The sequence below is a fragment of the Neovison vison genome, chromosome 3 (genome assembly GCF_020171115.1).
Source record: "Neovison vison isolate M4711 chromosome 3, ASM_NN_V1, whole genome shotgun sequence".
NCBI lineage: Eukaryota > Metazoa > Chordata > Mammalia > Carnivora > Mustelidae > Neogale > Neogale vison.
Window position 1 is genome coordinate 166793385 of NC_058093.1, and position 288358 is coordinate 167081742.

The 288358-nt window shown below is 38.6% G+C and overlaps 1 protein-coding gene across 1 annotated transcript; it reads left to right on the forward strand.

Moving 5' to 3' along the window:
* Positions 1-22070: 22070 nt before the first annotated feature.
* On the forward strand, positions 22071-234251 carry CDH2 (cadherin 2). Its single transcript, XM_044243233.1, has 16 exons — positions 22071-22148; positions 50447-50558; positions 171859-172085; positions 173776-173922; positions 175651-175806; positions 180379-180523; positions 183189-183361; positions 192034-192171; positions 192853-193038; positions 197042-197295; positions 198258-198400; positions 201526-201759; positions 202054-202287; positions 204261-204400; positions 222385-222549; positions 232837-234251. Exons 1-16 carry the CDS (start codon positions 22089-22091, stop codon positions 233041-233043), a joined length of 2721 nt encoding a protein of 906 aa, XP_044099168.1. The 5' UTR covers positions 22071-22088; the 3' UTR covers positions 233044-234251.
* Positions 234252-288358: the final 54107 nt, after the last annotated feature.

Sequence of the window (288358 nt, forward strand, 5' to 3'; positions counted from 1 at the left end):
CCACTGAGCAGGGAGCATGATGCAGGGATCAATGCCCGGACCCTGGGATCATGACCTGAGCCAAAGCCAGATGCTTAACCGACTGAGACACCTAGTATCCAGGACACAAACCTTATTTTTTTATCCTCTAATAATGTCCACTCTAGTCATTGAAAATTAACTTGCAATTCTACTGTACCATAAAAAATTTCAAAACCTTAGCCTTGACTGGTCCTTTGCATCTTTGTCTTAATAACCCTAATTCTTTTAGACAATTAATGAATGATACCTCTGACTAGAGGAAGATGATGTATAAGGATGTGTAGAAGAGCAAATACATTAATTAAAATTTTAAGATATTATCACACTACCCCTGAATTAGAAACACGGATAATTTTCTAAGCGTACTATCTGATTCTAATCACCTCCTACTAAAATCCTTCTATTAAATTAATTCGCATAAAACACTCCTTTTAACATATCATCTTCCTCTTTGGGTTCTTTCAATAGGCTGCTTTTAGCAGAATTTATAGACAAGCCCTTATTCTAAAATTCATATTTCTATGGCTATGTACAGTGCTTGAAAATGAATGAATGAATTCTGAACCATGCCTGACCTGGTCTTGACTCTCGCATTAGACCTTACTTCTAACATATCACCAACTCCCATTATATTCAGCCTAATTTACATCATGAAGAGATTCATATTAAAAACATAACCCCCATTTGTGGGCTCTGTCCGACTCCAGGATCTGGCATCAGTTCTTACCCTTGGCAAGGAATATATAAGCAACATCAGACCAAAACTCCAGACTCAGAAACAGTCTGAGTCTCCGATGGCCCATTGGGCCCTGTTACAATAGGGTTTCTGCTTTATTGTGAAGAATCAGTCCTTATCATATTCCCATTCATTCTGAATGGGAATTGATCATTGATCAATTGATCCCATTTCATGCTGAAATTCAGCAACAGTGGCAGCATTAACTATTCAATGATATTGTTTTAATTCATTGGGATTATTCATTTTATTGGCACTATTACACTATTTCTAATGACATTTGAAAAATCAAGTTTTCCTCCATTTGCTGTAGGACTGGTGCTCTGATAGAACCCAAAATGTATTTCATTTGTTAGGGTTTCACAGGGCTGGAAGACTGAGCCCTCTTTAGTAATGTATTCCAACACTTTGGATTGCATAAAATGGTTATATCTAAATTTAGAGTAATCATAATTTATATACATGTATAATGTCATCTTTGGCTAAAGGATTTTTTTCATTAAATGTGAAACATAAAGGTTACAATGGCAGTTTCTATTTTACATTTCTAGTTTCTGTATTTCAGACTTCGCTGCTATGTGAAATTCTGTTATAGTAACGGGAAGGCTATCACGGCTCTTTAAAAATTTCTCTCCACAGAGAGAGTCAAACTTTCTACAATTCAGTGCACTCTGTTTGATGACAAAAATTATTTCCAACTGTCGTCCCAAGTATTATAGAGTATTTCATTGTAATGATGTGTCCTCTTCTGTTCTATATCACCACCTCTCAATGCACTTCTGTAAGGGGATTGGGCCAATACAGTAGTGCTTCATGATTACTTTGTGGCTCTCTGTGACTCCTTTGAAACCCTCTTTTTCTCACTCACTCTCCCTCCTGGCAGGCTTTCAGGTTGGAGAAAGATCCACTTGTTCAAAATTACCCATATAGCCATGCGTTGAATTAGTTATAGAGAAAGGATCTCTGTTAAAATCGAATGACTCCATGATAGCCACATTCTGGTCTCCCAGAGAGCTGCAGGAGCAACCAAAGACATGGATTAGCTAGTACTCTCTTATAAATATAATTTATGAAATGCACATTCAGTTGTGTGGACCTGAGGCTTTCCTACGAGGGCCACGCGGATTGTCATAAAATGGCTTTAAAAATCTGAAATAAATAGATTACGGTGTCTAGAATAAGTAAAACAATGCAGATTTTCTGTCACAGAGTGCCATTTTGAAAATACATATTTTTTAGACTATCTGTATTCTGTGGATTTTGAAAAGAAGGCCATTTTTTTAACAGTATGTAAAATAGTATACCCATAGAAAAGCTCGTGTAAGTCCATTTTTAATCTACAATGATTTTTACAGCCAAATAATAGGGCTTTGAAAAATAGGACTACTATAATTAACTCAGTTGCCAATGAAGGCTATTTTTCCAGGGCATCCATTCATAGTTTGAAATATTTCTAAATACTCCAGACTTTTATCATTACTATAACACTTCAGAAAATAATTCTTACTTGCACCTGAGTCTTTCTTTCATCCTTTTATTAAGGAAACTACTAAAATTATTTCTCGGCTGTGTTATAAGAAAATAGCCTCATGAAACTAATATTGCGACAAGAATTTTTGGAGAAGTTGGTCCTTTTTTATTTGCAAAATCAAAATCACAGTTACAACTCTTCTTGTGTCAGCAAAATCTATTTCATTGTCTAGCTTAAATTGTTAACTGAACCGAAAGCAGCCTTCTGACCCAAAGGTCTTTACATTTATTTAGTATTTCAGCTTCAAGAAAAAAACTACTAAAACTGAAGGATTTACTTAAATTAAAAAATAGCAATCAACACATTCAGTAGATTCTCCAGCTATAGAAAAATTCTTTTAGTGATGTAAATTATAAATTACACTCCATACGCAGGTCTACTTACCAAATCATAGACTAATAAGTCAATTTTTAAAAAGTTTCTCTATAATGTAGCCAAATATATTTCTCTTTTCTTAGTTATTTTCTTAGGTGATCGGTTTTACAAAAATAAATCAAGATGAGATATTTATGGCAGTAAAACTGAAATATAAAAGCACTAAAGTATAAAGAGATTATGGTATTTTATATTAAAATGATTTTAGTCTTTCCATCTTCACTGAAATTGAAAAGACACTGAGACTTGCCAAGGTAAGTCTTCTTCATACTTCGCTGTTGAGAAAGAACTCTGCTTTTCTTCACCGCATGCTGCTTGGGATATAATAATTGAGTAGGGGAGACTAAGGGGGAAGAGTGTGCTGAGGGAATAGTAGAGGCTCATGTTGCTGGTGCTTGCCGTTTCTGACACACCAACAACCCAACAGTGACCTAACAAGACTGCAGATACGTGGTGAGGGTTGGCCTGAGTCACACCTGGGGAGTTATGGGGCAGGGTTCCCAGGGAGGTTGCCGCAGAAACCAGCTTCCAGGAGAGCGCGCAGAGAAGGAATAGAAGGGGATGCTAATGTGGCAATTCTGTGAGCTTCTAATTGGGAAATTAGCAAGCAATTCAGGCTTCAAAAATAAATCCATGCGAACCAACTAAAAGAGCAGTTTTGTTAAGTGAATGTAAGAACATTTCCTTTCACCCCAAATGTTTGGCATGGTGTAAAAAATCTGTTGATCAAAAGTCTAGTATTATTTTTAGATCAGGAAAGAATGCAGTTTGGGTAGAGTGTTTCCAAAAGAGAGAAGCCTGACTAAAAGATTTGACCCCCAAACTTTCTCCTTTCCTATGATGCATATGTATAGCATGCAAAACAAGGGTAGAAATAACTAATCTGGTGATAATTTTTCCATCTTTATCCTCTTAAAAGGCACATCAAATCTTTTTGATCGTACTAGAGTTAAAAAATTATTATTTTCTAGCTAAATGTAAGGATCATCAGTCCCTGTTTACTCTATAAAGGACATGCTTATCATCATGAGGCCTTCTTTACTGCAAAGAGATTTTTATGAAAAAAGACTGCATGGGGAGATTAATATTATTCCCTAAAGACCCTTGACAGTTTTGCTATACTGATTTCTACCACTTTATGAAATGTATGTCCTCTGGGCAACTTAGCTATGCAGCAGAATTTCCCAGATGCCAGACTGCAGACTAGCACCCTTTGCGGCAAGTTTTTACTAATTCACAAAATGTTTATTTCTGGAAAGGGATTAAATTTTCATCACCTGATGCACACTTGTGGCTCTCTGCTAGTGGCCTGAGAAGTCCTGGTGGTCAAGCAACTAGGTCAGAGTTCAGTCACCTAGGGCTCAGGTCCCTGCCCCTACTGGGTCCACTCCCTCCCTCCTCATCCTCCCCTACTCTTCGTTTCTCTTTCCTAAGATTTCCAGGTGCCTCACTGAATGTAGGTGGTCCAGGATCTGTGCTGTAAATTTATCCAGCCGTGATTAAGGCTTACTCTGAGCCAGGCACTGTCCAAGTCAGTAAAGTCTTATAGTGAATAAGAAACTAGCCCTGGCCCTGAAGAGTTTATGGTGAACTGGAGTTTATCCAACACTGACAGACAAGGGAGAGCTATCCCTCCATGGAGGGACCATACAGCACTGAAGTTTGCAGCTCCACAAAGGTTTCAGTCATAACTTCCTGGAGTGAGTGACCTTGAACTAGTCTTAAAAGATGAAGACAACTTGGTCACTTAATGAAAAGCAGGAGAGGGGCACCTGGGTGGCTTAGTCTCAAGGTCCTGGATCAGAAAACCCTATGTCAGTCTCCCCAGTCAGCAGGGAGTCTGCTCAAGGATTCTCTCCCTTTCGTTTTTGTCCCTTCCCCCAACTTATGTGCACACTCTCTCTTTCTCTCTCAAATAAATCTTAAAAAAAAAAAAAAAAAAAGTGGGAAAGGCTTTCGGGCCCAGATTATAGTATAAATGAAGGTCTCAAACATTGAATCTTTAGTTCCCAATATGATTGTATTTGGAGATAGGACTTATAGGAGATAATTAAAGTAAGAGTAGGATCCACATACAATGGGATTTTGGCCTTATAAAACAAAGATTTCTCTCTTTCTCTGTCTCTGTTTGTTTGTCTCTCGTCAAGCACACACACTAAGGAAAGGACATGTGAGCACACAGCAAGAAGACCACACAGGACCCAGTCATGCTGGCATCCTGATCTCTTCCAGGCCCTACAACTGTGAGGAGATAAATTTCTGTTCTATTGCCACCCAGTCTATGGTGTCTTGTTAGGGCAATGGGAGCAGACTAAGACAAGTGTTCTCATGCCCTTGGATTATTTTTAAAAGTATATATATTAGATTGTGAAGTTTGAGGCCAAGAATAGGTGAAATGATACTGGAAATGTAGGAAGTTAGAGAATGGAGAAAAGAAGGGAAGAAAGAGTAGAAGCAGACATCACTCCCCATAGAAGCTTTGGAGAAGGGGAAAGGAACCATTCCTATGGCTCTTAGAATCACTTAATGAATTTCAGCCTCCACGGAGAGGAACCCCAGCAACAATTAACCCTTTATCGTCCTGCCTAGGACTTGCAGAAGGGTCAACTTCATTCCCTTGAGCTGACTTCCCAGACCCACTGGAATTCCGATTCACTCTCACCTTGGTTCCGTAGCACAAAGAAACTGGAGAATTGAATATTTCTCTTGACCTTCAACATAGGACCATAATGTTCCAACAACTATTGCAAAATAAGACTGTGGAGAATAAAGCTAGTACTGAAAATTCAAAACAATTGACAATATTAGGATAATAAAAATGCAAGAGATTAAAAACTCTAATGTAAAAGAGGATATGTATAGATATGGTAATGACTAAGTTTAAATAACTATATGAAGTATGGGACAGAGAAAGAAATAGATAAAAGAAGCCCAAATAATAAACAAGAGCCTCTTTGTTACTATTTTGATTTATTAAAAGCAGTTATGGATATATCTTAATAATGATAAAATAACCATTAACCGAATTAAACATAGGAAGTCTGCTTTCTAAAACCACTGAGAAGATAAAACTAAGCAAAACAGCTTGTAGAACAGAAGCCAAATAGTAAGCAAACAAAAACCAGATGACAAAATTATCTAAGACCAAAAAAAGTAATGAATATAGTTTAAACTGCCCTATTAAAAAGACAAAATGGATCAGAATGAATAAAAAATAATCCAGTGAGTTTATACTTTTAAAAGGGAGATCTAAATAAATATACAAACAATTACAGCAGAGGTGGTAACTCACACAAATGGGACTAAAAGGGATTATTATAACAGTAAAAGAACAAAAAATACGGAGTACCTATAGCAGAATAGCTTAAAATATATTTTTAAAAATTATTACAAGTATAAAAAATACTATTTTAAATACACAACTTTATCTTGTTACACATCACAACATTCTAGATAAATAAGTAGGTAGACATAACAAATATCTCTCTGGTTTATATCACTGTCTATATTGAGCTGATGAAAACAACTATAAGCAAGTGGACAAGGTAAAAAATAATATATTTTTATCCTCTACCCCTGTTGGGAGATAATTGTCTATGAGTTTCTTGCATTTCTGCAAGATGTTTCATGCTATCTTTCCAGGGATGCTTTTATAAAGGGATACCTTGGTGACTCAGTCAGTTGGGCATCTGCTTTTGGCTCATGTCATGGTCCTGGGGTCCTGGGATCAAGCTCTGGGTTGGATTCCCTGCTCAGCAAGGAAAATGCTTCTACTTCTCCTTCTCCCTCTGCCCCTCCACCACTCGTGCTTTCTTTCTTTCTCATTCTTTTTCTCTCTCTCACATAGAGTCTTAAAACAAAACAAAACAAAAGGATGCAATTTATAGAAAATAACCTTGGAAGAGAGAGGTAATGTCTCCCTCCGGAGCAAAGAGTTGGTTTGCTTAGAGTCTTGGAGATGGAGACAGTGTTTCTCCAGAACAAAGGAGAGGCATGCTTACTGCCATTTATAAAATGATCAGGCTCCCTAAACTCAGGATTCTTCTGTAACATGTTGTGTGTAAGGGTCACCTGTCCTCTTTACCTTGTCCTATGGAAGTCACAACACGGCGAGCTAACATAAAAATGATGATACTCTCATTACCACTACTGCTGTAAGTGATAAAATCCTTTCTTTCTGACCCAGGAATTGCATGTCTTCTCCCAACATTCACAACCATGGAAGCTCACTTGTTAGCCATCAAGAGGGGAAAATTCTCAACCTTTCACAGTTCTTGACATTATTAGTAACTTTCTTTCATATAAAATATGCAAGAAGTATGTATTAAAATTGATACCAAACCAAAAACATATCAGTAATTCAAAGAAATCAAAATCATGCACCATATTAAGTGACAACAGAATGAAAAATACAAATTCTTCTGTTACTGAAAACAAGGTTCAACCTCTTTGAAATGAAAACATACTTCTCTAAAAAACTATTGAACCAAGGAAGAGATAAAAAGTAATAAAAATATTAAGACAAAAGTGGCAAACAAAAGTGAATTCATATGTGTTAATATTTTCTAGGTGTTGTGAAGAACGCAAATAAACTAAATTTTAGAAAAAGAAAATAAGATCAATTTTAAAAAGGAAAGAACTAGGTAATAAAATTAATTAAAAAGAAAAATACTGGAAAAATAGAATAACAGCAAACGTCTAATAACATAATTAGCAAATATTAAATAAAACTATGTAATAAACACAATATAACAGTATTTTAGAAATAAACAAAATACCATATTCTGGCAATGATATCAACATATGTCCAAATAAATATGACTTTTAAAAATCACAAATAAAATCTAGAATTTGATGTTGTATAAAAAATTCATCAGGTAGGTCTTATTTCAGGAATGTAAAAAGAATCAATGTTGCATAATTTATTATTATAATACATTGAAGCACTATGTTAATTAAGAAAAACAACCATAATTTTTGAGCAAAACATTGAAAATATTCAATAGTCACAATTCTTGAAAACATTAATGGCATAGAATATGTCATCAATATTAAAAAGTAGTCACTGTGATGGGGTGCCTGGGTGCTCAGTGGGTTAAAGCCTCTGCCTTTGGCTCAGGTCATGATCTCACGGTCCTGGGATGTAGCCCACCATCTGGCTCTCTGCTCAGCAGGGAGCCTGCTCCCCCCGCCCCCCGCCACCCGCTGCCTACTTGTGGTCTCGGTCTGTCAAATAAATAAATAAAATCTTAAAAAAAAAAAAAAAAGAGTAGTCACTGTGATATAGTTCATGGTTAAACCCATGGAAGACTGTCACTAAATATGGACACAAACAATAATGATGTCCTTTTTAGGAGACTATTTGTTCAGTTCTGGAAGACATGACACAAAGGTAAGAGCTATCAGTACAAGACATACAGAACAGTGATTTGTTTAAAGAAACTGCAAAATGATATCATATGAAAAATGTGTAGAATTATTTTACTTATCATAAGATATTTATCAAAACAACAGCAGAACTATATGTAAGTAATAGCAAATGTGGAAATAAAATTGTGTAAAGGAATTTCATTTATTACTGTAACTAAAATATAACATCCCAAGGATCAATTTTAATAAAACATGTTTAACATATGAATAATATTACAAGTATTTTTGAAAGATATAAAAGATATATGGAAAACTAAATATTTTACAATTATTAACAAATTAATTGGTAGTTTAATGCTGTCCAAACAAAGATCAAATGTGATTTGTGGTAATTTAACAAAAAACATACTAAACTTCTCCCAGAAGAATAATCAGGTAAGAATAAAAAATAATTTTTTAAAAGAATGATTAGAAGAACAGATAAATCTTTCCATACAGAAAGCATATGATAAAGCTGTGATAATTAAAATAATACAGAATTGATGCAAATACAGAAAGACTCTGCTCAGTGGACAAAAAATGATATCCCAAATCAGTCTGTGAGTCTCCTGGGGACATTAAGCTGGTAGGTAACTGTGGTGCTGGAAATGGAAGTGACTTTCAATCTCCCTTTATCACTAATAATTTGCAACAGACATGTAGTGTGTGCCAATTAAACCTTTCTTAATCAGAGCCACCAAGTTTTGGGCAGTGTTTGTAAGCCGGCATAATATTGCCTATCCAAACCAAGAGTCATGCTCCAAGATACATTTTTTTCAAGGAGAGTTTATTATTATTATTTTTAAATATTTTATTTATTTATTTGACAGAGAGAAAGAGAGATGACAAGTAGGCAGAGAGGCAGGCAGAGAGAGAGGAGGAAGCAGGCTCTCCACTGAGCAGAGAGCCCGATGTGGGGCTCGATCCCAGGACCCTGGGATCATCACCCAAGCTGAAGGCAGAGGCTTTAATCCACTAAGCCACCCAGGCGCCCCAAGGAGAGTTTATTATTGACTCATAATATAAGCATAGCTTTGAAATATCTTTGAAATACATATCTTAGGAGCAAGGGCCTTCAGTGTCTTATGGAACTAGGGTGCAAAATTTTATGCTGCCAGTAGGTGTCGCGATCTATACTATGCAGCGTAGGGTTAAAAAACACCACCACCACCACAACGGGGTATGACTCTAGAGTTGGCTGCCAAAGATAAGAAAGTAAAATGAGTGTTCCTATTCATCTGGAATTAATTACAGGTAACAATATTGTTTAACTGGCTCTCCATTTTATCAGTTGTACAATTTTTAAATTTTGTGTATTGGTTTTCCTTAATATAGAATTTTTTAAAAATGTTTCAGTATAAATGTTTGATTGTCACACTGAACTTGATAACTGATGTGAGATCACTGAAGCCATGGTTAAGTCATTTGAGTAATTCATGCACACTATTCGAAAGCTTTTATACTCGTACAGACAACTATTAACAATAACTTTTATTACAAATAACCAGCTGAAATCCTTTTCTCTCTCCTCCAAACCATGTCTCAGAGGCAAAGAAAACCTTCCAAGGATTCCTGGTGGCCTGGCCTGCCTTTTGGTCTTCTTTGTTTCATACATGTTCATATCTTTGCTAAACACTTGTCAAGGAGCCAGTCAGTGTGATTTGACAGAGCAAATAAAAAGCAATGATGGTGGAAACTGAGTAGATAGTTAACAGTCTGAATAGTGTCCAGTGTAGGAAGATGTTAGGGTTTGAAGCTGACAGCCAAGAAAGAATTCTTGAGACATCTTTGGTGCAAAAAGGTGATTTTATTTAAAAAGCACAGGGACAGGACCCTTAGGCAGAAAGAGCTACACTGGGGTCATGAGGAGTGGCCCATTATATACTTTCAAGTGGGGAGAGCGTTTGGGGTAGCAAAAGGCTCTAAGGAATTTTAGAAGCAAGGTTTCCAGGACCTTCAGGGGGCTAGCTGTTGTTGGGAAAAGGTCATTTGCCACCATCTAATAAGACCTTAGTCATGAGACCCTTCAGACATATATCTGGTGGGCCATATGCTTGAGGGTGGGTGATTGCCAACATGTATCTTGGGGGTTTAAAGATAAGGACATTTATAAAGGAATTTTTATATGTTAAAGTAGACTTACAGAATGGGGGTGGGTGGGTGGCTAGAATTGCCTTTTGCCCTTAGCAAAGTGTCAACATCAAGGCCACTGAGTCCCTAGAGGAATGTCACTCTGCCTATTTCAAGGACTTGTCAGTGGGCTGTAGGTAGTAAGGAAATTTAATAATGTTTTTCCTGCCTTTGTTTCCCACATCAGTGTCCATAACAAATAGCTGTGAAACGGCTTTATGAAAGTAGACTATACCCTGGAGGCATATTCAGTATACAAACATACCCTTCTATTGTACAAAATTAGATACCGCCCTTGGGAAAACTTCCTGAAGACCACTGCTCTACACCAATTATCATCAACTTGATCTGTCTGAAGGCAGAGTAGCTGGGAAGTTGTTCCTTCTCAAATACATGTTTTTCTTTTAACCTGATGTGTTTGTCTAAGGGCCACTTGGTGTTCTGTGGTGATAGATGCCATAGAAACATTTGTTTCTTGGCCTAATTGGATGACTTCGGTTTCCAGAGCCGTCTGCCTGACAATGTTTACAAGCGGGAAATTCAAGTGAAATGAAATTTCTAAAATTAAAGATAAATTCTACAAAACATAAAAACTAGACAATAAGCAGCCTTAAAGTTTTCAAAAGTTTGTTCAAAACATGAGCACCTCCTAATGGCTGGTTCCAAGAGCAAGGCCACATCACACCACATAGGTTCTAGGATTAGACATTTTAGCAAAGCATAGGAAAAGTCAACAGTGTGAACAACTGTATCTTCTTGCTCTTTCCTCCCAACCAGCTCCCTCCTTATGGCTTTTTTTATTCACTTGCTTGTTTTTAAGATATCACAAGTTGACTCAGAGATATACAGATTTTTAAAAATAGCACCAATCACACAGAGCTAAGAAATAGTATTTGCTCTAAATTTGGCTCAAAGAAGGACAAAGGTAGAGAAATGTTTAGGGAAGAAAACTGTGGTCAAAACCAAATATTTTTAAATGGAATAAAAAATGGGAAACTGGTAACTAAAGATGTAAAATATTTATTTTTATGTTTGAAATACTGCATAAAGGTTCTAAGAATCTGATTTCTGGAGAAAACTATTAAATATTAATTATGCACCATTTTGGAGGACCACACATGAGTTTTTTTAGTGTTCATGAAGATTTTTAAAAATTTTTATTTGAGCTTAGTTTATCTTTTTTTTTTTTTAAACTAGGCTCCACACCCAACATGAAGCCTAACATGGGGCTGGAACTCATGACCCTGAGATCAAGACATGAACTGAGATCAAGAGTTGGATGTTCAACTGACTAAGCCATCCAGACACCCCTTAGTGAAGATTTTTTAAGGGCAGGCTTTTGTATTTTTTTTTTTTAACGTTAACTTTAGAAAACTATAAGTAGCAATTTTTTTTTTTACTTTAATTTTGGTAATGATCTGATTTTGCCATATTGATTATAGGAGATGCTGTCAACAATTTAAACTTTAGGATTTATAGAGGAATGCAAAATGACTTCTTAATGGTATGCAACATGCAAGCAGCTAGGTCGATTTTTGTGATTCTTAAAAATAAACAAACCAAAAACAAGGAGAAAAAAAAAAAAACATGTACTACAGGGGAAAGATTTTTAGCCAGTGTCTTGGGTTATCTTTTTCTAGGCTCTGCTAAACAAACTGAAGAATTTCCTGCTTATTCAGATCCAAGCAGGCTGCTTTCCTTTAGGCGGGTTCTTTTTTTTTTTTCTTTTTTTATAAAGATTTTATTTATTTTATTTGACAGATAGAGATCACAAGTAGGCAGAGAGGCAGGCAGAGAGAGAGAGAGGAGGAAGCAGGCTCCCTGCCCAGCAGAGAGCCTGATGTGGGGCTCGATCCCAGGACTCTAGGATCATGACCTGAGCTGAAGGCAGAGGCTTTAATCTACTGAGCTACCCAGGCACCCCTCTTTAGGCGAGTTCTATCTCAATTTATCATCTATTCACTGCTGACTTTTGCCAGGCACGTGGAGTTTGAAACTCTCACTGAAGCCTCAAGAGTCTGTGTTCCTACTCACCGTGATTCTCCCTGCCCACCAGCCTGTCACCTCCCCCTTGTTTCTTTTCCTTCAAATTCTAGAGTCTGTGCAGAGATGCTCTCAAGTCTGCCAGTCTTCTGTAGAGCTAAGAGTAAAAGAAAAAGGCTTGCAGTATTAGTCTTGTGTTTCGCTCTATTCGCAGATAAATTATCCAATTTGGACACAATCGTTTTAAAAGTCCCTGGCCCCTTTTCTAAAGGAAACTATTTTCTTAATAATCTAAAATAAGCTTTTCCTCTCCTATGTTGCTTTTAAGAAATAGTAAGCTACTCAATTTTACTATAAGATACACTGGATATTCTTAAGAGAAGAGATAAATTTTTGAGAAATTCTTGGGAACTATAACTTCTGGTGAAATGGTGAATAGTTTCTACACATCTGTTAAATGTATCCCTTTTAACTCCAAGCTTGAAATTATCATGTGTATAAAATCTTTGTTAATCCCTATGAGGTGAAGTGATGGCACATTGTTGAATAACAAGATGATAAAATCCAACCTCATAAGACTAAAAATGAATGAGAGAACGTTTATACTAAGTGTAAGGGAAAAGGAATTAAATATTCAATCAGTGATTCTCAATAGCAGGAATGTTAGTAGGGAAAGTGTGAGTTTTCCCACTAGGAATTTGTCACAATATTTGGGGCAAGGTATACTAAGGGCACCTATTGATTCTTTCATTCCAATGAAAGATGTTTTTTCTAGGATTTTTTAGTACATATAGTGTGACAAGCATCAAAAAAAAAAAAGGTTGAAGATAATTATACTAGATACCTTAGTTACCAAAGTATTTCTTTCTCAACTACTCCAAATTTGAGGTTTGGATTACCAATATTGTAAATGTATATTTCATTACTAACTATTAGAAATATAAATCTATCCATATTATATAGATAAGTACTTTGTTCTGAATTGTTTTAGCTAGCGCATATACAAGTGAACACACAGGGGTCAATACAGCTTCAACATGATGTGGTTGGAATTGGTTTTCCTTAACTATTATTGGTTTTCCATAACTATTATTGGTTTTCCATAACTATTATTTATATTATGTTGAAGATAGAGGATTTTGAATTTTTTTTTTTAAAGCGGAAAACCACAGGTGTTAAAACAATGAATTGGGACTAGGTAATATATGAAGGTGACACTATTTCTCACAGAACATGACCAATGACAGGGGGTGTCCTTCATGAACTTCAGGAAGGTTGGGTCACAGTGGGAGTCCTAAGCTGCTTCCAGAGATCCAGGTCTCAGTGGAGACTGAAGAGTATGTATCTCATCTTTAGATGACCAACTCCGGCAGGGAAAAATGTATCAGCAATCACCTAATCTCCGAAAATCATTGAGGGCTCCTTCTTTACTTTGTCAAGGAGTTAAGCCACAGATTCAATCTAGACAGAGAAAAGTAAGGTCAAGCCACCAGCAGAGTGCAGTGTGGCTTGAGTCTATCTCAGCTGGGGAGTTTATATACTTCTGCCTTGAGGTACAAGAGGTGGAGTAACAACCCCTATTTCATCACAGTTGAAAGGACAGCGGTTAGAAGAAGTTCTGAGAAGAAGGTTGTTGACGTCTTAGAGATGGTCTCTGAACTCTTCCCCCCAAGCAAAGCTGAGGCAGAGTAGGATGTCTTATGGAAAACTGGAAGGATCTTGTTAAATTCTGTGTGCTAAACATACCCCCTTGCCCAAGAAAGCCTCTGACACGAAAGACAGAGACAAAAACAAATACTGCAAGAAATGCAACAGAGGGTAAACTAGGATGATTCAGGGAACAGAAGAAAACTTTTAAAACAATATATTAAGAGATAAGAGAAGCTTTTCCATTTATGAAACAAGAGCATGTTTCTATTTAAAAAAAAAAAAAAACTATCAGAGAACAACCAAAAACTCTTGGAAGTCAAAAATATGAACAAATACTCAACAGAAAGCCTGGAAGAAAAAGCTGAAGAAATCTCCCAGAAAACATATTTTAAAGAGAGAGAATGTAGGGGGGCAGGGAACATAGAAAAAAATGAAAAAAGATAAGAAAATTAAAGACCAATCTGTGAGGTTCTATATCCAGAAAATAAGAAAAAGAAGCCAACCTACATCTTCTTCAGTTAAAGCTTAAACTATCCCATTAACATATGGATAGAGTTTATTTTCAATTTAAAAAAGTCTATAATTACAAAAAGCCATTTTATATTATTTTCAACCTTACACAAATAACTTAAGAGGTGGAATTTTTGAAGTATAATGGGTTTTTAATATTTGTTAAAGTAACAATTTGAGAATTGGGAATAGCAGCGCATATCCCCACCAGCAAACATCACAGAGTGAAACTTTCTTACTGTTCATGATGACTTGTCCCTATCAAGAGCTGTGCAAATTCCGGGAAAGGACAGACTGAACTGTCCTGGATGACTGTTACTTACCAGTTGATTTGCTGTGTGACCCTTCTGGATGCTAAAAGGAAAAGGCTGTCCCATGCTCTTGTCCAAATTCCCTGTTGTTGTTTGTTTGTTTGTTTGTTTGTCTATTTTGCATGACTCACTTCTAAAATTGAAAGAAAAATATATATTGAGCAATTACTAAGATTATGATCTTGCCCCAGTCCTGCGGGTTAACCATAGACAACATTTTGTCCACGTCATGAGCCCCTCCTCTCATTACAGAACACAAACCTCAGGTTTGCTTTAGTTTTTTTCCTTCTTCTGATGTCCAGCTGTGCCCATTTGTTCCTGCCAGCTGTTCATCGCTTCCCTCATAGCCCTGAGGACCAGAATCCTCAAAGAACTCTTCCCTCGACTGAAGACATCCCAAGTGCTAGTAGGCCTCCAAGGGTTTGAAGTTTCATATAGCTTGGATAAGGTAGTTTGGGAATGCAAATACATGCCTATTATGGTCTGTCTAACAACTTTAGAAGTGAGAGCATTCCCATCTCCTGCAAACATATTTTTGAAAAAGCTTCTCAAAGATGATTCAAAATAATAGACCTCCCAGAAAGAAAATGCTTATTTATGATAATCACTCAGCTCTTTTGAGCTATGGAAAAAATGAATCACAGTGACATACATTATAAATGCTGTAATAAATGGGTCTGTGGTTGATTATTTTACATTCACTGTTTAAAAGGAAAACTTGGACAGTATCTTCCCAGATTGTATTGCAATGTAAGAAGTCATCTATGAGTGATTATGGTGTGTTTAACTGAATATAATTTTCTTAAGTATCTATGGAAGAGCATATGTTGCCTTTGGAATGGAAGGATAAATATGTTATGTTTTAAATCTGTGGATAAGTGGGGGGAGGGATTTAATAAGCACAAGGCAGCTTGTTGGTTATGCCACATCATTAAAATGTGACTTAATTTTAGGTACCTAACAATCATTCCTCTTATGAGAGATGAATCCACAGTGTTAAAGAACACCTTGTATTTATCTACAACTTTTCTCTAAAGAACTAAATAGGCTTTACTGACATTATTTTGTTAGACTACTCAGCATTTTGTGAGGAAAGTGGAATTATTTAGGATCTACAGATAAGAAAACACGCATGCAGAGAAATTAAGTGGTGTGTTTAAGATTATTCAGCCAGTCAAAGATCTAGAAGGAGAACAGTGATGTCCTGCATCCCGGGAATACTTTATCAACTGCCTACAATTTCACTGGAGGAAAGGGCACAGAGTCAGTAGAAGCTCAGATACTAAATATGTTTTAGTATCCTCTAAACACTGAAAGTTGTATTTCAGAACCTTCCGGAAGGCAGATCTTTGCTTTTAAAAGAACACAAGGGCAAAAGTTTGGCACAGCTAATGTTACCAAAGTCTTCAATATGATTTGTTTTATTTTCTGAAGATACGTTTATTTTGAGAAATAGGCCTTCTGATTCTTAAGAAATCCAAAGTGCTGTTGTTATCCCATAAACATCCATGCTTCCCATGTAGAAGATAGATTTCTTGATCATGCAAATTATATTTTCTTAAATACAACTGATGCTCAAGCAGGACTCTGAAATCAGCTATGAAATCTTGACTCTGGGAACACATAGAAAGTGGTTTGAGAAATGACAGAAGTCAGGTTTACTGGAGAAAGATTCTAAGCAAAGTAACTCTTAGTCCTGGTCTTGCTATTATCAGTTTATGAGATAATGCCAAAATGAATTTGTTTTCTTATGCAAAATCAATACATTAATATTGAAGATCATTTCCTACTATACTTCATATACTCAGATGTTTTTATGCAGCTTGTAACGCCACCAAATATTTATTATTTTTGTCAGTCTGTAGAATATTTATTCAGCCATTACTGCTTATGATAGAGATTTCGTGTCCCTCTGTAAAATTCGTGACTCCCGAATAAAACTCTGATTCAAAGCCTTATTTGTTTTAATTTCAGATAATACTGGAGGAGGTGAGAGGAGCATTCACTGAGATTCCTCAGCAACTCTACTCCAAATCCTCAGTGGAAGTAAGAATATTTAATACACATATAGATAAAATGTCAAGTCCCTACTGTGTTCCACTCTGCTCATATCAAGCTTTCTTAAGAAATACTGATATATTATTCACATTTTAGAGATAATGAAAAGGAGCCTTAGAAATGTTGAGAAACTCACCCAAGTTCATAGTTAGGTCCACCTGAATTCAAATCCATACTCTGTTTATTATACCCTTCTAGCTTCCAGAAAGGGATAGTTTGGGGGGGCAAAGGGACGGGTGTTTCTTGTAATATAAAGGATGCTTGTAAATTACCTCCCTGGTCATGGAAATGCACAACTCCTTTATTCACTTACATGACCATAAGTAGTCCAAGTTACTTACATGGTTATATTTTCCATGGAAACATTGAGTTGGATTTTCAAATACTTAAAAATATATATATATATATACATACATACATACATTTTTTAAAAAGGAAAGACAGAAAGCAAGGTAAATAATATGTCCAAACAAGAGTAGATTTAAAAAACCCAAGTTTTTCTTCTAATATTGGAACAGATGATGAATTCTCTGACTGAGTACCAAATGAAGGGCTGGTTTGTACTCAGCAGCCAGATTGTATAAAAAATAGGAATTTTGACGGGGTGCCTGGGTGTTTCAGTCAGTTGAGAGTCTGACTCCTGATTTCAGCTTGGGTCATGATCTCAGGGTCCTGGGATAGAGAGCCACCCGCCCCCACTCCCAGCCCCTCCACCCCTGCCATTGAGCTCCATGCTTGAGATTTTCTCTCACCTTGAGATTGAGATTTGCTTGAGATTTTGCTTGAGATTTTGCTTGAGATTTTCTCTCACCTTCTCCCTCTGCTCCTCCCCCCAGTCTCCCTATCTCTTGTTCTAAATAGATAAATAAATTCTGAAAAAAAGAGAGAAAATCTTGCTTGAGATTTTCTCTCACCTTCTCCCTCTGCTCCTCCCCCCAGTCTCCCTATCTCTTGTTCTAAATAGATAAATAAATTCTGAAAAAAAAGAGAGAAAATATATAAATTTTGAGACAACTAATTTTGAATCACACTAAATACAGTGAGATGACCACACTAAAAATGGCACATGGAAACAGAGACCTGTAGGGAGAAAAGCAGTTATGAGCCCTATGTTACTTATACTGCAGAGAACAAAATAGCTAAGAGAAATAGTGGAAAAATGCCCAGCCTTATGAAACTTTCTGTTTCTTCCTTCCTTCCTTTCCCTTTTCTTCTCTTCTTCTTCTCCTTTTTTTTTTTTTGTTGTTATTAAACTTTCCTTTTATTCCATATCATTGATTTTTCTAGAGTTAAAAGGGACTCTTTAATGTAAAGAGCCTAGATAAGACTGGGAGTAAGAAAGCCCGTGTCTCATCAGGATTCCCTGCTTGCCAGTGGGTAGCCTTGTGTACCTCTTTAAGCTTCAGTGCTCCTAGAAAATAAGGGGGTTGCACAGATCATCTTTAACTTTAATTTAGAACATTCCATCACTCTATAACCTGGGGTATAACCCAGAGAAGGTCAGCTTTAATACCCTTAAAGCTAACTGGGGAGAAACTTGCAGTGTGAGGACCACTGCCTAAGGAAAAAGGGACAATCCCAGCTTGCCATGAGGGTTGGGAGAGAAGGAGGAAAAATCCAGGAGTAGGGTAAAGACAAGTCTGGTTCCAGTCTGGGAGCCTGGGAGCTGTGTGGTATGGGCGGGGAGGGGAGGTTGCAGGTGGGGGTACAACAGATAGACTACTACTATTGTCATTTGTTTTCAAAATGAGGACACTTTCATACAAATACTCGAATGATGTATTTGTAGGTTTAGCATCTCCTCTTTGAGAAAATGCACCAACACACAAAAAAAATTGTTATGGTTTTACTTTGAAATAAATGTTTAAAAATGAATCATCATGGTATCTATATACTTGTGAAAACCACCTATGTGTGCAGGACACGTCGTTTACTCATGTGTCCACAATGCTTGGTGCACATACTTATTTGCAGACCTCTTTAGCAAATCAGCAGCAGCCCACGGGCCAGAAATCAAAAGGATTAGACTGATTTTTCAGTGTACGAGCCTAGCTTTAATTTTTATTTTTTTCTTGTCTTCTTCCCCTTTCCCTACCACCTGGCTGTTTCCCTGGGTCACTACCAAGCTCCCCTGCAGCCCTGGAGCTCTGCAGGCTGATGGAAAGTTAATCTTCTGACTGACAATGTTGTGATTCGAGGCTAAAAATCCAAGAGTTTGGTCACCATTTGCCCAGAGAAATGAATGGCCCCATTAGATTATTTTAACTATGATGCCAAATTCAACACTGGGTCTAATTTTATTAACATCAAGTAGATGCACAAAGTCTCCAATAACATGATTTTTGACTAGGCTATTCCTTCTTGTGATAAAAGGCTGATTAGCAAGATGTGGCTGACCACGTGGTCAAGTTAATCTCAGGCAAGTTTCCAAAGCAATTCACAACCATTGAAAAATGAGAGGCACACAAGTTGGACCAAATTTAAAAAAGAAAAAAATGCAGCAAGTTCTTATCTGTATGATCAAAACCTATTGGAATCAGAGAATTAGTTAGCTAACAGGCATTCCAAAGCAGATTTTGAAGTCATAATAAGAGTTTAATTTATAAGGGGCATGATGTTTAAAGCTTTTTGCAAATAATACTAACAAGCAATAGAGTTACTCATGCTGAAATCTCCTCTAACTTTAAATTAATCAGAATGGCAATAAACATCAATGGCTACTGCTGGGAGTGGGGAGGATATAAACTAAGGTCTCATGTCCAGGATCAAAGCTTAATTCTGAAGATGGGATCTACAAACGCTACTTGGTAATAAGACAAACAATATCTCCATCTTGCTACTGAATGTTTTACTATTACGCATGGCTCCTGGAAAGTGGAATTTATCAATACCTTATTACAAGAACTTTTAGGCAGATTAGCAATAGTGTGACAATAATATTTAACAAAGAAGAAAAAAAGAAAAAAACAAGCCAAGCCTTTTATCCCTAAATTTAATTAACATGACCTTCTGTATTCTTTTTGAGAAGAAAATCCGGGAAATATTTTTGAGATTCACTTTAAAAATGGCCTACAATATTATGTTTTAATTAAAATTGAATAAGCCTCCCTATGAATATTAAATTTTTAAAAGCCTAGCCAGCAATAGTACATTATTAAAAGCTGCATCACTCATGTCAAAGAAATTAGTTAGCTGACAGTTAGTACTTCAGTTACCCAAAGTAGAATAATGTTCATTAACTGCAACGAATTTCCAAGACCTCCAGAGTGTGGAAACGCTTAAATAAGAACCGGTGTTTTTATTTAACCTGTAAAACCTAAAAAAATAAAAATAAATAAATAAAAAATACAAATAAATAAATTCTGGAAAAAATGTATTATGTAGCCAAAATCAATTACTCCTCACCCCTCCCTCTATTCCACAAATGCTTGTGACCTAAACTTGTAAAGTCTCTCACTTTTTGTGTACCACTCCAAGTTCATGCCTTAAGGAAAGGAACAAATGTTTTCTACTGTGAACTATCAGTCATTTTCTCTTTTAGGTAATCTTATTTTCACAGCGAGTTCTGGCTTTTCGGTTGTTTACCCCTCTCTTTTTCTTTTCTGTTTTTCTTTGTTGATTTTGTTGGAGGTGGTGTAGGGAAGAAGTCAAATTCCCTGAAACTGTGTGTTAAAAATTGTGAACACGAGTATGCTCACGAGTTAGAAATAGAAAACGGGAGACCTCATATAAAATAACACGCACTCAAACTCTCAGAGGAAACAAAAGGAAACAAGAACACAAAACTTGGGCTGTTCCAGCACATTCGCAAAGGTGGGAGAAGTAGGAGCGCCAGAGAGAAACCGCGGCCTCCGCCCTCCCTGGCCCGCAGGTGGCTCAAGGCAAGCACCTCAGACAACAATGGCCAGGATGGGCTCTGCCTGCGTCGCCAGTGTGCTGTGTCTGCCCCTACCAGGAAAAATAATCTATCTCGAAAAAAAAGAGAAAACAGAAATAGCGTGTGTTAGGCTACCTAGGAGACATTCTCCCCTTTCCTAATCTCTGATTCCCCATCGCGGTCCAACCAGGAACCTGCCAACCATCAAGTTCCCGTGCAAGTTATTTTATTTGCCCGCAGCCCCTCCACCTGCCGGGGCGGTGCTCCGCGCACCCCAGACTTCCCTCCGGCGACCCCCCGCGGGCTGCAGCAAAAACGGGGTGCTTGGGGGTGGGCGGGGGCGGGCGGCTGCCGTGGATCTGGCCGGCTACCGCCGCAGCTCGGTGGCCTCCGATTGGTCACGACGCGGGCGGGGAAGCTCGGCGGAGGAGGGAGGCGGGGGTGAGGGCGGCGGCGGCGGCGGCGGCGGGAGGGAGAGGAGAGGAGAGAGGGCCGCGCAGCCTGGCAGCGCGTGCGGCGAGCGCGGGGAGAGTGGCGGCGGCGGCGGCTGCGGCTCGCGTCGGTCGCGCTCGCGGAGGCCGAGCGGGGTGCGCGGGTGGCGGCGGCGGCGGCGACAGGGGGTGGGGCGGCGCGCGCGAGTGAGCGGCGCCGAGCAAGGACCGGCAGGCGGGTGCCGGCGCGCAAGCAGCAGGGGCGGCCGCGGCGGCAGCTGCGCGGGACGGAGCCGCGGCAGTAGCGGCCGCGCCGGCCCCGGCCTCACCCCCGCGCGGCCGAGGCCGGAGAACAGTCTCCAACTCCCCAGGGGGCCGGAAAGGGGAGCCGGAAAGCTGCCCTCAGCCCCCACGCAGCGGAGGCGCCGGCTGGCGGGACTGCTGCCCTTTGTGGGCGCAGCGCGCTCGGCCCGGAGCGCCCTCCCCGTGGCGCTCTCTTCGGCATCTTCGTCTTGCAGAGCGGCCCTGGAGAGAGGACCCAGAGGAAGCAAAGCCAGGAGCCCGAAACCTCGCGTTGCGGAGCTCCTCGGGAGCGCCAGCCGCTCCACTTCCACCTCCGCATCCTACACCGGCCAAGGTCCCCGCCGCCTGCATCCCTCCCGGCTTCCGCTGCGCTTTAGGGCCGGAGCCTAGCCGCCTGCGCTGCCACCGCGGCCGCCTACACACACGCACACACACTCTCTCTTTCTCTCTCTTTCTCCCTCTCTCTCTCACACCCTCACACGCACGCCTGCTTTCTTCCCCGCCCCCTCCCCAGCTCCTTGATCTCTCGGTCTGTTTTATTACTCCTGGTGCGAGTCCCGCGGACTCCGCGGCCCGCTATTTGTCATCAGCTCGCTCTCCATTGGCGGGGAGAGGAGAGCAGCGGTGAAGGGGGTGGGGTGGGGAGGGGAAGGGAAGGGGGTGGAAACTGCCTGGAGCCGTCTCTCCGCGCCGCTGTTGGTGCTGCCGCTGCTGCTACCGCCGCCGCCGCCTCCGGCTCCTCGCTCGGCCCCTCTCCGCCTCCATGTGCCGGATAGTGGGAGCGTCGCGGACCCTGCTGCCGCTTCTGGCGGCCCTGCTTCAGGTACGCGGCCGTCTTCGCGGGCCGGGCCGCGGGCGGGGTGGGGCGGGCGGCGCCGGGTCCCTTTGTTCCCCGCGCCGCTGCGGGGCCAGGCTGCGCACCCGGGAAGGGAGGTGCCGCACCGCGCGGTCGGGAGCTGCGCAGGCACGAGGCTCGGGCCGGGCGCAGGGGCAGGGCTGGCCGGGCCGGCTGGTCTTCCCGCGCCGCTCCGTCCCGAAGGGACCGATCGCCGGCTCCCTCTGTTCTTCCTTCCGGGCCAGGCGAGCTTGTAGGGGGTATCTCCAGGCAGCAGAAGGGTGAGGCAGGATAGCTCCCAGGTTTTGCAGTTTTCTACGCTTCTCGCTCCTCGCTTTGCACTTTGCTCCAATTTTTTTGTTTATTTCCGCAGGGATGGGTCGCGAGTTTGCAGTAGAAATTCTCACTCTGGTGTCTTAGTTACGGGACGTGCCTCCACCCCACCCCACCCTGGCACCCGCGCGCCTCCCGGTGCCCGAGGGCTCCACTGTCCTATTGTCTTTACCCCAACCCAGAGTTGCTTTCTCTTCTTGTTCTCTTGCCCTCACTGTATTCTGTCTCGGTCCCACCTGGAAGAAAACCTCGTCCCCCTGCCCCGAAGAGTGTCTGCGGGCCGGGGCCTCCGCACCCAGCCCCTGCCCCGCACGCCCCTTATCCTGGCGGGTGGGGAGAAGTTCCGTTACTCGGCTATTATTTCTCTCCCTCTGTCCTCTCTCTCTCCCCTGCGTGCGTCCTCAGGGACGCCTTCGCGAGGAGCCTCCGCACTTTTCACGCCTTCGGGAGAGCGCCAGACAGCCTCTTCATGGAATCGGTACTAGGAGGCTTTTCCGCGGCAGGAAGCACCTGCTCCAGGCAGGTCTCAGTCTCCTAGCCACTCCGCGCCACCGGTCCCCAGCCCGGCTGACCGCCCAACTTTCCCGTGGCGTCCGGCCGGAGGACATGCCGAGGGCCCTCCCGGCTGCCCACGGGGTCCCGGGAAGCGACGCCGCGCTCCTCAGCCGCAACCCCCGAGCGGAGCTGGGGCAGAGCGGGGGCGGGGGGGGGGTGTTCTGAATGGGCCCCCGCAGGGGATGGGTTCCAAAGCGGCTGCAGGAGAGGGCGTGTCCGCACTGAATGCAGGTCAGGGTCTCCGGGGGAATCCGCCCAAGGGGCCCCCTGCTCATCCTTGCAGCTGGGGGTGGCCGGCGGGTGGCAGCTCTGAAAAGTGCGGGCGCGGCTCGGAAGTGCCGCTGCGTCGGGGGTGGCCCGGGCTGGGACAGATGGTGCGGATCGCCCCCCTCCGTGGTCTTCACGGGTCAGGGCCTGACGCGCTCCGGCCGCGGCGGGTGGGGTGGGGGACTGCGGGCGCCGGGGGCGGGACGGGGTCGGCGCCCGCGGTCTAGGTCTTTCTCCCGCCGCCCCCTAGAGGGATGTGGGCAAGAGGCCGCTGGAGCCCTGTCCATGGTGCGCCGTGGAGCGGCGCGCCCTGCCCAGCTCCGCGCTCTCTCCCCCCAGGTCGTGCTCTCCCGCTTTCAAGCTCTCGCTCTCTCTCCCTGACTCCGTGGCTGCCCGGGTCCCGTCTTTTCTTCTTTCTTGGGTTTCTCCTTTTGTTCTTTCGTCTCCTGCTGGTCTCTCTCCCCTTCCCCCACTCGCCAGTCCGCCCCCCTCGGCTCTCCTGACTCTGGGGTTTCTGAACTGTTAGACTAGACGTTTTTGGTCTCTGCAGTTTTGAGAAGTGGATGGAATTTCTTCTAACTGGGGGAGGAGACCCGTCAGTCACTTACTAACAAAAGTATCTCCTGTTATAAAACCGCCCTTTATTCTTGGAGTGCGCAGTCCTCATTCTCTCACCTCCTGTCACTTCATTTATTGTTTCTTCTTTTCAAATAGGGTTTACTAAAGGGGTTAGGCTGAAGGGAAAGGAAGGAAAAAAAATGCTACTTCAGTGGTTTGAAGTTAGGGGGAGGGCAAGATAAACTCAAGAATTCTATGGACATCAGATATTTTACTTTTTTTTCAACAAAGAAAATGCCATTGATAAAAAAATCATATTTTAAAATCATTAATTTTGAACATCCTTGAGTGGTTTTACTAATTTACAAACAACTTTTCATAAATTTTCAGAGTGTGAAACCAGCGGTAGATGGTTTTATGTTCACTAACTTTTTGATCTGAAAGTAAGTTTTAATTGAAAGCTGCAGTGAAGTTAGGTCAGGAGGAGACATTTGTTGGTCATTCATATCGTGGGACTAAGTGTGGTATCACTGGAGCAGTCTCATTTTCTCTTAGTCATCTGCCTTAAGTCAGGTATGAACTTTCTAAGTCATTTCCTAAAGCATTAAAAAAAAATGCGCTTATCTTTATCATCCCATCTTCTTTCTCTGTTTCTTGTAGACAGATGTCATGTTGACATTTGTAAACCCTCAGGAAAAGGGAAATTATAACTTTGTCAGCAAGTTATTTAGCGGTTTCCTGATTCCTGGGTGCAAGTTAAGCCATCACACTGAATGATTTGCAAGGTCATTAGGAGTGAAAGAACAGTGGTTTATGCAACATGAGTTTTAGGGTTAAATGCGCCATGTGGATTGTACAACTGAGATTAGAAATGACTTCGTGCTAATGGCCTGCTTTACACACCAGAATAACAAAGATGTATCTGCAAGGTGAAAATGGCCCCTCTGCAGTCATCTGCTATTCAAGGCTTTTTTTTTTTTTTTTTAAGGTCAGACGAAGAAGACAAGAGTTTTAGGAAAGAGGATGAATAGGTTATTAGTATAGATGCAGAGCAGCCTTATTTTTTCAGACCGATTAAAGAAGAACAAATATTCAATAGGACTTTAAGCATTTATGTGTTAACTGAAGTGTTCCTTGTTGTACTTTGAACACTTTTATTTTTACTTTGAGAAATTCTTTATTAGTTTACTTCTGTTAACTTATATTTACACAATCCTAGTGAATTTTGCACATTATGATATTCAGCTTTAAGATTTTCTCTAATTCTACCTCATTTTAACTTATGGCATTAGCATTTTCTTTTGCACTAAAAACAAAAAAGTCAAATTTAACCATTAAATTTCAGGGGTCAAAGGATTTCACAAAGTTAGGACAAACTTTCCTTTTAAATTATACAAGTGACTTTCAAAGACTTCAAGAGATTTATCATCAGGCCAAAATAATAATAATAATAATAATAATAATAATAAAGAGAAGAAAAAAATCAATTTTATTTTTAAACCCTACCCAGTAATTACTAGACTAGAAACCTGCTTTGTTTTTCTAGTTCACACTTTAATTGCATAGTTCCACTGTTCCAATTCAAATATACTTGTATTGGTTATGAAGCATCAAGGACATCACCTTAATGTTTATAGATACTCTGGATTCTTAGTCTTATCACATAGGTCCTGCTTTCAACCCTCGGTGAGGAAGTCTGAAAATAGATGGCATAAACCATACGTGATTTTCATCTGTTAGGTGTAAACACTTTGAAAGGCTTAATATTCAATACATGAAACATATAAGAAGAAGCTTTTTTTTTTTTTTTAGGATGTGGGAAATCTAGTATGCAGTAATCATGTTAGATATAAAGTATATTTATTCTCAATGTTTACTTGATTTTCATGTGTCTTGTAACAACTTATTGTGAGAGTAAGGAGAATCAACATAGTTGGTATTCGCAGTTTATTCTACTTAGTGGCCCTAGTTATTCATAACTTTGCCCTTTTCTTATCTTGTGGTATGTGGTCATTATTCATAGGTGGTGCAATGCAAGCATCCTAGGTGTGATTTGAAAAATAATAATTTGTTCATTCTAAAATATTTTATGGACACATTTAAAAAATATATGTGCATGGAGATATAGATAGATAGATAATTTATATCCATCTCTCTATATAATTTTTTAAGCCCCAATTGCAAGTTCAGAATTTATGTACAGGTTGTACTTTTTGACTTTCAAACGTTCCTGAAGTCTGGTCTGACCTTCTTCTAAAAGTTCAGATTTTAAGAGGAAGTTCTTTTTAGATTGTATTTTTTTTCATAAAGAGACTAAAGTCTTCCTGGAACAGATTATTTTGGTGACAGTGTATTGCACCAAACTGTCCTTAATTTCCCTTTTCATTAAAAATTTTCAATTCTTAAATATGTTGTGCCTCATTAAGCTTTAGGTTATTAATCAGGAAATGTCAAGACTTAAAGCAACAGTTAATCTTTCTTTAAAATGCCTTTAAAAAAATCCCAAGTAACTCAAATCCCCATTCTGTTTTAAAAGGGATATTCTTAAGTTAGAAGAGTGATTTTTAAAGAAAAATCCTAGATGTAATTTAAGAAATGTAGTGTTTGTGTATATACTCTACCGTTTTGCCCAAGTTAACATTATTCAAATTTGTTCTTTTGGCTCAAATACAAAAAGTAATCAAGTTTAAGCACTGCACAGACTGGTGGTGAATTTTATCAACCATTTAAAAAATATGATAGATTTGGAGTTTGGGTTTTGTTGTTTGAGTATTTCATATCTGCCATTAGTATACCCTCTAAAAACCTAAGAATTTTCAAGTTGGGTTAAGAACTGTAAGTTGAAATGTAATTTGTATCAACAGATCATTATGCTTCACATTTCTGTCTTTTCCTACCAAAAAGTTATTTTTGTTTTAATTTTATAGCAAATTATATCAGTTAATTTGAACAGATGCTAGTCTTTGTGTATTTAACTAAATGTAGATCAGTTTTAATTAAACAACCCTATTCATTCCAAGGAAGAGGTATATACAGATGAATGTTTTAGTTAGAGCTGTGTCTTCTGCCTAGATAGAGGGATGTCTTTAAAGTCAAAGAAGGTGAATTCCGGAGCTAAATAGGACCTTTTAAAAGATTTGGATTTAAAGATTATGATTTGTGTTACAACAGAGTTTTTGAAAGGAAAATTTGGGTTATAAATAAATGCTTCTCAGTTCTTATTTTTGGTCATTCTCTTTCATACTCAGTGCACTTCCTTGTCTGAGCCTCCCTTATACTTAGAGAAGTCCACAAGACCTTGGGTTGTGTGTGTGTGTGTGTGTGTGTGTGTGTGTATGTGTATGTACAACATGTATGTTGAGGGTTGTTATCTAACCGATGTTGAAGGTTGTTATCTAACCAATGTTGAAGGTTGCTATCTCCTGCAACATTTATCACAATTTAGCATGAAGTCAATCCATAGTTAACTGACACCCTTGTGTTTGCCATCAAGGTGATTTGGGTACCAAAGGTGCAGTAATTTTGTTCTGTGCAAATGAGCTGATGTTACATAGTGTCAAGGGCAAGAGCTAGTGTCAAGGGCAGGAAGAACCTGGGGTTCTAATCTAGTCCAGATGTAGTTTATGCCCTTAAACTCTCATGACCTCATTTTCCTCAACAGTAAAATACTGGGCCTGGTTGGGTTAGTTGATCTTTAAGGCACTTTCCAGTTCTGGGACTCTTGGGGCTCCTTAAAAAAAGTCCCCCAGATGACTCCTTTTCAAAGACTTTGGAATGACTTTAATTTTTAACCTGAAATGCAAAGATTTCCACATACTCAGAGTGGTAGAATATCACTTTGAAGGTCATCAACAATAGTTTATTATATATGGTAGGTTAGAAGTCATCTGTATTTTTTATATGCTTGACTTTTAAAATAATTTTTTTCATTGGCAGTGCTGCTTTTACCACTAAAAGTAAACTATTTTGGGGGGTTAGACTTAAAGAAAGGGGAATATGATACTACTAAGAATAAAAATTATTCCTTTTATACTTCAGTGTTTCTTTGAAGGGAGACGGCTTCCACAAGAACCTTTGAATTGAGTGATATGGGTCAGCACTAAAAATATAGCCCATTGACCTAGCAAGTTATTTTTCTACAGATATGTGGGTATTCATGATATTCATGTCTAAATCATGATGTATGTATAGTCATGATGTATAAATCCATGATGCATACATCAAATGTTTGCATGCGTGTATAATGATATGTATTAAAATACTTGTAATTACAAAGAATTGGATTGTTGAACTCTGAATGTCATTAGTAGAAATTGATTTAATAAATCATGTGTAATATGCATGCAGATTTGAGAGCCCTTACTGTGTGGAGTAAAGCATTTTAGTTCTAGTTCCAGGTCAAGAAAGTGATTGTTAAACCACCAAATGTTTATGGCACAGTCACGTACCTAGAAATGCATCAGAGATGGACAGCGGATGTGACCAGTGGGACTTCAGGGCTTCCAAATGAGGAGAAATTGGATGAAGACTGTAGTAGAAGCTATAATGATAGAATAGAACATCAAACAATGTACAAATAGGATGAAGATGACTTAAAGTAACAGTAGAACATCCTAACGTTGTGTTGAGAACAACCTATAGCAGGCTGAGCTACAACTAGGCCTAAAGAAGGTTGGGTAGTTAAATAATAGAATCGGTTCCATGTTGCATCATAAAATGACCATACTTTGCTGAGTTATTTGTGCCTGAGGGATTACATTAGTTCGTTAAACAATTGCGATATCTCTTACATTCCTTTGAATATTTCATTTTTCCTTCTATTTCTGGTGGCAAAAGTGTGGTCTAAACACCTTATTACTACTATCTAGAACATAAGGTACAGAAGAATATTTAATATGGGAATCAGATGTTCTGGTCTACTGCCTTGATTAAATAAACCGTTTAACTTGGGTTTTTCCCAAGTAGCATTGGAAAATTAATTGTATAATGCCTTTAAAACAGCTTGAGCTACTTAAAAGGAAGTGCTATTATAAATATAATATGACAATCATATAGAGATGTGCTTGGAGACCTGCTTGATCCATGATCCGTTCTTCGATTTTCTTTGACAAAATATACCTTCATATAACAAAAATAATAAGTGCTGGAGTAATAATATATTATTATTGTAATTTTCATACTGGTTTTTATGTCAACTTAAAAATTTACTTGACCATAGAGTATTTATATATTTTTAGTTTTAATATTGGTTTTTGTGTTAATTTAAAAATAATTGCTTACTTGATCATCATAATTGAAAATATTTGTATCCAGATTCCCTCTCCCCCATTCTGATATATTATTTAATGTGTCAGTGTATTAGTTAAAGGTATTTGTAAAAAAAAAAAAAAGAAAAAGTTAATTGAAGGGATATGTCTTAGAATATTATTCCAGAAATTACTGGAAATGGAAATGTGAAATGGCCATTTTCCCCTCAGTATTAAAATAAATTTTGTGTTTATTCAGCTTTCTTCTGTTACATTAAATATTGAAATTTTTTTAAAAAGTCTGTTTGTTTAATTATTTAGCTAGTCTCTATACCCAACATAAAGCTCAAATGGAGGACCCCAAAGTCAAGCGTCACACACACTACTGACTGAACCAAGCCAGGTGCTCCTAAATATTGAACTTTTCTGTTACTGCTTTCAGTAACGGTTGTAAGCCTGGCCCTTCAGGTTTTTTTCCTCATATGCAGTTTTAGGACATCTCCCAATTTATTTTATTTTTATTAATTCTCAGTAGGTCATTCATGTAACTCAGAAAAGCACATACACCAGAGAAAACTGTTAAAACTTTAATATTTGCTGCCACCTCTCTGAATTCTTTTTTTTTTTAAACTAATGTCTGGTAATACTAAACCTTTACAATAATATATTTTTTAATTTCAGTAAAGGGAATGATTATGTTATCCCAGTTAATTATCCATAACCCTGTGAAATAAAATTCCCATTTTAGAGATGATGAAAGTGGAACTCAGTTTGAGTGGTTTTTCTGAGAATCCAGAGTGAATGGTATCTGTTAGAGTAGATTGAGCCTGACTACAAAGCACATGGTTCTCATCCTCCGTCTGCGGACTGGGACCCTTTCAATAAAATGGTACTCAAGGAATGAATATCGCATTAGAGAGGAATTTCAGTTCCTCTTTGCCGAGTTGATAAGATTTTTTTTTTTTTTTTAAGTAGTGAGCTTCTGAGTTATATTTTCTATTAATTTGACCTTAAATACTTTGAATTATTTTGGCTTCTGAAGCCAAAATGTAAATCTTGGTTAGGATTTTCACTCCTTTTTTAAAATATGTTCTCTTAGAGAAAGGAGAAAATATCGTAGGGAGATGATTCGTAATCCATTTTATAATGTTCTTCAGATTGTCTCGATCAACAAATAACATGCTGATAAGTTCTCAAAAATAATTTTTTTGCGCGAATTCTTAGCACTTTTGATACTTCCTAAGAACCTAGAAGCCCTCAGGCTATGCATGTTTTTATTTTTCTTTTTTTGATACTGTTTTTTCAGCTTCTTTCCTGTGAAAATAAATTCAAGAGACTAAATCACCGAATTTTGAAATAGGTTTAGTGGCGCATTTTCCACGTTTGAATCATCGGAATTACTTTTTCTCCTAAAATGAAATTATATGTCTGCATCTCAAAAGGAACTAGTAAAGCAGATTCACACGAATGCTTTGTGGAGGGACAGTGTTTTCTGGCAAATCCTTGTTTTGCCAAGGAGAAAGCCTAGAACTGTTTTGCTTGTAATTTGACCTGTTGTAACTGGGCGGATTCACTTGGCTTGACCATAATCTCCAATAAAATGTTTCTTGGTTCATTGGGAAGCTGTTAAGTGAACTCTGAAATAAATGACTAAAAAGTCATTAATTTTACTAAGTTTAAAGGGGATATAATCCACTCCCTCTGCTTAACATAAATCTGTCATAAACTAGAGACTGTGAGGACTTTACTTTTTTTTTCTTTTGTTGTCTTAATTGGTTAACACAATAGTTCAAAGTCTGAAGTTCATTCTTTATGGCTTTCTGGTCCAGTAAATAAAGAAAAAAATGTGTTTTGTGTGGCCAAAATATTAACCTTTTGCACCTCCTTTGGCTCCCCTCCCGCCCCCAATTGGAGTCCATTTGGTGGTGACATGCTCAAAGTTAGTTTCTAATGTTTGGCTTCCCCAAATTGGACTTTAGGGAATTCAAAATGCAGAGTTGACACACACCCCAACATACACACTCACACTTTATGGAACTATCAAATGCATACAGGAAAGTGCACATGTAAGTGGAGAGCCTGTTGAATGTTCATAAATTGAACATACTGTTGAGTCAGCTCCCAGTCAAGACACAGCTTCAACAGCCCCTTGTGGGTTACCCTCCTCCAATTTTAACTGTCCTCACATGCTGAGTATTTACCTTACTTCTAGGAACATCTATTACTTTTGCTTATATTATGGAGTCTTTGTACTTTATGAAACCCTGTAGTATATTCCCTTTTGTGTCTGGCATCTTCCACTCAATTCTAGAAATGTCCATATGTTTGTGTCAAATGTGTTTTAATAGTCCGAAATTAGGAAAGCTTCATGGATGTCATAGAAATATCCAGGAATTTAAGGAAGTTCTTTTTTAAAAAAGAAAAAGAATGGAGTGATTCATTGCAGCTAAAATTTGCTTGCCTATCTGTCGTTGGTTGAGCCATGAAACACCTTCTGTGGGTTTTCCTACTCAGATTTTTTCTTCTGTATAATTTCTTTTCTTTCTTTTAATTTGGCAGTATTGTTTAGCCACAAGCCAGAAACACTTAGACTGTAGTTTATAGCCTCTTTCAGAAGGAGGATAGAAGCAAAGAACTAAATGTCTTTTTGATCTGAGTTCTTCAAGCAGCGGGTTTGGGTGTTAACAGATTCTAATCTTTTCCGTGATGCTTCTTAATACCTTCTCTGAGCTTACTGGTGACCCACTTCTCCAAGAGGTCTTACCCAGATTTAATTTTAATTTAAAAAAAGGTTAAATGGAGGGCTAAAATGCCATAAACTGCTAGTTTTCCAGCTGTTCAGTGCATCTCTGGGAATAGTTGACCCTCTTTCGTGTTTGTGTAGGTTTTTTAAAGATCTGAAAGGTTGCCGTGAAGGATGCAGAGTGCCATATTTGTCCCAAGATCTTTCTTTCTAGAAGCCTTTTCTCGCCGTTTATAATGGTTGTGTAGTAGAACCAGATTCGTGGTGGAGGATTCCATGCATGGTGATGAGGAGGACTGAGGACTCAGATTCCAGCCCACCAAGGATTTGTGTGCTTCAAGGCAGCTCTAATTTTTTTTTTTTTAATGTTCTTACACGTGTGGACTTCATTTTTCAGTATTTAAGGGGTTGTACTTTTTGCCAGGCCTTAGCTTATTGATAGGTAATACGTATTTCACTTGTGTTTCGCCCCAACCCATACTTTTTCTCCCATAAAAGTTACTGTTTATGTTCGGTGTTTGTGTTTTTGGCATTCAATTTTTATTTACAGTTCTGTCTTTTCTTTTTTTTTTTTTTAAAGATTTTATTTATTTATTTGAGAGAGAGAGACAGTGAGAGAGAGCACGAGCGAGGAGAAGGTCAGAGAGCGAAGCAGACTCCCCATGGAGCTGGGAGCCTGATGCGGGACTCGATCCCGGGACTCCAGGATCACGCCCTGAGCCGAAGGCAGTCGTCCAACCAACTGAGCCACCCAGGCGTCCCAGTTCTGTCTTTTCTGTTTGGCAAATACTAAGAACGTTTGGGAGAACATCATAATCATTGATTTAATTTACAAATCGATTTATAGTTAACTTCTTTGTAAACGAAACTGAGTTAGCCGTGATTTGGTTTATGGTCTTCCCTTTATTTGAAGCCATCTCTGTGGAGCTGTGTTTAATGAAAGGGGGATCCTGGTATATTTAAATGGAGATAACAGTGGACTATCTGCAAATGGCTCATAACATTTTATGACCTAAAATAAAGATATTTTGGAAAACAGTGAGGTTACTTTTTTAGTATTTGCATTTGTATTGGATAGTGCCGTGATTCTTATTCCTTATTTTCCTAAGTCTTAGTTCTTCATAATCTAAATGTATACATAACTTAAATGTATATACACGTACATATATACATACATACTCTCATACGTGAGGCGCGTTTCTGGAGCACTGCTCTGGTGGTTGTGCCGATATGTAAATTGAGACCGTGCACCTCCAAACACAGTCTTCTCAAACCTCACGCTATATCAAATTGTATTTATCTGTTTATATCTTCACATTTAGATATTTACTTAGCTGAATTTTCTTTTTTTGTTTTTTTTACTTACCTGAAATTTCTTTTCAAGTATTGTGTGGTATGAAGGTAGAGAGTCTTGCTTAGTTTCTCCCATTAATATGTAATACACAAAATACACAGACTAACACATGAATGGCTGTCGTTTGTCACATAAAGCTGCTTGTTTTCTGATCTGAAATGGTGCCTTTATTACATTTAACATTTCCTTAGATTTTGGGTTCTTGTCCTTTTTTTCTTTCCAGTTGTACTGATTTGGTTGCCTCGAGAGTCAGTGAGGCACAGTGGGTAAGACTGGTTTCTGGAGTTGGTTGACCTGTGTTTGTGCCCTAGTTCTGACACTTGGGTATTGAGTGCCCTTGGACGACTGACATTTTTATGATGGTCTATCCTAAGGCTCTTATGAAAAGTAAATGGGTTAATATATATACATCACTTAGAAAAGTGCTTTCATATGGTAAACAAGGTATAAGCTCTTTAACTGATGATTTGGGGCCATAGCCATTATCACTGTTTTACACAAACACAATCAAGGGATAATTTAATGATTTGAATATATTTGAGCTCTTTTATGTCCAAAGCTTTGCTCTACGTTGGGTGTGATAGCCAGCTAACTTGTAACTCTGAAGTTACCACCAGACTGTCCTTTCCTCCCCACTGGGAAACCACAATTGAAGGACACATATTTTAACATTCCTCTTTAAATTCTAACAGATGTTGTCTAGGCTGATAGGATTAGGGAAAGAGGTGAATATATATGGAGTGTTATTCTGCCAGCCATTTGATTTGGGAATTACAGGTAATCGAACAGAAGCTGTTCTCCTGTCTTCCAGGTCTGTCTCTTTGCTTCTGTGATTTAATTCTTTAATGTTCTGATATTGATGCAAGCGTGTGTATGTGCATGTGTTGAGACTAGCCTGGAGCCCGAGTAACTTACTCATCTCTGAATCCTTTTAACATGATGATGAGGACCTCATAGAGAGGAGGGGGTTGAAGGCAATGTTGGTTGATGCCAACACAGAATCTGCAAAAACTGAGTGAAGATTCATTGTTCTTGTAGATGCTGATGATTTATTAGCGATTAGATGCAGGAAATGTTACTTTTAACTCAATTTCATCCTGTCCTAATAATAGCACATCATTTTTGAGTAATTACTATGCACCAGGCACTGCTCTAAGTACTTTAAGCGTATTAACTCATTTAATTCACAGAAGATTATGCTCATTTTACATACAAGGACACCAAAGCACAGATAGTTTAGAATAAGGTACCCAAAGTAATTTTGTGAATAAAGGAACTAGGATTCAAATACCAGCAGCCTGATGTCAGAGCCTGTGTTCTGGTTTGGTACTTATTTGAATGCAGGTAAATAAATAAATAAATAAATAAAGGCAGGGTTGACATCCAGTTCTATTTTGTATATATATGAAGTTCAACCTTTTAAAAAAAGTCTTTTTTTTTTTTATTGTAAAATGTGATCCTTGTGGAGGACTATATAAAGCATATATGCACAGGCTAAAAAATAATTATAGTATACAAATATGTCAGTGAAACTACCAGACAGATTAAGAAATGGAATATTGCCAGGACCTTGGAAGTCTCCAGAATACTGTTTCAATTCCTCATTTCACCCCCAGAGGTAACTACGGTCTTCATTTTTCTAATTAATTATTCATTGCTTTTCTTTGTGGTGTTACCGTCTATGTATATATTCCATATATGTGCGGGAGAAGAGATGTATTTAAGAAAATGCGTGTGTATTATGCATTTATAAATACACCATATATATGTGTGTATTTATGTGCATATATATATATACACACACATAATGTACTTTTTGTGATTTGCTGCTTCTCTGCTTGTTTTGTCTGTAAGATTCATTCAGTTGAGTTGTGTAACTCTAATTTGTTCATTTTCACTGCTCTAGGGCATTGCATGCTATGAATATGGTAGAACTCACTTGTTCAATTTATCATTGATGGGTTTGTGTGTGTGATTTCAGAATTTGGCTACTGTGAACATTGCTGTACTTGCCACCTGGGCATTAAGTGTCTGAGATAGCCCAGGACTGCATTTCTCAAACTTGAGGTTGTGTAAGAATCCCCAGAAAGCCCATTAAACAGAGATTCCTGGCCCCGCCCTCTGAGCTTCTGATTCAGTAAATCTGTGGTGGAGCGGGAGAATTTGCCTGTCTAGCAAGCTCCCAGGTGATAGAATGCTGGGCTGCTCTAAGGTATGCACCAGGGAGTTAGAATTGCTGGGCTGTGAACAAGCATGTTTTCCAAATCGGCCCACCAGCACCATGTGTGTATTTCTGTTTTTCCATAATTTTACCGTATGTGTTATAGCCAAACTTTAAAATTTTTAACCATCTAGTGGACTGCATAATGAGTTGAAGATTGTTTTGATGTGTGCTGTGGCCTTTCTCTCTTCCTTGAGCTGTTTGAATGAACACTAGCCAATCTGATGAAATTTATAATTTGTCTATAGCTTGGCCTGAGTGTTTACTGCCTATTCTTTTTGCTTAACATTTTCACCTGTGGCTTGGGTGGGATGCTGCCAAGGATTGAGCCTTCTTGAAAGCTGACTCATGTGATTAAATCTAATATTTGCTGAGTGCTTACTATGTGCCAGGCCAAGCCCTTTACCTGCATTGTCTCATGTAATCTCACATCAGCCCCCTGAGATAAGGTGGGCATTTTCATCACTATCCTTTTTACAAATGTCTGTATGAAGCCTCGCTTAATCCTTTCACTGAAAGACATGCCTCTAGGATGTGGCCGATGGGGACCTGAACAGGGTTTTGCCTTGCTGGTAACAACCAGTTCCTTGGAAGTCTGCAAGCGTATATGCAGTGGGAAGAAAATAAGCTTGTCTGTTCTAGATTTTGGAAAGATTGCAGCCTGGAGGAGGATTTGGACTTTAGAATCCAGACTTTAAGGGTCTCGGTTTCAGAGAGTAACTTTTGGCCTTAAGAATGGGAAAATTTAATAGACTGAGTTGGCATTTGGATAGGATATCATGGAAGTAGGTAGTTTCTGTCACTGGCCACATGGCCCCTTGGTGGTGATTTTAAGAGATGCAAGTAACTCACGAGTGGTTGACAGTTCTCTGAATTGCCCTGTTTTTTTCTGACTTCAGGCTGGCTGGGCCCAGCACTGTAGTCACCGAGCAATCCAGAGGTACATACGATTTTCTTTTCCTAGCACCTGGGGTCCCCCAAGCACTTAAAGAGACTTGGATGTTTGCTCTCCGACCCTCAGTGTTCAGCATCCTGGTGAGCTTGTGGCTCTGCTGGGGTAAAAGGATGTCATATAGTCTGGCCTTTTTGATCTTTGAGTCTTGGCCTTTGGATATTCAGTAATATTGAGACTTTGTTTGTAATTCTGGTGTCTTTGAAGAGACCTAGTAAACAGTGCTTCTTATCCATCTAAGTTCTGGACAAGTAAGACAAAAGCATCAGCAGATAGCCAAAGGACAACCTTTACTACTGACAAAGGTGAGGGTGGAGAATGTGGATTAAGTATGTAGGATCTCGGAATCCATTCCACCCCCACCTCCTACCTTCAGCGGCGCCACGTGAGCGCCAGCCTCCTGCCTGGGGACCCTGCTCTCGTAGGTTCCCGGCAGCATCGTGATACCTGCACTGAGGTGATGGAGGTACTGAACTCTGCACGCCCATTTGTTTCCCACCAACCTGCCAGAGAGGTTGACAGAGGTCAGGAGTATTATCGCTAGTGTAGCTCCCTCTACCTGAAAGTAGGGAGTAAGGGCTCCCGAAAACCTTCCCCAGATTTTGGATTAGCCATTGAGTTTATGTTCTTAACCATCAAACGTGCTTATGCAGAAGGGTGGCGACTGCCCACTGATCGGGGGAAGATGGGCCTCTGTCAGGAAAGCCTGGCTTCCAACTTCGTGAAGCCTCAGGAGATCAATAGGTTTACTCTGTAAAGAGTCCTCAGAGCTAATGAGGCATGCGAGATGATCCCAGCAGTAGTGGTGCAGCCTACAAAGTTAGAAGGCAAACCCACTGCCACCCTAGAAGATTTATTCCAGGCGAAGTTCAGACCCCATGGCCTGTCTCTAAGTGTCTCAAAGACCATGACGGGGAGCCCAGGATATCTGAGGAAAAGACTCACCGTGGGCGGAGAAAACCTTCATCGGTTTAGCTTCCCCAGTTGCTAATCAGGCTAAGCCTCTTGTCTATAATCCATGACCTTTGAACTAAGCCCAGAGTTCAAAGGGGAAATGAAGATTTAAAGATACTGAATCTGATGGATGGAAGTCAAAGAGGACAGGGATTGCCACCATGGGCTATTCTGGAACCTCGCACAGAGGGGTAGTATCTCAAGTGCCAGCTTTCTCCGGGAAAATCCAGAATGCGCGGGTGAACCCCCTACGCGGAGGGAAGGACTCCCCCTGATGAGTTTCAAATGGTTTGCAACCAGCACACTGAAATATCCTACTTTGCCTTTCCCTGTGAGCCCCTAGAGACTGCCAGGCTGGGGCTGTCCCTAGCGTGGGCTCTGTTGGGTGGATAGTTGTGGGACACACTGTCCTGAGAACAAGTGTTTTCAGTCTCTTGCCACCTGTTGTGGGGTTGCTTTAGCCAGGAAGTCTCTCTGCAAGGCAAGATTTCTCCTTCATCTGTAAAGACCCGTCCAGACCGCTTGGTGGGGGCTGATCCTGGAGCCCGTGGGCAAATTAAGGAGGTGCCTTATTTTGCCTCCGAATGCAGAGGAGAATTAGAGACAGCCAATCCAGTCCTGCCCTGTAGACTTGTCAGTGATTTCAGGAGAGAACCTTGACAGGGCTCTGGAATTCACTGTCTTTTAAAAAATGGCAGATATTATTCTGCTCGATAGTCTTTAGGCAGTGGATGTTGAAATAATCTCCTTTTTCTGTGCCTCGGTTATCTCTGTGTATTCAGCCCAGGGCCCATGGGCACCTGCAAAAGTTTAGAGCTGCCTCAGGCCTTTGCCAAGGGACCAAGCGACAGTGGCCCTCACTCAAAAGTGTTTGTCATTTGGGTTAAGGTCTCCCCACATGTCCTGCCTCTTTTCTGAGATCCTTGGCCGATAGCCTTCCCTGAGGCCCCCTGCCTGCTCTAGGCCCCAGCTCTGTAAACAGCCACTTGCCTGGAGAATAACCACCATAAGTTGTGGTCACACATCAAGATCAAAATACCCTGTGGTTTAGGAATTAAAGCCTCTTGATGTTAAAAGCTACCTGCCCAACTATAAAAACCAGCCACACTGCACAATCAAAGTTGCAAACCACCAAGCTGAAAAACATGCAGGGCCATAGTCAAACACCCTTTCACTCCTACCCAGGGACTGGGTACCTCCATGAGTATTTTCTTCCCCAGAATTGGGTTCCTTTTTTATTATTTGCCAAGATCTCCAGATACTACACCAAACGCAAGTCTCCGAAGGGGCCCAATAAGCAGGACCTCTCCTCCCAAACCAAGTTCTGAACCAAGTGAAATAGAAGCCAGCAGAGCCAACAGTTGGGAAAGGAGGGTATCCTGCGGTTCTGATAAAGGCTGGGTTTGAGGGCGTGGCTTTTGTCTGTTGCTAATAGGGAGCCCCAGAATCCCACAAACGTTTGCACTCAGTTGCAGGCAGTTCTGGACACCCTCCCCCCAACCCCCAAATGCTGCAGGGGATCTGTGAACTCCCAGCATGGAAAATGAGATCATCACACTTGTTTTCTGCAGGCCTGTGGCTCCCCAGTGGGAGGAGTAGGGGACAGGCCTGGGCACCAGCTGCCCACATTGTTCTTTTGAATTCAGCCTTCAGATTAAGTTCAGTCCATCCTTCTCTCTAGGGCAGTTGTTCACAAACTTCTTGGTATTAGAATCCTTTTACGCTCTTAAAAATTACTGAGTGCCCCAGTGAGCTTTTGTAATGTGGGTAATCTCTATTGGTATTTAACGTTTTAGAAATTAAACTGAGAAAAATATATATTTAATTCACTTAAAAATACTAAACGCATTATATATGTAACATAAATACCAATTATTATGAAAAATAGCTGTATTTTCCAAAACAGAAGAGAGAAGTTAGTGGGAAGAGTAGCCTCTGCTTATACGTTTTTGTACATCTCCTTAGTGTCTGGCTTGTCTGCTTCTGAATTTGCTCTGTCTCGGTATCATACATCACCTGACCTCAGGAATACTCCACTTTACACTTGTGAGAGATTGAGCGTGAGAAGACAAATAATGTTGTTATATTAGAAGAAGAGTTTTTGCCTTTTGACAACTCCTGGAAGGATGTTGGGGGACCCCCTAGTGTTCCCCAGCCCACACTTTGAGAACTGCCATTCAGGGTAGGACTGACGGTGGAGTGGAAAGAGGTGAGAATGTTAAGAGGTAGCAGCATTCCTTCCACATGGAAAGAAATTTCCGGAAGGGGAGGAAGCATTCCCCCCTCCACAGGTTACACAGTGGAACTGTCCAAAGGCCAGTCTTAAATCACGCACCATGGCCATGGGTGGAAAAAATGCCAGTCTTCAGCCCCCGAGTTGAGACCGGAACTGATGACATTAGCTCTGTAACCTCTCAGTTAGCATGCAGGGCTCGTGGGTTTGCTTCTTTATTGCTTAACCTATTAGAACACTACTGGGCAGGGTGCTGCTTGGGGAATGAGTTCAGGAATGACTTTGAACTCTGATGTTATTGACAGTGCCCTCGTCTCACTGCAGCACATTTCTGGAAGCTGTGCTGTGAATGTTATTTTCTCACAAGAATAATGGTATAATTGGGTTGGGTTTATCTTATCAAGGACTTAGAATTAGATAAATCACTATGGCCAACTATTCAAATTTAATCAGAGTTATGGGGACTGTAAATATCTGTAACCATTTTTAAGAAGTGAAACCATTAAAAAAAAAAAAAAAGGTGAAACCATGTTCCAGGTTTTATGAAACGGGCCTAATTGTAGATGAATACAAGGGAGACTGGAGTAAGGGAAGTGCATGGAGACTCTATTATGGACGATAATCATTTCCTCATCAGTATCACCTACTGAAAATTCATATACTCGCTATAATATGTATTTGCTGATAATTTTCCACATGTACGTTTAGAAGTACGTACCCTCGGGGAGGGTACCTTGAGGGAGGTGGAGGGGTTTTGGTTTGGGTGGCTTAAAAAAAACAAGATGTTTATACACGTTTGCGTTGATGTCTCTTTCTCTCTTATTTTTCCCTAGTTTCCAGAAACATTGGAATTATTTTAAAAGGATTTACCGTTATCTTTTCACAATCATATGTGAGAATCGTTTCAGCAAAAAGTTTACAATGGAATTAAGTAGATTTGTCATTTGGTCTTAATTCATACGGGACAAATTCCAGCCCTTAGCCAGTTAGGTAATATGTGTCATCGTGTGTGGTTACTTCCTGATGTTTTTGTCCCCAATTCGCAGTGGGGGAGGCTGGTCCCCAAAGCCATTTAGTGCTGCTTTGAATGCCATCCCTAAATTGACTAGCTAAATAACCTAGGGCAAATTCCTTTTAGTTTGCTTCCTTGCCTGCAAAATGGCCCTATTACTGTACCTACCTCATAGGGCTGTTGTGAGGATTATTGGGAAATAAGGCGTGGAAAGCATTGGAGTGTGGATCCTGGAACGTGGTAAGCACTCCATAAATACTAGTAATCAGTCATACTCAGTGTATTTAGTCAGATGAATTCCCCAGTTGGTTATAAACACCATCTAAGGCTAAGTAATATACTATTTGATGACATGTTGAACATTGTGTGTAAGCCTCTTGTGATTGCTGGTGAGTGTAATGGGTTCACGGGGCAAAATCAGTGTAAGCCGGGACTAGTCGTCTCTACGGAATTGCACTGGGCACTTGTGGAACTTCTCCCGGCAGTTTAATTGCAGAACGGCCTGAGCCACAACCTCTTGATAACACTACTCTTTTTTCCCAAACCCAGTCCACGAGTCTCTGTGGAGTTGCGACCCATCACATTAAATCCACGGCACTCCTTGGTCAACTCTTGGCTGTGTTTCGGGATTGCACTCCACAAAGCCTCGATGCCTCGGAAGCCTCTTCTCACGTGGCCGACGAGATGGGGGGTGACACAGGTCTCCCCGGACTTGACTTGTTCCATGTTTGTGCTTTCATAGGTTCAGCTCCTGAGAAGTTGACTCTCTAAACTACGTTTTGTACATGGAACACAGATTTCTGCCCTTCAGGCCGTTGTGCGCTGGTGGTGTCCTCCGGCTTTGAGTTAAGTCTCAGCAGAGTGGTCAGGCTTCCTGGCCAGCATTGATGCTGGTATTTGATTATTTGCCATTAAAAGAAATGAAAATTAGAATAATAAAAATACTGATGCTAGAGATATTCAAGGATGCATCCTAATAATAGAGGTGAAGGCGGAAATTACTAGGTGGGTCGTAGGGCGCCGTGGGTGGCCTTGGTCGGGGATTCCTCGCGTCTAAGCTGGTTTGGATTCTATCATAAAGTCAAGAAAGAATTAACCAGTTCAAAATGCTGGGCTCTCCCTCCAGAGTAGTACCTGGCAAAACAAAAATATCAAAGGGCAGGGTTAAACTTCTGCACATTTCAAGCATGTTTCCAGGGATATGAAATTCAAAGTGTCATCAATGGCATGGCTGACACAGAGAAAAATCTTTAAAGAGTGGCAGCAGCTCTTGAATAATCTTCTTAACGTAGCCTCCAACCTCATGGATGGAATCCTGTGAAATGTAGAGAATCTGGCAAATGTAGTTGTCTGGTGATGAATTGGATTTAAAAATGAAAAATTAGTCATGCAGACTTGGTCCAGAACAGTCCATTATTTTAGTACCGTGTACCCCACTAACCACTTAAAAAATGTCTTCACTAGTTGTTTATTTTTGCATATAACATTTGGAGACCCTAACCACGTAATAAAAGTATTACCATAGTTGTCCCCCTTCCTTTCCCAACACTGCTCACCCCCACCTCACAAATACACGTTAGGGAAAGGATTCCTCTTGTTTTCTCCCTTCCTTCCTTCCTTTCTTCCTCTCTGTCTCTCTCTTTCATCCTCTCTCTCTTCTTCCCTCCTTCCCTTCCTTCCTTTTTCCTTCTTTCTTTCTTTCTAGATGTTACTGATTTATTTGCTAGAGAGAATGAGCACACTCAGGGAAAGTAGCAGGCAGAGGGAGAAGCAGGCTTCCCACTGAGCAGGGAGCCCCACATGGGGCTCTCGATCTGATATGGGGCTGGATCCCAGGATGCTGGGATAAACCAACCAAGCCACCCACGTGTCCCTCCACCTGTTTTCTTTTGCACGCTAATGCATTTTTGTCACTAGGTTGTTGTTGTTTTCTTCCCCCTCCCTCCCCCTCCCCCCCCCCTCAGAATTCTTACTTTATAAGATGCTTTAAAAATATTTCTCAGGTACTCATGTAGCAAAGCAATAAAAGTCTCCACAACAGAAAAAATAAACAACAGTATCATAATCATCGCTACCCCTGGACTTGTGGTGAATCAGGTGTTCTCTTTAAGGTCTTTATCTGTTTCACAGCCATCCCGTGAGGCTGACACTCGATCAGTGAGCGTAGTAGTGCATGGTTGTATAGAAGAGGAACCCGAGGTGCAGGTGAACTTCTGCAGCTTCTGAAGCTCACACAGGGCACACAGTGAGTGGAGATAGGGTTTAAACCTCAGTAGGTTTGCTCCAGAGCCTTGAGTCTTAACCACCGTGCACATTACTGCCTTTATTTCCATACAGAGTAAGAGACACACATAAAGAAAAAGGAAGTTTCCAGCTTTGTCGACTGCATTAGATAATCTACTTCACAGAACTTAAATGATTACTAGATTCTGACCATAGAGTATCTGGAAGGAAAGAAAAAATGAAGAGATTGATGCTTTGGGGGAAAACGTCCAATTGATTAAATTCGATAAGCAAGAGAGCCTAGGTTTTAGTTAGGCAGTCTTCAGAGGCAGAAAGAAAAGATAAAGATTCCATTAGCGTTGGGCTGCTTTTGGATGTGCAATTTTTAGCCAATAATCATAGATAATCTCGATCAGGAAGAAGATGGAGAGGCCAGGGGCCTGAACGTCCACTGTGGCTTCAGTAGAATATTTTAAAGCTTGGATTTAGGAGTGATTTGAAGGAAATTGGAAAGCGGAGCCAGTGACTGAGGAGGACTATAAAAAAGAATCACGATAATGGGGACCTGAAAGAGTAGTGGACTCGGCGCTTCTAAGCTCACAGTATTGAGACTACAGAGGAAATTCTAATGGGAACAAAAGTGACGTCATTGGGAGTTCAGGACTGGAACAGATAGACTAATCCTAACAGGCAAGCAGTCCTCCTCAACTCCTATTACACTCTTGTCCTTTCTAGACAAGGAGGTCGATCTTCAGCCTGGGAAGAGTAGAGCAAATACTTGTAAGAGGAAATTGAATCTCAAGATAGGGGAACTGATCGTGTGACGGCGCGGGGCGGCTCTGAATGAGTTCCGCTCCTCCGGCCAGCATGAATTTCATCCTAGTGGGCCAAGCGGACTTTTGCTGCCCACTTGTAATCTTGGAACAACCGTGGAGACAGATCAGGGATGGGATCATGCCCGATTAAGAGCAAAGCCAACAGCAAAATCAAGAAAGCGTAGTTTTCAGGGAAAAGAATAGAGAGCCCCATGCCGACCTGGGGCAAATTTCTGGAACCGGTAATGACAAAAGGATGGCTTGCAGATTCAATTTTCACATGCACACGGTAGCTAGGAGACAGCATGGGATTGTTAAAACCAGGGAAAATAATTGTTTCTTTATTGCTGTTTGTTGCTAGGTTCTCGGACTCGAAGGCTAGGGCACGCAGGTGGGCTGTGCCTGGCGTCCGGAGAGGTTTCAGGAGGGAGATGGGGGCTGGCTGTGTGGCCACCCCGTGCTGTGGAGGCACTGGTTAAGTGTACCGGTTTATCTACCACATGTCTTGAAATTCTGTTTTAGTGATTCATGGTTTAGTTCCAAGAATCTGGATTATAGACCAGGGTTCCAGATTCCTTGCTATACTGGAGCAAGTATGGGAACCGCTGAGCTGTAGGAGACATGCGGGGGTTGGCTTTATCTTGTCATCATAGTGTTAATACTATTACTGACAGCTGATGCAATGGAGAACCACATGCCAGACACTATCCCAAGTGCTGTACACATATGATCTCATTTAATCCTCACCCCCGCTGGGTGGGTGCTATCTCTATTGTACATATCTACTGTACATATTGTACAGATGGGGAACTGTGACGTCTCTGAAGTCTCACAGACAGTAACTGATGGGGTAGGATTCAAACTACGGAAGTCTGGCACTTTGAAAATCTGAGCTCTGCACCGCTCAGCAGATAGCCCCTCTTTCTTTCTTTTTCTTTTTTTTTTAGGATTTTATTTATTTGTCAAAGAGACAGAGAGAGAGAGAGCACAAGCAGAGGGAGCAGCAGGCAGAGGGAGAAGCAGAAGCCCCACTGAGCAGGGAGCCCAAGGGAGGACTCAACCCCAAGACCCTGGGATCATGACCTGAGCTGAAGATGGATGCCTGACCAACTGAGCCCCCCAGACCCCCCTCAGATAGCCCCTCTTAAAAGCCCGCCTTAGGGCTCCAGGTTGGAGGGAAGGGTGATGTCTGGGCATGTGTCCCAACCTGTCTTTAGTATCTGAGTAGGATCTTTATGAAGACCTTGTGGTGTCTCAGGCCTTCTTAATGCAGAGAGCTGGAGGGGTGGGGAAATGACTAAATCTAGGTGGAATTATTATTTTATCACGATCAAATCTGGTAAGGTTACATGTAAATTGCTGCCTCTCGGGGCCCCAAGTCAGCAGCAAAGATACTGGAAGCCATGACTTAATAGTTTTCTGGTAAAAAAGATCAGGAGTTGTTTGGGTTGTCTACCAGCTCGATATAAATCAACAAGCCTTTGTCTATGCTGCACCTTTGGCCTGGAATGCCCTTTTCCACTTCCTCCTTTTTCTCCTGGCAAATTTTTTTAATCATCTTTAAAGACAGAGCCTAAATGTCACTTCGGCTATGGAGTCTTCTTTGATTTCTACAGGCAGATTTATCATCCCATTTTTTCTGCTTCTTTAGCACTTTGTTCCTGGTGTTATAATTTTGCGATTATCTTTCTTAGTTTGTGCCACCCAAGTTCACAATCACTCAGCTGGAAACGTGGGGGAGAGCATGCTTCCCTTCCTCCCTCCTTTCCACTCCAAAGAATCCCTGCCCTCACTAAGCCTCTCAGTTTTAACTGTCTGCATACTGATACAATCTGCCCCTTCTTTCTTCCTGCAGCCCCTGTCTGATTCAAGTCTGTGTCCTGACTTGTACCCCAGCTGTCCCTTGTCACCGTCATGCCCCCCCCAACATTTTCCCACGAAGCATCAGAGACTTCTATATCAAATGCAATCTGCCTGTGCTTAAAATCTATGTCCGAGTCCCCATAGGCAACAGGATAACCCCAAGCCCCTAACCATTTATGATCTAACCCTGTCTAACTCTCCATCCTCAACTTTTGACTTCCTGCCTTGCTTCTTGGACTCCAGTGACACTGAACTCATTGTAATTCTCCAGGCAGTCTGCTGTTTCTTGCCGCCTTGTTCCAGCCCAACAGTGACCGCCTGGGATGGCTTCCCACTCCTGGGTTCTGTGTGGGAGGCGCCCGAACCCCTGCCCCGGGTTCTGTCGGTCTCTACCTCCTGGTCGTCACTTTCTATTGCAGTCACTTCTTTATTTTGTACTTGCATTAAGCCTTGAACTTCTTAAAGACAGTGAGGGTGTCTGGTTGGGTTTCCACTGGCAAATGCATAGTACAAGTTTCTGGAAGGAATTGTGTTGTAATTACTTGTTCTACTTGGAAAGACTGTAGGGTTAGCATCTTGCCTCTTCCTCTTCCTGGATGTGGGTCTTGAGTATTTTACCACTCTGAGTGAGACCCGTTTGCTCATTTGTAAAATGAGGATAATTTCACCATTTTCCCCCACCTCCAACAAGGGGCTCTTATGAGATTCAGGTGAGATAGTAATGTTTATAAATCTTAACATGCCATTCCAGGGATCACGGACTACAGCCCTGATGCCCATTTTTGTATGGCTAAGAATGTTTTTTTCACATTTTAAAATGCTTATAAAAGTCGAAAGGAAATATTTTTGCCACTCAAAAATTAAATGAAATATAAATTTCAGTGTCTATAAAGTTTTATTTGAATGAACAGAGCCGAGTTCATTCCTTTCCCATTGTCTATTAGGGCTTTGGCATTGCAGTCGCTAAGTTTGGTCATTTCAACAGAGTTACTGTGGCTTGTTGAACCTCAAATATTTACTATCTGGCCCCTTAGAGAAAAATGTTTGCTGACCCCTGCCTTGTTCAAATATTAGGAAAATGCATATGATTCACAGCTGCCTCCTTGTATCACAGAGTACTTTTTGAGGGGAAAGTTTCTCTCTTTGAACTTTTGGAGCCTCATCCTGGGTCGGGCAGAGTGATCCGTCGACGTTGGGGCAAGCCACAGGGGCACGGCTTTGGTTTTCTGTAAACGAGGATGTCCCTATAAGGGTATGAAGGACAGTTTGAAAAGTCAGTGAACTCCCCACTACGGGGGGAGGGTTGTTAAAGGGTGGATGGACACCCAGTTCTCATGAGTTGCTGAAGAACAAGGTGTTTCACTCTTGACCCTATTGACGCTTTGGGCTGAGTCATTCTCTGTCCTGTGCCTTGTGTGTTGAAGAGCAGCAACCCTGGCCTTCAGCCACCAAAGGCCAATGGCACCCCCTTTCCCAGCGGCCGCAACCAAAAATGTGTCCATACGTTGAGTAATTTTTAGAACTTCTTTTTAAGAAAACACATTATAGCATAACAGCAAGTTATTCTATGAATCCTTTTAGAAGAAGGATTTAGAACAGTTTTAGCTATTTAAAATGAGTCTGAAGGGGCGCCTGGGTGGCTGAGTGGGTTAAGTGTCTGCCTTCCGCTCAGCTCAGTGGGGAGTCTGCTTTTCCCTCTCTCCCTCCCTCTGACCCTCCCCCTGCTTATGCGCGCTTTCTGTCTCTCTCAAACAAATAAAATCTTTTAAAAAATGAGTATGAAAGTATCGTAAAATAATATATGACCCCTATGAGTATTTAATATTGGTAGCCAGGATTTGCTAGAGATGTGCCTTGCAAACATGATTGCAGAAATTCTCACAGCTGCCTCTTACAGGTAGGCCCCTTTTCCTCCACGAGGAAGCTGAGCAGAGAGATTGAGCAAAGGGTAACCTGTTGCAGACTGAAATGACCTTCTCCGAAACAAGCTGGAGATGAAACTCAGGAGTGAACATACAGTAGCTTCATTCGGCCTTGAAATTCCACTCCTGTGTGTCTGGATGAGGGGCATCCAGACACCTTAGGGGCTTCTCCCACCTTAGAGGCTTCTTCCACCTTAGGGCGGATTCCCAGGAAAACTAGACAGTAGCCGTGTGGAGATCAAGAAAAGATTCCAGTTTTCCTCTAGTATTTAGACGTCATGGATCTCTGGGTGCTTATCCAGCAGCACGCTGCCCTAACCCGAATGGCCATGTTGGAATGTGACCCTGGTTTACTTCGTGCTGACCACTGTTTGCATCTGCCCTGCTGCCCCTCCAGAGCTGTGTTCCCACTCAACTTTGGCTGGAACCCTGCCACGGCCTCCCTCTGCAGAAGCCTGGACTGGAGGGGTGAGGGTAGGCCAACTTCTGACCGATCAGTGGGATGCAGAGTTAAAACACATTGGTCCATTTTGTCTGGTGCACCGGGGCGTTCCCTTCAGTTGTTTCGGTTAGCTCAAAGCAAAAGCTTTTACTTATTATTGAGTGCCTGCTCTTTGCCGGGCCCAGTGCAAATTCCTAGATATTTCCAGCTGGCAAGAATCGAAATAGCATCCAGTATCCCAAACTTGATGGGTGTTGGAAGCTCTCCTCCTTACTTCTCACTTAGTCCCTAATGTTTTCTTTCTTACTAGGAAATAATAGAGCATACAGGATAAATAGGGAATAATATAACTTGCACCCATGTTCCTGTGCATATCTTCACATTTTACTGGAAGAAGTGAGTTATTATGAATAAAATCAAAGCCGCCTGCCTGTACCACCCTCCCTGAGGCCTTTTGTATCTTGCCCCCCCAACGCCACTGGCAGGTTGCCGTTGTCCTCAGTTCTGGGTTTATCACTACCTTGGACATTTTGATATTCTTGCTTAATAAGTGTCAGTAACGTCACATCTTTTGTATTAAACTGTACATACACAAATGGAGTACTAAATCATGCTTTTAATTTTGTTTGTTTGTTTGTCTCTGTTTTTTTTCAATATCCAAGTTATAGAATGCTTTGTCTGTGGTCTGATGGTCTGATGTGTTGCATAAATAGATTTCTGAACTTAACCTAAGAAGAATAGTCTTCCCTGGGTGGATTTAGAATTAAATTTCTCTTGCAGTCTTGCATGAAAGTTAAAGAAACTGACTATTTGGAGACCAACCCTGTGGATGAATGTAGCTGCAGTCATTCCATTTTAATGCTGTAGGGTGTTTTTGTTTTTTGTTTTTTGTTTTTTGGTGATGTGAATATTTTGGTGGCTGTTTAGGTAGTCTTCAGGCCCTGCTGTTATAGCCGTGCCGTGGTGGACGTGAGAACATGCCCTCACTATGGACTGCAGCACCCACAGGAGAGTTTCCACAGGATTATACCCAGCACGTGGGCTGGGTATATTCCACATCTTTACAAGAATTTTCCAAACTGCACTCCCGATGTGCCCTTACCAGCTCCATGAAGACCTGTACGATAGGGTTGGTTTCTCCGGACCCTTGACCAGATGCAGTCCTCTCTTGCCCATAACAGACTTAAAATTGTTTGCTAACTTGAAGGGTCTGAACTATTCTCTCACTGTTGCTCCTATACTTTTTTTTTTTTTTTTTTTTGAGATTAAAGACTCTGTAGTATTTAACAAAGTTCAAATGGACTTTTTTCTTTATTTTCCCAGATCAGAAAAGAACGGTTTAAATATTAGATTAGCGTGGATTTTTATGACTTTAGTATTTGCACAACTTCTCATGCAGAATCCAGGTAGGCCTTTAATTATGAAGCTGTGAGGTTTGCTCTGACACCTGCTTTCAGGTTTCTTTCTTTCTGGGACTTCGCTGCTTCCTTCCTCCCAGTATCTGATTCTCCTCCCCAGTGCAGACCACGCCTCATGTTGTACCTGCAGCTACTGTGTTCCCTCTGGCAGCTGTGTCCACTCCTCCTCCTCCTGTGTATGCATCCCCATCTTGGTTAATGTAAACGCTGCACGAATTCTGTGGAGCACGATGATACTGTCAGTAGGGCCAGAAGATGTAGGGAAGCTGACTTGGGGGGTGGGGTAAGTGCATAGCACTTGGTATGACTAAGTTACAACCACACTGGGCAGTTAGTTGCGTATGTGATAATAGAGAAAAAATGGCAAGAGACAGGGCGTCTGGGTGGCTCAGTGGGTTAAAGCCTCTGCCTTTGGCTCAGGTTGTGATCTCAGGGTCCTGGGATCAAGCCTCGCTTTGCATCAGGCTCTGCTCGGCGGGGAGCCTGCTTCCTCCTGTCTCTCTGCCTGCTTGTGATCTCTGCCTGTCAAATAAATAAAATCTTTAAAAAAAAAAAAAAAGGCAAGAGAGACTTCATAAGGGAACATAATTGTATTCCTCTTTATTTATATTTATAATGTGTCCCTGCCCTCCAAATTAGAGACAAACAAACTTTTGATTGATTGGTTTTACTTGGTACAAAATACTCCATACCATGCAGTAAGTATACCGCAGTTTTGTCTTTTAATGAACCGGGTATATCGAAACAAACTTCATAGCTGGAGACTGGATGAGAATGTAAAAATCTGTATTCTTAATGTATACGTTTTTCTTGAAAAGTTAAGTTGGTGATGGTGATATGTGGATCCTGAAAACTAGTTGGCTGTCCCCTCCCCCAGATCCACTTGACCATTCTTCAGGGACGATGCCCATTTTAATGGAAATGCGTGGTCTTTAGAAGAAACTAGAATGTGTATTATTTGGATTTTACTGGGCAGGACAAGTGGGATTTGTTTCTTCTACTCCAGTTATCAAAAAGATTAACCCTTTGCCCTCTACATTCTAATTGTAACCGTTCGGAAACAAAGGGGTTGTTTGTACAAGATAGCTGAAAAATTGAGGCTTTATGCCAAGTGGAATGTTTCTCAGTTGAAGGAGGTAACAATCATTGCACACATTTTTTTTCTTGTGTTGCAGGCGTCTGTAGAGGCTTCTGGTGAGATCGCATTATGCAAGACTGGATTTCCTGAAGATGTTTACAGTGCAGTCTTATCACAGGATGTGCATGAAGGACAGCCTCTTCTCAATGGTACTATCTCAAAAGATGTATTTGTCCATACAGTGTCTATGCTCTTGAAACAAATTAGCCGTTAAAAAGTCTCAAAATCATCTCTACTGTATAACAAGTAGGAATTTTTCACAATCGCTATAATGAGACTGTAGGGACTTTATTTTAGGATTACAGAAGAGCTTATGAATCTCTTATGTACATAATTGGAAGGCTCCTAATCTCTTGAAAACATCAGATTTCTTCCATTTTTCATTTATAGTAGAAACCATTATGTAATTAATTTTTACCATTTTTCTGCGCACATTTTACTTATTTTGAAGGGTATGTGCCAAACATCTGATTCCAATGGTTTTAGAAATTATTTATGGCAAAAATCCACTTAGCATTTTGAATTAAAGAAATAAAGAAATTACTATAGTATTATCTTTGATAAAACCTGTCAAAGTTCTTTAACATTTAGCTAAATTATCATAAAGGCCTTAGCAGATTAAATCTTGAGGCAAGAGCGTGAGATCCGTATTGTTATGACCCTGCTCGTAGAAATTACTAGATCGCTAATTTAGCTGTTAACATATGTGAATTTCCAATATAGACATATCTATTGACATGTGGGTCAAGTTCGTTGTGGTCATCATGCCAGTACCTCTCGGTAAAATCTGAAATAAAACTTGGAGTATCCTAAGCAAAATTGAAAGCCCCTTCCTTTGTCTCTAATAAAGAGATATATTTATTTGCTTTTAGGCAAATAAAATTATGGTTAGTAGTATTTTCATGGGCTTATTTATCATTACATAAAATGTCATTGAAATGTGAAAGCAAGAAGAATTGATTAGTGAGTTGTATTTAAATTGTTATTCCCCACAAATCGTGCATATCTCTAACGCCTTTTAGAGAGCTCCTTTTAGAAAATCCGTGCAGCCTCAACTAATTAATTTACACAGGGCTCTACCACACAGCCTTAATGTGTCCCTGCAACACTGACAAACCTTAGTGGTATAATACTTAAGAAGACCATAGACAGAGGACTTTGAAATGTAAATGGCCTCTTAGCTATGAAGGTTCTTTAGTGCAAGATTATCATTTTATTTTCATTTCTATTCTAATTTTGATTTGCTTACACCTATGTATTCTTTCTGTAGTTGATTTTTTTTTAAGACACCTTTCTATCCTTGCCTTATTACATGGTATTTTAATGAGTAAATGTTAAATTAGTCTCTCTCCACACTGAATTGCTCATCTAGTGGGTGATGGTTGACATGATAAAGGTTTAATTCAAATCAAATCGCAAGTGTAGATTTTGAGTCTTGGAGTTCTTCTGCACGTTTGTCATTTTCTTTAAATCTGTGAATTATTATATGATGCCCTAGGACCTATGTGACCAGTAAATATTATTTGAATACTGAAAAAAATGCATCAATGATGCTTTTTTAGAATAACTTAGAGAAAAAAAATGTCAGTGGAATTGTTGCATTTTTGCCATTTATTTCTGAGATTCATTTTTAAATGGATAAATCTTTCTCTCAGGCTCTTTTCTTAAAACCTTGTTGAAATTTGCTGGTTACAGATCAACACACAGTCTGTCATTAGAAACCATGGATTTAAGATGAAGTACATTGGCACGTTGGATGGTTTTGCAAATGAAAACTTGTTTTCTGACTATTAGATAATGCCGGTAAGAGTAGAAATTGGGCATAGTGGCTTGTCAGGGTGTTTTTAGTATAACCTAGATGCTGGGATTTTGCTTGAGTTGTAAATGTGAAAGGTCGAAACTACTTTTGACTTTGTGCTCTCGCCATCATTGGGAGAAGTATATATCATAATCTCCGATAGAAATTACATGCTTCGGTATGGCCAGTTGTTACCTTCTTTATCCTTAAGCTTTTTTTTTTTTTTCTTTTCAAACTATTTCTCTCATGCCACACCATTACTTTTCTCTTTATCATTCATAGAATATGTGAAAGGTCACCAGCATCTGAGAGCTTAAAGCATAAAGTTCAAAATATTGGTCAGTAGAAAAAGATGTTTTGGGGTGAGGAAGAAGACTTACACAGGCTTTTGAGAAAAATCCATTTTTTACAAGAGTGTTGTCCCCAGTTGTGTTTCCTTTGGAGAATTGTTTTTTAAAAGGAGTCTACGTTTTTACCTGTTATATCTTTCTGGAGTTCTTAGTACATCTATACACTGAACCCAAAGACCATGCCGGGACTGTGTTCATGAATTCTGGGCACTGTAGTAAGTTCATTTACCTTGTACGTACTCTGTACTATGTAGGCCTACCTTTTGTCAAGTTTTGTGATTTATGATGTTTAAGGAAAGAAGTAATTGGACATAAGATATGTATTAGAGTCCTCTAAAGCATTTGCCTCATGGTAAGCCCTACTGTATTAAAGTTTACAGTAGAGTCTGAAAGCCTCCTGAAATCATAGCTCCTGACTCTTGATGCTTCCTCTGATTTCTCACTGATGACATTTGGGGAGAGGGGCATACAGTCATATGTATAGTATGGTTTCATAGGATACACCTCTGGTGTACTAGTCTTTGCTCCAAACTCTGACATTTTGTTGTAGAGGTGTCATGCATGATGATTATTTATCGAACAATAAAACACCATAATCTTTGTGAAAAGTGATTGGAATGCATTAAGCATTAGATGGATATCCAGTTGGTATTGGTCACGTTAGTGAAGCACTATGTGGAAGAAACAGAAAAATGTCCAAGCTGGGCTGGAGTGTGGAGAACATCCTTTCCTCCCACACACCTTTTGTGCTTTGCTGCTGTGATGAATTTCATAGGAAGAATGAACCCAGTGAGCTAGTTCCAACCCTCCAGTTTCTCTTCCGGTTGTCATCGGTATGTCTTCTATAAAATCATAAAGAAGACAAATGTATTTTGTGATTAGCCTTTACATTTCGTGTGATAGCGTGTTGAATATTTCCACTCTTCTGAGAATAGTTCAGTATTAAAAAGTGGCCATGTAGACCGTCGTTCCATTTTGTTAGCAAAGCCAGATTTTGCTTAACTGGGCCTCTATTTTTGTACTTCCAGGTTGTTCCCTATTTTTCTCTCTTACATAGAGTGCTGCTATGGAGATGCTTTTTTAGAGAACTTTGATTTTTCTTCAGGGATATTTTTTAGAGGGATGTATACTGAAAAGTAGAATTACTAGGCCAAAGGGAATGTAGACTATTGACAGTATTTTTTTTTTTTTTTTTTTACTTTTTTGTGGGACACTTCCTTCCAAGGCTAAACGTATGTTAGTTCTTTTCTACATCCTCACGACCATTTAATTCTATAATATTTTTCATTTTCCTCTTCTCCCTGGAGTGAAAAACATTCCTTTTTCCTCCTGTGGTCTTCTCTGCCTTTGCCTTTATAAGTTAGGATCAACTGTAATATGTTGAGGTACTCCTTTTTACCTTGTATTTGTCTATTCTGTTTTAAAAGCATTTATTACCACCCCCCTCATTTTACAGATGAGCAGACTGGAGCTCAGAGTGAGAGTATAGGCTTTTCCTGTGATTATACAGCTCTTTAGATGGTTAGCTGCAGATCTGGAGTTAGAACCCAGGTTTTCTGATTCCTAATTTAATCCCGATGATGGTGATGATTAAAGAACAAAACAAAACATTATGGTATAATCCAGGGAAGAGTGAGAGCTAGTGAGAGCTAGCCTAACTGGCCAGGTGTCTTGTGACAAGTTCATCTTCGAGCTGGTCTTCCTTATTCCCACTTCACACCATGACTTGTGTGCCACTGGACATATTTGGGAATTGGTGACTATGGAGCAACCAGAGCTCTCTGTAATTAAAAAAGACATTTCAATTACTGTCACCATTTGTATTTTGTGCCTCCTTGTTTACAAGTAGCAAAATTTAGGGCTCTGCAAAGTAATATTTAGTCTTTAGTATTTAACTTCTACTCTGCTGAACTAGAAAAATCTCTCATGGTAGCATCTTACCTGAAAATAAAATCACTGCAATCATAAATTTTCATTTTGCCACCAGCAGTGTCTCTGACACTATGAAATCACAGCCACACCGTGACATTGCAAAGAGCATCCAGGCTGTTTTTCGTGTGGATGTCAAGAGTGATTTTCCTGCGTGTTGCACATTGGTGGTCTACGTGCTTAGACATTTCACTAAGTAAACTCCTCCAACTCTGGTCAACATAAATAGCAACGTGCAATTACCAAGAATATTTTCAGTAATCCATTTATACTCACCAACTCTGGGCAGGACATGATGATTATTTTCAACTGGAGGGAATTTGATTTAGATTAGTTTACTTACTGATTGAGGCTTGTCTGCATTAAGAAGCTCTGGGGAAGCTGTAGTGTACGGTATCTTTAGAGGAGAGTACGAAAATATTTTTTATCAGTTTAGCAGGACTTCGCAACTGCATTACGTCTAAAAAAATTTTTTATTAACATATAATGTATTATTTGCTTCAGAGGTACAGGTCTGTGAATCATCAGTCTTACACAGTTCACAGCACTCCACATTGCACGTATCCTCCCCACTGTCCATCACCCCGCCACCCTGTCCCTCCCCCGCCCCACCTGCCCCCAGCGACCCTCAGTTTTTTTCCTGAGATGAAGAATTTTTTATGGTTTGTCTCCCTGCACTACTTTTTTAATGAGTACTCTTGTGTATGTGAATTGGAAAGCCATCCTTATTTTAAGTAGCTCGCTGTGTTCGAGGCTTGTATGGAATTGTGAAAACCTTGCCTTTCTTTTCTGTTCTTTTTTTTTTTTTTTAATTCTGACTTTTTATTTATTTATTTTTTTGGTATTGAATGTGTAAATGTTTTTAAATATGTGGAAGGTAGGTTTATAAACATCGTATTTATAAAGTTAGCCAGCGACTTGAACTTAATTGATTTCCAATGATTGTGGGAAAAGGCACTAGGTACTGAGATTGTTTTCTTGGATATTATGATAAGCTCTAAGGAGTTACAAATGAAATGCAGCTCTGTGGATTCTCAGGGGTGGAGACCTTGTTCTAATCCTGCATGACAGTTTTTTGTTGTTTTTTTTTCTTTCTTTCTTTTTAAGAGCAATTAAGTATGTAATAAGATCAACATAAGAACTAAGAAATATCATCCTTGTTTTCATCATCTCATTTAGACTTTATTTAAAACTGGGAATTTTTTGTATCCCTTTTGATGTATTTTAGGTCCATCTTTCTTAATGCATTGCTGCAAACCAAGATAAGGCAGTTTGAGTGGTCACTTTTTTTTTTTTTTTTTTTTGGTCATTTTAGAGTTATTTATAGCCTTCAGTGATTTGGAGTAGCTGAGGCCTGCTCTCACAAGCTTGCAACCAGGTCTGTGTTAAAGAAAGTAAGTCACTGTTCACATAGGCAGACATATTAGCAAGCAGGCACCCAAGTGGTTTAAAATCTGACCTTCTAAGATCCAGAGAGGCCCTTTCTCAATGTCCCTTGGATTCTCTAGTAAAGGTCTAGTGGAGAATAGAGGAAAGACATAGTAAACACGTGAAATTTACTGTATGTCAGATGCTATAAGTGCAGAAAACGTGCAGAAAAAATGCAGAAAAATAATGCAGAGAACAGAAATAGGGAAAATGTGTCATTTTGCAGTTTAAATAGGGTGCTTCGGAGAACATCGTTGCATAGGAGATACTTGAGTAAGAACCGATGTTGGAGGAGATGGTCCAAGAACCATACATATTTAGGGGAAGAGCATTCAAAATAGAGCAAACATCAAGTACAAGGGCCCTGAGGCAGAAGTGTGTTTGGAATGCTGGAAGAGCAGCAAGGACCATGGTAGGATCTAGAAGAAGGGGCAGAGTAGTCAGGGATGAGGTCAGATGATGTTAGAGCAGTAACGGACCACACTGTGTGGGGCCTTATAGACCACTATAAGGACTTTGGGTTTTACTGTGAGGAGGTAAAAAGCTATTAGAGGGCCTTCAGCAGAGGAAAAACATGACTGGCTGATAAAATAGCATCATTCTGGCTGTTGTGTTGAGAAAAAACAAAGGAGATAAGAGGGGATGTTGAGACCACTCAGGAGACTAGTGATAATGTCGGTGAGAGAAGATGGTGGCTTGGAAGAAAGCAACAGGGATAGGAGAAGAGGTTGGATTTTGAATATTTAAAAAAAATAAGTTATTGATGTGAAATTCACATAGCATAAACTTAACCATTTTAGAGGGAAACATTCAATGGATTATACATTTCATTGTTTTACAACCACCACCTCTGTCTAGTTTCAAATCACTTTGAATCATTTTCATCACTTAAAAGCAAAACCTCTTATCCATTAAGCATTTTCTCCCAAATCTTCCTCCTCCACCCAGTCCCATAAACCTTTTGTATCTGGATTCTTTCACTCAGAGTCATGTTTCCGTGGTTCATCCCATTGTAGCCTGTGTCAGTACCTCATTCCTTATCATGGCCAACTAGTACTCCATTGTATGTATGTAAATATGTATATGGTTTGCAATTTGTCTATAAACTATTTATTCATTCATTGGTTGATGGACATTTGGGATGTTTTCACCTCTTGGCTGTTGTGAATACAGCTGGTATGAACATGTAGTATACATAGACTTTTCGAGTATTTGTTTTTCATTTCTTTTGTATATACCTGGGAGTGGAATTGAGGGGTCATATGGTAATTCTGAATTTAACTCTTTGAGGAACTACCAAACTATTTTGCACAGCACCTGAATCATTTTGCATGCCCAGTGGCAATATACAAGGATTCCCTTTCTCCATATCCTCACTAAAACTTGTTTTGATGGTAGCCATCCTACTGGCTACAAAATGGTACCACTTTGTGGTTTTGATTTACATTTCCCTAATGAGTGCTGATATTGAGTATCTTTTCATATGTGTCATTTGTGTCTCCTCTGGAGAAATGTCTGTTCAAGTCCTTTGCCCATTTTTAAATTGGAATTTTTTTTTCATTTTTTTGTCTTCAGTTGTCAGAGTTCCTTATATATTCTGGATACTAGACCCTTAATAGATACATGATTAGCAAACATTTTTCCCCCAGTTTCTAGGTTGTCTTTTCACCTTCTTGGCAATGTCCATTTAGTCACAAAAGTTTTTAACTTTAATGAGGTCCAGTTCACCTATTTTTTTTTTTTTATCTTGTTGCGCTTGTGTTTGGTGTCCTATCTTAAGAATCCATTGCAGAATCCAAGCTCATAAAGATTTCTCTGTTGTTTTCTTCAAAGAGTTTTATGGTTTTAGCTCTTATATGTAAGCCATAGACCCATTTTGAGTTAATTTTTGTGTGTGGTGTGAGATAGAAGTCCTAGTTTATTTTTGAATCTCTTTTGACAGTAGAGCTGACAGGATTTGATGGCTTGAATGGATAGTGTATAAACAGAAGTCAAGAATGACTCTGATAATTTTGTCTGAACCCTGGGAAGGATGTTAGTCACTGTCGTGTGGAAATCAGGAACTTGGTGTGACTATGTGGAGAAGAATATCAGAGATGTCAAAGGGACATATGAATGAAGGTTTGGGGTTCAGTGAAGTAAACTGGGCTGCAGAATGGGAAGTACTAAGTGTATAAACAGTTAAGTAGAACCAATACTCAGGCTGAAGTCAACCCAGTGAGAGGAGGAAAAAACCAACGAGAAAGTAAATAAATGGTTTTGAATCAAGAATTTGAGCACTCCAGTGTTAGGAAGTCAGGATTAAGAGGAGGAGTGGAGACCGAGAAAGAGTGACCAGGGAAGTAGGATAAAAATCAGTAAGGTGTGGTGTCTTTGAAGGCATGTGAGGAAATGTGTTAAAGGGAGGGCACGGTCATCTGTGCCAGGTGCTACTGTGAAGGATGAACTCAGATGAGGACTGGAAATTCACCATTGATTCCGTGACATGGAGTAACTGGTGTCTCCTATTTGGGTGTGTTCAACAGTCAGGTGGAGGAGGGATGTTGGATGCAGATGGAGTTTTCCTTTAACAGGAAGAAGAGAAGTTAGGTGATGGTTGGAGAGAGACGTGGGGTTAATCGAGGATATTTTTTAAAGAGGGGAGTGACACGTTTATATGATGATGGGGCACAGACTCCAGTAAGGAGTCTGAACAGAGGAGCTAATTGCTAAGACAATGTCACAGAGTAGACTAGAGAAAGGAGATCAAGTGGGACTTAGAAACCTGTATTTATGACAAGCTCCACAGATGTTTTTATGTACCTGCATTGGGAACCACTCTAACACATTTTTGTTGAGTCACTCCTAAAATGGTTTAAAATCCTTCATTTCAGCTTGATGATTTCATGTCAGCAGAAGGTTTGCTCTACAGAAATGGCAGATAGGATAAAAATGAAACCCTTGTGGTGTTCGATGATGTAAACAGTGTTTTCATTGCTGTAGCATCCTTGACAGATGGTTATCCAGTTTCTGCAAGAATATCACTGCTGCTCCCTCCCCCCCAAATGAGGAGGAGATCACTCCCTTACAAAGTCTGCTCCGTCTTTGGAGAGCTCTAACTGTTAAAAAGTGGTTTCTTAAAAAGTTTAACTGGAGCATATGTTCCTCAGATTTTTACCCACTGGTGCCTGTCTCATTTTTTGGTACCACACAGAACAGCACGTATGTTCTCTTACACTCTGAGGTCATTCATTTCATCATTTTTCATTCAATGAGTATTTGTGAACATTTGTCAGATGTCAGGCCTTTTTCAAGGAGCAGGCAGGGGTGGTCAACAAGACAGGCGGGACCCCTGTGGTAGCAACCTACCCTGTAGAGATCCTTCACGTACCTGAACACGGTCACCTTTGCTCCTTAAATCTTGTCTGCCTCAGGCTGAACATCACGTGGTTTCATGTAGTTTCCTCGGTGGTATTTGAGCATTCTGGTCTACGCCTGCTTTTCAGTAGAGGAAACCGAGGTTCCCTCCACCTCTGAACTCCTACCTTCTGTATCCTACCCACGCTGCAGAGGCCTTCTTGCCTTTGATGTGGACGCGGTCCTTCCAGCGCTGCCCAAGGTGGACTCGGCATTGTTTCCCGCTGCATGATTTTGTTGGCTCCTGTGAAGACTGTGGTTAACTAAAACTCCTGGGTGTTTTTCAGATGAACTGCTTACCATCTTGCACTTGTAAAATTGATTTTTAAACTCAAATGTTAGACCTGTAAGTTGATTCTTTTTTCAAAAAAGCCCTCGTTTCAACATCATCTGGAGACCCCACTGGCAACCCAAACACATAGTAGCCTCAGAAATCAATGCTGGTACTTACTTTAAATCCTCATTTGAACAAAGGGTGTACGATAACATCTACAGGTTTTGGATGACATATGCTGCCAAATCGATGGCGTAAACCACACACACACACACACACACACGCACACTTTAAACTGTTAAATGACCAAAAAGGGGTTGATGAGTTTCAGCCTGCAGCAACTTCAAGAGATATGTTAAGACTATTTTTCAGCTCATGGCCTATGATTTTCTTAAATAAGACTTAACATCAGGCAATGGAGAAAAGGCCTATTGTAGATATTTGAAGGAATAAATAACAAGGGATTTAGGTCGCCCCAGTTACTATTGTTTCAGATTCCTGCTGAAAAATGAATTTCACTAACTTTAACAAAGAGTAAAGAATAATCTATTTTCAAGAATGCATACCTCTTTTAAAGCACATCTAAGTTGTTACAAAGTCTCCGGCTTCTTCTTGAGGACTGTTGTATCAGTAAATCGTTGTCCCCTAAACTGAATCCTAAACTGAATGGTGAGCCCATTACGGCAAATCCATAACATTTGCAAATTGAGCACTATTGGGGGTAACTTTGTGTTTTGAATCATGTCTCTGTAGGAGTTTCAGGTTTCTTTCTTCAGTTGTTCCTTGTTGAATCTTTTATAGATCACACCGGCTTGGGATTTGTTCACTTCAAAGGGAAGGTCACTGTCCCTTGATCTATTATTACTTCTTCTTCCAGTGGATGAGGTTCCTTTTATGGATGCTTTACTTTACTGTTGTTTTGGGGGAGAAAACTTCTTTTAGGGGTTTTTTCCAAATGGAATCATCTTTTTTTTTTTTAAGATTTATTTATGTATTTATTTATTTGACATAGAGAGAGAGAGAGAGCACAAGTAGGCAAAGTGGCAAGCAGAGGGAGAGGGAGAAACAGTCTTTCCACTGGGCAAGAAGCCTGAGGTGGGGTTCGATCCCAGGACCCTGGGATCATGATCTGAGCTGAAGGCAGGCACTTAACCGACGGAGCCACCCTGGCACCCCTGGAATCATCTTCGATGCTAATATTCATAATCTGAGTTGTATCAAGAATGAAACTGAGAATGCAGCCTCTTTCGAAGGTGTGTGTTTTACTCCAGGTCGTGCGCTCCCAGTGTCCCCCCATAGGAGCAGATGGTTCTTTGTGACAGTGTGTCATTTCACCTCATTTGGAGATTTCCAGTAGTATGAGAGGGTATCCCTTTATCAAAAGAACTCATCAGACTTTAATCCAATTGTCTATTAAATTGACTGTTGCATGGCTCTGTATTATTTATATGCTTTTATTACTTCGAGTTTAACTTTTGTTCCTAGTGTCCATATTAAAAAGTGCAGGCAATAACTCTAACAACATTTTCTTGTTTGAACTTTTTTTTAAAGCCAGTGTCATTGGCTTTCAGATTTTGGGGGTGCTTGAGAGTTGCCCTGGGGGGAGCTTGTTAAAATTCAGATTCCAAGGCCTACCCCAGATTTTAAGGTCTTAGTCCTAAGTCTTAGGTCTAAGGACTTAGTCCTAAGAACACATGTTATTACAAGTGAACTCCAGGCGATTCTAATAAAAATGGTTTTCCACCAAACAGACATAGTTGGATTTAGTGTGTATTTCCATGACAGAAACACAGATCAGATGGATTTTTAGAGATATTATACTTTGGAGGTTGTATATTACCTCCTCATTTTTTGTCTTTTTTCTTTTCTTTTTTTCTTCTTTTAATATAGAAGCCTGCTTTCTGTTCCTGGATAAATACTACTTGCGTTTAAAAATAGACATTGGTGAAACCTTTGTTCATGTTAATGTTTGATCAGACCGTATCTATACGGGGTGCCTAGGTGGCTCAGTTGTTAGGTGTCTGCCTTTGGCTCAAGTCATGATCCCAGGGTCCTGGGATCGAGCCCCACATTGGGCTCCTTCCTCATTGGAGAGCCTGCTTGTCCCGCTCCCTCTGCCTGCTACTCTGCCTGCTTGTGCACTCTATCTTTCTAGCTCTCTATCAAATAAATAAATAAAATCTTTAAAAAAAGTAATATATCTATATATACTATTATTACATTTTTGTTTTTTTTTAAATATCTTGATATTTATTTCACCAGATGCTCAAGTAAAGAGGCTAGTAAATTCTAGTTTAAGTGTGAATAAATAGACTATAATTCTGTACTTACCTGGTTAAAAAAAAATATGGCAAAGAAAGTGGCTCATGGGTTCTACCTCCAGTTAATTCCTAGCGAAATCTCCTCCTTTCTTGGCTGCTTCATTTACTTGCTGATATTATGGTATAACTAAAGGTGTATCTGTCCAGAGGGGAAGCATCGATATATTGCATTTGATTGTCCTCTGACATCAGCAGGCCTTCCTGATGTTATCCTTCCATATCGGCATTTGACTTTACTTAGCAGAATGTTGAATTACATTTTATTTTCTTTAAGATTTGATTTATTTATTTGAGAGAGAGGGAGAGAGAGAGCCTGCATGAAGGGAAGTGGTAGGGAGAAGTGAACTCCCCACTGAGCAGGGAGCCAGACACAGGGCTCCTTCCCAGGACCCTGAGATCATGACCTGAGCCAAAGGCAGACCTTCAACTGACTGAGCCACCCAGGAGCCCCTTGAATTACATTTTAAAGCCCTACAAAGAAGGGTCAGTTCATTATTATTTTGTCTTTTATTTCAGAAATTCACTTTAAATTAACTGCTCTGGATTAGCAGGCATTATGAATTTAAGGAAATGTTAATATGGAAATTTTCAGAGCCTGGCATGTCTTTGTGCTCTGTACATTGATTGAGCAAATGCTTGTTTTCTGGCGTGTGCAAGGAAGTCCGCGTACATCACCTCGGAAAATGTCAGTGCCCTGCTAACACTTCTTAGTTGTGGTGGTGGGGAAAATAGTCTCAATCTATGGGAATCATTAAATTATAAATATTTCTCTGTAGAATCTGTGGTTTTCAAGGCCAAAAAGAATGGACCACCTTAATGAAATGATCAGAGAAAAAGCTCCAACAGTGCTGAATATTTGTTCTCCTAATTCCTTTGTGAAATTAAATCCTGCAGATTTTCACATTATGCATCTATGTAATTATTCCTTCAGTTCAGTCACTTAGATCTGCGATGGCATCTTTTGTTGACTTGTCATCTATTCTGTTGATGCCGAAGACAGTTAGTAAAGCATCTTGTTGCATTTATGTTGTAGGAAAATGGTCCCTTATGAGGTAATCTCACACTAACTACTCAAACTGATAAAGCCCGAGTAGGGTATTGTCACTCCACTAATGATTAGCAAATTAGCAGACAGGCTGAATTCTCAGGCCATATTAGTGCCCCGTTGTCAGAGGTTTGGTAGTCTTCCATTGAAACATCCTAATTGTTTAACGCGTCTCAAATAATAATTGTAATTTATCATCTTCCAGGCAGCTGTTTAAATAAACTGGACAATTAAGAACAGATGCATCCTTTGTTTTGCTGGTTATTCATGTATGATGCTAGTGGGTTCAATGTGGACATTTCATCAGTGTTCTATAGAGATTTGTGAGGATCGTCTTTACCTTCGGCATTCAGATTTTTTTTTTAATAAATGTGTTACATTTGCATAGCCCTTTCTACTTCTTCAGAAATTGAATAAATTTTATTTAGCTGCTGCAAACTCTTGAGTCAAGTAGGACAAGGAGGTGCGGTGAGGGTGTGTGGTAGGGGACAATTTTATTTTCACAGAGGTGAAGTGATTCACTTAAAATCATAAGATTAATAAGTGGCTGAATGTGGTCTGGATATTTTCTTCTGATTTCTGTCAATTATACAGTCCTTCCCCTCCAGCCTTTCGAGGTTAGTGCTTCTCAGAAAGGCTGGTTCTGACAAGGCATTTCATGCACCTTCAACTTCCCCTCCCCCACTGGCCAGTACTCTGTTGCTTATTTGGTGTTTTAAAATCCATGTTGCCAGTGCCTGTTCATTTTACCATTCTTCTTTTCCCAAGAATGATCACAAAACCTTGTTCAGTTTCCTTAAGGTATTAGTAAGTGCACCCAGAGTTCTACATTTTTTCTTCCATTTTTGGACTCAGCGTCCTACCCTGAATACTCTTATGCCAATGTTTTCTACTTAAGAAATAGCAACTCATTTCTATGGAAAAGGATAGAAGACAAATGTAGCCACCAGGATGGAGCATCCTGGTTTTGCCAGACCCAGTGGCTGGCTGTTAGCTGGGCATAGAGAGAGAGATGATGCTCTTGTTTGCTGCAGATTATTAAGTGAAGACCTGGTATAGGAGAACATGAACGAAAACCAGAACCAGAAGACTGCATACACTCAGGAGATCTCATGATTCATTAATATTAATAGATTTTTTTTTAAATTTATCAAGTGACTTTATGCAACACAGTGACCCAGTGTTGCAGGCAAGGAAATTCAGAAGTAAGCAATTTTAACAGGATTTACCCAAGGCATACTATTAGCAAGTGGTGGTACCAAGAGTTAACCCCGGGTCTATATGATTTCCATTCCTGTGCTCTTCCTGATAGACCAGGCTGTCTCCATAGGGTGTGCCTGAAAATGTAGATCGGTAAGGGACCAGATCTGTAGGGATGACTTCATGGAGAGGCAAATGAGCTACACTTTCGAGAGTGGAAGTTTAGGTAGAGGAAGAGAGTTGGATAAGGAGTATGTGTGTGAGATCAGATTGACATGGGAAGAAGATTTTTACTGGAGATTACTTCCCCAAATTGCAGATTGATGGGACCAAGTCTTGAGGGCCCTCAAGTGCCAGAGGACGGGATTGAGTTGGCTGATGAGGTAGGAGGCTTCTAGAGCTGGGAAGGAGAGTTAGGAGAATTAGAAATCATGCAGAGGACAGTATGGATGAAGCTGACTCTAAAGGTTGTAAACAGTAGGTGACGCATGTCTTGTGTGAAGTCAGTTTTGTAATAGACATCATGGTGGCCTCCCCCCGAGAGTCCTTCCTCGGTTACTCTTTGGGTATCTACTCCTGGCAACCCCACACGGTTCCTACCTCTAGGAGAAGCTTAGTCCGCCTCTGGTTCTAGGGAAGAGATGTCATAGTCTCTTCCTCTGACCAAGGTGGAACACTTAAATTGTGAGCTCAAATTTAAGGAAAGAAATATTGTTCCCTCTCAACTTGTGTCTAGATCTTTTGCCCCCTCATGTCACCTGCCCTCTCCCTCCGTCACTTTACCTCCACGGTTCTCACCCTCCCTGGATGGGGACAAGGAAGCAGATCATGTCAAGAGCTCTTGTTGTCATCTGCTTCCTGGCAGAGTGGAGAGAAGGAAAGAAACCTCACCCTTGATGCAGTTACTGAACAGCTGAATTAATATGATCCAGAGTTTTTCCTATTCCTGGACTTGTGGTCATGTTAGCTGATAAGCCCCATCAATTGTGTAAGGCAGCATGAGATGAGCTTTCTGTTATGGGAAGGGAGTTGCATCCTAGCTGATAGTGGGTTTTGCTGAAGGTCTCGGTCAGGATGGGAGCACATAACTTCATAACTTCTGGGAAACAAGAAGCTCGTCTACGTGGCTGTGGCCAGAAAGGGGGACTATCAAGGTAAGGAAACGAAAGGAGTTGCTTTGATCAGGGGTCTGTGCTTTTCTGCCATGGGCCCGACATAATGGTCATTGCTATGAGGTGGGGACTGTGTCACTTATTTATCCAGTACCCCCAGTCCCTGGCACAATGCCTTACAAATCCTTCGAGACATTAGTTGGGAGATTAAGTGAATGAATGTGTGTGAACAACAGTTTGGTGATTTACTGAGAAATAGGGAATGAGGTCAAGGAGAGTATCCTCTATTGCATGGAATAATATGGAAATTAAAAGGAAAGTAAAGTTCTTAGTAACTTAGAAAGGTGGAAATGGGGTAGTAGTTTGTGAATTGGTGGGAAGTATTTGGGTAAAAGGAAATTGTAACTAGGCCGTAGGATCACACCATTTAGGCTACACAGAACTGCTTTGGGAACAATTTCTTCTTTCTCCTTAATTTTTCTCTCTCTCAAATGGACCAATTTTTTCTAAATGTCTTCCATAATATTTTGATTTTCTTCTAAGAATATATTGTAAGATGGAGCAGAAAGAAAAATTAAGGTTTTTTTCTAGGTCAGATCTTAATAGAAAATCACCATGGCAGTGAGAGATGTTGCTATGCGAAGATTCTATCAAAGTGTTCCTGTAACTTGTCTAGGTGGGAAGGGAGGTGTTGACATTAAAACCTGCAGTGTGCTTGCATTGGGGCCTTGCTATGATCGTTTTTTGCTCCTGTGGCCTCTTTTCTTACAAAGTAGGGATACAAAAGCTGTTCAGAGTGTTAGATTTTTAAAAACTGACAGAAAATTCACTCTCTGAGAATTTTTTTTCTTCCTTTAGTGCATTCAGGATGTGGCAAGAGAATACCATAGACTGAATGACTCATAAACAACAGAAATTTATTTCTCGCTGTTGTGGAGGCTGGGAAGTCCAAAGGTGGCTGATTGGGTAAAGGCCAACTTCCTGGTGTGTAGACAGCCGTCTTATCAACTCTATCCTCACAAGGTGGAAGGGTTGAAGGAGCTCACCTTTTTTTTTTTTTCTTTAAATATAAGGACACCAATCCCCTTGTGGGGGCCCCCCTCATGACCTAATCACCGCATAAAAGCCCCACCTCCAAATGCCAGGTATCAGGAAATACGTTTCAACATAAGAATTTTGGGTAGTCACAAATATTCAATCGATAGCAAATCCCTAACAGAAAAGATACATTTTAGTATTTTTTTGGAAAAAAAAAATGTTGATTATATAATAGTAGATCTGTGGAAAGGGCAGAAGAAACTTGAAATTATCACTGTCAAATACTGTAGAACTCAGAATATCTTATTCGAGCTAATTTGCATAGGTATTCTGTTGACAAATTAGGTGGTATTCACTGGTCCAAAAATTACATTTCCTGTCTCAGAATTCTGGAACTGGTTTTTGTTTTGTTTTGTTTTGTTTTGCTTTTGGTTGTATGTCTTGTTAGCTAAGGAAACGGCGTAAAGAGCCATTTTTAGAAATAAAAAGATTCCATTGAATGGATGAATGTGTGTGCCCATGTATGTGTCTGAAGGTAAATTTTTAATTAACTCTTGAAGGGAGCTCATCTAAATTTGGGATTACTGAAGTCTCAGCTTCTCATTGAAATTTAGTTCTTTTCACTCTTCTGGAGGAGTGCTTGTTCTCACAGTCAAATTCCACCTTGGAAAGTATTGGCAGCAATATAGCTCTCTGCGCCCCCAGAGGAGGTAACACAATTTTAGACTTTAGTCACTGGGGACGGAGCCCAAATTCCCTCCAGTGGGGCTCCCTGGAAGAGGCCTGCTCAGCTGCTGTGCTCACATCTTGAAGCTCTCTGTCATCTCAGGACTTTTGCCCATTAATTCTGCCTTAGAGACCTTAGCTAGTTGTGGTGTGATTACTTCACAGATGTCCTAGTTGGGTGGGTATAGGCTCATGTCCGTTAGAGCACTAGTTTTCAAATTGTTATGCCTGGGAAACATTGTCAGAAATACATTTCACATCATTATTCTGTATTTACGTGTGTGTGTGTGTGTGTGTGTGTGTGTGTATGAATATCTTTTGGGTGTATATATACACACCATGCATCTATATGTCACAAGACAATATATTTACCGTTGATGGTGATGTACTCCATTTTCCATTTCATTCCATCCTACATGATACTAATAATCTATTGTTGTATCTGCGCTTTGAAAAGCATCATCTTTGCCCTGCATTCTAGGGTAGAGGAAGTACTCAGCCACAGAGATTTCTGTGTCTTTCCAGTAGAAGTAGACCTCTGATAACTGGCTATGATGTACCCACCTATGCTGTGGTCTCTCTGTTAGTGTTAATACAATCCCAAAATGTTCCTAATGCTTCTAATATTTATTTATTGGACACTGTGTACTGGATATGAAAATTTTAGTGTGTGAATTAGCACCTGTGGGCCTCATTGTCTTCGGTTAGGTGTGAGCACTATGATTGCGTATCATCTATTTTAGAAATGAAAAGAGCGGTTCATTATTCTGCCAAGGAAGTAGCCAAGCACAGGGACATTGTTTAATGCTGCATTTTCCCCAAAATTCTGCTTTTTGACCTAGTAGCACTTTTCCTCACGAAGTTCTAAAGGTCCTGAAAATCAGTAATAAGGAGGTTATATAAATTATAATTGCTGACATAGAGAATCATCATTCAGTTTTCATAGTTAATACTTTGCATTTTCCAAGTTGTGGCCAGAGCTGGAGTCTAACTGATACCCATATGTTTTACAAATTATAGGCTGGACTTTGAGGAAAATAAAGTTTGGTATATTATCTTCAGTTATGCTTATCAAAGACATCAAGGCCAACTACTTTCATGCATTTTTTTCTTCTACTTTTTTTTTGATGATTACCACAATTAACATACATTTGCTTAACTTTAAGTACATAGTTTTTATATGCAGGTAGTTATATTTTCTTTTTGAACTTAAAAATCTTTAAAGTAATGATTTAAAAGTATTAAAGCAAAGGAAGTAAATTCTTTCTAAGTGAAAATAGCTTTGCATTAGGAATATGTTAGTCTTGGACTCTGATGTTTTGAAAGACAATTATAATTTTCAGGTGAGTAGCTATTAACCAGATCACAAAATGGCAATTCCAATGCCTGTTTGCAGGTAAAAGGGACAACAATCACGTAATATATGATGCCCACTTGTTTGGAGTTGGATAGGAGATGTCCGAAACCTGTATGTAATGTCTGTAAATGTCATTAGAGATTATGGAATTGACCCACCCAGTGAGGGCTGCATATGAAATTAATTTACAAATTTTACCTTCAAATATAAGCCAAACAACAATTCAGATAGGCTTTGATTCGTACCACTGATGTATCTGCCAAAACTGAATAAATACTGTGTGTGTTGAACGTGTGGCAAAGCTCCGTCTATTTATTGTGTGTTTGTATCTTCCTGTGGGAGGCAGCCACGTCTATCATGGGGATAGTGCTAAACCCAGCCTAAAGTTAACTTCTTAATTCATGGATGCCATTGAGACATATTAAAATAACCCTTTAGCTATTCTAGTTTAGCAGTCAAGTTTCTTTGGAGGGTAGCCAAATACGTGAGAAATAAATATATACACATCTGATATTTTAAGCTCACACTTATATTGTACACATAGAATTCTTGATGCATCATCTATGAAATAATATAAGTGATAAGGTTATGAGACTTTGTTACAATTTAAAAAGTTTTGAGAACCTAATTATACATTCTGGTGTGGCTTATTCACTTTTTTTAAAAAAAAATCCACTTCGATTTTGTATTTGATTACTGAAAAACTAAAGAAAAAACTGATAAGAAATTTCATGATAACATTTTTAAAGTATATCAAAAGTGTAATAATGAGTTTGGATCCTGGCATACTCATAATACTGTTTCACTGTTTCCTTTAGTTGTGTGTCCTGGGAATATTGGAGGTGTCCCAGGATGGTAGATAACTAGTCATCAGTCACTCCTTTATTTTCTCATTCATTATCAAAAGTATTTGTAACTGAGCAGTTTTTTCGGATTGTAAGTTACTGGGTAATATTTTAGCTTGGCAGAATATTTGTGCACTGTCCTCTTTGGCCAGCATCATGGTATACTTTGATGCTTAAGCACATAGAGCTTTGCAATATATTAGCCATACAGTTAGCTGAGTTCATGTGCATGTATGAAATGAAAGAGGAAATGTTACATATTTTTGGTCCTTTATGAAATAGTTTTCTGATTGCATGTGTCCTGAAGTAGCCTTGAAGGACTAGTATGTGTCAGGGTAGCTCTGCCTCCAATCAGAATTAAACCCCACTTTTTTTTTCCAGATCTAGTTCTATCTATATATAATTGTAGTACATTTTCTTCTCTTGGCATGACTTATATTACTGTATCATAATCAGTCTTTGTGCTCTACTAATATATTGTTTTCCTTATTAAAAAGGAATGAACATTATTTTGATAAGGCTAAATAAAATCTTAAATGTATTTTTGAATATATATTGAATACTTGTTCACCATTGTTCAGGAAAAAGTATTTTTCTTTTACCTTAGGGCCTTGCTTTATGGGTTGCTTCCCAAATTTCAGATAGGACTGTAATAACCTGTCACTATGGCTACTGGAATTTAAATTTGCTGTTATTAAGGGGAAGCTTATAAATTCCCAAGCCACTCCAAAGTTGAATCCATCAACTAAATCCATAACTGCTCCTCTGGGAACTGGGGGAAAGCCCTGTAGATTTTGGTATTATTTCCTTCATATCAGTGTGGTGAATTTGGGTGACTTGACAATTTTTTTTCTATACAAAAGAAGATGATTTAATAAGTAATAGTACTTTATTATTATTATTTTTGAAATAATGCAGTTCCTCTTCAAGCTCTCTCTCTCTCTCTCTCTCTCATACCGCTGCTGGAATCTTTTATACAAGGCAGGAGTTTGTCTGTCTCCTGCCCAAGGGCTCACGATGGGCCTACATGGGTCCACAGTGTCCTTTAGCCCTGTGGACATTCTGGGTTCATTTCTGCAACTATTATTATTATTTTTTAAAGATTTACTTATTAATTTATTTGAGAGAGAGAAAAAGAGAGAGGAGAAGCAGGCTCTCCACTGAGCAGAGAGCCTGATGTAGGGTTTGATCCCAGGACCCCAGAATCATGACCTCAGCAGATGCTTAACCGATTGGCCACCCAGAACCCATGTGAAACTGTTATTGATGGGTCTGGCTGCACCATTTGGTCACATTGCCATATCTTTGCATGTGCTGATTTGCCTCTCCAGAACCTACTAGTCCCCTCTGCTCACCTCTCAGTTCTAGCAACTTGCTTTCCGTACACCTTGCATTCTGCTAGGATGGCCTCTTATGTCCATCTCTATCTCCTGTGCCAGGCACAGCACACTCAATGTTTGAAATCAGTGATGGCTATCACTCACTCATTCTCTTTATTTCGGAGTTTAGAAAATTGGAGAGATTTACCAATCTTAAGATTTTTTTCAAAGGTATTTATTGGTAGACACGACATTGGAAACCTTTGTGTTTTATATTGATGTAAAAGCACCAAATTTGCTTGAGTTCCAGACACTGTTAGGGGTTTTAGACATGTTATTCAGCTTAATTATAACAGCAGTTAGGGTATATTTTATATATATTTTAAAGGGATTGGATAAACAGATTTAGAAAAAGCTAGAGAATTTCCAGGAGAACTTAGCTATTAATATGGAAGATTCCATGTTTTTCTCCAAAGGCTACATATCATCTTCCCAAGGCTTGCATATACACTGTATTCTTATTTTTTTTTAATTATTTTATTTATTTATTTGAGGGAGAAACAGTGAGAGATAGAGAGAGAGAGCGAGAGCATGAGTAGGGGGAGAGGGAGAAGGAGAACCAGACTTCCCGCTGAGCAGAACTCCCCCTTACCCCGCCGCCATGTGACACCTCATCCCGGGACTCCCGGTTCATGACCTGAGCCGAAGGCAGATGCTTAACTGACTGAGCCACCCAGACAGTCTTTTATTTTCAAAGACTTTATTTATTTATTTGACAGACAGAGATCACAAGTAGTCAGAGCAGAGAGAGAGAGGAGGAAGCAGGCTCCCTGCTGAGCAGAGAGCCTGATGCAGGGCTCGATCCCAGAACCCTGAGATCATGACCTGAGCTGAAGGCAGAGACTTTAACCCACTCAGCCACCAGGCACCCCACTGTACTGTATTTTAAAGAAATAATTCATTTTGATTTTTAAAAGTTTATTATATAGTCATACAACTTCCAATATATTCTACTTAAGTTTAATTTCATATTCCCATTTGAGGACAGTAGATCATGGAGCAAATAGTTATGGATTTCTAAGGTTCATTTTTCTTAGGATGTTGACGATCTCCAAAATAAAAATATTTGACCACTTTTAAAAGCATAGGCATCTGGGTGTTTCCTCTAAAATAATAATATATGACCTTTTAACAATGTCTTTTGATTAAATGTGAACCATCGTTGAGTCAGTCTGAGCAGTTCAGGTGTTAGACAATGCAGTTGATTGTGAACACCCTCTTTTCTATAAGGATACTACACTTAGGGGTACCTGGCTGGCTCAGTCAGTAAAACAGGCAACTCTTGATCTTGGGGGTGTGAATTTGAACCCCATGCTGGGTGTAAAGATGACTTAAAAATAAAATCTTATAAGAAAATACTTAAGGGAAGCTTTCAGTTTCCCTCCTATTCTCAGTGCAAAATTAAGGAAAATGATTAAATTATCTTTCATGTTTTCCACACCCCAAAATATTTCTTAAATGTAAGTGCATATATCTTATAATCAGGAGCTGTGAGCTCTAGGTCATAAACGATATCCAAGAGTTAGCTCCTTCAGTTAATTTCAGTTTTCTGAGGATAAGGACAATCCCTTTTTACATGCCTGTTAGGCTGAGTAAATAAGTTAATACCTATGAAGTGCGGAGAATAATGCCCACCACATAGTAAATGCTAAGTAAATATTCATGGTGATAATTTAGCATTTTTTTCCTCCACTCCTTCCTTTTCAACAAGAAGCATTTTCAGAAACTGAGTCAATTAATAGTTACTTTTAGTAAATTAACATGTAAGGGTAAATAAGTCCATTTTATAAAGCAAGCATTTGAGTTCACTTTTCCTTACTGCCCCTTTGTAGTGTATTTCTACTTAATCCTGGCCCCCTTTTTAAGAAGAAAGTGAATTTAAATATTGTCTTTGAGTCTTACTTCCTTCTGCCTCCTGTCCTCTTTGGAATTACTGCTGGCAGATAGTTTTTGCATTCACTGTATTAATTGAGAAACAACAGCTACTTTATTCATTCTAGGTATTTTGGAAATACTGGTTAAAAATCAATGGCTGAACAGTAATGTACTGGTTTTCTGGCTTCTTGACCTTCACAGGGAGGAACTTGAAGAGTTTCCTCACATGTGATATAGTGAAACATATATGTTAAAGTAGAAGTCTCTCTTCTCCTCTTCCCCATCTACAATGTCCTTAATATTTGTGTAACAGCTATGGTATTCTCCAGATAAAGTGGACATAAAGGTATTAGAATCTAAAGTAGGCAGCTTCTAAAATAGCTAGTATTTGTCTCTAACGATGTTTTCAAATAATTACCTTAAAACTTTAGAACCAACTCAGTGTGTAGGCAGTGTCTGCTCCATAATACAGAAGCTCATAGGCATAGCAACTTGCCTGATACTGTACTGTGCAGCCCTTTGGAAGCTAAAGATCTGGACTGCATTCAAGTTGAAATTCAGTTCCTGGGCTGGTCCCCCTCCCACCCCCCTTCCCAGCTACAACCAATTACTTTATTTCGTTAAGTGAGTCATCCTTGAATCATTATTAGTCAGTGAGGTTGAAAAGACAAGAAATATTGGAGAGATTAATGTAGTGATTTAATACTAAATTATTGCCATCCTCTTTTAAATACCAAAATATTGGAGTAGTAATGGTAGAGTAAGAATAATGGGTAAATGTGGTCGTATGTCAGAGTACTTAACCCTTTGAATTTAGAAGGAAGGTAGAAAAACTTTCTGGAAATACTCCCTGGACTGACGTTTAGAAAACCTTTTATTGTTTTAAAACTGAGAAGTTTTCGAAAGTGTAAAGGTGAACACTAACAAAATTTGGAAGCACATGCTCGGCCTGTATTCTGAAAACCAGCATAAAGGGGCATGGTTTCTCTTTTTCTGAGATTAAAGCCTCCTGGAAATTCTGGCAGCAACATTTTATTATAATAAGATAAGTTCGCAGCATATTCAGGCTTATTTTGAATGAAAATTGAGTTTGACTAAAGAAAATCATGTTCTTCCAAATGAAAATGAGCAGATGTACAAAACGAACCTTAACATTAATCTAGGATTTGCCCTTCCTTGCGTGCACCATTTTACAGTAATAGTGAAAGTGACAGGGTCGGGGGAGGCGCTGCATCGTTATCGTTAAAAAAAGTCACTGCAAACATCTTTTGGGGTTTTCAAGGGCACAACTGTATCAAGGAGGTGGAATTGCCTTTCTGTTTGGAAATATGAAAATATTCCTCTTTCAAAAGTCGTGTTACCTTTAAGTTACTGCTACATCATTTTTTAAAACCAAGAAATCTTTGAATTTCATAGTTTTTATCTCCTGCCTGTCCTCTATCTGAATGCTGTTTATTATTTTAATCATGTTAATCTACTACTTAGTGTAAAATACTGCTCTGTGGCCTTCCAAGAACAAAAGTGCTTTGTGCTCTTCCTTGTTCAGTGAACCGGCCTTCACATCGTGCATGGTCCTGCAAACAGTTAGGGGTTTAATCCAAGCTGATCCATACATTTAGAACCCTTTATTTAGTGAGATCAATACAGTGTAATGAAGTCTGTGTTCCAGAGTTGCCTCCACTGTCGGGCTAGGAAGGTGTCTGTTTTCCTGTTCCAAAGCACAATCACAATTACGTTTGAGATTTTTGGTTTTTTTTCCCTTATTATCCAGGACAGAGCAACATGCTAGAGCTCCCTTCAGACAGGCTCCCCAGAGCTCACTCCCCCGATTTGTCCCAAGGCCCATCCTCTAGAATAATAAAGAAGGAATGAAGAGAAACCATGTGATTCCGGAAAGAAAAACCGAGTATCAGCAAAATACTGTTTCAGTTAATATCATGACTTAATCACATAAGATGATTGCTGCTAAGTGGTTTTGAATAAAATCCTTCGTTTTATGAAAGGATGCCCACAGGTTAGCAGCATGATTGTGGAAAGTATATGGATTATCATAGCACTGGAGAGGTAATCTGTCAACTGTAATTTTAACATAGATTCATTTATATGCAACATGAATAAAACAAATTGGAAGCTATTGTACTTTCTTTCTGGGTTTTTATGCTTTGTTCAGGATTTGCTGTTAGACTTTTGAGCAGCTTTCATCTTAGCTTTAAAGAGCTCTGTGGAGGAGTGTTTTCAAGTGTTTGGGATATCGGTTTTCTAACACTTGGCGTTGCGATAGACGGAACGGAGATATGAAAATTGATCCCTTGATAAGGTGTTAAAGTCCAGTTTGTCACCTTGTTGGCTCTTATATCTTTGTGTGTTTTTTATGAACGTCCATCCTCACCCAGAAATGTTCTCAGGTTGTTTTGCTGGAAAAATCCTATCTCGATAGAGGTTGTCTTATTTATTAGGAATTGCTTTTTTTTTTTTTAAGATTTTATTTATTTATTTGACAGAGAGATCACAAGTAGGCAGAGAGACAGGCAGAGAGAGGGAGGGAAACAGGCTCCCCACTGAGCAGAGAGCCCAATGCGGGGCTCGATCCCAGGACCCCGAGATCATGACCTGAGCTGAAGGCAGCGGCTTAACCCACTGAGCCACCCAGGTGCCTCAGGAATTGCTTTTTTTAAAATTGCTTATTTTTAATAGACTATAGTTAAATCATTAATATAAGGCCCTTTGGAGAATTTCTATTGTTTAGTTTCCATTTAAGGGTTGTAAGATGATATTTATATTCTTAGGTAGGAATGAGGTGCATGACTTCTAGTGTGCTAAAGGAGTTGTGGTTGGAGCATCCAGGTGACTCAGTCGGTTAAGCGGCTGCCTTTGGCTCAGGTCATGATCCCAGAGTACTGGGATCCAGGACCACATTGGGCTCCCTGTTCCGTGGGGAGTCTGCTTCTCCCTCTCCCTCTGCCTGCCACTCTGCCTACTTGTGCTCTCCTTCTCTCTCTCAAATAAATAAATAAAATCTTAAAAAAAAAAAAACAACACAACAAAACAAAAAGGAGTTGTGTTTGGAGAAAAGAAAAAAGAAAAAAGTTTGGAAAAATCTCCTTATATAGTGTTGATTTAAAAGTTACTTCTCAGTGTCTTAAAATTAGAAATCTTAACACTAATAAGTTTGAGTTAACCATATTTACAAGAATATGGAATACAAGAATTCTAGACTTGGAAGGAATTTGGCAAATGGCCTAGGCACCCCTTCCTTCCATGGAGTGCGTTAATTAAAAAATAATAATAAAAGACAACTTAGCTAACTGAATTGATGATGACTTTGCTAAAAGAGTAATATGAAAGTGTTAAAATACTCTCCATAATAAGAGTCAGTGTAAAGATGAATAGTAAATTCTAAAAACTGCTTGGAGAAAAGGTGACATCTTTGAGTATGTGCTGTGTAAAAACACTGTAATGCAGATGTCACTAGACATAGATACGTGTTCTGTGATCTTTCTCTCAAATCATGGCGCTGAGGATGAATACAGAAAGCTGAAGTATTAGGGATCCCTGAAGGAGTGATTACCTGTGTCTGTGGTGGAGGTTGGAAAAGCTTCCTAGAGACATGGCACTTGAGCTTGACCTTGGAACTTAGGCATGAATTAGATGAAACCAACTGGGATTTTCTGCTTGGGATTTGTTGGGCATGAGGTACCAGGAGGAGAAGGGAGCTTAAGATTTTCAAGATAGAAGAAACTAGATGAGCACTGACAGTATTACCTGAAATAAAGAAGCAGCAAGGGTTCAAGATCAAGAATGATAAAGGAAGACCATCCTCCCCTCCTGGCATCTTGAGTTCTAGCTCTGCTGAGTAAAGCCTGTATAATTCCTGCCCTCTGTCATCGATGTTCCTTTGTACATATCACTGGTACCCTTGTTGCCCTCTCTCCCACTCTGTCCTGCTAATTCCTCTGCTTGTGAATTTTATAAAACCCAGGTCAAATATTGGAACTTTTTGAACCCCCATGGGGGAGAGGTGCTTTCATTACCCCCAGTCCAACCCTTTATGGTTGACCTCAGTAATGTGAGTGTGGTTCTATCTTACGGTACTCTAGCGACCTTGTTTTTCTTGGTAACCCTAATGCAGGCACACAGTCAATACTCAAATTTCTGCTGGATTGATGAAAAAGGATAAAGAATTCCGATTGTTGGAAAGGTAACTAAGGGGGTGAGGAGACATCCAGCAGCTGTGGCTTGGGTTTACTAGAATTGGGGAAGAGTTTCGAGAATCTTTAGTTCGAGTTGGCCCTTTGAGATTGGAATCTAGAGAAAAGAAAAGAATGTGGAAGACTGAATCATGGGACCCAAATGTGGAACTAAAGGAGGTTAGAGGGAAGTTAGCACAACATAAGTTAAGGACAAAGAAAATCTGAAGAGTTAAGGAATGACCAAAAAGTTGAAATACTGCAGGGAAGCCAAGAAAAATGAGACATAATGAAAAGGTTGCATCTGGTGAAGGGGCAGTCTTTGAGGCCCCTGAGAATAGTTTAAATAGGGTGGTTAAGATGAAAATATGTGTTTCTTTAAGAAAACATTCACATGTTTTCATATGTCATTTGTAATGATGTGCTGGACAATTCAGTTTATTTAGGTGTTTTCTATTGACCCTTCACCCCTGAGTAATCAGAAGGTTGAGGATTTCTTGCGGTCATTTTTAGCTGATTGAAAGCTAGCTATTGAGTAAAACATAGTCTAAGTACTGGATACTTAGGTGAAACTGCACAGAATAACATTAGTATTTCCCTGTGGTTTCCATGGGTTTCTCTATTTGTCCTTGACTTGAACTGAGCCTATTAGCTATCAGCTGAGACAGTGCCTGTGGGGACAGTCGGATTCCGTCAGTAAAATTTACACTTGCGGCCAAAGGGGTTTTCTCTTGAGAAGGGCCAAAACCCTTGATAAACAATTTTAATTTTCTAATCAGGAAATTGTTCTCAAAGGAAATAACAACAACAAGACCACTTCTTGATAGTCTGGGTGGTATCCGTGTATGTTGTGTCTGAGTATTTCTTCAATACTGTTCTTTCACTCTTAGGTTACACTCTAGAACAGGTTAGATGAGGTCGATGAAGAACCATAGGTTTTCTGTCTGGCTTGGGCATAAATCATGCCTTCCTTTTATATCTATCTCTTTTATACTCCTGTTCATCTATCTTCTTTATTATGGTATGTCTCACCTTCTAAACATACACATTCTGTCTAGCCATGTACTATTGGATGAAATACCAATTTTTGGTCATAAACAGGCATATATTTGTTTTATGTCTAGGACTACATAACAGCAAAACTAAAGGGGAAAACTAAATGATGCATACAACTTATGTATCAAAATCTGTATCTTTTCTATTACTGAATTTCTTTGTTCAAATTCTCAACTAGCCATATTTCTAAGCCTCCAGGGTAAAGGAATGCGTTAAGGGGGAGGGAGTTTAAGAAATGTTTTGGGCCTTTGGTATGGGCCAGATACGGCATCCGAAAATGATTGGACCTATGCACACACATAGTACAGACATATGTGTGTCTCTGTCCATTGTTCCAATCGTGTGTATGTGTGAAAGAGAGAGAAATTAGTTAGCCACAGTACTTAGGAATAATTAAAAGAAGTGGCTTTTGTTCACTTGCTTTATGAATTAGGTAATATACAAATCTGTGTGAAACAAGACCTAGAAATAATAGTAACTTGGGAAAGAAGTTTATTTCTCTCACAAGTGGTCATTTGGACATCAGCATTTAGGGAAGTTAGGGGGCTTTCTTCCGTGAAGTTATCCAGAGATTCAGGTTTCCTCTTTGTCACTGTTTTGCCTTCCTAGAGTGATGCTCTCATTTGCATTCCAAGATGGCTAGTAGTCAAGTTCACAGTCTAGGCAGCTGGAAAGAGGAGAATGCCCCTTCTTTTTAAAGGCGTGATTTGGAAGTTGCACATGTCACTCACCCTGGCGTCCCATTAGCCAGAGATTTCTTCTAAGGCACAACAACCTAAGGGAGGCAAGGAAATGAACTCTCTATTCTGAGCTGCAGTACGCCCAGCTAAAAATTCTTTTACTTTGAAAGTAGGTAAGAATGGATATTGGGTTACAGTTTTTGTCCTAGGGCACAAAAGAGCTGGTGCATGTAAATAGTAGAAATGCCATTTTCTATAGTTACATTATTATGGATCATTTATTGAATGTCCACTCAATATTGCTCGATACTAAGGCATTATTGAATGGTTTATAAATTATGCATAAGACATCTCCTTCAGTTGGAAAACTTGATGATCTCAGAGTCCAGAATTTTAATCTCCGAGGACTTGGGTTGTGCAGTAGAGGACCCTTAATTTCTGACGGAGATCTGTTTGTTTCCCAGCTGGTTAAGGGTGGTCTGTGTCTGATTAATCCTTGAATATTGCTTTATTTATTCACTCATTTCAGTTCTTTATGAAGCTCTCTTAAGGGAGGGCCCTGTGCCAGGCATTGCATGGCATACAAAATGAGTTGGACATAAACTCTAAGCAATAAAGGTTTTATACCCTTGAGGCTAATAATACATTATATGTTAATAAAAATTTAAAAATTATTAAAATGTCAAAAAAAAATAAAGGTTTTATGGTTGTGAGTACACCCCTGTGAAAGCCTGGCCTTGACAATAATGACTGTACTTGGTGGAAATCAAGGGATCTTTGCCCCAGAGTCTCTTTCTCATTCACTCAGAGTCGGCTCTGCACCATATTTCCTGAACAGGATCCACTCTTGATCTTGTTGTGGCAATGGTTGAAAATTTCTTAAAGGTTCAAATTCTTTATTTATGATCCTTGGATTGTTTTTTGGTTTTGAATTTTCTGATGGATTATGAGGTTGCCCCCAATGTCATCAATGGGTATGTCTGGGAACAAGGAAAGAAACTTTATTGGTGCTTATTTAAAAAGGAATTTTCAAGATTTGGAAAATTCCTTCTTTTGACCATAAAACATTATTTTACCTAGTAATTATGAATATTCTCTTTTCTTAAATCAGATTTAAAATTTTCTTATTTAATCAGAGTGTAACTTTTGAATTTTTGTAATGGTCGTTAAGAAATAAAAAGCTGGTTTTAATGCATATTACATACATCAGTAACTAAGTAATTAAGGTATACTGACTAAGCCTTCCTTAGGTGCACAATTTGGGTTTTATTCTTAAAATCCCCGGCAAACCTTATGTGACCTTCATACTGCTCACAACCTGAAGTCAGGACATATACACACACAGACACACACACACAGCCAAACACTTACTAATCAAACCTTAAGCCGCATTATAAAACAACAAGAGAACACTGGTTCACCCAGTTTTATCTTTCTTTTTTGGTCACTCTTTAATGAGAACTTAGGATCTTTTTTTTTTTTTTTTAAACAGTATTCTTTTGAAATGAGTTATCATTTTCTTTGATTACATTAGAATAGTGAGGACTAATATTAATGTTATCAAAAATCATGTGAAGGGACGCCTGGGTGGCTCAGTTGGTTGGACGACTGCCTTCGGCTCAGGGCGTGATCCTGGAGTCCCGGGATCGAGTCCCACATCAGGCTCCCAGCTCCATGGGGAGTCTGCTTCGCTCTCTGACCTTCTCCTCGCTCATGCTCTCTCTCACTGTCTCTCTCTCTCAAATAAATAAATAAAATCTTTAAAAAAATAAATAAATAAATCATGTGTAATAGTGGTGCCTGGCTGGATCAGTTGGTAGAGTATGCGACTCTTGCTCTTGAGGTCATGGGTTCGAACTTCACATTGGGTATAGAAATTACTAAAGAAAAATAAACTTTAAAAAAAATTGTGTATACTAGAAGAGGGAACATTTTACTTGGCTGTAAATATGCTTCAGTACATGGGGCACAATCAGCACTTCTTCCTAATCCCCTTTTCCCTATTGCATTTCTGTCCCTTTGTTTCTTACTCTTCTTTCAACCTCCTTTTATTCTATGTCTAATATAGAGGCATGTGAATATTAATTATCATATAGGCAACTCTTAAAGATTTTGGTTTATGATATGGGTAGAATCATGTCATTGGGAAAAAACAAAACTCAACAGAGAAAAAACAGAAAAGGAAAATGTCTGTGTTGCCCCAAACTTGTCGGGAGGGCAGATAAGGTTTAAATAAAGATGGAGGTATCACATCCCTATTCTTTGTTTTTATTTTTAATATATTAAGTCAAATGAAATGCTCAGCTCTTAAACACTTTCCCTCAGTATTGTGTGTATGAGTTAGGTGACAGGTAGCCTAACATGCTAGAAAGCAATCATCCCCAAGTCCAGAAACTTGGGTTTCAGGATCATCTGAGCTCCTAACTTCCGTGTAACCCTATGATGGTGTGTACTATCTCTTGGTGCCTGTTTTTTCATTTGTAAAATGCAGGGCTTGCACTCTGACTACTAAGATTGCACTCAAGTCCATGATTAGCATGGCACTGGTCCCTTTTATCTTAAAGATAACACAAAATACAACAACCAAAAAAAAAATCAGCATTTTTTGAAGCCGTGTCCTATTAAAAAAAAAAAAAAGGCAGGATTGGCGCCCAAATCTATATGATTTGTCCTAAGGCTGCATAACTTTCTCGAGGGTTTCAACTGCTCATGAATAAACTTTGTGACCTAGCAATGTTAAGCTCCAGTCCTGGGGTGTTGGATGTGGCCCCTTGCTGCTAGTGTGTTTTAGGAACATTCTAGAGTCTCCTTGAACCAGCTCCCGAGTGAAGCCGTTGTGGGAGCGCGGCAGTTGCGCGTCCTCTGTGGGTTAAGGGGCCAGCTGGCCAGCCTGGAAGGGTTGTCTCTGACCTGCTGGTTGTGAACATTTGTCCCAGTTGTATATTTTTACTTCAGCCATCGTCCCCTTGGATCACATGTCTAGCCATATGGACTTGCTTTACTTAATCTGAGTTTCAACTCATCTTGTTTAGACCAATTTGGTCTTTATAACAAATGGATCTCTATGTGTCATTGCTTCCCCTTTTGTTAGTAACAATCAATTTCAGTTTCAGGGGAATATTAAATATCAGTGTGAAAAAGAAATGAGTAAGAGTAAACAAGCCACTTTTCAAACTTCAGAAGTTAGAGGATTAATTTTAAATACACTGTAATTGGTACAGGAAGGGAAGTATGAAAACCAGATTGTGGGCACAGTTGTGGGAGATGAAGCTACTTAATAATGAATCCTATCCCGCCTACAAAATGTTAGTAATCGAGTTTTAAAAAGATGAAATGCTGACTCTTTCTTCATTCCTAGGACAGGTACTTAGTCCATTAAACAAACAGCTATTCCCTTGGAGTATGCCTGTATTGACCCTTATAGGTAACTCAGTTACTTTTGGTAAGGTCTGGTTTGGTTCATGAAGTCAGGAGTTCAGACTAGGAGTCCTTCAAACTATGTTTTCCGTGTCTGCCATCACATGGGTTCTGGGCTCAGGATCAGAGACAAGTAGCGTGAAAACTTCACAAATGTCAGAGTTTTTTGAAAAAAGTGTGAAACATACAGTCTTTGTTATTAATTGGTTTTATAGAAAAACCTTGAATGTCAGTAACCCTTGATATCATCTCAGTTATTTCTTGGGCCTTTTGGGAGTTCTTTTAAAATAGGCACATGCCTGGTCATTCCCTCTCCACTTAAAATCACATAGTGATAGGGGACTCACTTCTTATCAGGATAGCTATTTCTTTGAGGAACCGTTTTGTACTAAAGTCCATGTCGTGTGACCCAAAATTTGGTTCATAAAAGGACACTCAAAGTAATACATAGAGTTTGATCAGAAAATAAGTTACGCAGGGAGTAAAATTTGAAACAAAGTGTAGATAGATCATCTATTATCATTCTTACAGATAACTCAGGTTTCAAAGTTATCTAGTTCAAAACTAATTTGATTATTAAACTGCATCAACTGTTCATCTCTTCCTGACAACTTGTCCTTGTTAGCCTAACAATCTCAGGTCACTGGAATTTAAAAAATGGGTGAAATTTCAAAAAAATCACCTAATGAAGACTTTTGCTTGGGTTTCTCAACCTTGGCATTATTCACATTCTGAAATAGATTGTTCTTTGATGTGTGGGACTATTCTGGGCATTGACATGTAGTAACATCCCTGCTCTCCAACCGTTAGGTGCCCCCGTTGTGATAACCAAAAATAGCTCCAAAGATTGCCAAAAGTTAGCTGGAGGGCAGAATCACCCACAATGGAGAAGCCACTGCTTTACGTTTTAATTATTATCACCATTTAACACCAGAAATATCCAGGTAAAGGATAAGCCTTCTCAAGGAGGAATAGGGATGGAAACCCATAAAAAATGCAATATTGGTTTTCTTGACACATGTCTGACAGATCTAGACCACATCGTACAAGATGAGATGGAGTTCAGATGGTCCATCTGTTTTGTCACTTAGAAAAGGTCTTTGTTCACATTCTGATTCATAGAAGCATGCTTGTATAAATGGGAATAAACATATTAACCCCGCTTACTTGACTTTGGAATATCCTGGGAAAACTAGAAAGCTGACCAGTGAATTGGTTGGAATGATTCTGGTGTGGTTCTAAGGAGAGGTGGTTCTTACTGACTCTCTGGTGATCATCAAGATGATACAGCCAGAGGCCCAGATATCAGGAAATTCTCCGAGAAAGATACCAGTGACCAATGGGAAGCTTTGTCACCAGCTGGTGGGAAATCCTGGCTTGAGAACCCTTAGGTGGTGACTAATTTGATTTCCTCTCCCTTGTCTCTTATGGGTGCCACAATGGTCAGCCCCAGAGAAGCATGGTGATTCACACTGAGGATAATCCTGCATCTTCCAGGTTAGTGGGCATGAAGAATAGGGCAGGAATCAAAATGCTATAACTCATGCCCCCTTCTTACATGGTATTTCTTATTGGAAGTGATCCCTGTGGCATCCTGTGTGTAGGGAGATCTGTGCCAGGAACTTTCCTTAAGATCTTTCATCCATAACTCCTGTACGGGAATCAGTACTCTCCACATAGCCCCAGTTTTTTCCCAGGCTTTCACTTTGGTTCCCAGGGTTCAAGTAGAGGCTGAAGGCTCCCGGTATGCCTGGATTCTTGACTCAGTAAATTTTAACAGATAAGATACATTCTCTAGGAGTGATAGCATGGGGGATGGCACTGTCCCCTTTGACATCATCACTTTGAATTATCATTTAGGCCTCCCTGTTCTTCTTAGGGATTTGTCATATCAAATCCTCAGCTGAGTTAGGCAAGAAAATGGTTGAGAACCGCTGGAAGCTGAGACATTTTTGACAAACAGGAGCTAACCTTAACACTGTTTGTAAGATATTTTCCAACAATTTGCTTTCCTTTATGAAGGTAGCCTACAATTTAGATGGAGAGTATTACACTGTTATTTTTAGAAGACGGACAGATTGAGCCAAAGTTCACAATATGCCTAAGGTCACGGCCTGTTAATAACAGATTCAAGGCCTCAAAATTTAGAGGCTGCATAACTCAAACCTCTCATGACATAGTAACCTGAGTATTTTACTGACACCAAATCCAGATAATGCCAGTGCTGAACTACAGCTTGATAGGTGAGTCATTAGTAAAAACATCTTTGACAGCTACATGGCTTAGAACTTAAAGGAGAAGAACACAGTTTAAATGAAACAAAAGCACACTTTATTGCTCATCAGTTGTCAATTAAGTTGAAAAACAAGTTCAAATAAAAGCTTAAGCAATTCAGATACGAAATATTTAATCAATTTTTTTTTTTTTTTTTTTTTTTTTTTACTAAACACATGTATCTGTACAAATTGTATGTTGGAGAATCCATGGAAAAAAATAATTAGTAGGTGGATAAATAGGAAATATTTTAGAATCTGGCTCTCTTATCCCACATACCATCTTAACTGTTGGGGAGCATAGGATAACAGTACTAAATACTATGAATCTGATTTCTTTCCAAATGACTACTCTTGTTATACATAGTCTTTTCCCTTCTTCCTTTGCAATAGATTTGATGTTTTTCCTTATTTATTTATTTTATTTTTAAAGGAAAATGCTTATCTTCATTATGCTACTTTGGGGTTTCTATAAATTGCCTCAGTCTTTTATGGAAGGTAACCTTTTAAATGTGTTGGAAGTCATCATTAGAAGCTTGAAGGAATAGATGGCAGTAGTATTCCATATTCCCTGTCTTCTTTCCAGAGCTAATTCAGAGTTACATTTAAAAATCATGCTCATTTTATACAGTATTCCAAGAAGATTCTGTGTAAATGCCTGCAGTAAAAATGTTTCAGTCCCACTAGAGATCAGGTTCTTTCTAATGTCTAAATTTAAATCATTTACCTTTCATTTGTGCCTTATCTCTCCCTCTGTTACCTTCCTTTCTCAGGCAGCAGAGAGTAATTGTGCCACACCTTTGGTAAATATACGCTTTTTCTTTTTCTTTCTCTTTTTTCTTCCTTTTCCTGGCTTATCATAGCATATTGACACTTCTGCCTTCCAGGTAATTAACTGTGTATGTATTTAAATGTTATGTTCAGTATGACTGACAGTCAGTAGCTATAGCTCTGGAGCATTTATAATGTGGCTACTCCAGATTTTGAAGCCCGAGTATAAAAAAAAAAATGAATGTAAAATGTCTTTTTTTTTTAATATCAATTACATACAGAAAGGATATTATTTTAGATATGTTGGGTTAAGTATCATATGTTATGTAAATTAATTTCACCTGTTTCTTTTCACCTTTTTAAACTGGCTGCTGGAAACTTTAAAATTACTTAGTATTTCCATTGGGCAGCACTGCCCTGAACTCTGCTCTCCACTTTTTTTGCCCTTTTGCATCCAGATTCAGTATTTTCAAGGCCAGGTCGATATAGATTGTGTTGAAAGAATACTTTCTTCACATTCTGTGACTACTTCCCTATACTTTCACCCACTTCTCTAGTTGTGTTAAATTTTAACACAAAAAGTTGTACATATTTAAACACTTTTTTTTGTTTGTTTTTTCCACCAATTTGGCCTCCTTGATTTTCTTTCCTGTGTTATCTTGGTGCCATTGACTTTTCTTCCTGAAGAGAGTTAGTAACATAACACAATTGAAGAGAGAGAGAGAGAATTAGTAGACACACTTCCAATGGCTGTGTCTTGTTTGCTCACCAGCCTGCAGAGATAAGGGGACTTAGAGTATGGGCTTTGATCTGCATGTCTGAGGGTTTGGGTTTTTGTGGGGTTTTGAGGGGATCTACTTGTTTGAATTTGTAAATCTGCTACTTCATGGGCAAGGATCCTCTGGAAGTTTTTTGTTTTTTGTTTTTTTCCTCTTTTTCTTTTAAGATGAATCCTGAGTTAACAATTAGAGGACATTTGGAAGGAACCACATACTTCACTTCATGGAAGAAGAGGTTATTAAAAACTAGAAGATGACCAAAGGAGCACTATGAACCCCCCCCCACCCCCCCGCAGACTGGTCATTTCAGAGTGTTTGAAACTTTTGTGAAGTTCCACATACACTTTGCAGCCTTTTGTCAAATGCATCACCTTGGTGCCTCCTTCCAAGGAATTTGGGCCTGGGCTTTCAGGGGCCATTTGGTGTCCTTTCTGCAGAGGTTTGCAGGGAAAGCTTTCCTGCTCATTCAGATCCCAGTGTGGAATTCCGCAGGCCCAGATATCACTGACCCATCTGAGGACAGTGAATAAAGAAAGTCCGTTTTCTTTTGGATCAGTGCATTTGTCTGTGACCATGGGGTTGAAATGTGAAACAAACCAGCTCTGGAGACATGGCGTCTTGCACTCACAGTGAAAGAGATTAGACAAGTGGTTGGGTAGTGACAGAGACATGATTCATGCTCTATCTACTGATGACGAAACTTTCCAAATACTTTCAGTGTACTGATAGTACATTTCTTAAATGCTAAATATATCTAACTCTTAACAGCTAATTGTCTGTCAGACTCATTGTCCATTACCCGTAAATGCTAAGGTCATGCTGTCCTTCTGGTTTTGTAGATATAAAAATATGTATGTGTCACAGAGGCTGGGGAAGTACTATGTTAAAAAATAAGTGTAGGCTTGTAACACCCTTCTTAGAATTTTCAAAGTAATCGTTATGTATGCAATGCAGCTTTTACTCTTTATTCTTGTTTACGCTTGTTCAGTGCGTAACAGAATCACAGAACTTTGGGTCTGGGGGAGAAGACTCTAAAGATATCTCCTCCAAACTCTCCATCTTTCATTGTTGCTTACTGGAAAACTGTTTTTAAGGGCAGGAAACATGTTTTTCGAGTCTCCAGGCAAGCGGGCAGCATGGGTTTAACCAAAACTTGACTCTCTGACACCCTCGTGGAGCGTTCTTTCTGACCGCACTTGACTCTCCTCACTCAAAACGTGACGAGCAGATCAAGACATCTAAGAACTCAGTGGTTTTAATTTCAAAGAAACAACACCTGCCTCTCTGGTCCTCTGTTACTTCATGTATGAAAAGATAGGTCCTGGGTAGATGATTTCCCGAGATTCTTTTTGCTCACACAAATTATAGGACAGAGTTGTTTTTTTTTTAACGTGGACAGTGTTATTACCTCAAACACATATGTTTTTAATCTTCAAAAAAGCAACTTCTATTTCAAGGTTGTGTTAAGTAACATTCAAACTCCAGATGAAAGCAAAGAGAAAAGAAGGAACATGCGGTTGGACTGCTGGGGTGTGGGGGGGGGGGGGCGCACGCCCACGGGCGCGTGCGGATCCCATGCTCTGACGCGTCTCCATCTAGGTCAGCAGGCAGGCTCCGGAGCGAGGGTGAGGCTGAGGCCAACCTGCCAAGGCTCTGAGATTTGATAATAGAAGCCCAGCTCTGCTGTTTTCTTCCCCGGCAGTATTTGTCCTGCCTGTTTCCAAGGCCTGTAAGTAGGCCAGGAAAGTCACTGAAGGTCAGCTTTGGGAATTGATAGGGGAGTTGATAAGAACTCTCTTCCCCTTATGCAACTAAGCAGGAAGGCCCACCTTCTATGACTCTGCACGGACTGTCAGATGGTATCATCCTCTCTCATTTCTCTGCCATACTAACCTAGTTCAGCTGAACTTCCCTTGAGTCCTTCTGCTTCTACAAAATGGACTGTGGAGAAGTCACAGATTGGAGAATAGTGATTTGGGTTCTACAGCCAGCTTTGTCCTGTTCAGCTGGACACCCTTGGCCAAGTCTAGCCACCTGCCTCTGGCCTCAGTTTCCACTGCAGCCTGCAGAACCATAGGCATCTTTCTCCTTGGAACTCTTGATGTGGTAAATAACGGTAAATAACACGTTCGCTTTAGCACTTTGCGCGTTTATTTTATGTTTGTCACTATCCTTTTACCAGCAGAAGGGCTTTGTCAGTCTACCTTTAGGTCTCAGTAGGGTGTACATTCGATATTTCTCTCCTGATACGTCCTATTGCTCAGAGAGGATGTCCCACGAGCTTGCAGAGCAGATCCATTATTTTTGGATTGGGGAGCAAAGGTGAAGACGAAGAAAATTGATGCAGTAAAAGAATGTGCCTGATTGAGAGTCCCATACAGGGAAATGTGTTTTTGTGTTAGTCATTGACTGGAACTACAACAAAGCAGAATTAACCAGAAGATTGTGCTGCACAGTGGACATAATGGCACGGGTCCTGTGTGTAATTAGTACCGTGTGAGCATGGTCTTACTTTCTGCGTTAACATGGACAGCATCAAGTTCATAATTCAGAAAGGGAATAAACTCCTAAGTGTGTCAGGTTTATTGCCTTTTTCCTCTTATCTCAAGAAAGGACACCATATGGCCCTGTGTTTGTATACTCTTGCCATGACAATTCCTTCTGTCAAAAATGATTTTCTCCAGAAGCATGGTATGTAAATTCTTGGCCAATCATTCAAAATAGGAAGGGAATTACATTTTTTTAACCAGCATTTTTCAAAACAGTGTTTTGGCATATGAAAGGAATTGTAAGTGTTGGCATCATGTATGTGCATTTAATGATAATAAGACTTAAAACGTAATTGTATGAACTGTATGTATGAATTGTATGAACAATAGAAGAAGCTTTCCTCCTCATCTTCTGATTATCTAGACATGGAAGATTTTTTTTTTCCCCCAGAGTTTCATTTTCCAAAGTAGTAGGGAAAAGTGTCAAGGAGATTTTGACATCAGTTATTTGTGAAATCACCTTGAAACTAAGACGTGGTTCGGTCTACAGTGATATTGAAATGTGCACATAATATTGCGTGTAATAAATCACTCCCCAGTTCTTAAGACTAATAGCCCAAAGTGTCTTATTTATGTGATTGTTCCATACCTAGCTCATGTATTGTTTTGTTCATTATTATTATACTTAAAAGGGGATGTGGTCAATGAATTTCACTTGAAGTTTTCCTTAGGCTCGGTGAACCTTTCGTCTTAAATCTTTCATGAACTGTGTAAGGAGGAAGAAAGCATTACTCTTTATTTCTAAACATGTGGGGATATAGGAATTCTCCAACTTAAAACTACATGGCATCCCATGTTTTATTTGTCAGTTCTTTGTAAATTAGTAGAACTTTTCTGTCATAACAGTGTTAAAAACTAAAAGAAAAGAAAAGGCTAGTCAGGGTCACAGGCCAGTCTACCAAAACTGTATTTATTTTGTGTTCATTTCCTTTCTATAGAAAATTTTCTTATTTTGTATTGGGCATTCCAAGAATGAAATCTCCTCTTGTGCTCCGTATTAGCTCTAGTAATAGGAATTTGTTGATGTAGTATTTATGTCATTAGTTATCTAATTATTTGCCCATCACCTGGTGGCTATGGTTCAGATGCTGGTTTAATAAGATTAATCATAATGCTTTTAGTACTGGAGAAGGTGCTGTCATGTTGTCAAAGGATTATTTAATGTTGAACATGAACAAAGCTTGTTGAGCTCTGACGGTTCTTGGATATTTTTCTTTTATTCTGCCTTTCTTGATGGTCAGTTAAATGGAATTCTGCAGACCCCGAGGGAAGAGAGGGAAGTTTCTGTTATTTTTTTAGACCTTGCCCCTCCTTCTAGTTAAGGTGAAGAAAATTTGGGAAAAGCCATTCTATTCTAACTGTGACCTTTTGTTTTTATTTTTGTTTTTGTTTTTAGAGTACCTCTGATGTTTTCTCATAGCAGAGCACACATCCATACAAAATGCTAGTTAAAAAAAAACCTGGGGTGCGTGGGTGGCTCAGTGGGTTAAAGCCTCTGCCTTCGGCTCAGGTCATGATCCCAGGGTCCTGGGATCGAACCCCGCCCCGGGCTCTCTGCTCAGCTGGGAGCCTGCTTCCCACTCTCTCTCTGCCTGCCTCTCTGCCTACTTGTGGTCTCTGTCAAATAAATAAATTAATTAAATCTTTAAAAAAAAAAAAAAAAAAAACCTTCTGAGAAGTCATGTGCGTCCTGAAAATATTATCAGAGAATAAACCAGAGTTGTTAACTCTGTAGTCGAGGCCTGTGTATATCAGGCACGCACAAATGCATCTTGAGGTCTTAGAATAAACTTGATTTTCAGTAGTTCCTCATCGGGGAAGAGTTGTATTTGACTGTTAAAGGGACACAAATGTGTCTTTGAGCAGCTGCCTGATTAAAGGCTGAGCCCCGGTCTGTCAGGGTGACTTAGAATTGGCCAGGACTCAAGCGTCTGTGATTGCATTTCATCTATTTGCTATCTCAACAGATGGATCTGTTTCGTAGAGTCTTTGCGCTTTGTCCTTCAGCAATGACTAGCTCTCCCAATGACTGTAGATTCCATTGACCAGAGTTAATGATGCTTTTCTGTAGATGTTATGTTTCCCATAGTAGTTTTTAAATTTATGGATCAAATAAGCAACTGAGAGTTTTCAGCATTTTTTCCGATCTTTGGAAGTTGTCTCAAAAGCCTGTTCCAAGGAAAATGAGGCCATTTATCTTTCCAGGGGTTTCTGCGCCCTCTCAACACCTATGTGTTAATGGGATAAGTAGGAGTGGTTTTTGCTGCTTGAAACCTGCAGGCTATCAAGTGGAGAGCGGAAAAAATGGAAAGGTTACCGCTTCCTCTGTCTATCAGGTTTTATTATAGAAACTGTTCACCAGATAATTGAGTTTAATTTGTAACAGAGGGGAAGATTTGTATTGTAAACAAGAAAGTTCTTTGAAGATAAATCTTGTCAGTAGCTGCTGGAAGGGTGCTGGAGGAAGCCTTGATTTTTTTTTTTTCTAAATGGCTCAGAGTGGGAGGGTGTTTTTCTTGCTTGGTTTTTTATTATTTATTTAGTTAGTTCCCTTTTTTTTTCCTTTTTGCTAGACTACAAAGTGTTAGTGGGGCTGGAAGGTGATAATTAGTAGCCTTCACCTGCTTTTTCTTTTGCAAGCAGGCTAATTAAAATGCATAAAAACTTTTACTTTTTTCCCCTCAAGGGGAAACATACCTCTTTTGACAGCTGCCTTTCTGAATGTCCACACTCTTCCTGCCACCTTCTTAGTATTATTGACTGCTTCTTTACACAACTGAAAACTCTCATGTGCTTTTTTATAACTCTTAAATATTAGGAAAATTAACCCTGCTTGTCAATGCCAGGTTTGTACCAATATTAATCGGTGATCTGACATATATATTATGATCCTATGAAGTTATTTATTCAGTTCTTCTATATTATTTTACAATGGGCTTTTCCTTATTTTGTTTTGTGTCATTTTAAGTGCCCTACGTAATAGTGTTTATAGTCTCCTGTATTACACGTATCACTATTCAACAGTTTCTATAGGCATCCGTCTCTCTCATTCCATGAATTGTCACTCCAAGAATCAACAAATTTTTCAACATTTCGAACTCAGTATCAGTAGTTATTGGGTACGGTTTGTTGTAGATTCAGGTTCATTTTTTTTTTTTTTTTTTTTTAGTTTTAGGGGACTTCAGATAATATATTATTCTTAATAAACTTCAATTTGATCATCTAAAATGATGCCAGGTTTTCATAAGATATTCAACAGCAAACATACTGTAGTACTACATTCTAGTTTTGCTTGCTTTTAATTGTCAAACCAACCGCGTTTTTCAGTTGTACTGTTTCCAGACTTTTCATCATCTAAGAAAATATTTGTCGTGGAGTTGGTAATGAATGTTCAGCTCGTGTGTATGTGTTTTCTAATCTGTCAGCTTACCTTTTTGTACATAGTTTTGATTTTTGTTCTTACACCCGAAACAGTTTTAACTAAACATTTGTGTAACTAGATAAACTGTAAAAAAAAAAAAAAAAGAAAATTATCTCTTGCTCCCTATGATATAAATAATGAAATGCTAAGTCAAAATTATAAATTATTGTAAAGGGTTGAATTTGATTTTTTTAAATGCTGATATGTAAGGTACCATTCTATACCAAAATAGTTTTTAAAACAACAGTTTCTTGAACCAGAAAAAGGAGTCTATTTAATGAGGTAGAAGCCCTGGAACTCAGAAACAGATAAGTAGCTCATCTTATGGGCTTCCTTGCTGTCTAATAGTTGTGTTTTACACGATATTTTTAAATCTATACATTTATAACTGTAGTGGGTAATTCCTGTAGATGATTTATTTTTCTTTTTCCGATGAAAAAATAAGTTCAAAGCATCTATCTATGAGGAAGAAGTACCTCTGTAAACTGACACCCATAAGATACATATACTAAAACTTTCTTTCGCACATTTGCTGATGGTGACTGCTGGCAAGAAATAAACATTTTCAAGGATCTTACATTCAAAATCTCAGAGTAGAGAACTTGTGAATAGTCCTTTCAGTGAAGTAATGTTATGACTATTATTAAAGAGAACGTATTCTATCCATTGCCTATCCATTGCAGTTTGTATTTCCTGTTTTTACAATAAATTCTTAATTAATTAATCATATAGTGTATGGGTATTTTTCTGGTTAAGTCATGAAAGGGTTAACCAGGAATCCATTTATATTCAAGTTTTATTTTTAAACATTTTTTTTTTCCAAAAAAGTTTTTATTAATTTATTTGAGAGAGAGAGAGAGAGAGTAGGAGTGGGGTGAGGGGCAGATGGAGAAGTAGATGTGCCACGAAGCAGGAAGCCCAATGTGGGGTTCTATCCTGAGACTCCAGGATCATGACCTGAGTTGAAGGCAGATGCTTCACTGGCTGAGCTACCCAGGCGTCCCCTATTTTTAAATATCTTTATACAATGTGTTAGGATACTTTGGCTGTAATAACACTATTAATGAGTGTGATTGTATTTTTAATTAAGGACTCTTCATTGACCTGGATGAATGTTTTCCTCAATTTGAATTTTTATTGTAGAGTTCTGTGACACAGACCATGCCCCAGAAGTTAGAGGAGAGGGAAAAATGTTTATTGAGTGACTGATACAAATTCGTTCTGTCGTCGGATTGAACTTTTCTTCTAAGATTGGGGTAAAATTTTTTTCAAACTTTAAATGTATGTAATTGATGGGTTCTGTTTACTGTGTTTCTTCTTATGAAAAGCTTATTTTGAAAAGGATACAAGGAATTTGGAAGTATTCCAGAATTCTCTAAAATTCACACTTAATAATTTGCTTCATTCAGATTTTTTTTGATTGGCGTGCGATCCCTATGATGTGTTCTGAAATGTCTGAAATCACAACATCTTGATAGAGTCTACTCTATTTTTGAATTGTTTTAAATAGTAACTTTAAAATTTGCATTAATTGAAAAGTACCTTGTCATAACATTTGCTTTGTGTCATGAAAGGTTATCTATATTTGGAAGTAACATTTTGGTAAAAGGAAGATTATGGAATATTTATGAACTTTCTCTCTCACAGATTCATAGGTTGTTAGAACAGGATGGAACGTTAGAGTCTTGCAACCACAACCTTCTCAGTTTGCAGTTGAGGGAAATGAGGTCCAGAGATATTAAATGACTTGCCCAAGGACACACAGCTGAAGAGTAGTATAAGAATGACTATAACCCTGGACTTTGGGCTCCAGGTCATGTATTTTTATTATGGAAAATTTGCTCCAGTAAAGTAATGTAATTTTCAAAAGATCGTTGTGTAAAGCTGGTGGAAGGGAGTCAATTTTAAGTATACTTATTATTTAAGTATACTTTCTAATTTATTATGGTAAATTTAGTTTTGCATCTCCGTGTATATTTAGGTGGTTAATTTTTTTCCTATTAAAGTATGCTTAATTCAATTTGTGAATTAATTACAAAAATGAGAATAACTTTGCTTGGATGAAGATAATTTCACTTACTCTCATGACCCAGTTTTAGGACTATGCTCTGGACCCAGTTTAGGACTGTTATTAAGGATAATAACACCTCCATAATGGGGTTCGGTGTAAAACAGTTTAAATTCTTGGATTACTTCGTGATTAAAAAAAAAAGTTGAAAAGGATGCAAATTAAATATTGCCTGTTTAAGGCCCTTGATTTTAGGATAGCAACAGTGATAATCTCAATTTTCATGTAACCAGAGCTTATGGTATAGAGCAAATACCGACCCCCCAAATATTTTGTTTATTTATTTTAGAGAGATGAGGAGGGGCAAAGGGAGAGGGACAGAGACTCTCAAGCAGACTCCGCGCTGAGCACAGAGGCAGACATAGGGCTCCATCAAAGACCTCCAGATCATGACCTGAGCCAAAATGGAGTTGGATGCTCAACAAACTGAACTACCCAGGCGCCCCCTACCTGTGCACTTTTAATTAATTTTCTTTTAGTTCATTTTTTCACAAGCAAATGCTTTGGGAACTTTTTAATGAATATGTATGATAAATATTTTCACAGTCATAATAGAACCAAGAGAACCAACAGAAACTCTGATAACCTTATTTATAGTCTTCCTTCATTATAAATCTGTTTAAGTAACCAAAATCAATAATATAACCAACTGGAATTAACACTGATTGTTTTCTTGGAGAGGCAGACAGGAAGAAGTCACAGCCAGTTGGCATCAAGAAGGTACTGCAAGAGCTCAGTGCCTCTGGCCACAGCTGGCAGGGTTTGCCAGAAAAAGTGCTGCTCTAACTTCTCCTGGGTCATTGGTATTCACAGTGTGCAGCCTGTTTTCCTATTATAGAGCCAACATTTTTTAAAGCTGCATTTTAAAATCCTGTTGACTTTTTGCGGGGAGGTGGGAGGGGTTCTATATAGAAGTATGTGATAGTAAGAGCTTATCAGTTGGGCTTGAGATCCTTATTCTGTCATTCTTTTTGTGTTTTATTTTTTCAAGTAGGCTCCACGCCCAGCGTGGAGCCCAACATGGGGCTTGAACTCGTGACCCTGGGATCAAGACCTGAGCTGAGATCAAGAGTCAAGAGCTACCCAGGCGCCTCTCTCATTTATTTTTTAACTGGTTATTTACTGAGTACCTACTTACTCTAAGTACCTACTGTTAAGTAACTAGTGAAAACAGTGTTCTTTCTAGGCAAGTAATGTTTTGATGATTATAATCAGTTCTGCTGTATGTATGCATGCATATATATTACCTGATTCAGATTTCCGCTATGGATTTTTTTTTTTTACAATCTACAAACCAGTTTCAGCTGCAGTGCTAGGGATTCTTAGGTATTTAGCATTTACTCACTCTATATTGATAGTCTATTTTTATACCTCACGTTTCCCTCTAATTTGCATTTCAGTTTCTCAGATAAGTGGTTTGGAGCCAATACTTCCACCCCTGGTCACGTAGCCCACAAATAAGCCAAATAAAGGAGGCCTATAATGACATTAACTCATTCTAAAGCATCAGATAAATTTTAGAATTTTTCTATATTAAATTTACATTAAGTGCCTGAATCCTTGACTTAAAAAGGCAAGGGAATGATTTGCATATTCATTTTTAAAAAATAAATACTCTGCTCTGCAATGGCTCTTCCCCAAGGTACCAACGGCTGTCATTCACTGTTGGATAGCCAGTGTGGAATGGGGCTTCCCATCTTGCAGAGGGACTGGATAGGTAGAACCAGGAAACAGGCAGTATTGGCCTATGGTATCCTACCTTGTGTTTCTCATTACAACAGAACAGAACATTTCAAGAAGCAATTCTGCAGAGATGGATCAGAATACCCAGACTGTACTTGAAATTTTCATTTCTTGAGTCTTTTTTTTTTTTTTTAAACATTTTACTTATTTATTTGACAGAGATCACGAATAGGCAGAGAGGCAGGGGGAGAGAGAGAGAGAGAGAGAGGAGGAAACAGGTGCCCCGCTGAGCAGAGAACCCGACTCGAGGCTCAATCCCAGGACTCTGGGATCATGACCTGAGCAGAAGGCAGAGGCTTTAACCCACTGAGCCACCCAGGCTCCCCTCATTTCTTGAGTCTTTAGGCCCTTTGCTGTCAATCAGTTCCAAACACTTGGGATTCTGTTTCTTCATTTGATAAAGTAAAAACACGCACACACAACATTCTTTTTTTTCCTAGTAAAATTAACTCATGATTTCTTGGTTTCTAGAAAACATAACAGTTTCCTCCAAAGAGAGGGAGGAACCTCTCGCTTTCACGCGCTCTCTTCTCACTGGAGGAGTAGGCCAATTTCATAGTAGAGGTGGTTTCAGCTCTGTGATAAAGGTGAGTCGAGTTGTGCATTCTCTGCAGATGGCTGCAGATTCTCTGCAGATGGGAACGTGCTCTATTCAGCTTCTCACCCTGCATGGCCATCCCGTTTCCTCTTGAGCAGTTTGAGAAATAGGAAGATATGTAGATAAAATTGAAGAGGGTAGAGAAGAACTGGAACAGGTGCACAAGTGGCTAATTTTGGCTTTGATAAGATATTCATTAAAGGCCGAAGTTAGAAGTCTTTTTAGGGTGAAGTGATTTTTTTTTTTTTTTTTGATTTTCATTTTTTTACTTCCGTGCATTTGGAAACCTTCCTAAGCCATCGAGGAAATTAGAAACCCTTTTCATGCTTAGGGCAGATTTTTGTAATCCATTGTGTGCTTCAAGCTATGCAGTTTAGTTTCCTGGATTCCAGAAAAGTTTATACTTGTCCTTTAATCAATTCTTTCTCTTTTTAAAACTCTGAATGCCCAAGAACTGCTATTTCCGGCAATCGTAACATGTTACTCAAATTAAATTGCACATAGGTATTAAATAAGCTAGGCGAGATTTAATTCCCAAATGGGTTCGAGTGTATTTGTTTATAAATCACAGGTGTGGCTACAGTTAAGTCTCCAGGTGGCTTTTGGAGAAATATAAGTTAATAAGGTGTTGGTGAAGAAATGCATATAGGTACAAAAATGACTTAGAAAGGCAGGAGAATTTTCCACTAACTTCAGTATGGTAATGACATGGTGTGTCATTAGGACAGTCATATAAATAGCTATAGGGGTCATATGACACGGCTAAGGAGGTGGAGGTTATGTGTGTGTACCTAAAAACTGTGAAACATGGAAAGGTCTGGAGTGACCTGGAATGAAAATTTGGATATACAAAATGTTAAGTAGGAAAGCAAACTGTTAAGGTAGTCTAGATACAATGTAACTGGAATTCACATCAATTCTAGTCATAGCAGTAGCTGAGTTCAAGGTAAAATATAATTCCCTTTCCCAAGTCGTGGTGTACAGTAGATGGTCTGTTCTCCACTGGAGGTCCCTAGAACATATGTGTTGGGATATGTGATATGCCACAAGAAATATGATATTAATACTCGTTAAGAAATTTTATAAAATTCCTCCTTTTTAAAGCATTTGTCTGCGTGAACTCCAGTTTACTCCTCTTCATGGCATTAGTCTTACTCACGTGTATTCAGACCTTCCTGTTCAGTGGAACAGAGGAGAGGGGAATGTTTCAGCTCGTGAGTTGCTACATGTCACTGCCTTACCAGGACCTGTCATGACTTAGCTTGTCAAATTTCCTGTAATAACTGTAGAGGTTCTAAAAATTGAAGTTTTTAAAATTCCACCAAAGAAATCTTAGGTTTTATTAAAAATTTCTTAAAACTTCGGGGATATGAGTCCATGAGTGATGTGGGATTATCTCATGGTAGAAAAATCTGCCAAGCTAGACTAAGCACCAAGGAGAAGTTGTGCCATATGCAAGGTTTGGAGAAACTTAGGCCCCACTCTGGCTTGCTCCTATGTACTATGGTAGTCTATCACAGGGTATTTGTAAGTGTTCTCCAGAGAAAAAGAGACAATAGGAGGTGGGTGTGGGGGGTGTGTGGGGGTGTGGATGCATGTAGGATTTATTATAAGGAATTAGCTCACGTGATTAAGGAGGCTGACAGATCCCAAGATCTGCAGGGTGAGTTGGCAATTTGCAGACCCACAAGACCTGATGATGTAGTTCTAGCCCAAAGACCCTCAGATTTAGGACCTAGGAGAAGTCAGTGTTTCAGCCAGTCTGAAGGCATTCAGACAGGAGGAGTTCTCTTGTATTCAGGGAAAGGTCAGCTTTTTTGTTCTCAGAGCTTCAGCTGATCAGATGAGGCCCACCTACTGCAGGGAGGACAGTCTGCTTTACACAGTCTACCTATTTAAATGTCAGTTTCATCCAAAAATGCCTTCACAGAAATACCCAGAGTAATATATGATCAAATTCCTGAGTACCCTATGGTCCAGTCATTTAATGCATAAAATTAACCATCACAAATGGTATCTGTCCCTGCCCAGGACAGTACTCTACAAACATCAGTGCTCAATAAATATTGGTGGATTGATGTTTGTGGTATAGATGGATAAACGAATGAATGTTCATCACAGACGTTAAGGGATTGTACATTTCCATTTTCTAAATCTGGGAATACTTCTGTTTTTGCTGCTTAAAAAAAGCTGTAACTTCACAGGTGTTTGTTTGAATTTTAGTATTATTTGGCCTTGGTGTTTAGCATGTGATTCGAGCCAAAGGTGATTCCTACTTCTGAATACTCCAGAATACTCAAAAGGATCTAAACCTTTTTCTTTTCTGAAATTACATGTCTTTTTTCTTACTATTTGTTTCCTTTAATATCATACTACCTCTCAATTTTTCTTATGGCCTCTTTTTCTTCTTATCAAGGAAGTATTTAATATTTTTATTTCATTTTGTGTCTTTGTATTTATTTATATTTAGTATTTATCTTTTCTTCACCTGAATTCATTTTAGTTTTGGTTCGTTCTGCCTTTATTTACTTCCTTCCAGTGGCTTCCTGCCAATTGTCTTTACTTTTACTATGTAGAAGATAACTTTTCAGATTTTAATTGATGTAAAAGTGTTTGTTGAAATCCCATGAGTGATGACAGCCTCAGTAATATGACTACAGCCATAAAAAACTGAGCTACAACATCAATATTTTGAAAATGAATTATATATTCTGTTAGTAACAAGTTTCTTTCCTTTTGTTCTGATATTTGCACCATAGAATTATGAAGTTTTCTTTACTTGCATTTCTTTTAGTGCCTACTGAATATATACTGCCAGTAGTTAGGGGAGATGGTTAACATCAGTAACTCAATATTACAAAATGCTAACGATTGTAATGTAGTTCCTAAAATATGACGGAAGTACCCTAATTTACAGGATTTTGCTAGCAATAATCTTCCTTCTCTGATCAAAAAGTTAATAGGTTAGCTATAGAAAATTTGAATAGATAATCATGTATTTTTTTAAGATTTTATTTATTTATTTGACAGAGAGAGATCACAAGCAGTCAAAGAGGCAGGCAGAGAGAGAGGAGGAAGCAGGTTCCCCGCTGAGCAGAGGACCCCCCCGCCATGTGGGGCTCCATGTGGAGCTCCATCCCAGGACCCTGGGACCATGACCTGAGCCAAAGGCAGAGGTTTTAACCCACTGAGCCACCCAGATGCCGCAATAATCATGTATTCTTTAAACAGCTGGAGAATGGTAAATTGACTTTGAAACAGCAGATGAGTAAAAAGAAGAAAATATCCCGTGTGGGATACCTACTTCGCTGCCACTGTCTATTATGCACCTCACTATAGAGTCCCGGTGCTGACAATGAAGAGACCCCACTTTTATATAAGGAATCCTATCAATGCCCAAGGCTGGCTGATGTGTCCACACCACAACACTGGTTTTCCTCAGCAGAAAGGGAGCAACTCTTAACAGACTAAACAAGATCATATGAAATGACAACAAAGGGCACAACCAGAACAACATCCCTGAAGGTTTCACAATTACGTATTTTACAAACTGTGCATTAATCCCACAAGTGATTAAAGTGGGGGAACTGACCTCTGTGGAGCTCCCCATTCAAAGCCACCCAGCACAAAAAAAAAAAAAAAAAAAAAAAAAGACACCTCTGTTCCTCGATTAGTTAGATCCCTCCAGGTCCTCCCTGTGGCCACGTATGTGTTCGGCTGACCCTCATTATTCATGGATTCCTTATTGGTAAAGGAACTGATTCCCTAAAAATGGTTTGTAACCCCTAAATCATTATCTGCAGCAGACCTTTCAAGGTCATTCCTGCACATGTGCAGAGGGGTGAAAGCACGAGTCACCTAACACATACCATCCCAACAAATGTCCAACAGAATGACAGTGCTTTCTTGTTGTGGTTCTCATGCTGTAAGGACGTGTCCTTTCTGCAGTGTATTTAGTGCCACGTTTTCACATTTTTGCGTGCTTTGGTGGTGATTTTATTGTTAAAAATGGCTCACAGGTGTACTGAAATGCTGTTTAGTGTTCCTAAGTGCAAAAAGACCGTGATGTGCCTTTTGGAGAAAATGCACATGTTAGATAAGCTTCATTCAGGCATGAGCTATAGCGCTGTTGGCCGTGGGTTCAGTGTTAATGAGTTGACGGTATACAGTCAGTAAGGTGTTTTTAAACACAAACACACATACAAAAAGGTTATGTATTGACCAGGTAATGGAAATGTTATGACCAGAGGCTCCAGGATCCTAACTCTATATTTCTCCTAGGAGTAAGAGAAATATTAGCTAAATTAGCATTTGCCACACTTTTTTTGAACATAACTTCCTGGGGTAATGAAAATCAACTTTAGGGGCACCTGGGTGACTCAGTGGGTTAAAGCCTCTGCCTACAGCTCGTGTCATGATCCCAGGGTCCTGGGATCGAGCCCCACATCGGGCTCTCTGCCTGGCGGGGAGCCTGCTTCCTCCTCTCTGCCTGCCTCTCTGCCTACTTGTGATCTCTGTGTGTCAAATAAATAAAATCTTTAAAAAAAAAAAAAAGAAAGAAAGAAAAAGAAAATCAACTTTAAGTGTTTTTCTTCTTTTAGATTTTGAGTTCCACTATACATTTGTGCATTTTTCCTTAATAGTATATTTTTTAACATTTTTCTGTGTCAAGTGCTCTTTAACATCTTAATTTTAATATTTATGCAGCAGAACAGCACACAGATGGGATGTCAGTTTATTTAATAATTCTTTCAGAGGATGCTTACTAGGCTCTCCCCTAGTGAATAACTTTTTACTACTATGTGCAAATCTAGAATACACATCCCTGTAGCTTAATCTTGATCATATCCATGATTATTTCCTCAGGGTAAATTTTCTGCAAGTGAAATTTTTGGAACACGGAATATGCAAATCTTTGCTCTTTGCAAGATTACTCTGTGACCTTTCTAATATACTCCTCTCTAAATAAGATGAAATTAACAAATTATCCATTTTTATCAAATTTTAAAAACATAGAAATTTGAGAAAAAAACTGGTACAGTTACTTTTATCTTTTATTTTGGCGGTCATTTATAGCAAATGCGTTTTTATGTATTTAAGTTGCAAAGCCTTGTATTTCAGATGTGCAGAGAATTGCAGATTAAGACATGTTTGGTTTCTTCAGTCCAGGCGCATCTTTTGTATCGATAAAGTTAGAGGCTGGTCTGATTATTTTATTGTGAATTTTATTTTATTTTTTTAAAAACACACCAAACTACAGAGCTTTATTTTCTTCCAAATATAATCACCCTTAGGTGTAGAGGAGAACTCAGACTGTTCACCTCCATTTCCAACCTCTCTTTGGTTTCTTTCTTTTAGCTTCACTTTAGATATCTAAATTCAGGAAACATGAGTCACACATGTATTCTTTGTAGGGACAGATGCTAAGTGAAGAGGGAACATGAAGACCTTTCTGCTGCAAGGGAGATCCTGATTTCATGTCTCAGGAGGAATCCAAGCAGAATGCATTAGAAATAGAGAGGCTGGAACGAATATTACTTTCTGCTGTGTTGCCCACCCAAAGAAACGGCATGTGTGCTAGACATTGAAAGATGACTTATGTTCATGGGGGAAATTATCTAACGCCATAAATTTGCATACTTCTACTACATTGGCAGATTTTTAATTTTGCTTATGATCTTTCTCCAGTAGGGAGCATGTCTAGCTTCTTTATTTTTAGCCTTGCTGCTACAAGAAAGCAAATGTTGATTTATGCTATCTAATTCTTATTTACAAAGTACATGTGGCATTTCATAGTTGGCACGTTTCCTCTTGACAAATCATTTGGTTTGTTTCTGCAGTGCCTTTTTGATCGTAAATCATCAAGTATGTAATATTAGATTGAATACATAATATTAGATGGTGTTGATATATTTTAATTTATTGACATTCTTTCCTAATTTGATCATTTTGGATTCCATTCCACTTTTTGATTATTACATGTAATGCCAAGTGAACAACTTATTGCTTATATCTGTTTTATTTCCTGTGGGGTATTTTTAATGCATATATTCCTACGAGTGGAACTACTTGGAAATACTTTATTGCTTTCATCATATATTTTTATATTGCCTTCCAAAACTGAATTGCTAATTAATAGTAAACCCTACAATAGTTATTACCTCATGATTGTGTATTATGTATGGTATATTAAAAAAATAAAAAAGAATTCTGCTTTCTTAGCGGCCATTAAAAAGCATCTCAAGGTTGCTTTAATAATAGATAGTTTTGATTATTAGCAAGGATCAATCTTTTTCTAAATAGTATTTAATTTGGAATTTTGTCTTGTATAAAATCATTGTTCCTAATTTTTACCCAAATCCTTGCTTCAGAGAGTCTTTTCTTTGTTACAATGAAGGCCATTCCATTCTTTATGGAGTTATTCCAAGTTAAATATATTTTGTGTATGTAAAATACAAAGCCAGTAACGTGTAACTTTTATAGACCCAGCAGTAGAGAGGGAATAGCACCTCACGCTATTGGGTTCTCACTTGGATGCAGACAGTTTAAGGAACAAGACACATCTGAACCACCCTCATAATGACCTATGAAAGCAACAGCCAGGGCTAGTCCTAAATGCTGAATTCCCAAATAATTCAATTTTCTGACATAGGAAAGCTCCCAGTTATTCTCAGTATAACGTCTTCTGCCTCTCACAAATCCATCCATCCCTCTCTGAGTTATTCTTTCTCTCTATTGTGGGGCTTCATCCCAGGACAGTTTAATTCTTTTTCTGTGCCTGTGTATTTCCCTTCTAGATGCTTCCCAAGGAGTGGAAACCCAGTCAGATTCTTTTTTTTTTTTTTTTTAATTCTTCATGCCCAAGTTTGTTTATTCATTCAGCAACATTTACTGGATGTCTGAATGCTGTCCTAAGCTTTATTGGGTATGGAGTATATACAGGTGAAAAAACCTTGGTCTCTGTAATCTGGCCAGATCATTTATAGTGAGGGGAAAACTTGGGGCCCTATGTAGTTAACAGAGTGTGAAGTCTGAGTTTAGAGCTTAGGATGGTTTTTAAGCCCTAAAAAAATGCAGGTTGAGATACCTTAAGGCTGCAGTGATTAGAAATTATAAAAATATGGGGACGCCTGGGTGGCGCAGTTGGTTGGACGACTGCCTTCGGCTCAGGGCGTGATCCTGGAGTCCCGGGATCGAGTCCCACATCGGGCTCCCAGCTCCATGGGGAGTCTGCTTCGCTCTCTGACCTTCTCCTCGCTCATGCTCTCTTTTACTGTCTCTCTCTCTCAAATAAATAAATAAAATCTTTAAAAAAAATTATAAAAATATGTAATAACATAAATTTTTTAAAGGTTATTTTCTCAAACTTGAGAGATTTTTAGTTAAATTGGCCTAGCCAATTGTAAATCTCCACCCTCATTCGTTAAAAATTTTGTCAGAGGAATGTAGTATTTAGAGCTGGCAGAGATCACAGAAATCATCTATTTAAAACTCTTTTTTACAGTCGAGGAAACGAAACTCTAAAGCAGTTGTGACTTTCCCCAGCCTAGCTGAGGGCTTTTCCAAAAAGAAAATATTTCAAAAATGTAGAAGGGTTGATTTCCTCATAAACATGGTGGAGAACTTTACACACCTCTTTGCACATTTGAGCCTAAGGGATTTAATCCGATCCAAGAATAGTTTAGATTCACACATAAACATGGGCTGTGACCGTGTGTCTGGCTGGCTTGTTCCATCTTCATCCTCTGTGTGTTGCCCAAAATGTTTCAGAGATCTGGGGCCTGTGGTGATTCTTCCATTTGTAAGCTTTTTGCTTTTTAAAAAGTGAGATTGAAATTTGCTTTTGAGGTTTATTCTTGATCCTCTTTGTGACCAAGACTTAGATTAATTACTACAGGGTTTTGAGTTTTAGTGTTTCAGTATAATATATAATATGTGAAGAAATGCAATAAAATATGTCAAGGAAATTGTATTAATTATGCAACTGGCTGGCCGTGATTGTGTTTTTCACAGTGCTTTATCTGAACTTTATGGTCAAGTGTTTCACTGTTTTTGAGAACAATCTAATGTTTTCTTTTCTTTTCTACTTTACTTAGACTTTAAAAGATAAAGACAAATTTATCTTAATCACACCAGACAAAGCTATCATAGTAGCCTCCACATGGGATTTGACTGTGTAAAGGACAGAAAGAAGCCTTTGAAACTGTATTGTCTCTTCACTGAATTATTAAAACTTAGCAGTCCTACTGATTTATTACAGGGAATCTCTTTCAGTTAAGATGATGGCTCTGGGGCAAGAAATTCCACGTAGCATCTTCTAACTTGGGCTTTGTTTTGGTATGTGTGGAGATTTTTTTTATTCTTGAGTACTTTTTAGGGAAATAATTTGATTTCCCTGAAATACCAAATTTTGTGTATGTGTGTATTTTTTTATTCCTGGAGAAGGGGTCCATAGCATCATCAATAGTATTCTCAAAAGTGTCCTCGAACAAAAAGATGATGAGGAGAATCTTTGCCCCAAACTTTGAGGAAGTATCTGTTGGGATGCAGTAATTTAGGAAATGACGACAACTTTGTTGTCATTTTCTTTTTAAACAAGTCCCTCGGAATGACAGAAGTCAGAGTTCAGTGTTACCTACACTTGTAATTTGCCCAATAGTAAGAAAAATATTCAAACTCATTGATTGCCTTTCAAAATAGCATGTAACTGAGACGGAGAGGACATGTCCTAGGCTTAACTATTGATTGCTTCCACCTGATGGCTAAGAAAATTTCTGTGTAACGGACCTCATCCCTCACTGTTAAAATGAGGCGATAGATGTGAAGATTTCTGTGTGTGTGTCTTTCTTCCATAATTTCATTCATTCATTGGACTATAAATAAAATTAGAAATAAATACTAGAAGTATGATTTGATACCACCCCCAAATTACGGATTTTGTTTTGCTGGGGTTTCTTCAAAGATTGAGTCTCTAATAAAACAATATTATACAATTAGGATTTTCAACTGCTTAGTTTTTGTGAGGCTTTTACTATTTTCCTGCTTTTGTTTTTGTTTTTGTTTTTCCTCATCTGATCAATGTTTTATTCCTGTTTTTTGAAAACAGGGCCATTGATGGAATTTTGATTGGATTGAGTGCTGTTTAATGACACTGGGCTTTTGAGTGGTGATGACTGGAATTTATGTGCCCAGTGGGTCATCTGACTTATTTATGTTCCCTTTAATAATAATCACTTCAAATTCAAACACAGATTCGATCCACCTAGGAGCTCCTAGGTGGCTCAGTCAGTTGAGTGTCTGTCTTCAGTTTGGATCATGATCCTGAGGTCCTGGGGTTGTACCCCATGTCGGGTTCCCTGACCAGTGGGGAGTCTGCTTCTCACTCTTCCTCTGTCTTTCTGCCTGGGTGAGTTCCCCCACTCTCTCTCTCAAATAAACAAATGAAATTTAAAAAAAAAAAAATTCAAACACAAACATAATCATTCCTTCAATTTAAAAAAGTCTCAGGAAAAAACAAAAATTAAAAAGGCTAAGGTTATAACACTACTAACAGTAACTGTTGTTGGTTTGATGTCATGGTCTGTAATTTCTCTGACTTTCCCACATTCTTCTTTCCTTGGCCTTGGAGACAAAGAAACAATGTTGAGCTGAAAACATCAGACATGTATAGCCACTCAGAAGTGAAGGGTTAATTTCTCGTTTGTGAGGATATTGTGGGATGAATTTATTTTCCCCAAATTCATTTGTCATTGTCCTAATCCAAGGATCTCAAAAAATGGCTGTATTTGGAGAAAGGGCCTTTACAGAGGTATTTATGTCAAACTGAGGTCATCAGGGCGGGCCTTAATCCAATATGACCTCAGTCCTTATAAGAAAAGATTAGGACACAGCCAAACACAGGGAAGACCGGGTGAAGACATGTGCAGAAGATGGTTATCTCTTACCAAGGAGAGAGGCCTCAGAAGAAACCAGTCCAGCTGGTACCTCGACCTCAAATTTCCAGCCTCCAGAACTATGAGAAAATAAATGTCTGTTGTTCAAGCTACCCGGTCAGTGGTATTCTGTTAAGCCGTCCTGGCAAACCAATGCAGGGGGCTTTGTTTAAACACTGATCAAAACAGCTGAGTTAATCAAATGAAAAAATAGATCTATCATTTTCTTTTGAAACAAGTTTTTATTAATGTCAGTTCCTAATCCCTTTGAGGATGTCCTAAAACCATCGGTATTTTGTTAATTAATTTTCCAATGGCAGCTCCTTCGAACAGCAGATCAGTAGGTTGTCTTTAAAGTATCTTTTTCTGTGACGCTTCAAGAAACCTATACTTTGAAAAAATAATTTGAGTTAATCATTAGGATTAATTGCTTCGTTCCCATCAAAATACTATTTTATCTTTTTTTTTTTTTTTTTAAGATTATTTATTTATTTATTTGACAGAGAGAGGGATCACAAGTAGGCAGAGAGGCAGGCAGAGAGAGAGAGGAGGAAGCAGCTCCCTGCTGAGCAGAGAGCCCGATACGGGACTCGATCCCAGGACCCTGAGATCATGACCTGAGCCTAAGGCAGCGGCTTAACCCACTGAGCCACCCAGGCGCCCATATTTTATCTTCTTTGATGGTAACGAAAATTAATAAGGTTTTTGTTTGGTTTGGTTTTTGTCCCAACACTTTACATAAACATATAGGAAGGTTTGTGAAATATTTGCCAGACAGACTGAAGGACAAAGTCTACTAGCTAACTGAATAAGAGGGAATTAAACCCAATTAGTTACAAAGTAGGTGAAAGGTGTCAGGGGCTGTTTCCATTTTATTCCTGTTTCTCAAAGTAATTTGAGGACAGTGGGGGATATGAGGGAAAGGGGAGAAAATACAGTTTATCACATCTGCTCTCAGTTTGGTCTTAATGTCAATTCCTGGTAGGAAGAAAACAAACAAACAAACAAACAAACAAAAAACCCCACCTCTTTGCAGTCATAGAGGTGTTACAGAAACAAGTACTCTTAAGTTTACTTTCTTCTTGGCTTCGTATCAGAGTATATCAAATTCCTACCATTTTTACAACTTTGTCCTGGAAAATATGGGAAAGTCAGTCTATGCAATTAAATGCAAAATCGATGTAAACTGCCCAAAGGACTAACATATTGGGTATTAGCTTGTAGAGACAAATGCTTTTTCAGTCCTCTTGTGATTCTACTACTATTGGATACAGAAATTTAAGGCTTAATCTCTATTATCTCAGTGTTCTAGTTGTAGGCAGAGTGAAAAGGAATAACAGTCCTTTTTCTTTCCTTCTCCAAACCAGAAAGATACATGTTGCATTAGAAATATTATACTAGCTTCTGGGTGTTTGTAGGCTGTGATAGATACAACATTCTACAGTACAATAAAAGAAAATTTGTCTTTTGCCCTGAAGTTATATTTTAGCTTTCTTTAAATTCTTATCTACCATAAGTTTGGGAAGAAAAAAGCATATGTAGCATTTCCAAGAGTTTGCTGGAATGCAGTAGATGGTGCTGTAATAAATGCACACAGCGTTTACTTTTAAGTTCTGTAGACAGGGGCGCCTGGGTGGCTCAGTGGGTTAAGCCTCTGCCTTCCACTCAGGTCATGATCTCAGGTTCCTGGCAACGAGCCCCACATCTGGCTCTCTGCTCAGCAGGGAGCCTGCTTCCCCCTCTCTCTCTGCTTGCCTCTCTGCCTACTTGTGATTTCTGTCAAGTAAATAAATAAAATATTTAAAAAAATTTCTGTAGGCAGAAGAGAAGTGTACTCTTTGTCAGCAAGTTTGTGGGTAGCACCTAAGCAGATGTTCTTAGATACTACCTAGCTGGAAGCTTGTGGATCTCACTGTAGCCAGATCAGCTCTGTTGCTAGCCAGTGGTGTGACCTTGGGAAGATGGTTCATTCACTTCTGGCATTAAGTATAGAAAGTGGATAAAATTTTTGGTTCTTTAATGGGCCTCACTTTCAAATTAATTTAAATATTACTGAGATAAGTGTGATAAACATTTTTGGGTTTTTTTTTTTTAAGATTTTATTTATTCATTTGAGAGGGAGAAAATGAGAAAGAGAGCATGAAAGGGGGAAGGTCAGAGGGAGAAGCAAACTCCCCGCCGAGGAGGGAGCCTGATGCAGGACTTGATACCAGGACTCCAAGATCATGACCTGAGCCAAAGACCATAGCCCAAACAACTGAGCCACCCAGGCACCCCTAAACGTGTATTTAAACACATGCTAAATTTAAAGTATTTTTTTCCATTATGTATTATCTTAGTTAACAGATGCTAAAAAGAACAATTATTAATGAGTTCGAGGGAATCCACAGAGTTCTGTAAGTTTGTGCAGTTTTGTTTGTAAACTGAAAAACAGCCCTTTTATTTGGGGTGCCTGTGTGGCTTAGTTGGTTAAGCGTCTGACTTTTGGTTCCCACTTGGGTCACGATCCCAGGGTCCGGGGATCAGCCCTGTGACAAGCTCCACATTCACCATGGAGTCTTTTGGGGATCCTCTCTCTCCCTCTGCCCACTCCCCCTCACCCCCATCCCCACAATCTCCCTCTCTCTCTCTCTCTCTCCTTCAAAATAATTAAATAAAATTTTTTAAAATAAAAAATAGTACTTATATTCAGAAGGGAAGGGAAGAACCAGGCTAATTTTCTAGGACCCTTACACCTATGACATTCAATAATTTTTTGAAGCATGCTAACTACATTTTAGGTTGTTATCACTGAAACCTCAAACATAAATTAAAAGGATATAATCAAAGAGTTTGTAAAAGCAGAGTTTACAGTATTGAAGACTATCTGCCCACCAGACATGGATCTGAAGAGTGGAGGTCTCCATTGGACAGGAACCAGACTCTGTCTTGTTTCCCCGTACTCCTGGCACCTTTCATATACGTTTTGGTACTATGTGCCTAATAAATAAATGTGTTGCTGACTGTGTCCCTTGCAGTAAGACCTGGTAAGACTACTAATCATAATTTCAGCTAATCTTTCTTTCCTTAAGGAAAAAAAAGTCATAACCAAATAGGTAATCAATAAATTAGGTTTAATTAATCACATGTTTTAGAAAAGATTACTGGACTTGAACAAAATTATAGTTGAAATTGTTTTATATTATTTAAATAATTTGAGGACATTTACAGTATGGCTTTATTTATCAACTTATATACAACATTTTACAGAAAAGAGATTGTGAAAATCTAGATATTCTTAGGTATAGAGACATAATAAACACTTAAAAAGTTCCTTACATCTAAGAAATGCTGTTAACTATAATAATAATTGTAATGTGAAGAAATGTATGCCATTGCCTGTACTTTCTAAGTTGAGACTGAATATTACTCTTTGATTTTTCTGAGGTAATTGTTATCTGGGAGGACTTTTGTGGTGTTTTGACTCCTTCATCTGAAGTCCTATTTTTTTTTTTTTTCCACAAAATTATCAGTTCATGGTGTCCTGATCTGCTTAGAGTCAAAGTAAGTTTATTTGGCATTTAGGGTTTTATACAGTCTGTTTCTTTCAGTTCTTGTTAGAAAATAGTCTTCTGGAGTGTATAAATGCTTTTGAGTGGCAAGTAGAGGGAACATACTTCTCTTTTCTGTGTATATTCAGTTACGAGAAGGAACAAATGAGTCAAACTAAGTCACAGGCATATAGATTTTTATTTGTTTGCAAAGCTCTTTTAGCACTAGTATTTTGGAAGTTATACTTAAAATAATAATCTATGTACTTTTTTTTCCTTCAGTTATCTTTCTATTTTTTTTTTCCCCTTTGAATTTGCACTTTATTCTTTACCCAGCACCCAGTATAAAACTCGTGCTTTCTCTCATGGTACACAGTATCTGCTTTCATTCTTTTTTCACTTACACTACTTTGAGTTGTGGCTATCTTTTGATAAGTAGAGACAGCCCCAGTTTAGAAACACTCTGACTTGCTGCAAAGGTGGCCACCATGGGACGTCCCCACCCCTACCGACCCAGCCCAGTAGAGATCCTTCCCCACCACTGGGGGCGCTGTTGATGCTGGAAATCTTTATTCCCCTGCCCTCCCGCTTTGGAAGGTACCCAGCTCCCCAGAGCCCTCTAGGATAGGCCTACACCCAGAACATTCCTCCCCCTGTCTCTGCCTGCATGCCTTCAAGGGCACCAGACAGCTGGCGATGCTGTGAGGTCCCTCGTGCTATTCATTCACTCTGCTCTAGATTAGAAAAGATTCTTCGACCTTGATTGCAGACGTCCCCATGATTTTCAGTTTAGTATATGTGCTGCCGAAGCGAGCCCATGATTTTCAGTTTAGTTTGGAAAAACTTGTGGTTCAAATGTCAGATTTATAAATTAACTTTCAAAGCCATTTGCACGTTCAGGGCTTCTTATGTGTGGCTTATTTCTGATACTAGATATTTCACTGTCGCTGTGCAAAGGGCAGTTGCTTAAAAGTGCCTGTAGAGATTTCAGAGATTTTGGTTTATATGCTCAAAAAGGTAGATTGTTTTTTGAGTACCAGTCTATCATACCCCCCCCCCCGAAAAAGGAAAAGAAATTATACTTTAATTTGATGTGAAGGTCTCTTTTTCTTTAACCTATTTTTGTCAACTTAACATTATAAATTAGTTGATTCTTACCCATTAAGCCTAATTAATCAAGGTAGCATTTAATTTTCTCTGACTTACTGTCTGGTTTAATATTTTTGCCAAGCAGCCTAGTTACCAAAGAATCATCTTTCCATTTTGAAAAATCGAGCATGTCTACTTGAGGGGCTTGTGTTTATAAATTTTATGTTTTATCTTCTCTCAGGGGAAGGAAAAAGGCTGAGACAAACAACAAAAATTTGCGTATTGGTAGCTGGATTCGCCTACACTTCTGTGTAACACAGCTGTAATTTCCCTGTCCAGGGCTCCTATAATGAAGGTCTGGTCAGCATGGTTTTCTGGGGGTTTTCTTTTCTTGATTTTAAGATTGGAACAGAGCAGAAAGTATATTCCAGCAGAAGGCAATGAGAGTGATGTGGTCTTTCCACACTTGAAAAATTAAATGATATCATATTAAAGGAATTTGTTTTGGGGTATTGGGGTAGTCCAGGTGTAGAGAGAGGATTTTTTTTTTTAACCCAATGTAATAGATGGGTTGAAGATGGTCCCAGGAGTAAAAAACCCAGTGGGTCGCACTGGTGTTGTTGCCGGAGGACAGATGTCGATGGCGTTCAGACTCTGTGGTTGGTTTGTGTGGGCATGCCTGCCCTGTAGAGGGCATTTCAACCAGAGCGGAAGGCAGACACTTAACCATCTGAGCCACCCAGATGCCCCATAGTGGGCATTTTAAAATACCTTGGCATGTGAGGGAGGGAGAAGATGCTTTGAGTACTTTATCCTGGTTACTGTTTCTGTTAGAACATGAGCTTCTGCTTTCCTTAGGCAGGCTTGTTGTGTTTATGTCGTTCCATCTTTGTCCCTCCTCATGGCATGGGGGTCACCGCCTAATGCTTCCCGGTGCTTCTCTCCACACAGATGCACAGCCCTTTGTGGGCTTTGCATCAAACTTGTCTTTCATCCTGTCTTTTGTATCTTTGGCAAGGAAATTGATCTCATAAAGAATGCTATCAAATTCATCAACTGGCAAAAAATATCATTTCAAAGTCCGAGGAAGAGACGTAAAAAGGATGCGATCGTAAGCTTGACTGTTTCAACAGATCTGCTTAGCAGAAAACATTAAATCTGCCTCGCATGCCATTAAATCACTCTGGGCATAACTAGCCAAAGAATTTCACAATGTGGATAACCTCCAGCCCTCTGACTGTATGCAAAGTAGGAGGCCTGAATACGAGCATTGTGTTATAAAACCTTAAGCTGGAGAGAGACTAAAAAGCCCAATCTTGCTGGTTATTTTGGACATTCAAATGCTGTCTAAGAGAAAAGAACTCATTATGACTCAGTTCCGTTAATTAGACGTAAATTACCATCTTTTGTCTGATACAAAAGAAGGTAAAGGGAACTCTGCAAGACCAGAGGATACAGAAATTCTAATGAGATGAGAGCATGGGCTGGGAAACTGACTGAATACAAGGAGCCATTGAACTTGAGGCAAGCCCCTAGTGTGGCTTGTGTATGAGCAAAAAGCAAAAACATACATTTGTAATTGTCCAGATTCATATGCTGCTTAGAACCATGGTCAATGTCCCCACAGAGCTGTAGGGTCCTCATTTTGACAGGATGTGAGTTTGGCCCAGGGAATTTGCCCTTCTCTTCCTGATCACATTTGGAAGATTTCTGTTATGTCCACAGTCTGTTCTCAGCGGGAGATGAAAGGCCTCAAGTGTGACTGAATGATAATCAATCAATTACTTAGAAATCTTTAGACATCTTTACTTAGAAAAAATAACGGCTTAATAAATAAAGGGAATTAGGAAAGTTTGACCAGGAGACTTAAGGAATTAAGACAGAAGTGGAGGAATTGCTTACGCGGAACAGAAACTGGAGAATTACAGAATCCTGATGTTGGAGAGGATCTAATTCTGATGTGGTGGGGTAATTCTGGAACTAAAAAGCTACTTCATTAGGCTAAGAAAATAGCAACCCCGTTAATCCCTCCTTTGGAAATGTATAAACACATTTTCTTAATTGCATCAACTTCTCAATTGCAAACCAGGTTGTTCCAAAGTAAATTTAGCCTCGCTGTTTCTACCTGCCAGAATGCTGAACTTCTCCCTTGCGTTAGGCAGAAATTAACATGGTCTCAAGGGTGCTATAGCCTGGTCACTAATTTATCATTAGTTTCTGAAACAAGTTTATAATACAGTGGCGAACATGCTTCTGGCTGGACAATATTTGTATTACCCTTTGAGAAGATGAGCACAGGAGTTTATAACCTGTGTCCTGTGGCATTGCCTGTCATGTTATTCACATGATCCAGATGCTAATTTCATAGGATATTATAATATTTGAAGTAATTAATCAGTTTGTTCATCAGCACATTAAATATGTATGTAGTAAGTCCCGTCCCCAAAGTGGTGTTAACACAGTATGGATTCCAGGGTTGTGATGACCCTAGTGGCAGGAGGAGGGATAGATACAGGACCAGACTGAGAAGAAAGTCCCCTCACAAGTTTGCGTTTTCCGATGCCTGTGAACATGGCAAAATCAGTCAAGGGCCAAGCAGATCACCGGCTATAGTTTTCTGAATATGGTGGTTAAATCTGGGCTTCGAGGTCAGGATCTGGGAGCTACCAGTAGGGAGTTGTTTGTTAATGGCAGTGGGTGGTGGATGAAATCATACAGGGTGTCTCAGAAGATCCAGGGCATTGGGAATCATGCCCCAGGGAATGAAGATTTAAAGGGCAGGGGGAAAATTAGGAGCCTGAGATGGGAAATCAAACCTATTCAGAGAGGCAAGGGGGAATAGATAGATTATTGTGATTGCTAGGTGGAGGAGTATCTTTCCTCAGCGCGTTTGAGCTGTGCGGTGTGTGTATCTGAAAATACACGGGAGTTGTATGTGTGAGGGGTGGGTGCAGAGACTGACAGAACAAAGTGCATTAAGATCGGGCCTGGGGAGAAAAATGACCTCTTTTTTTTTAACAGGTTTATGTCCTGTGTACAAGGAAAGTGTAAAGACAGATGTCTCTACAGGGCGTCAGGGTCAAGCATACAATCGGAAAGCCAGTCCTGAAGGACTTCCAAGTGGAGCCCCTCGAGTTAGAAATGGGTGTGGCCCCTGATCGGGTTGTTGGATGCAGAGTGGTGAATTGAACTTTTGACCATGGTTGATAGCCTTCATCTTCCCAGGAGCGATGTTGTTTTGGCCTGATGAAGTTACCTGTAAGTGGGGCCGAGTCTAGTGGAGGATCATAATGGTCCCTGAGGGAATGGGAGGAAGAGAGATAACAGGACAGCAACAAAATAAAATCATAGATATTGGTCACTCCGTTAGGACCTGAGGCATGCACTGGAGAAGATGCATAGCTACAAGATTTTTCTCCAGAAACTCTGGGCTCCCTGCATCTGGGTGCAAGACTGTACTTTGCTCTGTTGATCCCAGTTTTTGAGCTTTTGCTTTGAAGGATCAGGACAAACGGAAGCAAACAATTTTAAGCTGGCCAAGAAGCTGGTAAGGGTGGCCTGATGTGTGTGTGTGTGTGTGTGTGTGTGTGTGTGTGTGTGATCTGTTTGGTGCATGACCCCTTGCTTCCCAGTACCCTTCCTTCTCTGTGAAATAGTGTTGAAACTGGCTTCCTTCCTATGTGGCTTCGAGAAACCAGATTAACAGGGAGAGTCTCTGGCATTTTTCAGATAAACATAAAAAAGCAACTCCTAAAATGTCGGTAACTCCTGCTGTTCTTTGGTACTCCTGATTCTTTCTTTTTTCTTTACTTTTTTTGAAAAATTTGTTTATTTATTTGACAGAGAGAGACACACACAGCGAAAGAGGGAACATAAGCAGGGGATGCGGGAGAGGGAGAAGCAGGCTTCCTGCTGAACAAGGAGCCTGATGTGGGTCTCGATCCCCAGACCCCGGGATCGTGACCTGAAAGCTTAAGGACTGAGCCATCCAGCTGCCCCCTTCTGAGTCTTCCTGTAAAAGCAAAACAAAAAAACTACAATAAACAGAATGAGAAAATTACTTCCCCCTTGTGCTTGAGCTTAGTGACTTTCTTGCGGAACCAGCCCCATTAGTGTCCTTAGAATTCTGAATAAGGGGTTGACTTTTGTCTTTAGAACTGCTGGCCGGCTTTCAGGTGACATAAAAATGGTAGGCACTGCCTTTGAGTAGTATTTGTAAAGACTCAGAGGCCGATAGGTATACAGAGAATTAAATAAATAGGATTCATTTATGCTAGCTGCTAGCACCGAGTCATGTATTGTTGGTATTTGGTAATTCGAATTTGTCAGACAAAAGTCTTCATGGCTGATTTGCTTACTGGTTACCCAGGACAAGCTTCATTATGTGTGAACCAAGCTAGGGGACAGCTCTCTAAGCTCTGCAAAATTGCTCTCTGCAGAGCTCTGCAAGGCAAATAGACGTAGAGCTCACTAAACCAACACATGTACCATCACACCCGCATGCAAAAATGTGATGGTGAGGAGCTGATCACACAGCCAACATTCCATGTTCTCCAAATGCTGAGTTTAGGACAGTGATTGCCAACCCCTGACTTGATGATGCATGTGCCTGTTTCCATTTGCCTCAAAAAAAAAAAAAAAAAAAACATGGTTTAATTCATTTGACTATTGTGTGTGTGTACATTTGCAGTCAGCTTTAAAATGCATGCTACCTCTTAGGAACGAGAGAGCAAGTTGAAATAAACGTTCAATGAGGCATGAGGACTTGGTGAGTCAACTTGGGACTGAAAATAAGGAAAATCTAGGTTCTTGTTTTTGTTCAGCAACTAACCAGCTTTGTGACCTTGAGTGAGTTGCTTATATTTGGGGTCTTAGTTTCTTCACCCATAAAGTGGGCTTTAAGATCCCCCCCCCCAGTTTTTAATAATTTATAGTTTTTTAAGCTATGTTTAAGAGATATAACTCCCCCCCCCCCCGCCACACACACACACACACTCTTTCCCACTTAGGCCAAAGTGGCCCTGCTTTTTTGTGTGGACGATGGTGCTTATGGTCCAACTGTAGAGTATCCAGGTTTCTGTTGGATGCAAGTGCTTCCTTTCCAGATTCTTTGTCTTCTCTTTATGGTGTGGCTTTTGGGCTCTTTGTCTATTCATTAGCACCTCTAGTAGAAGGTGGGCAAGGACAATAAAATATGAAATTTAGACAAGATATCGCTGTAGTCTTAGTCTTGATGCTAAAAATGAGTTTCTTGGGGGATGTTATCTTTAGTTACTTAATTACACTGTCTGTGTCTCCAGGAGCTAATTGAGGGAATGGTTCTGCAAACAGATCGACAGCAACAAACGTGTTTTACTGAGCCTTCTCCCGTAGGAAGTCCATAGGCAGCAAATTTAATATCAGCATCCTTTTCTGCTCAGTTGGCATAAATTGTCACTTGCTTTTAGGCTGCTCACAAAGTATTTTTAGACTCTAAGTTTCGTTCACTGTGAAGATGAAGAACAAACCCAACTCCTGTGGTCAGAGACCAAGGTGAGAAAGAACCTTTTAGTTGGTGCAGACCAGCCCCCACACCGGTGCTGACGTACTCCCCTGAAGATTGGGTGCGCACTCCTGCCTGTGGGTACTGACAGAAATTTTCCCGTTTTTGTTTTTGTTTTTTCTTTTCTTAACTTGTGCCCTAAATAATTAAAAAAAATTTTTTTTTACAGCGTATTTGTGCTAGATTCAAGAAACTAAGTACAATTAAGAAAACAACCATTTAAGGAACAGCTGTGTGGCCATAAAACACCATGTGTAACACACCATTTTATAATCTAATATAAAATAGAATTAATGAGATGATAAGGATTTGTGAATCTTGTGAATCTTGGAACAATTTGTGGGGAAAAATGTAAATTAATTTCTAGATGGGGGTGCCACATAAAATCTTTTGTGTGACAAAAATACTTACTGGGAATTTGACCCACTTTGGCTAGTAGTCCACATCAGTGTGCATGATGGAGTCTCCAGGGAAGAAATTTGACTATGACTCCCAAGTTTTGGCTGCCATTTTAAGGGCTTTTTGCAAAACCTTGAGGTGAATGTGATCCTTATTATAATAAGTACAGAATATTTGGATCCATCATTTGTTTACAGTAAAATTGTCAGTAGTTCATAGCAAGGTTTTACGAGGCTATAATCCTGCTCTTGGACTTGATCATGTTACTCAAGGAGATGATATGGGAAAAAAATGCTATATAAGAAAAGACAATGAAGAAAATTATAAGTTCTTGCTTTCTTACCTGCCGATGCCATGGATTTTGATCAAATGAAATATCCCAACCTAAAATGTTTCACCTTTGACAAACTTGATTCACATGTATTTCAGTTACCTTCATGCTGAATTATATGTGATGTTCGACGGCCACTAAGCTAACCATTTAACCATGCCGACAGGTGCTGATGCTTGTAGCATAGAAAATAATTAATCTTGCAAATGCAGCGTAATCATTCTTCAGGAAGGTCTTATGAACAGCCCTGAGGCCAGATGGTATTTTCCTCATGAAGCACTGTTACACATGATAGTGAAATTGTACAATTAATGTTGTACTTCACTCGTATGATGGAGAAAATTTACTGTTACAGTATGATCTAAGAACTAAGATTTATAATATTGGCACTTGCAAAATGTTAGCAGATCAAACACTACAACTAGTTTGTTAAAAAAGTTTTAAAATAGCGTGTGTGCGAGGGATTCCTTATAATCTTAAAACATTGCCTAAAAGTTAATTTTAGTATCTAATCTATTTGCTTTTTGAAAAAAAAATTCCTTTAAATGGCTCTGCTCTGGGCTTCAACACTAAATGAATCAGTGAATATTTATTTTGCCTAGTACTGGACCAAGTGCTTCCGGATATAACGTAGTAGGGGACCTGTCCTAAAGGAATAAAATGTATCTGAGGAGAACTATTAACAGTTAAGAAACAATTAAACGCTAAATTGTTAAGAGATGAAGGATTTCAGAATAGGAGGGATTACCCTGACCTAGGTGGACAAAGAGCACCTTGCGATGGTTCTAGCATGATGAAAGTTTGTGTAAGGGAGCCTTGTAGTGTCCAAGAAATCAGGCGGGGCCTCACAGAATGAGGCCTTTTCTCAATGAGTCTTTTACTCTTTCTCACAAAGTCTCTCAGTGACTCGTTGTTTTGGGGTTAAGAGGGCATTCAAGGTGGAAGTAGTGGTTGAATAAAAGACACCAGGGTAGACACATGCTTTCCAGGAGTTAGTAGGTGAAAGCTTATAAGGCATCTGCACATGACTGGACATCTGATTTAGGTATGAAGCAAGACCTTTCTGATTACTGTTAAACATTTCCCTTGTATTCCAAAGCACAGAAGATCCTAGGTGCCCAGTTACATTAGCTGATTGAATGAAGGAGAATTGAGAAATCTGCCAACTGACTGTATAACACCTAAGTTAGGTTGGTCATTGGGTAGACTTTTAGCATGAACATGATTTCACAAATAAGTGCTATTAGATGAACAAAATGCCTTTAAACTCTATCAAACGTTGTGAAAATGTGTTTCAGCATTCTTTGATCAAGTTTTCAGGGGTTTTGTTTTTGTTTTTGTTTTTTTAAGAACTTCCTTTCCTTTTGTTGTCTTGGACTCTGTTTATTTCTGAAAGACCTAATTGTTAAATTTATGGGATATTTTCTAACTACTTCAAAATTTAGAAATTGAGGGATTTTACAGCACAAACCAACCAGTTAGGATTATATACTTGTGTTTTAACATAGCTGCTATGAAATTTTAACTTCTTTTTGAACAGGAATAAGGGATATTTCAAGTTGCCTTATTAAGCAGGAAATAAAAACTGATATTACTGTATTCTGGTATTATTTGTAGTTTTCAGAATATCACTGAGAGGGCCTTACTTCTGTGTTAGATTTTCAGGTAGTGACCTTCGATATTCATTGTTAATTTCTCCTTTGCCTTAGAGCAAGTGCCTTTTTGGTTTTTGCTTTGCCCTCAGGGTCTTGTCTTTCCTCCACCTTCTGGTAAATTAATTATCAGAATATTCTTCTGTCTCTTTTGAATATCAGTCCTGCGTCCTCTTTCTGAGGAATCTGTCATTCATCACTGAAACTCCTCAGGGTCTCTGGATCAGACTGTGGGTAATAGCATTCTGGAGAATTTTCAATTTGTGTGGTAGAGGTAGGAAGGTATTTTTCTGACCTCGAGTTTCCCTTTGCTAAAATTTTATTTTTTGGTTACTTATAAAATAAACGGGCCAGTTTTAAAAAGTGTTTTTAAAAAATTATTTCCCTATGATCATATGGCATATGAATTTTTTTCCTCTGGAAAAAAAGAAAGTTCATTTTTCAAAAAGACTACCCACTCTGTCTGCTAGAATTAAAGTCTCAGTCGTAGGACATTGCCCTAGCCAAGCAGGACTGGGGTTTGGGGAGAGTGTGCCGCTTGATAGAGCTCTTCCCTTCTCAAGGACGTGTCATCTTGCCTTTGACTTAGTAGCTGAACCAGAATTGGGAATTTTTACCACTTCAAGACATTGACCAGAACATCCTTTCTTTTTCTTCTTTTCTTTTCTTTCTTTCTTTTTTATTTTCTTAACAAATTGATTTTACAAAGGAAAAATCATTCATTGGGATTAGGAAACGTAAGCTATGCCCTCTGAAAAAGTGGAATAACTTGCTTCAAATGGAAAGACACAGCTTATAGAATCACAGATAATCGGAGAGACCCAAATAAACTTGAATGTGTATTTTGGTTGTGTATAGACAGGACTCAGACCCCTACAAGAACACAAATAAATTAAACTCTCTGCTGTGCCTCTACTGTAAAATATTATTTGCAAGATATATTGCCATATTTTAAGGACTGATGGGGAAATTAAACAATAGAGAGATTGATTGTGGAGAGCAAGAGTATTTATAATCTGGAGCAAGGATGAAAAGTGTTGCTTGTTCCCATTTGTGGACAGTGAGGAGGAGGAGAATGACTTTTCAACTTCAGCATTATTTGGGGGAATTAAACTAAGCCTAAGAAAGAATCTTCGACGATTTAGGTAGTTAAATGTTGGACTGTTCTAATTATTTATTTAGTTAAATATGTGTTAGGACTTACTAAGTTCCTAGCTAAAAGATAACTAAGAAATATTCGTGTAGGTTTAAGGATCTGGAAGTCCATTAGTAAAACCAGGTAAGCAGATAATTACAGATCAAGGGGGTTTTACCCTTTGATTAGAGAATAAGGCATATGATATTATTAATGTCCAGAGGAAAAGTCCCATTCTAAAATAAGCAGGGATTTTTGGTGTTTTTGTACCAGTAATTGCCTTTATTAAAGGAAATTCCTTAACTCTTGTTTTAATTTCTAATTTGATAATAACTTCCTTTGTAAGTTTTTATTTTATCCTATTTGAAAATTCAATAAATCTCTGATGTGATTTATCCATTTAATATTTGTTCCAAAGAGCATGGCTTCTGCCATTGTAAATAAGCAGAATTATATGCTGTTACTCAACTGCTTGGATTTTACCATCTTTAACATACTTAAAACAGTGAAGTATGTGGCCGATATACCCAAAAAACAATAATTATGTAAAATAGGAAAGGTGAAATTAACACATATTGTCATTTTGGTTATTTGATGCAAATAGCACCCAGATTTCATTCTCAGAATGGAAGATGGATAGATGCTTCTATACATGATGATCATGGTGGTGGTGATGGTGATGACAATGGCATAGATGATGATGATGATGATGATGATGATAGATGCTTCTATAGATGATGACGACAGGGGTGGTGATTGTGGTGGTGATGACAATGGTATAGATGGTGATGATGATGATGATGACAATAGATGCTTCTATAGATGACGGCAATAGTGGTGGTTAGTGGAGATTGTGGTGGTGGCAGTGGTGATGACAATGATATAGATGACGATGATGATGATAGATGCTGCTATAGATGATGACCTTATTGGTGGTGATTGTGGTGGTGGTAGTGATGATAGTGGTATACCTTTATGGAGGGCAAGAGACAGATAGGACATGGAGTTCTTCTTGTGCACTAACTCAGTTAATTTCCACAGTTCTCTGCTTTTTCATCTATCAGTGATTGGCAAAGAGGGTTGGGTACAATTTTGTGAGTGATCTGATGAATAAATCAATGCTTTCCCTAAAAACAGTGCTTCTCAAGCTTGATAAATGAAAGGGCCTCTTTCAATGAAAATGTAAATTGTATCTTGGTCGTTGTAAGTGTGCAAAAACTAGTTAAACCTTTCTTACAATACATCTCATGTAATTGTAAAAGCAAAGTAACTGTAAACATACAGCAAAAAACCTAAAAAGACTAAAATTGGAATTTGAGTGTTGATTCCTTGTCCGGGATGATGACGTTTTGTTGAAACTATTTATTATTACACAAAGTGTGTCTGTGTTATGCTAGGGGGTTCAGTATTCTCATGTATTCCTGTGTCTGAAGCCAACCAACTTTTTTTACTGCTTTCCTTATTCGAACTATGTCTAAATGTCATACATGAACGTATGGTATAATTTCACTTTTGCTTGACGACAGTACCATCTATATATTATTAAGTTCACCTTTCTATCACTGCTTGGTATCATTTTGTACATGTGGACACAGTTGGTCATCACGTACTCTTGGTAACTCCAAAGATTATCATGTGAATAAGGGCAAAAGTTTAATTTTCATGTAGAGAGAGAATTTGTAGTTTCCCAGAATTTGTTGGCCACATCTCCCTGCCTTTCCCTCCTGTCAACATCCTAATGAAATTAATGCAATGGAAATAATAAGACAATGTCTAGGTGCTGTGCAAAGCTCTTTCTGTGCACTATCTCATTGAATCTTGCAGCAGCCCTAGGAGCTAGGTAGTCTTGTTCTACTGTGTTTGTAGGTAAGGATATTGGACCTTGGGCATAATGAGAAAATTCCTTCCAAAGTCAGCGGATGATAGAAAATCAAACTGATTTTCCACCCAGGTGCTCTCACTCCAGAGCCTATAATACCTGCACCAGAAGCTTTAATTCTTCCCTGATTCTATAAATATGTGTGGTGTAGCTTCCAGTGCACCAAATAGCAGGCCAAAGGCTTCCCCTGTATTATAATCTTTATAACAGTCTCAGCAGAGTGATACTGTCATCTGCCTTTAGTAAGGTAGTAAGGCTCAAGGTCACCTTTTTAGTAAGAGTGAACCCCCCGACACACACACCTTAGAAGATAGAAGCATTTCAAGACTAATAAAGGGACAATTTTAAAAGCAGAACTTAAAATAGTGTTTTCATTTTCTAGAGTTTCAGGAGCTTGATTTATATTTTTTCAAAGAAAAACAATCAAATAAGGGCTCCTCTATTTATATTGATTTTTTAAAAATAAGAATTTTTTTAAAAATGTCATTCGAAAATGTCCTGTTAAGCTTTTTAAAGACCTCCATTGTATGTGAACCTTGACAAAGGATATGAACTAAATGCCTTGTGAAATGAAGTTCTCTACATTAAAAACATTTTTGGTCAGCAAATTTTGTGGCAAATTTATTGATGCAGTAAATATTTCATTTACTAATAGGGCTATTTGGGAGAAGATTTGTTTACACTGGAGAACTGAGGGAAATGCTGTCCAAATTACAGGCATAATGATTCTCATTGATATTCTTGCAGTACCCTCTAGCATATATGCATTTATAAAATGATTATTTTTTTGAAAAAACAGTCTGTGTCACGATCTATATAATTTATGTTAGATTATTGACAGTTAGTATACTGATAGCTCAGACAGAAACAGGAACTCTAGGTGAGTGTGTCTCTGGGATGGCATGTGTATATAGTTAGATAAGTACACACATAACCACGTGTGTAACCCTCAAATCCAAATAAGGTTCATATGCTTTTGCACATTGATGGATTTTTATTTTGAGTTTATGATAACCACTAATGTGTTCACGTATTACTTTTCATAGAGCAGAAATTATAGCCTTGGGCACAATTATTTAAGGTCTTGTGATTACTTTTGTTTGGAGAATAATATACTGTAATAGAAAATATATCCTAAAGCTCAGAAAGTCTTCCTGTGTTCCACGTAAACGCTTCCTGGAAATCTCTTGGTTTGTTTTGTATTTAGTCTCTATCATTTGGATATGACCCTCTAGTCTGTTTTATTTATATATCTATTTTATATCTATTTATCTATTATTATATCTATTATTTATCTATTATCTATCTGTTATAATATTATCTATTATAATATCTGTTATTATTATATCTATCATATCTAAATATCTATTTTATATCTATTTTATTTATATACTCAGAACTCTTTAGTAGTAACTTGCTAAGTCCTACACGAATTCAGGTCTTAACTAGAGGGACAGAGTCCCAGACCCAGTTGCCTGGTGGAAGTGGTGGGTCAGAGGGACAATTAAGAAGCACAGGGTCCCAAACTGTGGTGAGAACAGAGACCTGTGCCAGGTGGGGTCTTTAAGGTTGAGGAGGCCTTTGTCAAATGGGGATGGGAACATTGAAAAGGAGAGAGAGCCACATCAGTGTAGACGCTGCTCAGAGGCTGGAAGGCATGCAGTATGGCAGCTGTGTGTTCGGCTAGTGAGGGGGCAGATGGGGGCATTTGCTGGGATAGGCAAAGGCCTCTTTAGAGCAGTTAAAGGACATTCAAACTGGGGAGCTCTGGGGCACACCCATGCTCCAGAGAGGGGTAGAAGAGACTGATAAGGAGAAGAGGCAAAAGTGGGAGAGGACAGCAGAGAGTGATAACTGGGGCTAGGTTGGTGAGGGCTGGGGCAGGGTCTAGGCAGAAGGAATCAGAGACCCAGGATGTCAAATACTGCTGTTTCTTTCCGAGGAAGCACTCTGCACCTGGACGGCTTAGTTGGTTAAGTGTCCAACTCTTGATTTTGGCCCAGGTCATGATCTCAGGGTTCTGGGATAGAGCCCTGCATCAGGCTCTGTGCTCAGTGGGGAGTTTGCTTTAGGGTTTTTCTTCCTCTTCTTCTGTCCCTCCCCCTCTTCACTCCACGTGCACTCTCTCTCTCTCTCTCAAATAAATGAATCTTAAAAAAAAAAGAAAGAAAGAAAAAGGAGAGAATCACACTACAGTGTCATTGACTTTAGAATGAAGCAGTCTTTTGTGGCCTTACCAAGAGGTATTTCGTTATTGCTATTGTCTGTTGAATTTCTAGGATCTCAGAACGGTACGATAAGAAAATCTCATAAATGTAATCATTTCTCCTAATGATGGTGGAATGGCCATAGGCACAATTATCGCCACGGTTAGGGTTACCAGTATAGTCCCTGAGTGTGAAAAAGAGCCAAATTATGGGCTGGAATGAGGAGCAACACTGGGAGAAAGCATTTACTCAAACTACTCCAAAGCAATGGACAGTGTTCTGGGCTCATCTAGAGTATTTAAGTGACAGGATTTATCTTAAGTCGCTTATAAACAAAATTACTTGGGTGGGTTCCTGATTACAAAAATGCATGCCAGCTTGTCAGAATGCCAGTGCTTTGTTAATTATTTAGCAATAAAAAAGGTTTAATTCTTTCCTGGCTTTCAGGCTAATGGGAAGATAAGAGGTGAGGGAGAGGAGGGCCAGTCAAAGTCCTGCAGTCCCAAGAAGGATGAGGTCAGCCTCCTGCCCTCAGTTTCTGTTGTGGAGGCATGGCGATGGAGTGACAGTTATGGACAGATGTCCCTCCCGCCTGCTTCTCTGCTCCTTGCACGCACTCACACTTGTCCTTGTTACCTTCCTGCTTTGTTCTCCAAAGAGCAGAGAGTGACCTTCCAGCTGGTGCACACCTGCGTTTCTGCTCACTAGCACTTTTACTCCTTTCCTTGAGGAACCAGGAGAAGCAGATTTTCCCAATTTCTTCCTTTTTAAAAGAAGTAGAAAAGAAGGGGGTCGGAGAGGGAAGGAGAGAGAGCGTGCGCAAAAATTGGCAGAAAACCCTGCAAGAAAATGAGTTTGACAGATTTGTTCCGTTTTGGATTTCCATCTTCCTGTTTCCTGAATCTGTCAGAAAAGCTGAGGCCCTGCCCCCACGATGAATAAAATCCCTAAGGCCACTGTCTGAAAAGAGGGGAGATACACATCATTTTCTCTCCAAATTATCAGAGGAAGATCCATGCAGACAGAACCAAGACACAAATCATTATCTTCAAATTATTGGCGGGAAATCAAATTAATGCTTGAGGCTTTAAAATGGGTGGGCTAATGTGGAGGAGAAAAAAAAATAATTGAAAAACAGAATGTCTCATGAATAATAAATAAGTAAAATCTAGTTGTAATTTAATCCAAATCCTACCACTAATGGATTGCTCTTGATTAGCGGCGTGGTGTGCTTTTTACCATTTCCTGATATTTCACCTCTCTGCTTTTGCTGTCTCTCCTAAAACATTTATCTTATGACATTTAATTACTTGTTTACACTTTGTTGTCTCCAGTAAGGCCTTGAGCTCTGTGGGGACTGGACCAGGCCCACTGTGTGCTCACTGCTCTACGCATAGTAGGTGTTTCAGAAGGTTCCTTTGTGCACTAGAGCAAGTCAGGCAGTTCTCATTTTGCAGACCTGGTCTGACCAGTGAGGAATGGGGCTGGAAGAGACGGGCTGGCTTCTCCCATGCGCTGACTCAGCACTTCACTCCCGGCTTTCTGTCCCTGGCTTCCTTCTCTGCTGGCTGATGGTAGTGTCCTGAGGCCTGATGGAATGAGCCCCTGGCTGGTAGTCAGGAGAAAACCCAGTGCAAATCCCACCTCCGCTCCACCCCACAAAGGACCTTAGCCGGTTTTACTCACTTTTCCAGGCCTTAGAAATTAAATAGGGTAATTATACCTACCTCATTCAGTTGTAAGATGACTCAAATAGGATAATAACGGTGAGAGTACTTTATAAATTACGAAGGTGGTGGCTGTAGTTGGACTTGTAAGAGAACAGAACAATAGCTGCAAATACTATACTTCCTGTGCATCTCTCACTCCTGGCAAGATGCCTTATATAAAGAAGATTTGGGGTATTTGTATGTACGTTTAGCTTATGGCTTTTTTTGGCCTCTGGAACTCCTGCCTGCTTCAAAGCCACGTCCCCAAACTGCACCCCAATTTCCCCCCATATCTGATCCTAGGCAGATTGGGTCCTAATCTCCTGACCCACCCCTGCCTCTTGGGCTAATTGTGGCTATTGGTGACTGGAGGCCATAAAGTAGACCTTCACTATTATGCATTATTCTCTGTTGGGAAGCTGCTTCCATCACATTTTTTATAGCATTCTCAGGGAAATGGAACCTTAGGGGTGATTCAAGGAGGGGTCAAGGTCTAAGCAACTCCTTCCCAAGATGTGTCCAGATGAGTTGAAGAGTCAGCACTGAATACAGCTCGGGCTCATTTTGGCGGTGTCTCTACTCCTACGTGTATTTGTATTTCTGAAGTACATGTCTCAAAACATGGTTGATGCCTTCCTGTGTCTCATATTCTGATGGGGCAGCTAATTCCTTCCGTATGTGCTATGATAACAGACATCAAAGCCTGTGAGAGCCCAGAGACTGGGTACTGATCATCTATAGGTGAGATATCAAAGGTTGTCTTTTATTCTTAAGATCTTGGGGAGGACTGCCTAAAGTAATCTCCTGAAAGAGGCTGAGGTACCCTGGAAAGTAGCAATGAAGTGACTTGGTTGGTCACTGAGTCTCTTGGTTCTGGACATTTGAAAGTTGGAGCAACACCAACAACAAACCTGAATTACTGTTATAGAAAGAGTATAAAATAAGGAGGGTAGTTCCTTTGGGAAGAATGAAATTCAATGTCCACTGCATGGGAGTATTATTGGAGGTTCCAAATAAAATTGATTTTTTTCCACTTAAAGTGTAATCATATAGACTTTTGCAGATTGTTGCCTCAAAAATCTTTGAAAATTCTAGATTAACAAGACAAGCAAAGGTTAACACCTTTGAGTTTCCAAAATTGCAAATACTATTCTATAAGGATACATATAAAACTTTGGGCATCTGAAGTAATGTGCATCTTCCCAAATTAAAAAAATATATATATGTCAAGATTACTGCAGTTTCAAAGTGATTGAACTGAATGAGTTTTCATGATGCTTCCACTTCATAATGGTGAATAGAAATATCCTAACTCATTTGTCAGGCTTCATCTTGGAATTCAGAGAGACCAGGAATATGCCCCTTGTGTAACATGTGAGAATGCTGTGTCTTTCTAGTCTCCAAAAATAGCAAAGGAGAAAAAGAATAAAGATGGTTTATTATATGATAGGGAATGACTTGTCCTTTCTTGTTTAATTAAAAATTTTCATGTTACTAAGTAGATCTCAACCTGAATAACTTTTCACCAGCATAACACCTATTGGGTTGTGTCAAATTAGTCTCTAGTTAATGGAATGGCATGGGATCTAGTTCACCTTGATGAGATAATTCTTGGTTCAGCAGCTCTTCTTTAGCTAGAGGGCATTTCTTGTCAGCCTTTTGGAGACCAAGTTTAGTCTTTGACGCTGCTAGTACTGATTGATAGTAGCTAATGTTATTATCTTCATGTATGGACCTTAGGTGTCATAACCTTTCCTCAAGACCCGATGAAGCTATTTTGGTCAAACTGTTAACACTTCTTCCATTTTTAATACCGAGTATCTGCATTATCTGCTGGATGAGTAAATTCAGTTTATTTTTAATTTGTTGATAAGTTTTGTACCGGTCAGGAACATTTTTCCATGTGTCTTACCAGAATGTTCAGAATGCTCTTTGTTGTGACATTGTGAGTGTTTGGATGTGTGCATTCATTAATTTCACTCCCTTGGAACTTCAGAAATACATACTGATTACTTAATGGGTTGGAGTTTCTGTAACATTCCTTGTATTTATAAATAACTATTGTGTATGCTAATAATGCTGAGACTTTATAGCTAGCAACTCTGGTATTTTTATTCCCTCTTCTACTCTAGCTTTCAAAATTTGAAATGCTGTTTGTGGTGCTTAGAGACCAGATGTCTTCTCTTTGCTCCTCTGGATCGACTTTTCGGCCCCAAGAGGATTACCTTGTTGTCTACATCAATGGGCTCTTTTGCCCTTTGTTTCTAGGTGGATTTAGTCCATGCAATCCTTGGCTGAGACTGAACGGAGAGAGAACAGGTGAATCAAGACATGTACCACTTTCTCTTCCTGTGGAACACCTTTAGATTACTGTCATACTACATTTGGGTTTCAGCTTTATTTTGATAATTCTTTACAGTACATTATGAACATCAACTTCCAGATCCCTAAAACTTGAAACTCAAATCACTTTAACTGGAGAATCCATTTCACAAATGAGAAAACTGATATAAGGTGGTGGGTCTTGGCTCATGAATATTACAACTTGACTCTCAGGAACATTTGGTACATCCATAATCTTGAACAGAAAGTAAATTTATTTTGAGGAGAGGATGCTTTATTGAAAGAGCTTGATGGGATGAATAGCTTTAGTCAAAAAAGTAAAAGTAAGAAATACTGTTCTCCTAACTAGGTGAAAAATCTGTCAACTTGAAGTAACCCACATGTCCATCTATGGGACAGATAGACACATAATATGTAGTATATCCATCTAATACCATATTATTCGGCCATAAAAAGAAATGAAATACTGAGACATTGTTCCAACATGGGTGAACCTTGAAAATATTATGCTAAAGTGAAAGAAGCCAGTTACAAAGGACCACAGATTGCATGATTCTACTTATATGTAATGTCCGGAATAACTCTATCTATAGACACAGAAAGTAAATCAGTGGATGCCTAGGGTTGGGTGGTAGGGCATTGAGATGGGGGTGGTAACAGAGGTGATGACTAAGATAAATGGGGTTTCTTTCTGGCAAATAAAAATGTCCTAGCATCGATGGTAGTAATGGATGTACAAGTCTATAGATACACTAAAACCCGTTAACTTGTATACCTTAAATGGGTGAATTGTATAATACAAGAATTACACTTCAATAAAGTTGTTAAAATAGTCAATATCACTCCAAAATAAAGAAAAACCAAGACAAAACCAAACACCTAAAGATCTACACTGCATAATCGATATGAGTTTACAAACACTTGCTTTCAGATTCTGTGAACTAAAATAAGTGTCTGATTATTCCCATTACCAGGAAATATATAAAGCTATGTGATTTATTAATTAGTTCATTCATAGAGTTTGTTTTCCTCTCCAGTTTATGAAGTTTTGTTTTCATAGGTTTGTTTGTTTATGAAGAGAATGATCCAAGTAAAAAACTAAATTTCTACAATGTTCTTGTTTTAGGGCTTTTATTTCAATGTTACTTGAAATTTACTTTAGGTTTTTATATTTTGTGGGGTTTGCCAGTCTTTCCTATTGGAGGAACATATATGTAAATATTTTAAGAAGTGAGTCTTCTTCTGAATGCTAAATGTGCTCATGTTGTGGATTTCAGATTCTGACAGTAAACATTTGTGTAACATACAGATTAAAATTTTTGTACCATCTGATCCAGTAGTAAAACTTACCCTTTGTACAAATCAGATTCAACATGACTATAATAGAAATCGTTATTCAAACAGTAGGTAGTACCAGCTTTTCAATGGCACCTAAACTAAGAAGAGAATTAGTAAAATGGTTTTAATTACATGCTTGTCTGTTTGATAGGCAGTAAGAAAAGGAGAGTTTTGCCTTTGAAAAGTGAAGGGGTCTATTTGGAGAAGGGGGCTGTCAATACAATTCCATGCCTTGCTATCAAAAATTATTCTAAAAATTGTTGATGCATTAAACATAAGAGCCTTTGTTCGAACTCTTGTTCTAAAGGTGACAACCTTAAAAATCTAATAATAGTCTGATTTGAAACTCTAGTTTTACTTTAATAGTGTAAAACCCGTATTTCTCTTTATGAAATATCCGCATTTATGAAGTTCATGTGTAGTTAATTTTGAAGACAAAATTATTTTATATTGAGTAAGTGTATGTCAGGGCTAAGTATTTCCTCCTTCCTGTGTGCAATTCACATGTGCTGTCCAGTCCAAGCCAGCTGAGTTACAGTTTTTTAGATAAATACTTCAAATTTAAGAATAATTGTTTTAAAGGCAATGACTAAGTACTTTTTGCATGGTTATCAAAGAGAGTGTGAAATAAATTCACACTGAAGTCCTGAAACATAGGAGGCTCTCAAATATTCATTGAACAAAATGGGGGGGGGCGGGGATTATAGCCTGAGACCGACACTCTCTACCCCCACTTTTAACTAGAAAGCCCCAGGATGCTTTTTTGTTATTGTTGTTGTTGTTCAGATTAGGTACCTATCTGAGTACATAATCATCAGAGCCTAGGGAATGTGAAATTTAATTTTGTGATCCTCTTCAAACCCCTAGCATTTAAGTCTGGTATCACCTAAAGAAACAGATGGTGGTGGTTGTCCTGATTTTCTGAGTTCCTAATTGTATCATTACCCAGAGTACTACTATCGTCCCCTTGCTTATAGTCTTCTACAGAACTTTGTACTGGAGAATTGTGATGATAATGACGACGACGATGATGAAGTAGGCAGGATGATGAAAATGATGGTGATGGCCACAACGTTGGAGAAGTAAGAGGTTGATGTAATATTTCTTATAATGTCAGCACCCGGGGCCAACAAAGAACCAATTCTATAGAAGTGACCATGGATTTCCTTAGAGGTTGACAATGACTGGATTATCACTGTAACAGCATTCTTAGCACTTGAGCCAGTGTCTGAGAATGTGGAACAGTAATCCCTTTTCCATATAAGGAGATAGAGGCATTTGTAGTTGAAAATAGAAGTCCTTTCAAGAGATTCCTCTATTATATTTGCTCTAGAATGGATTCTTCTTATCCTGTAACTCAGGTGCCTTTTTCTGGTAAGACATGTTCTATAAGGAAAATGTTGCGTTGGATACTCCTTAATTAGCCTTCTTCTACCTGCCTCCTGGTACGTGGGTGCTGTGTTGTATAGATTATAAACTGTGAAGCCTAATAGAGTTGGGACGCTGCCTTAAGATCCTGCCTGAGATCTTGTCACCTCTGTGAACGATGAGGTGTCAACCCCTTGGTGACTGAGTTTCTGGCTCAGCTCCCAAGAGCTCCCTTTATAAGCAGGACTGAGGACTGTTGAAGTGAGCTAAAAACTGGGTAGTCACTGCAATTTACAGTTTTTTAGTAACCACCGAACACTGGATCTGAACTGTGGTCTATCTTCATCTGTGACATTCTTGGGTATGAGAAATCTTATGGTGAACTGCTGCTGTGAAGGAAAGGACCTGAACATCTGTGGTTCTTGGAGGAGACAAGCTGAGGGAATAGGAGACAACAGAGGCAGATTTATCAAGAAGCTAAAGAAACTGAAAGTTTAAGAACCATAGCTTTTAGGCCCTGAGTGATGGGCTTTGGTGGAAGTTACTTCAGGGTGTCCTAGGAGAGAAAGAGAGGCCAGGCTGTAATCTGGAAACAGTTCTGGTAAATTGCCTGACGAGATCTCAGAAGAAAGACACCTGAATATTTCAAGGCTCCAGTAATTTTGGCAATTTAGTTCTCATTTTAAGTAAATACTTTAATTTATATTTTGTACGTTTGTTAAATAGGGCTCCGAGTTCCTGAATCCTCTGGTTTGCTTGCTCAGCACATTCATTTATTTGTTCTTTTTCTTCAAACCACCTCAGAACTGGGGGAGGTGAATAGTTACATTCATCCCTGTTTATTTGTCTATTTTCTTCCCTTCCTTCCTTCCTCTCTTCCTTCCACACCATCCTCCCTCCATCCCTCCCTTTTCTTATACGGGCACCCATATGTTTCACTCTTACCACACCCTGGTATATTCTCACATGCTGTGGCTAGTGCTTCATGGAAAACTTACTAGCTTAGGAAGCCAGCAAAAGAACAGGGATGAGAGAAACTGTTCAGATCCCCAGGAATTGCTTCCATACAAATATCATCTTCAGACATGAGGTTCCTTTTGACACAGGAGAGAGAAAAATCTCCCGCTGCCCCTCTGCCCTGCTCCCCCACCGCCTTGAGGAATTCATAGTTTTACAAAATCTCCAGATGTTTCTCATCCAGACATGTCTGGAGAAATAAATGAAGGACAGCATATATTTTAAGTTGTTTTGGCCGTTAACGCCTCTCAGGCAGGCAATAAATATTATATTACTTTTTCCTTTGCCTAAGTTTATCTTAATGATAGAATAAATCAGGGCTGGTTATATGCAGTATACTGTGCTGCTAGTGATTTTTGAAGATTCTAGAATTTAGGTGGGTTACCAATAATCATTGGAAGCTCCTTGAGGAAGAAAATATAGAAAAGGCGGTTAATGCACTTTTGAAGCATGAAAGACGATACTTTTGTCTACAGATGCCAGGGATGTGTAGCTTAAATGGTGTGAAGTTTTACATATACACTGTTATGCTGTCAGATCTGTCCTAGTCAAGTCAATTTGTCTCAGTAGATATCCTGCTGCAGATCATTACTGAGTTCCAGCTTCACTTTATGGCTTCCTGAAGCTCTAGGCCTCCTGCTGACATTCAGTTTTGCATGTAGATGAGAAAGGAGCCCCTGTGCAAAGTTTTTATTAGGATGTGTTAATGATGCTTTCGTGCTCAGTGCAATGGGCGAGGGAGATCTGCTCTGATTGTGGGTGTGTTCCACCATAAATAACATGCTGGCTTGCCCCATTTCTCTTTGCTCCAGGAGAGAAAGACTGCTGCCCCTCCTCTCCCTTCCACACAATAGGGTATTCTACTGTGCTCAGTCAGGTTGTTGGCTGTTGACTCCCTTGCCTTTGCTTTAACACAAAAACAAAAACAACAACAAACCCCCCCCACCAAATAGTGACAATGTTATAGTAGTGAGATCTTCAGGAACATGATTCAGATTCAAAACACAAGGAAAGTTGCTGTGCCCCTGTAATAATTCTGAGGTGTGACTTTTGTCAAGTACTTCTTAAAGCAAAGAAATAGAATTTTACAAAGCTGTATGCTCTTATTTTTTAAAAATCATCCTACAAATGACTCAGGAGGGCTGTGCGGTGCTGCTCAGATCTAGCATTTAATTGGGGCTTTCTAGGGGTGCCTGGGTTAAAGCCTTTGCCTTCGGCTCAGGTCATGATCCTAGGGTCCTGGGATTGAGCCCCGAATCAGACTCTCTGTTCAGCGGGGAACCTGCCTCCCCCTCTCTCTCTGCCTATTTGTGATCTCTCTCTCTCCCTGTCAAATAAATTAATAATCTTTAAAAAATGATAATAATTGGGGCTTTCTAAAGTACTGCTTTTTTTTTTTAACATAATCTAGTTTTCATAATCTGGGAGATTGTTAGGCTTTGATGACAGTTGTGTTGTTTTGTTCCATTTTTCTTAATGTTGTACTGTTAAAATTTGAAAAGTCTTTATAGTTGCAGCACCTGGTTGCATGTTAGTGTGGTGAATATTTGCATTATTTGTTCAGTTGCATGATGTGGACCACTTGATTTACAGTACCAGGAGCTGTTTTAAAAAAGCTTTTATAATTTTTAAAAAGCTTAAGAGCTTTAATAGTTTTCATCTACAGTGTGCTGTAAAAATAAGGAGGACACACAAAACAGAGACTCTGTTGACTCAAGTGGAATATATTAGATTATAAATCATGGTCCTTAGTTGAATAAGTTATATATTTTCTGTTAGAAAAGTCGTTAAATTCATTCAGTTAGCGGACAAGGAGGGGAATAGTTGCCAGTAGTCTATCCTATTGCATTATATCCCCTTCCTTTTGAAATTATTTTAGCCACATTTTAAATTTTACAAAAGAAATAGAAACATGGCTACAAAAATGATTGTCACTTGTTTATTGCAAAGAAGGAGGCTTGTTCATTGTAGCCGTTTGTAAAATCTGAAGACTGGAACAAACCAAATGACCATGAGTTAGGAACTGGTTGAACAGATTATAATACAACCATCTGAGGAAGCACTCTGCAGATTAAAAAGGAATGAGAGCTGTCTGTAAACTGCTGTGGAGAGATCTCTCCGATAACATATTAAGTGAAAGCCCCACAGCCAAGGAAAGTGTACTTAAATGAACATCGCTATTTCAAGTTGCAAGTGCTTTGTGGATTTGACTCTGAAAATGTGTTAATACTTTATTTTATTTTATTTTATTGTTTTTAAGAGAGAGAGAGTAGAAGAGCACGAGCTGGGGGAGGGGCAGAAGGGGAGAGAGAGAAAATCCTAAGCAGACTCTATTCCTTGCCCAGGGCGGAGCCCAACACAGGGCTTGATCTCAGGACCTGAGCAGAAATCAAGTCGGACGCTTAACCGACTTAGCCCTGACACGGGGCTTGATCTCACATACTGAGACCATGACCTGAGCAGAAATCAGGTCAGACGCTTAACGACTGAGCCACCCAGGCACCCTGAAATGTGTCCATATTTTACATAAGTATAAAACAAAACCAACAAAATGAAGACAACTATTAAAGATGAAATAAAAAGGCTTCACCATATAAAGCAGTTGCTGATATAACCAGTAACACAGAGAAGAACCATTTCAAATGGTACTAAGGCACAGAAATCTGGGTGTGTGTCCTCACTAGGATAGACTCTGAGATCTAAATAAAAGAGGCAAAATTTTAAATTGTCTTACAGTTGTATATGGTAATAGTGTTACTCTTAGAAACTGTTGTCCGTCTGTGTTGCAGGGTAAAGCATGTGAGTAGCCATGCTTTGGACTGGAGAAAGAGGAAGCATATAGAGGTGTAGAATCAGTGTCACTGACTTCCTGACCTCCTAAATTTGAATGACAAGTATCAAAATAAATTTTTACAAAATTACAGATTTGTGCCGTTCAAAGATGCCTGAAAACAATGACCATCTACAGTGAGTAGCCCTGAGACCCATATTGAGGTTCACCAGAAGGAACAAGGGATCTTTGAAGGAATGACCGGTTCCATGTCTATGGCAAAATGTATAGGAGGTGACCTGAATACCATGTTGCCCTACCACACAGCAACATAGGTATCAACAATTACTAGTTTTATCAAAAGGTGTCTCCAAGTGGCGTCACTGTGGGTGTTAACAAGGTTAGTAACTGCAATGGAAAAGAAAAACCCATTTTGGTCACTGTTTTGACAAGTCTTAAGGGGAAATAATGTATTTATATTGTTTTTTCCATCATGAGCATTTCATAGTAACCCTGTAATGAGTAGATGATTCAAGTGGGTTCTTTTTTTATAGAAGTAATGCAGCTAATAAATGAAGAAGGATTTGTAGAAATTGATCATCACCATTTTGCATCTCTTATTGCAATAGTGGGTCTAGGCAATGATCACCGACAATTAAAAGAAAGAAAATCTGTTATCTCCTCCTGATAGGGATACACATCATCTGTGAATTAGTTTGCACTTTCCCTGCCCGCCAAAAAAATAATAATAACCCTGAATTAGATCAGACAGATATTGGATTGCTGACTGAATATTTGATAATTTTAATGAATGATAGTTCATTTTTAGGTGTGACAGATAAGTAGTATCTTAAAAAATGTTTAATACTTAACATTCAAAAAATTAAGGTCCTACTAACTTGCCTGGTTATAAATGAAGTCAGCGGCCAATTTTTAGAGTTTTCGATGTTGCATAGTGCAATAATTTGCCTGGCTGTCATAATAACAAAATATCACAGACTGGCTGGCTTAACCAACTGAAACTTACTTACTCATGGTTCTGGAGGCCGGATGTCCAAGATCAAGGTGTTGGCAGGTTTGATTTCTGTTAAGCTTGCAGATGGCCGCCTTCTTGCTGTGTCCTCACATGGTCTTGTCTCTGTGTACTTGTATATATTTGCCTAGATTTTCTCTACTTATAGGGACACCAGTCATGATGGATTAGAACTCTCCCATATGACCTCATTTCACCTTACTTTAAAGGTCTTCTCTCACAATACCATCACATTCTGACGTACTGAGTGTTAGAGCTACAACATATGAATTTGGGCGTGACAAAATGCAGCCTACAACACATGAAATGGTAAATCTGAAGGGGAGAGATTAATTTTTTAAACTTCAAGAAAGAAGTCTGCTAGTTTCAGAAAATGTCGGCCACTTCGTCATGGCATATATTTTCACTTTCAGTGTTTTGCCAGCTTCTGTTTTGTTCCCATGTGCGCGCGCTCTCTCTCTCTTTTTATGCATTGGCATCACTGTGATTAGAGCATTATTTAATAACTTTAAAACACTTCTCTATGATCTTTGGAATTCCTTTACCTTTCCAAATAAATATGAGTAGGACATTATAGAGAAGCAAACCATTAAACAAGATATTAGCTTTTCTTTAAATAAATTTAAGAAAGGAGGTTCTTTGGAGTCCACTTGTGTATGCCTATTAATGACAATGAACGCTGAGAAGTTTAAATTTAATTTGCTATTGCTATAGCCTAAATATAAATTAAAATTCAAGTAATGATTTCTTTTCCTTTATCTGCTTAACTTACAAAGCTGATACACATATTGATATTGTGTCTTCTCTTAGTTGTAACTCCCTTACACAAATTATTTCCCATGTGTAACAAGCAAAAATGGAAATTGTGATTTTTCTAATCATCTTCTCTTCATTTTTCCTTTGGGAAAGCTAGTATAGTGGTTGGGAAATAGAAATAATTTTCCTTGTAAAATAGATTATGGTGGAAAAACAAACTTGCTTTAACCTTCATAGAGTGGTTATTCCGTGATGCCAAGCAATAATCATTAATGTGTTAGGGCTACTGACATTGTGAGTCTCTAAGAAAGTGTTCTTGTTTTTGTTTTTTTTGTTTTTGTTTGTTTGTTTGTTTTTGAGACACGTACCAGTGGGATCAGGAATTTATTTTAAAGTAGTTAGGCAGTGACAAAAAAGGGAACAGATGAAGCATATGTGGTAAAATTCTGATAATTGTCCAATCTGGATAATCAGCACGAGTTCATTAGACTATTCTTTTTGTGTATTTTATAATCATTCTCAGTAAAAAATTAATGCCACAACAGAGTTACCATTGTTACACACTGATTTCCTAGAAAAGTACATAACAGTATTTACCACATTATAGTGGCTGAGCCATGTAGTCTGTCTTCCTATAGACACAGAGGCTTTTTCCTAACAGGACTCACATAATGTGTGCTGGGAAACATATTTATAAAGAGTCTTGTGTCAAGGGCATCACAATTCTGCAGCTGGTAGGAGGCATTTTGAAATATGATCCATTTGTAGCAAAAGGTTAAATTATCTTAATTTTTTGGAAAATGTTTCTCTATGAATTTTTTAATTTTTAAAAGTCAGGCACCCCTGAGAGGTATTGGGATGATTCTGACATAGAATGTACCATCTTACATGCAAATTCCTCCTTTTTTCTTTATAGATTGCATTTCCTAGGATGAGCAGACATCTTTAATTGCAAGCCTGATATTACTGTCTGTAGAGATAACATCATCCTATTAATTATGCAGGGGTTATTTTTTTAGTGCACTTGGCATCCTCCCAAGGTCATTGTTACTCCTTGTCATTATGTCTAGTTTTACCACATCTTAAGGTTTTGAAAGAGCTTTGCCCAGTGTCATGTTAGCTATACTTTAGTTTCCACTACCCTGAAATAGTGGTAGCCTGACTACTCTGACATTTTAGCAAATCTGTCTGATAAAAGCTTATATGAGCAATAGAAATATTAATAATCCAATATAATGCTTAGAAGGACTGCCTCTGTATCAGCATCTTTTAAAAGCAACCTCAGGAAAAACATTCATAGAAAAATATTCATAGTTATTGATTTTTTTAAATATGCCTAAGATTTAGAATCAGGACAGGAGGGGCGCCTGGGTGTCTCAGTCGGATAAGCATCCAACTCTTGATTTGGACTCAGGTCACGATCTTAGAGTCCTAGGATCCTGCCCCAAGTAAGCTCTGTAAGCTCTGTGCTCAGTGGGGTGTCTGCTGGAGATTCTCTCCCTCCCCCTCTGCTCACTCGCTCTCTCTCTAAAAAAGATTGAGGGGGAGGAAATTGTTTGAGAGAATTAAGTGTTTTCAGTTCTTAGCATGACTTAATTAGGAATACACCTGGTTAGGGAGATGTATATATTTTTTTTATTTTTTATTTTTTTTTTAAGATTTTATTTATTTATTTATTTGACTGAGAGAGAGACACAGCAATGAGGGAACACAAGCAGGGGGAGTGAGAGAGGGAGAAGCAGGCTTCCCAATGAGCAGGGAACCCTATGCGGGGCTTGAACCCAGGACCCTGAGATCATGTCCTGAGCCTAAGGTAGATGCTTAACAACTGAGCCATTCAGGTGCCCCTGAGATGTATGTTTAAATAAAAACAAATACCAGAAACAACTCTGATTTTTCTTTTACGTAGTCTCTATCAAGACTGAACTAACTTAATGGTCAGAGATGAAAAGAAGTAAACTTTTTTTTTTAAAGGTATCCTCTTGAGCAAAAACTTATAGCTATTTTAGGAATTCTCTAGGCTGTACTTCTCCTTTGCAAGAAGAGAGCTTTCAGGCCTCCCCAGAGGCCTCTCCTTGTCAAGTGGACCATCTGGGATTGGGAATGGGAGAGGTACTTTTAGTGCCAGATGAGTCCCTACAGAGCAACAAAAGTGAAAAAGACATTATATCTCCTCTATGCAGTTGGCCTGTTCCTCCGTTAAACATTTTTAAATAGGAGAAAAAAAAAAAAACCTTTTCTGAAATATGGTAAGTATTAAGGAAGCACCTACTTGAAACCTAAAGCTGCCACTTATTAACTCTGTGGTCTGAATTACTTAACCTCTGTGAGTCTCGATTTCCTTATCAGTAAGGGGGATAAAGTTACATTATGGGAATTGTTTTAAGAGACAAATGAATAGAAAGTGACCATTTTAGTGCTTGAGACACTGAGCCATAGTATTCAGTAAATGGTAGCAGCTCATTTAGGCAGTTGGAGAGAAAGTGGGAGGGGGTAAAACTTAAGGAGCTTCACTATTACTAAGGTTTCTAACCATACTGTATTCCATCAGCAATAATGAAATCTCCATATTTGCATTTCATCCTAAATCATGTATTTAATATATAGGCACTATTTATGATGCTATGTTAGCTGGGCCATTACCAATATTAGCTAATCTCAGTTAGCTGTTGCAAAAGCAATGCTGCCTAACAGACCAGTCCAAAACTCAGTGGCCAGAACAGCGATCATGATCCTTGCATTGGTGGGCTGGATCACCCTTGCATTGGTGGGCTGGATCAGGGCTCAGCTGATCCAGGCTGGGCTTGGATATAAGCCGTAGATTGAGTTTAGATGTGGCCCCCGTTCCATCCACCCTCCTGAACTAATGGGTAGCCTGTACACTTTCCTCTGTGTGGCGATGGCATCCTCCAAGAAGGCTAGACTCGAAGTACAGGTACATTTTGAACATTTGCTTGTGCCACGCCACGAACATCCCAGTGGCCAAAACGAGACACATTTCCAAGCCCAACATCAATGGAATGGGAAAGTATATTCTGCTCATAGTAGAAAGAGGAAGCTAGTGAATATTTGCTATACAATAATTCAAATTATTAAAATGATTTCCATCATAATAATAATCATGAATTGCAATCAGTTTATATTCTATTGGGCTTCTTTTCTTTTAAAAAAAAAAGATGTTATTTATTTATTTGACAGAGATCACACGTGGGCAGAGAGGCAGGTGGCGGGTGGGGGGGCGGGAAAGCAGGCTCCCTGCTGAGCAGAGAACCCAATGTAGGGCTCGATCACTGGACCCTGAGACCATGACCTGAGCTGAAGGCAGAGGCTTAATCCACTGAGTCACTCAGGTGCCCCTCTATTGGGTCTCTAAAAGCAGTGATCAGGTGTACAGGATGTGGCTGGGAAGGTTTTTGGTTGTTGTTGTTGTTGTTGCTAGTTGTTTACTTTTTGACATTTAATGTGCACATGGCCGTGCCACAGATATCATTCGGTTATGGGTTAATCTACCAACTTAGCTTCCTGATGGTCCATACACCGGACCTGATGAACAGATGCGTATAGTATTTCTGTAGCACACTGATGCTCCTCTGGTCCCATTAATAGTCTAGGCAAGCGGGAGACGTTTTCTACCTGTTTTATCAACCTGCTTTATTCCATCTAACTTGGGCTTCAGAACTACCGCAGTGTGTAGCTGCACTGTTCATTTCATCTCTGTGTGAAGAGTTTCCTTTCTCACAGAAGGCACGGTCTCAGGAGCGTGTTTAGCATTGTAACAGGTGAATCGGCAGGAGCTGTCCGGACCGTAACGGACTGTCGTTCCGGTGTGAGTGCGACAGGCCCACGGCGCGATGTCGGGTCTCCGTCACGGAGGGGGCTTTTGAAATGCATCCACCTGGCTTGTGGGATTCGCCACTCGCCACTTTGAAGTCCTTAATTTTTTCAAACTCTTCCTTTTACCTCCGCATGACCCCAAACAAATCAATCAGCAGCCCTCTGGTTGAAAACTTTTCCAATAGATGATGTGACACCAGCAGAATCTTTTCAAGAATTGCCAGGGATTCCTCTGACCATCCAGTGACAGGCAATAGCCCATGGGGTCAGGCCATGACAGAGAGCCTGAAGAGGCACTTGTGACTGCAGGAGTGCTGCAACTAGCCTGACAAGGTCTGTCCCCTGCTTGCATGCAGATGGTATTGTCTGTTTTCTGGGTTGTTGTCCCCCCCCCCCCCATACAGAAGTGGGAGGCGAGGGCTGTTTCAGCTGCTGTGGATAAAAATCAGGCTCCCAATGTCTGATGGCAGGCTGCTATTTCACGCTCTGCCGTTCTTGGTTCAGCAGAAAATTTAGTTTGTTGCTTTTGCTGGCAGTGTTTGCCTATTCTAACGTGGAGAGACTGCTGCGTTTAGAGAGGGGTGTGGCGTTCTCGGCTTACATTCAAATTCATGCCATGGTTATGGTGCTCCAGATTTACTAAAGCAGAAACACCTTCATGGGCACCGGGAAGTAGCATCATGAGTAACACCGTAGTCTTGAAGAAATGCCGCGAAACTTTCCTGTCCGTCTCCAGGTACCTACCTGGAATGCTTTGTGGGCATTTGCCCCACGTTACATATCAAGTACGGTTATCCTTTATAACAACCAGAATCATCATTTATCACCGATTGAGGTACATTTGTGCTGGGTTGGGTCTGTGTATACATGACACATAATAAAATCTCTGCCCATAATTTCAAGCGAAAAGCAGGTAAGTGAAGCACAGATGTGGTGGCAAATTTTGCTCTTGCTCCCCTCCCCCTTCAGTTTTTAGTATTAGGCACTAAATAAAGGTTAAAATATATCACAGTTCAAATATACCGAGGCTTTCTTCTTCCTATAGAAATAATCTGTTTATAGGTCAATCTAAAATCTTTTAAGATAAGAGCTTGAATAATCCAGTAAAAACTTAATTTTTTTTTTTCTTTTCCTGATACCTGCTGAATTCAGGTCTCACATTGCAAGTTGGTTTTCTTTACCCCTTTATTTTAAAAAGGTAATCATAAGTACTTCAATCTTTTGGCCGAACACTTGACAGGCTAATCTTAACCTCTGGTCTTGAAACATCTTGAGATGTAAAATGAAGAGTATTTTGATGTTTTCTTGCTCAACTATGAATATAGAGGACCAAGGCTTTCTATGATAGATATCTACTTTTTATCAGTATCTCATCTCTTTTTAGCTCCTAGCAAGCTTCTAGGTATTTAAATCTCTTAGTGCTTTTTTGGTAACTTACTTGTTTTTTCTACAGCCAGGAACCCGCTTCCTAGGGAAGTGATGGTAATTTGTTTGTGAACTGCCTGGAGCATGGCCAATCACAAGGCCACAGAAGATCTGAAGTTAAAGGAATCCCTGTAGGAATCACATCAAATACAATCATTTGGTTTCTAACACATCCCAGTAATGCATGATTCTTGAAATTCATAGTCTTCCTTTTGCAACCCTCCCCTTGATTTCACAAAGATAATATTGTGTACCTGCCTTAAGGCTGCTTTGAAAGGAGAAATTTACTTGTACTCAATCAGTCATGACTCCTGTCACTTTTATCCATTACTACAGCTCAACAGAAATGAAATTTTAAATGCAAAATTACAATTTTGCTCTGAGTGAAGTTCTTTGGAAAGGCCAAACTTTCCGAACACTGGTTTTTTGAAAGATTGTTCATTAAAGTTTGAATGTGCAGAACATCTACGTATCTATCAGAATGTTTGTTTTTTCCTTTAGTTTTTTTTTATTGATTAGGCTGAAAATTAATGGATAAATTGCATCAATTTTATTCTGATCTGTGAAAGTATTTTGTAGAAGATCTGTTACATGAATTACATCTGTTACTTGAATCTGTTACAGAATTACTTGAATTCTGTAAATTTGCAGAGCATTTTCATAGTAGTGAGTCTTATATTAGAACTTAATTTGATTCTGTAATATAAGATTTTCCTCTAAACTTCGATTTATATTTATATCCCTTCCCACTTGAATCAGTTTATGTCAAAAAACATTCTTATTTTTTGATTTCTGACAACATCTTTGCATATACTCTTAATGTTTCACTATGGCCTCGCTACCATCGTTTTTGAAGAAATAATTCCATATTTTAACCTGCTATTAAGCAGATTCTCCCAGTGTGTTTTTATCTTCCAGGTTTTTTCTGAACATTTCATTACTCACCAAGGAAGTTATGTGTAAATTTATTAAAGTTGCTCAAATTTCCTAACAATATAGGAGATGGCCACAAATTACTAGACAGTAGTAAGCTATTTTATGCTGTCTCTCAATAATGCATCATATTTAAATTATTTAGACTTAGAGCATTTATAATGCTCTCAAATTGTCACTTAAGGGCAATAGCTGTCTTAGAATAATGAGCACTTGCCTCAGCCCCTTCTGGAACAATGTGTCAGCTTCACCACATACTCGATTACCTGAAATCGGGTATTCTGAATAGCTATGACGGACTGTTTTCTTAATTACTAGAAATCATAATTGTGAACACTTAGCATTTTCTGTATTGTAATGGATCCTGTGTGACACTGAATGTCTACAAATTCCTAAACATACTCTGAACTTCGCTTCTCATGCTTGGAATTCAAATTCTAAATTCCCTTAACCATCTCTTTCTGTCCGTTACCTCTGTTCATTCAGCAAGCACGTAGGGAAGGGCCTGCTGCATACCCACCCTGAGCTGAGCACCAGAGCCCCTCAAGGAATAAGGCACAGCTTTGCCCTTCAGCTTGGGAAAATATATAGCCAAGCATGTGAAACACAAGTGTGAGTGCTATGAGAAAAGCATTTTTCAGGGTTATAGCTGGAGCACAAACACGGGGGAGGGGCATATCAGCTGGGGCTTCATCAAGGAAGTGACCCTGAAAAGATGTGTAACCAACCACCTGCCAGGTGCAGCAGCAAGGGCGGTCCACTCAGATGGACCAGCACGAAGAAGGCAAAGGAAGCCTGACACAGTCTGGTGGGTGCAGGTGGATTTGATTGGAGTGGAGTTCACTAACAATACATAATGAGAGAATTAAGACACTAGGCGGTGGCCACATTGTCAATGACATGTGTAACTGTCCAAAGAGTACATCTTCATTTTCTGATCAATAGAGAGCAATTAATAGATTTAAACTTGATCAGCTTTGAGTTTTAGAAAGACTCATTAGTTGTTGAGAAGGTAGATTTGATGAGTGGAGCAAAGGCAAAGTATATCCATAATGAGCAGGGTAGAGGGTCTGTGTGCCAGGGCGAAGAAGAGATATGTCTAGATTTTAAAAGGGAAAGTCTACAGGACATGGAGACTAGTTGGTTGAGGGAGGATTCTAAAATAATCGTATTTGCAGCTCTGTGACAGATGATGGTATCATGCTTCAAGGTAAGGGATGGAGAAGAACCCAGGTTGGGAGGAATCTGGTTGTTAATTTTTCCCTTGTACAGATTGAATTTGGGATTTGAGGTGTGTCCACATGGAAGGGTCATGGAGACACTTAAATCTGTGTCTCTGCATCTCAAGAAAGAGTTTTGGGTTAGAGATACAGATTTAAGTCATAATGAAATAAAAATAACTCTCATTTATTGAAAACATTCTTTGTGTTAGGCCTTGTTATATAAATATAAAAAAGATGAAATTACTTATTTGCTTACATATAGTATTTTTCAATCATTAACATGACTCTAAGAACAAAATACTATTATCTCATTTTATCAAAGAGTAAGTAAGGCTTACAGCAGTAAATTTGTGCAAGCTTCCACATCTAATAATTTGGTGATTTGGTTTGATTTGCATTTGATCACAAACATATGATTAAAGTAACATTCACTGGTATTTTCCAGTATCATTTTTAGTAAGAAGGGGAAGCAAGGTATGTGTGTACTTAGACTTGGCTTTAAAAACCTATGAGTATCATACAGGGAAGAGTAGAATGTTGGTAGATTTCATTTTATCTTATCAGCAATAGGAAACAGAAAGTTTTCAGCAGGATGATGAGAAAAAAGGATGTGAATTCACATGAATATATGAAGTGGACCAGTGGGATGGAATATAATATTAATGTTCTTTTGGTTGCAAATAACAGAAGCCAACTCAAGCCAACGAGATTGTTATTGGAGGAATACCAGGAAAATCTCGGAGAAACAAAGAGGTCAATAGCCAAGAAGTAGAGCAGTTTGTGGAATTTCCCCTTCAGGGTACAGCCAAAAATTAACACACTATCAGCAGGTCCCTGTGTTTCTGTATCTCTGTTCAAAAATACCAAGAGGCTGAGAAACAGATGAGCAGTCCAGCCTGTGTGGGGCCTTCACTGTTGATCCTGTCAGTGGTGATCATTCACTTGTAAACATGGCATCTCTAGGTCCTTCAGGTCTCTGTCCAACTTTTGACCTTAGGGAAACCATTTCTTCAACTTTACTTAAATTTGTTAACTTGACATAAAAATGATCTTTTTCAAAGATGTTGATTGTAAGAGTGGGGCTGGTGGGATACTTATTCATGAGGAAAACCCGCAAAGTTTGAAGTGAAATGAGATGTAATGAAAACTCAGTGCCATCAATCACTGAGGAACTTATTTAAGCAGCCTTGAAAATCACGTTTCCCTCAGCTTCTCCAGATCAAACCTGTTGTCCCAATATGCACATTTCCTCTCTACAGAGGAAAGGAGCTCTGACCTTCCTTCCATTCCCACGTCAGGTCTCCTTTCCTATTAAAAGTCACTAGTTCTTATTACTCTGTTTTTTCCCTCTTCTTTATTGGAAAATGGTGAAATCTTTTCATTTCATAGACTTCAAGCAGAAAGAAGGCAAGATCATACTTTTAAAAGCTTAATTTCCTGTAATAACTTGTTTTACCATGCAGTTGTTGCCTTCATTTTTCTTAAATGTTGTGTGTGTGCCTGTGTGTGTATTTTTGTTTTGTTCACCTCTGTATCCCTAGGTTTCATAGCAATGCCTACACGTAGGTGCTCAGTAACTCATTGCTGATTAAATGAATGATTTTATAAGGCAAGTGAAATGTCTTGTCTACTCATTTCAACATGAAAAATAGAGCATTATTTATCAAAATTTAAGATTTGTAAATGCTTTGGGAGTGTAATGTCAGACCATCAGTGTGATATACCAAATATAATATCATCTATAACGAGTGGTTTAAATACCAAAAAGATCATTCTAGATGTCATCTGAGGCAGGGTAATTGTGGAATTACCAAAGAATCTCTAACCTAGAATACTCTTAAGGTTAAAAAAAAAAGCATTATTCTAATAATTACAATGTTACATTATTGAGTATTATAAAAGCAGAAAATCTTGTTTATGACTAAACAGAAAAAATATCAATTGTTAAAAGCATAATATCCCAATTTTAAGATTCCCACATACATACAGTCAAAAAAATTAACAATAAAATGTGTTAAGAAAATATAAAAGCACATATATTGTCACTAAAAAATACTTATTACAGTTTGGGTATTTCAAATATACCAGCTTGAGCTTTCCTACTTCCTGTTTTTATGGTGATGATTTTTTCCTAGTGCAGAGCTATTTCTCAGTTGTAACTACAAAAGGCATAACAAAAGTTACTGACAACTATTTAAAGGGAAAGTCATTTCTCCTTGTTAGTTCATTTCTTTCATCAATAAATTGTATTTAAAATTTTTCAGCTGTAAGATGAGAATTTAATGTATAACATGGTGACCATAGTTGATAATGTTGTATTGTGTAATTGAAATTAAATTTTCTAGGAGAGTAGAATTTATTTTGACCAAAAAATACATATGTGTGTGTGTATGTGTGTGTGTATACATATATGTGAGGTCATAGATGTGTTTATTAACTGGATGAGAGGAATATTTTCACAATGTATACATATATCAAATCATCATGTTGTATGTACACTTTACATATCTTGACAATTTTGTCAGTTACACCTCAATGAGCTAAAAAATATATATTTAAGTAAAATCTTTAAGGTAATAGGGAACATTTTAATGGAATATACATTTTTACATATTTATTTTTATTTTTATTTTTTTAAAGATTTTATTTATTTATTTGACAGAGACAGAGACCACAAGTAGGTGGAGAGGCAGGCAGAGAGAGAGAGAGAGAGAGAGAGAAGCAGGCTTCCACTGAGCAAGGAGCCTGATGGGATTGGGCTCAATTAGGATTTGATCCCAGGACCCTGAGACAATGACCTGAGCCAAAGGCAGAGCCTTAACCCACTGAGCCACCCAGGCACCCCATTACATATTCATTTTTAGAAAATAAATTTATATTTTTATTCATTTCATTTATTTCTGTTATTGGGAACTTTGTAAGTTGCTTATGAAAGATATGTGAACTGTAGGATTGTTGAAAAGTGCCAGATGAGCTGCCCTTGGCATCCAGGCCCTCTGTCGGTTCAGAAAAAGGTGGAAAAGTAACATGGAAGTAGGTTCATGCTCCAGCCATGCTTCCAAATTCTGTTAAGAATGATTCACCTAGAAGAAGGAAGGGAGAGCGGTTGATTGATCTCTAGGCTGATTCTATTCCTAATCTCTCTGAGCCTGCTCACAGTGGTTCTTGCACTGCTGTGGCATTTTTTCCTGTTGTCATGGACACTTATCCATTGAAAACACAGACGCCTGCTGATTGTCCTTTTTTTCACATTGCCTGGCGAGTCTTGGGTTTGATTCAGGCTTTGATTAAAGTGGAAAGCACTCAATGGAAATTCATTCTTCTTATTTCATATAAATTTGATGTGTGATTTCAGTGAGAAATTAAATGAATTCTGTTTCTTTTCCCCCATAGAAAAATAAGATATTTAGGAAGCCCAGGTGCCTACAGATACCGGATTTAAAGTAGAATTGGTAGGTTTTCACTTCAGGAAACCACTTTTATAAACCGGCGAATTAAAAAGATTGTTTAAATTAAATTAAATTAATTTAAAAAAATTAAAAATTGTTTCAAGAATGCACCAAATGATAAAGATGTCATTATTCTATAAATGTATAATCTAATGTGATTCCTAAGGGAAAGACATTTTTATTCATAACGATATTAATTCACGGCTCATGTTCTTACTCTCAACTTGTGCTCACTATGGACTCCTCTCCCGTAACTATAAGCAGGGAAGCTTTTTGAAAACATGTATTTGGCTTTGGAATCACACGGTTGTGTCTACTGGCTTTACCACTGTGTGACCTGGGACCTGGTACTTTATGTCCCTATAACTTTTTTTTTTCATCTCTAAAATAACATCTCCCTTTTATAGTTGTCCTTAAGATTAAATGAGGTAGTATATGGAGAGCCATATTTGGCATAACTGCTGAGTCAATGGACCAAAGATCTATCATCATGAGAATAATGAACTAAAATCCTTGGAGTTTGTTTCTTTTTCATTATACCATGAATCTCTGATGGGGCCAGGACTGGAGTCATCTGTCTTGATATCCTGTGTAATATCGTTGCCCTTAGTGAGGGCAGTGTGGACGAAGTGAGGGTCTGCAGAGTCAGACCTCAAAGCTCAGCTGGACTCCACTGGTTCAGCTTCTCCTTCTCCTGTTTACTTTCTGCATCTAATGGCTTTTGAGCAGTTGCCAGCTTTGCTACCTATGGAAAATTTTGTCCCTGACACTTGTTAACAGGAGGCAAAACTAAGAGTTTTTGTGTTGAATGCAGATGGCAGGAACACAATCTCTATCTGAGCACTGACCCGAGAAAACGAGCATGATCTGTCCGTCACAGGATTTTCGCGAATTGGAAATGAGTTATTTATTTTGCTGATGTGGTGGGCTCTGCCCCTTGGTACTCGGTTTGTTTTGTTTTTGTTTTTTTCAAGTACTGCACACCTGAAATCATCATTTGCCTTCGGCTTCTAGAAGCGCAGGTGTGTAACTGTTAAGGTGCTCTGAAACAATGAGGTTGTGTGGTCTTATTGTTGTCCTGCTCAGACAATAATCCATATGACGATATCATTCCATTTGCTACAGAGCAGTGTCTTAACCGTGAAGCAAAGCAAGGGGAAAGGACTGACTGCGTGTCAGTGACTTGCTTGGATTCTTCCTCCAAGGCTCTGTGCACAAATGCTCAGTCAACTTTCAATAAGCATCTCGTACTTCAACTATAAGAAAATAGTTGTTTATCTTTCAGGAACACCATCTTAAGATATTATCATAATAAATGCTACTCACAGCTTTCATTTGTGTTTAGTTCTGTTTTTGGCATCCTGCCAGTTGTCGCCAATCTTAAAATATGCGTTCTCGTCAGGAAATAGTTCAGAAGACATTGGCTCGTGGTTGGTTGTCTAATACTCTCTTTTTCTTGAACTGTTAATGTTGGCTGACTTTGTTTGCTTTCTTTGTGTTTATAGAATCATTCTAAAATATCAAGATCTGTTCACAGTCACACAAGACTCGAAATTTTGTGGAATTGTTTACCCCTACAACTAGTAGAGTGGGAAGAAAATTATCCTTACAAATTAGTGGTGACCTTAAGTTTGCTTTCTTTGTGTTTGCAGAGTCACTCTAAAATACCAAGATCTGTTTCATAGTCACACAAGACTGAAATTTTGTGGAATTTCTTATCCCCACAACTAATAGAATTGGAAAGAAACGATCTTTTCAAATTAGCGGTGAGAAGAACCTGACAAAAAAACATGTGATACAGATTGTGACGTCCAGACTTGGCAGTGCTAGAGCAAAAAATAGGTAATTATAACAAGCCATAAACTAAATGTGAGCTAGAAAGCCATCATTATTTGTAGTTCATTTGGTCCCTAATAATGGTAGTTTGTTCTCTTTGACAGTTGTAGAACCTGGGCAGGTTCCTTAATCTCCCTGAGTCGTAATTAATTCATTTATAAAATGGAAATATGAGTTGCTGCCTACTCGGGTTGAAGTGAGGTATCAGATATGATCAGGTCTGTGAAATCACTGAAGTTTCAACACCACTCTCCTAAATCCAAGAACAGATTGGAAGGAGCGCTGGACAAATGCAGGGAGCAAAGAGTGGCTGTGTGCCCAGAAGGCAGACACCTGACATCTCAAACATCATGATGTCCCCAAGTCCCCTATTCCCCCACCCCTGCATCAAGCCTCAGAATCCTCGGATGTCAGAAGTGTGGATTCACAGGAGAGACCAGGTAGTGTAGGTTGTGGGTTTATCAGGGACAACTTCCAATGGCAGTGCAAAGGAGAGAAAGGAAGGGACTGGTTGTTCATGACACGAGACCCAAGGCATCCATCTGGGGGAGTGCCAAGCAAGGGACCAAGAGCCTTAAGGATGACTGGTAGAGGCCACTGTCCCGTGTACAATACCAGAGATGGGACACACATTGCTCACTTACCATGAAAATGTTCACAGATTTTTAAGCTTACCAAAAATTACTGAGTCTGCAGAGTTGAGTTATAAAAGAGCTGAAAAGTATTTTCCTGGGCGCCTGGGTGGCTCAGTGGGTTAAGCCGCTGCCTTCGGCTCAGGTCATGATCTCAGGGTCCTGGGATCGAGTCCCGCATCGGGCTCTCTGCTCAGCAGGGAGCCTGCTTCCTCCTCTCTCTCTGCCTACTTGTGATCTCTCTCTGTCAAATAAATAAATAAAATCTTTAAAATAAAAAAAAAAAAAAGTATTTTCCTTTCAGTGGGTATTCGGAGGTTGTTGACTGGGCAATGATTTGCATACCCGCATTTGAGCTTAAGGGATTGGTTTTGTAAGTTTTACATTTGAAAAGGTAGCAGCATGTTTGAATATGGTGGAGAGAGAAGAACAAATGACCTAAGGTCCATGAGGGAAGAAGGTAATGCATTTAATAAGGAGGAAAAAATAAAGACGAGGGCTGAAATCAGTGCATTTTTAAAAAATCTTTTTGAAGAGGTACCTATGAGATGGCCCTTCAGGTGTCTTTTGTCAGTAAGACAAGTAAACAAGGTAGTCTCAGCAGGAAAAGTTCGGATTAGACTTAACTTTCTCCCTGGAAGATTTTATGCCAGTGACTTCCCCTAGGCAAATGATTTCTGTGTATCTTTGTCACTGGCATAGGCGCTCCTCCAGGGATGGACACGGGTGACTCGTCCACACCTCTGCCTGCGGCAGACGCTCAGAGATGCACAATTCATATATATGTTTTAATGCCGGATTAAATCAGCAGTTCTGAAAAAATGATCTTTGGTAAACTGTACCCTCCTTCCAACTGAGCACATTTCCATTCCTCTTCCCACTCGTCAGTCAGATTCAAATCACTGGAATCCTTTTTGACTTCTTCTTTTCCTTTCATAGCCAGTCCTTAGCTGTGTATCAGATCTGTTATCAGTTCCTCCGGATTCTGTCTTCACACCCTCTCCGGGCATATATTTCTCCTTTTGAGAGTCCTGTGGCCACCACTCTGGCTCAAATCCTCAGTTCAGGCCTCCAGCGCTTACCTCTTTGGTGCTGTGCCAGTCTTTGGGTTTTCATTCGTAATTCCAGCCTTGATGTGGACGTTAAGTCACCTGTCCCCAAACTTTGTGTGCTTCCCCTGCCCTAAAGCCTTCAGCACCCATCTCATGAAATTTTGCAAGTCCTTTCCAGTATGTCCATATTAAATTTATAAATGCATTTTCCACTTTCTCCTCATATGAACTAGATTTTAAGCAATAACTGGTTTTTGCCTTTCCCTGGACCTGTCATCCACCCTCTATCCTGCTCAGTCATTCTGCTCCTCACTGGAATCCCCTTTCTTCCAATCACTGCCTCTAAGAACCCTTCGGGGTTCGGCATGGACCCAGAGTATTTCTGTTGTCTTTCTCACAGGTTCCCACAAGATTCTTGTCCTGTCCTCGACTATTTAGTGTATGGCGTGGACTGGAAAGTTAATAGTTGAAAGGAGGATGTTTTCAGAACAACACCACATGCAATAAGCCATTGTAAAAAGTAGTTCTGCCCTCATGGAGGACGTCTGTCTGAATCCCCATAAAGTTTCATGGTGTGTTTAATGTCTACAGAACTCTGGGAGGAAAAGCACCCTGTGGGAATCTCCTATCTATCCATTAGCAAAATGGTTTTAAGGCATGTTTTGCACTTAACAACATCTTTGATCTTACATGGAGCGCATATCTTTAATTATGGAATTTTTTTTATTTTAGCAAGTATTCTCAGATACATTCTTTTGACATTTAATCTCGAATCCTTACTCAATTTAAGGTGTAAAACCAATGACTCCTTACCAGCCCTAATTATCTTATAAGCACTCCGAGGGCTGCTGGGTACACAGAGCACATTTGCTATTGACTTTCCATTTAAGTTGCTTCTTTAGAGAAAGCTAGGAGAGCTACGGATATTTTTACCTAGCAGATTACTAAATAACAGGTGATGGATGGTTACTAGGTGAAAAAACTAGAAAGAACAAGAACCTTAAGGTAGCCAAAGGAAGATAATTATCCATATAGAAAGGCTGTTTTACCCCCTAAGAGTTTATTCTTGTGTTGTATTTTGTTTTGCAAACAGACAAAAGGACCGACCAGAGCTCAGGAAGGTTTTGTGTTGCTCTGAGGTTGGGGGCAGAGAATTTGAAAGGGATCAGTGAATCAGATGTAATATGGGCTCTGTTTGAGCCACCCAATCTCTGTTTTGCTGACCATCAGTATTCCAGTTATAAAAGGCTGCATAGGCATTTCCGTCAGCTTGAAAGAACTTTATCCCTGTTTTCATTCTGACATACCTATTATGACTTTGTTCACTAAGCAGAAGGAATTATGGGAAATGGAAACTCGGTGGCATGTTTTTATTAAAGAGCCATGTGTGTATCTTCACGGAGAAAGTGAGGAACCAAGCTGAATCCTGTGTTTTCCTTTCAGGTAGCAAAAATCGCCTGGTTCATTCCCTCCGACAGTGATTTAGTTAGATTGGGAAACAAAGTAACATAAAACGAGGCGGCTCATGTACAAAGCTTTTTTTTTTTTTTTTTTTTTTTTTTTTAATTTTAAACAAAAAATTCAGTGATTCTGTGAATTTCCGTTATTCTGAAACCAGACTAGGACGTAATCACAAAAAGCCTGGGCAAATATATTCTATGGGGCAGGACTGGAGGCTTAAGGAAGGGATGTTTGAAAGCTGTCTTTCCACTTGGCCTTCTTTAGAGTGAATTGCACATTTACGTTTCAAAATAAGGGACGTGTTTTCAAATTTGAACAGGGGTACTTTGCAAACAACCTGCATTTGTCCCTTTCCGTACACAGCAGACATTTTCCTGCAAACTGCAAGTAAATTAAAGTAAACCATATATTTTTGTGGCAATTTTATACCACTGGTGATACTCTGTTCAATCGTGTTATTAAATGTCAGCCTCAGCTTTAAAAATTCTTGGCCTAATTTCCCTCATCCCTACTCTGTAACTCTTCATTTTAATTCACGTAATTTGCTAGAGAAATTTTTAGATGAGACTTTGATTTCGTGATGGTAGACCCCAGGCTCTGTTCACTTTTATATTCCTAGCTCCTCTCCCAGTACTCACCTTGTATGAAGACACATATTTTCAGGCATGCAGAGGAGGAACAAGGCAGAATATCATGCAGCTATGGAAGGGAGCCTTATGAGGTGAAAAACATTATTAATGTCTCTTTAAGTTCGTATGTCTGTGTTTTCATAAATATAATTTATTTTAAGTGGGATTAATCTGTATGTAGTTGCCTAAATGTGTTTAAGAGTAGGATCTACTTTGAGCTCAGTAGATGTTCCCCAAAATAAAGTCAAACTTGAAAGTCCTTAACTGCTGGGACGCCTGGGTGTCTCAGTGGGTTAAGCTTCTGCCTTCAGCTCAGGTCATGATCCCAGGGTCCTGGGATCAAGCCCTACATCGGGCTCTCTGCTCAGCGGGGAGCCTGCTTCCTCCTCTCTCTCTCCCTGCCTCTGTCTACTTGTGATCTGTCTGTCAAATAAATAAATTTAAAAAAAAAAAAAAAAAGTCCTTAACTGTGAGTCATCTTTAAATAAGAGGTCTATGTTAGGGGCATCTGGTGGCTCAGTTGATTAAGCATCTGCCTTCAACTTAGGTAGGATCCCAGGGTCCTGGGATCAAGCCCTGCCTGGGGCTCCCTGCTTAGAGGGGAATCTGTTGCACCCTCTTCCTCTCCCTCTGCCTCTCCCCCCTGCTCGTGCTCGCTCTTGCGCACGCTCTCTCTCTCTCACTTGCTCTCTCAAATAAATAAATAAAATCTTTTTTAAAAAATTTAAAAAAAGAGGTCTATGTTAACATAAAGTAACTCTGCAAGTTTGAAAAATGAAGGTTAACCTCATTAATTTTGCAAAAATTTGCCAAACATCAAGGGATTTGAAACTGCCTAGAAAAACAATAAGGTATTCAACAAAGTTGCTTGTTTTAAAGTCTATGCTGTAATCCATTAAAGAATTATCAAAAGGTTCTGTGTGCATATAAAATAGGCTGTTTAAAGAAAATGACTTTGAACCTGAGAAACAGAATGCTACTCATTAGAAACCCAAACTTGCAGTGGAATGTTTATGTGTGGCTATTATGATAAGAACGGAATAGAGGACGTCTCTTGTAACAACTACAGAGTTTATTTTATTAGATACTTTTCAAAGTAAATATGACATATAAATGTTAGAGGAGCACCTTTTCTGCTGTAACTTTTTTCCTGTTTTTAATTAAGCCTGAAACAGTCATGTTGGTTTTCTGGCCGTAAATCTCCCAAGGAACTTCAGTTCGTCATTCCTGAAAAGCATTTATCCCATCAAGCCTGGAAACTCAGGAGACCGGGTGTCCTCCGTTGTCCGAAATGCTTATTTTTATTTTGCAGAGTTATAGGAATTTTGTGCTCCTTACTAAATAGTTCTAAAGAACTGTTCTAAGGAAGTTTGAATTTTACACTTCCTCGTTGACATTCATTACTTAAGGGGGATGAGCCACAGATTTTGTAACTTGAAATACTGAGAGTATCTTTTGATCATCAAGATTTATACTCATTGTGACACTTCGTGCTGCGGTGACTGAAATCAGTTTCATGCAAGAAAGGTGATGAATCTATTCCAGGAAGAGTTGTGTTTCAAACAGAATAACTGGAGTTTCTTTTGCTTTTTGTGATGGTATACAAAGTTTGGCGAGAGAAAAGCACCTCGCTTATAAATGACAATTCATTAACTTTAACTTGTTCACCTGTTGAAGAGCATCGCCTAGATAATTGTGGTGAGCATTAGCAGTGTTCCTGTCGCTGCCTCCTTCATCTGTAATTACATGGGATTTGATACTGGACTGTAATGTTGCTGGGTGTTGGTAACTTTTTTAAAAACTAGAGAAAAACACATGAAAAATTTATTCCTGTGTGAGTTTTCCTGTGCTTTTTATCCCACGGAAGCCATTGTATTTTAGTGCAAACCTGCCCAAATGATAAGAAAACCAAAAACAAACCAAAATAACTTGAGTACAACCTTCAGTGGTGATAATCACTCTGGAACTTGTCACGATCCCCAGTTTTAGACTATGTGTCTGCATATTTTTAGTGCCGTAAAAGATATTAAGAGTGACTGAGTGAAGTGCCCTCCTCCCCCATTACAGCCGAAATGAAAATGCAAACTGTTTAGAGAATTATCTGGGATTAGTAGAACCACAACCAGAACTCAATTTACTGGCTGTAGCCTGCTGCTCTTTTTTTTTTTTTTTTTTTTTTTTTTTTTGCACCAAATAAAAACAAAATGATAAAAATCTCATTATCGATGCGATTTCTTCCCATTCAGAGGAAAGTACACTATGTCAGACTAGTTGAGGATATGGTTCAATTGAGTATAAAACGATAATGTATTATTGAAGATTACTTATAAAATACATGAGATTAGAGTTGGCCTTTATACAAGCAGGTTTTTTTTAGTATCTTTTAGCTTCATTAATAATTCATCTCATTAGATGGTAAAGTTACTTCTGTATTGTACTCTAAATTAAAGTGCATATTTAGTGCCCCGTTGGTTGGACTTTAATTTACACAAGGCGTGCTTGTTATGTAATGAATCTGATTTTTCTGTGTGACTTGTGGAATTAATCCCATTTCTTTATAATCACATCTTGCATATTATATTGTGTATTCTTTAATAATTCTTGTGTTTTAAAAAGTACCACTAATGGTCTTCCTCATATTAATAGATCTAACCCGTGGCTCAGGAAAAGGGGAAATGCTAAACTACGATGACATTTACATTTTAACACTTAATCTTACTATCAGATACCGTCTTATACACACACACACGGTCCCTAACTTCTGTAAACCAATTCATCTGCATCAGTAATTTTATCTTTAGTTTGTGCCTGTGTTGACTTTTCTTCTTTCAACCTAATGGATTTCAGTCTACCTGAATACTGCAGTAGAGACTCGAGTCCGTAAATATTCCTACTCCACAAAGATAGTATGTCATACAAACACCTTGCCAAACAGATTCGCCCTAGAAAAAAATCCTTTACAAATACTCATCTTTAACAAAGGCAATGAGTGAGGAACAGTTGTGATCCAGGCACTGCTCTTAACATCAACATCATGGCCTTTGGGAAGGGGCCATCATCCTGGGGATCCATGCCCCATTCATGCTGAAGCCACCACTGTTTCCCTGTCCCCAACAGCCTTTTGGAATCCTGTGCTTCCTTCTATGTTCAGATCAAAAGTCTGCTGCCATTTGCATTGTGTTCAGTGAAATTCTCTTCCTCCCCTCAAACATAATTGTTGGGAGCTTTTGGCTTAGCCTACCTTGTTTTATATTGTTTTACTTGACTATTAGTTATTAAAGGCATTTCCTCCTAAATTTTAACTCCTAGACATCAGGGATCTTGCCATTTCCATCTCTGTAGTCACCATAGATGGTAAGACTGGGAATCATTTGGCTAAATTTTATTCAGTGCAGGCAATTCAACAAGAGCTGGAAATTTCCATTGGTCCTAAACTAGAGTGTGTTCTTTGCAGACTGCCCCCCAGAATTTCAGGCAGCTGTGCCGTCACTTTCCATGCGACCAGGTCACTCACATTCTGTAGGCTTTTGTTTCCCTATGTGTAAAGGTGGGAAAGCATGGTATGAACAGGAAAAGGGGGGGGGAGGACATGAAAGTATTTGGATTATTCAACATGCTATCCAAATGAGATATTAGATCACAAACATTCTGAACCCTGAACTCCTGACTTAGAAAGAGCAGTAATGAGAGAGCTGACAAGAGCTTTGTTCAGAGTTTAGTGCTAAGCACTCCTTTTCCATGTAGATGGATAAATGGATTCACACATACATACGCAACAAGTGAAGGTGTAATAATTACCCTTTGCTGTTGGATCTGTGGAAGTGGGTGCAATATCCACCTTTGCTTTTGTTTCCTTGTATTGAGAGCCATGGTATACACATTCTCATTGAAGCAGGATTATAACTGGTGGTTGAGATGCCTAGGCCACAGGCTTATGTTAATTTTTCCCAGTCCCCAGTTTGAGAAGACTTAATATGCATATGAATGAACCCTGGCTCAACACTGGAAGGTTGTTGTCCTTGACCTTGTCCTTTACTACTGAAGAGCTAGTTGGAATTTCTTCCATTCCTTCTACAAGTCTTCAAGCTAGTTGGAATTCCTTCACTCCTCCTGCACGTTTTCAAATTCCAGCATTGTTTGTGAGGCTATGTGGTGCAGCTGAACACGGGCTTGGGGTAATCTCACCTGTGGCTCTATGTTCTGGTGGCTAGCCCCCTTACTAGATTACAAACATCAAAACACTTTTGTTTGCTGCCCTGTATTTGCTTAGCTCTTGCTAAAAAGCATGATATGTTACACCCCTCCCTATGCATTCAATGATTCATATCACTTATCTCTAGTTAAACCAGCTAATGAATGAAAAAGGGTCTCACATACCTTTTAATCATTAATTGGTCTGATTGAAAAAAGTCAACTCTAATCATTTGTTGGTAGTCACCACTACCATCATATCATCACCATATCATCACCACATGATATGGAAAAGGGGGAAAAAAAGGGAAGAAAGTTGGAAAAATAAGGTAACTTTAATAATAAAGCTTATGAAAAGACCAAAACAAACCTGATGATCTTTTACCTGGACAGTTAGTTTTCCAAGTTGTCTTGCTTCTTTCCTGTTTTATTTATTTATTTTTTCTTTCTCTCCTATATTGTGAGATATTTCAAACATATGAACAAGGACTTGAAGCTTGTTGGAGGAATCACAAAATAGGGGTCTTGTGAGTGAGGAGAAGAGGAAAGGAAGGTGAGAGGTTGCAGGGCCGAGGACTTTTGTTAAGGATTTTATTCTCTGTATGATAGGAAGCCTTTGGGTATGGTCTAACATATTTTTAAAAGGCCACTGTAGGTATTATGAAGAGTGGAAGTGATAGACCAGCTAGAGGCTCTAGTCATGAGTCATCGATAATGGCTAATGGTAAGACAATAGTCATGGAGCTATTGTGGGGATATAGTTTGAAAGTAGAGCTGATAGGATCTTCAGATTGACACTGGGAATAAGGAGTCAAACTCAACAGCTAGACTTGCAGTCTGAGCATTTATTTGGGTGTGGGGTGACACTGTTCACCATGCTTCCTTTTTTGGGGCAGGAGGAAACCAAGAGTTGGCTTTGACACCTGCTTAGTTTGAGTTGCCTTTTATATATCCAACTGGAGATGGCAAGTTGGATATAGGAGTTTAGATCTCAGGAGAGCAAAGTATGGATACATCAATACTCATTTTTGTCCAGGTGGTTTTTAAAACCTTGGGGCGAGTTGAAATCACCTAGGGTGAGAATGTAGAGAAGTGAAGGTCCTAGCCTGATCCTTGAAGCATCCTCCAGAGAAGAAGGAAAGGGAAATGGGATCTGGGAAATCAAAATGGCCCATGAAGATCATTTCATTTGGTGCATTATATTCTGATGTCCTCGTCACACTCAAGTGCCTTTACCTCACAGAAGCTGCATTTTGGTTATCCCTTCTTGCCTCCTGTCCAGGTGACAATTCACATTAAGCTCACTTCTGATCTAGTGTGACATTCATCTTGTTTTTGAGCCTGCCTGGATTTTATCTCATTTTGTTTAAACTCTTTATACTTTATGATGGCTATGTATTTGGAACAAAGATAGTGCACCAAGAACATGGACCCAGTGCCACACTGTTTCTCTCGGAATCTCCCTCACCCCTTGCATTTCTCTTGGGTCTTGGTTTTTATACCTGTCTTTTTTAAAAAATGAGGATTTTCTTTTAATGAAAAATTCACATTTCGTACATCTTTCATTATTACTGTTAGGTGTGTGTGTGTGTGTGTGTGTGTGTGTGTGTGTGTGTTTCTGTCATTGTCCCATTTATTTACATCTATTGTTTTACTTCACTTTCATGCCTCTGAAAGTCAGGCATCTTAAACATTTTAATGTTTTAAAAAATAGGGTTTTAATATATTATCCTAAAGCATTAGTATTGCTGAGGCTTTTAGGCAAAAGATATAATTCAGACTAGTCTGCCTATTGCATCTGCTTCTCAGGACAAGCTAAGGATATTGTTTTAGCCTAACTCGATTTATTATAGCTAATATATACAGATTGGCAAACGGTAAAGTTGGAAGCCAATAATAAGAGCACAGGATATTTGCCTTGACATCATCATGGTTAATGTAATGAAAATAATACATGCTCATGTATTTTCATGGGGTAAATTAAATGTGCAAGATCTTTTATCTCTATAAAATTCTAAAGCTATCTTGACCCTTCATAAGTATACCTAAGGGTTGGACTGTGAGTGCTATGGATTCATGTGGGGAGGGACTGGTACGAGGTGTTGCTCCTGGACAGAACACTCATGCACCTACAATGTTTCTAGATAAGTTACACAGTGTGGAGTACACGTGAGATGGTCATAAACTTACAATACATGATAATTAATCCCATTCAGTTGGATATAATTAATGAGAATGGTGAAATAGAAACGTAATCATTTCTCCAAGAGGAAGTGTCAACCCATTAATGAGGATGAGGCTTATTAATGTCATTTGAAGCAGCAGATTTTTGCCCGGCTCTTCAGACTGCTGAGCTGGTGGGTTCCCTGAGGTAGATGATCATTTCAAGCTGCGATAGAGGGAGGGAACAGTTTGGGAGAGTATTTTTTTATTTATTTTTTGTTGGTTCGTTTGTTTTAAGCGACAGCATTTTGAAAGGAATCACAGTTTGGGACACATTAATAAACATTTAATAATAGGCATAAAATGTATTTCTACATATAAGTAAATATAAATATATAAATATATGTAAATTTAAAAAGTTTAAAATGGGTATTACTCAACTAAAGCGTGTATATATTTGTGTAAAATCTTAATCTTCAAAGAGTCCTTTATTACCATTATATTAACGCATTAAAAACATAGTCTTTTTTTAGGTTATATGTCATAGGTTCCTTGCCCTTGTTTTCCTTGTGACTCTTTGTGACAGACCAGAGTGAGCTGAACTGCATCTAAGAAATGCTATCTGTATTGGTTGTTGGAGGAATACTTTCATGTTCCTGGAACAGCTTTCTAGGGTTTATAAAGGAATTCTTTAAAAAGTTAGACAGTGGGTTACTGAGATAATAGTAATAGGATAGACTGGGAGACTATGTTTTTGTTTTGTTTTGTTTTTTAAGAGTTTATTTGAGAGAGAGTGTGCACAGGTCAAGGGAGGAGCAGAGGGAGAGGGACAAGCAGACTCAGTGCAGAGTGTGGAGCCTGATGGCGGGCCCTGAACCCATAACCCTGGGATTGTGACCTGAGCTGAAACCAAGAGCTGGATGCCCAACCGCCTGAGCTGCTTGGGTTCCACTGGGAGACCATGTTTTTTTCCAAATTATATGGTGAGGTTTCTCAAGCAGAAACACATTAATTGAATTTTTATTAGAATTTTTTAATTGTTTTTCTACTTAAATTTTATTGCCAACTTAGGGGTTTTATGTAATTATTTCTGATAACTTGGATTTATGAAAAAAAGTAGTAAATGATGAAATTTTTATGGGATCCTGCCTTTTTAAAATACTTAATACATATCATGTTGCTAGTTCAGAAAGTATAAGTAGCCTTTAGAAATAATATGTGTAACATCGTGTGGGTTTTGGTGTGCTTTTATTATATTTGTGTAGTTTGTATTCTGTAGAAAGTCCAACTTTACTATTTATACAGTTCTTTATAGTGGCTGGGGAGCTGATACATCCTCCATGTGGATTGGCAATAATAATTGGGAATTTAGCTTTTAAACTTTGAATTATGTGTCTTTATGTTATACTTTCAAGAGCTATTTTAGTGATGCCTGGGTGGCTCAGTCAGTTAAGTGTCTTCCTTTAGCTCAGGTCATGATCCCAGGGATCAGGGTCCTGGGATCAAACCATGAATCAGACTCTCCCTGCTTCTCCTTTCCCTCTGCTGCCTCCTTCCCTCTGCTTGTGCTCTCTCTCTCCCTCTCTCAAATAAATGAATAAAATCTCTTTGTTTAAAAAAGAGTTATTTTAAATACATTGTTATTTCTTCATATGTGATCTTTTTCTCCTAATAGCCAGTAAAGGAATAAGTAGTATTCCTTATATTGTTTTACATACTTAGGATAAAATCTTATCCTATTTGTTTTATAACTTTACTATCAGCAAATGGTTTTGGATTTAATAGTGCAATAGTTCAATGGATTTTAATTTCAGTTAATGTGATATCCTATAATGCCATTAGGGCTAATTTGGTTAATGAACATTATGTTCTGTGTACCTCGTTCTTTTATTCAAGTTTCACAAAACATATAACATCCTTTTGTTCCTTGCCACAGCAAGCCGGGCATTCTGGGGAAACATTGGCTCTTTCTGGTTTCTGGGGCACAAATAAGGGCCGCTTTTTCGAAATTGCTTTAGATATGCGACTAGTTTAGTTCTGCTTTTTCCTTTAGCAAGAACTTCTGTTTTCCGTAAAACTTATGATGAAATTCTGTTTTCTTTAAAAATTGGTAGAAACCCATCACAAAAATTAGGAATCAGAATTCCTTCTTTGTTGACATAAGTAGCCTGATAACTAAATTTAGAAGAACTAAATTGCATGAAATTTCAGAGATTGATAATCACATAGTTGGAAAAGGAACTTCAACACAACCTGTGCTCTGTCAGAGTAATTTAATTAGAGGTAGTGATATTTCAGTGTAATTTGTTAATGGGCACACTCTGCAGAAAAAAGGAGAATCATTCTGCCTGAGCACTGATAATTTTATGTTAGGTGGAGTCTGTAAAAAAAAAAATGTTTTCATTGAATTTCATGCATAGAGATGCCTAGAGGAAGAATATCAATGAAGTGAAGAACACCTTTAAATTTTTTGAGTTATTAGAATGCATGCAAAGGAAAATGCAATGATCTTACTGCTCTTCTAATAGTGCAATACATAAAATTACATGCATATCATTATTGGACTGCTGAAAACCCAAATTTCATATTAATGTCATAGCCATTTTTCTATATCATTTCTGCTGCTTGTTTTGATTTTTTTCAATTTCATATCAAAGCTCTGTTCCTTCCTTTTATTTGTGGCAACTTGCATACAGATGTTAGTTAATATTACATACCTTTACTTAGAAAGGAAATGAAATAACAGTTTCTCTGAGAGGTTTCATAACATTTTAGAGAACATGATAATAAAATCTTTCTCTTTTGGTAGGGAACTACCAAGAGGTTCAGGAATAAGAGGTATTTTTGTGTTAATCTACACTAAGTTTGATTCCAATTTATTTTGTTTCATAGACACTTCATCCTAGTTTTCTACTGCATTAAGAAGCTTTCAGGTCACTGCAAGTGAGGCTTTGTCAGACATGGTAGGCTTTCTCTTTCATGAGAAGTGCATTTTGGAACAGGTGACCTACCCCCCTTCTCTCCAGAGAAGCTCCCTACAGAGTGGCTCACCCATCCTGGGGAATTGGGTATTGTATTATACATATTTGACACCTTTAATCATTGCCACTGCTGGGAAAGAGGGTATCAACTTTTAAATGCTTCTGCTGAAAAGTGATGTATGTCACTTCAGTCCCCAGATTTTATTGGCCAAAGCAAACCACATGGTCATACTTAAGGTCAAGGGAGATGAAGAGTATCCTCTCTTTGAATGTCCATGAAGAGGAGAAAAACTGAAAATATTGGTGATCAATTAGTAATGCCTATGGCAGACTTACTATTTTAGAAGTATGGCAAAATAAATCAGTGTTTCCCAACCACAAAGCCAAGAATAGAGTCACATTGTGCCACACATACACATGGTTGAACTTTTTTTATAATGTTAAAAAAGATGTGAAGGCACTTTTATAATAAAACAGTTCAGTAAGTTAACTCACAACACTTAGCATTGTATTTGAAAGCTCCTTTATGGCTTTCTCTAAAAACTTGCTGACAATTTTTATTACTTTTATTATTTTCTGTTTGGCTGAGTAAGACTTATGTAGACCTAAGTCTACACATAGCACTTCCCCAGATCTTTTCATTGAACAAGACCTCGCTGGAGGAGCTGGAACAAAATGTCCCCTTCCCCACAGAATCTGGTTTTCTGGTCATTACTTTTGTATCCGTGTGCTTATCCTAAGTGAAGCTTTTATGTGAGTTTCCATTTAATTATCTTTTCCATTTCACTTGCTTATATTTTTACTCATAGTTTTCCCGGTTTGCTTCTAAAATAGAAGGTATCTATAAATTAACTTTTTATGTTTTTTTCAGGGGCCAATTTTGTTAATTTTCTCAGTGGCTTATTTCTTTTTCTTTCCCTCTTTTTCTTTTTTTGTATTTCTTCTGCTGCTGTTTTTCTTTCTTTCTGTTAGATTTAAGGTTACAATTAGTCAAAGTCTTATTTTTGATGGAAATCAAGAATTTTTATGTGATTTTTAGAATTAATGTGTATATATTATTTTAAATTTATATAGGTTTTTAGAATCAAATCTGCTAGAATAATTTTTTTTCTGGATATAAAATTTACTATTTTATTAAAGAGGACTATAGTTTCCAGAAATTGATTGTTTCAAAAATATTTTTTGATTATACATATATATGAGAATATTTTTGGACACTTTCTATACTTTTTAAATGACGTGAATGTAAATACTCTACATTCTAATTTAGATTACAGGATGTTTAGTTTTTAAAGTTTTTCATGTCTTTTTTTTTTTTTAAGATTTTATTTGAGAGAGAGAGAGCAAGAGTAGTGTAGGGAGGGACTGAGGGAGAGGAAGACGACTCCCAACTGAACAGGGAACCCAACGAGGCTCTTGATCTCAGGACCCTGGGATCGTGACCTGAGCCTGAGGCAGATGCTTAACTACCTGAGCCACCCAGGCATACTTCCTGTCTTTATTTTAAAGTATTTTAAAAATGCAGAAGACCATATCTATATATGTGTACACACACACACACATAATGTATATTACATACTTTTTTGTATATCATATTGTTTTATATAATTTCATAATATTACTTAGTACATTATTTATATTTGTTACATGTAGGTTTTTACAAATAGGTTTTACAAATAGGTTTCTGAAGTTATACATGCCAGAGTTTGTTTTTAGATGGCATTTTTATATATCTTTACTTTTCCAACCCAACGGATAATTTGGGATGAAAGCTTAAAGGACTTTAGAGTCGAAAGAACCCATTCAAATATTTAAGGTATTAATTAGATAATATAATAATAATTCCCCATAATTGGAATTCATGTGTTCTTATCCTTATTCTCACACTGGGTCTAAACATCTTAATGTGAAATGATCACGTGAAGCCACATGCAGGACAAAATTTGTGGGCACTGTATCCCCAACCAGCCATTTTGGGCAGCAGAAATGTTGCACTTTCTTATACAGGAAGGAGAACATTTCCTCATGAGTTTGAGTACAGCACTATATGATCAAGCTCTTAAAGTCATTTATAGCATTTCCTATTTGATGCTTTAAGCCACATGCAGAATCCCTGTTTTACCAGCCTATGTACCCATCATCAACACTCGGAGAAGTAGAAAATGAGCCACTTTTGAATACTACAGTTAGGAGGAGTGGTGATGGCACATCACATATAGTAGTGACAGCATTAATCGAAAAGATCATTAAATCAAAAAAGTTATAGTTCCACGTCAATGACTTTAAGGAACTAAAAAATATATCAGTTAATAGCAGCAGCTAGACTCCCTGGAAAGCATTATTCTATTCTGGATTAAAAAAAGGCAAAACAATCTTATGTTAATTATATATTCAAGGAGACAAATGAATATTTTATAGTAGGATGGTAAGCAAATAGGACACGAGGCTGATGCAGAGGCCCTAATGACATAAAGGTTAAAAAAGCTATAAATGGCATGAAGATGTAAAAACCAAGAGTTTAATCTGAGAACCTCATGATTCTGTTGGTTTTATTCATGTAAAAGCTCTTGTACATAGAAGATTGCTCATAAATCTTAAATCCACATAAACTGATATTATGAAAATAAATGGCTCCAGCTTTGTGCAAAGATAAGGGAATACCATATTTGCTGATATATAGCAAAGTGCACAAGCTGTTCAAAGGACACTTTTTTTTTTCAGGAGTTTATTAGCTAATAGAAAAATGACTGTGTGTTCAAATGTTGTTCACTGTAGATTTGTTGAAGGAGAGTTATTCACTTGAGAAAATAGCTTACTTACCTGACATTTTGGAGCACCTGAATGAACTTAATTGAAAACGGCAAAACCCGTGCAAAAAATATTACACACAGTCAGAGTTTATGGATTTGAAGCAAAAATTCAACGCTGGAAAGAGGATTAAAATGATTCATTTGTGATATTTAGGTGGTGTTATATTTTTAAACCATAGAGAAAAATTATTAAGACTATTAGAGCAATACCTGTGTATTCTTGAAGTCAAGTTATATCATTACTTTTAAATACTTAATATGACAACATTTGAAAAGCTTTTGCATTTCCACAAGGAATGTTGATGTTATATTTGTCAGTGCAAGAAAAGGAAGGACCGTGAAATTTAATAAATCCTCATGGTTCATGCCAAGAAAGAACTTTCTGCCAGTTGGAGAAAAAGTGATGAATTCTTTGCTATCATTTGCTACAGCCAACTTTTGGGAGTAAAGCTTTCATTGATAGTAATTATCAAGAATTTGATATCCAAATCATAAGACTTGTTATAAAAAAGGTATCTCACAAAAACAAGTTCACATTTCGAGCATTAAAGAATTTTAAAGGATTTTGGAAGTTTATGTATGTTTAATAGTCCATATGTGTAACTAAATTTCTGTATTTCATTTTTCTTCTTATAATTATATGCCATAAAGAACATGTAATGACTTTTTCCACCAAGGTCCAAATGGACATTCCCATGCTACCTCTAGAAGATCCCACTATATAGGTACAGACAGGGTTGGTACACCCTGAAATGGCTACTAAAGGTTTCAGGAAGAGTCGTTCCCCGGATTGAAACTCAGGAAGGGCCTGGGGTAGCAAAAGAATATCTAAGCAGGTTTTTCATATCTGTAAGTAAACTTGCCACATGGTAACCATTCTCCATTGGAATCTGTTAAGTAAAAGCACAGCGAAATCCCTACTGTTGAGACAGCTCCTCCCTACCTTCTGCACTCACATTTAGATGTCCGGTTCATTAATTAATATTGCTCTTTATCTGTGGAAGGAGAACGTCTCTTGGCACTGTGAAACTATTTCTGTTGTCCCAACATGCTTCAAAAGTAACAATTAATGTGGGGAAAAAAAACAATAATAAGGTGAAGACATATTTAGGCACAAAAATATTTTGCAGTGTTCTCTTACAATTGTATTCTACTTGAGCAAAAATTATAAGTCACAGGTGAGTATTTTGCACATTTTCATTCGTATGGTTTATGCAGCGCTATTAAGTAGTAATGCATTTAATATATAAGATCTGTGGTTTCCTGTTAATATTTTATAAAGATATTATGGCTTTATGGTTAAAATTAATTTGAGGTATAGCTTTAAGAGTCAAAAAGTACTTTAAAATAATTATTTCCCTGATGTTTAATTTTGTATTAACCATGTTAACAAAGTTTTATGTAGGCTAGAACACAGTAACTACATATTAAATAGGAAAACTATGCAATAGCTCTAATAATAAATTTCTTGTTTAATATTGTAATGTTTTCAGCCTCAGATATTTAATTGTGTATAGAGTTGTTTTAAAATTGAATAATCCAATGGATCAAGCCTGTTTTTTTAGTTTTCTAAGGAAATTTATTTCCTTCTCCTGTGTTACAAAATTCTGGAGTTTCTACTTTGAGTTAGGGGAGTATTTAAGTATTTAATGTTTTAATGTAAGGGAGATTATTCTGTTGGAAAAATATTTCAAGTTCCTTGATTATTTTTAAAATAACAGAATTTCTGCTTTATTACACATGTCTAATAGGAAATTATGACTTTTGTGGAACACCAACTCAGCATCTTCATGCCTGAGGTATTTATGTCAAGTTATTGATTTAGTTATATTATATAGCTCCAAGTAGTATCCATTGGAGGCAATTCACTGGAACTCGTGTTTATGAGAGACTGAGGATATTGACAGTTTTCCCTCTCAAATATCTAATAATATAGTAGGTTAGATCATCACCAGCAAGGAGGTTTTCCCTATTATTAACATCTTGCATTAGGGTGGCACGTTTGTTGCAACCAATAACGATATGTTATGAATAACTAAAATCCATAGTTTATATTAGGACTCACTCTGCTGTGCGTTCCCCACGTTTTGACAGATGCAGAATGCCACATATCCACCATTAAACTATCACATAGAATAGTTTCACTGCTTAAGAATGCATTTTAATTCAACATAAATTTATCATCTTTTCTTAAAAAGCCATATATTTAAAAATGATTAAACCGTTTCATGTTTTGGAAGATGAAAGTTGAAAATTTTGTGCATTATGTTACTCAAAGTTCCTTACCTACCATTTATTAGGAAAATGTTTTAATAACAGGAACGCCTTGGTTCCAGTGAACTATGTATTCTAACAATAGTAGCATGTCTATGATTGTTGCCTGCCTTCTTTTCCTCATCTTGAAATTTAAATATTAAATCTAATTTTAATAATCAAGCCATGTCCCTTGGATGTCTCTTTCTTCCTTACAAATGGCTTCTACCTACTCTCTCTTTTATTTTTAGCCAGCTTTTTTATACATGAATTTTTTATAGTCCTCCTGAAAACTCCTTTGAAATGTTATAAGTAAATTTAATTTATAAATTAAATTAGTGATTTAACTAATTCTATAACATAGCCATTTCCCACTATTTTTTTCATTAATATCTATGTTTCTGTAAAAAAAAAAATCGTCTTGAATAAGTTTCAGTTGTTCTTTCAAGAAGAGAATTTTGTCAAATTTGAGAAAATATTCTTAGTTGCATCTAAGTCGTAAGTGAAACAAGATAATAGGCAATAAACACCAACCAGTGGTTAATAATTGGAATCTACACATTATCCATTGTGTTAGACCACAAACAAGGTGGTTTAAACAACAGAAATGATTTTCTCGCAGCTCTGAAGGTCTAAGTTCAAGACCAAGATGACAGCACATTGGACTTCTCTCAAGGCCTGTCTTTGCTTACTGATGGCTTCCTTCTTGCTGTGTCCTCACATGGTCTTTCCTCTGTGTTCGTGCATGTCTGTGTCCAGATTTCCTCACCTTGATGAGGACACTAGTCTTATTGGATGAGGGCCGACTCATATGAGCTTTGTAAATCTTAATTACTGCTTTAAAGACCAGTATATCCAGGGGCGCCTGGGTGGCTCAGTGGGTTAAGCCACTGCCTTTGGCTCAGGTCATGATCTCAGGGTGCTGGGATCGAGTCCCGCATCGGGCTCTCTGCTCAGCAGGTAGCCTGCTTCCCTCTCTCTCTTTCTCTCTGCCTGCCTCTCTGTCTACTTGTGATCTCTCTCTGTCAAATAAATAAATAAAATCTTAAAAATAAATAAATAAAGACCAGATGTTCAATTACAGTCATAGTCAAAGGTACTGGGAGTCTGTGCTCCAACATAGGAATTTTGAAGAACACAGTTCAGCTTGGAACACCCATTGAAACTAGTAAGCCTCTTAATTTGTGTGACTTGAAAATAGTGAAATGTGGTTTTCACAGACGAAGCATGTCACCATGAACCAGGCACTCTACATGCATTAACTCACAACCACAGGATGAAGTCAGGACTAGGCTTTCACCGAGGAGGATTTTTTTCAGTTGGCAATGGACTTTTTTTCAGTCAAGGTGTTGACTCTAATGGTTGAATGTACAAAGGAAATTACGTAATGAAAAACACTTCTTTAAACCTGAATACTCCCCCAAAGTGTTGCTTATTTTAGCATTTGAGCAAATGCGGATTAACATTTGTTTAAAAAACCCAGAAGAATTTAATAATAGATATGTTAAACCAATTCATAGTAGTCATAGGTGAGGAGCAGGGGTGATTGAAAACTTAACTGACTTTAAGGAATTGACCTTTATGCAATTTCCTTCAGAGAGTTTCCCCAGTGTCAGACTCCCTGAGGTCAACCACTTCTCATTCATAGGATGTTCCATGATCCTTTACAGGAAAGACACGGTTTGGGGTTTTTTGTTTTTTTTTTTCCTTCTTTGCAAATGCATTTTTCTTTAAAGGCCTTCTTTCCCTTCCCTGCATCATTCTGACACCTGAATTCGAATAGGTAACTGAGTACCAAATTAACAGAATCCACAGGCACTGGAATACTAACCATGAATTTCCCTTTCTTCCCTCCGCCCACCTGCACCTCCCCTGCAGAGGCCCAGCTACTCCCCTTTATGGGACATGTAGGGTACACCCCAACTTAAAGACTTCTTTATAATAATGCTCTTTACTCTGGTACTTTTGGAGATCTAAATGTGGCATTATTCTCTTCACGAGCTTTTATCGAACTTCTTTGTCTTTTCTGTTTACTAAAGGTTTAGGTTTCAATAACTTAGGAGCCATGAGTTCAGTTGGATTATTTTTTGCTTTGGTAGGAGAATCTCTAAAGTCAGGCAGCCATGGGCATGGAATTTTCTTTCCATGGCATGGCTCTCTGAATTTTTTTTCCCCATTTCTAGAACAGAAATAATGATTTCCACTTCAGGAGGTTATTGCTAAGTCTTACGTAGATAAGCTAATCTTCGGTATCTTGTTCAATGCCTGGCATGCAACAAATATTAATTCATTATCTTTCACTCTCAAAAGCCTAATACAAAGTCAGTGACTTAAAGATCCTGGGTTTTTTGATGTGATTGCTGAACACAAAAAATTGCCATAGCAGGCTGGACATACTTCTGTGTTTCCTGCCTATTTTCAAGTTTTTTAGAAGTTGTAAGGTATCACCTGTACAACTGGTCTGTGAAAATTTAATGAGCATTTATACTGTCTCTGTCACTGCGAGGTGTTCTAGGAAGCAGAAGAACCAAGACTCACTGTCAGGAAGCCAAAATAAGTTTACAGTCCACTTAGAGAAGATCTAGTCACGCGAAACCATTAATTAGTAGACATTAGTTCTTATAATCATTATTCTAATAAAAATAAGTGCTTCTGTGGACAGGAAATGTAAAAACAAATAAGAGTTAAAGTTAGATTAGATTAAAATTAAAAATGTGAAGCCTTCGCAAATGAGGCATTGGCTGCTATCTTCTAAAGATCGTCTAGGTGGACTGTTTGCCCAAATGACGGCCTGGCTGTGGAGCTGTGGAGCTGTGGCATGGAGAATGGGGGTGGAGGGACTTTCCAGAGAAGGTGGTGAGCATGGGATATGGGCTGCAGGGAGATGGGAGAATGACCGAGAAATCTGATTGGGTAGAATATGTTTTAGAAGATGACGTACAAAAAACCCAAAGAGACCAAGTGACCAAAAGTGGAAAGAACATTGTATACCAGATGAAAAAAGATGTAATATATTGTGAATAGTAACTGAGAAGGAGAACTGATTGAGCAACAAATGCTTAGTCTAGGAGAAGATGCTCAGAGAGCTGGAACAGGGAGAAAACCTCTAGGAGGCCAATGCAACGATCTAGGTGAGAATTGATGAGGCCCATTCTAGTATATGTGCTGCCGAAGCGAGCACTGATGAGGCCCATTCTAGAGTGGTGAAAAGGGACAAAAATGTGCAGAAGGTCTGATCTAGGTTCTGTGTATTTAAGTTCACAAATACCGTTTTTTTCTTTGATATAAAAAGGTGTTTTTATACAGAAAGATGATAAAAGTCTTTTGCTTTCTCAGCAGGGTTCCCCAAAATCGATTTTACTTTTCATTTTGTCTTTAATAAAAGATTAGCAGTAGATGGCATTGTTCTGTAAAAAAGATTTCGCATTTTTCACTTTTTAATCACATGGCAAGTAAGATGGGGTAAATAAGTATCTTTTGGGATACTTCTACTCCAAAGACAAATATTTTGATATAACATAATATATTGTGAGATATAACTTGTATTTTTGTTTTTAGATGTTTGAAAAATGAAGAATGATCTATTTCCCACATAGATCATATTCAGTAGTTGAAGTATTTTATTACTGTTATCAAGGATCTTACAGTTACTAAGGGAAATAAGCACACTTGTTATTTGGCTGTGATCTTGTGCACATCACAGTGAATTTATATTAATGTAAACAAAAGAACTCATCAATTCATATGTGGAGTGGGAGTTTGAAAAAATTTACTTAGAAACTTGAAAAATGCAAAAACTGGTATATGATTCTATTTTGTAATGTGTACCTATTAATTGCTTTCCAAAATGTATCCTGTGTAACTGTGGTTAGGGCATAACACCACATATTTATAGAAATTTAAAAAAATTGGTTTTTCTTTGATTCCTTTTTGCTATGCCGAGAGAAATTTTCCTCATAAAGAATGATTAAGGGTTTCAAAGGAAATCATCTTCTTTAGAGAATATTTTTATTATTTTATAGTTTTACTCTGGCTTGAATGTGTTTAGTCCTACATTTATAAGCATGTGGTTTAACGTTCGTGTTGTTACCCAATGGGACATAAGCTGATTGACATTGCTTTTAAGAAAGCATTAATTTTTTTTCAATTTTAAGTCATTACATGTAAGATAAAGATAAGATACTGAAATCTTTTTGATTTTCTATTCTTAAGACATAGATATTTTTAGTTAAACTTTATTTTGAGATAAATCTTTATTTTTATTTATCTGAAAATTTACAAATTGTTACTCCTTCATAGAACTATTATAAGCACTATGAGGACTAGAAATTGCAAATTATTCCCCTTTTAATTACTACTACAGTCTTGTAATTCTAGAGTGTAGTGGGCATTAATAGAAGTTATTGCTTTCTTCTTTGAGAATTTATTCAAAAAGTATAAATTAAGACTATGTGCCAGAAAATATGGAACGTATTCAAGATAGCTAAGAGAATTGTCCCTGACGTTCATCTCACCATGAATGTCAGGAATGGCTATAAAACTGTGGCAGTAGGGTTCAGATGGCTACATGAGGAAGAGAACAAAGGATAGTTCCACCTTCAGTGACTCGAGCTAGGACTGGAAGGATGAGTGGGAGTTTCTAAGGGAGCAGCAGGTAATCTCAGGGAGAGGCATGGCAGAAAAAGCAGGTGTAGCCAAGGGCTACAGCGGAACGTGAAGGGATGGGGAAGGCTTTGGAACTAAGGAGATTCTGGGAACAACTCAGAACCATAATCTGGTATTCTCTAGTATAAGAATCTCTTTAATAATGTAAAACTAAAATTTTTGTGTTTTATGCCTACTGTGTTTATCCTTTAACCTAAGTGGGATTCAGACTTAGATGTTTCTGCATTTATATTATCACCAGACTTGTACGTTTGTTTTCTCTTACAGTGAAGTTCAGCAACTGCAATGGGAAACGGAAAGTCCAGTATGAAAGCAGTGAGCCAGCAGATTTTAAGGTGGATGAAGACGGCATGGTGTACGCCGTGAGAAGCTTTCCCCTCTCCTCTGAGCATGCCAAGTTCCTGATATATGCCCAAGATAAAGAGACTCAGGAAAAGTGGCAAGTAGCAGTAAAATTGAGCCTCAAGCCTACCTTCCCTGAGGATTCAGTGAAGGTAGAGTATCCAAACATGGCTTTGGAGTTACCTTAAAAAATTAGATTCATACAGTTGGGACTAAATAGATGCTTTGCTTTATGTCACATTGGCCAGTATTTGAATTTTTATCAACTTCAGCCACTTCAAATAGTATTTTGTTGTTGTTGTTATTTTAATCTTACAAGATACTTAGACTAGATGGATATGTAAGCTATCTGAAATTGTGTTTGAAATGGCTGTTTATACTTCGAGATTTATAACTTAATTTAAATTAGGAGTTGTTTGTTTAAAATTTCTTAGAAGCTTTACAAGCTGTTAAATGTAACCCTCAAATAAACAATTCTTTGCAAGCTGTCACAAGTCAAGTCTATTAAATGGGAAGTACAGATATACTGTAGCATTTCTAGTGTAGAGTATTGGGTTTTTTTCTTGTCCCTTAATAATCAAATTGGGGAGTATGAATTATTTATATAACTGACATAACTTTAAGGAATGATATACTCCCTCTGGTGGAAGCTGCTATGAACCAGGATGAAAGAAATAGATACACTTCCCACAAAGTACAGTTTGATTAAATTCAGCAAACATTTACTGAGCACTTATTTCGTATAAATCACTATATTAGGAATTTTTAATAAGATGCAATAATTTCTTCAGTAAAGTTATGATAACACTGTTAGTTTCTGAATATTCTAGTTCATGTTAATTTGAAACAAATACAAGGAGGCACCACAATCATTTATTTTTGAAGTCTGTAATTTCATGAAGTATAACTATTACATTTTGTAGATTATTGTACTGTGGGAGGTAAGAATACACACATTCGCTTTGGCTATTTAGTGGTAAGTGTAACCTACAGACCCATAATCAAATATGAATAAGTGTATTAGTGGAAAAGATATCATTTTTCTCTTGCCCAATGTTAGACTTTTATCATGTAAAATGTAATTTATTAATCTATTAACTGTTAAGGGAAATCCTGTCATCTGGGGAATACAGAGTGAGAAACTGGTAACTAATTGACTGAAAAGATGCTTTTGTTGATGATTCGCTGTGTTCCAGCAAACTAGCTTGGATATTTGCACTGAAGCAGCAAGGGCTAATGGCTAAAATGTCTACAGATATAAGGAGAAACAGAAGAAAATGTTGACATCCAGCAGAGATTAATACCCATTGTGCAAAGTGGGTCATCTACAGCATCCATCATGGCTGACATAGGTTTAGAATAATTACAGCATTAATTCTGTGGGATTTAATAGGGTCATAAATATTTGAGACATGCCTTAGCAGTATGTATTAAACTTCTCTTGGAATTCAAATTATATTTTAGCACATCAAGATCTAAATTTAATGTACAGTAGCACATTACCTGAACTGTGGTTTAAACTAATGAGAGATATATAAAAGGATACCATTAAATTTTGCTCAGTATTAACTCCTATCTAAGATGGTTTATAGAAACTACTAATAGTTTACGCAGCTGTGCCACATAATAAATTGTTTGGAATTCAATTCTTCAATGATCAGTGTAACCCCCAAAATTTACGGTGTTTCCTATTATTTTAATAGGGGGATGAGGACAGGGCCTCCAGGCATACTTTCTTGTCCATAACAGTGAACCCTGTTCTGTCAGGTATGCATTGATACTGCTATCTTTCAGAAAATGTTTTTCCTAGTACTCAGCAATGTCTTGTATTTTAATGCAAAGGAATCACAAGAAATTGAAGAAATAGTATTCCCAAGACAAGTGAGTAAGCACAATGGCCACCTACAAAGGCAGAAGAGAGACTGGGTTATCCCTCCAATCAACTTGCCAGAAAACTCCAGGGGACCTTTTCCTCAAGAGCTTGTCAGGGTAGGCTGGCACAATTTTTATTATCTCCATGGCATGCGTCAAGTGTATGTTAGAAATGCTTTTGTCTCTGGTATCACAAGACAGACTTTACCACATATATTAAAAATATATTTTTTGATATAGGTGAAATGTCTATAGTGTTGTGCAGAGCCTCTTTTTTTTTTTAATTATTATCTCAGATTATATATAGGTAGAGCTTTCTGTGGGTCCCATCCACCACAGACAATGAAGTTTGTTGAGCGTGTGCATATGTACCTCCCACATACATCCACAACCAGACCATACCCTTTCTCACAAACACACACACACACACACACACACACCCTTCCTTCACTTCCCCATCTGACAGCTGTGCTCTCCATGATGATCTTTGCCCTCTACAGATAGCTTTTGAGCCAAAGAAGAAATAAAGGGGCAATCATTGCTGAGAATGCCAGCACCAGGTGCATTTGAGAGTTTTTTAAAAGAAAAAAGGAAGTGACCTCTGCTACCATTAACAGAATCCCTGGGGTTGTGCAAAACCATAGGCTTTTATAAATCTGAGAAGTAATTTTTTTTCAGTTACTCCAAATGTATGCCATCATATGTGGAGAAAAAAAAATCACAGATATGTGTACATATTTGGTAAAATTAGCGATCCATTGTTTCATTGCAAAAGGAAAAAGGACAAAGTTATTCTGTATTTATTTATTTGAATCTAGATGTTTGTGTACACGATTAATTTAGCATTCCAAAACGTACTTACTGAAAGTTGTAGTCTTTATAAGTCATTTTTATATTGCATATTTTATTTTAATGCACATTATAATTCAATTTAACAATGAACAACATGGCCCCCAAATAAAGGCTTTTTTTTCCCCCCTACTTTAATGGACAATGAGTAAAAAGAGAATTTTGCCTTACAAGAAAACTAATAAACCAGATTCTGTTACTGGGTGAAGTGTACTTACCTAATACATAAAGATCTATTATTATCACCTGCAAAAGTATTGCCAATTGGCCCTCTCCTTGAGCTGTTCTTCTTCTTTCTTTTCTGTAGCCTTTTCCTATGATTTCTCACCTATAAACTGATTTTTCTGGGGAATTGTTATATTTGGGGGGAAAGGCAGTGAGCCTAGAGTGGATGTAATTTTTGAGAGCAAAAAATAAATGTATTATAAAATGATTTCTTATGTGTTTTGTTATTAATAAAGAATTTGGAGTAATAGATACCACCTTAAAATGACATGGAGAGCTTTGGTTGCAGTGAGTAATGTCAGTAAGACACAGGTGCAGAAATCTGACTTCTGAGCTCAACCATAATATTAGAATTCCCATGTAAGTTTGTTTCACACAATGGCCTAGGCAGTTATTTCTTCTCCTAACTGAATCAAAAAGGTAAACAAGTTTTATTTCAATTCAGTTGGATACCTGTTCCTGTGTTAAATATTCTAACCTACAATTTCCGTGGATAGAATTTGATGCAGTTTAAAAACTGACACTCCTTAATTTTGACTTTTTGGCCCTGCTCCTAGTGATTGCTCTTTTAGACATCAGTGTTGGTCCGAGTCTTTCTGGTGATAGGTGACATCTCTTTTTGAAGCTTATGACAGAGAAACAGGACTGATTTTCTGGGAAGAGATGCTGTAAGTTTGTAACTGAAAAAGGGCATGAGGTGTGGCCTGTTCTGTTTCTGATAATGAGCTCACTTAGTCTCTCATTTAATATGATTGTCTTCTTGATCCTCAGATCAGGTCGGACAGAGATAAAAACCTTTCACTACGGTATAGTGTAACTGGGCCCGGAGCTGATCAGCCTCCGACTGGTATCTTCATTATCAACCCCATCTCAGGTCAGCTGTCCGTGACCAAGCCTCTGGATCGTGAGCTGATAGCCCGGTTTCATGTAAGATTTCAGCCCGCTGATAATCTGTTGTATTAATACCCTTCTAACTGTGTAGTTTAACATTCGCTTCTTATATGGGTCTTAGAGCTTTGATACTCACAGGTTTAATACCAAAAATAAGCTTTTCAATTTGTTGTAATGATTTCATGGTTTTTATAGAATTGATGAGCGTTTAGGTAAAAAACAAAACCAAACAAAACAAAAACAGTGCCAAAGAAGAAAGTGAGATTGCCTAAAATCTCCTCACCCTTTACATGTTGGTGTGGCTAAGGATTTAGAGGAACAAATAAACATGAAGGAAGTCAAAGAGTCAAAGATTATTGCCTGTGAATTATAGAGATCACAACACTTTTAATGACTGCATAGTATTCCATAAAATGTGTCGGCTATTATTTTAATGATAACTTCTTACAATTTCAGTAGACATCTATGTTTGTCATCTTTACCTATTCTTCATGGTCTGATTGTTACCATGAAATAGTCTCAGCAAATGGATATTTTATTTGTTGGCTGTATTCCTTCCAGAAAGGTCTGCCATTTAGATGCTCCCAACCAGAAATTGAGATTTCCCTTTCTCTCATAACCCGACCAACACATGGTTTCATCAATCTGCCAATCTGAGCAATCTCTTCTTAGATATATTCTTAGATATATTGTCTTATTATATTTCTTATGTTCATTTTTACACTCTTTATTTTTCTGTTTTATTCATTTTCTTATTGAGTTATCACTTTTGTATATAATTATTATGTTCATATTTTTAAAAATATGTATATATTTGAAACTGATTTTTCCAATTTAAAAATATTAATTGAAGTGAGTGTTTTAAAACTCAAGAATTGCCTAATATTAATCAAATTCCAGGAGGCATTTTTCTTTTCTTTTTTTCTTAGCCAGGCTTACACATTTCCTGGAACAAGATTTCAACAATTTTTTCATGAGTTTAATATAGAAACCTAAGTTGGTCTTTATTACTCCTCCAATTTCTGCATGAATAACTAAAATTTGCAATGAAATTATCATTTTTTAGACAGAATATATGCACATTATAAAAACTTCCAAATAATGCAGTACTAATGAGAAAGTAAAATGATTTGTAATGTCAGTACATAAAACCAACCTGTTTTTTTCTTTTTTTTTAAACAATTTGGTGATAGGCTGTAAGATGTTTTTCTTTGCATAGATTCATAAATGTATTCTTTGAAATTGGCATCATTCTCTGAAACCAGCTTTTGTCACTTTTGCAATCAAAAGATTTAGCATCTTTCCGTGTCAGTAAATAGTTATTTATTTATAGCATCATTTTTGATTGCTTCAAATGATTTTGTTGAATGAATGTAATATAATTTTAACTAATTACTTATGGGTAGATATTTGGGTAATTTGTTTTTTTTTATTTTACTTTGCAACTATAAATAATGTGGCAATGAACTTTTTTTCTGTACATTTGCCCATTATATCCTTGGGATAAATTTCTAAAATTGGAATTATTTTAATAAATATAGTGAAGTTATTCTCTGGAATGGTTGTATTATGTTGCATTGCCTGCCCACTGTATAGGAGATATATTTTCTCCATTCTATTATCTATTCTAGGCATTATTTACTTACCAAATTATCATTGGCAAAGAAATTATCTCAATGCTTTAAGTTGCCTAATCTGAATATCTAATCAAAGTGAATTCCCTATTCCTGTTCTCTGTTGAATTTTGATTTTTTAGAGGGGAGGGGAGGGGAGGGGAAAAGGGAGAGAGAAAATCCCAAGCAGGTTCCATGTCCAGTGTCGAGCCCAACACAGGGCTCAGTCTCACAAACCTGAGATCATGACCTGAACTTAAATCAAGAGTGGGATGCTTAACCAACTGAGCCACCCAGGAGCCCCTCTCTGTTGAATTTTCTTTGGGAATTGTTTACCCTTTATACTTACTATTAAGAACCTCTTATCTATTTGTGATGTTAATGTTTAGTTTGTCATATATTTTCCTCTTTTGTTGTTTGTTTTTCAACTTTGTTAATAATATCTACCCTGCTATAGTTCTTGCACTGTAAAATTAATTGTTTTTCAAGTTTATCATAAAGTCTAGTTTTAGAGATTGTTCTAATCTCCCCAATTTTATCTGTTGTACTTATTTATTTATTTTGGCGTCTATATTTTTAACATCCGTGAAGTGTATTTTACTAAAAGGAGAGCAGTATCTAGATGTACTTTGTTTTGCTTTATAGATAGCCAGTTGCTTCATGTAATTAATTAGTATTCCCAGTAGTTTATCACTGATACTTAGTCATTCAAAACTTTTTTTGTGTTTGTTTTTAGACTCTTACACTGGACAGTAACATATTTGTTGAATTTTTGCACTTATAAAAACTTCTTAAGTTATTGAAGTTTTGAAAATTGTTAAAATATTGATATTGTGGTAGAGCAAGACTCCTATAGATCTAAATAGATGAATAAGCATAGGAGAAATTTTAAAATGTTTTTAAAGGGTGCTTGGCTGGCTCAGTGGGTAGAGCATGTGACTCTTGATCCCATGGTTGTGAGTTCAAGCCCCATATTGGATATAGAGCTTAAACAAGTAAAATGAGAGTTGTTCTTAAAAAGGGATGGTGGTGCCTGGCTAGCTCAGCCTTTAGAGCATCTGACTATTGATTGGGGGGTTATGAGTTTGAGCCTCACAGTAGATGTAAAAATAAAGAAAATTTTTTTAAACTCTTGAGTACTACTTGAGTACTACTCAACGTTCCCTTCTTCCAAAGGACTTGATTGTTTCATCAACCATTTCATCAACCAGCTTTTTTTTTTAATCCTTCAGGAACACTTAATGCTAGTGCTTTTTATATTGTTCTAAACTATAAAGAAAGAAGTAAAACTTCCGAACCTTTCATAAAGACAAATTGTCATTAATACAGAAACTTTATAAAAATAGTGCATGATAGACCAGTCTCTAATTAGACGTGTCTCGGATTTATGAATATAAAGAATATCAATATAAAAATTCTAGATAATTCTTCCTGTATGAAGTCTCATTATCTGAACTCCTGTGGTTAAAATGAGAAATAACTATTTTCAGGTCAGTTTCGGGGTAAACTCTTGCGCTGCAGAGTCTTACCGCCAGGACAGAAGAGAACAACACTCATAAAAAAATAGAATCAATTATAGAATTGCAAGGATGTTTCAGTGTAAAGATCTATTAATATGTGATATAGTAAATAAGTGGAGAAAAAGGATTATTTTAGAGCTGTTGAAAAGGCAATAATAAAAATTTGCATTGTCTCATGTTAGATAACCTCTAAATTTTTTTTTAAAAAGAGGATATATTGATGCTTCTTTAACTTGATGAACCATGCCCAACAGAATCCAACAGCTAGCATCATACTTAACAGAAAAACCACAGAAGCATCCCATTAAAAAAAAGCAATTCAACGGAACACTACACAGCTACTGAAAAAAATGTAATGGATCTCTGTGCGCTGGATTAAAAGATTTTGAGGGTATTCTACCAAGAGTAGTGGAGTGACTATTTATTTAAAAAGAAAAAAAAAAAAGATAAAATTCTTCGAATACCATAAAACTCAAGCTTGGGAGAGGAACAATTATCTTACATACTCACACACTTTTAATGTTTATGAGTGACTTTTACAATTTAAAAGACCCCACCTAGTGTCAAAATTCCCTATGCACACTTAATTCTAAGTTCTCCTCTGTTCTTATATCTCTACGACTACTCTGTGCCCAGTACATTTTTAATTACCCTGACTCGTATATACAGATTTAGCAAAAGGACTTGGGAACTGGACAGAACTGGCTTTGGATATGGGCTCTGTCAAGAGACAGAGCAAAGTTACTTGGATTTTCTAAAGCTCAGTTTCTTTTTTTTTTTTTTAAAGGTTTTATTTATTTATTAACTCAGAAAGAGAGATCACAAGTAGGCAGAGAGGCAGGCAGAGATAGAAGGGAAACTAGGCTCCTTGCTAAGCAGAGAGCCCGATGCGGGGCTTGATCCCAGGACCCTGAGATCGTGACCTGAGCCAAAGGCAGAGGCTTAACCCACTGAGCCACCCAGGTGCCCCCTAAAGCTCAGTTTCTTCACCTTTCAAGCCCCTATCATTTCTGCCTCTTTCTTTTGTATATGGATCAAACCAGTTAAAATCCATAAACCTGAGCAGAATGCCTAGCAAATACTAATTGTTGGCTCTTACTGCTATATCTATCCTAATCACATGAAGTTTGGCAAACTTAATTTTTTTTTAAAGGTTTTATTTATTTTGGTGGGATGGGGTGCAGAGGGGGAGAGAGAGAATCTGAAGTAGACTCCATGCCCGGGGGGAGGGTCTGACACGGGGCTTGATCCCAGGACCCTGTGATCATGACCTGAGCCAAAGTCAAGAGACAGACACTTAACAGACTGAGCCACCCAGGTGCCCCTGGCTAACTTAAATTTTGATGGGGAGAGTAGCTTTTTCTTCAGTTTCTCTGTTCGCCCTCGTTATTTTCATAGCATGGTGATTGTATATTTTACCTTCTCATGTGAGACATACATTAGTAAATAGTTCTGTTTTCTAATTATTTTTGCAGTTGAGGGCACATGCAGTGGATATTAATGGAAATCAAGTGGAGAACCCTATTGACATTGTCATCAATGTTATTGATATGAACGATAACAGACCAGAGTTCTTACACCAGGTTTGGAATGGGACAGTTCCTGAGGGGTCAAAGCCTGGTGAGTTTAAACATAATAATTTAAAGATTCAAGAAATGTCATGTAAGTCAGCACTGGTTATAAACAAGAGAAGAAATCTTGTGAACCTTTCTGTGTTATTTCCTTTCTTGCGAAATGATTTTAGGAAAAAAAGAAGATAACAGGAAAAAAAATTGATAGAAGAGACAAAGCAAAAAAAATCACTTCCCACTTTTTAAAATACATACACTATAGTCTCTGATTCTATATTATAGGATCTGTGGGATCCTTTCATTCTACTGTCGTTGATAAACTCAGTGCGGCAAAAAAAAAAAAAAAAAAAAAAAAGTGAGCTCCAGAAGACCAGAGCTTTCTGTTCATAAACTGCAGATTTTATCATATTAGTCGGAGCAGCAAGTAAAACTCAGTTGGAGAGTCTGAAAGGTACTTGGTATTCCTGGGCTAGATAGTGAGGTAAAGCCAAAAACAGAGAGGGGGCTTGGAGGGGGCTGTGGTTACACTGGATATTTACTTTGGGATAATTCTAATGTCTTCTGCCAGCCCACACTTTTAGACCAGTGGCATGGAAAGTGTCCTAGTCTAGAAACAGGAGTTGCCAAAGCCTTTCATCATCGTGCAGGGATCTTTGACGACAATTTTAGACTCCTGTCCTGAAAACACTGTAGACTTCAGAAGACCAAGGCTATGAAGGCCAATTTGGTTTGAAAAACTAGTGGATAAGAAAAACAGTGGGTAGAGAGATGGGAAAAGATCGTGTTTCACCAGCCTCCCTGAGCTGATTTGGTGTTTAGAGAGATTTAATTAGCTACGTGATTATTATTTTTATTTTGCATTTAAAAGAGCCTCACCATTTAAAATAGTACTATGTATTACCTTTGTCACCTATGCCAGTTTATGCCCGTAGCTCCTTTATGATTACACAGTTTATAGATAGAACCACACATGCCTTAGATGGCACTGTTTCTTGCTCCAAATGTACCTGTCTGTATCCTCAGAAAGGAAGTTCAGGTAGGGGGAAGGGGAGCTGGAGAGGGAAGTTCAGCTATCTTTGGCTCCTCCTGAGTCACATTCCAGAGTAGCTTTCTTTGGGATTTTAAAATACAATAAAATCAAACAATATTAAAACATATACATACGAAAACACAATACCTATATACATATTCTAAATATAAGGGAAGATAAAGATTTTTTTATGTGGGGTAATTATTTTTTGTTGTTTTTTAAAATCATTTCTTTCATTTGTTCTTCTGTTGTTTCTAACTTTATTAAGAGCACTCCTTCATGAAGATTGTCAAAAATGAACCATTAAAGGTAGATGTATTATGCATTTGATCATGAATTTCCACCAAAGCATCCTTTAAATAAAAGACTCAATGTTCATAAGAACTAAAGACATTTCATGCATGTATTTCCAGTAACCACTTTGTAAGGATCTTGAATTAAACAGCATTGTAATCAGTATTTTGGATCAATGTCCCGGAAAATACTTTTTTTGTTTTAACCATTCATTTGTTCATGCAGCAAATGTTTATAGAGTCTGTGCTGCATGCTAGTCACTCTGTTCTGTTGCTCTGGGCACAGCAGTGACACCCTAGTTCCTAACTCTAATCCTAAACCCGAACCCTAAACCCAAACCCTAACCCTTCCCTACTGGAGCTTACATTCTAGTAGGGGAGAAAAATAGAAGCCAAGGAAGCAAGCACATATGCAATGAAGTTAAAAAATAATAATAATAAGGGTGTAGAATGGGCACATAGTCAAAAGTGTCTCACTCAAGGGACAAGCTCTGGAAAGAGATTTGAATAACGTGATCAACCCTTCGTGAATTCTGGGGCAAAACTGTAGCACAGAGAGGTTCTAACATAGAACTGAGCTCAGAGCACTCATGAGGAAGGTGGGTTAGAGATGGAAAATTTTATATGCTAGTTCTTATAAATAGACCACGGAACAGACCTTCCTAAATAGTAACTACTTTCCTCTCTACTTCTAAATTACACAGGGTGTGTAGCTAGTTTGAACTTATTTGATTCTAATGCGTTGTTGATTTCCTTTCCAAAATATCTAATAAATTGAAGTCCCTGAGTTTGTTACAGCGCTCTTGTAATCTCCTAGGAAATAATGAACCACAGTGCCAAACTCCTATTCAATGTACCAAAACAGCAATGCATGGAATGGTTTCTTATGACCTGAGTAAATGGAGTGTGCATCGTTACGCACACAGCTTACTTTCAGAAGGTGACTTAGGCTTTGAGGAGAATCATGCCCAGCATGTCATTTTCGATGTTATTGTATAACAGAGGAAAATATGGCAAAGGGAAAGTATTAGTGGACGTAAAATACATTGCTAATAGCATCTGTACTATTATTTGCCTTTTATACGAATAAAGGTCTGAAGTGATCCTTTCTTTGAATCACATAGTGAACTTCTAGGTTATGGGGAAAAATGAGTGTTTACAAATGTATACATTTTTAATAATTTTCCTTTCAAGGATCTAAACCATGTTTTGTATTTTTTTTAAGGTGAGGATATTAATCCTCTTATGAGGATTTTTCATTCAATCTAAATGACAAATGTTTGTTTTGAGAAAGTGAAATTAAGATCGACCCAAAAGGCAAATACATCTCTTGGGTATATCTGTTTGGAAGATCCGACTAGACCATTCATTCTCCACATGTCCTGTTCTAGGAACATACGTGATGACGGTCACTGCCATAGATGCTGATGATCCAAACGCCCTAAACGGAATGCTGAGGTACAGAATCCTGTCCCAGGCTCCAAGCACCCCTTCGCCTAACATGTTTACAATCAACAATGAGACGGGTGATATTATCACAGTGGCAGCTGGACTTGATAGAGAAGTAAGCCAACCAAAAACTATCTGAATTTGTTTTTAATCTTAACGGTATCGCGTGCAGTTTATCTCCAGGTAATCAGACGTCGACAGTATCATTCAATATCAGTTTTTCAAAGAAATCTTGTTATGCTGTTTTGACCAGACTTCAAGTTGGTTAAGTGATGTGTGCATACTGGATAGATCGTGTTGGCCCATGTACTATTTAGTGCGTAATCAACCAAGTCAATTAGATGTATCTGGTACCTAATTTTTAAAATCCTTGCTATTTTGTCAGTTTTCCCTTACAGTCAAAGGTTTTTGTGAGCAATTAAACTAAAAACCATGAACAAATATTGTGTGTATAAATTTAGGGTAATTTTTAACCGTCATATTGTTTTTAAGATTTGTGTATTTGTTTTGTGGGTGGGGGCGGGGAGGGGCATAGGAAGATGGAGAGAGAGTCTCAAGCAGTCTCCATTCTGTGCATGGAGCCCCACATGGGGCTCGATCCCCCGACCTGGAGTTCATGACCTGAGTCGAAACTGAGAGTCAGGTGTTTAAACGACTGCACCACCCAGGCGCCCAAGAGTTATATATTTAAGAGGCTACAAATAACGTGTGTGCTGAGGTATTTTGTAGCTTTTCTGGATAGCCTGGTTTAGTAAAAAAAGATTATCTCCTTTATTAGAACTTGCCCCTTAACTCTAAAATTGACTTACTTAACAAGTTTGAAGACCAGCAATGGCATTAATTCTACTGACAAGCCCTTAAAGGTATAAATGGAGAAAAACAGACTTCTGGCATGATTTTTGTTGAAAAGGCATAAAATGTTGACAGCATTGAAATACCATGTAGTGTCACAGTCTGAAAGGGGATGGGCTTTTCTTAATTCCCAATGCTCATCTCACTGTGACTGACCTCAACCCACATTCCTTCCACCAGGAATGATTTGCACCTTCGTCTTGTTCTTGAACCTTCCATTTCTTCATGTCTGAATTTAAGCCGCACTTCTATCCTTTCCCCAAAACCCCGCTCCTAATGAATCTTTTACACACTTTCTCTATGTTGTTCTGGCCATTTTCTTAAGAAATTCTCAAGGTCATTATTGACCGTCAGTAATGATCACGTGAGTGAATTATCAAAGTACTTGACTCATAGACATTTGTGCTTTGTAGGTTTCTGGCCGAGCCCACCTTTACAGTAATGAGACCTCAGATTATGTATGTCAAAAGGAAACATTATGCTTACCATAATAAATACTATTGACAAGGATTTCAGGAGTTGGTTTTTATGACGTTTTATTTGCCTCAATAGCATTCACTTGAATTGGATCGAAGAAAACATTACTATTGCAATTAATTATATATGCAAGATAGTGCTAAAGGCGCTTTAATGAAGTAGTACGAACAAATAAAGTTTACTTTATTCACAACTGAGCTAAACTGAGAGCCTTACATAGGAGTTAGATGTACACCTAGAACATGGTACCTATTAACTTCCAGATGTGACCGATTCTTTTTCCAGGAATAGTCTGTGTTGGAGATAGTTGAAATTTAGTATTTGCGGTAGTGCTTTTGTTCCATGATCCTTGGAACATGTGTGTCTTTTCACCTCTTCCAATATTGTATAATTCACAAATCCTAATGCCAGTGAGCTCAGCATGTGTGCATAGTTCGTTTGAGAATAGGAGATGTTTGTTTTTTTTTTTTTTAAGATTTATTTATTTATTTGACAGACAGAGATCACAAGTAGACAGAGAAAGAAAGAGGAGGAAGCAGGCTCCCCACAAAGTAGAGAGCCTGATGTGAGGCTCGATCCCAGGACCCTGGGATCATGACCTGAGCCGAAGGTAGAGGCTTTAACCCACTGAGCCACCCAGGTGCCCCAAGAATAGGGGATATTTTTTAACGTTCTTCCCTGAGTGCCAGGTTGCTCACATACTGTGGAGGTATATAACTCATCCCCCAATAGGAATACTTCTCTCTCACTCACACCATCCTCGTGAGATACAGAAATGGGGCTTCATCATGTTTGCACACCGCGGTATTCTTATCGCATGGAGCCGGGCTGTTTGATGACAAGGAAGAGGCACTGAGAATTAAAGGTTGTTTTACGCCCACAGACCGGCCATATTTAAAAACCAGAATGACTGCATTTAGTTCAGCGGATGAAAGCCTGACGTCGTACCCTAATCGTGGTTAGGTCTATTTTGCAGTGGACGGAAGCCGCCGTGCCCCACATGAAACGAATGTGGGAATGGATTAGAAACGATAGAATCGTGTGTGAGAAATAGCTTCTTGACAGTGAAATTATTAAACACAACAATGAGTTACCAGAGAAAATTACAGAAAAACTTCCTTTTCTGAAAGTCATTTAACGGGAAAAAAAATGTATCTATCTCGGATGGTTTATGGTAATTCTGCCTGAGGCCAGGGATAAATTACTCTGGCTTCCTCAGGCCTGATGCAGGCCTGAGTTTCTTTTATTTCTATTAGAATTCACAGTTTTCTCTCTGTCAGAAGTAATTTCAGTTGTCGTTCTCCCAGGATATATGACACCTATAAGTGACTGAACTCCTAATCGTTGAAATCCTTACTGAGATTCGGTTTTTTATTCTACTTTAATCTGTGGGTTTAAAAAAATATCAGTTCTTGGGCGCCTGGGTGGCTCAGTGGGTTAAGCCGCTGCCTTCGGCTCAGGTCATGATCTCAGGGTCCTGGGATCGAGGCCCACATCGGGCTCTCTGCTCAGCGGGGAGCCTGCTTCCTCCTCTCTCTCTGCCTGCTTCTCTGCCTGCTTGTGATCTTGCTTTGTCAAATAAATAAATAAAATCTTTAAAAAAAAAAAAAAAATATCAGTTCTTCAGGTTGCTTTAACTTGGCTGTGCTTCTTCCTGGCACTTTCTTTTCTCTACCCCTTTCTCTTGGTGTCTATCGCCTGCCCTTTTTGGCTAAGACTACTGATGACTAGCCCTCTGCTTCAGTGGGTGTAAATCCTGGGACTGCCTGTTATGGGCTATTTGACCTTCACTGTATTAACCTGAAACCTTAGTTCCCACATCTGTGAATGGGGATAAAAATATTACCTCCCTCATGGGATGATTGTAAGGGTGAGGTAACACAAGGCATAACACATTCAGCACTGTGCCCAATAAATATTAGCTATTGTTTTCCCTTGTTACCATCATAAATCCAGCCTGGGCATACTGGGTGAGCGCTATCATTTTGGCTCCTCAGCATCGTTTTCTCATGGCAAAGATAGAATGATACTTCCTGTTTTCCAGGTCTACTGATCCTTCCCGTTGCGCTCTCCGCTTCATGTTCTGCGTTCCACTGTGTTGGTCTTCTCTTCCCTACAGGTTGCCTTCTAAAACCCAATAGTAGCTTCATAATCTATAAACATGCTGAGTCTCCCCTGTGGTAAAATGACTCCCCACCACCCCTAGAATGACATCAGAGCTCTGTAACATGGCGCTCCAAACCCTCTATGACACTGGTCCCAAAGCCTTCTTTGGTCTAACCTCCTGGGGTTCCTTGCCTCCTCTTGAGGAGCAAATGATGTCCAACACTCATACAATCACACACAACTCCTTGTACAAATCTTCTGTTCCTGTGATTTCCTCTGCCTGAAGAGCTCCTTTCCCATCTCTTTAGAGCAGGGGGACTCTAAGAGCCAGTCCCCAAATGCTCCTTGAGCACCCCCAGTAGTCTCTGTATTCCCTGAGATGGGCAGAGACTATGTCACTTAGACATTATATCTGCTTTCTTTTTCTCAGTATTTGGTGAGGCTCATGTGCTCTTTTTTACCCTGAATAGGAACCCTGAAGAAATGTTCACGTTACGTGATTTTCTCCTTGTTTTCCACACAGAGTCCTTGAAAGGACAACCCACACTCTTGCTCAGTTCCCATTCCTTCCTCATCTTGACGTTTGGCTTTCTGCCTGCCTGGCCCACTCAGGATGCACCCTTGTCATGCACATATTCTCACTTCATAGGAGGGCACTCATAGAGTGGAGCAATTAATGGTATAGACTCCAGACTCACAGAGACCTGGGTTCAAATCCTGCTTCTCCTACTTATGACTGGGTGTCATAGAGCAAGCTTCCCTGCCTCCCTAAGCTTTGGTTTCCTTATCTGGAAAATGAGGATTGAAAAAAAAAAAAAAATCCACCTGCCTTACAGGTAATTGTGAGGACTGAATATGATAATATATACTGCTTAGCAGTATGTCTGGCATGTAGTTAGTACCTAGTCTAAAAAAATGTTATTTTTTTTTTCTTATCAAGGCCCCAGAAACTTGTCAGCATACAGTAAGCATTCAAAAAAAAAAAAAAGAATTTAGACTCCAAAAACACAAGGTAAATGGTACCATCAGCCCCATTTCACAGGTGAAGGAACTAGGACTTCGCCTTTAAGAATTTTGAACAGGATCACAAACCTGTACTTATAAGTTCTCTTGACATTATTATTTAATTGTCCATCCCCTAACTCAGTGCATATAAAAGCAATCCATCATCACTCTTAATCTATGAGTCCTGATCAATTTCCCATTTCATGTGACCAGTACCACCACCCCAGTCTCCCCAAGATCACAGTCTACCTGCCTTTATCATGCACTGCCATCCATCCACCAATAAATTTAGTGATCAGTTTCCTTTCAGTTTACCTCCAAAATGTCTCTTGCATTCATTCTTTGCCCCAGACTCTGATGACTGGTTTGCATGCCCTACTGAAGTCCTTGCATCGCACCTTCCGACTCTTACTACAGGTGCTTTGTACGCCTGCTCCTGTGATCCATTAATGGCTTCCTCCATCACTTAAGGGTATCAAGACCATCACTGGGGTTACTCATTATTTTATCCAAGTAAATACATCATCACCCGACATCTAGTAGACATTCATGAAATGTGTGTCAACTGAATGAATGACCACTACTCTCACTTCTTCATTCACTCATATCACTTTAGTTCAGTGTTTCAAAGTGTGGTGCACAGGTGTGATGATTTTTATTGATACATGGAGGGATGCCTCTAGAGAAAACTGGAGACCACAAGCCTTCAGATGCTACTCCATCAGGTAGAGACTGCCAGAGTGCAAGAATTTTATTGTATTTATTTTTACAGTTATATTTATGGGAGGTGATGCTGGTCTTCTATTTATGATAATCTAACAATAAATTAAGTTTTTTAAAAGGGAGTGAATGTCATAATTAATGTTAAGTGACTCATGGTATAGAAATATGAGGATATGGCAGCATTGGGAAGATGATGTATGAATCACTGTAGTTTGGGAAACTGAGCTAGTTTTTACTCCCAGTATATGATTTAATGAGTAAATAACAGCTGCCATGTAAATAAGATGGTGTTTTTCCCCCCCAAACCTGGAAGGATTTCTATAGTGTAAGACAAGGCCCAGGATTTCTCATCCATTCATCCATCCAACCGCCAAGTCAAAAGCATTTATCACTTGCTTACTCTGTTCAGACATTAGGCTGTATACCAATGACACAAACATTGATAAGGCAGGGGCCTGAGAAGGGGTATGTGTTTGTGTCTACATAACCAGGAGATTATGGACGGGGAGTAGCCATATAAACTAGAAACAGTGATAGAGGTGTATACATGACAGTCCAACAGCTCTGCCTCCAGGACTGTCTGAAGTCATCTCTGAGGTGGCTTTTCCGTTTCGTATTTGCCAGGCTCAGGGTGACGGGAAGGGGACTGAAGCCCAGAGTTTCTCAACTGTGGCACTATTGACATATTGGATTGGATAAATCTTTTTTGTGGGGGCCTGTCCTGTATATCATAGGATGTTTCGTAGGCTCTCTTGCCTTTATGCCCATCCATTAGATGTCAGTAACAGCCCCCAACTGTGACAACCAAAAATGTCCAAGGAATGAAAAGTCTCCTTGGCGGGAGAGGGGCAAAATTACCTCCATTGAGAACCACCATTCTACCCTGAGGGAAATACGGAAGGCAGTGGTGTAGGGTCACAATAGGCATTTGAAAGAAAGATACAAAGAACTGAAGGTGTAGAATAAGTGGATGAAGGGTGATACATAACTTTGATAAGTTAAATAGATGAGTCACAGGGAGAATAGGATTGAGAGCAAACAGTTGAGTCAAGATTTTACCCACCTAGAAGAGGAAGTAAGGAAACATTTTTAAGCAAAGTCCCCTTGATCAGATGTGGGATTGAGGATGGGAAGTCAAATTATTATGGAATCTAAATGTCAGTCATCTAGAACCAGATGCCCAGGGTCTAAATTAGGCAAGAAGCCCTAAATAGTTTGGTTGTCTAAAACAGGCTGTTGTGTCTTTCTTACTAAATGTAAGAGCATTTTACCAACCAAGCATTTGAAAATGGAGATCATATTATTTACCAAGTTGGATTTTTTTTTTTTGAAGAGACATTGTATTTTAGAAATAACAATGTTCTTTTGTACCTTAAAGATTCTAAGACTAACTTAAAGTGGTAGGAAATTTCACATATTAGGTACTGATCACAGTATTTCATCTCAGTGGAAAATTGTATATATTGTGCTTATATAATTTTAAAGTAGATATTATAATTTAAAGAGCAGACATTTTTAGCTCTATTTCCATACAATATCTGTGGGTTTTTTTTTTTTAATCTTCTTTAACAACAACAGTAAGAAAAACCTCTTCCTTTTTTTGAAAATGTTCATCTGCTTCTGTGAATAGCAGCTAACAGAAATGGCATTTCAAAGTCATAACAAATTTTTATTTTCATGATTTTCAGCTGGGAAGCTGAACTGAGTGCCCTATAAAATTCTCTCACTAACCATGAGAACATTAAGCTGAAATGACACTTGATTGGGAAAGGAAATCATTGAGAAATATTTTAGCCTATGTAAGCATTATGGTGAGGTGTTATGGGTTAAGAAAAAATATAAACAGCTCAGCTAGCACTGTTCCTTTCTTTTGTTTTTTTAAATTCGAATAAATGGTATTTTCTTTTTTAGGAAGACAAATAAATAACTGCTAGAGTTTAGCATTTGGGTGGACAGAAGACTTAAAATCAGATGTGTGGGGTTTGGCTTTTTCTCCTACCCATTTCTTCTTCCTTGCCCTTCCCACTAACAACTAAATCAAAAGTTACAATTTGTGTCTGTTCTAGCCAAGCTCCAGAAATCCCTTAAGAATGGCCATTCATAATGTTACTTATATTTAGAATCAAGGAAAACTGTACTTTGCCGTGACAGTTTATTTTTGTATGAAGAAGTGAGTTTTGTTGTTGAGAAAGCTTTAACATTTATGAAAAAAAAATCTATATTTTTTATCTGTGCCAATTTCCACAGAGATTTCCAATGATTTTAGAAAATCATTTTGGTTAAGTTGTCCTAATATAAAGTGTATTTGTCAGTTAGTACTATAGACTTCTCAGACAGTCTCTAGATATTCTCTTAGATAGAGTGCAGCTTAATTTGGCTCCCCCTTTTAAAAATTCAGTTCGGATGGTGCACCTGGGTGGCTCAGTCCATCAGGTGTCTGACACTTGGTTTTGGCTCAGGTCTGGATCTCAGGGTCATGAGATCAAGCCCCGTATCAGGGTCTGAACTCAGCTCAGAGTCTGCTTGAGATTGTCTTTCTCTTCCTCACCCCCTCCCTGCTTCTCTCCCTGCTAGCTCTCTCTTAAATAAATAAATAAATAATTTTAAAAATTCAATTGGAATTTAAAAGTAGAGATACCTGTTTGGTAATGACTGTCTATATGTAGATGTATCTGTGTCCCTCATAGGTATATGGGCACAAGGAGCATTAAGCCAAAATGGAAATCTTTTGAGTGTAGAAATATTAAGCACTACTGTGTTCCTTAGTTACAAATAAGGACATAAACATAAACCCTTTAATTGGGTTTTAACTTCACTTAAGAATATATCTCTCCCGGGCGCCTGGGTGGCTCAGTGGGTTGGGCCGCTGCCTTCAGCTCGGGTCATGATCTCAGGGTCCTGGGATCGAGTCCCACATCGGGCTCTCTGCTCAGCGGGGAGCTTGCTTCCTCCTCTCTCTCCCTCTGCCTGCCTCTCTGCCTACTTGTGATCTCTCTCTGTCAAATAAATAAATAAAATCTTTAAAAAAAAAAAAAAAAAAGAATATATCTCTCCTGCATAGTGAGTTGTAAATTGTGTGTACTGGTGGAAAGTAGGAGAAAATACTCTATAATCCTGTTCTAATAGAACATATATGAGACCATCTTAAAAGAAAGCATAGTCTGTAAAATGAAATCTGTGAAATGAAAATGTAAAACGAAATGTGTGTATACACACACACACACAATCAAGATTTTTCATTGTCTGGAGTATTCTAAACTGGATAGAAACTAACATATGAGAAAGTAAACACAAACCAAGTGAGTTGAAGGCTTGATCACAATGTTGTGAAGGGGGGAGGTTGAGATCAGATGGAAGTGTCAGCTTCTCTGTGAACTTCACACATCCGCAATGTGATCTTTTCCGCAAGTAAAGGTGAAAATACACAGTCGCCTCTCTCCAGACAGGAACCAGGTCTTTGCTTCTCAAGCTAAAGTCGGCTCCACTTGGGAACTTTCAAGCAATGTTAATCAGAATGAATGATGCTGAGCTTTCTGTGTGTAATAAAGAGCTACTTACAAAACAACTGCTGTGTCTTCTTGAGGAATTAGTTTCATCTAAGATGTGATCTTTTTGTCTTTTTAGAAAGTGCAACAGTATACATTAATCATTCAAGCTACGGACATGGAAGGCAATCCCACATACGGCCTTTCAAACACGGCTACGGCTGTCATCACGGTGACAGATGTCAATGACAATCCTCCAGAGTTTACTGCCATGACAGTAAGTACAGACTGTCACTCACAGAATTTAGGTCTCTGGTCCATTACTGAGAAGTTTTGTCATGAATAATAAATGCATTAAATAGAGGTGGAATTTGCTTTTCCTCATTGTAGATTGGCTACTCTCTCAGACGTTTGCTGTCACCAGGACTTTTAAATGAGGCGCCTAAGTAATTTGTTTTCTCCAAGTCTCCCAGGTCCACTGATGAAGTTGTTAAAATATGCCACCAGGAAGAAATGGCCTAAAAATACTTTGTGCTGTTATAACAGAAAATTTATAAATATTTTCAGGTGCAGGAAACTGAACGGATATTACATGACTGATTTATGCCACTTTGTCAAGCATATAGATACATTATCTCTTGAGGAAAATTATTTTCCTCAGACAAGTCCTTTTCTCCAGCCCTGAATTAATCACCCAGATACTCACAAATGGATACTAATTTTAATATTAATGAAACTATAACATCATTTGGAAGAAATTTTGACTGCTGAGAAAAGTGATAGTATTTTTAAAAGTTAAACATAAATGCTGTGATTACCTGTATTACCGATTTCCTCATTTAGTGTGGGTAATAAAGATTTAATGGAGCAGTAAAATCAGGGCAGTGTGGTCATCAAGACGCCCTGTCCTTCACCGGTCCACGTCGCTCCTCTCCACCGAGGTTTGTTTTTCTTGCAGTTCTATGGTGAAGTCCCTGAAAACAGGGTAGATGTCATAGTGGCAAATCTAACTGTGACAGACAAGGATCAGCCCCACACGCCGGCCTGGAATGCCGTGTACAGGATAAGCGGCGGGGATCCTACGGGGCGCTTTGCCATTCAGACGGACCCAAACAGCAATGACGGCCTGGTCACCGTCGTCAAAGTAAGTGCCCTTGGGCCGCTCATCTCTCTGGCCTGTAGTTCCCTTTTGAATTTTAGGTTCCCCCCCCACCGCCGCTTCAGACAGCTTTAAATCTGGAATTAATATATTTTGGGGAGTCCCCATTTGTTTTTTGGTGTTTTTTGGTTCAGTTTACGTGGAGGCTACCTTGAGGCCAACCTAGATATTCTCACCTTGTCTCTGGGAGACAGTTGTGTTTCAATCGTTTTGGACAATTGTAATGTTCTGAAGACAGGACTGTCCTCCACAGTGTTGACGGTAGGTGTAGTTAGAATGTGTTCGTGGTACAGCACATCCTCAAGTATTGGGGGGGGGTCCTTTTTTTATTTAAATTGAATTAGTTAACATAGTGTATAGTATTAGTTTCAGAGGTGGAGTTCAGTGATCCATCAGAGGCATAGAACACCCAGTGCTCATTCCGTCAAGGGCGCCCTTAATGCCCACCCCCCAGGTACCCCTTCCTCCTACCCGCCTCCCCTCCAGCACCTACAGTTTGTTCCTTATGCTTAAGAGTCTCTTCATGGTTTGTCTCCCTCCCTGGATACATCCTGTTGTTTATCCTCGGTGTGTCTCTTTCACTAACCAGAATCGTGCCGTGCGTATTGTTCTTTGGTGGCCTTGCTGGACGTGTTCTCAGCCGAGCACACTCCTTTTATCCATGATGTATCCCACAGATCCGGTGTCAGTGTTTGGGTTGCTTCGTTCTGCTCTTCCACTGATGCCCACTTTTGTGCACAGACTTGAGCACAGGGGCTGGAATTTGAGGAGAGAAGTGTCCCTGTGAGTCCTCGTCCGTCTGTGGTGAAGGCGTGTTGACTTGGCACTGAGCAGGTGGCAGGCCTTGCACACTCACTCGGGAAGGAGGGTGACTGGGCTGCGAATTTGGGACTCACAGGTCGATGGTATCCTGGGTGACAGGAATGTGGCTGGTTTTGCTTTTAACTTTTGTTTTTCTGGGAGACTCTACCCCTCCTCTTCTAAATGAAAGCTTTGCAGGATGGAGTATTCTTGGCTCTAGATTTTTTCCTTTCAGCCATGGGAATTTATCATGCCACTTTCTTCTGGCCTGTAGAGTTTCTGCTGAAAAACCACTGATCGCCACGTGGGGTTTCTCTTGTATGTCTCTGCTTTCCTTTCTCTTGCTGCTTTTAAAATTCTCTCATTATCACTACTTTCGGCCACCTTATTTACTTTGTGTCTTCATGCAGACCTATTTGGGTTGGTTTTGTTGGGGGCTCTCTGTGCCTCCTGGATCTGGATTTCTCTTTCCTTCCCCAGATTCAGAAAGTTCTTAGCTATTCTTTCTTCAAACAAAACTGCCCCCTTTTGTCGCTTTTCTCATTCTGGGATCCCTGTCATGCGAATTCTACGCTTGATAGTGTTGCTGAGTTCCCTAGGTGTGTTCTCATTCTGTGTATTTTTTTTCCCCCTCTCATCTGCTCAGCTTGATTACTTTCCAAGACCCTGTCCTCTAGGTGGCTGATCATTCTTCTACTTCCTCTTGTTTGCTATTTATTCCAGGTGGTCTATTTTTATTTCCATTCGGTGAGTCCAGTAGCTCTGTAGGTTCTTTAAAGGCTGCTCTCTCTTGGTGGGGGCTCTCGTGGAGGTTCTGCACTCCTTTCTCAATTCCAGTGGAAGATCTTTATGAACGTTACTTTAAATTCAGTATCAGACATGTCTCTTATCTCCATTTCGCTTAGGTCTCTTGCTGTGATTTGTGTCTGTTCTTTCATCTGGGACATACTCCTCTGTATCCTCATTCTGTCTATTGCAGGGTCTGTTTCTCTGTGTTAGGAAAGTCAGCGACGTCTCCCTCACTTGGAAGTAGTGGCTTAATGATGAAGTGGTCCCACAATGCAATGCCCCCTTTTCCCCAGAACCTGGCATTTCAGGGGTATCTCCTAGGTGTGCTGCCCCAGGGGTGTCCTACCATTGTGGTGGACCTATGTTTGCTTTCATCCCGCCTGTGATGGCTCTCTGCCTGTTGTGGGCAGAGTCTGGTCCCCGTGGTGTTAGTGGGCCAGTCAGGGGCCACACTGGGCTTGAGTTGAGCCAGACCAGGCATTTACCATAGATGAAGTAGCCCCGAACGGCAGGCACTTTCCCTGTGTTGTCCCCGAGAAGCTTTTGGTGGTGGGTGGGGCCAGCAGGCAGACTGGCATGTGGCTGTCCTCCCCTCTCCCCTGGCAGGACTCTCTCTGGAGTGGGTGGCCCTCCTCTGGGCTGCTCACAAACGGTCAGGCTTGTGGCAGTGCTTTGATGGAACTTGCCAAGAGCGATCAGAGAAGGTGGGTCTGCTTCGCTGTGGCCTCTTGTCTATGTCAGGCCTCAGAAAGTCAGTTCTCCCACCTACCTGGTTGCTTTCGGGTTCTCTATGCTGATGGGGGTGCTCTCCAGGCAACCACGCTGCAAGAGCTGAGTCCAGGATCCTCCTCCTCTGCCATCTTCCCAGCAGCCTTTCCATCCTGAAGTATCAATCACCGATTGATAGCTCTTAGGAAGGATGCTGCACACTATTATTCTCAAGGTGCCCTTTGAGTATTGACTCAGAGGACAAACCCAAAATCATCACAAAAGTACAAGGGGATGAGTCGGGACAAACGGTGCCTGCGTTTTGGAAAATATTGTGAATTGATACTCCTGTTTTTAAATGCTATATTCAAGACTTTTAAAAATTAGTTCTTTTTATCTTTAATTGTCAAAAACCAAACAAAACAAACACTGAGTGCTGGAAGCAAGGGGATGTTAACTTCACGTACAATATATACATAGCTTAGAGCTAATGAAATCACTGAAAGAATTCTATTCTATTTTCTTCCTTTCTTTCTTTTTTCTATTTTACTTTCTGGCTTCTATACTGTCTTATTTAAAATAGTTGAGAAAGGGAAGTTGAATTGGTGATTTTAGAGTGAGAGAAAAAGAAACTCTGTGTTTGAAGGTTTTAAGGAGTGGTCTAGGGTAGGAAACTAATAATGGGACATTTTCATTAGCTTTGCTCCTCATCCTTCCTAGACCAACTTTAAGGGCAGGAGAGCTCGCTAAGCTCTTTTTTTTCCCTCAAATTCTTATGGCACAATAATGTGTAATCTGCACCCACACTAGAAGGTGATTAGGGGAAGTCAAGGGTGAAATCAAAGTCCAGTCTGATCACTTGACCCCTGGTAACTTCTCTGTTGACAGTAGGATTCAATGGAAATTTGGAAGTTAATATTTACACTGTGAGTTATTTCTGCATTGCCTTTACCTAAAGTGTTGTTCTTAGATTAGGGATTCTTACAAACTGGTAGAATACCTAAATTTTTGGGGGGAGACAGCCAGAGTTTTAGTTTGCTAAGTAAAGGAATAAGAAAAAAACAAGAAAAAGCCCTTCCACCTACAAATACTGTTATTTTTTCATAAGTGTATGTACATGTCTGTACTTTAAAATGTATTTCAAATTATGGATGATACTTTTATTTTTTTTTTAGTTTTATGAATGACACTTTTAAATAGAATTAATTTTTCTCTTATGAAAAAATTAGATTTTATAGTTTGGGGCTTTATTTTGTTTGTTTGTTTTGGCCTTCAGCACAGACGGATGAGGACTAATCTTGATCCCAACATTTAATCTAGTATAATCTAGACATTTGGGTTCTCATTTGACCTCAGACTATTTAGTATTTTTGGTTAATAATGCTGTTCTTAAGAATAACCAAGTTTTAAGGTGTTGCTGAATGAATGCAATCAGTGCAATAGTAATATGCATTATTTTGTGAATATAAATCATTGAAGTATCGGAGTTTTACAAATCTATTCTACAAACAGGCTCAATTGTGATAAATATTTCAGTCATTGGCCAGTGCTAATGCATGTGTTCCAGACATTTGAGAGGAACCTATGGTATCGTGAATGAAAAATTAATGTTTGGGAAATGGAGTTGAAAACTGTAGAATGCAAATATTCTTAGTTCCTGCAAAAATATGGTTTCCTTTCTTTTTCTCAGCCAATTGACTTTGAAACAAATAGGATGTTTGTCCTCACTGTCGCTGCTGAAAATCAAGTGCCATTAGCCAAGGGTATCCAGCATCCACCTCAGTCAACTGCAACAGTGTCTGTCACAGTCATTGATGTGAATGAAAACCCTTATTTTGCCCCAAACCCCAAGATCATTCGCCAAGAAGAGGGCCTTCATGCCGGTACCATGTTAACAACGTTCACCGCTCAGGACCCAGATCGATATATGCAGCAAAATATTAGGTATCAAATGCCACCCGTGGCGTTTTTTAAAAATTTACTTCATGTTCTGTGTTGTGCACAAAATTAATCTACCATTTGAATGAGAAATTTGAACTGGAACTAAAACGACTCATTACAGAATTATTTTTAATTCCTCGATGAAGCTTCCTGTCAGGAAATAGATCAGTCAGTGTATATCAGAGAGGAAGTAGAAGAATGGATCTACTCATGTATTATTTGAAGAAAAAAAATATTCCCTGCCTCTTTTTTCTCTGCCCCCTTTTATCTCTTCATATTTCATAATAACTTAGCCAGCGCTATTATACCAAACGTTGCAAGAAGTTTTCACTGCAAGTAAATGGGGAACTCTTAGAAGCTGTAACATTTCTCTCTTCTCCACACACCAGGAAAAAAGGAAACTCAAGCCAAAAACAAGATATAAGAGCTAATTATTTTTGCCTCACCTGTACAGTAGTTATAGGGCTGATAAAACATATCTGTAAGACTTCCAACCTCAGCAAAATCTAATTTATCTTTCCTGATGAGGGAGTAGATCATTGGCAGAGCCTACCCCACATTACTCCTCTCCATTGCTGGTGATGATAATTTTTTAAATTAGTTCATAGATAATTTAACCTCTTTCAGAACTGCTGCTAACAGATAATTGCATATCTTCTTCATTTCCCTATACATTGATATCAAGATAGATAAATAGCTAACTAGTAGGAGTATTGAACTCCTACAACTTTTACCTTTTAAAACACAGGAAATTTTTTCCAGTCTATATATTGGTTATCTGAGCTTGAAAAGGTTCCTCTCCATGCAGAAAAAAAGGAGTTTATGCTGATAAACCTACTGATACATATCCATCTACTTTATATGATCTCCGACAGTGGCACTCTCTTTGAAGAGTGTAGTTCTGTGTAGTTATTTTTTTTAAGTATATTAAAAAAAATAAACTTACTAACGCTTTCATTTTGTAGATACACAAAATTATCTGATCCTGCCAATTGGCTAAAAATAGATCCTGTGAACGGGCAAATAACAACAATCGCTGTTTTGGACAGAGAATCACCAAACGTGAAAAACAATATCTATAATGCTACTTTCCTTGCTTCTGACAATGGTACGTAATTAAATATCGTCACTGTATTACCACATATGTCGTTAAAGAGAGTAGAGCCTCATCATGAATGCATCATCGGGAAATGAGGTTTTCTCCCAAGCTCAATTGTCTGGAAAACTGACCTTTATGAATCTGTGGCCCCTGTGTCTATTTTCCATTTCCTTTGGGTGTTCTCAATGTTCCCTAACTTCTATAATGAATGTTCGCCATGTCCACGGGCCCTCGGTGGTAGCCTCGTGTTGTGACGACAAACCTCTGTAGCTCTTCTGCCCTGTGGCACACTGACTGCTCCTTCCTGCAAGTGGAGTCTAGCCTCGTGCTTCAGTGGCCCAGACACTGGTTCCTGAGGTGATTTTTTTTTTTTTAAGATTCTTATTTATTTGACAGAGAGAGATCACAAGTAGACAGAGAGGCAGGCAGAGAGAGAGGCAGGGGTGGGGGTAGGGGGAAGCAGGTTCTCTGCTCTGCAGAAAGCCTGATGCAGGGCTCGATCCCAGGATTCTGGGATCATGACCAGAGCGGAAGGCAGAGGCTTTAACCCACTGAGCCACCCAGGCACCCCTGAGGTGATCTTTTTATATCTGTTATGATCAGTCTGTTTGCTGACATCAGTTGGTCAGTCTCTAGCATTTTTTTTCTCTTTGTAATTCTCTGCCTCTATTCTGCCATGGATAGGAAACTCATAATTTCATGCGTAAAGTGAGTGAGTACGCAAGTTTTGTATATTAGTTTCAGAACATAGAGTCTAGTTCTTTTTTTTTTTTTTCCCCCCTTTCTGGGTCTCTGCCAAATTCTAAATGATTGAGATTAATAGATAGACTTCTTTCTTTCTTTCCTTCTTTCTTTTCTCCCTCCTTCCTTCCTTCTTCTTTCTTTCTTTCTCTCTCTCTCTCTCTTTTAGTTATATAAGACAAAAATGACTTCTGTAAACCTGGTGATGGATTTATTTTGCTTTGTCAGCCCTCAGTATGACATGTGTTTAAGAGTACAACCTCTGAAGGTCTGCCTGACCATCTGGACCCAGACTCCAGATCTACTACTTCCTAACTGTGGGATTGGCAGTGAGATTTTAAATATATCCTTTCCTTTTTCTCTTAACTGGGGATAATGGCAGCAGTGCTTAACTCATAGTATATTGGGGAAGATAAGGTGTTTTGTACACACAGTTTTTAAAACGGTGCCTGACATAAAGACTCGAATAAATGTTTCTGTTAATAGTTTTAAGAGTGAGTCACAACCACATTTGAAAATCGTTCAGTTCTAGACTACCAACGTTAGCATCTAATAAAACTAGCAGGCTTCAGTTTGGTGGTCAAGATGAGCAGTTTGAAAAACGTGGCTTGTAGACACTTTTGATAAGAACCGTTTCAATGGACCTTTCTGAATCCTCTATAGTAAGATTCAGTGAGATGATTATTTATCATAAATCTACATGGTGAGAGGGTCAAAGCTATATTTCTTATCCTTTCTAATGTTAGACCTACTGTTCAAATATTTGGAGTTGAAACGTAGTAGGGACAGCTTCTGCCTTTGCACATCAGAGCACAGCATGAGTGTCTGTTTTATGTTCTCACTGCATGTAAGTGGTGGCTTTCTTCTATGATGGAACTTAAAGCAATATATCTTGTACCATTATGTTGAGATTTAAAGAGCTGTAAAATTATATGTATGGATGTTGGTTGTGCGTTACAACCAGATTTGTCATTCACCAAGGTGGATATTTTTCTAATTGAAAGGCCATTTGACAGGAAAGAGAAGTGGGTGGTTGCATCTGTATTAGCCTTGATGTTTGACAAGGCACTTGACTTTTAATCGAGGCTGGATGTGAAACCCTGGTTCCGCTTCTTAATGATGGGGCAAGCTCTTATACTCTCTGTGCCTTCGTTTCATTATTGATAAGTTATTTTAGCAGCTTGCCTATTCTATAAAGTTGTGATGAGAGTCAAATAATATTATGTGTGATCATGAGTGTGAAAGTTCATCAAACTGTGGACTATCACTGAGCTCTTGGTGCTATATTCATTATTAGAATATTGTACGCAGCCACCTCGCCCCCTGACCCTGCGACTTTTATTCTCCCTGCTCCCAGAACCGTCTGTGTTCTTCAAACAGGTCCAAAGAGATTTCTCCTTGTCTCAGCAGTGGATGCGTGCACAGTTCTAATCACATGTTCTTGGGCAGGTCACTGAAACTTCTGGGTCTCAGATTTAGGATTTTAACATTTTTTTTCTATTTCTAATCTATTCTATTCATATAATGTAAATTATGTAATTAAATGAAATAAAATAATTATATCATTATTTATATATAATAATATAATACTGAAAATACATATAATACAGCAGAGGTCAAATGACCAGATTAAAGAATCACAAAAACTAGTAGAGATAGCTTTTAGCGTGGAATGAGAACGGGTTTGGGGTCAGGCAGACCCATCTTGAGCAGTAACCCCACCACTTCCAAGAGTGTGTGACCATGAGCAGCTCACAGAGCTATAGGTTTTCCATCTGTTTAAATCTGCTTCGTAGGATTACAATGAAATAATGTATATAGAGCAGCCTAATTCTTGGTCAAGCAGGTAGTTGGTTGAACCATAAATCCTATTTCTCTTCTCTGTGGCATTCCTTCCCAAGATGAGGTCTGTGGGTCTGTGTTAGCCATCTGTAGACTGGTTGAATATTTCATAGCTATGTTTGAGCCTTAAAAGCATTCTTACACCTTTTCATGCATGTCCTGGTTCTCCATCCAAAAAATACACAAGGTCTTAAGCCCCATGTTCTGCTTCTCTTGTATTCCCCACGGTGGCTAGAGGAACGTGGTATGCACACGGACCCATGTAATGGTCAGTGAGGGAAAAGCCGGTGCAGGATCGCACTTCGCAGGGACATGCGTTGTCCCAGTGCTCAGTTGGGCACACCAAAAGGGGCAGCTCAGGGTCATCCTAGAAAGGAAGCAGGAAGTGGCCTTGTTGGAGAAACAGTCTGCTAGGTGCTGTGGCGACTAGATTTTTCCAAGGTTATGCAGTGATGAGGGGAAGCGGGCTAGAAGCTTTGAGAATTCCACCGAAATGGAGACTCAAAGGCAAGACCTGTTCAGCATTGTTCTGTGATTTTTCTCCTTTGAAGGAATACCCCCTATGAGCGGAACGGGAACACTGCAGATCTATTTACTTGATATTAATGACAATGCCCCTCAAGTGCTACCTCAAGAGGCAGAGACTTGCGAAACTCCAGACCCCAATTCAATTAACATCACAGCACTTGACTATGACATCGATCCAAATGCTGGACCATTTGCTTTTGATCTTCCTTTGTCTCCAGTGACTATTAAGAGAAATTGGACCATCACTCGGCTGAATGGTAAGAACAGGTTAATTATTTGACGATTGGTGCAGCTGAGAGGTTTTGAAGCCTGATATGAGAAGTTAATTTTAGGTGCTTTATAATATTCTCATTAAATATATTTTAAAAGCTACTTAAAGTTAAGTAAGATGTTAAAAACTCTCACAGCTTAAAAAAAGGTCTTCACAATGTAGCATAGTTGTATTGCTTGATATATACTCCTAAGTAGTAAATGCACTCTGGAAAATGCTGCGTGTTTTTTTATCGTATGATGTATTAACTATCCACCATACCTCTTCCTTTCTCATGTAGGTGATTTTGCTCAGCTTAATTTGAAGATAAAATTTCTTGAAGCTGGGATTTATGAAGTTCCGATCATAATCACAGATTCGGGTAATCCCCCCAAATCGAATATCTCCATCCTTCGCGTGAAGGTTTGCCAGTGCGACTCCAACGGGGACTGCACCGATGTGGACAGAATCGTGGGCGCAGGGCTGGGCACGGGTGCCATTATTGCCATCCTCCTCTGCATCATTATCCTGCTCAGTAAGTGTTGACATTGTCTCTTAGAGTTTAATTCTTCAACCCCCTAAGATGTTTTGCAAAGTAACTTCTTGCTGTTTCTTTTTGACATCATCTGACAATTCTCTTCAACCTCTGAACGCATTCTGGCCAACGTATATGGGACAGTCATGTCCCCCGCAGAGTGAGAAAATCCCTGGGGCGCTTACATGCTTTAGAGCAAATCTAGCCAACCCACCTCCCCGCCCCTGACCCATTGCAGCCATTTTCTGATGCTGACGGCTGGGGGGAGCTGTAGCAAACTCTCTTCATAGAAAAATGTTAGACGGTTCTAAGTGTGAGCTCTTAGCTTATGATTTGAGTATGGATTCATGGCACTTGGTTGATGATTTAGGAAAATAAGTATATTGCTTTCCTTGGCTTGCCTTCATATAAAGCACAGTCAGCAGCCGACTCCGGTCAGGCAGGGATCAAGGTATTTGTTACTGAAGGGTACGTAAAATAGTGAGCGAGTGTACTTCATACAGCAAGTTTGATAATAGAAGTGATTGCATAGCTCAATAAATTGTCTGTCTTTTGAGCAAGTCTAGATTAAGGAATTGCTCCTTTTTCAGACACTTTGAAATCTTTGGTTCAATGGAATGCAAGAAATTAACCACTGGAAAGTACTATAGGAGCCACTTCTAAGCGTGCAGGTTAAAGGGATAAATTGCCGGGGCCCTGTGTTTTATTGTTAAATAGCAGCAGGACTTAGCTTATTGTGCGACCATGCTATGCACCAATCACTTCCTTGAAAATGTTGGCCATTTCTTTTATGTTTTCTCCATTTACAAGTGTTCTGGCAATTTAGAATTCTGTCCCTTTATTCCGAGCAATTACTATAGAAGCCTGGGCATTTTTTACTTCCTGTGTGGAGACTACTTTGACTATAATTTGAAACCTGCATGCTATACTAATAATCCACTTGCTAGATTTAGCCCTGGAACAATGGCAAATGAGATCATGTATCTGGCTTTAAAAGGAGGATATTTACTTTTATGGCCAATAATAAAAATGTGCTCAAATAGGAGTCATTAAATCTCTTGCTTCAGGATGTAAACCGATATCCTCAGATTTGAGAGAGAACGCCCTCCTTAGATGTGCACTTAGGGATATGTTTCAGTTTGAACTAAAATGTGGCATATATGCCAACCTTATCAAGAAAGACTTTGATATGATGGATGATGGTGTGAAGGAGTGACTGTAGCATTTTGAAAGAAAATGAACCAGTGCTCATTTTAACGTCAACCCTCTGGAAAAATCACGGTGCCAGATTTGGCACAAACGTGTAAAACAGGAAAGCCTAACGTTATTTCAGTGCTCAAAACGAATCCCGTCAGCTTCTCAGTGAAACGTACGTTTTAGTAGGAGAGGGAATGCAGAATAGCACAGGAGAAAAACACCAGCCTTTGGGAGCCAAAAATCCTCAAGACCCAATTGCCAACCCAATTCCGATTTACTACTCGAGTCATCCTGGTAGGCACCTTCCTTCCTTGGGGAGTGCTCTTCCCTCTGAGGGGGACGGGATCATGATGGCTGACCCACCTCAGTGACACAGCAGTCGCATGACAAGGAATAATTAACTTATTATTGTTTGTTGGTTTAGAATTCACAAACCATTATATTAGGAGTGTCCTATCCTCCAGCAAGCAAAGTCAGAGACAGACATGGTTATTGTCCCCCGTTGGTAAATGATAAAATGGAGGCTAGGCATTCAGCTAGTGAGTTCAGAGGGACAAGGTTCTGGAACCCAAGGTTTCAGGCTCTGTGTCCTGCTCTCCGGCCCCGGCACATCCTTCTCTCTCTCTTCACGGCAGGCCAGAGAGAGGGAACAGACTGAGAAAGGCCTTACATGCTCTCGACCCGGATAATATGTTATTAGTGTGAAAAGCGGTGATTAAAAAGATCATGTTTTTAAAATTATGACCCTTTTTTTTTTTTTAACTCTTTCTACTTAGTCCTTGTTCTGATGTTTGTGGTATGGATGAAACGCCGGGATAAAGAACGTCAGGCCAAGCAACTTTTAATTGATCCAGAAGATGATGTAAGAGATAATATCTTAAAATACGATGAAGAAGGTGGAGGAGAAGAAGACCAGGTGAGCTATATTTTAAACCTCTGAGATAAAATTTTGCGATCATGTAATTCAAGGGGTAGGACAAATGTTAATACACACAAGAAGTAAGGAAATGGTCTCAAGTTTCCTGTTTGTCACTTTATCAAATACTTGGGGGGAAATTCTTCCCTAGATGTGCCGCACATTTCTTGATTTTTGTTTTTCAAAGTGCCCGATGTCCTCAATCGTTAACATTGAGGAGCTAGGATTTAAACCCAGTTCCAATTATAATAGTGCTAATAAAAATATTTTTTTATAGTTTTTCTTCTTTGGATATCTAAAGTATAAGTAAAATTCGTTTCTACAAGGGGATTTATAGATACATAAATATACAGGAAAAGCACTAGATAATTCATTCTACAAACATTTACCAAGCAAGTTCAATATTCCATACACCATTTTGATCACTGAAGATACAGAAGTGGGCAGAGCCAACAAATATCTGCCCTCAAGAGTCTTAAATTCTTGAGAAGTAGTTGAAGTTGGAGACCATATCTAGTTCATCTTTGTATCAGTAGAGTCTTTCATGTTGCCTGGGTCATACATGTGGAAGTTCCCATCTGGCTATAAAATCACGTGAGCTTCTATACCACTGTGTACATAAGGAACTGCATATATGTTCAAGGATGAAGGTGACCAATATGTGGAACACCTTTATGTGCTTGAAAGCAAATTTTAGGTATTGCCGTGGCTCACATCTATAATGCCTGTACCACATACAAGGCTTTCTGCTGGGTGTCATAAAAGCTGGTCTCTCTTAAATCTTCGAAACCCTGTGATATTACACTGTGAGTATCTCCCCTTTTGTGATAGAAAACAAAGCTAAAGTTGACTGGATTCTCATACAGAAGTAGGAAGTGATGGACACAGAGTTTGAATCCAAGTCTATCTGATGCCACAGCCTAAACTAACCACCCCGAGACCGTACCTCTCGTAATTACCTGGAAGATACTAATGTAATCTACAAAAAGTCACCATGACAGGTGACTATATTTTAAATACTTTGATAATTATGTTATTTCCGATTTAAAAATACAAACTTTGGCGCAATAGTCAAAAAAAGAACTCAGAATTCTTGGGTCATGGATTATTATCAGTAAATTCAAATGTACTCTGTCTTAATTATATATGTAGACAATTAGTGATAAGACCGTTAATTTGAGTAAAAGCAAATTTTCATGAATGTATTTTCTCTTTCCCTTCTCTGAGGAAATAATAGATCACTTTTTGGATGTTATGAGATTTTTTTGTTTGTTTGTTTGTTTTTTGTTTCTTGGTTTTTTTTGCTTTTGCTTTTTCAAAGATTTTATTATTTATTTATTTATTTGAGAGAGATTATGAGCACAAGTTGCGGGAGGGGCAGAGAGCGCATCTCAAACAGACTCCGAGCTGAATGCGATGTGGGACTCAATGTCCTGACCCTAAGATCAGACCTGAGTTGAAATCAGGAGCTGTTCGCCCAGCCAACTGCACCACCCAGGTGCCCCTGTATCACTTTCTGTTTTCCAAAGCACATTCACATCCACTGTTGTGTTTAGCCTTTATGGCAACCCACTAGAGTTCTCCATGTTCCATTTGTAGCTCGTTGCTTGATGAGCTCTCAGAGTTTGTAACTGGCAGAGCCAAAACTGAGGTCCACCTTTTCTGATTCCAGATTCCATACTTGGTTTATGGCACCTCAACTCTTGCATATAGAAGAGATGCTTATTAAAATATGTTGAAAACTTGACTCCTGTGTAAAGCTGCTTTGAATACTGACTAATTAAAGTGGCTCTATAAATATGCCCCAAGGTTTCTTGCTTATAAATGTCTTTGGATATTAAAATTCATGTTTGGCTTAATCCTTAATTAATCTATCCTTTCACTTTCCTGAGCTGTGTTCAGGATCAGCAAACGTATATTGATCACATTATCTCATAAATCTTCTACTTTTGGTATTTTATTTTTCATGTCATTGTGCATAATTTTCTAGGCATAAATCTAAACCCAACTCCATGAAGCTTCAGTAGAAATAGTAATAACTGGAAGGCTACCAGTCTTAACTGGGTGTTTCACAAAATTAGAGGCCCAGAGGCAAGAACCAAGATCATTCCCAACATCTGGGAGTCTGGGCCAGGGCACTCAGTGTTACCTGATCTTGCTCTCCTTTTCCCTCCTTCCCACCAATTCCTTTGAGTGAAAGTGTTGAATGAGGTTTTATTGTTGTAGTTATTTTAGGTAAGACTGACTGCCTTTATTGACTTTATCCACTTAGATTAATTCTTGAGATCCAAGAAGACAAACTTACCTATTGCAAGATTTATTAAAGTCATCCTCATAAATGTTCAGCCTCTTCTTTTACTGACCTTTGAAATTTTCTTTGACCCCAGATAAGCTGTTAGGCACAAATGTTTTGTTTTCTCCCCATTTCCCCAAGAGTTGAAAGATTTTTCTGGAACTTTCTCTATATTGTCCTCTGTGTCTAATTTTCTTTATTTAGTACTGGTTTTCCTATAGTACCTTTTGGTAGCTAGCCTCTTGGTTCTTTGAAGCCTTGCTAAGCTAGATCAAAAGCCTCTGTCCATCTTGGTTTCTCTCTCATGATTTCTTTTTTGCAATTCTCATTATAGAAAACTATGAAAACGTTGGGGTGCCTAGGTGACTCAGTCAGTTGGGCATCTGATTCTTGATTTTGGTACAGCTGATGATCTCAGGGTCTTGAGATCAAGCCCCACATTGAGCTCTGGGCTCAGCTGGGAGTTTGAGATTCTCTCTCTTCCTCTCCCTCTGCCCCTCCCCCACCACATGTGCTCTCACACTCTCTCAAATAAATAAGTCTTTAAAAAAATTGAAAAGGATAGATTGAGGCGACAGGGCTAAGGGAAGGAGAAGGCCAGGTGGATTAAGAAGCAAAATAAACTGGTCTTTTATCAACATGAATAAATAAATAAATAATTGAAAAGAAAATTGTGACAAAATTAAGTTATGGGTTTTTTATTCATTCTGTGACCTACTTCATAATAGCAGAATACAAATGCAGTGTGGGAATGCTACACCAACAAGGGTTTTGTCTCTACGTAAAGTGGTTCATGAAATCCCTTTGCTTATCTCCATCACCAAGGCCACTGTCTCAACTTAACTTAGATCAGAATCATCACTGTCCTGTAATAGCATCCTAATGAACATCCTGTCTCTGGCTTCACATCCACAGCAGCTCTTTGGAAATTATTAAATCCAGACTTCCTCCTTAGCATGACCGGTCTTTGGCCCTTTGGTGCAGTCCCTTAGGGAGCAGATAGAGGGTTGTGGGAAAGAGTTGATGGTGAGTATACACTCCCTCAAGATGCAAATCCATCAGACTTGTCCACACATGGCCACTAAAGTTTCCTTGCAAATCTTGTGATTTGTCCTTATGCTCCCCTCTCTACTTTCTTGAGGTCAAGACATAGTTTCTAAAAATATTTTCCTTATTGGCAGTAGTATTCCCTTTTTTACTGAAACATAGTCAACATGCAATGTTATATTAGTTTCTTAATGAAACTAATGACTCAACAAATATACAACATAATGACTCCACAAGTCTTTATGTTACACTGTGCTTATCACAAGTGTAGTTACCATCTGTCACCATACAACACTACTGCAGTATCATTGACTATATTCCCTATGCTGTGGTTTTCATCCCTGTGACTTACTCATTCCATGACTGGAAGCCTGGACCTCCTTAATGACAGATTCCTTTCTTCTTCCATTCTCTCCTCCTCCAGAGATAAAAGCATCTATGGGTCTTATTTCTCTTAGAGCTTGTTAGCTTCTTTATTTTTATTCAGTTAGCCTCATGATGTTCTCAGTTATGGCTTCAAAAATCTGTGATTTGGTCACTTATCTGGCTTGTTCCTTACATTAGAATGTGAATAATAGCCTCATGACTTTCTACAACCCAACCGGAAGCAGAAGTCTTCTATAAGGTTTAAGAGTATAACCACCATACATATCCACAAGAACATTTTCAGCACCCCAGGATCCTTCCTTGTATCCCCTGCCAGGAAGTATACCCTCTGCCAAAAAGTAACTAGTATTTTTATTTCTATCATCATAGAACAGCATAGCCGGGTTTTAGATTTCATTATATAAATGGATGTCATACAGTAGGTACATTTTGTGTCTGGCTTCCTTTACTCAACTTATATCGGTAAGTTTCATCCATGCTATGTACAGAAGTAGTTCATTTTTATAGTTGCTGAAAAGTTTTCTGTTGTAGGAATTAGCCACATTTTCTTCATCCATTCTACTATGCTTGGACTGAGTTCATGCAGTTGCATTATTATGAATAAAACTGCTATGAACATTCTTGTGTGAGGGGAGAGTTTGGTGCATTTCTGTTGGTATGTGCATAGGGATTAAATCTCTAGGTCCTAAAAGGTGTCTGTGGGCAGCTTTAGCACAAGCCTGCCAGTTTTCCAAAGTTGACCCCTCCCCTCATCACCATAGTGCATGAGAATTCCAGTGGCCCTACATCCTCACTAGCATTTGGCTTTTTCCAGTCTTTCAGGTTCAGCCACTCTGATGGCATGTATCTCAGTATGTTCCTACTGACCCATGTACTGTTTTGACATGTTTTGTTTTTGTTTTAACTTATTTGATAGAGAGAGATGCAGAGAGAGGGAACACAAGCAGGGGGAGTGGGAGAGGGAGAAGCAGGCTTCCCACCTAGCAGGGAGCCCGATGTAGAGCTCAATCCCAGGACCCTGTCCAGGGGATCATGACCTGAGCTGAAGGCAATTGCTTAATGACTGAGCTACTCAGGTGCCCCCCATTTTGACATCTTTGCAAGGTTTCTGTTTGGCTTTTTTGTCCACTTTTATATTAGTGTTGTCTGTCTTTATCTTATTGATTTGTATGAAGTCCTTCTATATTATGAATATCATTTCTTTGTCAGATAAATGTATGGTCAATATCTTTTCCCAACCCACAGCTTGCTTTTTTATTCTCTTCATGGTGTCTTAGGGTGAACAAAAACTTCTAATTTTAATGAAGTCCAGTATAAAATAGTATAAAAAAACTGTATAAACAGTTTTATTCCATTTGGGTTAGTACATCTATGTCTTATTTAAGAAAACTTTGTCAACTCTGAGCTAATGAATTCTCCCCCTAAAAAAATTAAAGAAAAACAAAAAATTTCATAGTGTCTTCTTGAAGCTTTATTCTTTTACCTATCACATTAAGTCTCTGATCTCTCTAATGGATTATTCATTTGCTATGAGATATTTATCAGAGTTCTTTTTTGTTTTCTCCCTTGATGTCCCGCCCTGCTGCTAAAAAGATAACCCTTCTCCACTGCACTGCAGAGGTCCACTTATCACCAAGCAGGTGGTTCTGTGCGTGGGCGTCTGCCCGGCAGCCCTGTGTGCGTGCGTCTACAGGCCGGCCTCCTGACCCTGAGTTGTACTGTTTGTTCTGTTTCACTGCCATCCCTCTACAATGTCTCTCTATCAAGTTGTATCAGTTCTCCAACTGAATTCATCAAGATTTGCATTAAAGTGCTTGGTGGAATTTCTCCTTTACTTTTTCTTCCTTAAGAAAAACTAAACCATTTATATTATACTCTTACTTTCTAAGTAAATTTAATCCAAAGATTTTTCCATTTTCTTTTTCAAAACAGATTTTATTTATTTAATTGAGAGAGGGCATGAGTGGGGAGGAGAGGCAGAGGGAGAAGCAGGCTCCCCCATTGAGCAGGGAGCGGGAGGCAGGGCTCATCCCAGGACCCCAGGATCATGACCTGAGCTGAAGGCACGCATTTCATGACTGAGCCACCCAGACACCCCACTATTCCATTATCTAAACAAGATACAAATGCTTCAAATCTTAAAATTATGGTCAGTTCCTGAAAAGTACAGCTTTATGAAATCCATTCTATTTCTATTTTCCATAATTTACATATGACTCTCTGTTATACAGTCTTTTTCTTTTTTTTTTTCCTGTTGACACACAATTTTACATTAGTTTCAGGTGTACGACCTAGTGATTCAACAAGTCTGTATGTTAGGTTATGTTGACCATAAGCAAAGCTGCCCTCTGTCACCATAGGACACTGTGACAATACCACTGACTGTATTCCATATACTGTGCCTTATTCCCAAGACTTATTCCCATGACTTCTTTGTAGTGTGCATTAAGTCATTTTGGCAGTAGAATATGAATCATACATTTTTATTAGTTTTGGGGGGAAAGATATTATCTTTTTACACAAGCAGCCTTCGGAAATGGGATTGCTGCCATGTACATTTTAGACAAGTTTTAGCTGATTTTTATTACACGTAGGTAGTATTTTACGGAACATATGTTACCTCAAGCTGTGGATGGAGACTGTACCATACGAGGCAGACATGGCTTGTCATAGTCAGGCAGTGGTCTGCTTGATGTCTCAGCTGGACAATCCCAAAGAATCACCAGCTTTAGCAAAAGATGTGCAGGTCTCAGAGGGTAGTTTAGGCCATTGGGGAAGCCGGGTAGTGTCTGTGGTGACAGGCAAAGACAGTTGAGCTGAGAAGGCTGTAAGACCCAGCCTCAGGTTGTCTCCGCCAGCATTCCTGTTTCTTCTGCCAACAGAAAGTATCCTTCTTGAGAAGCTAACTGATTAGAAAAAAGCAAAGCAAAGCAGCCCTTTGCAAGGGTAGCCCTTATCTTCCTGGCCATTGATTAGCATCTCTGGCTGTCTTAGTTCCGTGCCAGGACACAGGCTGCTAATTTCTCTAACAGAATAGCTCAGAAGCCTAAGAAAAGAAAAACAACAACATACTAGCGCGTATCGATACTCTGCTCTGGTTTAGGTTGTCAGGACCCTAAGTGGTCCCATATTTGAAGTTAGCATTAGACGCCTTCTGGCTGTTGGACAGACACTTTTAGTATAATGTCTGTTCTCTTGTCAGAGGACGAGGTTCCTTCTTTATCTGCTTCACTTCCCTACCATCAGGTCTTTGGGTGGTTATCAAGTCATTTTTAATCGCCCTCATTAGTAAATGTTCATCGGTGCTCTTTTGGCCAGTGGGGCTGGGTGCAGATGCTGTGTAGCTTTTAACGTTCTTTGCAGTGAGTGCCCTCCATATTAACATCACTAATAAAATCTGTACAATATCGCCAATGGCTCGCTTTTCACGGAAACATCCCTTTAGCCCCAGGATAGGAAACAGAAACCGTTAGCTTCCTGTTCTTCAAAGCTTAGACTTAAATACGATTGCTTTTATATTAAATAAACATTTATGGAGTGTGTATTATGTTTACAACACTCACTGGTGCTCACTTTAAACAACCTCTGTCTCAATCACTTACCATTACACAGTTTCATTCTTCATAATGATAGCAAAACCTATTGTTTGAGGTACCCTATGAATTAGGCACTGTAGTAAGTGCTTTTTATACATTATTTCATTTGACCCTCCCACAGTAGAGCAGAGACGGCACACATTAAAAAGTAAGGACGTGGAGATTAAGTCCCTGTCCATCTGATTCCAAAGAAAGTGGTGTGTTTCCCGGATCCTGTACCATCCTTGGCAACGCTCAGGTTCAACCAGGCGATTAAAACCGCACCTTTCATAATGTCATTTGAATTCGTCAGAAGATGTCCCTTCCTTAAAATGGGCTCTGGGACATCCGGCAGCTTCCTCTGCTCTTGAAGTTTGACTTGGAAATTTTCCCATTTTGAGTTTGGTGCTGAAGGACTCCTATGGGGACTCTGGGTTTGTGAGAGAGGCTGCTGCTGGCCACGTGGAGAAATTTCAGAGGTGACAGTGAGTGGACACTGGGAAGGTTTGGGCCATGGCTGCTGGTTCAAAGCACGCGTTAAGGGAGCAGTGCCCTCTCCACAGAAAAACACATGTAAGGTGAAAGCTGGTGCTGGTCAGAGCTGGTCTTGATAGAAAATGTGAGTGGCTAATTAAAGGTTCCACATCAGTGATCTCTTGGACTCTTGATCCTTACTCTTACCAGGTCTGTCTTCCCACACAGCTGCTGCCGAGTGTAACATCATCATCGGCCAGATTATTGTCTCTCGGTTTCTTCAGAAGAGGCCCAGCCCCTCTTGCACTCAGGAGAATACACATTCCAGAACTGTGAGGACTCTTATCTGAATTCCCACATTTGGTGTCTTAAGTTTTAGAGTCTTGCCTTCGCATCGGAGATGGTTCTGAACTCTCAGAGAAAGTGCCTGATGTCAACCCTCATGTTTCGGGGGGCATGTCTGACAGCTGGATTCCCTTTCCTTCTAAAGGTTATATTTCATTAACTGTGGGTAGGGAGGGAAGGTGTGCCTGGACTTTTTAATGTAGCTTGCAAGGTGTAGAAATTGAAAAAATTCATACCAATTTTGGATCTCCCAAGCCTCTCCAGAAAGTTGAAAGATCTAGAAACACGGCCAGCATTCACCCTTGACAACAATCACTGGAAACCAAATAAAGGCGTCTCTCTTTAAGCGAGGCAGATATGTTCTGATAGTTGTTCTTGTTTTCATTCCAGACCAGTTTTATTAACTTATGTTATAAACCAATCCTTTATAGAAATGTAATTTTGCTGACTCTGATTAAATTATATAATAATTATTAGACATTGGATTAACAAAAAACAAATTTCTACAAGGAGAAGATACCACAGTGTTCTGAAACCATGGAACAATTTTCTGTAGTGCTGTTTTGTTTTGTTTTTTAACGGAAAAGAGGAAAAGAAAGTGGACTCACCGTAAATGTATTTAGATGAATAAGTTAAAATAGGCCAACTGCAGTAACAAACTAAAATTTCAGGGACCTAAGCCTGCTTGAAATGCATTTCTCACTTATTCCGTGGTCACTGGGTTTCAGGTCATAGGGATTGGGGGTGGGGAGGGAAGGTTCACTCTACTTCATGTGGCTTCCGGGGTCACCCTAGCCATCCCTACCTGCGATCCTTGAATATCCAAAGGGCAAGGAGGGTGATTTGTAGGAGATTTTTACGGGGTGGCCTGGTGCACATAACTTCCATTCTCCGTTGCCTAGGAAATAGCCTGTTGGCTAAGTACCTAGTAAGAAGAAGTAGAAGAAGTGGGTTCGGTGACCAGCTGGAAGTCTCTGCCCCACCCTGATAGGTACTTAAGTTTAGAGAATCTTTTCTGAGGTTCTTTGAGAGGAGTTTCCTCCTAGGGCCCTCCCACAGTAGAGTGCTAGCTCGTGTGCATTGTTTTTGTGACTGCTGCAGATATGCCGGAAGGAGGTGGGCTCACAGGGGACACACAGGAGGTGCATAACTCATAAAAATGAGACGCTGTACGTAAGGCTCACAAAAACCAGGGAGGGCACACTTACGCTGTATCAGGCTTGTGCTGTGCCCTTAGTTTGCATTTCTTTTATAATCTTCCCAACTACCTTGTACAGTAGACACTGCTATTAGTCCAGTGTTTGAACCCAAGGTCCATGTGACTTGAGGCCAAACTCCTAATGCACTTGCCAGCAGTCATATGACAGACGTCGTATATGGTGTTGCTGATTTGTAGCACACAGGTGATACTGGCAAGACCACTGGTAATCCGGCTTTAGAACAGAGAAAGAGTAAGACTCACTTAATTTTTAAACATGGCTTTCAAAATGGAGCATATTTGACATTAACAAAGTCAGAATCTGGAGAAGCAATCTCAGCAAACAAGTTATTACAAAAAAAAAAAAAAAAAAAATCCAAGTATACAATCTAGATGATAGGAGCTAAAATTTTAAATCCAGGCTGGATGCCTAGACAGAGGGATGAGATACAGGTAGAAGAAAGCCCCTTGAGAGGAAAGGAGCCACTCCCCAAGTCAAGGGACCTTTGCTTGAGGTGGGGCGGTGGGGAGATCTGTCTCCATGTACTTCCTGCCAATCTCAGGATCCAGCCCTGGTGTGGGCAACCAACCCAGGCCCTCTGACTCAAGCAGAGAATGAAATTATATAATTTAACCATAGTATATTTGATTCTCCGAGATCATTGTTTTACAAAATCTTTCTGCTGTGTAGGCAAACTGACAGATGGCTGAATCTGGACACAACTGTGGAGACCATTCCACAACTGTGGAGATTGTATTGTTGGCTGAAGCACACTCTTGTTACGTTCTCCAGTCATTCGTCTACGTATACCCACCTGCAAATACGAGTATATGTTGTTATGCAAAGGCTGAAACTGGTTTCACGAGAGGAGTTTTACCAGGGATTGTATTAGTACATTGTCATTCCCTTTGTGCTATCTCTTCTCAAAACTATAACTGGCAGGTGACACACGTCGGCAGGCGACCAGCGGCATATTCTCAGCTGGTCTGGGCCCATTCATTCCCCACCGGGCATGAAGTATTTTTAATGTGCATGTGATTTGCACCCGACCTTTTATTTGTTATTTGTCACTTTGTGTGAAGGAACAAAATGTTTCCTGGAATTCATTTTAATATTCATTCTTCCTGACTAATCATAAGTTTATTAGATTTAGTTTTAGAGGAATAGAAAGTTCCCAATATCCCAGAAATAACAGTGGTAAGGATTTTGAATGCCAGCTGTGTGTTAACACTGTGCCTTGGCCGGGGTTGGGGGCGGGGGGGAAGCTAAGACACTAAGCGGCATTTGCCAAAGTTTGGTCACCTGGCCAGATCCACCAACTGCCTGGTTTTATAAATAAAGTTGTGTTAGAACACAACCATGCATGCACCTTGTCCGTTGTTTCCGTGTTATCTGTGGCTACTTTTATGCGGTAGCTGCAGAGTTGAGAGCCTATAATAGAGATTATAGGGCCCAAAGATTCTAAAATGTGTACTCTCTGGCCCTTACTAAAAAAGTTTTGCTAATAACTAAACCCCTGAGGGGTTAGAGGGTATGGAGCCCTCATTAGCATTTTGTCTGAAGTTTGAACACTCTTAAGGATAGCACAGGACCTTTATGGAACCTGCCCAAGGTCATCCATTTGGATATGGTAAAGTCAGGGTTTGCAATCAAGGCATTTTGATTTCAGACTCTATCTTTTGCAGTCATTGAAGTATGCTCCCTTGATGTGTACGTTTATCTTAAGCAATGATTAGTTCTCCTTAGGAAATTCTAAAACAATGTGACTTAAAGTGGAGAAGGATTTTTGAGGCTCTGTCACCATATTCCCAACCAAATCCTCCCTATTTTTAGGTTTCCTCCAAGATAGAATACTAGGTCAGACTAACATCGAATGGTGATCTTGTCTGAATGGTGACATTCGTATTTTTTGTCAGAATTTGGAGCTTGAGGTGGGAGCGTGGCCTGAAGACGGATTTAGAAAGCATACCATGTGTCTCCCAGACAGACATGCTTGAATGGGTTAAGAAGTATAGGGCTATAACTGAATTGCACTGAAAGGGTGGGAAATGACAAACATTAGTATAAAAAATGAATGTCAGATTTCAGGAGCAATGTCGTCTTTCTGAAGCCCTGTTACTCTGCTCCGTGTTCCAGGCCCCGCACAGCCACAGCCTTTATGCCTCCAGCAGCTCACACTTTCCCCTCCCATATTTTTGTAATTATATATGCATTATATTAATTTTCATCATTTTTGAATGCATTCTTTTAAAAGTCACCAGACTGAGAGCTCTATGGGCAACTGTGTCTGTGAGGCAAGAGACTCTCCGGAAAACTATTTGTTGAATCAAATCTAATGGAGCGGGATTTGCAACATCTTTCCAAGAGATATGCCATAATTTTACAATAGGGACTAAGCTGTGATAAAATTTCAACAATGTCAGTTTTCTACAACAGAACCATCATTTTGCACCAAAGAGTGAAACTTCAACACATTCAAAATTCTGGAGACTGAATTTTGAGAGAATTTTGAAAGAAGCTGTGGCGGGGCAGCGTTAACAGGAAACCATGAGGCAGAAACAATGAATGTGTTCCCTCTTCATGGGGACCGGGCTATGTTCCTGGTGGGAAGTGGGAAACTAGTCCTCTAGTGAGATTACGATGTATATGAAAGCAGAGAATAGAAGTCCTTCAGCTGTCCCCCAAGTTATTTTATCTCTGTAAGGCTCATGATTCAAACCAGAAAAGCTTTTAGCAAATCTTTTGTTTTCGGGGGCTTTCATAATCTGTAGAATCTACTTAGTCTTCCACATCATTTCGCCTGGGTAGGGAGTTACCATCATAACTATATTTTGCTGTGGAGGAAAATCACGGAGTATCATCATTTACATAAAGCTTGCAAGGGTATTTGACTTACTTGTCAGCAGTGGTATGGTAATGTGTTGACACCTTATCACTATTTTATTCAATTATTTTAATGCCAGGAGCTATAGAGGGTGAGATAATAATGTTCTTCTCTCCATCTTCCATTCCTTTTTGTGTCTGTCTGAAGAGTTTTTGCCTGTGCCACAGTCAGCTTTTTTTCCAGATAACTTTCTTTTTTTTTTTTTTTTGCCTTCAGAATTTGGTCCATTTACTTTCATGTTAGTATTTTTACTTCTCTCAGTCACTCAGTCTCGAAACATTAGAAATGTTTTCCTTATCTATATGGGAATTTGAAAGTTCCTTGCCTTTGCTACTATAAAAGGAAAGTTTTCCACTTGTACCAGCCCTTGCTTAGGAGATAGGGAAGCTGGTTGCTGTGTTCCTTTTCTCTTCTCCCCAGTGGAAGCTGATAAAGGACCGGGAACTTTCAATGCTTCCCTTCCCGCTCCCCCACACCAGCTCTCTGTACAGGCCCTCCTGATGTCAGACCTAAATCCTAAATGAAGAATCCTAAATTCGGACTAAAACTCAACGAGGCACGGTTGAACCAACTGCACAGGCCAGAGGGCTAGATCCCAGCGTCTAGTTAGCTTACTTAGCATAATCTCCTGAACATCTCTTCTAGCATGGGAAACCCCCTCATGTTTCCATGTTTCCCACCTCAGCAAACTGTCCTGTGCATGTCTTCATGGCCCCTGGGGCAATGATCAATGATACGTAGAGCTTTTTTTTTTTTAATTTCTCTTGCTCTGGCGGTCTCTTGTTTTATCCTTCCACACTGCTTACCTGCTGTGACCTTGGGCAAATCATTAACCTCTCTGACCTATGGTAATCAATGGGATAGAACAACACACACTTGGAAGGATTTGTGCTCAGAGTACGTGAGGTTATCACTCGAGAAAGCATGCAGTGTCATTCCTGGCAGATGACGGGCACCAGGTGAAGGTTGGTTTCCTTCTTTCATACATACCCTGAGCTGAAAATGGCACCTGGCACTCAGTAGGCTCTCCTTAAATACTTGTGAAACAGTAAATGAGTGTTTTCATCACTCCCTAAACCAGATTTAATTGCACAATTCTATAGATGCTGCTAGCAATGTAGCTTCTGATTTTTTTTTTTTTTTTTTTTAGCTCCCTGAAATTTTTACCTCGGTTCCAGAATTCCATCTATACTGATGCAGCATTTTAATTCATTTAAACATAACCAATGCCTTAGGGTAAATTCGTGGTATCTTTACTGAACCAATTATAAATCATTGCAAGTCAGTGGAATTTAACAAGAAAAGCCAAAACCAGAGTTAGCTGCTAACTAACTTTTTAGTAACTCTCCCATAATTGTATCACCCTTAAGATATTTTAAATCCTAGATGGACAAAAAAAATTAGTTAATTGCAATGTTAATATTCTAAAAACCATAATTCCATGCTTACTTCTAATGGTTACCAAATAATGTATGTTCCAAATATTTTAAAACAAGATTTTCCTTGGCCTTCATTTGAAAATTCAGTTTTTTCAGGAAGTTAATATTGCAAATAAAGGTTGACAATCATAAGAGAATTTTCAGATCTACTTTTTCTCTAGAGAGTTTTAGGATCAAAATGAAAGATTTTTTCTTGGATTGTTTCTTTGTAATCTTCAGAAGTAAGACCATGAACCCAATGACCTTGAGGATGTTTTCAGTCTCTGTAATTGTCTTTCTAATTCTCATTCTACATGTTGTAATTTGTGTGTTTAAGTAAAGTATTATGGGATTGTAAAGATGTATAATTTAGGAGGTTTTCACAGAGTGACCCCTTATCAAAAGGCTTAAAATTGGACCCTCAGGTCAGGACCTCTGCCATATAACACAGATGGATGTGGACAGAAAAACCCGTCCCTGTGACCTGAAGACATTTCTGCGCACTCCTTAGCATTATCAGATTTTTTTATATTCCATGCTGGTAATAGGCAGGAGAAACCATCATAGAGAAATGTTAAGCCACCATTTTAACCCAGTTTCTAACTTCTCATAAATCAATGGTTTTCTGCCTCTTTTTTTGATACCATCACAGCTGAGAAACATGACACGTTTCCATCATTGTGGGGGACTCACCAGGGCAATGAATCTCAGTGACGGGACTTGGGGGGAGGGTCTTTCTGTCCCTCCCCATTGCATAATGATGGAATAGAATGTGATCCAAGACACGTTTCTTAAATTGGTTGCTCTTTTGAACATTTGGCATGAATATCATCGCTGAGACTTTATTCAACACATTTTTTAATGAGTGCTTTCTACAGGCTTGCCATTTTGATGGTGGAAAGGACGGAACAGCACTACAAACCTTTGAAGGCTATTCTTGCTCTCTGGTTCTTAAGGTGGTAGGAAAAGGCTATCAAAAGAAAGATAAAAAACCTATAAATTAATATGCTGTTATATATATCCCTAATAAGTGAAGCAGGCCCGGTGGAGATGCTGTCCTGGCCCGGAGGAGATAGCTGCAGTCAGGTCTAACAACTTATGTCAGAATTTAAGCTCTATTTTGCCAGATCATCCCATTTTCTGGTAAACTATCCCTATGTCTAAATGCTGGCAATCTATTAGAAAAATTTTAAGGCTCTGCTGGCCGGTCAAAATGCATTCACCTTTGTAACCTTTGGGTATAGTGGAAGCTCTATAAGCAATCAGGGAACACAGGTTCTTTCCAGGTAAGGAATAGCATGAGCAAAGCCTGTTTACTTCTTTGTCTCTAGTTATGCCCAGGAAATTCCTATACAGAATTATCATACAAGATACTGAGTATCAAGGGGTTTGTCACCAGGTGAAAGACAGTCCTTAACCATAAGACTCAATTATTTAATTTCATGTAATTCAGACTTTTTATAAAATATTTTACATCTTCAACATAAAAATATTTATTAACTCTTATCAGTATACTTACAACCTATTTTTCCCTTCCTATGTAAAGCTTCAGTCACAGTCAGGAGACACAATTATTCATAGTTTAATCCCACTCTATTATACCTGGGAGTTATGCAGTTAAACATGACCTGGGAAAACATGCTTCTGGTGTGTAAGCATCCACAGTTCTCTAAATAAATCCTTGTGTTTATTTTGTATAGGATTTTAGCATTTCAAAGGCCTTCACATCTGTTATATCATTGTATGTCTCCAAGATAGTCTATAAATTGCTCATAAATCCCATAAAATTTAAAATGGAGCACATTGGTGAACGATCGAGCTGTTTTTACTCAGGTTTTATATGGAGAGTCTGAAGTCCTCTATCCTGACAAGAAAATAGCATTCCCATATCTTTGCTTATGCCGTTGATAATCCCAGAAGGGTCTTTTCTCTCTCACACGTAGATTGTTCAAGTTTCAAACCTCACACGGGTTTTCTCCTTGAGCATTTTGTACTTTGCAATATACCAAGTTTACATGGCCTGTCCTCCCCTGCTTACCTGTCTCCTCACGTCCTGTAGCCCCTTATACATCCTCTGAGAGGAAGAGCTTTTCCTCGGTGCCTTCAGTGGTTAGGTTAGCTGAATCTCTTGGTAAGGAGTTGTTTCCAGGACGGGAGTCAGAAGGAGAGTGTCTCAGCTCTCCTGGCCCTCCATATTCAATCTATCTAATCTGTTACCTTGTGTGTGTGTGTGTGTGTTTAAGATTTATTTATTTATTTATTTGTCAGAGAGAGAGAGAGCGAGAAAGCACACACACAAGCAGGCAGAGTGGCAGGCAGAGGCAGAGAGAGAAGCAAGCTCCCAAGCAGGGAGACTGATGCGGGACTGGATCCCAGGACAGTGGGATCATGACCTGAGCCGAAGGCAGCCGCTTAACTAACTGAGCCACCCAGGCGTCCCTAATCTGTTACTTTTTAACTCCGGCCTCAGAGCTTGGACTTGACTCACTCTCCTAGGTGACTGTCAAAGAGCGAGGCTTTGAAGTAAGGCTCACATGCGTCAGTCGGGCCCTGTCTCTGAGTCTTAGTAGATTTGGGACCAAGAATGTAGTTACTTGGGTTATTTGCGATTCCATCTCAATTCTTACGTGGGGATAATAAAGCTGACGACGGATCAGTGCTGATCAGAGGATGATGTGAGGGAACACATGTAAGGCTAGGGCCAGTACGGGCTGAGTATTCAAGTGTTGAATAAATCAAAACCACTGTAGAGATATTTCAGATGGTGCCAAGCTGGTTGTAGACAAAAAGATGAAGTCTGAACTATGAAGAGTCCCAGAAAGTCTGCACTCTCTGTAAATGTCCACATTAAATTGGAGAATCTTCTATCATCAGAATTTAGGAGCTTGAAAACTACAAAGTATTTGCCCAAACCCAAAATACTGATGCATTTCCACATTATAGTCCGTTTCTTTATTCCTGTCTCACTGGCTGATGTTAAAGCCAAAAATAGTTCTGAGGGCCCAAACTGGGGGGCTCAGAGCATCCTTCTTCATGAGTGTTCTGTCTGTCTGAAAGTGGGCAGGCTGTTTTTCTGGAACATTCCCAGAGCGCTGCCCTGGCAGAGAATTTACTCCCCCTCACCTCACACCATGGGACCAGAGATCAGCAAACTTTTTCTGTAGAAGGCTTGATATAAGGCTTTGTAGGCCACGTATAGTTTCTGTGGCATATTCTCCTTTGTTGTTAGTGTTGCTTTAGATAACCCTTTACAAAAGTAAAAGTCATTCTTTGAGAAAAATAGGAAATGGGTTCCATGAAGCTCACTGTCATAATTTGCCAACTCTAGACCGCTGAAAGGAAGGAGGAGTGGAGATTGGTTTTGAAACCTCGGTGAACTAATGCCTTTCTTTAAGGAAACACATCAGCATCATTTTTTTTTCCTAATTTTAATGTTAAAGACATTTTAGGAAAGAAAAAAAAGGCTTCCTCGACCCTCTCAGGGTCCATCTCAGGGTCTGAAAATTAAACTGGCAAAGATGGATGAACAGAGAAAAGCATACACATTAAACTTTTAAATATGTTCGTGGGAGCCTCACAAGAGAATAAAGACCCGAAGTGTCCAGAGTGGGAAGCTTTTATACCTTTTAGACAAAGAGCACATTTCTGAGAATTGACGGACCAAAGGTTTGGGTGAGGGCTAGTAAATGGTGAAGAAGTAATTAGGGGAAAAAAGGTTAGTCTAACTAGGTTTATTGGTACAGATTCCTTGGTCCCAAAGTCTCTGTCTCTGATGAAAAGAATGTCTTCCTTCCACCTCCCGGTACAGGGAGGGGACCTTTCAGGTGGGAGCTTTTATGACCTGTTTCAAGGAAGAAGGGCAAGGGTGAGGGGAGTTAGAGTGACCTTCTTACTTGCTGTTTGTTGCTGTTGGTTTTGGTTTGTTGTTGTTGTTTTGGTTTTTTTTTTTAAATTATTCTTTCAACTTGAAATACCTAATATGTGAAGGTGTTCTAAGTTAAGGTAGTGGGTCTCGAACCCCACATTAAGTTAGTAGCTTGGCTGTTATGGTACCGTTCTGTCTTCTAGGCAGTTTTTAGTCATTTTAGAATGGGGCCTTATCTCACTCCTGTTTTCCATTGGAAACTGATGAGAAACATAGGAAAGCAGATGGAGCACAGACTGTAGGAATGAAAAGCACAGAAGAAAGAGCTGTGTGAAAGAAATATTTAATCATAACACGAAAAACTCATGGTGGCAACTTTTCCATTATGTTAAATTTCACTCATTTCTATGCATTCTGGGTATGTGTTTAAAAACAAAGGTTGTAATTTTCCATCTTTATGCCCATCTACCATGGGTTTTTGATTTTGTCTTTTGCAGGATTATGACTTGAGCCAGCTCCAGCAGCCTGATACCGTGGAACCTGATGCCATCAAGCCTGTAGGAATCCGACGATTGGATGAGAGACCCATCCACGCCGAGCCCCAGTACCCGGTCCGATCTGCAGCCCCACACCCTGGAGACATTGGAGACTTCATTAATGAGGTACAGAGATAAGCTCACTTTCTTTATAAGGGTGTTTATTTTATGCTAACGGTTAGCTATATGTAGACTAGATTGCTTCGAATACAGCTATGTGGTTTGTTAAAGCACACTTGATTTTCTTGATTTTCCCTTCGTGTTAAAGCAAATGTGGCTTCAATAACAGAAAGATATAATTGGTTTGATGGGCCAGAAAAGCATATCTGTCAATTAATATCCTGTATTTGTAAATGACATTCATATACATATCAGTATTAGTCACACTATCTCCAAAAGGCTTTTTCCCCTAGATTACAAGTAATAAATAGACTAACACTGTTATACTGTATTCTAATTTCATTTATTAGCACTGATGAATGTAATAATAGTTCATTTTCATTTTCCTCACACTGTACCCTATGGATCCCACAAATGTTGAGAATTCAGTGCCTACCCAATGACTAGAGTTCCATCAAATGAGATTAGTAGGAAGAGGAGCTAAATTAAATATTATGTAAGTGATTTAAATACTTGTCTAGTTGAGGAGTTTTAAGAGCTTCTCTAAGAGGCAGCTAATTCTCTGTTGAATATAACAGATATGATTCCCACTGTCAAAATTATTATGGGCATTCTTTTATTTCATTACTGACCATGAGTTCAGCTACATTTAATACTTAAGTTTTGAAGTAAAATGATTTGTGCTGCTTCTTTTGATCGTGTCCATAGTTTTACTGCAATTCTCCTTCTGAATGTTTCGGGTTAAGTATAAGAGAGCAATACCTGTTGATACCTATTGATGTCAATTGCGAGTCTGTGGTGGGACTCCTATTCTCTGGCCATGTCTTGCCACTGAGTATCTCTAAGATCAGAATAGGTCTCAGGGCATTGCAAGGTGGAATACTTCGGTCATGGATAGCCTTCTGTCATGTGCTGATAACACTCATTTCCCAGACTTCCTTGTAGTCCTATATTATATATACATAATCAGACTACTTTAGATTTTCAGATGCAGTTATCGTTTGTTAAAAAAAAAGTTTTGAAACAAGCTGGGAGTATTTCTCTCCCTTTACAACTCTTCATTACTGTCTATTTTTGAAATGCACACTGCTTTCTGAACATATGCATTCACTTCTGTTAAACAGGTAATAGGTTAATTTGTTTTAGTCACGGTTTGAAAACAGATGGAAGGTGAACCCACAGAGTCCCAATAACTTCTTTATCTATAAAAATATGCCCCGACTTTTCCACTTTTTGTATAGACTTGGTTAGGGGATTTGCTATGACTAGATAGATCTTTTTTGAATAGTTAAGAATGCCTGATGATTTTACTTCTTTTTTTTTTTTAAGATTTTATTTATTTATTTGACAGGCAGAGATCACAAGTAGGCAGAGAGGCGGGCAGAGAGAGAGGAAGGGAAGCAGGCTCCCTGCTGGGCAGAGAGCCTGATGCAGGGCTCGATTCCAGGACCCTGAGATCATGACCCGAGCCAAAGGCAGAGGCTTTAACCCATTGAGCCACCCAGGCACCGCTGATGATTTTACTTCTAATTTAGCATTTGTTGTCAAAAGAAATCGTTGCGTTAGCCCTGTGGTTGCGGGGTTTGAGATACAGTGAATCTTTTGAATGGAGGTGCAGGAACTGGGCTTTCTTAGAGCAAGCATTTTAGCTTCAGTGTCATTCAACAAATACTTAACGGAGTGTTCCTGCCTGTCCCCGAAGTGTCAGTATTCTGTGGGATTCCATTCCATCCACAGCACTGTTCTTTTGTCAGTGACAAGAAGTCAGGCGCCAGGTGTCATGTGTAAGACTATTGTTCCAATCTGACTCCTGCCCTCTTCCCCCATGACATTTCCTTCCAGGGCTGCAGCCCCGTTGAACTATTTGCAGTTCCTCAGATCATCCCAATTTTGACTATAATGTAACTTCTGCAAAGCCCTTACCTTCTTAACCATCAATAAAACACCCCCTTAGCCTTCAGATTCACCTCAAACACCCCATTATCTGTTAGGCCCTCTTTGATCCCTCTGGGAAGAGTTAACAAGACACTTCCTGCATGATAACCCCAGCCACGGAGGTATAACTGTCAACATTTCTCTCTCCTGCATGAGCTTGTGCCTGCTTTCCAGGGTGGGGGCTTTATCTTGTTCATCTTTTGAGTAACCTCAGAACTCAGTGTGTTGCCTCGCTCGTTTTATTGTGTTAAGGGATCCACGTGCTGTGGCAGGTGTATGGGGCGTAAAGTGATGAGTACCGCCTGATGTGCAGTTGATTGGGATTTTTGTCTGGGCCTTTACCCTACTAGAGCTGACTAAACTTCAGAAAATACGATATTGATTGTTCTGAATTGTGTTGTAGTGCGTGTTTTGTGGTTGTGTCTATGTATGTATTCATTTACCTTTTTTACAGGAACTGGATTTTCTTCAGTAGGTAGAGAAGATTAGTTAATAAGATTCAGTTAAATTCAGCTACGCAGCCCCTCAAATGGCACAGTAGAAAGAGTTCCAGTCACAATTTCCATCTGTAATTTCCTCTTCCTAGGACAGTGCTCAACCTAAAACATACACAGCCTAAAAAGTAACTCGAGACCATAACGAACATGTTTCAGCACTTCTATGAAAAACTTGGTGCCAAACGACGGACTTGCAAATTAACTTCTAGAATGCAGTCAGTTCATAATTTGAGGATTGTCTGCCTTGGCTAAAAAAGGCTCATTTTGAAATGATCTTGAGCTTGGTTTAGGGTCATTCACTGAACAAATAACTATTGAACATCTCCTGTGTGTACATATTTGTGCTAGTAATATGTAGAAAGAAAATAAATTAGACCTGGATTCTCTTTGTGCTTACTCCCTACTTTGCTGCAAGCATAGTCTTTGTACCAGGCAAACATTCTAGTATCCGACGCCTTCCTTTGCCAGACACCATTAGGTATAATCCTTCCTTAGCTATACAGTTTCATCTCAGCGCCCTCCCCGCCCCAAACCTGCATCTTACAGGCCAAAGACAGGGACTCTACTTCTGTCTCCCAGGCTCAGCTCGTAATTCCATATCCATACCTGTTCCCATGCTGTCCTCTCTGCGTAGAGTGCCCTTCCCTCTTTTTCTAGATGTTAGTTCCTTCATTAAGTATTTATCAACTCAGAGAAGGTCAGGCACACAGAGTTTGGGGTAGGCCATCCGGTGACATCCTATCATACCAGGACTCACTTTCCTTCATGACTCCTATCTCAGGGTCTGCTTCTGCCTCCAGGGGAAGGTGCACATGTCCCTGGGGGAAGTGTGGGACACATTGGTTTGATGAATACATGAATGCACTGGATCACATTTTGGAAATGTTTCTCCAAATAACTACAGAATCCATGACTCTGAATGAGATTATAAGATGGAGAAATGTGGACGAGTTGGAAGACCAAACATTCACACTAGAAATGCCGTACATTTAGACGTAGGAAGAAAGTCTACAGAGGTGAAGGTGTCACAGAATAAACTACAATGAGAGTTTAGGAATGAGGTGGTCAGGTCTGTGGGAAAATTCAGGGGGTTGAAACCATCAAAAGGCCTAAGACAGGTAACATCAGATATACCATGTAGATAGTTCCACTTAACACACCCATGAAGACTTATTCATTATCTTTCTATAACTGGACAGATAAAAATACATTCATGGCAAGTTTTAAAAGTTGAGGACACCTAGAAAGAATACAAGCATATTTTATAACTACATGTAAAATACAAACAAATTTCTTTATCCCCAGGTGTTATTTGATTTAGCACAGTACCAAATATTTCAAAGGAAGAATAGTATGGTGGGAATATAAATGGAGTGTTTTTCTAATGTGTGGAGTAAGTAAGCTCATGAGAACATTTTCTAGTTTGTTTATTTAAATAATCAATGAATATTACCTTGACTATCAAAAATATACTATGTTTCTAGTATGGTAGATAGTGTAAAACAAATAACACATTTTTTAATTTCAACTGCCAAGTTTCATTCTATTGAGATTTTTAAATATGACCTTCAGAGGGTGAAAAGTTGAAACAAATTCATTTAATCTCAGCCTGACAGTAGATATTAACATACCTCCAATAACTTTACTAATCCTATATATTTCTTTATCTCAAAAATACAAAAACCAAGGACATATTTCTGTTAAAAGACCAATTTTTGATTGATATTTAAAAACTAACAGAAAGTGCTTCTTAAATAACTTGCACAAAACTACTAAAGCATAGAACTTTTGCCTTTTTTCCAGTATTAAATTTATTTGTCCTCTTTAACATGTCTCTGTCCACTTCTTACAGCAGTCGGGCGTTTGTTTGAGTTCAAAGCCAGCTGCCTCACCTAACAGCTCTGTTACCCTGACAAAGTCAAGGGCCTTGTATTTAGCTTCTTTGATTTCCAGCTTTCATATATATATATAAAATGAGGATAATAATAAATCCTCTTTTAAGATTTCTGTAAGGACCGAATAAGATACTCCACACAAAGTGTTTGGTATAGTGCCCATCACATAGTAAAATCTCTTCCTTATTATCAGTGTTTTATTAGTTAAAGGACAAGTTACTGTTCTCCAGTTATAAATAAAACAAAATCTCCCTCCAAAAAATTTGCTTTAGATAAAGTGAAATTCTCAGAAAGGGACATAGTAATGTTGGCATTAAGTCACAGCATTCCACTGTAATGTAAACCTAGTATATTTTTATTTTATGTCCACATGCATTTGAAATCTAAATCCTAGCTTCTTCTGAAAGGAGTGTCTATGGAGATGAGCAAGGTGACGAGGTGAGAGCCTAAGCCCAGGACAGCAGTACCAAACGACCTTCTAGGATGCCTGCTGGATGTCAGGCACTGGGGTGGACAGTAAGATATGAAATGAATATCCACATGCTTGGCAGAAAAGGGTGTCACAATCTAGTGTAACCAAAACATGGCAATGAAAGTAAAGGGGACCTTGGGAATGACCCCCAGTCATGACGGGGGGAAATAATCCATGCAGTGAAAGTGACATCTTAATGGGCTTTAAATGATGATGGATGGATGGATGGATGGATGTAAACCAAGTGAGAAGTTATGAGTGAGGAAGTTTCAAATAAAGAAAATCACATTTCAGCTTGCAGAAAATGAATATACAGATAACATAGGGTGCACAAAAACATGACATCTTTAGATTTGGAATTTTGGTAAATAATTTAGTTGTGGCTGCTGAAGTTGAGAATGGCTGAGATGGAAAACGTGCATCAACACTCCAGGTTCACTGAATGATCTGCTAAAGAGTTTTAACTTGAGCCTACAGGTTACCCAGACCTCCAGCATTTGAGTAACGCCTTCTAGTTCGTTGTTTGTTTGTTTTCCCCATATCCACATACCTCTTCTAGTATTCACTTAAACTTTTAATCAATTTTTAGTTTCATTTTTTAAATAGAGGTGATTGTTGTAAAGTGCTCATGCACCAGTAAAAATCTTGTTGCCCACCCACCACGGAACCCCTTCCCTATGCAGGAAACACTGCAGTAGGGGATGGAGAGCAATCGGAGTTTTACTTGGGGGAGCGACTTCAAATAACGTCTGAGAGAGAAACCACTAGTAGATTGTAGGAAAGAAGCAGGACAAGTACTGGTGGCCGGGAGACCAGTTAGAGAGGCTTTTGCTGTGGTCCAGGCAGGATATAAAGAGGGCCCGAACTAAGGCAGGTGGCACTGAACTAACAGAAGGCAGGATGTAAGAGAATCAATAGGACCTCTTTCCTCTTATATCCCTCATGTGTTCCCTCACTGAAAAATGTGGGTTTTTATAGCTCCCATGAAAGCATATCTCCATCCATAAAGCATAGGATCAGAAGTCTATAAATACAAACTCAGCAAGAATTCAGCCGGAGCCACGGGCTCTTTCATTCTACAGAGACACCTCAAACTATAGAAAATAGTTCAGATTTATCCAGAGTTCAAGATCTGCCCCTCCAGGAAAGGTGAAATAGGCACCTACTCTGCCAGATTTAGTCAAACCAGGTGGAGAAGAGAAACCCATGCAGATAGTTGGCAGAGCTGACAATAGTTCATTACCCTTCATGTGAAATGGTGTCCACACCTAAGAATAAAGGTATCGCGTAAGGGAGGACCAGATGGGTACGTGGCCCACCGGATTGCTCCAGCACATTCACTCTGTCTGTGTACCTGTCATTTTCAGTCTCTCCAACCCTAACTAGGATCTTTTTAGAATTACCAAAACAGGACTCAGAATTTATATAATACCTCATCCAGAAGAGTCGTATTTCATTCTCAGATAAAAATCAGTGCTATTCTAAGTGGAGGAGGCTTAGGATACTTAACTTTCAGCCTAGAAAGATGGCTTGCCTAAGAGTTCTTGAAAAGTCCAGGGATTTTTTTTTTTTCTTTTTGTCTTTTGTAATTACTTAAGACCTGAGACAGTGTGGAAGGAAGGTAGGAAGGTAGTGGGAGGAAAGATGGAAGGAGGAAACAAAAAATGACCAGGTTGATCCAAAAAAACAAGGGCAGGAACTAAAAGAAATTTAGAAGAAATGAAAATATTTCAGAATCTCCATAGTGAGTAGGGGACTAGATTTTCAGCAGTGTTGTGCTTATATTAAGGAGTTGAATTGGGGGCTTAGACATGCGATGAAGAGGTTCTGGTCCTTCCATACACCAGTGAAGACCAGACAGCGTCCCGCATTCGTCCCTAAGTCTTAGTAAACACAGGCCATTGCTTCCTCTCCACTGAATCCATACAACACTTGACGCCCTGCCACTGACTCTTTAGGACTTAGAATTTTAGTCGTAACCTTTTCATATTTCCAGTTTGGTGCCAACACCATAAAGACTGGGCACAGCCCCTGTATTTCATTTAAATTTTGAGTCATGATAAAAGCAAATGACCTGAACGTGGTGACGTTGATCCGCCGCGTCTCTCTTCTGCACATTAGAAAGCACTTTTACTGAAGGTCGTGATGGAAACCAATGAATGCTGGTCCATGCCACTTTTCAAAAACATCCGTCCGTCCGCCTTCTGCCGCTTCACTTCTGTGGAAGACCTACATCCGTGCTTGGTTTCACCAAGGAAATCCAAAGAAGAGTTTGCTTTTATGAAAAAAGGTGGAAAGTGAAAAATAATGCACAGCATTTGTTTTGCAGGGAGCTGTGAAAAAGGCAGTGTGCTACCCCAGGCAGCGAGAGCGCCCCGCCGGGCTCCTTCCCCAGAACTACCCCCAGCCCCTCGCAGCCAGCTGCTTGGCTTTGAACTGTGGCTCTGAGCATCTCTGCTTCATCTCCATTTATCGTGGGCATCTGTTAGCAACATGTGTTCTAAGGCACCAGAAAAGCCTCAGAGGCATTCTTTTTGGGGACTGGGAATGCTCAAAAAATGTCCTATATAAACGAATGGTAATTGCTTCTTCGCATTCTGCCATTTCAGCTTTTGAAGGTTTCATCTTCATGAATGCTCTTTCTGAAAGCCCAGAAAACCTGCATTTGTCTTCAGAAACCTATTCTCCTCATCATGATTTTCTTTGGTTTTTTTTGATCTCCCCTCAGATCTTTTGGGGTCTGGCTCTTCGAGGGCCCCAAGTTAACCCATGCTGAACTAAAAGAATCACCTATCGCTTACGTTTGCAGTTGCTAGATTTTGTTGGGAAAAGGAAAAAGGGTGCATGCTCACCTTTGAATATAAACTCCGTGAGAACAGGAGTTGGATCTCTCTTCTTAATAGCTGTGTCCCCACCACTAAGCAGGATATGTGGTAATATACATATTCAATAATTATATCTTGAGTTGGATAAATAAACACAAACAAAGGGGTTTTGTTTGATTTTTACCAGCTAAGGCTACAGTAACTGACAACTCCCAGTATTGTGGCTTACAATAACAAAGGTTTACTTCTTGCCTGAACTCTGTGCTCACTGTGGGGTTGGCGATGGCTGGGTCCCCTTGTGTCTTCTGTTTCAGGATCCAGGCAGGAGGAAAGCTCCCAGCTAGGGCAATCTAGTCTCCTGGGAGAGTGGGCAAGAAGGAACTGGTGGAAACCCATCAGATGGAGGTCTTACAGAGACCTTACAGAGGTCTTCATTGCTGCTGACGTTGTTTTGGCCAAAGCCAGCCTGTAGCCAAGCCTGACAGTGGGTTTGGGAAGTAAACTCTGGCTCCAGGGAGGCACTTGTGGTAGTGTGGGCACGGGACCCACCTACAAGGAAAGGATAGTGAATCATTGAGGACAGTAACAGGGTCTACCACAGAAAGGAATTAGGACTTCTGAGAAATTGTAGTTTGTGATTTTCAGCCTTAGCAAAATTGCCTGGTAGCTTATTCTATAAATATGATAAATGAAGTCCTTTCTAAAATTATTTATGTTTTATACATTGAAGTAGTTTGCTGAAGATGCGCTTTATGTTATTCTACACTGGCTTTTCTGAGTTATACATAGTCCAACCAGACATGAGGGAAAGTGGTGTTTAATTAAACGGTTAGGATGGTTGGTAAGAGAGACGTTGGAATGGGAAAACTGGGAGTGTGTACTTTTCTCTCATTTTTGATGGAAGTCAAGCAGCTGCCATTTTGTTTCTTAAAATAGTATGTCTTCACATTTTTCTTTTCTCAGGTTCCAAGGCAAAAAATTTTTCTCTAAACTTAAAAGTTTTTTTTTTTTTTTAGACTAATCTTCGTTGAGTCCCAATAGAGCGGGTACTGTGATGAGCCCATGGTGCCTTTATTCTATTTAGTCTTCATAATGATCTTATTATTGTTATTATAACTGCAGATGAGGAAACGAAGCCTGTAGAACTTAGCTGAAATCCCACAGAGATACTGTGTAGAGCTGAGGTGTCCCCCAGTGTTTAGTGGGTGAGAGGTCTGTTCTCTTCACCACTAACCGCTATACATGCTAGTCTTACCTTAATCCTCATGCTCTTTTGTTCTCTTCTTCCTCTATCATCTCAGAAGAATAACTAGGTGAACACATACAGATTAAAAAGTCCCACATACACATACTCATCAAATAGATTGGAAGGGTTGAATATAGGACAATAAGGGAGGCTACCATAACCCATTAGCATTTAGAAAAGCAGAGTAAAAAGCAGATGATGGTATATCTTGGAGTACTAGAAGTGGGGGAAAATTAGAGAAAACACCAAAAGGGCCTTTTATTAAACCTTTAATAAACCTTTATTAAATCTATTAAATTTATTAAACCTTTAGGATTCTATAAAGCGTAATTATGAATTGGCTGTGGATATATGAATCATATATTAAAAAGCATGTTTTTGCAAGAGTTAAATATATAGATAAAAATTTCATCACTTCTTAGTTTTTTTAACAGTCTTTAGTTTAAATTTGCAAGTCCCCCGACCCGTATTTATACTACATACAGACATTAGATAATGACTTCCATAGAGCCTATGGGAACTAGAAGTCAGTCCCTCCATTCTTAAAAAATAAGACCTGATCGCAGTTTATCAATGAATGTAACATTTTATGCTTAATGAAGAACATAAATGATTTAACAAGTAACTTGCCTTGCGTTGTAATGACATCTGGCCAGTTTTCCATTTTCCTTCATTTTTCTTTGATTTTCCTTCTTTTTTCCTTCCAAATTTAGGCCATATATACCACGTCCTCCTTGAACTCCTAGCTCTCAGTGGTAGTCTGGGTTTTTTTTTTTCCTCTTTCTTTTATTTATATTTATTTATTTATAGCATTCTTATTTTTGCCTAGACATTGTAGTTTTATTACTTCTTTATCATTTATTTCACATGATACTACAGTAATGCCCTTTATGCTGGATTACAAGCTTGTCAAGGGGCAAGGACCACATGGCCCCCATTTGTCTATCTCTGCCTTTGCCTTGCATGTGTAATTCTTGTTCGTCAGAAGCCGTTGACTCTGACTCCGGATTAGCGTCCACGTATGACATGATTTCACAGCCCCCTGCATTATCTCATGTAGCTTATTCCAGCAGTAATTACTCATTTAAGTGCACTGTGACACAGAGGCATTACCAGACTTTGAGATCCTTCCTTCTGAGCCTCAAGCAGTTGGCCATTCCTGTCGAGGACATTCTCCCACGGTACGTCTCGGCCTCCCCGAGCTAGACTTTCTTGGTTCTTTCCTGCAGAGGAAGGGCGTACGTTCGTTTTTGTCCAACTTTTAAACATAGTGATTACCCCAATTTCTGCAGGTTGAAAATTTCTGCAGGTGGAGACTTACAAACAAGTGTCTCATCCCCCCGGGATCTGCAAGACCCCTGGGATCTGCTGGTGGCTTGCACATTCTAACCCTCTGTACATTCTTTGTCTTTCCCAACTGTAGGGCCTTAAAGCTGCTGACAATGACCCCACAGCTCCGCCGTATGACTCCCTCCTCGTCTTTGACTATGAAGGCAGCGGCTCCACTGCTGGGTCCTTGAGCTCCCTTCATTCTTCCAGCAGTGGTGGCGAGCAGGACTATGACTATCTGAACGACTGGGGGCCGCGCTTCAAGAAACTTGCTGACATGTACGGCGGAGGCGACGACTGAACTTCAGGGTGAACGTGGTTTTCAGACACGGACAAACGATTTCGACTGATATTCCCAAAAAGCATTCAGAAGCTAGGCTTTAACTTTGTAGTCTACTAGCACAGTGCTTGCTGGAGGCTTTGGCATAGGCTGCAAACCAGTTTGGGCTCAGAGGGAATATCAGTGATCCAATACTGTTTGGAAAAACACTGAGCTCAGTTACACTTGAATTTTACAGTACAGAAGCACTGGGATTTTATGTGCCTTTTTGTACCTTTTTCAGATTGGAATTAGTTTTATGTTTAAGGCTTTAATGGTACTGATTTCTGAAACGATAAGTAAAAGACAAAATATTTTGTGGTGGGAGCAGGAAGTTAAACCATGATAGGCTTCAATACGCTTTTGTTACATTGCATTTGCTTTTATTAAAACACAGAAGTAAACAAACAAAAAGCAAAAACTCATGGAGCGATTTTATTATCTTGGGGGATGAGACCATGAGATTGGAAAATGTACATGACTTCTAGTTTTAGACTTTAGTTTTCTTTTTTCACTAAAATCTTAAAACTTACGCAGCTGGTTGCAAATAAAGGGAGTTTTCATATCACCAATTTGTAGCAAAATTGAATTTTTTCATAAACTAGAATGTTAGATACATTTTGGTCTTAATCCATGTACACTTTTTTTATTTACTGTATTTTTTCCACTTCACTGTAAAAATGGTATGTGTACATAATGTTTTATTGGCATAGTCTATGGAGAAGTGCAGAAACTTCAGAACATGTGTATGTATTATTTGGACTATGGATTCAGGTTTTTTGCATGTTTATATCTTTCGTTATGGATAAAGTATTTACAAAACAAAGTGACATTTGATTCGATTGTTGAGCTGTAGTTAGAATACTCAATTTTTAATTTTTTAATTTTTTTTTATTTTTTATTTTCTTTTTTGTTTGGGGAGGGAGAAAAGTTCTTAGCACAAATGTTTTACATAATTTGTACCAAAAAAAAAAAAAAAAAAAAAAAGAAGGAAAGAGAAGAAAGGGGTGGCCTGACACTGGAGGCACTACTAAGTCTGTGTTTTTTTAAAAAAAAAAATGAATAAAAAAAACAAGCTTTTAAACTGGAGAGACTTCTGACAGCAGCTTTGCCTCTGTATTGTGTACCAGAATATAAATGATACACCTCTGACCCCAGCGTTCTGAATAAAATGCTAATTTTGGATCTGGTGACTGGTTTGAACTTTTTCTTTTCTACTTGAGCTGCTATAAATTTTGCGAAAATCCCAGGTATTGGAGTTTTGTTGAGAACAACAGTTTCACCAAAGTATGCATTTGTTCTTGGGCCACTCAAAATTGAAACCCTTAGCGTGGCAGCCGTGGCCAGGGCGTGACAGAGACACTCACCGTGGATCTTACCAGCACAGAAGAAAAGCATCCGGAAGAGACCGTGCTGTTGGTGGTATACAAAGGACGTTCGTAACTTCAGAGAACTTTGTATAATTCTTCGTATCACTTAGGCTTTCATTCCTTTCCACTCAAGCTCGTGGCTACAGCGACTCTAACGGGCCTTTCCCATTTGAGCACCCATGTTAGGAAAAGCTTGGAGAAAAGGTAAAGGACTGGCTCTGAAAGACCTAGTATCTCGGGTAATTCACTGAAGCCATTTTCTGCTCATCGTGAACCCTACTCCCTACTCTGGTACTTGTGTTCATTGACTCTTTCTTTCAGGCTTCATTGAGGTATACTTGATAAATAAAAGTGCATATATTTAAGAACCACACCATGATGATTTGATACATGGAGACGTTATGAAATGATTTCCACAGTCAAGTTAATTAACATAGCCATCACCTCATATAGTTCCCTTTGTGTGTGTATGTGTGTGTGCGTCAGATGAACTGTCTTAGCAATTTTTTTTTTTTAAAGATTTTATTTATTTATTTGACAGAGAGAGATCACAAGTAGGCAGAGAGGCAGGCCGAGAGAGAGGAGGAAGCAGGCTCGCCGCTGAGCAGAGAGCCCGATGCAGGACTCGATCCCAGGACCCTGAGATCATGACCTGAGCCGAAGGCAGCGGCTTAACCCACTGAGCCACCCAGGCGCCCTGTCTTAGCAAATTTTGAGTATACAGAACAGTGTTAGCCCTATCTAGAGAGTCACGGAGAACAAAAAAGGGAAATGATCCTACTACATGTAAAATTATGAATGGATCCTACTATGATTCAGAAGTGAACATTTCACTGTGTTTTCTATTTGCTTCGTGATGATTATCACACTGGATTATACTGTTCAGTTCAAAAAACATTTATACAATATACCTCTTCTAGTTAGCTCTGTGTCTTTTTGCTTAACATAAAGATTATTTTATATTAGGGAAATTCACTTTTCTATTGATTCACTCTGTAAGCAATACTTTCTTGTTACTTTTCTAATCATTAAATGCCAGAGGTTGCCTCTGGGAATTTCTGTAATGAAACTTAACAAATTTGCTAATTGGCATAGTCTTTTTAAAAATAGATTCTTAGTCTGTGCCGCTGTGCCACTATACATCCAAATGAATACTGAACTATTTTTCTTAATTCAAATACAGAACTTAAATTAGCCTCACTTAGGTAAACAAACACTCCAGATTTATTTATTTATTATTGACATAGAGTCAGAGATCATATCTAATATATATATATATACATTTTAAGCATGATTAATAAGCATTCTATAAACTCACAATCAGTAAATATTGTAAACAATATTTAGAAGTAATACATGACTCTATTTGTGAAAACACTTTTCAAAACAAACAGAAAGGAAACCAATAAAAAGTGGAAGCTCCATCCCTACCCTGATAAAGGAATAACTTGTCTTAGCTCTTGGATGTGTAATTTCTAGCTTTTTTCCAATAAGTATCTTTAAACACACATTTCCATTAAGATTCTATTTTGTTCGGTTTTCATGAAAGTGGGATTGTATATTACATATTTTTTGGAACTTGCCTTTTTCACTAAGCCATGTGCCTTGGAAATTTTTCCATATTTGTGTGTGTGTGTGTGTGTGTGTGTGTAATACATTTATAATATATATAATATATTATAGATATATAATATATAATTGTGTGTATATATAATACTTATATACATACACATACATATAAACCTATATATAATTGCTATATAGCATTCCTTAATGTGGACATATGGGTAACTTAGCCATTTCCTTAGTAATTTGTCATTTTTCAGTTTTTTCGCTACTGAAAACAATGCTACAATTAACATTCTTTGACATATGACTTCCCATGGGGTATTTCTCTAAATGAGATGGTTGGAGATGGAAATGCTGGATTAAAAAATATGGAGAGAAATGAATTAAATATGACCAAAATTATAAATATTTTAATGTCATTTAGAATTGACTTTTAGCTAAAAGTAGATGAGGTTTTCTAAAAGCCAGCAACAACTTCTTCTGGCAAGGGGATTTTATGCGGCTCAAAATAGTAACCACAAAATGTAAGACAACCTAACCAAGGCCTTATTCTTTTTCTTTGGAAGGTAGTCTTTGAGTCAGGCAATAGTACTGGTTTCAAGTACTCTGAAATGACTGTCACCATGTGATGTAATAAAACCTTGAAAACCATATTTGTGAACGTGGTTTATGGACCCCATCCAAAAACCTGTTTCAAGAGCTTGTTTCTAGTGATTTGGATCTCTTCAGTAACATTACCAAAAAATAAAAAATAAAAAAATAAGGTCTACACAGTGTTGAAATCTCTGTGCAATAGGCTGTTTTCTATGGTAAAATATGTGCATTTTACATTTTAATGAAACAGTCAAGTTGCTGTAATAAAGACTAAACCAACTGACATTCCACCAACACTGTGCAACAACCTCTGGACCTTCACCCTCAACCGTCTTGGACATTACAACATGATAATGTCCAATATGAGGAGCATGAGATATCTCAGGCTAATTATGACTAATTAGCTAATTACTAATGATTACTAGTAAGACAGGATGGTGATTTATTTTCTTATGTGTATTAGCCATTTGTGCTTCTTTGAACTGTTTTTCTTTTTCTATTGAATTACTTGGCTTTCCCAATTAATTACTAAGAACTTGTTAAATGCATTCTTTTTTTCCTGGTCTTTTGCTAATCTTGTAAATTTGTCTATGGTGTTTTTAAATACTAAAATTTTTGTTTTATGTGGTTTACTCTCAGTATTTTCAACTGTAGATTTTAGAAAAGTTCTTCCCACCTTTAAATTAGAAAGTTATTATCCTGTATTTTCTTTTTTTTTTAATTGTTTTGGATTTATTCAGCTCTTTAATTCACTTGGAAATTCCTTTGTATAAGGTAGAAATATAACATTTAAAGAAAATTCTAGATACATGATCTGTTTTCTAAATGTCACTTGTTAAAAAAAATCCAACCTTAACCCAATAATGTGAAATAACACACTCATCATCCACACAATTCCCATTAAATGTATGTTCCTAGATGATTTATAGTGTTCCATTGATCTTTAATTCCTGCACAATATTAAACTGTTATTCCAGACCACCAGCTGGATTAGCCACTCCTTTCTTCTATTCAAAAATGTTCTATATTCTTTCCCACATTGTCTTTTGTGCATAAATTTTAGAAACACCAAGCTCCATAACAAATTTTACTGGAAATTTTATTAAGTTATGAAAGTTAGTAGTTTTCCTCTATTACCCATCCAATAAGATGTGAATCTCTCACTTTTCAGATCTAATTTACACTTTCATAGAGTTTCATTAAACATTTTCTCACACTTTTATGATTTTAATTAATATAATGAGTGGGATCTACATTTCACAGCATTGTCTTGAATAATTCTTTTACAGCTGTCGTGGAAATTTATCTACTTTTATGTATTTATCTTCTATTTGTCTCACTTTATTCCTCTATTAGTTCTAATTGCTTTTTGGTGATTCTCTTGGATTTTCCTGACAGATAATCATGCTGCAAATCATGACAATTTGTTTTCTCTAAGATTAATACTTAGTTCATTTTCTGTGTAGTTAATAGTAAATGATCATAAGCATTTTGCTGTTTCTCACTGTTGGAGGAGGGTTTTATATACTTTGTCATTATATATAACACCTACTGTAGACATAAATATATTTCATGGTATAGCTGGATTACTTTGAGATTTTATGAGTATACATAACTGAATTTTATAAAAATTTTCTTCATCTATAGAGATTATATTAGCCCATTAATAATAGTGGATTATGCCATTGATTTTCTAATATTGAACCAAACTTTTTTGGAATACACCCGGCTTGGTCATATGTTATTCTTTTTTTTTAAAATTTTATATTTTATTTTTTTTTAATTTAACTCTAGTATAGTTAACATACAGTATTATATTAGTTTCAGTTGTACAATATAGTGACTCAACAACTCTGTACGTGTTACTCAGTGCTCATCATGGTAAGTGTACTAGTAATCCCCTTCACCTGTTCTACCCACTCCCCCGACCTACCTCCCTTCTAGTAACCATCTGTTTGTTCTCTAGAGTTAAGAGTCTGTTTCTTTATTTCTCTTTTTCCATTATTCATTGTTTTCTTTCTTGAATTCCACATATGAGTGAAAACATAGGGTATTTGCTTTTCTCTGACTTATTTCATTTAGCATAATACTCTTTAGATCCATCCATGTTGTTGCAAACGTCAGGGTTTCATTCTTTTTTATGGCTTAGTAATATTTCTGTGTGTGTGTGTGTGTGTGTGTGTGTGTGTGTGTACCACAGTTTCTTCATTCAACTATCAATGGACATTTGCATTGCTTCCATAATTTGGCTATTGCAAATAATGCTGTTATAAACATAGGGGTGCATGTATCTTTCTGAATTAGTGCTTTCATATTCTTTGGGTAAATACACAGTAGTGGAATTACTGCATCATATAAGAGTTGCATTTTTAATTTTTTGAGAAACCTCTGACCTGTTTTCCACAGTGGCTGCCCCAGTTTGCATTCCCACTTACAGTGCAAGAGGTTCCTTTTTCTCTGTTTCCTTGCCAATACTTGCTTTTTGTGTATTTTATTTTAGCCATTCTGACAGGTATGAGGAGATACCTCGTTGTGACTTTGATTTGCATTTCCCTGATGATTAGTGATTTTGAGCATCCTTTCCAATTTGTGCCTGTTGATCATCTGTATGTCTTCTTTGGAGAAATGTCTATTCATACTTTTTTTTTTTTTTTTAAGATTTTATCCATTTACTTGACTGACAGAGATCACAAGTACGCAGAGAGAAGGGGGCAGGGGAGGGGGGAAAGCAGGCTTCCCGCTGAGCAGAGAGCCTGGCATGGGGCCTGATCCCAGGACCCTGAGATCAGGACCTGAGCAGAAAGCAGAGGCTTAACCCACTGAGCCACCCAGGTGCTCCTATTCATGCCTATTTTTAATTGGATTATGTGTGTGTGTGTGTGTGTGTGTGTGTTGAATTGTGTAAATTCTTTATATATTTTGGATACCAACTCTTTATCAGATAAGACATTTGGAAATACCTTCCCTCATTCAGTAGGTTGTCTTTCAGTTTTGTTGGTTATTTCCTTTGCTGTGTGCAGAAGGTTTTAATTTTGGTGTAGTCCCGGTAAGTTTATTTTTGGTTTTGTTTCCCTTGCCTCAGGAAATATATCTAGAAAATATTGCTATGGCTGATGTCAGAGAAATTACTGCCTGTGCTTTCTTCCAGGATTTTTATGGCTTCAGATCTCACATTTAGGTTCTTAATCCATGTTAGGTTTATTTTTGTGTATGGTGTAAGAAGGTGGCCCAGTTTCTTTCTTTCTTTTTTTATTTTATTTTATTTTATTTTTGCATGCTGCTACCCATTTTTCCCCCACATCATTTATTGAAGAGACTGTCTTTTTCCCATGGCACATCCTGGCCTCCTTTGTTGAGAATAATAGACCATATAATTGTGGGTTTATTTCTGGGCTCTCTCTTCCATACCCTTGACCTTCATGCCTATTTTCGTCCCAGTACCTTGCTCTTTTGATTACTACAGCTTTGTAGTATATCCAGATATCTGGTAGTGGGATACTTTCAGTTTTGCTCTTATTCAAGATTGCTTTGGCTGTTCAGGGTCTTTTGTGATTCCATACGAATTTTAGGATTGTTTGTTGTAGTTCTGTGAAAAAATGCTATTTTGATAAGGTTGCATTAAATCTGTAGATTGCTTTGGGTAGAATGGACATTTTAACAATATTAATTCTAATCCATGAACAGCGACTATCTTTCCATTTGTTTGCATCTTCTTCAATTTCTTTCAGTAATGTTTCAGAGAACAGGTCTATTGCCCCTTCATCATTTGTTCATTGCTATTTTTATCATTCTTGGTCTGATAAAATTGGGATTGTTTTCTTAATTTCTCTTTCTGCTACTTCATTATTAATGTATAGAAAAGCAACAGATATCTGTACCTTGGTTTTGTATCCTGTGACTTTGCTAAACTCATTTATCAGTTTTAGTAGGTTTTTGATGAAGTTTTTAGGGTTTTTTATGTATACTATTATGTCATCTGCAAATAGTGAAAGTTTTACTTCTTCCTTACCAATTCCTTACCAATTTGGATGTCTTTTTTCCCCCTTCTTCTTAACTGATTGTTGTGGCTATGACTTCCAATACTATGTTCAATAAAATTGGTGAGAATGGATATCCTTTCTTGTTCCTAATTGTAATTTGAAAGTTCTCAGTTTTTCACAGTTGAGTCTGACGTTTGCTCTGGGTTTTTCATATATGGTGTTTATTATGTTGAGGTATGATCCCTTTCAACCTACTTTGTTAAAGTTTTTATCATGATTGAATATTGTGCTTTGTCAAATGCTTTTTCTGCATCTGTTGAGATGATCATTTCTTTTCTCTTATTGATATATAATGTGTAAATTGATTTGCAAATATTGAACCACCATTGCATCTCAGAAATAAATCCCACTTGATCGTGATTATAATATTATTCTTTTAATGGGCTGATGAATTTGATTTGCTGTTATTTTACTTAGGAATTATAATTCACATGTGTTTTCCTTGTACTTTCTGTTTCTGTTTTTGGTTTTTTTTTAATGTTCTTGCTCAGTTTTAGTCTGAGATTTAGGTTAACCTCAAATAAAAAATTAGGAAAGCTGTCACATTTTTCCTCACTCAAATTGTTCATATAAACCCGGATTATCTATTCATTACAATTTTTAGAATTCTCCTACAATTTTACCACTGTGGTGATAAATTTTCCCTAATAAGAATTGGTGTATTCAGGCATTATGCTTCTTTTTAACCAATCTTCACAATTTACATCTTCCTGAAAAATTGTCCATTTTATGTAACTTCTAAAAAATTTATTGATAGAATGTTACATACAGTATTTTAAAGATCTGTTGTATAACTTTCTTCTTTTTCTTCTCTTGCTTTTTTCCCCTTTTTTCTTCAGCAGAGCAGTTAAGAGTGTCTATTTATTGTTCTGTTAAAAGAACCAGCTGTTTTATTTACTGATATAGAATATTCACTTGCTTAGAGGGCATGCATTTTTCTAACTCTGTAACTTTTGTTTTCAAATAATTGGTGTTTTATTAATCTTTGATTTATCGGTTCCTGAGAGAGGTTTACTAACATTTCCCACTAGTGTTTTGGATTTGTGTATTTCTAGGTCATATTGATATGTGCTTAAAACTGTTCTATCCTCAAGTTTGGATTGCAGATTTTATCAATGGGATATATCTTCCTTGGCAACTTCTAGTGCTTTTGGCTCTAAAATCCATTTTGTCTGGTACGAATATTTGTATATCCATGCCTGTCTTTCTTTTTCTTTTTTTAGCATTTGCCTGAGGAAGCTTGGTGCATCCCTTTATTGAAGGCTTTTGGATAATTTTGCCTTTTGTATCTCTGGAAACAACATATTAATTTAATTTTTTTTTTACATTGCTGCCATTTTCAAACAGGCACGAAAACAGAGGACTGGCCAAAACATCAATCTTCCATAATGATTTGGTTTTTGCGTTCACTTTCTTTGCACTCAGTAACCTCCAATCATGTATTTTTAGGGTGACCTCCGCGGACTCGGCATGTGAAAAATCACCCTCAGGAATCACTCACACTGCTTTTTAGGTTATCTCCCAGCTACCAGCATGTGAATTGACCTCAATGGTGTAAAGAATAGTAAAGGCACTAAAAAGCCAGGTTTCTTTCCCCCCTCATCATACCTGTAGCTTTACAGTTAGTTGTTTATTTAAAATCCACTGTGTTATTTTTCCTCATTAGGAGAAAAAAGTTATCATTTTCATATTTAGAGGAAAAACTGGAGGACCAAACCTAAGAGAGTCATACTATCTTGCTGAACTCATTAAGAATGATAGTGACATAAAACAAATATAAAATGCCTGGTGGTATTTTACCATGTGTTCTACAACAAACAAATGAAACCCTTCCTTCCTAGAAAAATGGCATTTGGAGGGAGGGGAGCAAGACCCTTTCTCTTTCTTTTTCTTGATGCAGCAAATTCAGTCTTACTATAGATACTACTTTTTAATTGACCATTAGCGCTTCTGCAAGATCGATAAAAACTCCTATATCTCCATTTTTTTTCTGTTTATTAACCATTCTGATTAAGAGTCCAGTGGGTGGAAGAAGAGATGATGGATGCTTCAGCAGCTGAAATGAGTTTGAGGGGAGATTATTTGTAGATGTAAAGTAATTTAGATTCCCTTAATTTCTCTTCCAACAAATGATTGTGCTGACTATAAGTACAGCCAAAGTTGGAGAATATATTCATTCTCTGAGTTGTTTTAGCAAAACAGGTGTACATAAGAGTTATGATACTGATTATTTTAAGTGCCTACTCTTAGATGAGGTTGGAGTGGGGTGGGGTGGAGCAGGTTTCTCAAAGAAAAACATTTTTGTGAATCAGAAACATGGTGGGCAGATAGTTTTGAGGTATTCTATTTCTCTAGAACCAATATATACTTAATATATTGGATTCATATATTCCATTTCTCAAAATTTGAACATGTTGATCTCAAGAATGATTCTTACAAGGATTTCTAAGTTCAGGGATGTATGGTGAACTTAATTACTGAATGGCTGTCCTCTTCTACAGTAATTTTTTTCTTAATCTTTCTCTGTAACTAACATACTTGGAATAAGAAAGCTCAAGTTTAAGAATGTTGACTTATCTTAAACATCATATATAAACATTTGCCAGTGAGAGTTTGTTTTTTCAGTTTCTACTTTTTGCGAAAACTAGTTTACATAACAGAATTTTGGAGTTTGTTGCCTTTTTCTAATAGGGTATTTGTGGTAAAGTCATTTATTGTATAACATCTGAGGTCAGATAACAATATTTTCTAATTTAGATGATTTCATAAACTGTATTTTATCGTGTTTTTCTTGTTTCATTAGATATTTTCCCTATCTTTCTGTTTCAGATCCATGTTGATTGTTAAGTATCAATAAAGGCATCAACAATCACAGACTCAAAGAAGCTTCTTCCCTTTGCCCCAGAGTTTTTTCACCTTCTGCACTTAGCTCTTGTCACTGCCCTAGGATCTCTGGGACCTTCAGAGTAATTCAAACTGAGTCAATGTTCTGCTTCCCAGCCCTGTTATGAACATTATATATTGAAGTTGATTTCTTTCATACTTGCAGAGAACATGGCCTCATAGACTATATATGAACTAAAAACTATGGGCAGTCTCAAATAAACCCATACATGTATACACATTCAACAGTGTGGCTAGATTTCAATAATCCTGAGTTCTTTTTATGTGCAAAGATTCTATTCTATTCACTTGCCTATTAGCTCATTTAATCCTTCCAGTAATTACCTTCTTTCACCCTTCTCTTGGACATGCCGTTTCTTCCCACAATTGAACCATTCTAAGATCAGGGAGCATCACACGACAACTGAGTAAGTCCCAGCCAGGTGACGCAGTGCTGTGGTAATTGTGTGAAATTTTCACATCAATACCTTTCTGTAACAATAGTGCATAGCATCTGGTTCTTGGAGTCTGAAATACGTACTAAACGGCCAGATCGCTTTCATTTGGTCCAATTTCATCAGATGGAGAGACCACAGCTGAAGTTATGGGGCTCATCCACTGACGCTCAGCTGGTCAGTGCCAGAGCTGAGACTTAAGCCCAGCTCCCTGACTCCTGAACTCACACTTAATGTCTACCAGTTGGCTGCAGCAAGCGTGGAGTGAAAAATCACAGGGCTGGTGAAAGAAAGGAGAAAGCTGCTCTATTGCACAGTACCGTTCTTAAGTTGGGATAAATCGTCACCAATTCGTAGACGTCAAGACGGGCAAATCTTTTAATTTCCATCTCTAAGTTAAACTTTTAAATTAGTTCAACCTGAATTTTCAAACTAAACCGTATATTTCACCAGGAACCATACATATCCTACACAACACTCAGCACATTAACGAAGAGGCATGTGGCATGAAAGAATCAGAGATGCTAGGATGAGCGGGAATTCTTTTTTTTTTTTAAATCTAATAATTTCTTAGACTTATTAAATTCTTTTCCCTCACTGCCGACACTGAGACTGACATGTTCTTAACGTTCTTATTCTTCAATCTCTCCTCAGTCCCAGGCAGACAGCACTGTGCTCTGTTGACCTCAGGCTCTAGAAAGCTACTCAGAGCCTCTCTCTGCTCTCCGCCGCGATCGACAATCTCTCTCATTCATACATTCAACAAGACCTGCCCGCCGTCTCAGGCCCAAACGTTTCATTTTCTAGTTGTAAGCTGAACAATTTTGGAAATCAAAATAACATTTCCAGGCTCTAGGGGAATATTTAGTCGGCCAGCAGAAACTCATTTTCTCCTCCACGAAGAAAGATGAATCTTTTATTCTGTTTCTTTATCCAACATGGCTGGTTTGTTTTTCCAATATACTAACGTGTGGCCTTCCCTAACACAGCAGCAACCCCAAGCACCTTGAGGAGAGACTGAAGTTTACCAGAAGGCACAGACTGATTCTCTCTGGGTTCAGATTCTCCTCCTGCCCCTAAATGGCTGCATGGCCTCTGATAATTTGTTTGACCTCTCAGTGACCTTGGCTGTAAATTTAGGATCCGTCACAAGACAATGCTCATGACCTGGAAGCTTGTAAGCATTCTGGAAAAATAAGCCACGTTTATCTATTGTTATTAAGATACATTCATATTTATCTCCATACTCCTATGTCATTTTATAATTTACAGAAGAAGAAAATGTTCTCTTTCTCAGAAAAATTTTCCACTTTAAGTTACTGTCATTAGTTACTTTTTCAAAAATGATTGTCAAGGTTCAGTCAGAATTTTTATAAGAACTTCATGATTCTGCAATACATAATTCTTTCCATGCATTTAATGCATACTTAACTTGACAAGAGTCCTTACTTCTTCCAGTTGAAGAAAATTTCTGTGTTAGTTTTGCATTCTATGTTGTAAACTCTTTTACTATTATCCAAGGCAGTATTAAATGTATTTTAGGTAATGTTTTTGGCCCTAATAAGGAAGCTTGTTGAAGTAAAAGTGCGTGATTCCAGATCGCACGGACCAGAATGCTTTAACACCTGTCAGATTTGTTTCCTTGATCATCAGCTCTGGAAAAACATCCAGGTATATCCAGGAAACCTGGAACTATAGGAATTCTAAAAATTGATTCGGTTGCCTGGAAATGATAGATTCTTAAGAGATCAAACTTTATTACTTTGGAGATTTTCCTTGTGGATTTGGGCATGAAAAGTACAGACTTCATAACTCAGCTATGTGAGCAGAATCATCCATTTTAGCTTGGCTCACCTAATTCTAAATCCACTTTCTAATATTCCCCTTCTTAATAGTACCATCCCTCTTAAAGCCCTTGACTGCTTATATAGAAATCTTTAAAAAATTAGGTCATCATGAAACACTAAATTTTAATAACTGGATATACAGGGCATAGAAGCAAATATATCAAATTGCTTTTTGTTAATCATGATTACATTTTTGTAAGAACCTAATGCTGGTATCACCCGGTTTATTAAGTCACTCAGCACAACTGAAGAATGACAAATGAGAAAACCGATATGAAGATACTTTATAAACTGCAAGGGGCTGTATAAATGTTAGGTTTTAAATATTAAATTAATAACTTAGAAAAGTGAATGTATTGTCCAAAAGATGATACTTAGAAGGAAGCCTCAAATATGTATCTCTTTATGTACTAAAAGCAAGTACTTGGCTATACCAGAATGTACTGAGGTCACAACCCAGAAAGACAGAATAGAAATAGAGCTATTAATTTGTCCATTTGGTCCAGGATTTCTTTGCTTGTTGCTTTTATGTTTCCAAATTATTTACTGTAACTATGACTTCTTTTTATTATTGAGATATAATTGGAATGTAAAGTCAAATTAATTTTACATATACAAGGTAGTGATTTGATATAGGTCTATATTATGAAATGATTACCACAACATTAAGTTCTGATATTAAGTTTACTTAATATCTATCACTACTCATAATTACATTTTTTTCTTTTGATCAGAACTTTTAAGATCTACTTTGTTTGCAACTTTCAAATATACAACACAGTATTGTTAACTCTAGTTACCATGTTGTAGGTTATATCCCCAGAATTTCTTTAGAACTGGAAGTTTGTACATTTTGACCACCTCCACCATGACCTGTTAATGGTGGGATAAAATGATTCAATGGTGTGAAAAAACAATTCCTTGTCCTTTGGCAGATAATGTCTTTGACTATTTCTGGATGTTGGGTTGATTCTTCTGTCGTCAAACCAGTACAGTAACATGACTACATCCGTCCTCTAGGAAAGATGGGATATGTGGATAAATCATGGCATTCCTAAAGAATTGAGAAGCTCTAATCTCAGCTAAGAAGAGTGAAGTCACCCATTAGTCTCAGGGTGCTAAAAGCATAGCTCTTCAGATAAGCATCAAATAAAACGATTCCCTAGGTCAGACGCAAAAACACCAAAGAGCTAGCAAGGGTTCCTTTAAGAAGGAAATGCAGCTAAAGAGGTATAGAGCCTGAGGAAGAGTAGGAAGATTCCTGAAGGTGCCTATACATTAGTACACCTGAGGATCTTCCAAAAATACTGATAACTTGTTTCCCAACCTAATATTCCCAAAACCCAGCCTGAGCAAATGAACCTGTCATGCAGGCTCACCCAAGAGAAGGACCTGTCCTGGTTTGCCTAAAAGCATCATTGGCACTGTGACTGAGACACTTGGTAACCATATGGAGAAACACTAATTAAGAACATGGCCCAGGATAGGTTCCAAAGGAAGCAGATTCTGTGATAATTGGCATGCAGAAAGTTTATCAGGGAGGGCTCTAGGGATCAACAAGTATGGATAGGAAGAGGAAGAAGTTGGATTAGGCAGAAGAAGTTGGGCTGCCTTGCAGTCTCAATGAAGACCTCAGCTGACATCTCAGGCTACTATAAAGCTACAGTGGCCCTTAAGGGTAGTTACAAATTGAGATGAGGGGCCACACATACCTACATAGACCAGTCATTTGATGCATGCCACCCTCGGAGGACTTTTGTCCTTGAGCGAGTAGACCCTCTTCAGTAGAGGCAGCCTTTGGAGAGGGATGTCAGTAGAACTATCTGGTAGCAGCAATCTCAGCAACTGGGGAAATACATTCTTCAGTTCTATAGAAAGTTCTGGGAGGGACATCATATTGAATGCTTATTAATTTGTTTTAACTTTGGTAACTTAGCCACTTCATTATGTGGCATCATAAAAAATCGAAGCAACCGGTATAAGAATTCCTCTTATAAGAACGAAGTCTTCGGGGCGCCTGGGTGGCTCAGTGGGTTAAAGCCTCTGCCTTCGGCTCGGGTCATGATCCCGTGGTCCTGGCTCTCTGCTCCGCGGGGAGCCTGCTTCTCTGCTCCGCGGGGAGCCTGCTTCCTCCCCTCTCTCTCTCTGCCTGCCTTTCTGCCTACTTGTGGTTTCTCTCTGTCAAATAAATAAAATCTAAAAAAAAAAAAAAAAAAAGAGGTGAATAAGGAGTGCCACATTTGAAGTGACAGGAGTGTGCTGGGAGTGGGGAGTGGAGGGAGGACAGAGCACAGAGGTAAAGGTGGGAAAAGATCCATGATTAAATAACATTGGGGGATTACCCAACTTTTGTAGCAACATGGACGGGACTGGAAGAGATTATGCTGAGTGAAATAAATCAAGCAGAGAGAGTCAATTATCATATGGTTTCACTTATTTGTGGAGCATAACAAATAGCATGGAGGACAAGGGGCGTTAGAGAGGAGTAGGGAATTTGGGTAAATTGGAAGGGGAGGTGAACCATGAGCGACTATGGACTCTGAAAAACAATCTGAGGGGTTTGAAGTGGCGGGGGGGTGGGAGGTTGGGGTACCAGGTGGTGGGTATTATAGAGGGCACGGCTTGCATGGAGCACTGGGTGTGGTGAAAAAATAATGAATACTGTTTTTCTGAAAATAAATAAATTGGAAAAAAAAATTAAGGGGGAGGAGGAGAGTGTATCCTTCAAAAATACAGTAATAAAAGACAAAGGGAAGCTGGGGAAATATCTGTAAAGAAAATACATAGATATAACAACTAAATGCAACACCTTAGAAGATCCTGTGCTAGAGGCAAAAGAAATACTATAAAAGGAAATACTGGACCAATGGACAAATTTGAGTATAGATGACATATTAGGTAAAAATAGTGTATCAGTGTTATTTACTCAATCTGATAATGTTCTTATGGTTATGGATTAAGAATAAAGGACTAAGATATGTGCACCTTAAAAAAAAATAAAAACAAAAAAAATAATAAATAACATTGGGGGAAATGCTTAGTACCGGGGACTTTTGATATTTGATTTCAATGTGTACTGTTGTAAATAAATCACCCCCCTCCATTTCCAGAATAAAAGACATATACAAAAGTTTGGAGATTTAGCTTTGTTTTTTTGTTTGTTTGTTTGTTTGTTTTTTGTCATAGTGTGTTTTGGGCGTTTTGTGGCAATCACGTAAAGAGTCAGCAGAAATGTTTGTGCAGTGGGAGTGACAGATTGAAACAGAAATAACTGACTGAGTTCTCAAGGACACTGAGACCCCAGGAGATAGCTAAAATTACAGGTGTTTTGTTTTGTTTTGTTTTGTTTTTATGACTCCCAACTTTTGTCCACAGCAATTAGTTCATATATGGAAAGGCTTGTATGCTTGCTCAGGTGGCTGCCAGAAAGAAAATGGAGGAAAAGTCAGTAGGACTTAATGTGCTTCCAGCTACACTGGAAGGAGAGGAAGTCCAAAAAACAAAAGGGGTGGGAAAGGCAGAATGCACTCCTGAAAACATGATAAAAGAAATAAAAGTAACCTGATCCAAAGCCCACATTTCTTCTGACAAATGGAGGTACACTCTTTGTGTAAACATCTAGGGATATAGTTCTACAATTTGAAGGAGTTCCTTTTATCTAGGTGGCTCAGACAGTTAAGCCACTGACTCTTGATTTCAGCTCAGGTCATGATCTCAGGGTCATGATATCAAGCCCCATGCTGGGCTTTATGTTGGACTCCTTACTGAGCAGGGGGCCTACTTGAGATTTTCTCCCTTTGCCCTCCACTCCCGACTCATGGGCGTGTGCTCTCTCTCTCACTCTATCAAAAAATAAAATGAAATGATATGAAATGAAATGAAACAAAGGAGTTCCTTCTATCTAGTCTGTAAATATGACCCCTGAATAATTTAATTCCTTGTTAAAACTATCTTTGCTTTCCTTCAGATATCCTAATTTAGCAGATAGAATTTGCATGTATTTGCCATTAGTAGACCAATTAATTGGTGTGTATGTCCTAATTCTGTTGGATTATACATATAGAAGTTTAGACATGGTATTACACTGTGCTGTTTAGTCTTGTGTAAGGAACTAATTTAAAAAAAAATACTAGAGGTTGGTTCCCCAAGAAAAAGAGAATCTAGAAAGTAATAAAGTGTAATTTGTTAGCATAAAAGGAGGTACCATACAATTAATTCTCCTTTAATATATATTACGTAGCATTTTCTAAACCAAATTTAAAGCTAACTTTAACGTCAGAACTTTGAAAAATGCTTTCAGTTGGGAAAAGACAAAGATTGATATATCTCATTCTCCTCTTAAAACTTTATATCACCTTAATAATGTTGGTGTCAGAGGTAAGAATTATCTGTTATAAAATTCATCAAGATGCAAATATGTGAGGATAAATGTGGTCTATAAACATTGACTATATTATTAAGTTATATATATATCTCCAATTTATGAATACCATGTGTGATTTTCCAAATGTGTGTCTACACTTAAAGAAGGTTTAAAAAATTGGTGTTTTCAAAATAAATGCAAGCTGCAACTCTCTATTTACAGCAGATGTTTTTCTGACTTGACTATCTGGATTCAACATTTTCTTGATTAACCAAAGTACTCGGCTATTCGTTCAATTTCTATCAAGGAAGCTTAAAATGCAGTTCCTACACCTTTGACTCCCTCCTAATCCTACCATTGTGTTGTATACACCATAGATATTTTAGAAAAACAGTGAACAAAATTTAGAGAGCAAATTAGATCAGATGAGTGTGTAGATTTTTTCTTTCATGTTACCCAGGGTTACATATCAATGGTTATTGACTAAAGAGCTAAAAATACACATTAAAAATAACAAAGAGATAAATTGGCCTAATGTCATGTTGTGATAACAAGAATTCACTTTGCATGTCTTACACTTAATGATATGCTGTAAATAAATTATCTTACTTGATCCAAACATCAGTCTGTCTTACAGTTGAGTAAACTAATGTTAAAGAAAATAAGTAAGTTACCTAAAATCACGTAGTGAATTACAGAGTTTGAAGGAAAACTCAGGCATGTCTAATTCTAAAATCCCATTTTTAACTACTACATTCTTCAAAGTTTTTATTTTAATTATAATACCCATAAAAACTGGTTTTATTTCTAATAAAGCAAAATTTCAGACTTCACTTCTAAATTTTGCATGTTCTGATAAGGCATCAGCCTTTTAAGATATTTGAAAGATGACCTTATTGTTTCAATGCTGTTAATGTTCCCGGCAAAGAGAACTAAAACATGGAATTGCAGGATGTTAGTTATCCCAATGTAAAATTTACTTTGTATTTTGAATTTGAATGAATTTAACTATTCAGCTTGCACTTTCCTTTGTATTAAATCAGCATCAGTAAAGGTTTCCTTTTCAAGCAGAATATCTTTAGAAATTGATTGTTTCATTACTTTGAGTAAAATGAGTATGTCAGCCTCCTACTCCAAGTTGTTTTGAGGCCAAACAGAAATAATTACTTCTTTTTTTTTTTTTTCCCAATTTATTTATTTTCAGAAAAACAGTATTCATTATTTTTTCACCACACCCAGTGCTCCATGCAAGCTGTGCCCTCTATAATACCCACCACCTGGTACCCCAACCTCCCACCCCCCCGCCACTTCAAACCCCTCAGACTGTTTTTCAGAGTCCATAGTCTCTCATGGTTCACCTCCCCTTCCCATTTACCCAAATTCCCTACTCCTCTCTAACGCCCCTTGTCCTCCATGCTATTGGTTATGCTCCACACTCTAAACAGGAGAAGAGGAGGTAAGAAAGAGAAACATATAATCTAAGGAAGAATGAGTGAGAAATAGACTGCTGTGCTTTCTAGAAGGAGTTTGCAGGGAGTCAGATTCGTGGAAACAGAAAGATGTATCGTTTAGTAGAAAGAGAAGAGTTTTGAAGGCTGAAGCCCTGAGTTAGTACCCAAGAATGACAATTAGTAATGATATGACAACAGAGGAACCATGTAGACTCTGGCCTCATCTGCATCCTTATCTGTGCCATGGTCATAATAACAATGCCTGCCATGTGCTTAATTTAAAAAGCTATACTGAGAAGCAAAAAAGAAAACATATAGAAAAGACTCAGTAAATGTAAATGTATATAAATATTAATTTTGATCTTTTAACCCCAACTGGTGATTATCACAGCAGTTGTTCATTATGAATAAGCCCATGAACTGAGTCTATAGCCTCAGCTTGGTTTTCCATGGTTAAGACAAAGTGAAATTAAAAACATAAACTAAAAATATCTGACCTTCCCTAGGTAATCTATTTTCTGCCAATATTACACTTGCATCCACAGTGCAGCCGGATAATAGTCATTCATATCAGTCAAAGAGTTCAGTTTTTAGTGAAGTCTCCTAAATAGGTTTTGTTAGGTTTAATACTTTATATGGGAATTTTTAAAAATGTTTTTTAATCTTTAAAAACAAATCCTGCAGTGCAAGAAAAAAGATACAAAGCATTAAGAAAGCACATTCCACATTGTCCTTTAACCTAGAAAAATACATAGTCATTGATTAATGGATGAAGATCGAGGGTCTATATTGTGCTGAACACCAGGCCAAGCATGAGTCTCTAAAGGGATTAAGACTTGGGGTCTACCCTTAACAGCCCCCTGGTCTAATAAGGAGATGTCACATGACCGACCACTACATAAAGTGGTACATGCATAGCAGAAATAGGCTCTACTTCATTGGAACTATTAAAAGGAATGCATAGCTCCATTTTGAATTACTTCTTCATCATAGCAATACTTAATATGAGTGGAAGGATAATTTTCTTAAGCCCAAAGGGGAGAAAAAGAACATTCTAGAAAGGAACAACATAATTAAAAGCATCAAGGTGTGTGATTAAAAGGCACAGTTTAGCAATGGTCAGGCCATTTGACACAATGGCTGAACAGGGTGGAGTGACAAGGAATTAGGCTCACTTACAAGTGAAGACAGGTTTATACAAAGTTCCGCCCTGTGTAGCATGCTAAAGAATTCAGAATTTTATGCCTTGGATTCTAGAAAGCTATGGAAGAACTTGAAGTGACGGGCAGATATCTTTAGGGGTGTGTGTGTGTAAGTGTGTTTTTTTTGTTTTGTTTTTGGGTTTTTTCTTTGTTTGTTTGTTTGTTTTTGAGCAGTCACACCAGTAGCTCCATAGAGTCTGCAGGACCCAAAGAAAATCTTCAGAGTTCTTATGTATTGACAATATTATGGTAATCCTGCCATATGTAAAAAGTAAAAACAAGGGGCACCTGGGTGGCTCAGTGGGTTAAAGCCTCTGCTTTCGGCTCAGGTCATGATCCCAGGATCCTGGGATCGAGCCCCGCATCGGACTGTCTGCTCAGCAGGAAGCCTGCTTCCTGTCCTCTCTCTCTGCCTGATTCTCTGCCTACGTGTGATCTCTGTGTGTCAAATAAATTAAAAAAAAAAAAGTAAAAACAACATTAAATTATAAAAATAAATGTGCAGAAAGCTGACCATGTTCTGATATTTCTCATACTGATTAATTTCAGTGCTGTTTTGAAATGTTAACTATGAAACCATCTCAATTATTTTCTCAATTTCCTATATGCTAGCATTTAGCCCAGCACAGAAAGAAGGCATAGCAGTGAGCTAAGGCTATAGGAAGGAGATAAGTTAGACATCTACAGCAAGAGTCCACAAGAGTGATGACCAAGTCACAGATGGTTGGCTTTGTCTGTGGGCCTGGAAAAAGATGGAGAGATTAAACAAATTTAAGTGAAGCTTCAGTATAGTTTGAACAAATGAATTCATGGAACAAAAGAAAAAAAAATCAATAAAGCCAAGAAAATGATTATTGATGGTTGATGGAGAGAGAAAAAGACTAGTCACCACTGAATTTACCAGATTTACTAGGTTTCCAGACTGGCAGTTCAGACCACAGTCATCGCTCTCAGTCTAGGAGATAGAGTAAAAGTGTATTTCAAAATAGCTTAATGCCAAAGGGCTGCTGTTGCAAACCAACCAAACAGAGATGACCACTAGATAGTTAATCTCTCCTTCTTGTTCTCTATTGAAGAAAAAGAAGAAAGAAAACACCACAAAAACAAAAAAACAAACAAAACATACAAACAAACAAACAAAAAAAACAGAATGCTGGAATCCTTGCTGTGAATTGAAGAACGATATGATCCTAAAGGCCAAGGTCACATCATAATCCACCTATAGGGACAATATTCAGGATTTGAGTGAACTAAGTCGACTGACCACAGAATTCCACAGGCTTAGAGCAAAGATCACACTTGTTTTCAGGGTAGATAACACTCTGCTTCTGACTTTTGTACTAAAAAATAAATTAAATAATGTAAAACAAAATGAAATGAAATCAAGCATTGTGGCAGCATAAAATGTCTCTTGTTTCTCTCCCTGTTCCCCCACCACCAACAAAAATTTGGCATCCATCCATGGACAGACGGCCTTTGTGGGAGTTTTAGGATCCAGCACCACATGCCAAGGGACCTGAGAGTTTTTACTCTCAGTAATAAGTAGACAGATCTTGGTCCAGCATTCTGTGCACCTCACCCACATCCCCACCCCCACCACCCCATTGCTGGCGCTCTGTGAATGCTTCTAATGGTGGGGCAAGGGTGAACCTTGGCAAACTGCTAGTAAGTATGCAGAGAAAGCTGGCCTATAGGCCAGAGAGAGACCACAATCTTAAGCTTCAGCACAATGTTTGGAAAAACAAAGCAGAAACTGTCAGCACTCAGCCTGGAGAGAAAGCAAATGAGCTCAAGAATTCTTCCACAAGAAGCAAGAAACATGGAGCAAGTGTACCTATGGAAGTTGGGAGATAGCATCCAAATTTCTAGCAGGGCTAGACGATGTCTGTCTCCTGAAAGAAGTTGGAGGTAACTACTACTTCAAATGTGAGGACAGTGACTCAAAGCTTTAAGGTATTCGTATGAAAAAACCAAGATTCATGACACCACAGAAGAATCGCAATAATCTTCCAATAATTGAATCCAGATAGGGAGATCGGTGACTTAGCTGATAAAGAATTCAAAATAGGTACTTTAAGGAAACTCAAAGAGCCACAAGCAGAAAGACAAGTCATGAAATCGGCAGAGCAATACACAAATAAAAGAAGTTTAACCAAGAGATAGAAATCGTTAAAAAAGAGCCAAAAAGAAATGGTGGTGTTGAAGAACACAAGGAATCAAATGAAAAAGAAATGCAATGGAAAGCAATAACATCAGACTTGAGCAAGCAGAAGAAAGATTCCATGTGATTAAAGACAGGAACTTCAAAATTATCCAGCCAAAGAAGAAGAAAAAAAAAAGGAATAAAAAAGAATGAAGAAAATCAATGTGAGCTGTGGATGAGATGTAGATGGTTTAAGAAAACCATTTTGAGAATTACTAGAGTCCCAGAAGAAGAAGAAAGGCAAAAGAGGGCAGAAAACCTTTTTTAAAGACATAATAGTCAACATCTTCCCAAATCTGGGGAAAGATTCAGATATCCAAGTTCATGAAGGTCATATATCATCAAACCAAATCAACTTCAAGAGATTTCCTCCAAGACACATTATAATAAAACCATCAAAATCAAAGACAGAGAATCTTACAAGCAACAAGAGAAAAAAAAAATGCTGTAACTTATAAGAGAATCTACATAAGGTAAATTTCTCAGCAGAATCCTTACTGGCCAGAAGAGAATGGGATGATATATTCAAAATGTTGAAAGGAAAAAACTGCCAACCAAGAATTCTCTACACAGTAAAGCTTTCCTTCAAAAAGGAAGGAGAGATAAAGACATTCCCAGATTAAAAAAAAAAAAGCTAAGGTATTTTATGACCACCAGATCTGCCTCACATGAAATGCTGAAAGAAGTTCCTAAAGTTGAAATGAAAAGGTCAGAATTAGTAACATGAAAATATGCAACACACTGGTCAACGTAAGTATATAGTCAAATTCAGAATAACAGTGTTATTTGTGGAGTGTTAACCACTGAACTCTAACATAGAGTTTAAAGGACAAGAGTATTAAAAATAACTATGGCTATAATAATATGTTATTGGATATAAAATATAAAAAGAAGTAAATCATGACATTAAAAACATAAAAGGAGGGGGAAGAAAAGGTAGAGGTTTTGTATGTGATCAAAGTTAAATTGTTGTCAGCATAAAATAGATGGTTATGTCTATAAGATGTTTTATGTAAGCCTCATGGCAATTGCAAAGCAAAAACTTAAGAGTAGTTTTACGAAAGAAGTTTACAAAGGAACCAAACTTACCCATATGTAAAATCATCAACTCATAAAGGGAGGCAAGAGAGGAAGCAAGGAACAAGGGAACCAGAAAACAATTAATAAGATGGTATCCTTCCCTATCAATAATTACTCTACATATAAATGGGTAGATTTCTTCAATCAAAAGACAGTAACTAGATGGATTAGAAAACAAGACCCAACTATATGCTGCCTATAAGAGATGCACATTAGTGGGGCGCCTGGGTGGCTCAGTGTGCCTGTGCCTTCGGCTCAGGTCATGATCCCGGGGTCCTGGGATCGAGGCCCACATCAGGCTCTCTGCTCAGCAGGGAGCCTGTTTCTTCCTCTCTCTCTGCCTGCCTCATCTCTCTTGTGATCTCTGTCAGATAAATAAATAAAATCTTAAAAAAAAAAAAAAAAAGAGATGCACATTATCTTTCCAGATGACCAAGATTGAATATGAAGGGCTGGAAAAATATATTCTATGTAATTAGAAAGCAAAAGAGAACAGGGATGACCATAGCACCCAAAACATATTTTCAGCCCATAACAGTAATAAGAAACAAAGAATATCATTATATAATAAAAATGGGTCAGTTGATCAACAAAAGGTAACAATCATAAAAATGTATCACTCAACATCAGAACGCCTCAACATATTAAGCAAATACTAACAGATCTGAAGGGATAAATAGATGGTATTACAATATTAACAGAGGACTTCAATACCCCACTTTCAACAATGGATAGATAATCTAGACAGAAAACCAACAGGAAAACATTGGACTTCAATTGTGCTTCAGACCAAATGGACCTGACAGCCACATACAGAAGCTTTTATCCAACAGCAACAGAGTACACACTCTTTCAAGCACAGATGGAACATTCTACAGGGTAGATCATATGAAAGGCACAAAACAAGTTTTAGCAAAAATAAGAAGATTGAAATAATACCAACTATCTTTTCTGACCACAGTGGTATGGAACTGGCAATCACCACCAAGAGGAAAGCTGCAAAATTCACAGATACGTGGCAATTAAAGAATCCACTCTGGAACAACCAATGATTTAAAGAAGTCATCAAAAGGTAAAGCAAAAATATCTTGAAACAAACAAAAAATGAAAACACAACATATCCAAACCTATAAAATGCTGCAAAGGCATATCCCAGAGGGAAGTTTATAGTGATAAATGCCTACAATCAGAAAAAAGACAAATCTCAAATAACCTTATTTGAGGTTAACTTTAAGTGTATCAAATCAACAGGTGGTACACTTTAAACTTGTACAGTGTTACATGTCAACTATATAGCTCAATAAAGCTAGGAACAGAATTAAATGAGATAAAATAAAGTTATTTGCATAAAGTCCTGTGGTAAATGACCAAAGAAAGCACAGTAGTGTGACTATTTCACTATATTTTAATGTTTATAGGATGGTTTAGCACTGGCTGTGATGATGTTTTAGCTTATTATGGATTATTAATATTGCGGTATGGCCCTTTAAGGGACATGTTGGGTTAGAAAATAATGGATTTTTAAGGTAGAAAGAGATATCATACTAAAATTGGAAAGGGTCCCTGAAAGAAAATCCAACAGTATCAAAGAGTCAATAGACTACTCTGATTCCAGTAAAAGAAATCTGTTCCTCCTAGTTGCCGTAATGGCACCTTCACTGCCTTGAAAAGAAATCTGACCATCACAGCGTAATGGCGCTGAGCTTGCTCTTAGAATCATGTCAGAACGTGATGGGGAGTTAACTGACACAACCCACCAACTAGCTTAATGGACATGGACACAGACAGCGGTATAAACCATACCCCGAATGGACACAGAAGGAGGAAAAGAAAACAGTCTTAGAATATTCATATGTGTGTGCTTTGCTGCACCTGCTGTAAGTAAAATAAAATTGTATTGAAAGAGACATCACAATGGTTTGGGGTATGTTTTACCCTATTATGTGTTTATTAAAATGAAAAGGGTATAGGCAGGTCTGTCTTTACCTCATCCTTTCACAACTGTGTGAGAAGCACTTTTACACTTTTTATCAGTGGAAAATATTCTCTTCTTCTTTAATTTACTGTATCTCAGCAAAACTATCCACGTGGATCCCAAAGAGGGGAAGCTCTTCAATTAAAGCTACCTAAAATCATTAGCCCTTGCTAATACACTGTACCATCAAAATTAGTAAGTTCTGGTAAATTTTCAACTGAGTTTGGAAAATCATAGTTAAGAGTAACTTCAGGTTTCTAAGGGATATATACACTGAGGCGTAATACCATGTTGTAAAATTCCTAAACACTTCTAACTTGCTATTCTTGAAACATCCTTTGACTCATTTTTGGTTGGTTTCAAAACTTAGTGACTCTGGGCATCTAAAATAGATTAAAGTTACAAGATGTTTAACTTCTCATAGTATCTCATTCATCCCCCGAATCGTATATTTCTTCGAACTTTATAAATATTTATTTCTCTATCTTATCTTTTCTCTCTCTTTTCATCTCCCTCTTCTATTTCTGACCTAAGAACTGGAATTAGACAGATTCAAACAAATAGCTGCTATTGTAGTAAAATCATAGTAATCATGAAATGTTACAGATTTCAGGAATAGTATATATTATGATTTATTTAGGCCATGGAAATGGCTTCACGATTGTTAGGTCACAAAGTGTTTATACCTTTTTTTTTTTTAAGATTAATAAAGTAAAGAGAATCTCTTTCCATAAAAATCAGAGTATATAAATTTCCTGGATTCCATCTTTTTTTTTTTAAAGATTTTATTTATTTTTCAGAAAGAGAGAGAGAGAGAGAGCACAAGCAGAGGGAGCAGTGAGCAGAAAAAGGCAGAGGGAGAAGCAGGCTCCCTGCTGAGGAAGGAGCCTGACATGGGATTAGATCCCAGGACCCTGGGGTCATGACCTGAGCTGAAGGCGTGCACTTAACTGAGTGAGCCACGCAGGCATCCCTGGATTCACCCTTGAACTAAGACTGTCTTTTGATTAAATAAGAAACTCCCCTTATATATGAAGTTGATATTAGATACAGTAAGGGGGACAGGTATTTTGGTTAAGAAATCTCTTTAAGTATCACCAGTTTCCCTCCTATTTAATGGTATGTTGTTAATATAGAGAATAAGGGAGGTTGGAGATGTAGGCTTTCCATTTTCTCTCTAAGAAACATGGCCCACACGGAGCTCACACCTTTGACCTTGGCTTCAACAACACCATGATCTCAGCAATTTGTCTACCATCCCTGCCTTTTGACCTCATGTTTATGAGCCACATTACATCAGAGAATGCCAGAGTCAACAATTAACATTTAAGAATTACAACTACATATGAACCTACGTGCTTGTGTTTTCTTTCATACTATTGTCTAGTGCTATTTATTTTTAAAATAAAAAAGGAGCAAACATATTATATGATTTGCTAACCAATATGATTCTAAATGAGCAGATATTGGTAACATCTCTGTACACTAGCAGTAGGATTCTATAGGCCAATTCTAGCTTTTCCTTCCTAGGTTTATTTGAATGATACCTGACTGATCATTGATAAATATTAAAAAAAATCAGTAAATACAACCAGTTGGCCCAATACATATCTATCTCTCTAATATGTCAAAATTTTATGAAGCAATCTGAGAGTTAAAATCAAAGAATATCGTACCTCCAAACCTCTCCCCACCATTTACACAATTTATAACAACCACCACTATGGCCATGTAACAAAATCCCACCTTCAGGACAGAATGGGTGGGGCCTCTGAAAATATGTCATTCATTGCAAATAGGACTTCAGCTTCATCTTGGCATTTCTCAAAGGAGGCAGTGTAATTGTGGAGTTATTAAATACCCACTTTGTGTCATATGAATTGAGAAACAAAGGGAGCTGGTTTGCATCTAGGAGCTAGGAACCCAGCAACTGCCCAAAGGCAAAACTAATGAGGATAGCAGCACCGTGCCTCCTTCTCAGACATTCTTTAGTACCAACCCCTTTGCCACCAGTGGGTTCCAAAAGACACCCTTGCACCCTTGTACTAAATTTGATTTTCCTTAGAACAATTTTCTTATAGCAAAAATCAAACAAGTCCTAAGAAATATAACAAGTCCTAAAAAATCAAACAAGTACCCAGAAAGTCTCAAATCAAGAATGGTTAATTGGTTCATAATCCCCAAAGTGTCTGGCCAAAAATTTCTTGCAAAAGGAAAAGCCAATTTCATTTAAATGTTTTTCTTGTATATATAATATTAATCAATTTTCATAAAGAGACAGTAGAAAAAATCTCTAGTAAGCTTGCTGTCTCTTATACAATAACCCCCCAAAATAACTACACCATTTGAAGAGAGGAAAGCCGTATGTTATGTTAACGGTTTACCCAAATCATGTCATTCTGCATGTCAGGCAGGTGGCATTAATTTCTTACATAAGTGGAGTGAAATGAAATTTAGGGATGCCTGGGTGGCTCAGTCGGTTAAGTGGCTGTCTTCAGCTCAGGTCATGATCCCGGGGTCCTGGGATCGAGTCCCACATCAGGCTCCTTGCTCATCTGCTTCTCCTTTTGCCTGCTGCTCCCCCTGGTTGTGCTCCCTCTCTCTCTGACAAAGAAATAAAATCTCAAAAAAAATTTTTTTTAATGAAATTTAAATTGGATTCTTATTCATTTGGGAGAAAATAAGGTAGTGCTTACCTTGAGACAGAGGCACATACGGAGATAGGCACAGGCACTGAGAGAAAGGGGCAAAAGAAGGCACATTACTAAATATCATGACTTTTAATCTGTTTACCGATCGCATCCTAGATACCTCTAAAGGCCTTTACTTTTTACCTCTAAGTTTTCAGGCTACAGCAAAAATATAAATATGTATAAAGGGGGATAAATGATTCAACTAGGATTTATTCTCTTAGCTAAGAGAGCCAAAGGCAATTTCATATTTGCATTTTTATCATCTCTTAAAATAATATTACATAAATTCTAAATTATCCAGTTGTTTTGCAAAACTTTTTGGCATCAAATTTTGAATTAAATTTTATATTTGAAATAATTAGTCATTTTTATGGGAAAAATTATTCTTTTTCACCTATGGGATTTGGTGGAAACTTCAAATTTCTGTTTTTATAATACTTTCTAAAGACTATTGACCATGCAATAAATATTTTAATTTCTGAATTCAAGTCTGGTGGTTCATTAATGTTAATATCTTATAAAATACAAAGTGATTCAATGAGGCAAATTAAGTAAACTGATTCATACATCTAGCAAAAATGACTCAAACTTCCCATAACCAGAAAATTCAGATAGACTGTCTTGTTCCTTATATTACAGTGAATAATTGAGGTTTGCTTTTATTTTAACATTTTCAGTCATTGAAAGCTAATCAATAACATATCTGTGATTTTCAGTCATTGTTAATTCCATTACTTTACAGGGCAACATAGTTTCAAAATCATTATGAACAAAAATCTTGACCTTTTGAACTGGGGTTTGAAAATGGTAGAAAGAGAGTTAAAAAGATATTATCAATTCTTAGATCTTTGCTCCAGGAAATTACATTTCAGCTGCTCACTCGCTGTTACTTTCATAAACAAAAAGAAATGGTTATTGCCAGTATAATTATGGGATGCACTTCAGAGACTGATATTATTACATAGTGGATAAGGCACTACATAAATCAGAACTTTAGAAACAGGCAAATTTGACATGTTGCTTCAAGAGCACTTATGGGCATAGTGCCCTCTCAATGTGAATGACTAACCTCCATTATTGTTAATAATATTTTCTCATATAGGCAGCTCAGAGAAGGAAACCATTTCCCTTTTATTGGTTTCCATTTCCATGTTTCTCAGTGAACGCCAGCTCTCTGCAGATTGAACTAAAAATACTGATTTAAATGTATACTAAACCTCCCCATAGATGTTGAGCTACTTAAGACTCTTACTAGTTTTTAATACTAGAACAAAGATGATGCCCAATGTTGAAACGTTTGTAAGTTATCATTTAATTGTTCTTCCTGTATGGCATCTCACTGTTTTGTTTTGTTTTTGTTTTTCATTTCTATTCTGATAGAGTATCTTATGAGGCTGCAAAAAATTTTTACTGTATCTTTTACAAAATAGAAAACTTCAAATTTTAAAGTGACATGATAATCCCCCCGCCAAAAGAAAAGATCTATTATCCCCATTCAAAAGGTCTTAGAAGCACCTAAAAGACTTAGAAGAAATGAGATTGGGAGATTGGTAGAGTCAAATCATCCCCTACTGGATATCAAGTCACACCAATATATCATTACACATACTTCAACATGGAGGACAGACCATTGAAAGAAGTTTGAGGATTGTTGTTCTGGGGACAGAAACGGCTTATTGCTTCTTGTAATTGAAAAGGAATGATTTCGTCAAGTCAAATTAGTATTCGTGACAGGAAGGCTGAAAGTTAAAAAGACAAAATGGACACTCACTGGAGTGATTTAGAAATGTGAATGTTTGCCAAGACTGGAGAGTATTTTTAAAGATAAAGAAAAATTAGATTTTGGATAACTTACAACTCTTAAAATCCTGTCAAATGAAGAACGTGAAAAGCAAACACGAAGGACTAAAGGAGGAAGAAGAGGGTAAAATACAAGTACCAGAAATAAGTACGGGAGGAGAGATTACACTGTACCCACAGAGCGGGTTCTTGCCTATAAAAATAAAGACTGAAGTATTTTCAGCTCATTTCTGCCTAAGTCTCAATTTTCTCAACCAGGAAACAAATATTAATAATCATTCCTATTTCATAGCATTATTTTCAGTATTACATGAATTAATATAGATGAAGTACTTTCAACAATGCCTTGAATATATAGTAACAACTTTTACTATTACTTTTACTGTTTGGATAATTATTATATAACTTCATGAAAAAGAGTTTGAAAGTGATCACTTTTCAAGTGATGTGTCCCTTTTCCTCATATCAGAAAGAGACTATCTATTATATAGTTCTTCCCAAAGTATAAATAACTCAGCAATTTTTTATTTATTTATTTTTTTAAGAAGCTTCTTTCTCTTTCATTAGTGGTTGAGGTGGATGTCAACATCACATCAAATTCACAATTAAATATTTGTCTATAAAAGTGTCTTTACAAGTAGTGGGGTATAGTGTGTCCCTTGCGTCTATTCTTCAAGGCCTCCTATAGAAGCCTACTGGGAAAAATTTTGAAAAATAACTAGAAAAAAATGATGCTTTGTAGATAAAATATAAATTTTAGTCAGGTATTCTTTTCTTCAGAAACAGTGGTATCAAAACAATGAAACAACATTCTTCAGACTTCCCCAAAATAAAATCTAACAACTCAAACTTCTATATCTAGTTAAAATATTCTTCAAAAATAAAGGTTATTATTTTAAGATAAGCAAAAATGAGCAAATTCTTTCTCATCCAACCTGCACTATAATATATGCTACAGGGAGTTCTTCAGGCTAAAGGAAAAACACCTTATGGCAACTCAGATCTACTGCACAAAACAAAGAGCCCTGGAAATGATACATGTAGGTATCTAAATCTTGGGGTCCTGGGATCAAGCCCCACGTTGGGCTCTGCACTCAGCAGGGAGTTTGCATGAGAGTCTCTCTCTCTCTCTCTCTCCCCATCTCTCTACCCTTCCTCTACTCACGTATTCTCTCTGTTTCTCTTTTTCTTTCTCATAAATAATAAATCTTTAAAAATAAATAAATAAGAAAGAAAAAGGAAATACTCAAAGGCAAAAAACAGCACCAGACAAGAGGAAGATTTGAGTATGATGGAATGGTTAATTTATCAAGAAGATATAAAATCTTCAATATATATGTACCTACCTACACAAATGCAAAATACAAAAGCAAAACATGATGGAACTAAAAATAGGAATAGATAAATCAACAGTAAGGGTCAGATATCAACATTCCTCTCTCAGTAACAGGAAAAAATATACAAAAAATGCAATAGTGAATTGCACAACACTATTAAACAAATTGATCTAATTTATATTTATGGAATAGTCAACTACTGTCCAATACATATTCCTTAAAAGTGTACTTGAAATGTTCAGGAAGGTAAATCATATGACAGATCATAAAACAAGTCTCAACAAATTTCAAGAGATTAAAACATTATAGATTAGGAGTTCTGACCACAACAACACTAAAGTAGAAGTAAATAATATTTTAAAACTCCAAATATTTGGAAGTTAAACAACAAACTTCTAAATAACCCCTGTGCCTAAGAAATCATGAGAGAAATTAGACATTATGGCAAAGTAAGAGATAATGAAAATATTTGCCTAAATCTATGGCAGGCAACTAAAACAGTGTTTAGAAAGAAAAAGTTGCTTTAAATGTTTATATTACAAAAGAAGAAAGGTTGAGGCTATCTACATTTCCACCTTAATAAAAATTCGAACAAATCAAACCCAAAGTAGGAACAAATAGAAGACCAGAAATTAATGAGGTAGGAAAAAGACAGAATACAAAAACAGTTAATAAAGCAAAAATCTGGCTCTTTGAAAGGAGTAACAAATTGACAAACATCTAGCATGACTGATTAATAAGAAAACAACTACCAATACCAGGAATTAAATGAGTTGTATTAGAATTCTACAGAGGAACAGAACCAACAGGATACTTATCTTGTTTGTTATGAGGAAATGGCTCATGCAGTTGTGGATACTGGCAAGTACAGAATGCCTGGAGCGTCACTAGAGCCAATGTTCTTGTTCAAGTCCAAAGGTAGTTTGTTGTAGAAGTATGAAGAGCTGATACTGCAGATGAAATAAAAGTCATCTGCTAGAGAACTCTCTTTTGCTCGGGAAACACTAGCCTATTTGTTTTATTTAAGCCTTCAACTTATTAAATGAGGCCCATCAACATTATGGAACTTTTGCTCAGGAGACACTAGTTTGTTTTATTTAGGCCTTCAACTGATTAGATGAGGTCCACCAACATTATGGAACTCAATCTGTTTTATTCAAAGCCCACTGATTTTAATGTTAATCTCATCCAAAATTGTGTTTTGGAAACACCCTCACAGAAGCACCCAGAATAATATTTGACCAAATAAATGGACACCTTGTTGCTCAGTCAAATCAACATATGAAATTAACCATCACAAGAGTGATACTGTTATAGATTATAGACTTAAAAGGATAGGAAGAAAATACTACTATAAACTTTACATACCTTAATTTAGATGAAAAAGAGGAATTATTTGAAAATGTTACTCATCAAAACTACCATATGATAAAAGGAAAACATGGTAGATCCTTTTATTTATTAAGAAAACTGAATTCATAATCAAAAACCTTCCTTCACTGAATATGTCATATTTAGGTATCCTTAACCTGTGATTTTTTTCTTTTTTTTTTTTTTTAAGATTTATTCATTTGTTTGAGAGAGGTTGAAAGAGCAAGTGAGCTCAGGGAGGGGCAGAGGGACAGGGAGAGAGAAATTTTAGCAGACTCCTTGTTGAGCTTAGAGCCCAACATGGGACCTGATCCCATGACCCTGAGATCATGACCAGAGCGGAAACCAAGAGCCAAACACTTAACCAACTGAGCCATCTGGGGACCTCCACTTATGATTTCCATCAAAGAAACACTTAAAAAACAATACACACCTGACAAAACTATTTCAGAAAATAGAACAAATATTTCAAAACTCATTTTCTGAGGCCAACATAATCATCATGTCAAAACCTTGTGAAGACATTATAAGAAAACTACAGACTGATATCTCTCATGACCATCATCATAAAAACCTTAAGAAAATAATAGCAAATCAAGTTTCCAGTATATTAAAAGGATAATATTCCATGAAAACTTAGGATTAATCCCCAAATTGGTTTAATATTTGAAAATCAATCGATGTCACTCACTACATTATTTGAATAAAGAAGAATAATTATATAGCCCCCTCAATAGATGCAGAAAAAGAATTAAACAAAATTTTAATATTCAATACTCATTCATGCTTTTAAAAAAATTCTTAGCAAACCAGAAATTGAAGGAGACTTCCCTAATGCAAATAAAGTCTTCTTGGACACAGAAAGCAGTAACCACAAAGGAAAAAAAAAAAGACAAATTAGAGGGCTTCTTCAAACTAAAGTCTTCTTCTCATCAGAAGATACTGCAAAGAAAATGAATAGGCACACTTCAGCCTTGAAGAAAATATTGTCCAAAAAAATCTATGGATAAAAAACTTGGTTGCAAAATACTTAACTCTTGGAACTCAGTCTGAATGATCAAAAACATCAAAACACCTTTCAGGAAGATGCTCTCAAACGAACCCAAGAAACCGCATTATGAGACAGCGTAGTTTCTTCCATAGAATAGACAATGTCCCCCTTTCTTCATTTGTGCATCCGTTTAATAAAAATTAATTTAGGTCCTGGGAACACAAAAGGGAACAGCACCTAGTGTGGCCATAACATCAAAGGGAGCGAAAGGAGTGAGGGAAATTGCCAGAGCCAGATCGGAAAACCAGCAGTGACAGGACACTTTTATAAGCACCGATAGAAGGGAAGTCGAGAACGCCGCAGAAAGAACCTAGAGGGCTAGCCCACCCTCCAGGCATCAGCAAAAGTTATCCAAGGGGAAAACATGGAAGCCAAGGCCTGAAAGACTGTAAACGTTGGTTAAGAGGAAGCAGTTATGTGGGATGGTGAGAGCACGAGTCACGGTGCAACCAGGAGATTTTGGACAGATGGAACGAAATGAGCAAAGGGTAGAGAAAACGTGGCACATTTGGCAAACTGAAAATAGCTGCACATGGGAATTCGCATGGGGCCTGTCAGCGAGCCTGCTCGTAAGAACACCCAGGGCGTCGGAATATGCCAAGGGAGAGACGAGGCTTGGCCTCACTTGGCAGACGGAGCACAGAAGCTCATCATTTGGAGAGAGGCCCCACACCAGCGTCACCAGGACCTGATTTTACCAGCTGGCCACCCTTCAAAACAGTTCAAAATTCATCTCCAGGAGGCCTTCTTTCCTTCTCTCACAGCCTCTCGGAGCTCTCTTCACAGAGATCCCACATGGCATTGGAATTACTCGTTTCCACAGCAGATGAGGAGCACCAAAGGCAGGAGTGACAAGTCACTCATCTACATTAGCAGTTCCTGCTAGGGAGCCTGGCTGTCGGTAACCCACACCGGCCTCCTCCCCGGGCCCTACACGCATAGAAGTAGGATACACTGCAACACTGTTCCTCTGACCCAGCCGAACAGGCTGATTTTTCAAATTCTCTGTCTTGTTCCCTCTCAATAAACAATCAAAATATCCCAGCAACTCCGAAAGACATCTTTCACAATGCCTTTTGCAATCTGGGTGAACACAGCCATTCTTTGTCTAACCGTGGGGCCCCGTTTTTTTTTTTTCATTCAGAGAATGAGTTCACCAAAGTAGTAGATGCCGCGTTGCCTTCAAGCGTTTAGAGCCTCAGAGGCAGAAATTAATTGTGAGAATGTTCAGCTCCATTGATAGCATGCTGCGGTTGCTCAATACTTATTTAAAATATCAACAAAACTTGTTTCTTTGCTTTGACATTTGAACCAGCTATATAACGTTGGGCAAGAATTTTGATTCCCATACATGTACGTGCCAAAGTTGAAAAATAAGGGATCTATTTTTCCCTCAGAATTGTTTCATGCCTGTATCAAAATACCAAGTTACCATGGCGATAGCTTCTCTTGTAAATAGGGCAACTCTACCCCCCTATAGCCAACTTACCCCCCCTTAAGCAAATGGAGCACAAAAAGGAGGCAAAAGGGGCTCAGAAAGAGAGGACAAAAGAGCCTGGGGGAAAATCCCCACAGTGAAAGAGATAAAGGCTGTTCCAGATAAAAGTCTCGTGAGGTGACAGAATTCCCCCTGCCTGGAGCTCCTCCCAGGCCTAAGTGTGAGCAGAGCAACTAGCCGGCCCTTGAATATGCCCAGCGAGGTCCTTAAAGGGCTGCACAGGGAGGTAGCATTTGCTGACCGCGGCGAAGTCCGTGTTAATAAGAACAATCATAACCCACATCCACTGAGGGCTCATTCTGGCCTTCAGAGCTTTAGGAGCAGGAGCTCATTCAATCTTCATAACGTGCCTGGGAGGTAGATCTTAAGGCTATTAAGGAGTGAGGCAGAGATTCAAACTTGTGCACTTAACCGCCCTCCTGTATGGCCTCAAAGGTAATGAGAAAGCAATTTGAACAGCTAGAGGAGAGAAAGTGGCCTCATCTTATCTTTGGAAAAGAGTGAGGGGGAGAGGAAACAAAATCAGGGGTCAGGATATGACTCACAGGAGCCATCAATTGCCCTAAGCACTGTGAGGGCCTTTGGGATGGACAGCCAGGCTGGAGGCCGGGGAGGATGTCGGAAGAGGGGAAATGAGAGGCAAGTTAGGGAGAAAAGCTACAGTCTGGGGAAGAGAGAAGAAGTTGCTGCCAACTATTTTTGACAGAAACGGAGGTCTCTGCATGTAACTAGTGCCTTAGGTGAAAATATCTCTTGTTTGCTCCCCACATGTCTCTTGGCTGTGTGTCTTCCTTTAGTGAACTTGTTTTCCATTTCATTTTGATCGAATTTCAACAAATTGGTAGGTTTGAGGGGTTTGGTAACCCTGTGGCTTTTGTTGTCATTTACTCCAACTCTTTGAAACAGCCTTCATTTGTGGCTTCCTTCAGGCTGTGGGCTCTGTGAGGAAAGAAAAGAGTGGCTACAACCTTCTGTGTTCCACCCATTCTAGAAGAAGACATAGGAACTCAGGGCAGTACCCCATAATAATAGTGCTGAAGTGACTTCTAGGCAAGAGACCTGGCCTAGCAGAAATAGAATGCCTTGTCAGAGATGTGTGCAACTCTCCTCCAACATTTAAGACAATAAACCAGAACCCTCCCCCAGTTTAAATATCAATACTGTAACTAATGCAAACAAATGAATATTGTTCTTCAAATTAGGTCCTTTGCAAATTTATGTGCTCATTTTAATTAAGGTGCCATTTGTGTACAATCCACTTGAATGCATTCATGCCTCATTTTTAGCCCAGAATTCTACTCTCCAGATTCGTCACCCATTTTTTCACTATCCTGAACTCCACATCACTTCCTTTTCAAAAGTCAAATTCATTATCAAAGGATTAAGATTCTCTACTGAGGATTCTCTGAAGCGTATCTCAAGGTCTGAGAGCAATTCCAAAAGAGGAACTCCAGAAATGTTTTGGTCAAGGGTCGGCATTGATGGTAAATATGACCTCCAAGGTGAGTGCTTTGATGTGGTCTGTACTCACACAGACATGCGAAATTGGTAGACTTTAAATAAATCAGCTACTTTCCTTATCAGACATACCTATTAGATTATGGCTAACAACTTGGAACAATGACCAAAACAAGGAAGGCAATTTTAGGAAAATTCATGACCAAATGTCTATACCTTTCTTACTGGAGGCAATTTTTTTTTTTTTTTAAAGTTTGCTTTATTGCAAAGTTTTAAATGCATGCATATTTTGCTTTTGGAAACTATCTTTAAGGAAAAAAAAAAAATCTTACTAAGGAAATTCAGACCTGCATTCATTCGAGCAAAGTTGTGGAATTAAATACGTATTTTTCTACATCAGCTGGATGGAGTTCCCCAGAAGGTGATTTCAGTCTGTGATGAAAGTAAATCTGATTACTTTGATCAATGAAATTACTAATAGACACTTTCCAAGGACATTCAGAGTGTATGTGCCATTGTTGTGCTCCTGGGTATGCTGCTGGCCATTTTATGCATTTAGCTCTGTACAAATTACCTAAAATGTGTGCATCTTATTCAAAGAAAAATGTTAGCTCTTTGAGGGTAGAGCATTACCTATGAGAGTGCTAAACACCTGAGAAAGGGTCTGATGCTTCAAATGCAATTGGTCACAATAACCAAAACTACGAATCAATAACCAGTGGAAGTAATAAAAGTGTAATGAAATGTTTTTCTCTATTATTACTGTTCAGCTGACTTAAAAAATATCTGAAACATTTTTGTCTTTTCTACAGTTCCTTGCTACTTGATATAAAGAAATCTGACTGATAATAAGACTTACCCCTGGCAAATTTAGCTGGATCAATATTTGCATGATTTAATTTTATCTTAATTGGGTATCTTGAGACTCACTGCAGGGGGATTTTTCTCAGTATGTGCCAATAAGTACTCTCTTCCATTTGTTCTTCTTAAAATTGTATCCAAAGGCAAATATTCCAACTGTTTCCCTTTCTCCATTGATACCACAGTCAGAACTGAACTGCATTGTTGCCAAGATTTTACTATCCTTAAACGCAAGCCAGCTCATATTAGGGACCTACAGATGGAGAAGTAAGCAAACCTAACACTTCAAATTTTAACATCGAAAGGCCTTTTCAGAAGTATTGATTTAATGCAGCGCAACTTCAAATTGCTACAGAAAGCCTCTTTGCAATGTAAACACTTTATATTTCTGCTAGGATCATATATTGTATTTATTAAATATATTGCATTGATTCAAAAGAATTATCAAATATATAAGTATAAAATAGTTATGTTACAATGAACTCGTGTAGTCACACCTATGCTAAGAGCAGTAATATTAAAATGACTCTTGAAGTCCCCTGAGTACCCCTCCCCAATCTGTTTCCCATCTGTCACCTTCAGATGTAACCACTAGTCTTTATTTTATTCTTGCCATTCCTTTGTGATTCTTAGTAGTGTTACTGAAGATGTTGTAAACTAAATATATTGTTTTTTAAAAACTTTTTATTTAGAAAAGATTTCAGACTTACTGAACTGTTACAAAAATGGTACAGAGAATCGCCTTACAGTATAGTCTTCAGCAGGCTTCCCCTAAAGTTACTATCTTGGATAGTTAGTGATCAAAGCCAGGAAACTAACATTGGAAAAGTGCTGTTAAAGACGGACCTTTATGAATATCACCGTATTTTCTACCAGCACGTTTTGTGTTCCAGGTTCCAACCCAGGATCTTACATTCTATTTAGGGTTGTTTTAATTTACATATCCCATTATGATTGAATTTGAATATTTTTCCATAGGTTTCAGGATTGTTTAAGTTCTTTGTGTCTGTGTGAATTGCTTATTTGGGTCTGTTTTTTGAGGTTTTGGATCCTTTGTCTCTCAAATTTTAAATTATATATTTATGTATATAATATATATTTACATATATTATGTAAGTATAGATATTAAACATTAAGCCCTTTGAAGTATATTTTTCAAATATTTTCTCCTACTTTTTTCAGTTGTATTTTGTCTTTTTTTTTGAAACTTTGTGTCACATGATATTTCAATTTTTAGGTGGTCAAGTTTAATGGTTTTTTGCCTCTATATCTTGAGTAGTAATTAGAAAGCCTTCATCTACTCTGAGTAACTTACCCATGTTTTACTCTTGAACTTCTATGGTTCATTTTTTTACATGTAGATACCTAAAGCATTTGGAGTTTATTTTGGTGAATGGCATGAGATATAGGTCTACCTGTATTTTCTCCCTAGTAACTAACGATTTATCTTGACACCAGGTTTATAAAGTCAATCTTGTCCCAGTGATTTGAGATGCTAGCTCCGTCATATACTGAATTTGTACATGTAGTTGGTTCTATTTCAGGGCTATATATTTTATTCCACTGGTCTGTTTTGTCATGCGCCAGTGCTGTATAATGGTTTAATCATAGAATCTTTAGCAGTGAGCCGAGTAGAGCCATGGAAGCCTGCTGAACCCATAATTAGAGTCTCCAATATGTTTCAATGTCTGGTGAGGTAGTCTTCCTTATAGCCTTACTTTCTTAGTGTTTTTCTGGCTACTCTTAAATATTTGTTATTTTCATGTGAATATTAGTATCATATCAACTTTTTAAAATCTTTGCCTTTGATTTATAGACGTATAATTCAGTTATCAATTTTGTGTAGTATTCCATTATAGAATATGCACAACTTATCCATTCTACTGTTGATGGGCATTTAGAATCTTTTTAGTTTTTTATTGTCACAACCTCTACTGTTTTGAACAATTTGGAGCATATCTTTTACTGTACACATGCACGATTTTCTCTAGGGTATGAACCTACAAGTGGAACTGTGGGACCACAGGATATAAACATTTTCAGCCTAACTACATATTGCCAACTACCTTTCCAAGGAAGTTATTTCAGTTAAAATTTCCAGCAGTTTTAAAAAGAGTGCTTGTTAATTCTTAATCACATGGAATTTTCTAGTTATTGTGATCTTTTTTTTTTCTGATGTAAAATACACATGATATAAAATTTACCATCTTAACCATTTTTAAGTGTACAGTTAAGTATATAGTTAAGGTAGTAAATATGTTCATAATGTGCAACACTCACCACCATCCATATCCAGAATTCTTTGCCTTTTATAAAACTGAAACTCTATACCAATTAAACAGTGACTTCCCACTCTCCCCTCCTTCTAGCCCGTGGCAACCACCATTCTACTTTCTGTCCATGATTTTGACTACTCTCAGTACTATTTGTCATTGTGACTGGCTTATTTTACCTAGCATAGTGTCCTCAAGGTTCACTATGTTGTTGCCTTTGTGAAAGTTTCCTTCTTTTTTTTTTATTTTTAAAAGATTTTATTTATTTATTTCACAGACAGAGATCACAAGCAGGCAGAGAGGCAGGCAGAAAGAGAGAGGGGGAAGCAGGTTCCCTGCAGAGCAGAGAGCCCGATGCTGGGCTCCATGCCAGGACTCTGGGATCATGACTTGAGATGAAGGCAGAGGCTTCAACCCACTGAGCCACCCAGGCACCCCCAAAATCTCCTTCATCTTAAGACTGAACAATATTCCATTTTATGTATATACTGCATTTTGCTTATCCATTTATCTGACAATGGATAAGGGTTGTGTTCATGCCTTAGCTACTACACATAATGCTACTCAGATCGTGGGTATAAAAATCTCTCCAAAACCCTGCTTTTAATTTTTTGGGATATACATCCAGGAGTGGAATTGTTGGATCATATTGTGGTTCTACTTTAAATTTTTGAGAAAGTGCCACAGTTTTCCACAGCAACTGTACCATTTGACATTCTCATCAGCAATCCAGGATAGTTCCAATTACTCCACATCCTCACTAACACAAGATATTTTCTGGATTTCTTTATTTAATTATTGCAGCCATTCTAATGGGTATGAGGTGGTATCTCATTGTAGTTTTGATTTGCATTTTCCTAATGACTAGTGATGTTGAGCATCTTTTCATGTACTTAATAGCCATTTGGAGATCTTTGGAGAAATATCTATTCAAGTTCTTTGCCTATTTTTGAATTGGACTGTTCCTGGTTGTTATATTTTAGGAGTTCTCTACATATTCTGGATGTTAATCCCTTACCTGATATATGATTTGCAAATATTTTTTCCCCATTCTCTGGATTTCCTTTTTACTCCATTGGTAATGTCTTTTGGTGCACAGGATTTTAGAGTTTCATGAAGTCCAATTTTTGTTGTAGTTGTTGCCTGTGCCTTTGGTGTCATCCAGGAAATCTTGGCCAAATCCAGAGTCATGAAGCTTTTGTGCTATGTTTTCTTCTAAGCGTTTCATAGTTTGGGCATTAACATTTAGGCCTTTGGTCCATTTGAGTTGATTTTTGTATAAGGTTTTAGGTAAGGGTCCAACTTCATTTCTTTCCTTCTTATGTAGCTTCATAGCTCTATTTATTGAAAAGATGGCCCTTTCTCCACTGAAGAGCCTTTGCACCCTTATCAAAAATCATTTAACTATATATGTGAGGTTGATTTCTGGGGTCTCTGCTCTATCCCATTGGTCTAAATGTCTGTTTTTACAAGTTAGTAAGGTATGGTTCAATGAGTGAATTTAGTAAGATCTGTAAAGAATTTTAAAAACCAAGTTACAAACTAGAAGATAATATTTACAAATCCCATATTCAACCAAGAACTTGTATTCAGAATATATGAAGATATAGGCCCACTATAAAACTAGGATAATTAAGTGTAAGAAAGCAGAATGCTCCCCCCCACCCCCCGCCACCTGGTATCTTATCATCACACCTGAAGGATTCCAGTATAACAACAGTGGATGACAATTAAAAGAGTTGCCCTTTCAGGTTGTCCTCTTTCTAAAGAGGAACACTCAGGGAAGCCCAGGGTCAAGAGACTGAGACAAAAACAAGGACACTTAGAGGAGTTTAAAGCCTCTGGCACTTACAGCCTGTACTGTAGGCTGGTTACCATAAATCCTCACACTAAAGGCCTATTTATCTCTTCTCTTATTAACACTATCAATACATTTTGCTTCGAACATAAAATGACAAGGCCAAAAAACCAAACAAGCAAAATAGTATAGAAACAAGAAACAATCCCTTTCCCCAACAGAAACAGTCTGAGGAGACAAAACAATCAGAATCAGACTAAAATATGATACAGATGTAGGAATTACCAGACAGGGGATTTAAAATAACTATGATTGGGGCACCTGGGTGGCTCAGGTGGTTAAGGGTCTGCCTTTGGCTCAATCATGATCCCGGGTCCTGGGATCAAGCCCCCATTGGACTCCTTGCTCAGGAGGGAGCTGCTTCTCCCTCTCCTCTGCCTGCCACTCCCCCTGCTTATGCTCTCTCTTTCTGTCAAATAAATAAATAAAAATTAAAAAATAAAATAACTATGATTAACATGACCACATGCAAGAACAAATGGGTGATGGATGAGACAGAAACTTGAAGAATCAAAAGGAAATTCTAGAAATCAAAATCATAGTAACAGAAAGGAAGAGCGTCTTCCACAGGCTCATCAGGAAACTAGACGCAGCCAAAGAAAGACGTAGGGAGCTGGCAGAGAGTTTCAAGAGAAAGTTCCCAAATTGAAAATGCAAAGAGAAAGAGCAAAACCAAGTAAGTAAAACCAGAAAGGAACATGCTTCGACAGCGAAAGGAGCACACACACGGCACTGGAATACCCAAAGGAGAGAATGGAGTGGAAGAAATATTCAAAGCAATAATGGTCAAGAACTTTTCAGTATTAATGGCAGCACAAAACCACAGATAAAGGAGACTCAGAGAACATCCAAGGGCATGAATACCAAAGACACCAAGGCAGAGTGTAATTGAACTGAAGAAAGTCATAGACAAAGAGAAAATCTTAAGGTGATGGTTACACAACTCTCCCTCTTTACTAGACCCCATTGAGTTACCAATTAAAATGGGTGAATTGTATGATATGTAAATTGTACCTTCATACTGATGGTCAAAGAAATTGAGTTAGTTACTCAGAGAAGTATTAAAAACGAGTGTTGATGTCAAGGCAGAAAACCATTTATCTACATCAGGCAATCATTTCATATCTTTCCTATGCAATCAAGACTCTCATGAAGTAAGTTAAAAGGGGGAGCCCAGCTCAGGCCACCTTCTGGGGTGGGTGGATTACTGAGAACAAATCCATGGGATCCCCATTCTCTTTATGCTTGGTGACCTCTATGACCTGGGTGAGGCAATGGGAAATAAATCAGCATTTTATCTGTTACGGTCCTACCACCCACCCAACTTTGAATCTGAATGTGTTTCAACCACATGTTTTCCCTCATTTAAAATTTTTTAATGTGTTTAACATTTACTTTTATACCTGACTGGCATATATTTTTGAGTCTCAACTTTTTTGAAAAGATAAGGTTGAGCTACAGTGGCTGCAAAGTAAGCCCCCAGACTTTCAGGGACAAGAGTCTACCAGGCAGATATGCCTCCCTTGACACTCCTCTTTCTTTTTAAAATGCATACATATTTTCTGTTTCTAATCAGTGCCTTCTCCTCTCTTCAAGAGAGAGAGAAAAAAATCTTCTAGAGCAAAATAGCTTCACTGACATTTTCCCTCTGATGTAGTGCTTATCTGCTTCCCTCTGAAGGCTTCTCATTGGGTTTACCTGTCTTATGCTTTTAACAGTTTCTGGTCTGATTATTGTTATTTGTATAGCCCTGAAGCCTTTTAATCCCTGCGGGTGGAGATCTATTATAAGAGCTTATTGCTGGAGAAGAACATGATTTTCAAAAAGACTTTCGTCCTTCAACGATAATCAGCACACAAATGCATCCTGCTACGTCCCCCTTTAACCTTTGTTGCCATTAGGGATGTTTTCATATGGCTTTAGGTTTCCTAATCCAGCAATTAGCTACAACAGTATTATTAGGGGGGAGAAAAAGGCAGTGAAAGAGGATAGAATATTGGTTTAGGAACGAGGAAATCCATTCTAAACTTAGTCCTCTACTCCGTGTAACCCTGGCTGGGCAAATTATTTCAGGCAGTTTGGTTTGATGGCCTAAGCACCTCTGAAGCATTTGGGGGTTGACCTGGTGAAATTCACACCCATGGAACAAAGCAAGTTATACATAAAAGATTAACTGAAATGATTTCATTAAAATTGATTTACCCCATCCAGACAGAAGGGGCAAAGGGCATAAAGATTCCTCTGGAATTACTATGGTAAATTCCTCCTTAGGGGGCAGTGAGCCATTATTCAAATGGCTAACCCACTGGCACACTTGCCCTGCTTCTAAGGGCCTGCTCAGGATAGACCCATCTTCACTGCCATGATCACAGAGGCGAGTGAATGAAAGAGTACTGGACAGAGTACTGGATTTAAGAAATCGAATTTTTGGAGAGAGAAGTTCCTCCAAGGAGAAAAGGAGGAATTGTAAACTCTCTCAACAGATTCAACAGCGTTGTTGTGTGAGTAAGTAAATGGTATTTCCAAGCTGGGAGCAATTTAACATCACTCAGTTCTAGCTCTCTCTTTCTTGGATCTCTTACCAATGGTGAGACCTTAAAACCTAAAATTGAAGATATTAGAAATGTCCCTGGGCCTACAAATATGAGGTCAAACTATTGGACTTTTTCCAGGGAGTACACTTCTATTGCATTTTTGTGAAGCAAATGGATTCATGACATATTTCTTGGATTTTTCTTCATGGAGTCATGTAACATGATGTCATGGAGTCAGACAATTTTGGTCAAACATAGTTAAATAAGTAATGCAGGTATATACCTTAGCATACATCAGATGCCAAACAAAATGAACACTACCAACAAAAACAAAACAAAACACTATCTGCCTAAGTTACAATCTCAATTCATTGACTAGAGCAATTTTATTTGGGCCACAGTTTATAATGAATTCCAATTGTGTTCCCTAGCCTTTTGTGGGACTGAGTTTCTTCACCTTGAAAGTGGGTATAACTCCTAACTTTCTTGACTGTTGTGACTATTATATTATAGAATGTATTTACACATCAAGCACAGTGCCTGACATATAAATTATAGTTTTCACTTCTATTTTTCTACACCTCAATTTATTATACTGCAAACTGGAATTGCTTTTACATTCTGCTTTAAAATTACTGTGAGACAAAGGTCTGATGAATAATGGGAAAAAATTAATAAAATCACTAAAGGACATGCTGAGTATTAATAGAAAACTTGCATACATTACATTCTAGTTAAGTTTGAACCCAGGGAAAGCTCAGGAGTTCTGCCACATGCTGATGCATGATTGGACAAGGAAGCATTTGGCCGGGCGTTTTCACTGGTCCGTTGGTCAGAAAGCCACAACAAATGGTGACATTTGTCTTTCTAGGTCTTTCATATGACCCAACCCTATTGACAAGCTGTGAATATTCAACCTGACCATTTATAATCCTGGTGGAGTTTGTTCATCAAATGATCCAAAGTTATAGCCATAAGTCCCTTAAGAGTATAAGAGCCTTTCAAAAGAGCTAGCAGTACCTACTAGTGGTGACTGTGTTTGCAGACATCACTGGGAGGGACCATGCAACATTTCCAGGCTAATAAGACAGGCAAGTGATATTAGCAAATGAGGGCAGAGGTCTGATTGTGCAGCTTTTAGGATAGCAACACAGAAGAGTCCCATATCCTTGGCTAGTCTTACCTTTCCTCTTGAAGCACTTGCGAGTACAGATCTCCTAATCCTGGAATACTATGGAGGATCTGAGAACCAATCTGCAGATATTTTGAGCAAATCTACGTCAACTTTTTTCATCATGTTACATCCCTACTTATCCAACACTGAGGTGTATCCATTGATAGTTCTTAGTCATTATGCTATCCATTCAATACTTAGTGTTCTTTTCCCACATTTCTACACATGGTGTATGCTGCTGGTCACTTTCCAATGAGTTTCTCATTGGAAATTCCAATGAGTTTCTCATTGGAAATTCCAATGAGATTTTTCATGGAATTTCCAATGAAATTCCAATGTAATTTTCCCTCCCATGCTTTAGATCACTACCCTGGGTGCTTCTGCTGCTCCAGAGCACTCCTTCAACTCCATGAAAAGGAACTGCTGGAAGTTTTTGTTCTTTAATTAACAAAGATGTTCCAGGCAGTCAAATACTATTCAGTACTCACAGAACGATGCTGCCCATATGTGTCATAAACTAGGAAGATAAATCTGAGTTGTATACCTTACTACATTTAGTTAGTGCTTTCTGAGAAAATAATTAGTGGGTTGTATTTAAGCTTATTTTTTCTCTTTTGTTCCTCTTTAACAGAGGATTATGGCATTTGTTTTGGCATAAATTTGCTATTGAGACTATTACAAAGCACAGCTATTTTCTTTTTCCAACAAATGAGTTCAGATCACAAACTTTCTCATTGTGAAGATTATCAGTCTATACTGTGATAACCAAACCTTAAAGTATTCTTTGGTAGTAAATGATCCCTAGTGGTATGGAAGTCAAAATACTTATATATCCAGTTTATGATTCGGGTCTGAGTGAGACGCAATAATAATCAGAAAAAGCTTGCTTGCAAATGCACACCAAACTCTGATAACAGGCAACAGCTAAGAGCACAGATATCCATGTGTGTCTAGTGGAGACCAAGAAGAAAATTAATTACATGTTCTCCCAAACAAACCGCTAAAGCATATTTGTTTCACAAAACCAATGAGTAAATGTTCTATTGAAGGATGGGTAAGATAAATGAAGAGCTAGATGAGCTAATCTTTTCTCTTTTTCCATTAGCTTTCATTAGACTGTGGGGTTCTCTTTGTATCCCTAGTGCCTGATAGAGCCTGGCACATAGTTGGGGCCCCATAAAAGACTATTGAGTCCACGAGGAATAACACATCTTTAATCTTAAAAGAATATAATACTGTCTATTTCTTTTGTTACTTCATGTACTCATGTGCTTGTCTTTAGCTATCAAATGGTAATGTTGATGTATATGTGCATGAAGACTTCAGATTGTAGTTTCTTTAGTTAAAAAATATCTATAGACTATCTATGCTCATCGAATGAGGTACAGAAATAAATATGGTACCATGTTCAGCCTCCAAGGAGTAAGTAAATGATTTCTTTTTTATCATGGACAGAAAGATGGCAAAAGGAAATTGATTTCATGGTTGAAAATGTTAAATTTTCACTGAACTTTTAGGGTCAGATTGCCAGTTAAAATATGGAACTACTTAGTTAAATTTGAATTTCAGATAAGTAATAAATAATTTTTTTAGGATAAGTATGTTCCAGATAATATGTGGGACATACCTATCCAAAATGTGGTATTCACTATCTGAAATTAAAATTTAACTAGACATCTTATATTTCTCTGTGTGTGTATGTGTGCGTGCACATACATTACTGGATTAGATCCAGTAATCATACTTTTCAGGCTACTTTTTATATAGCAGAATCATCCAAATTGGTTTTCCTCTTTTTTAGACACCATGGAGAGGGTACATATTGTAAAATGCTTTAGTGATAGAGAAAAGTAGGAGCTCAGAAGAGCATCAGGGAAGAGAGCAAGGCCCTTGGATGATAATGAACCACAAAAGAAATTACTTGTTCAGAATGTTGAAGCTGATTGTGACAACAGAAATATTTATTCATTTGTTGATGGAAGCATAATACTGTGTTTTGGGACCTAGTCTTTAAGGTCAGGATGGCCAGTTCTATTTAACACTATGACTCTGGACAAGGAATCCATGCTTTCCATGACTAAGTGTCACCATGTGACAAATGAAGACAAGCAGAGTACCAAAAGATAGAAGAGCATTCCTTGGGATCTAGGAGCTAGCCTGACACTCACAATTAAGCCTTCTCCTGTTGGGTGTAAGCTATTTCACAGAACACCGAGACTAGACAAAACCACTCTGAGCATACTGGATTGAGACAAAAATAAAATCAGTCCATAACCATGTATGACTACAGACAAACACATAAAGAGTAACCACACACCAAAAATGACCTAACATTTTCCCCATCCTGGCTACTATGAATGACTGGCTAATGTAAAAGTTGTAAGAAGTTCCTTATTTACAACTTTATCCTTGGTCTAGTTTTCCCTCTTTCTAGAGAAGATTTATTAAGTTGTCCAATCATGATATTAGTGCCACTTCCTGAGAGTATCCAGTTCAGAACAAAGACCTAAGTCCTTCAAACCTCCTCCAAATCAGTCACACAAACCCCAATCCTTTCTAGCACTGCCTAACTGAGACATCCTTTGCCATTCCGATCCCCCATCGTGTGCATTTTCCCTTGTTGCAAGGAACCATTCAACTTATTCAAATGTAGGTGTGTTCCCCGTGGTCTTTGTCTGGTGGACATTTCCAGCATCACCTTCTCTTTCCCTTCCTTATTTGTCTAGGGTTCTGTTTTTCTCCTTGTACCTTTTCTATGTCTTATCTTTAAACTGGGTCAGAGAGATATGGGTGTTATAAAAATATCAGTGAAAGAGTCATCATCAGGATTTCATAAAGTTAAATAAATAAACTCAAATGCCAAATTCTGATAACTCTGTGATTGCCTCTGTGTTTCAAATGGGCCTTTCAGGGTTACTCATTTTCCAGATACTTCTCTATTTTAGTAACTTGTCTGTCAAGGACACTAGAATATTTCACAGTTGCTCACATTTTTCCCATTTTCCAGCAGAAAAGAATCCAACAATATAATAACGTGAAGAAAAAAAAATTTATGGATAACAATATTTAGTATGCTGGTTTTTCTTGAATGTTGTTTCAGAGAACAGTAACAATTGATATAGATGGAAAGTGAATGATACTGTTGGTCCTTGAAGACACTGTCTATCTACTTCTAGGCTAACTTTAGGGCTGTGGATTCTGCCATGGACACCAGCAATCCTGAGACATAAGCAACCCTGATTCTTTGTGTCCCATAACCCTCTGTAGTCCTCTTCTATCACTGGGGCGGGGAAGGGGGTTTGTAAAGAGATTTCCCTTTCCTGTTTATTTTTGTTGAGTGAAGAACCCCGTGTTATTTCAGCTCCAAGTCGGCAGCATAAAACCCAGCCCAGCAATCCCCATAATTTGTGATACTAGACGGCGCCGGGTATCAAAAATATTGATTTTTTTTTTTTTTCAGTTTACATCCACAAGGGGTGGAGAAAGAGAATTGGAATGGAAGGTTGAACCAGACGTATGAGTATTTATAGGCTTTAAAAACTCCCCAAGTGATTCTAATTTGACCCAATTCCTAATTCCCCAAGAACTACTCCATATATGCAACATTGCCTCTAAATCAAAATTAGAGTACTTTAAAGAAATCAAATTTAGGATCAAGATGTGATATACTATTTAATACTATTTGTAGTTCAATCTCTTCACAAATTTAGAACAGAATCCCACATTCACCTGAGCTGATCTAATTGCTGGTTCGGACACAATTCCATGGCCCATGATAAACCAGGGCCAAGCCCCGAAGAGCAGTAGCAGATCTTGCTGAAAATCTAATTAAAGGGGTAGGAGCCATGATGCTCGAGTTAGGGTTGCTGAGGCCATGGCTAGCCAACCTCTATTTTTCATACCCTAATAATTTTCTCAGAATAACACCATTGGGTATACAATTTATCTTGCTTAGTTTGGGCTCAAAAGTGAATTTGAGAAAGAAAGTCTTCAGCAAAATTCAGTGTGTTTTAAAGTTATGTTGCCATGATCAGCTGAATTGTCTTTGCTTCAAGAATAAATCAGCAGAATTTCTTCAGGATATATACCACTAGATTTTTATAGTTTGATTTCAACCCCAGAATTGTTTATTTTGAATGTCAAAATTATATGGACATTCTAATATGACAATGATAAATGATTAATGAAGTTGTAACAAAATGTTTCTTGTCTACTGAATTGCTCAAAGCATAATGTAGATATGACCTAATGAGTCTTTCTTCCACACTGAAAAATAGATGAATAGTAAATATCTCCTCCTTAATTTCATCACGATGTCTTCAAAACAGAGGCCACAAGCAATTTATTGAAGCGCTCCACATAATCATTGTAAAGCCCAGTAGTTTAGCCTGAAATCTTTCCAAATAGGAAGAAGACAGACTTTTTAAATATGTTTTTGTCACTGAATCACAACTTGGGTTTTAGGATTGGGTAGTTTGTGAGTTACTTAGAGGAAAGATCGAAGTCTTTGTGCCCCAGTACCTGTTGCACTGTCAGATACTGGATAAAACCACATATACACATTAAAAATTAGTCAAACAGGGGCGCCTGGGTGGCTCAGTGGGTTAAGCCGTCGCCTTCGGCTCAGGTCATGATCTTGGGGTCCTGGGATCGAGTCCCGCATCGGGCTCTGTGCTCAGCGGGGAGCCTGCTTCCCCCTCTCTCTCTGCCTGCCTCTCTGTCTACCTGTGATCTCTCTGTCAAATAAATAAATAAAATCTTAAAAAAAAAACAAACAGTCAAACAAACAAGCAAATAACAACAACAACAAAATGAGGCAGATTTCCGCTTGCTATTATCAAGTCTTTCAAAAAAGGAAGGCCAGGATATTCTGGTAATCTCCAGAGCAGATTGTTAAGGTTAGAATTTGGAGGGAAATATTCTGGATTGCTCACCAATTAGCTAAGTTTTGAATACTTTATATCAATTAAGTGGTGGATAAAAACCACCTTATAAAAAATCTATCACTAAAAGCTAGCTAATTATAATTTTTATGTTTGTTTGATTAAAAAAACACAATAGGAAGTAGGAGATAGTATTCAAATGCTTCTGTTCATTATTCATTTTCAGAGGTTGATAAATTTTGAGTGATTTGGGTGGTGGAAAATGAGAGCAACCAGGAGAAGAAAATACCCGACACCTTCTTTGAAGCGAAATCTGTTTTCTGTAAGAAAGAAATGTGAAGAATTTCTTTGCCTTCTTATCTCCCAATTTGACTTGTTCCTCCCCATCCCCCTGTTACCATCCCCAACCCCTACCAAAGCTTGGCTTCCCATTGCCTTTAACGTTTCAATACTAGCAAATGCTCTGGCTCTGGAGTCCCCTACCTGATCAATTAGATTAGATTCATAATAGATTAGATGACACTTGAGCTTTGCATGTTTGACTATTTTGGTTCTAACATCAGTTTCTGAAACTCATGAAAATGAAACATACTTATTTCTAGGAAGACATACATTTATTTATTTCTAGTGTAACTTGCACATTTATTTCTGGAATAACTGACACTCTCATGAAATGAGGGTATCTGGAATGTGGTCAGTTTAGAGGTGTTTATCTCTATGCCAGTTCCTGGGGAAACTCTGACTTACCTTACAGCTTAATGGTCCTCTAGAGTTTATTTTTTTTAATTAATTTTGATCAGCCCCTAGCCTATTTGTAATTAACTTAATTAATGTATTTGACCCCAGCATGTAGTAGGCACTGTACAAGGAGAGGATGAAAGGGGACAAGAGAAAAAGGGCACCCACCTTAGCCTTCCGTGCTTATGTGTCGAAGGAAAGAAAGAAGAACATGATAGAAAGAACAAAATATCACGAGAGCACTAAAGAGAAGCCATAATTTCCACTGGCAAGATGTCGTGGAGAATAAATCATCCACTCAGCTCAGTTTTGTGTATCTTTACAGATGTGAATCACCCCAAGCTCTGTGCAGGTGTGAGGGCTGCGAGGGTCTCAAAAGCCATCTTACAAGTCCACTCAGGAAACACACAGAAACACACACACAAACAAGCATAAATGGGGGCAGTAGAGATCATGATCCATGTTTGGAAATTATTATTAATTACTCCTGGGTGTACAGTGAAACAAGAAGAAGTGATTGGAAATATGCATGTGAGCTAGATGAGAGGCAGCTGTTTACGTTATGCGAACGACTTGAACTTTAACACTAAAATACTACATTTTATGCTTGACATAGACCATTCCCAATGTTAGAGTGACTCCAAAATATCTATCCATACTGCTATCATAAAATATATGATACATGTTTTATGGTTTAACTCCGTTTTTCTTGCCAGAGTCGAAATTCCTTCAAGGTAATCAGTGTAATCTGGATTGCTGTACCTCAGCCATAGTAGGTATAATGTAAATCTTGTTTGAATGTAATTGATTATCTGCGCAGATTATTTTGGAAGAAAAATATTTAACACAGACCAATGACACCAACTACTTCCTAAACAGTAGTTTCCAAAATAAGGTGGTATTTGCCAAAATCAAACATAGTTTTTTTTTTCCCCAGACAGATCTTTGTTGAAAACACAGCTCGATTGCAAGCCTAATTGCTTCTATAATTCTAGAACCAGCAGTGAATAAAAATTAGAATAAGTAATAAACAGCAAATAGTTTGCTGTTACTAAACAGTACCATTTTTGTGGAAGATTTGGTGATATGTTTATATATCATCCATGGGAAAAAAACCACTCTAAGTTCTTTTATCCACTGTAGACTGTTTTTATAAGAAATTGTAATACCTGAATATTATCAGGGAAATTAAAAGATGCAGTCCCTTTCTCATGATTTACATACTTTTACTTTTTTTTTTTTTTAGATTTTATTTATTTATTTGACAGACAGAGATCACAAGTAGGCAGAGAGGCAGGCAGAGAGAGTGAGAGAGAGAGAGAGGAGGAAGCAGGCTCCCTGCTGACCAGAGAGCCCGATGTAGAGCTCGAACCCAGGACTCATGAACCCAGACATGACCTGAGCTGATGGCAGAGGCTTTAACCCACTGAGCCACCCAGGCGCCTCCATATTCTTACTTTTAAGTAGCCATGATTCTGGTAGTTAAAAATCAGAACCAGCTAATAGCATTCCATTGTTAAGTTGTGTTTCCTAGGTTATTTGGGATGACCAATCCTTGACCCCATTTAACTATTATTGTGCTCCTTAGGTCCCCAGGGAATAAATGCAGAAAATGCACACCAGACAAATGCATAATCATTACACTTGCTCAAGTTTCATCCCTGAATCTCTGACTGGGCCCTTACTCTGCTAAACGATGTTTCCCCACGGGTACAGGACAAAGATTCACTTTGTTAAGAGCAGACATGAGGGATTCCTAGGTGGCTCAGTCTGTTAAGCATCTGCCATTGGCTCAGGTCATGATCCCAGGGTCTTGGGATCGAGCTCCACATCGGGTTCCTTGCTCAATGAGAAGCTGCTTCTCTGTCCACCTGCCGCTTCCCCTGCTTGTGCTCTTTCTCTGTCTCTCTGACAAATAAATAAATAAATAAATAAAATCTTAAAACAAACAAACAAACAAAGGAGCAGACATGAGAAATCTGGCCCCTGCCTTCACCCTTCTGCCCCCTTTCCTGTTTTCACTCCACCTTCTAACGTGGAAGGTTCCTACTCTACTCTAGGGGAGAAGAAAGGAAAGAACAGCAGCTATGGGAAGAAAGCAATTTTTAAAGTGGTTGTCCCAGACCTGTACTATTCATTTCCCCTCGAAAAGCTATACCCCTTCGTAAACTAACCACATCATGTGTCCTTGACGTACGCTCTTCTTTTGGAGTGAGACGATTCCTTGATTCATGCTGAGACATGAAAGAAAGTGACTAACTTGAACCTACTTCAAATCCTTGTCAGAGCCAGAAGGGACTTTTGAGGTGGTCCTGACCAGTGGTTCCCAAGGCCCCTGAAGAGAGTGACACACTCTATCATTAACATGGAGGGTGGTGATTAGTGAAGCGATTCTTCCAAAGAGAGCACAGACTGGGGCCTTTGAGGACCTTGGAGGGTAAGAGAGGTCTTGCATCATTTTTTTTTTTTTAAAGATTTTATTTATTTGACACAGAGAGAGAAATCACAAGTAGGCAAAGAAGCAGGCAGAGAGAGAGGGGAGAAAGCAGGCTCCCTGAGGAGCAGAGAGCCCGACGCGGGGCTCGATCCAAGGACCCTGGGATCATGACCTGAGTCGAAAGCAGAGGCTTTAACCCACTGAGCCACCCAGGCGCCCTGGTCTTGCATCATTTTAAAAGACCAGCCCGCCACCACTGCCATGCAGGACATTCTGAGACACTACTTGCTTGGCACAGAACTGCCTAGAGGTCAGGGTGGGGTCATTTGCAGACTGTCGCTTGAATTTATTAAATTAAATTTATAAAATACAAATAATACAAAATATTTATATTTTATATGTATATTTATAAAATATAAATTATATAAATAAATATAAATTAAATTTATCTATTTAGAGAGGAGAAAACTGAAGCTCAGGAAGGTTAAGAGATTTGTTCTCATCCCACAGCTAGTTACCGACAGACTCAGATAGAGAGACTGTAACTCTGACCTCCTTAAATGGTTTTTATGACATTCTACTGATCCTCCTTACATTTAGATCTTGTGTGGCATTTCTCTGTGCCCAGTTAGAAAATGGAAGGAAGGCAAGAAGGAAGGAGAGAGGGAGGAAGGAGGATGGGAGGGAAGGAAGGAGGGACCAAAGAGGCAAACACCAATAAAATATAAGAGAACACACACAGGGAGCAGACAGGACCCAGAGCAGCCTGACAGGGGATTCAGACTGAACAACGTGATGCCACCATCCAGGGAGCGGGCCCTATGAATGAGGAACAGAGGGGCTGGTAGAAGTTCACAGCGATTGCTTGGGAAGACTTTGGGTACACACCACATGGGAGAGAGGAATGGCTTGTCTTAGCACAGGCTCTTCTCTGTGTCTGTGTGCTGTTCTCCTAGGAAGTCCTTCATGTCCCAGAAGGGGACAACTTAATGGAGCACCAGCCAGCTAGAGCCTTCGCCCTGTCAAACCTCATCCATTCAGGAGAACTGCTGGAATTCTGAGGTCAGAGTTTCCTTCCTTTTTTTTTGCGATTTTTATTTCTGTTAAAATGCAAATAGTCCAGAGGAAGCACCCAAGAGGGGTTCTGGTCACGGTTGCATGATGAAAGCAGGAAGTCACTGTCCAGTTATTAAAGAGAGTTACCTTTGAAAGTGGAACAATTCCAGAAGATTTGGAGCAGCTTGTGCCCTGAAGATGAAGACGACATGGAGTATGTTTCTGCCTAACTTTGACCCTGTTCTGAGCCGGAAGTCCTTGCCTCTCATGTCCGGTTAAGTTAGAAAAAAAAAGATTTTTTTTTTTTTTTCCAAGAGTCATGGAGAAACTGAAAAATAATTAAGGTAGAAATGTTTGAAAGAGTGTTTTGAGAGTATAAGAAAAAAGACACACTGGATTAAATGTGTTCTCGAGTTGATTTTGTTTTATTCTGAACCTACTAATAATCCAGAAAATATACTAATGCATCATTACAATTAATGTTTTCTCAGTACTATGTTCTTTGTTGTCACTATGCAGAAAGCTTACTTATTTTCTTCACTTTTTGGGGGGGAGCAGTTTCCATCCAGTATCTTCTTCGTGTTCCAGTGAAGGAACACCCTGCCTCTGTCCATGTGATCCAGGAGTCTGTCAAATCGGTATCCCACATACCCATCACCACTCTGTTCCCTTTCCTAGTCCCGTTCCAATACCTGACCCCTTGAGCTTGCCACACGGATATATATCCATGTCCTAAGCGAGAGGTGATAGATTCTTCCCCAATAATAATAATTTTGAACAGGGACATACAAGGGATCAAAGAAGACTGAAGTTTAATATTCCCATTCTGGGAGTCTGCAGGATGGTCTTTGGCTCTTGCTGGTGAGATCTTCAAAACTAACCCAGCACTCGGCTTCTCAGAGGCCTGATTGTTTCCTCTTCTTTTGCCTCATGGAGCCCCTGTTGGATCCAATCAATCCCCCCCTTTTTGGCTTAAATTAGTCAGCTATTACTCTTTTAAAAAGAAGAACCATTTAGCATATACAGTTGCAGGAATAGAGAGATTAAGTAAAGTCACATGAGTGCTAAGATTTTTATGGAAAACTACATTTTCAAGAGAAAATGATTTGTTGTTGTTTTGGTCTTTCTTTCTTCCTTTCCTTCCTTCCTTCCTTCCTTCCTTCCTTCCTTCCTTCCTTCCTTTCTTTCTTTCCTATGACATGGTCATCTTATTCTTTTACTCCTTTAGTTAAACCAACTTCAG

Coding starts and splice junctions, on each gene's coding strand:
- CDH2 (XM_044243233.1), top strand. CDS start 22,089: ATGTGCCGGATAGTGGGAGCGTCGCGGACCCTGCTGCCGCTTCTGGCG. Junction 180,524..183,188: donor TCCTGAGGGGTCAAAGCCTG/GTGAGTTTAAAC, acceptor GTCCTGTTCTAG/GAACATACGTGATGACGGTC. Junction 198,401..201,525: donor TTTCCTTGCTTCTGACAATG/GTACGTAATTAA, acceptor TCTCCTTTGAAG/GAATACCCCCTATGAGCGGA.